Source organism: Cladophialophora yegresii (assembly GCF_000585515.1).
Source record: "Cladophialophora yegresii CBS 114405 chromosome Unknown aczIN-supercont1.2, whole genome shotgun sequence".
NCBI classification, from domain to species: Eukaryota; Fungi; Ascomycota; class Eurotiomycetes; order Chaetothyriales; family Herpotrichiellaceae; genus Cladophialophora; species Cladophialophora yegresii.
Genome location: NW_006913046.1, coordinates 3,243,888 through 3,452,572, shown reverse-complemented (window position 1 = coordinate 3,452,572; position 208,685 = coordinate 3,243,888). Strand labels below are relative to the sequence as shown.

General features: G+C 52.9%; 64 protein-coding genes across 64 annotated transcripts; 26 read left to right on the top strand and 38 right to left on the bottom strand.

Moving 5' to 3' along the window:
- Positions 1-16,965: 16,965 nt before the first annotated feature.
- On the bottom strand, positions 16,966-20,661 carry A1O7_03160 (phospholipid-translocating ATPase; the record flags this gene model as incomplete). The annotated part of the gene is made up of 1 exon (XM_007757186.1): positions 16,966-20,661. The coding sequence occupies one exon, from the start codon at positions 20,659-20,661 to the stop codon at positions 16,966-16,968; it is 3,696 nt and encodes a 1,231-aa protein (XP_007755376.1).
- Positions 20,662-21,316: 655 nt separating this feature from the next.
- Positions 21,317-27,004, top strand: A1O7_03159 (uncharacterized protein; the record flags this gene model as incomplete). Its single annotated transcript, XM_007757185.1, has 1 exon — positions 21,317-27,004. One exon carries the CDS (start codon positions 21,317-21,319, stop codon positions 27,002-27,004), a length of 5,688 nt encoding a protein of 1,895 aa, XP_007755375.1.
- Positions 27,005-27,826: 822 nt separating this feature from the next.
- A1O7_03158 (uncharacterized protein) lies at positions 27,827-28,976 on the top strand (the record flags this gene model as incomplete). The annotated part of the gene is made up of 2 exons (XM_007757184.1): positions 27,827-28,525; positions 28,740-28,976. The coding sequence occupies 2 exons, from the start codon at positions 27,827-27,829 to the stop codon at positions 28,974-28,976; spliced, it is 936 nt and encodes a 311-aa protein (XP_007755374.1).
- A 717-nt stretch (positions 28,977-29,693) lies between these two features.
- Positions 29,694-30,937, bottom strand: A1O7_03157 (malate dehydrogenase, NAD-dependent; the record flags this gene model as incomplete). Its single annotated transcript, XM_007757183.1, has 5 exons — positions 29,694-29,831; positions 29,884-30,491; positions 30,545-30,637; positions 30,716-30,830; positions 30,893-30,937. 5 exons carry the CDS (start codon positions 30,935-30,937, stop codon positions 29,694-29,696), a joined length of 999 nt encoding a protein of 332 aa, XP_007755373.1.
- Positions 30,938-31,683: 746 nt separating this feature from the next.
- On the bottom strand, positions 31,684-32,255 carry A1O7_03156 (ribosomal protein L28e; the record flags this gene model as incomplete). Its single annotated transcript, XM_007757182.1, has 3 exons — positions 31,684-31,852; positions 31,912-32,155; positions 32,207-32,255. The coding sequence occupies 3 exons, from the start codon at positions 32,253-32,255 to the stop codon at positions 31,684-31,686; spliced, it is 462 nt and encodes a 153-aa protein (XP_007755372.1).
- Positions 32,256-32,700: 445 nt separating this feature from the next.
- Positions 32,701-33,165, top strand: A1O7_03155 (uncharacterized protein; the record flags this gene model as incomplete). Its single annotated transcript, XM_007757181.1, has 2 exons — positions 32,701-32,752; positions 32,813-33,165. The coding sequence occupies 2 exons, from the start codon at positions 32,701-32,703 to the stop codon at positions 33,163-33,165; spliced, it is 405 nt and encodes a 134-aa protein (XP_007755371.1).
- A 1,204-nt stretch (positions 33,166-34,369) lies between these two features.
- On the bottom strand, positions 34,370-35,533 carry A1O7_03154 (uncharacterized protein; the record flags this gene model as incomplete). The annotated part of the gene is made up of 3 exons (XM_007757180.1): positions 34,370-34,565; positions 34,617-35,195; positions 35,250-35,533. The coding sequence occupies 3 exons, from the start codon at positions 35,531-35,533 to the stop codon at positions 34,370-34,372; spliced, it is 1,059 nt and encodes a 352-aa protein (XP_007755370.1).
- Positions 35,534-36,251: 718 nt separating this feature from the next.
- A1O7_03153 (uncharacterized protein) lies at positions 36,252-37,284 on the top strand (the record flags this gene model as incomplete). The annotated part of the gene is made up of 2 exons (XM_007757179.1): positions 36,252-36,375; positions 36,428-37,284. The coding sequence occupies 2 exons, from the start codon at positions 36,252-36,254 to the stop codon at positions 37,282-37,284; spliced, it is 981 nt and encodes a 326-aa protein (XP_007755369.1).
- Positions 37,285-41,537: 4,253 nt separating this feature from the next.
- A1O7_03152 (uncharacterized protein) lies at positions 41,538-42,605 on the bottom strand (the record flags this gene model as incomplete). Its single annotated transcript, XM_007757178.1, has 1 exon — positions 41,538-42,605. One exon carries the CDS (start codon positions 42,603-42,605, stop codon positions 41,538-41,540), a length of 1,068 nt encoding a protein of 355 aa, XP_007755368.1.
- Positions 42,606-45,733: 3,128 nt separating this feature from the next.
- A1O7_03151 (glucose repression regulatory protein TUP1) lies at positions 45,734-47,678 on the bottom strand (the record flags this gene model as incomplete). The annotated part of the gene is made up of 2 exons (XM_007757177.1): positions 45,734-45,979; positions 46,044-47,678. 2 exons carry the CDS (start codon positions 47,676-47,678, stop codon positions 45,734-45,736), a joined length of 1,881 nt encoding a protein of 626 aa, XP_007755367.1.
- Positions 47,679-49,337: 1,659 nt separating this feature from the next.
- Positions 49,338-49,595, bottom strand: A1O7_03150 (uncharacterized protein; the record flags this gene model as incomplete). Its single annotated transcript, XM_007757176.1, has 3 exons — positions 49,338-49,396; positions 49,445-49,520; positions 49,569-49,595. 3 exons carry the CDS (start codon positions 49,593-49,595, stop codon positions 49,338-49,340), a joined length of 162 nt encoding a protein of 53 aa, XP_007755366.1.
- Positions 49,596-49,947: 352 nt separating this feature from the next.
- Positions 49,948-51,005, top strand: A1O7_03149 (uncharacterized protein; the record flags this gene model as incomplete). Its single annotated transcript, XM_007757175.1, has 2 exons — positions 49,948-50,343; positions 50,394-51,005. The coding sequence occupies 2 exons, from the start codon at positions 49,948-49,950 to the stop codon at positions 51,003-51,005; spliced, it is 1,008 nt and encodes a 335-aa protein (XP_007755365.1).
- Positions 51,006-52,320: 1,315 nt separating this feature from the next.
- Positions 52,321-55,120, bottom strand: A1O7_03148 (uncharacterized protein; the record flags this gene model as incomplete). Its single annotated transcript, XM_007757174.1, has 6 exons — positions 52,321-53,407; positions 53,457-54,349; positions 54,399-54,666; positions 54,718-54,824; positions 54,879-54,973; positions 55,024-55,120. 6 exons carry the CDS (start codon positions 55,118-55,120, stop codon positions 52,321-52,323), a joined length of 2,547 nt encoding a protein of 848 aa, XP_007755364.1.
- Positions 55,121-55,971: 851 nt separating this feature from the next.
- On the bottom strand, positions 55,972-57,488 carry A1O7_03147 (CMGC/GSK protein kinase; the record flags this gene model as incomplete). The annotated part of the gene is made up of 6 exons (XM_007757173.1): positions 55,972-56,108; positions 56,162-56,560; positions 56,618-56,966; positions 57,047-57,130; positions 57,188-57,360; positions 57,440-57,488. The coding sequence occupies 6 exons, from the start codon at positions 57,486-57,488 to the stop codon at positions 55,972-55,974; spliced, it is 1,191 nt and encodes a 396-aa protein (XP_007755363.1).
- Positions 57,489-62,332: 4,844 nt separating this feature from the next.
- Positions 62,333-63,578, bottom strand: A1O7_03146 (mitochondrial import receptor subunit TOM40; the record flags this gene model as incomplete). The annotated part of the gene is made up of 3 exons (XM_007757172.1): positions 62,333-62,440; positions 62,500-63,147; positions 63,219-63,578. 3 exons carry the CDS (start codon positions 63,576-63,578, stop codon positions 62,333-62,335), a joined length of 1,116 nt encoding a protein of 371 aa, XP_007755362.1.
- Positions 63,579-64,123: 545 nt separating this feature from the next.
- On the top strand, positions 64,124-65,840 carry A1O7_03145 (elongator complex protein 2; the record flags this gene model as incomplete). The annotated part of the gene is made up of 3 exons (XM_007757171.1): positions 64,124-65,314; positions 65,361-65,537; positions 65,589-65,840. 3 exons carry the CDS (start codon positions 64,124-64,126, stop codon positions 65,838-65,840), a joined length of 1,620 nt encoding a protein of 539 aa, XP_007755361.1.
- A 222-nt stretch (positions 65,841-66,062) lies between these two features.
- On the bottom strand, positions 66,063-66,487 carry A1O7_03144 (ubiquitin-like modifier 1; the record flags this gene model as incomplete). Its single annotated transcript, XM_007757170.1, has 3 exons — positions 66,063-66,180; positions 66,236-66,400; positions 66,453-66,487. The coding sequence occupies 3 exons, from the start codon at positions 66,485-66,487 to the stop codon at positions 66,063-66,065; spliced, it is 318 nt and encodes a 105-aa protein (XP_007755360.1).
- Positions 66,488-69,246: 2,759 nt separating this feature from the next.
- Positions 69,247-70,394, top strand: A1O7_03143 (uncharacterized protein; the record flags this gene model as incomplete). Its single annotated transcript, XM_007757169.1, has 3 exons — positions 69,247-69,328; positions 69,412-69,793; positions 69,845-70,394. 3 exons carry the CDS (start codon positions 69,247-69,249, stop codon positions 70,392-70,394), a joined length of 1,014 nt encoding a protein of 337 aa, XP_007755359.1.
- Positions 70,395-70,489: 95 nt separating this feature from the next.
- Positions 70,490-71,167, bottom strand: A1O7_03142 (uncharacterized protein; the record flags this gene model as incomplete). The annotated part of the gene is made up of 1 exon (XM_007757168.1): positions 70,490-71,167. One exon carries the CDS (start codon positions 71,165-71,167, stop codon positions 70,490-70,492), a length of 678 nt encoding a protein of 225 aa, XP_007755358.1.
- A 557-nt stretch (positions 71,168-71,724) lies between these two features.
- Positions 71,725-74,379, top strand: A1O7_03141 (uncharacterized protein; the record flags this gene model as incomplete). Its single annotated transcript, XM_007757167.1, has 1 exon — positions 71,725-74,379. One exon carries the CDS (start codon positions 71,725-71,727, stop codon positions 74,377-74,379), a length of 2,655 nt encoding a protein of 884 aa, XP_007755357.1.
- Positions 74,380-74,930: 551 nt separating this feature from the next.
- Positions 74,931-76,661, bottom strand: A1O7_03140 (uncharacterized protein; the record flags this gene model as incomplete). Its single annotated transcript, XM_007757166.1, has 4 exons — positions 74,931-75,082; positions 75,160-75,381; positions 75,441-76,083; positions 76,152-76,661. 4 exons carry the CDS (start codon positions 76,659-76,661, stop codon positions 74,931-74,933), a joined length of 1,527 nt encoding a protein of 508 aa, XP_007755356.1.
- A 1,375-nt stretch (positions 76,662-78,036) lies between these two features.
- Positions 78,037-80,328, bottom strand: A1O7_03139 (uncharacterized protein; the record flags this gene model as incomplete). Its single annotated transcript, XM_007757165.1, has 1 exon — positions 78,037-80,328. One exon carries the CDS (start codon positions 80,326-80,328, stop codon positions 78,037-78,039), a length of 2,292 nt encoding a protein of 763 aa, XP_007755355.1.
- A 576-nt stretch (positions 80,329-80,904) lies between these two features.
- Positions 80,905-82,263, bottom strand: A1O7_03138 (uncharacterized protein; the record flags this gene model as incomplete). The annotated part of the gene is made up of 1 exon (XM_007757164.1): positions 80,905-82,263. One exon carries the CDS (start codon positions 82,261-82,263, stop codon positions 80,905-80,907), a length of 1,359 nt encoding a protein of 452 aa, XP_007755354.1.
- A 585-nt stretch (positions 82,264-82,848) lies between these two features.
- Positions 82,849-83,604, bottom strand: A1O7_03137 (uncharacterized protein; the record flags this gene model as incomplete). The annotated part of the gene is made up of 1 exon (XM_007757163.1): positions 82,849-83,604. One exon carries the CDS (start codon positions 83,602-83,604, stop codon positions 82,849-82,851), a length of 756 nt encoding a protein of 251 aa, XP_007755353.1.
- A 3,664-nt stretch (positions 83,605-87,268) lies between these two features.
- A1O7_03136 (uncharacterized protein) lies at positions 87,269-88,576 on the bottom strand (the record flags this gene model as incomplete). The annotated part of the gene is made up of 1 exon (XM_007757162.1): positions 87,269-88,576. The coding sequence occupies one exon, from the start codon at positions 88,574-88,576 to the stop codon at positions 87,269-87,271; it is 1,308 nt and encodes a 435-aa protein (XP_007755352.1).
- Positions 88,577-90,356: 1,780 nt separating this feature from the next.
- A1O7_03135 (L-ascorbate oxidase) lies at positions 90,357-92,809 on the top strand (the record flags this gene model as incomplete). The annotated part of the gene is made up of 7 exons (XM_007757161.1): positions 90,357-90,530; positions 90,623-90,694; positions 90,763-91,697; positions 91,750-92,013; positions 92,239-92,425; positions 92,499-92,582; positions 92,708-92,809. 7 exons carry the CDS (start codon positions 90,357-90,359, stop codon positions 92,807-92,809), a joined length of 1,818 nt encoding a protein of 605 aa, XP_007755351.1.
- A 468-nt stretch (positions 92,810-93,277) lies between these two features.
- On the bottom strand, positions 93,278-95,276 carry A1O7_03134 (uncharacterized protein; the record flags this gene model as incomplete). Its single annotated transcript, XM_007757160.1, has 6 exons — positions 93,278-93,375; positions 93,450-93,874; positions 93,936-94,653; positions 94,695-94,948; positions 95,001-95,081; positions 95,131-95,276. 6 exons carry the CDS (start codon positions 95,274-95,276, stop codon positions 93,278-93,280), a joined length of 1,722 nt encoding a protein of 573 aa, XP_007755350.1.
- A 1,442-nt stretch (positions 95,277-96,718) lies between these two features.
- Positions 96,719-97,861, bottom strand: A1O7_03133 (uncharacterized protein; the record flags this gene model as incomplete). Its single annotated transcript, XM_007757159.1, has 4 exons — positions 96,719-97,021; positions 97,073-97,282; positions 97,336-97,624; positions 97,680-97,861. The coding sequence occupies 4 exons, from the start codon at positions 97,859-97,861 to the stop codon at positions 96,719-96,721; spliced, it is 984 nt and encodes a 327-aa protein (XP_007755349.1).
- Positions 97,862-99,227: 1,366 nt separating this feature from the next.
- A1O7_03132 (uncharacterized protein) lies at positions 99,228-100,138 on the top strand (the record flags this gene model as incomplete). Its single annotated transcript, XM_007757158.1, has 2 exons — positions 99,228-99,377; positions 99,437-100,138. The coding sequence occupies 2 exons, from the start codon at positions 99,228-99,230 to the stop codon at positions 100,136-100,138; spliced, it is 852 nt and encodes a 283-aa protein (XP_007755348.1).
- Positions 100,139-101,326: 1,188 nt separating this feature from the next.
- A1O7_03131 (SHO1 osmosensor) lies at positions 101,327-102,400 on the bottom strand (the record flags this gene model as incomplete). The annotated part of the gene is made up of 4 exons (XM_007757157.1): positions 101,327-101,833; positions 101,883-102,005; positions 102,054-102,209; positions 102,266-102,400. 4 exons carry the CDS (start codon positions 102,398-102,400, stop codon positions 101,327-101,329), a joined length of 921 nt encoding a protein of 306 aa, XP_007755347.1.
- Positions 102,401-104,277: 1,877 nt separating this feature from the next.
- On the bottom strand, positions 104,278-104,997 carry A1O7_03130 (uncharacterized protein; the record flags this gene model as incomplete). Its single annotated transcript, XM_007757156.1, has 2 exons — positions 104,278-104,687; positions 104,745-104,997. The coding sequence occupies 2 exons, from the start codon at positions 104,995-104,997 to the stop codon at positions 104,278-104,280; spliced, it is 663 nt and encodes a 220-aa protein (XP_007755346.1).
- A 1,018-nt stretch (positions 104,998-106,015) lies between these two features.
- On the top strand, positions 106,016-107,629 carry A1O7_03129 (uncharacterized protein; the record flags this gene model as incomplete). Its single annotated transcript, XM_007757155.1, has 1 exon — positions 106,016-107,629. The coding sequence occupies one exon, from the start codon at positions 106,016-106,018 to the stop codon at positions 107,627-107,629; it is 1,614 nt and encodes a 537-aa protein (XP_007755345.1).
- A 1,390-nt stretch (positions 107,630-109,019) lies between these two features.
- A1O7_03128 (uncharacterized protein) lies at positions 109,020-110,462 on the bottom strand (the record flags this gene model as incomplete). The annotated part of the gene is made up of 2 exons (XM_007757154.1): positions 109,020-109,694; positions 109,881-110,462. 2 exons carry the CDS (start codon positions 110,460-110,462, stop codon positions 109,020-109,022), a joined length of 1,257 nt encoding a protein of 418 aa, XP_007755344.1.
- A 1,760-nt stretch (positions 110,463-112,222) lies between these two features.
- A1O7_03127 (homoaconitase, mitochondrial) lies at positions 112,223-114,619 on the top strand (the record flags this gene model as incomplete). The annotated part of the gene is made up of 1 exon (XM_007757153.1): positions 112,223-114,619. One exon carries the CDS (start codon positions 112,223-112,225, stop codon positions 114,617-114,619), a length of 2,397 nt encoding a protein of 798 aa, XP_007755343.1.
- Positions 114,620-116,112: 1,493 nt separating this feature from the next.
- A1O7_03126 (uncharacterized protein) lies at positions 116,113-117,324 on the top strand (the record flags this gene model as incomplete). Its single annotated transcript, XM_007757152.1, has 2 exons — positions 116,113-116,511; positions 116,569-117,324. The coding sequence occupies 2 exons, from the start codon at positions 116,113-116,115 to the stop codon at positions 117,322-117,324; spliced, it is 1,155 nt and encodes a 384-aa protein (XP_007755342.1).
- Positions 117,325-117,938: 614 nt separating this feature from the next.
- On the bottom strand, positions 117,939-119,704 carry A1O7_03125 (uncharacterized protein; the record flags this gene model as incomplete). Its single annotated transcript, XM_007757151.1, has 6 exons — positions 117,939-118,192; positions 118,257-118,627; positions 118,681-119,012; positions 119,060-119,115; positions 119,174-119,381; positions 119,432-119,704. 6 exons carry the CDS (start codon positions 119,702-119,704, stop codon positions 117,939-117,941), a joined length of 1,494 nt encoding a protein of 497 aa, XP_007755341.1.
- Positions 119,705-123,237: 3,533 nt separating this feature from the next.
- Positions 123,238-124,736, top strand: A1O7_03124 (uncharacterized protein; the record flags this gene model as incomplete). Its single annotated transcript, XM_007757150.1, has 5 exons — positions 123,238-123,544; positions 123,651-123,757; positions 123,845-123,950; positions 124,056-124,339; positions 124,395-124,736. The coding sequence occupies 5 exons, from the start codon at positions 123,238-123,240 to the stop codon at positions 124,734-124,736; spliced, it is 1,146 nt and encodes a 381-aa protein (XP_007755340.1).
- An 882-nt stretch (positions 124,737-125,618) lies between these two features.
- A1O7_03123 (uncharacterized protein) lies at positions 125,619-126,917 on the bottom strand (the record flags this gene model as incomplete). Its single annotated transcript, XM_007757149.1, has 4 exons — positions 125,619-126,523; positions 126,577-126,672; positions 126,722-126,778; positions 126,833-126,917. 4 exons carry the CDS (start codon positions 126,915-126,917, stop codon positions 125,619-125,621), a joined length of 1,143 nt encoding a protein of 380 aa, XP_007755339.1.
- A 4,572-nt stretch (positions 126,918-131,489) lies between these two features.
- A1O7_03122 (uncharacterized protein) lies at positions 131,490-134,665 on the top strand (the record flags this gene model as incomplete). The annotated part of the gene is made up of 2 exons (XM_007757148.1): positions 131,490-132,297; positions 132,348-134,665. The coding sequence occupies 2 exons, from the start codon at positions 131,490-131,492 to the stop codon at positions 134,663-134,665; spliced, it is 3,126 nt and encodes a 1,041-aa protein (XP_007755338.1).
- A 1,168-nt stretch (positions 134,666-135,833) lies between these two features.
- Positions 135,834-137,321, top strand: A1O7_03121 (squalene monooxygenase; the record flags this gene model as incomplete). The annotated part of the gene is made up of 1 exon (XM_007757147.1): positions 135,834-137,321. One exon carries the CDS (start codon positions 135,834-135,836, stop codon positions 137,319-137,321), a length of 1,488 nt encoding a protein of 495 aa, XP_007755337.1.
- Positions 137,322-137,707: 386 nt separating this feature from the next.
- A1O7_03120 (uncharacterized protein) lies at positions 137,708-138,952 on the bottom strand (the record flags this gene model as incomplete). The annotated part of the gene is made up of 1 exon (XM_007757146.1): positions 137,708-138,952. The coding sequence occupies one exon, from the start codon at positions 138,950-138,952 to the stop codon at positions 137,708-137,710; it is 1,245 nt and encodes a 414-aa protein (XP_007755336.1).
- Positions 138,953-139,203: 251 nt separating this feature from the next.
- A1O7_03119 (uncharacterized protein) lies at positions 139,204-141,483 on the bottom strand (the record flags this gene model as incomplete). Its single annotated transcript, XM_007757145.1, has 1 exon — positions 139,204-141,483. The coding sequence occupies one exon, from the start codon at positions 141,481-141,483 to the stop codon at positions 139,204-139,206; it is 2,280 nt and encodes a 759-aa protein (XP_007755335.1).
- A 689-nt stretch (positions 141,484-142,172) lies between these two features.
- Positions 142,173-143,612, top strand: A1O7_03118 (uncharacterized protein; the record flags this gene model as incomplete). Its single annotated transcript, XM_007757144.1, has 2 exons — positions 142,173-142,283; positions 142,338-143,612. The coding sequence occupies 2 exons, from the start codon at positions 142,173-142,175 to the stop codon at positions 143,610-143,612; spliced, it is 1,386 nt and encodes a 461-aa protein (XP_007755334.1).
- A 393-nt stretch (positions 143,613-144,005) lies between these two features.
- A1O7_03117 (ATPase) lies at positions 144,006-144,857 on the bottom strand (the record flags this gene model as incomplete). The annotated part of the gene is made up of 1 exon (XM_007757143.1): positions 144,006-144,857. One exon carries the CDS (start codon positions 144,855-144,857, stop codon positions 144,006-144,008), a length of 852 nt encoding a protein of 283 aa, XP_007755333.1.
- A 1,795-nt stretch (positions 144,858-146,652) lies between these two features.
- Positions 146,653-148,012, top strand: A1O7_03116 (uncharacterized protein; the record flags this gene model as incomplete). The annotated part of the gene is made up of 5 exons (XM_007757142.1): positions 146,653-146,940; positions 147,002-147,152; positions 147,201-147,266; positions 147,313-147,446; positions 147,638-148,012. 5 exons carry the CDS (start codon positions 146,653-146,655, stop codon positions 148,010-148,012), a joined length of 1,014 nt encoding a protein of 337 aa, XP_007755332.1.
- Positions 148,013-149,172: 1,160 nt separating this feature from the next.
- On the top strand, positions 149,173-149,856 carry A1O7_03115 (uncharacterized protein; the record flags this gene model as incomplete). Its single annotated transcript, XM_007757141.1, has 1 exon — positions 149,173-149,856. The coding sequence occupies one exon, from the start codon at positions 149,173-149,175 to the stop codon at positions 149,854-149,856; it is 684 nt and encodes a 227-aa protein (XP_007755331.1).
- A 1,408-nt stretch (positions 149,857-151,264) lies between these two features.
- On the bottom strand, positions 151,265-153,408 carry A1O7_03114 (phospholipase C; the record flags this gene model as incomplete). The annotated part of the gene is made up of 5 exons (XM_007757140.1): positions 151,265-152,597; positions 152,679-152,824; positions 152,922-153,093; positions 153,145-153,227; positions 153,280-153,408. The coding sequence occupies 5 exons, from the start codon at positions 153,406-153,408 to the stop codon at positions 151,265-151,267; spliced, it is 1,863 nt and encodes a 620-aa protein (XP_007755330.1).
- A 742-nt stretch (positions 153,409-154,150) lies between these two features.
- Positions 154,151-156,067, bottom strand: A1O7_03113 (uncharacterized protein; the record flags this gene model as incomplete). Its single annotated transcript, XM_007757139.1, has 1 exon — positions 154,151-156,067. One exon carries the CDS (start codon positions 156,065-156,067, stop codon positions 154,151-154,153), a length of 1,917 nt encoding a protein of 638 aa, XP_007755329.1.
- Positions 156,068-157,154: 1,087 nt separating this feature from the next.
- A1O7_03112 (uncharacterized protein) lies at positions 157,155-158,198 on the bottom strand (the record flags this gene model as incomplete). Its single annotated transcript, XM_007757138.1, has 3 exons — positions 157,155-157,403; positions 157,477-157,947; positions 158,001-158,198. 3 exons carry the CDS (start codon positions 158,196-158,198, stop codon positions 157,155-157,157), a joined length of 918 nt encoding a protein of 305 aa, XP_007755328.1.
- A 598-nt stretch (positions 158,199-158,796) lies between these two features.
- Positions 158,797-159,381, bottom strand: A1O7_03111 (uncharacterized protein; the record flags this gene model as incomplete). Its single annotated transcript, XM_007757137.1, has 1 exon — positions 158,797-159,381. One exon carries the CDS (start codon positions 159,379-159,381, stop codon positions 158,797-158,799), a length of 585 nt encoding a protein of 194 aa, XP_007755327.1.
- Positions 159,382-160,699: 1,318 nt separating this feature from the next.
- A1O7_03110 (uncharacterized protein) lies at positions 160,700-163,827 on the top strand (the record flags this gene model as incomplete). The annotated part of the gene is made up of 5 exons (XM_007757136.1): positions 160,700-160,926; positions 160,979-161,271; positions 161,329-162,387; positions 162,435-162,830; positions 162,884-163,827. 5 exons carry the CDS (start codon positions 160,700-160,702, stop codon positions 163,825-163,827), a joined length of 2,919 nt encoding a protein of 972 aa, XP_007755326.1.
- Positions 163,828-164,229: 402 nt separating this feature from the next.
- A1O7_03109 (uncharacterized protein) lies at positions 164,230-167,949 on the top strand (the record flags this gene model as incomplete). The annotated part of the gene is made up of 1 exon (XM_007757135.1): positions 164,230-167,949. The coding sequence occupies one exon, from the start codon at positions 164,230-164,232 to the stop codon at positions 167,947-167,949; it is 3,720 nt and encodes a 1,239-aa protein (XP_007755325.1).
- Positions 167,950-168,312: 363 nt separating this feature from the next.
- A1O7_03108 (uncharacterized protein) lies at positions 168,313-169,878 on the bottom strand (the record flags this gene model as incomplete). Its single annotated transcript, XM_007757134.1, has 1 exon — positions 168,313-169,878. One exon carries the CDS (start codon positions 169,876-169,878, stop codon positions 168,313-168,315), a length of 1,566 nt encoding a protein of 521 aa, XP_007755324.1.
- A 1,577-nt stretch (positions 169,879-171,455) lies between these two features.
- A1O7_03107 (uncharacterized protein) lies at positions 171,456-173,315 on the bottom strand (the record flags this gene model as incomplete). The annotated part of the gene is made up of 1 exon (XM_007757133.1): positions 171,456-173,315. The coding sequence occupies one exon, from the start codon at positions 173,313-173,315 to the stop codon at positions 171,456-171,458; it is 1,860 nt and encodes a 619-aa protein (XP_007755323.1).
- A 946-nt stretch (positions 173,316-174,261) lies between these two features.
- A1O7_03106 (uncharacterized protein) lies at positions 174,262-175,194 on the top strand (the record flags this gene model as incomplete). The annotated part of the gene is made up of 1 exon (XM_007757132.1): positions 174,262-175,194. One exon carries the CDS (start codon positions 174,262-174,264, stop codon positions 175,192-175,194), a length of 933 nt encoding a protein of 310 aa, XP_007755322.1.
- A 6,961-nt stretch (positions 175,195-182,155) lies between these two features.
- Positions 182,156-184,063, top strand: A1O7_03105 (uncharacterized protein; the record flags this gene model as incomplete). The annotated part of the gene is made up of 3 exons (XM_007757131.1): positions 182,156-182,427; positions 182,521-183,862; positions 183,911-184,063. 3 exons carry the CDS (start codon positions 182,156-182,158, stop codon positions 184,061-184,063), a joined length of 1,767 nt encoding a protein of 588 aa, XP_007755321.1.
- Positions 184,064-185,349: 1,286 nt separating this feature from the next.
- Positions 185,350-185,926, bottom strand: A1O7_03104 (uncharacterized protein; the record flags this gene model as incomplete). The annotated part of the gene is made up of 2 exons (XM_007757130.1): positions 185,350-185,695; positions 185,841-185,926. 2 exons carry the CDS (start codon positions 185,924-185,926, stop codon positions 185,350-185,352), a joined length of 432 nt encoding a protein of 143 aa, XP_007755320.1.
- Positions 185,927-191,679: 5,753 nt separating this feature from the next.
- A1O7_03103 (uncharacterized protein) lies at positions 191,680-193,293 on the bottom strand (the record flags this gene model as incomplete). Its single annotated transcript, XM_007757129.1, has 1 exon — positions 191,680-193,293. One exon carries the CDS (start codon positions 193,291-193,293, stop codon positions 191,680-191,682), a length of 1,614 nt encoding a protein of 537 aa, XP_007755319.1.
- Positions 193,294-193,640: 347 nt separating this feature from the next.
- Positions 193,641-195,590, top strand: A1O7_03102 (uncharacterized protein; the record flags this gene model as incomplete). Its single annotated transcript, XM_007757128.1, has 1 exon — positions 193,641-195,590. The coding sequence occupies one exon, from the start codon at positions 193,641-193,643 to the stop codon at positions 195,588-195,590; it is 1,950 nt and encodes a 649-aa protein (XP_007755318.1).
- A 385-nt stretch (positions 195,591-195,975) lies between these two features.
- On the bottom strand, positions 195,976-196,743 carry A1O7_03101 (uncharacterized protein; the record flags this gene model as incomplete). The annotated part of the gene is made up of 1 exon (XM_007757127.1): positions 195,976-196,743. The coding sequence occupies one exon, from the start codon at positions 196,741-196,743 to the stop codon at positions 195,976-195,978; it is 768 nt and encodes a 255-aa protein (XP_007755317.1).
- A 541-nt stretch (positions 196,744-197,284) lies between these two features.
- On the bottom strand, positions 197,285-198,067 carry A1O7_03100 (uncharacterized protein; the record flags this gene model as incomplete). The annotated part of the gene is made up of 1 exon (XM_007757126.1): positions 197,285-198,067. The coding sequence occupies one exon, from the start codon at positions 198,065-198,067 to the stop codon at positions 197,285-197,287; it is 783 nt and encodes a 260-aa protein (XP_007755316.1).
- Positions 198,068-199,393: 1,326 nt separating this feature from the next.
- A1O7_03099 (uncharacterized protein) lies at positions 199,394-200,455 on the top strand (the record flags this gene model as incomplete). Its single annotated transcript, XM_007757125.1, has 1 exon — positions 199,394-200,455. The coding sequence occupies one exon, from the start codon at positions 199,394-199,396 to the stop codon at positions 200,453-200,455; it is 1,062 nt and encodes a 353-aa protein (XP_007755315.1).
- Positions 200,456-201,166: 711 nt separating this feature from the next.
- A1O7_03098 (uncharacterized protein) lies at positions 201,167-202,570 on the bottom strand (the record flags this gene model as incomplete). The annotated part of the gene is made up of 1 exon (XM_007757124.1): positions 201,167-202,570. One exon carries the CDS (start codon positions 202,568-202,570, stop codon positions 201,167-201,169), a length of 1,404 nt encoding a protein of 467 aa, XP_007755314.1.
- Positions 202,571-204,643: 2,073 nt separating this feature from the next.
- Positions 204,644-207,421, top strand: A1O7_03097 (STE/STE20/PAKA protein kinase; the record flags this gene model as incomplete). Its single annotated transcript, XM_007757123.1, has 3 exons — positions 204,644-204,666; positions 204,741-206,956; positions 207,009-207,421. The coding sequence occupies 3 exons, from the start codon at positions 204,644-204,646 to the stop codon at positions 207,419-207,421; spliced, it is 2,652 nt and encodes an 883-aa protein (XP_007755313.1).
- Positions 207,422-208,685: the final 1,264 nt, after the last annotated feature.

Sequence of the window (208,685 nt, the reverse complement as noted above, 5' to 3'; positions counted from 1 at the left end):
AGGTTATTAAGAATTGCCTCCGCGCAGCGTGTATAAGGACACGTGAGCACACAGGTAACCCTCGGGGTTCTTGAGTATCGGGGGTAGAGCAGAGGTCAATGTCGAATAGATCGTCAGACGGGACACAGCACTTATACTGTATCTCCTTGAGCGTAATGTTAACTGAAGTTAACTACACCTCCTATAGAAGTGTATCTAGCTATAACTATATACACAGGTAGTTTTCCTATCTAGGAAAGTCTAGGCGTTGTATAGTTACCTCTATTACGGCCCTATACCCTGTAACAATACAATACATACAACGGCTTATTTCCTTTTTAGGGTATTACGTGACCCGAGTCAGCCTTACTAATAAGGCTGACTTCCTCGCTTAACCTTCCCTTCTACGCCAGGCCCGGCAGGCCGTATAAAGGTCGGTTCGTAACACTTTCCCCTCCTTAGCCTGTTCGTTATCCGTAATGTACTTAAGGTAGGCTATAGCCCTCCTTTATCATTATCTATTGTCTCCTCCTTTTTTATAGCTAACTATATAGGCCTTTAGGGTGTATAAGTCGAACCCTAAACCTCTTAAGTCTTCTAAACCTATTGTTCCTTAGTAGTAGCGTTAAAACGAGATTACTAATTATATTAAATTTATTAAAAAGACCGAAGCTATAGTATTCTATACCGAGTATATAAACTATAGTAAAGTGTGTTTCTACTCGAGGGAGTAGAGTATAAAGTGCGCGGTGTATCTTCAGCATCGGAGAGAGTATAACGGAACATTTTCCGTAAAGGAGCTCCGGAAGATAGGAGAGTAAAAGAAATAACTATCGGCTAAGTCGAGAGCTAAGAGGCGCGAGATCGCGCGTCTTCGAAAAATATTAGTGAATGCCCGCCGATCCCTAGCGGCGTTAGAGTATAAGATAGCCGAGGTAGAGGAGGAAGACTCCTCCTTATAGGACTCTATCGCGAAGCTAGACGAGGTGTTTAGTAATATATTAAAACGAGAGATAATAGCGCTAAGTACCTTTAATAAGGCACTAGCCCGGGCTAAGGTAGCTCTAGCCGAGCCTAACTTTATTTAGCAGGATACGCCCCTAACCGAGTTAGTTAACTAGAATAAGATCTTAAACTTCGAAGGTAGCAGCTAGCTAGCGGCTAGCTAGCCTCTTATACCCTTATTTTAGTGGTATTGTTTAATAAGATCCGCGGGTAGGTTTTCCTTAGGTTCCCACGTGTTTTCACTATCCTTATACCCTAACCATTTAATTAGGTATTATTGTCGGCGTTTAGTTCCTCGGTGGTTCACAATTCGTTCCACGTCGTACAGTGGCTCTTGTGTTTCCTCGTGGATTAGGACTGGTCCTGGCGTAGCGTTCTAAGGTACTTTTTTAAGTAGTGATTTATGGAATACTAGGTAAATGTTTATGCCCGCTAGTAATTCCATCTTAAATATTACTAGTCCTAGTTTCTTTTTAATTTTATATAGTCCGATCTTAGTATAATCCAGCTTATTACTTAGTCTTTATATTTTAATGTTTTTTCGTAGGATATAGACTTTCTCCCCCTCCTAAAAATCTAGTCCCTTAGATCTCTTCTTATTTACGTATTTTATTATTTTTTATAATATTTTATATAGTTCTAATTTCATTATTTTATATAGTAATTATAACTTCTTAACCGAGATTCTCGCTTTTTCCGCTATTAGTCGTAGTCCTCTTACGTCTTTTTTAATGTTTAGGTGTTTTCCGTAGTTTGCGTAGAATGGTGATATTCCTATTATAGTCTTTAAGTTATTATATACGAACTATAGGATTAGTAGTAGTTCCACCTAGTTGTTTTATTAATAGTTAACGTAGTACCGTAGGTACTATTTAAGTGTTTAGTTAATCCGTTCTATTTATTCGTCTGTCTATAGATAATATGCTGTAGACAGTTTTTAGTGTGTTCCCGTTAGATCTATTAGTGATTACGAAAACTGCGACGTGAATAGCTTATCCCTATTAGATATAATCTCTTTTAGTATTCCGTGCTGCGCAATAATTATCCTCGTGAAAGCGTATACTAGTTCCTCTACTATACTTAACTCCTTTTAGGGTATGAAGTGAGCGTATTTCGTGAGTGTATCCGTAATTACGATAATACTGTTATAGTCTATCCCTATAAGCGGCTCTTTAGACTGCGGTAATTTAACGATAAAGTCTAGTGCGATTCGGGCCTATAACTCGTCCTTAAGTTCCGCTGTTTATAGTAGCCCGTATAGCCTATATTATATATATTTCGCTTTTACGTATATATCGTATTCTTTAATATACTCCTTAACATCTTTCCTTAGTCCTTTCCAGGTAAAGTCTCTCGTAACTAGTTTAATAGTCTTATTTACCCCTAGGTGTCCTGCTAACTTATCTTCGTATCGTCCTTTAATACTTTCTTTCTTTTATTCATTAGTTAGCTTAATGTCTATAATAGCCAGCGTATTCGTAAATAATGTTCGGTATATAAGTTAGTTGTCTTCTCACTTAAGGATAGCGGCCGGTTTTAGGTGTGAGTTTTCTTTATAGTCTAGTCTTCTGCTTAGGGCGTCCGCCCTTCCGTTCTCTATTCCGCGCACATAGTTTATCTTGAACTAGTATACCGAGAGCGTCTCGGTCTATCGTACCTATCGTCTAGTTAACTGCTTTATAGTTGTCTAGTATAGTAAGTTTTTATAGTCCGAGTAGATCTATATAGGGTACTTAGGTCCTTCGAGGTAAACTCTCTATTCGCGTAGTGCTTCGACTATCGCTAGTAGTTCTTTATCGTGTATGTCGTAATTTATTTCTAGTCTAGTTATCTTTCTAGAGTAGTATATAATCGGTCTCGCTCGTCCGTCGTTATCCTTTTACGTAAGGCAGGCTTTAATAGTATAGTCCGATACATCCGTTTTAAGTGTAATCTCTTTATTTAGATCGAAGATTGCTAAGATAGGTGCCGATATAAGTCGGTCCTTAATATCCTTAAAGGCTCTCTTGTAATCTTAGTTAAAGTTATATATAGTGTCCTTCTTTATTAGTGCTGATAAAGGTACTACTATCTTCAAGAAGTCTTTAATAAACTTTCGGTAGTAGTTTATAAATCTAAGTACTGCTTATACTTCTTTAACGTTAGTCGGTTTAAGCTAGTCTCGTACTACCTCGACCTTTTTTAGGTCTAGTTATAGTCCTTTAGTTAACACTATATAGCCTAAAAAAGCTATACTATCTTTATAGAACTCGTACTTACTGAGTTTAATCGGGAGCTATTTCTCCTATAATCGTCGTAGTACCTTTCGTATATATTTCATATATTCTTCGTACGTTTTCGAGAAGATTAGGATATTATCGAGGTATACTACTACGAAGTCGTTTAAGAAGTCCTTTAATGTATCGTTAATTAAGCTTTAAAATAAGGCGAGGGCATTAGTTAGTTTAAAAGGCATTACCTAATACTCCTAGAGTCCCTATCTAGTTCTGAAAGCCGTTTTCTATTCCTCTCCTTTCTTTATTCGTACTCGGTAGTAGGCGTCCCTAATATCGAGCGCCGAGAAGTATTTAGCTCTAAGGAGTCGATCTTATGTATTATCGATTCGTGGAAGTGGATATCTATTCTTAATCGTGATCTCGTTAAGTGGTCGGAAGTCGATATAAGGGCGTAGTCCTTTATCCTTTTTAGGTGCGAAAAGCACTCTATAGGAAATAGGTGATATTGATTTACGTATAAAGCTCTTTACTTCGAGCTTCTCTACGTAATCTTTAAGGAATTCTTCTTCTTTCTAGAATAGCCTTTTTAGCTATCTTATATATCGGGGCTCCTTACCCTCCTAGATTAGTATTTCGTAATCCTATAGCTTATATTCTAGTAGCGCCGCTAATCCTTCGCGCTCTTTAAAGATATCTTTAAAGTCTTTATATTCCGGGGGAATCTTTATAACACTAGAGCTAGCTAGTACATTTCTTCTCTACAGTCGCACTATTATCGCTCTTTCCTCGATAGGGGCCTTTAAAGGTAATCGATCTCCCTTTTTCTTATTTATACTGTATAACGAAAATGTGACTTTTCTTTTTTACTAATCGATATAGGGGTTGTAGTTATAAAGCTATATTATACCTAACACGACATCGTACATTAGGATCTTAGTGATGTCGAGAGTAATCATCTCTTTATATTGTCCGATTATAAAGGCTACTTCTCGAAGCTCTTCCTATACTATCCTAGCCGTCCTACCGTTAGCTATTAATAGGGTATAGGGTAGTGGTTTCTTCCGTTAATACCTAGCTAGCCGTTCAGTAATTTCTTTACTAGTATAGTTACTATTAGCGCTATAATCGATTATTGCCCTAACCTTAATTCCGGCGAGCTGCGCCTTAAAGACGAGATGCTCCTTTCGGATATCTAAGAGGATTAGGTATAATCCGGTGGCTATTTAAGGTAACCTTAGCAACTAATCTAGCCTCTTTAGGTTAGCGCCTATAAGTTTTTTAGTAGGTGTCGGTAAGGCTATAGATCCCACTAATAATCCCCGTCTTTATAGTCTAGTAATAAACTATATTAATCTAGTGTTAGCGCGATATCACTATAATCCGAGTTAATATTGTGGATATAAAGGTACGCCTCTTCTTTATATCTACAGCTATAATCGCAATATATAAAGTATTCGGCGATATAGTCTACGGTAGATCGTTTATCTATAACGGCTTTAACTATATCCGGGTTATATAACCGTCCCGTGACTATATTAAGTTCTTATTTAGGAAAATGGAGGTGTAGGTGTCGTCTCTACGTGCATTCCTATCGTTTACATATCAGGTTTTGTTATATTATCTTATTATATATGTGTAATGGTATAGCTGTATATAGGTATTCTAGGTTAATATTAAATAAGTGTGCATATACCGTATAGTAGTGCTTGCAGGTAGTGTCGCAGTATACAAAATATTCCGTAATATATTCGTCGTTGCTTCGCTTATCGACTATAGTCTCCACGGTGCCTAGTATTTCTACTATTATATTAATGCTATTTCCTTACCGGCGCCTTTCTAGGATTTATTCTAATTGCTCCGGGGGTTGCTTAATCTATACCGTAGTTAGCTATATACTTTAGTGTATATGAAAGTTCTCCTTGTCTTTACAGTCCGAGTTTATATAGTAACTAAACTAGATCTTCTTTATATACTTCCGTAGTTCTATCTCGGGATCGAATATAAGGTAGTAGTATTAAGTTTCTTCCTTATAATCGTCCTATTAGCATAACTCCTTATACCACCGGTTAGTAATAATTATAAGATAGTACAGCGACCATCTTAGTACGACCGCTATTCGATTTATTTAGTCGTCCTAGTCTATTATCGGTATGCCGTCATCGTCGTCTTCGGACTCGATCCTTTAGTCCGGTTTCTGTTCTTCTAGGGCTTCTTTTATGCCCATCATTCTAAGGCTGGTATCGGGTATCTCGATAAGTTCGATTCGTTTATCACTTCCCTAATAGAAATGCATCCTGGTTTCTTCGCATTCCGTACTATAACAGATTAGGAACATTAGGATATATAGCGTCTTTTCTTTTTCTTAGTTTACGTTAAACACTATATAGGTGCACTAAGTTCCTTCTTAGTAGCTAGGGTTATAATCCTTACTCTTCTAGTATAGCGTAATAAGTTAAATCCTTTTTATTATATATTTAGTAACTATAAACCGTAGTTTATCGTTATTTTAGGCATTCATTATCTAGAATCCTAGTTCGTTGTATAAGTCCCCATCCTAGGCGAGAATCTCCTAAAATTCCCGACTCTTCTTGCTCTTTCAATTCTTTAACTTCTTCCTCTAAGGGAACCATCCAGCTCCTTTCTTTTCGGAAAGGTGGATAGTGTAAGAGTCGTTATAGTAAGCAGTTTAAGATAGTCTTATATATTTATACGTAGCGTCTAGATACTTAAATCTAGCTGTGTAATTAATCGGTTTTTCCTATTATTAATATACTTCTTTATTTAAGGCTTAACCTGCCTTATTAGGATCGGTTCCCCGTTATTAGAACTCCTTCTTCCCTAGCTTACCCACGCTCTATATATCCGAATTTTAGTAGCCCTTTTATACTGTCTAGTCCTAGTCCTCGGTGACTACTATAACCTTAATAAGAGTGTCGGCCTTTATTTCTCCTATACCGGCTATATCGTCGCTCATTATTATATATAGTCTATAAGCCGTTTACTTGCAATCTTATACACGATATCCGGCTTTTCCGTAAGTATAGTATAGGTTCTCGCGTCTGCGTCTTTCTTTCTCATTATTCCTTTTATATCCTCCTAAACGTTTAAATCCTCCTTTATAACGTGAGGTCCGAGTCGTTATTATATCTAGGTCTATAGGATCCCCTTACGGTTAATAAGTAGACTGTCTTCTATACCCACTTCTACCTAAGTAGTATATAGTCCCGGCTTTTCCTCGGTAGCCTTACTTATCCAGCCGTCGTTTAAGAAACTAGTTATTAATCTCGATAGCTTTATCGACTAACTTATAGTAGTCGGTCGGTCGTTTAACTCCTAGTTCGTATTTAATATTATCCTTTAACCTATTATAGAACGCTACCGTAAACGTATTATCCTTCTAGTCTAGCTTTACTTAAAGCCGCTTAAAGAGGGCGAAGTATTACGCTACGGATCCTATTTATTTAATTTAATAGATCCTTTAAGACGCTGCTTATTCCTCTCCAGGAGTACTAAAGATCTATTTAAGCTTAGCGATGAATATTAGAAAACTCCCGAAGATCTCCTTAGTTTTATCCTTCTTCTGTCCGTCTAGCGAGGTTAGGTAGTCCATTATAATAGGCTTAAACTAGTAAAACGCTGGTCCCTTTATATTAAGAGCGGCGTATAAGACCTTATCCTTATAAGTTAGATACTTAGTGCGTTAAAGCTTAAAGAAGGCCGTAAGTTAGATAATAAATATACCTAGCTTAGCACGGTCTCTATAGTACACATTAACCTTATAATAGTCCTTATTACTTTATTCTCTTATTACCTAGGTGGTGCCGTATAACGAGGGTCCTAGAGTTGAGTTAGGTGCCGAGGATCGGACGGATCCTGTCGGCGAGGGGGATTGAACGAGTTTCGACATTATCTAATGATACCGTTAAGAGGTAGTCAAAGTGTTAAGAATTGCCTCCGCGCAGCGTGTATAAGGACACGTGAGCACACAGGTAACCCTCGGGGTTCTTGAGTATCGGGGGTAGAGCAGAGGTCAATGTCGAATAGATCGTCAGACGGGACACAGCACTTATACTGTATCTCCTTGAGCGCAATGTTAACTGAAGTTAACTACACCTCCTATAGAAGTGTATCTAGCTGTAACTATATACACAGGTAGTTTTCCTATCTAGGAAAGTCTAGGCGTTATATAGTTGCCTCCGTTGCGGCCCTATGCCCTGCAACGATACAACACATACAACGGCTTATTTCCTTTTTAGGGTATCACGTGACCCGAGTCAGCCTTGCTAACGAGGCTGACTTCCTCGCTTAACCTTCCCTTCTACGCCAGGCCCGGCAGGCCGTATAAAGGTCGGTTCGTAATAAAGGTTTCCTTCTTTACGATAAGACTAATATAGCGACTAGTCGCTATACTCTTTTATATACTTTAACTAATTAATAGTATATATATAGTAAGTTATCTTTTATAGATCTTTTATAGATTTAGTAGTCCCTAGATTTACGAAAGAATATAATAATATACTAGGAAGTATCCGATACTTAGGGAGGGGGTTTTAGAGATTTAATCTTTATAGATTTATAAAACCCTTATTATTCTTACGGTATATACTAATATCTATATAGTGTTTATAAGTCTAGAGATCGCTATTTCTAGCCTTTTTAAATAAATAGTTCTTAAGAACGCGGATATTATAGCGCGTCTCCGACTTATAAATATTAATAAGCTTTACTATATTATAGAATAAGGTATTAGCTTTTAACTAGCTTACTAGAGTCTATATATTCTACGGAATCGTATATCTCTTAATATTCCTTAGTTTAAAGCGTCTATAATACTACGGCCTCCTATACTTCGGAACTACCTTAAGTAGGGCGGGTTTTACGGTAATAATACCCGAATAGTATACTAGGACCTTAGTTAACTTAATATTTATTATAATTTATAAGCTATATAAATACCGGTAACCTTAGTAAAAAACCTCTTATTTCTCTTCTCTCCTTAGTTTAATAGTAATAAGCTTTAATAATATATCCTATAGATTTTAAAAATAATCGTCTTTATACGCTTAACCGACTATATTACGAATACTTATATTCGCCTTATATCTTTATTAATAATACGATATTAAATAGACTTTAATATAATAAAGGCGCTAATTAAGAACTTTTATCGCCTTTAGTTTAAAGATTTAAAATAACGCGTATATTATTAGTTTCTTAACCCCTTATTTACTATTTAAGCTTTACTTATAACTAATATAGTTAAGATTAAAATAGACTTTCTAAATATTAGGATCGTTATTTAATAAGGCCTTTTAAATAGTTTAAATACCCTTATATAACGGCTTAAATAAGTAAGTCGGAACACGATAATACTAGCTTACTTTATCTAGTTTATACTAAAGTATTTAGTATTTAATATATATTACGATATATTATAGAATATATAATTATCCGAGTTAACGAATATTCTAAAGTCTATATAAACTTATAAGGGTATACCCTAATAAGGAAAACCTAGAATAAATATATAACCTTCCTTTAAGGCATCTCTTATTTAACTTCGACTACTTTTAAATACTAAATAATACTTTCGCTAAGCGCTATAAGAACCTTATAATGTAAATAACTACCGGTATTTACTATAGCCTTATTATTATTATATATTTTATTACCTTAATAACCGATTATAAGTTTATAATAGTTAAGATAAATACTCTTTATTAAGCGATTAATAATCGCTTAAAAAATAAGTTTAGAATCTTAATATTAAGGTATTATTATATATTTATATAGATTTAACGGCTATAGTTTATAAGGCTATCGCTAAGTAAGCTAAACTAATAGTTAAGGGCCTTCTATTCTTAAGCTATATTTCCGAAGGTATTACTCTCTTTAAGATTATTATTAAGAAGTCGCTTATTTAGAAACTCGGTAAAGCCGGTAACTAAGTATTTAGTATAGAAATTATTAAGACTATTATCTTAGGCTAGATATAGGCTAATTAGTATAGATTTATAGTTATTAAGATTATTTAGGAAGTTTACTAAGAGTATAATTTACTAGAACGAATACTTAATATTTAAGATATAAAGATATAGTTATAGAAGTATAGTCTCGGTATAAAACCTCGATTATTAAACTAGGACTCTTAACTAAGTAATATATCTATATTAGCTCCTCTATTTTCGGCTACTACTTAAATAAAAGGACGCTAACTCGGATATTCTAGAAAAGTAACGGAATTATTCTCTTTATAAGGTACTATATATTTATAGCCCTTAAGTAGTTAGGTTATTATTAAGACTGACGAGTAGAAAGAAACTCCTTTTACTTAAAATATATATATTAAGAATAAATTTACGAGAGAGACTATCTTATAACTTAGTAAATTAAATAGGTTTAATATAACTAGTACTATTTAAGGAGAAGCCTTTAGTAGTAATAATATTAATTATAAATAAAGGATAAAGTAAAAGAAACGACGGGTACTAAATAAATTAAATATAAATATAATTTCGATACTAGGCGAGATTACTAAGGGAAGAGGTAAGCGGGTAATTTAACCTATAGTAAAATTAATATTACGGTATAATATATTTTCGTAGTAGATTAATGTTATAATAAGGCTAAGAGAGAGGTTAGGAGTTAGTAAAGCTATTACTTCTTTAAATAATATCTAGTATAGTAACCGAGTATTCTAATTAACTAGTACTTTAGTATAAGGCTACGCTTCTTTTCCTTTTTTTACTTACTTTTATAAATAGTATATAGATAATTAATAAGTTAGATAATAATATATATAATATAAATACTTTACTTATAACCTTTACGCTATTCCTTTAAGATATAGTATATAGTATAGTTTAAAAGGTATTACTAGTCGCTATATAAGAGGTATATTTATTTAGCTATAAAGCCTTATCTTAATTTAATATTTAATAAATTTAAAAAACCTAAATTTATAAAATAAAATTTACCTTAACTTTATAGTAAGAGCCTTTATTTAGTATATATATACTTTATTATATATAGTAAAGTATTTAGAAATATAATATTTATTAAGACTATATAGTCGTATTATATAAGTCGCGCTATCTTCCCGAGTCTTTACGCGCTATTCTATTTTTCTTATTAACTTTTAATAATATAAGTGTTATAAATATATTAGATAATAACTAGTATATACTTAGTACCCTTATTTATAGAAGATACTTATAGGACCGTTAATTAAGGCGGACGGTTAGCGAAAAATATAAGGATACTCTACGGTCTCTTAGCGAAAGTCGAATTTTACTTTAAACCCTCTTTAAATATATCTTAAAGCATTATATATAACTAGTTATTCGTTAAATATTTAGATAACTTAAGACCTTTTATACCGAGATAATATATATAGACCTTATTATCTTTATATTATCCGAGTAATAAGAATCCTTTAATACTAGGCTTTAGGATATATTTACTAACTTATTATATTCCGAGGTTTTATCGGTTAGGCGTTTAAAGGCTATTACTAGTAATATTAATAAGTAGTTAGCGACTAATTTCTTTTAAGCGGATAATATAATTATCCCGGTTAATACGATTTAATAATAAGCCCCGTGTATAGTCGAGTTATTTTATATATTAAGTTAACTATAAGAACGCCTTTAAGCTAGAGAAGAAGTATTACTTCTCCGAATTATATTCTTAATTACTCTACTTTATTATTTATAATTATAAAGAGTATATAAAACGGTGCTAGTATCCCTCGGCTGCTTTTTAAGAGCTAACGGCCTTAGTTATAAAGGTATTAAGATCTTAAATAGACTTAAGGTAGTATCTTTATATAATTATATTTATAAAGCGTAATAAAGTTAAATAGTAAGAACGCGTACCGAGATTTATAGTCTCCGAGACTATAAATCTCTTAATATTACTATTAATAACTTTAACCTAGCTAATAAGGTGAATAAAGAGAGAATAGGAGAATATAGCTTATATATATTAGTTATAATAGGACTAGTTAATAAAGATAATAGCTTACCTCTTAATAGCTTATAGTAAAGTATATTTAATTATTAATATCGAGTACGGACTTTAAATATTTTATAAGAGGGGATCTTTTATAAATATACTGCTAAGGTATTATAACTATTATTAAGTTTAGTAAATCTAGTTAAGGGTAGATTTATAAAAGACTATATATACCTTCCTCCGTACATATTCTTTATCGATTTATCTTAACTAGACCTACTAAAGGATATTAATAAATATACTAATATTAAAGTAATCTTTATAGTTTTAGACCTTTTATCTAGCCGATTCTATCCGTATTACTTTTAATAAATTTCTCTATAGTACTTATTATCGAATAGCGGATTAGTCTTATCTTAGCGCGGTGCTTTAACGGCTATAAATCTAATAAATTAACCTTAAGACTATTACTAATAATATTAAATTTTATTAAACTATCCTAATTTAGCCCGTTATAGTTAATAAATTTACTAATAAAGGAATTCTTTAAATTCTTTACGATATCTTTATTAGATAACTAGAATTCTCCGAGGAAGATAAGGTTTTTAGCTATTAACTATATCTTATTTATAATAATTAAAAGACTATTAACCGATTAAGAAATATCCGATAAATTTATAAAGATAATTATAAGCTATATAACTAAATATAATAATATCTCTCGTGCCTTAAACTTTAGTATACTAGATTTAACTATCTAGCTCTTATTTATAAAATATATTAATTAATAATACTATCTAAAGACGACTTAATATTCTAAGTATACACCGCTTTTTAAGGTCGCCGGAATCTTACGGATCCTAAAGTATTCCGCGCTCTTAAAGAGCTTAAGATTTATAATTTCTAGTTAAGGGTCGCTATACTATTTATATAATATATTTTATAAAGGGATATACTCGATAAGATAAATAATAACCTCGTTAAGATAGCTACTTATTAATTAAAATAAATATCTAAGTTAGTATTTCTAGACTATATTCGGGGTATTGATAACGATATTAATAATAACTAATATAACTATCTAAATAAACTAATCCCGGATAGAGAACTTTAGAATTATATTATCTATATCCGTAATATTTTCCCTTACTTACTACTTCGAGATAAAGTAAAGTATAAAGATACTAGTGCCTTATAGATTATTATTATATATCTTTATATTATATATTAAGGAACGGAGTATTTTAGATATATAAAGGAATTTCTCTATTTATTTAAGTTAGTATTAATATAAGGAGCTAGTATAGAGTACTTATAAATAGCGATTTTAACTAATAGTCTTATAAATAAGCGAAATTTATAAAACTCTTACTTTAAGAAGGACCTTAATATAGAGTATTATAACTAATACCTAAAAGAGTTCTATATATATAATTATATCTCTATATTACCTATATCCTTTTTACTTAAGAAGGCGTCCCTAATAGCTCCTTAAAGTCGGATACTTATAGACTAGTTTTCTTTATAACTAAATCGCTACGATAATATATTTTATATATAAAAATCGCTCTTAAAGGATATTTTAAACCTAGTAAAGAGATTACTTCGCTATTTAATATAATTAAGATAAGGTTATAGTTAGGACTATATAGTATAAGATCTTTTAGCGACGAGTATTTATATACTAAAGTCGTAAGTTTAGTGTTTTAATAAGTCTTTAGACCGCTCTTTAATAGCTAACTAGGGTCTTTATATACTTAGCTATAGTTATTTTAATAATATATATTATAATATTTAAGTAGGGAATAAAGACGGTAAAGTTAAGGTATATAGTAAAGTAGTTTACCGGCCGCTGATTAATAGTAAGGATAAGAGCGGTTTCTCGTTTATTAATTTACTCTAGATAATAAAGTAAAGGCTACGATTTAAGGGTATTTAATAGTAAGCCGTTTAATAAAAAGAAAATAAAAATTTATTACTAACCTTACTTTAGGGTAGTTATATTTATCTTTTATAGATTTACTAAATTCTAGATTTACGAAATATTAACCCCTTTCTTTACCTCTCTTATTCTTTTAAGTATTATTACCTTAGTTTTAACTTTACCTTTATTACTACTAATACCTTATCTATCCTCTTATATATAAAATACTTCTCTTAATCTCATTACTTTACTACTCTTACCTTACTTATATTAGTTATATATTATTTACTATTCCGTGTTATTTAGATTTTACTTCTCTAGAGAGTAAGTAATATTATTACTTAAATTTTACTTTACTAAAGAGTAAGTAATATTATTACTTAAATGTTACTTCTTTAGAGAGTAAGTAATATTAATATATAAGTTACTTATAAGTATAAATATTTATCTTTATTTTAACGCTCTCTCCTAATCTTAACTCTTTATCTTTTTATTAGTTAAATAATTCCTTTTTATATATTAGGAATAGCGGTACTCGAGATGTAAAAAGGGGTATATAAGCTAATATCTATCTAGCTATCGACGAAGACTTAAAGTATGCGGAACGAGGAGGGTTCGTATACGAGGAGTAAGCTATATAGGCCTAGAGCGCTAAGCCCATCTAGGCGTTCTTAATAATTATCCCCCCCTTAAGTGTATCGTCCTCGACACGCACTCAACTCTTAATTAACTCGTAACCGACTCTTATATAGTAACTATACCGCTCTCTAGTCACTTTATATAGGTAGCCCCCGAGTTCACGGAGTAATACGCTACTTATCCTTTTAGTGCCTGTAAAGCCCGCCTCTTAGTTACTTATATAGGCAACCCCCGAGTCTATAGAGTAATACGCTACCTATCCTTTTATGCCGTAGAAGCCTGTTATAGAGTCCACTACAACCTGTATACGAGTCTATATATACCCGCTAAACAGAATCTACTAAGTACCGCCTCTATAGAGTCCATTATAAGTTATATACAAATATACTCCGAGTATAGCGCGAATCCCCCTCTATCCTTAGTGAGTTAGGCACGCCGTAAGATACTACCGTAGGCCCTTAGGCTATTTATGGGTTACTATACGGATATATACTAAGTCCACCTAGCTAGAGACGGTCCTACTTTTACTCCGTATAGTGCTTCGTAATATAGCCCTCTTTACCGCAGCGGTAGCATGCTCTATTACCTGTACTCTTCTCTCCCGCGCGTCCCGCGCGCGACTCGCTACCCTATTGTATAGGAGTAGCAACCTTCTCTTACTAGCTAACCTTAGCTAGTTACTATATAAGGCCTTATATTTATACTCTCGTACGGATCTCACGCGCCTCGCGTAGGACCGCGGTGCGCAGCTTAGGCCGTAAGTAGTTTATAAGGATTTAGGCTTTTTATTCCTTAACCGTAAGGTTAGGGATCTTATCCTCGAGGTCCTTAATCACTGATATAAGCTCTCGTACCGATAATTTATCTTGCTAAAGCCTCTTAAGCTTTAAGGATGCGTCTGCTATGCGATTCGTAAGGTCCTAGACTATATCTCGCAGTACTTGCTTGAACTCAGGCTAGGTTATAGGGTAAACCGATAAGCGGGACTACTGCCGAAGGGCCTCGTCACGAAGGTAAGTGTTAGGAACAGCCTATAGCGATAGGTAGAGAGTAATAGTGGTGGGATTTAATGATATTAAGTGTCCCTAGACCTCTAGGTTAAATAGGACTTAAAGTATAAAAGGAGGGTAAGACTCTTATGCGAGCTGTATAAGAGATAAAGACGTCCTCTTAATAGGCTTAGTAAGCTCTAGTCGCTATTCTTAATAGTAAGACGCGGCGATTACAACTCGCCTACGTTCGTCGTGCTTCTCGACCGCGCCGAAATAAACGTTATAGCCTAGAAGAAAGTCGCGGAGATCTTTAATCGAGGCGCCTCGGTATAATAGCGGGGGGGAGGCGCGCCTATATCGTATAGTTAGGTCCTGGGACGCGGGTCTCTTACTTAGCGAGCTTTCTACGCCCTGTATACTACTCGCGGGCGACCCGCCTGCGAGTTCCCTTTCCATCTCTTCGATCTCTTCTAGCTGTCGCCTCTCCTGTATAGCTACGCGGAGTCGCTAGTGTTTCTCCGCGATTGTCTCGGTACTGGCGTCGCTGTCGTCGCTAGGGCCGGGGCCGAAGGTCGCGGCCGAGTTTAAGGGGGTGGGGTGTCGACGAGGTGCTATAGCGACTCGCAAGCGACTCTATACGGAGACAAGGGGCATACTTTAAGAATATTAGGAATGGCGGTACTCGAGATGTAAAAAGGGGTATATAAGCTAATATCTATCTAGCTATCGACGAAGACTTAAAGCATGCGGAATAAGGAGGGTTCGTATACGAGGAACAAGCTATATAGGCCTAGAGCGCTAAGCCTATCTAGGCGTTCTTAATATATAGATAAGGCGATCGCTAATATAATCGAGCGAAGTAAGTTTATTAAATTCTTCTATACGAGCGATATAGCTATAGTTAAACTAATTAAAGATATTAAGAAGTAGGAAGAAAAGGCTATCTCTTTAAAGCTTAAACTTAAGGATATTAAGCTTATAGATTTAGGTACCTTATCGCCTTTAAGTAAACTCTTAGATACTATATTCGCTAATATAGTAAATTTCCTAAGGGAATAAGAAGAAAAAGCTATTATTACCGCTATAAGAGGAGGCTAAGGGAGAGGCTCTTATAATAAAAGAGGTAAAGGTTTAAGTAAAGGTTCGAGTAAAGGTGCTTAGGGTAAAGGCTCTCGGAGTAGTCGCGAGATAAAGAGAGGCCGTAGAAATTAATCTTTTATAGATTTATAGAATATAGATTTATAAAAGATCTAGTTATTAATATAACTAATTTTCTTATTATTAGACTTTATTATTAAAGATATTATATTATTATTACCTCGCTGCCGGCTTAAAGTAAAGGATAATATACTATACTAGTAAGTTTATAAATGTTAAGAATTGCCTCCGCGCAGCGTGTACGAGGACACGTAAGCACACAGGTAACCCTCAGGGTTCTTGAGTATCGGGGGTAGAGCAGAGGTCAATGTCGAACGGATCGTCAGACGGGACACAGCACTTGTACTGTATCTCCTTGAGCGTAATGTTAACTGAAGTTGACTACGAAGCTATGGGAATAGGTATCAACCCGAGTATATATGTTAGTTGGCCGCTCAGTCTGCTCAGTCCTGCTCAGTTGTGCTCAGTACTGAGCACACTGAGCACCACTGAGCACCACTGAGCGCTACCGAGTCGTCACGTGACCGTCGGCCTGGGCCGTCCACTGTCCCCGCCCAGGACTGGCCCCTTGTTTGCCCAGGCTCGGCCCAGCTTCCCTCTGGTTCCTGGGCCCTGACCTGGTTAAAGACTGGGTCGTAACAATAAAGTCTAGGTCTAGTTTTTTAATAAGTATAGATATATTAAATAGTATTAATATAATTTTCTTTAAAAATAGATAGCTAGCTACTATATAGTAATAAAAACACTTAGAAAATATTCTTACTCCTCTTATACCGCGTAATTATATAAAATATACTAAGTGTAATTTTAAATTTACACTACTAACGTAAAGTATAGGGGTAAATATATATCGGAGCTCAGACTCGTTTTGCAAAATCTCGCTCGAATTTTTTGATTGGCTCGCTAATCAGCGCCTTGGCGCGCGGCAAAACGCGTCTGAGCTGACTGAGACAAGGGCGCCTAACCAACTACTGTAGAAGACGCTGTAGCGCCTAACGATGCCCCACCAGTTCATCCGATACTCCATCCATCTTTGCTGTCTTTAAATGATCCCAGATTGAACAATACTATACTCCGTACTAGTTGGTGAACCTGTCTATATGCCCTGCACCTTGCGGTAATTAGGTGGCTTCCACATCCGACTCGCTACCTTGCCGCCCCAGACGGGCACAAGACTAATACTCCCTACGGCAACGACCCGCCACGCCCAGCTCCAACTCGCCACGTAACTGAGATCAAAATACTCGCCCAGAAACGGCACGCTGGCCGCGTAGATGCACGCCGTGCCCACAATACACACAATCATGATGGGATGCCAGGTCGTGACCGCGACGGCCACCATGATAAGCTCGTTGACGACCAGCACCGTAAAGCTGACGGAGAGCATGCGCGGGCCGTCGACCTCCCCGACGAGTAACTGCGACAGCCCCTGGATGACGACGCCCTGGTAGACCGACACCCCCACCCACGTGAAGAACGTGTTGTAACTGAGGCTCTTGCCCCATTTCAACTCCTTGTACAATTCCGGGTAGAGATTGGCGAGATGCTCGTCGACGTCCGTGTCCAACACCAGGCTGAACACAGGGAGCATGGTGTACACGGTCGCGTAGCCTACCATCAGCCAGTCTTTGAATAGGCCTTTCGGGTCAAAGTGCCCGGCGATGTTATACATGGTTTGACAGACGCTGATTATCAAACCTCTGTGGATGATGAACTGCGCGAGTTTTGCGCTGCGTTTGTACGAGTTGCGCCCGTGCCAGACCAGAAGTTTGGTGAGGTAACAGAACTGCTCGATGCTGAAATCGGCGGCGAGGGAAGCTTGGCGGCCCTCCTTGCCGACAATCCCGATGCCCACGTCGGCGGCCTGGATCATGGAGACGTCGTTGCCGCCATCGCCAATGCAGCAGACCCGCTTTCTCGTATGCTGCCGGATTAGTTGAGCGACGTCGGCCTTTTGGGTCGGAGAGCACCGGCAGGCGATGACCGCGGGAAGTTGAACCGCGATGGTAATAAATTCGGTACGAAACTGACTGAGCATGAGATGTAGGGAGTCGCCGTCAATAAGCAGCGCTGATTCTGTCTGGTTGCGCATGACGTCTAGGGCGTCCTTTGCCGCTTGTTTGGCCTTCAGTTTCGCCACGGTGAAGATGTTTTGGCCTCGAGCCACTAATCTCGCCGAGACGGCCACACACCGCGCTGTTTCGATCTTATCACCTGTTAGCATCCAGATCTTCACCCCGGCGTTGCGAAGCAGTTCCAGCGACGGTTTGACGTCTTTTTGAAGGCGATCTTCCACACCAGTCACGCCAAGGAGTTCTAGATCGTGTTCGAGATGGGTTTTCACTACCGATGCCATGCCTGAGTCACGGTCGTGCAGGGCTAGCGACGCGTCCGAGTACTCGGAAGAGAAGTCTGCGTATTGTTGCTGAGAGAGTCGTTTTCTACCGACGACGAGGGTCCTCAGTCCTTCGCGAGCCATATTTGCGGTTTCCTCATCAAGCCAGTCATTTGCGGCAACGATGGAGGTCATAACCGTGTCGGCGCCTTTCTGGAAGAACCAGAGTTCGCCTGTGCTGGAGAGTCCGGGGATTTCCGAGGTTATAGAAACAACAATGCCCATTCGCTTGCTGTCGGAGGTGAAAGGGAAGATGTCCTTGATTTCGGCACGGACAACGATTTGGGCGGTTGAGACGGACTGCAGGACAATGTTCTCTCGGTCGCGCTGGAGCACACGTAGGCCGACACTCTCGGTGAATTCCACGATGGCGATTTCGTCGGGGGAGGAGGCCTGGTAGGAGACAACCTTCTCTCCATCGATCTCTTCTGTGGTGGGTGTGACATTGTGGCACAAGGCCAGTGCTAGTACAAGATCTCGTACCCGAACGCCGATTTCTCGACGGGTTTTGGTAGTTGAGCCAAGCTCGGACGCCTTCGACCCGTGACCGGCACCCGTGGCAAAGGCTTGCTCGACGTAGGCTGCAACTTCATCCATTGCCTCCCCCGCATATGCAACGGTACCAACGTGGATCTTTCGAAGTTGCATTTCGTTCTGCGTAAGCGTGCCAGTCTTGTCGGAGAGCAAGTACTCGATTCGGCCAAGATCTTCGGGAATGGTGCTGGTACGCACAACGGTGCCTGGAATGCCTTTGTCTTGATGGATGAAATGAGCGTAGACAGTCTTTCCCATGTCGAGGTTCACACGGAGACTGATCGGGATAATGGTTGAAAAGAGGATGAGATAGATCGTGATGGCCACATACCAGGGTTTCTTGTTAGATGGCTCAAATCCCTCGAGTGCGACAAGGATGATGGAGAGACTCAAGGTCATGATGCAGAGAATCTTGGTTAAGTTGTTGATCTCGTATTCCAGAAGACCGGTCTTGGACCTTGATGGTGAGGTCGACAAGGCGGATCGTGTTTGTCGGCCGGTATAGATGACTGCGCCATAAGTTGTAGTACTGGAAGCCAAGACGGTGTTCGCCCAAGCTGTATTATCGATAGTCAATGGTGCCGATGTCACTCTATCCGCTGCAGACCGGTCAAGTTCACTTGATCCGCCGTGGTCGTCAGCAAGATCTTCTTTCAGACCATGCGGGTCGTAGGCGGAGGCTTGCCTGGGCTGGAACTCTAATGTCCCGACGAATTCATTGACTTTCTTGTCGGGCGCACCGGCCGTGATCTTCAAACGCTGAAGGTCTCTCAGGGTCAGACTCTGGCTCAGTGGACTCGGAAGTCGCAGTTTCCAGTCGGTTTCTCCGTCGAGTTGATCGGTCCGAATAAATGTCTCGCCGCTTGCCTGAGATGAGGGGGCGTCCGTCCCATAACCTCTGGAATCGTCCCTGAGCTCGGTCAAGCGACTTTGCAGAATGACAACGTCCGCCGGAACTCTCTGGTTTTTCTCGAGTCTCAAGACATGGCCAACTTTGATATCGCGCGACTTTTTCTGGACTTCAACCACTCCATCTCGGCCTGTGTCAGAGAAGGAGAGGACAGTGAACAGTTCGGCATTGGCTTCTGCATCGCGTCGTCGCCGGACAATATCGTCCACAGCTTCTTTGCCAATCGCAATCGTAAGAACCACGCCTAAAGGAACAATATATGTCGACATGTAGCCGATTCGTAGGAAGGGTAATATCTGGGACAAGGCAACGAGCAGAAAGTAGACATTGAGAAAAAAGGAGAATTCGTTGTACAGGGTCCGCGGCAAGAAGGACCAGGGCGTGTATTTTGCGTTGGAGATGACGTTCGTGGGAAATCGTTTCTTCTGCGACTGACCAACGTCGACCTCACGCGATTCGTGACCGTTCAACTCCTGGTCATGCTCGCGCATGTCTGCCAACTCTTGCCGAACGAAGTCGGAGATTTGCATGCTCTGGCGACCACTGAGGCGGCGGGTATGGGCATCGCGCCCCTGAGATATACTGTTCTCTCGATTGAGATTCTGGTATTTCCTCCGACTGACGTTCCAACCTGGTTGATCTTCAGACTCGGACCACTGTGGCAGTTGGCCGTTGCCACGAGCCTTGCCCGGCCAGCTGTCTAACAGTCCTTCTGTGTCTTCGTCGGCATCGCCCGTCCTGCCCGGTCTCCCTTTCGAACGCCATAAACGACTGCGCTCGTATTTCTGTAATCTTCGTAGGGGGATGTTGGCGGAGCCATTGGCGGTACGGCGGTTTGCGGAGTCGAAGGATGAATTTATCCTTGGATCGTCTGAAGACTGGACGATGGGGTCGAGTTCGTCAAGGTCAAGGTCATCTTCGGAGCCAGAATCTGCATCTCTCAGAGGAGGCATTCCCTTCGCTGGGCATCCTCAGGTTCAGTTCAGCGGCAGGGTTGCTGTTGTACAGGCGTTCGCGTATTCTTTTGTGCAGATGAAGTCCAAGATTGTCGTTGGCCTGTGATGTGCAGGTCGATCTCTGTACCCAAGTGCCGTAGGAGTAGAGGTTATGGTGAGGAAAGTACAGAGTAATTTGGCAGCCTTCCTGATCAGCCTGGGGCAGCAAGACGAGACATGACATTCTGGCGCGACGCAGTCGGCTCGGGTTACTACGGCGGACTATGCACAGCCCTGCACTAACGCCGTTGGAGCAAGAGAGCAGAAAACGCAGCTGGCCATTGGCTCGCGTTGTCTCCTGTTGGCTCCTCTTGGTGAGGTGGTAAGTTGCGGGTACTCGTCCGCTCCCGTAGCCTGCGCCCTCATCCGTGTCTTGTCTGGAGACGATCTGGTATTCACTTCACGTACTCTTTCCATCATCTGTCGACCTCGAGCAGCATCTCTCACGGCTCTGGTTATTCCCCCGGTCGCGATCAACTTCTTCCCGGTGGAAATGTATGACAGAATTTGCTGATCCTAGTTGTACATGTAGGACTAAAAGACGCCCTGAGACGCCCCCTACCCTTTAGCTGACTTCGACAAGTAACGCCCAGTCTAACCCGTGGCGGTCGCGATGGAGACATCGGATCATATTGAACATGGCTCTTCAGATGCAGGCAACGACACACAGACAGGCCACTGGTTCCCAGCCCTGCGCCCCGACACGATTGAAGAGATTACACACGATGCGCCTCACGCCGAGGTCGAATCGAGTTCTGCTCCCCATGCACGAATAGATATAATACCCCCGACACCAATTTCGCGACAAAGTCAGAAGGTCGATTTTCGAAGCCAAAGAATACCAGTCGTGCCGGAGGAGCCTGACGAGCCTGAGCCCGAGCATACACCAGCGACAACTGCCACCTCCCGGCCTTCCACTTGGAACTATGGTGGCGATGAGTTGCCTTCAGACGACGATGATGAGAGGCTGGATCCTGCCTGGGGTGTAAAGCGGCATGACAGCACGAATATCCTTGCTAATGTCCACCGTTCCTCGACCTTCCCTGACTTCAACTCGCCTGAACAGTCAAACCTCGAGGTTGAGATCGCCGCACCAGCGGACAAGCTGGATGTTGAGATGGTCAATGGCACTGCGGAAGAGGAAAGAATTGTAGAACAGAGAGAGGATGCCATCGAGCCGCGAACTGTGGACGGGATGAATGGTGCCGATAGTACTCGAGAACCCCAGTCATGGACAGTTCCGGCACAAGAGGAGCCCATTGACGAGGCGGACCAACGCTATGAAGAGGGTGTGCCTCTCATTCCCCCGGAAGAGGAGGCTCCGGCACACGTCCAACGCAGTGACAAGCAAAGTGCACAAAATCCATTCGAGACTGTGCAAGACGATGAGGATACCAGCTTCTTCTCAAATGTACCCATCTCCGAATCTGAGGCTCCCCAACAACCCTCCCTTGACAGAAAATCCACCACACAGGTGCTGAATTCCTTGGACGTATTGAACACGGACCTACCAAATTCTCCCGCGACGGATGCACCCGTTGAAGCGTCATTTTTCGATGAACTGGCTACTCATGGTGCGCCTGCTGCAGACAACAATGCCTCCACTGGCGTGGAAGGCCAGGATCCAGACGCGATGTGGGCAGCTGCACTTGGTGACGATGAGTTCCTCGTCGAAGATGCTGACGACCTTCTTCCTGATTCCGACGACGAACCATCAGGGGTACCACCAACTCAGCCAGTATCCCACACCATGCCACAGCAACAGCCTCAAAGACAGAGCTCTGTGAACCCTTTCACGCCCCATCAGCCTACCACCTCAGATATGTTCCAGTTGCCGCCGATGGCACGCACTACGCATAACAATGTCGGTCTGTCGCGACCGGAGCTACCACCTGTGGGCTCCTTCCAAGCTCAATTACCTCCGAGGCCAGCTGCCCCGAGTGTCAAAAGCTTTGTGGATCAAGCCAAGGATGGCTATAAATCTCCTTATGATCTGCCCTTGGATTTAATGCCTAAAAGGAGATCTCATGTCCCACAGCCGGTCCAAACGACCAAATCTGTCGCTCCTCCGCCAAGGAGCAGCAGCCTTTCGGAACACCCCGTGCAATCACCCTTTGCCTCGACTGGACCACCGACCTCTTCATCTCCAAATATGCAAGCGCCGGCACCGTCGCCTGCAATGCCGCAACGAAGCGTCTCGGCTTTAGGGTCAAACAAGACTCGGACGTCCAAGTCTGGATCTTCATCAGGCTTCTTCGAGGAGTTGCCCATCACCTCAAAACCACGTCCTGCTGGACCTTATACTCCACAGCAATCATTTCCAGCCGCTCCTCCTCCCCTTCTACCTCGGAGTCCACCTACTGCTCCCATGCCGCCTCCAGCACCACTTCCGCAGGGGCCTCCTAGTCAGCATCCGCGACAGCCCCGATTACCCACCCCGCCTTCTGATCTGCATGTTCAATACCAGCTGCAGCCGCCGGAGCGCCTAGATCCCTATGCGAACGTACCTCTGCAGCAACCTCCTCCCCTGCCAGCGGCACCAATTACTAGATACTCACCAGCACCAGCTGCGCCTGGCACTTCGACACTAGGTGCTCGCCCTGGGCCTTCGCCTCGATACTCGCCCGCGCCTCCACCCCAGACAACCTCTGCCAGTGCTGCCAGATACGCAGCGCAACCGACGCCATCTCCTGGCCCCATACAAAACCCTATTCAAGCTAACCAAGCCATGCCAAATAGACCACCATCTCTACCCCCTCCCACCGCTGCCGCCATCTTGCCTTTCCAACCACGTACCTCGAGTCCGCTAGCGTATCACAAGGGCTCAGTCGATGAAAATGCGAATAGCATGCCCGCTGCAACAGCACAGCCGTCAGGGCCACCCGTGTCTGGAAATCAGTATATTCCTTCTGCCGCATCTGCGCCTTACTCCGCCATTTCCCCCGAAAGTCGGAGTTATGGAGACTTGAATAATCAGCTGTCGCCTCCGAAGCGCACCGGTCTCGGCCAATTACCACCTCCACGCCGCTCCCAAACTCAATCTCCGTCCAAACAGCGCCCTCAAGCGGCACATTCTTCGTACACCGGCGACTTCATCAACCGTCCAGCCACAGCTTACGGCCAATCATCGCCTAGTATGGCTACTGCTCAGCTGGCTTCTGGGGACCATACACGTCCTAGTATTCAAGGCAGGAGTCCAGTACCAGAATTGGTTTTCATACGGCCTCAAGATGACACCCAATTTGACCCACTAGAGCGGTGGAAGGGTGCTCCAGTGTTCACATTCGGCTTTGGTGGCACCATCACCAGCTCTTTCCCGAGACACGTGCCCAGGTATGCTACTGGAGCCGTGCGACCGCAGATCAGGCCGGCCCCTGGCGAGGTCTCTGTTCGGGATGGCAAGGATATTCTTCCCCAGGTTGAGCTAGTCAACACCTTCCCTGGCCCACTTCGATCCAAGTCGAAGAAGAAGGACGTCTTGTCGTGGATGTCAAACTACATTACCGGGATGGAGGCTGGCATGCCTAATATTTTCGCCGCTCAGTCTCATGACGATCCGGCTAGACGCCTTCATGAGAAGGTACTGCTCTGGAAGATCGTACGAGTCATGGTGGAACACGATGGCTCACTCGAGGGTCCGGCTCTGAAAGCAATCAACCTCATTCTCTCCCCGGAGATTCACAACGTCGACGAGTCAAGTGCGATTCAATACCGTGCTGGTGAACAGACGTCGGGATTATACAGACCATCGGGTGCCAACGTGCGACCCGATTCCGTCGACCCGATGGCGGTTGAGACTTTACGGAAACGACTACTGAGTGGCGACAGGCAGGGTGCGGTACTCCATGCGATGGACAACCGTTTGTGGTCTCACGCTCTCATCATCGCCTCAACCATGGAGCGCTCGATGTGGGGTCAAGTTGTGAGGGAGTTCGTGCGTCAAGAAGTGAAGACGGCTGGAGAAAATACCGAGTCGCTGTCTGCACTGTACGAGATCTTTGGAGGCAATCTCGATGAAAGTATTGATGAACTTGTCCCGCCATCCGCCCGAGCTGGTCTTCAGATGATAAGCAGAGTCAACACCGGAGGTTTTACTAGGAATTCTCTCGACGGCTTGAATCGGTGGAAAGAGACACTTAGTCTCGTGCTGAACAACCGGTGTCAGGGCGACCATCAGGCTCTTGCAGTCCTTGGAAAGCTCCTTCAGGACTACAATCGCATCGAGGCGGCCCACATTTGCTACCTGTTCTCGAGGAACCCCCAAAGGCAATTTCTGTTTGGCGGCCCGGATGAAGAGCACGCCTCCGTTATATTGCTTGGTGCCAACCACAAAGCCCAACCATCTGACTTCGCCCGAGACCAAGATGCTGTCATGCTCACCGAGATATATGAATTTGCGACGAGCGTTCTTGGGACGGGGGCGCCATTGCCATTCATGCCGCATCTTTCTGTGTTCAAGTTGCAGCGCGCGACGCTCATGTCAGAGGCTGGATTGAAGGCAGAGGCGCAATCTTATTGCGATGCCATCGCGGCCACCTTCGGTAAGAGCAGCAAGATGTCGCCTTATTACCACCCATTATTCCTGTCCGAGCTTGACAACCTGTCGAATAAACTCAAACAAACGCCCATCCAAGGCTCGTCCTCGTGGATTGGAAAGCCAAGCTTGGAGAAGGTTGGCGGTTCTATGTGGACCAAGTTCAGTAGCTTCGTCGCAGGCGATGGCAGCGACGCAGAATCAAAAGGTTCGGGGAAAGACGCAGGCGAGAGTGGTCCATTTGCCCGTGTTACTGGAACGCCCTCGGTCAGCAGGACTGGCTCTCAGTCCGATCTGTACGGGTTTCACCCCCAAGCCGTCCCTTCAACAATAGCGGGAAACAAATATGCTCCCAACGGTATACAATCAGCACGGTCCTCGGCAGAGCTCACTCGTGGTCGACCATCTTTAGACTCCCAAAGATCACCACCATCCAGTTCATACTCGCAACATAATCGCCAGAATGAACCGATGAACATGTTCCAACAAGGGCAAGCCGCTCAACCTCCAAACCCTTATCAAGCCTTTGCCACCTCGCCGCCCCCTCCTTACTACCCTCAAAGTCCGCCAAGATCGTCGTACGTGCCGAACAACGCAGCCCCCGCAGTGGTGGCCCAAAACATGTCTCCCATGCGTCCAGGATATGCACCAACACCGCCATCTGAAGATGTTATCCAGCAGGCGTACGGCCACACACCAGAGCCCATTGCACAGATACCTGAAGAGCAGCCCATCCCATTTGGTGGTTACCAGCCTTCGCAACCCGAAAATTCCTACGGCAGTTTCCAGCCGTCGCAACCTGACCAGGTTCAGGCATCCGCTCAGCATAACGGAATCGCCAGTGCAGGTCATGAAGCTGCAAATGAATCTTATGGTTTCGAACCGCCTGCCGGCGGGTATGTCCCATATGAGCCTGAGCCAGAATCACCAGAGGGGCCGAGCAAAGTCGTGAAATCCAAGAAGAAGTCGTTCATGGATGATGATGATGAGGACGACTTCCCCCGGGTATCCAATCAAACCCCGTCATTCCAGCCTCAGTCTTCAGTCCATGGGGACGAGGCGTCTCGCAAGAGAGCAAACGATGCTGCCGCCGAGGCTGCTTTCCGTGCGGCCGCGGAAGCCGATGCCGCGCGAGAAAAGGAACAGAAACAGTCCAAGAGATCCTCGTCCTGGCTGGGGGGCTGGTTCGGAGGCAAGAAGGACGATAGCTTGGATTCGAGTTCGAGCAAAGGCGGGGACCAAAAAGTAATCAGAGCCAAACTCGGCGAATCGAAGATGAAATTATACTATGACAAGGAGCTCGGGAAATGGGTGAACCCTGACAATCCAGATGCCGCAAAGAAAACGGGAACACCTCCTCCACCAAGAATGGGTGGTACGCCAGCGCCGCCGATGAGTGCAGGTGGTCCTCCGAGACCGCCCATGGGCTCTACTCCTCCGACATCACATCCCCACACAACTGGTCTTGGCATGGGTCTGTCCTCTGGACCACCCAGCAGAGTCGGGACCCCGGCTGACGGACCTGGGCCTTCCATGCCAAATGGCCAGTCGCCACAGATAGGAGTCACTGGTCCGCCCAGCGCTGCTAGCACCCCACCGATTGGGGCACCTTTGACTCCCAACCTCGCTCCTCCGCCGCGCCCAGGTACTGCCATGAGCAATGCTAGTAGCATTGACGATTTGATCGGACCATCAACTGGCCGTAAAAGTGCTAAAGGAGCTAAGAAAGGGGGTAAAGGGCGGTATGTGGATGTCATGGCCAAGTGAGAGCCTCATGACGGAGATTGAGGCGGAATTGACGATCAGTTGACAGAGTCGAACTGGTCGGTATCTTGTACAAATAATATCTGGATTGCTTGACGTGTACATGTGGCATCTGAAAACGGCCACCAAAACGCAGCTGCCCCCTGGCTGTACTGTATCGCTGGCGACATGTGACAAAGATTCGGTTATGGGAAAATAAGGCATACTTCGAGAGGACTAATATCACCGTCGTCATAAGGTCGACGTCGTGTTTCTCATGTCGCTTCATCATGCTTCTTCTGCCTTGCATAATAGTTGATGCCGTGGAATAGGGGCGTCAGGTCCAGAGACGAGCTCCCCGATCCGCAGCCTTGCAGCTCGGAAGCCTGACACGTGACCAGAAGGAGATCCGCACCTTGACACGGTTCAGTAATCCCCCAGGACGCATCGACTTCGCTCACTAGCGAATTGTAACTCGACATAGACAGCGGCGCGCGCGTATATCCATAGACTCTGGTCAGAGTGCTCAGAACTCGTCTTGATGTGTCTGACGCCTCCATCGGACGAGCCATGAGGCATCATCACCGCAGCACAAAACCGATCAATCTCCTCGTCCAGCCGCGGCGCCCGAGGCTCGAGGCGCCGCCGCCAGCAACCACGACTCTTCCTAGACGTTCGCAGCCGAAGCGGTGACACACATATACATACACACACCGGAGGCCGCACGCACGCCCGACGATTTGGGAAGGAAGCAAGAAAAGCAAAGCAGAACAAGCAAGCCTCACCCGGTGCCCGCACACACACCGTTCGGGCGCACACCTCACACACTCTCACACACTCTCCACGATGGCCGCCCCTTCTCCGCCCGACATGCTCTTCGAGGCGGACGCCCGCCTCGTCAACGTCTCGTGCTTCGATCTCCTGCTCATCGAGCTCGTCCCTCTCGCGGAACGCATGGCACGCGCGTACGAGGCCTCGCTCGATCGACCTGGCCCGCCCCTTTCGTCGGCAGGAGGGAGGACATCGAAGCGTGCGTCGCGAGGCTCGGGCCTGACTCCCACAACGGGTTCCAGCACAAATGCGAACACAACATCGGGAACAGGAGCAGGAGCAGGAGCAGGTACATCCACAGGCACAGGCGCCCCAGCCATCACAGTCACGAACCCCAACGCCGCGGCGTCGACGTCCACGACCACCACCACAGCGGCGGCGGGTCCCTCGCTCCTCGCGTCGGACGGCCTGCCCTCTACGCCCATCTTCGCGGATAGCGTGTACGTGCGTCTGGAGCGGCTGGGGTTCCGTGTCGGGGAGGGCCTCTCGGAGCGGTTCTCGCGCGACAGGCCGCGCTTCCAGAATTACGCGGGCAGTGTTGGGTCCGGCCTGGCTGGACCGGGCATAGGCGGCGCAGGCGGCGCAGGGACGGCGGCGGGGATGGGGATAGGCAACATCAACGACCATCACTTGGACGTCATCAAGTTCTTGTGCAAGGATATCTGGACCGTGGTGTGGAAGAAGCAGGTCGACAATTTGAAGACGAATCACAGGGTACGTACATCTCAAACGCCCGAAGTATCCATTCACGCAGGACAGGACTCAGACGCAGACTCGTATCACCTACATACAGGGCCAGGACATTGTCCGTGTCCAGGCTTGTACAGGTCCAAGAAGAGGCGGACTCTCTCAGCTACGTCATGTTCGAGTCCAAGCTAAAGTCGTCCGTGTCTGTGTTCATGCTAATCTCTGTTGTGTTTTATTATAGGGCGTTTTCGTTCTCACAGATGCCAAGTTCCGACCTCTGATGCGAATGGCCATGGTCACCAGTGCCGAAGCCGTCCAACGCGCCCAGCCGCATTTGTTCTTCCCGTGCGGGATCATCAGGGGAGTCTTGGCGAGTTTGGGCATCAAGGCGACTGTGCAGGCTGAGACGAGCGAGTTACCGGGCGCGGTGTTCCAGATTAAGACGATTCAAGAGCCGACTAAGAGGGTCGGCGTATGAAAAAGGAACCCCGGAAGGCGAGAGCATGGACTGTTGGATTACTACGGCGGCATTCGAGGCGGGCACCGTTTGCTGGGCTGTTAAAGGTCGTCGCGTTGCGCACGGCGTAAGCGGAAACACCAGAGAAGGAGAACAACAGTGGCAGCGGCGAGACGACCCTCATTCCACACCACGAGGATCATCGGGACGGTGAGGAGAAAAGGCCAACGGATGCTATCGAGGGACGAAAAGGGTACAGGACCAAGTCAACGACTGTGGGAGTTCGATGTCAATTGATTCTGACCAAAGGCACCTGCTGAGATTCATCCACATGATCTAGAGAGCAGTTAAACAGGCGACAGAGCAAGACCCGAAATGCCCAAGCCCGGAAGAAAAGCCAGCTAGTCCGGCGGCACTCAACATTTGTCTCCACGTCCTGCAACCGAAGGAAAGCAAGGTTGTACATGACATGGGCATCATGGTGGATCATATTGACATGACAAGGTGGAATTTTGTGCTTTTCGCTACGATCCGGTGCTCATAACCTGCGCCAATGAAACTCTGTCAGTTTCCATGGCTGCACCTCATGTTTCGCGTCAATGCACCAATATTGTTCCAACAGCGGGTACGACCGTACTTTGGCAGGCAGGGACGTTCTTTTGGGATTTAGAAGTCGCTCACGTCCTACCTGCAGGAGCACAGGTCAGAAAAGGCCGGAGAAGAGAAAGAAGATCAGGCTTACTTCGGCGGGTTCTTCACAAAGCTGATGCCGGCCTCAATGTTCGTCTTGAGACCCTTGATGGCTTCATCTAGGAGCTTCTTCTCATAGTCATTGGCCTTCTCCAGGACATTGATGGCCTTCTCGGCACCAGCGGGCTGGACAAGGGTTAGCGAGAAGCCTCCTTTTGACGGGACAGAAATTACCTACTCCAAGCTCCACAGGGACAGAGAAGTAGTCGCAGCCGGTTGCCTCAGCGATAGCAGCACCCCCTTCCACGCCGGGCAGATACACGAAAGTCGGCTCCACGATGCCCTTCTCACCCTTGGCGGCCTTGATGAGGGACTCGGCAAACCGGAAACCAGCGTAAGCCATGGACAAAGTGGCCGAGCCGGCACCATCCTTGGCCTTTACCACCTCGTCACCACCGAATTGGACACGGTTTACCAGAGCATCCAATTTGTCTGACGGAATGTCCACGGACGGTTTGGATTGGCTGAAGAGTGGGACAATGGTACTGCCAGAGTGGCCACCAACGACTGGGATGGCCAGTTTACGAGGGTCTTTTTCGCCGATGATGTCTCCCACGAAAGTCTGGGCTCGGACGACATCAAGGGTGGTGACACCGAACAGTTTCTTCGGGTTGAATACGTTGGCTGCCTTTAGGACTTCAGCAGCGATGGGCACAGTGGAGTTGACTGGGTTGGAGATGACACAGATGTATGCGTCGGGGCAGTATTTGGCAGCCGCCTCAACAAGCCCCTTGACAATACCGGCATTGGTCTTGAACAAGTCGTCGCGGGTCATTCCGGGCTTCCCTAACAGCAAGCATCAGTCACAGGAAGTGTCAATGTGAACCGAGTAGACATACGAGGAACACCGGCGGGAATGATGACAATGTCTGCACCCGTCAAAGCCTTTTTCTTTGCTTCTTCTGTCTCTGGCTTCTCGCCCTTGAAGTCACCTGAGGCTGCGACATAGCCGCCAATGGTCTGCAGCAATTAGAATTATGTCATGCCCAGATTCGGTCGAGAGGGAGGACGTACAGCGACTGAGGAGATGTGTGACAGATCGGCAGCAACACCAGGGGTGTTGACCACATCGAAGAGTGCGAGGTCATCAACGAGGGGTGAGATCTTGCAGAGGAGAGACAACGGCTTGTCGACCAGTCAGTTCATGCTCATTGCGCCGCGACAACGACGGCAGCAAGAATCCATACCTGGCCAATGCCACCTGCAGCACCGAGAACAACAGCTTTGACCATGTTGATAGTTTAGTGAGGGGTAATTGAACGGTCACAGTGGTTAGGGTGGTTGTTCGAAATAGGACAAACTTGCTAGTCACCTGTAGCAAAGCTTGAGAAATTTTCAACAAGAGGGTGTAGAAGAAATCACCTAGCCTGGAGGGAGAAGAAAAGTATTGTCGCAACAAATGTTTGTGAAGAGAAGAGTTCAAGAAAGGTGAGAGCGGTCTGACTTTCTTGTGAGTGACGGAGCGCGGGACACTGAAAACGAGGGGAAGCCGTTCTTGCCCGCCAAGGCTTGTCCAATCGCGTGTTGCAAGAGCGGCAGGACCCTGCTATCTCTCCGCAGTCGAGTCCGCTGCTCCGTTGATCAAGTGGTACTGGCGCATGTGCCATTTGCTCTTGCCCGAGGACCAACGAAGCAGCGCGATGACGCTGCTTTCATACGCACGAAAATTGCTCGGATCAGGCTGAAGCTCATTCTGGTTGCGGGTATTATTGACTACACCAGTGTGTACTTCGTGATTGTTCTGCCTCATCATGACCTTATCTTCCTCGGATGCCAACCCAGCAACTCCAGCTCATTTCCGTGCGAGAGGGCCCATTCCGCGACCCGATGCGTCAACCCTCTCCCCAGGCTCATTGCCGGAATACGGACCAAGTGTCTCGGTTGCTTGCTTCTGTCGCACATCGGAGAGTGGCCTCCCCAACCATCGATCTTTGATTCAAGGCTTCCTGCACGCATATCACCATTCGCCCCTTTTACTCTATGCGGCTACCGTCTTCCTGCCCTGTAGTCCGCGAGGCTTCTTCTCTGGAGTGTCCTTCTTCGAGCGTTGAGAGTCCTTGATGGCGCTGGCTCGGGCCACGGCGTAACTGTTCAAGTCACCACGGTACGAGTTCTTGCCAACCGCATCTGCCACGTTCTTGTAGACCCTATAATTGCCAATCAGCGCCTCATTTCTACCTCCCATGTCTGTAATGAATGCACTCACTTTCGGTTTGACGTGCCCTTGCCATAGGTATGAGTGTTGTGGTGCGAAGCAGGCTGGTGCGTCTTGCCCGGCTTCTTCGTTTTCAATGTGACGGCTCCGCTCTCGCCGGGCTGGATTGAAACGGCTTTGTCATTGACGAAGCCGGCGTGTGTTCTCGAGTGCTTGTTGGTAAGATTGAAGGGGTCTCGGGAGAATTGGAAGCCGCCGTGTTGTTTGCTCTTGACGAGGTATGCATTGTTGTTTCCTGCAGCCGATCAGTCTCGCTCGAAATCGCGCTTCGAGTTGTACAACGTACGAACGACCTCCCAAATGAGGTCGGCGGAGATGTTTGGGCGTTCAGACATGGTGGCGGCGGTCGAACTGGTCTGAAGTAGTCAAAGATCACAATGTTCTTCAGACTCTCGAACTTTGGGCGATTTTTGTCTGGACTCTGTGCGCCTGGAGATGATTGGTCCAAGGTCAATGCGGCTTGGCAATCTACTACGGTACGGTAATTGAGCCTCGAGATGCCGTCCGTCGTCGCCGACCACGTGCCGACATATTCCGCGGCAGGCTGACGACAACTCCAAGCCTCAAGCAAGGCCCTCGGATCACCACTGAGCAACTCTACCCAGCAGCCTTCAGAGGTGCCTGACTGCATGTCACTCTTGACATCGCGCAAAGCGCACCATGTGCACGCATTTACGATAATCTGGACTAGGCTGCACAACTACGGATTGCCATCTATCTGCACGCAATAGCCGACTATCACGTATCGAATCCGACGTTGAGCGAACACAAGCCGGAGTCATGGCATACATCCTATACACTGTCCTTCTATTCTCTCTCTTGGCTGCAACAGGTGAGTCGACTGAATGACTGACGCCAATCGCTGGGTGACAAGTCTGATCTCGGCACTTAGTCCTCTACTTCACCCGTTCTCGATGGACACCCTACCTCCCCGACCGCGTACAGGATGTTCTGTATCGCCTGCATCCGAGTAATTTCACGTACAGCCAGCTACCCTCCTCGTTCATGGGCGACGTCGAAGGCGGCTTCACGTCTGCAGACTTCGATCTGTCCTCGAACGTCATGGAAGGCGATTCCCGAGGGGGTTTGGACCAGACAGCCAAGCGGGAGATCCAGCGACTCATGAAGATGCGAGGCATCAATTTCGACGAGGCGCGTCGTGTGTACATGGAACAGCGCTTTAAGAAGAATGGGATTGGAGCCGACGGGATACCTAAAGACCCTAAGTTTGTATCGTTCTCTTGAGGCCGTACAGGGAGGCGGTTTTGGATCTTGGAAGTGAGCGCCGTTTATGCTCGAATGGTACACGGAAGGAACCTGCTGGGACGGTATATTTTGAATGCCTACACTTTTTGCGACGTTGGGAGTCATGAGTGCTTTCCAGCTTTGCTTTGCGCAATGCTGTGTACGGGTTCCAAAACAACATGCTCTGCGGCAGCAGGGTAAGCTGCGGTTTTCGTGTCATCACAAACCTCACCTGGCAATTGACAAGCCGTCTCGACGACCTTCACATTCATTCGCTCACATTTCCAGATACCTAAAAGCCACTCGTGCAACAGATCCCTACCCGCGTCTTTACGGAAAGCACTAAAAAGTAATCAACCTCTTACTTGCTTAGACTACCTTGGGTGTTTGCCATCATGCCCATTCAGCAGAGCAATTACAGTATACAATCTCTCACAGCGCCACCTGGGATTGTGTCCTGTAATGGCAGTCGATCTGTTGGTAGTCGCCACTCTTAATGCAGTGTCTCCCTGTCATCTTGCAGCATAATATCAAGCGGGTCGAGCAGACGTTGTGTTCTCGGGGGAACCGTGACCAAGCCTGCCCTCAGTAGAAGTGAGGCTGTTCGATTCCGAGGGGCTCCTTGGTCGGCGTGTTTTGTATCTGGTGAATTGTTGAAGGAGGCTGGGACTTGCTCGGCGGCATTGGGTTGCCTGGTGGGGCAATGAGAGCTGATGTGGTCAACGACAGTTAGCCCGATTTAGCGGATTGCAGAGCTATTGTGGAGTACATCAGAGAAGACTGCGAGTTGGGTCATTCCATCAAAAGAGTGTTTGCGACCAGTTATCGACTTAGAACGCCCTGACAGTAACGGTAGAGTTTCGATAAGTGGTTCTTGACAACGTCCTCTTATCGTGGCCAAAGATGTTGCTGACTGCTTAGTTCGAGGCTCGTGGGAGCATCACTCGTCTATGATTAAGTCTGTCTATGTACACTGCTTCCCAGGAACGACTGGGATCAGTTTGCTGATCTGCCGCATTCCAAAGGAGAGCGACTTTTGATACCCGAAAGTGCGACGCTGGAATAACCGACTTGCTCGACCTGCCGTCTCGTTCGCCGATCGAGGATATCGGAGGCATTTGTCCAGCTTGAAGAGGATAAACGACGGCTGACGAGAACAGGGATGCCATGATCCGATATGTTCTATCTTGGCCGCAAACCCCCTTTATTGGTCTTTCTTCAAGTAACCCCTGTCATCGTCACCTTCGACTTCTTTGACGATTGACTCCATCTCCTTAGCTTGTCGGTCGAATTCGGCCTTACTTATTTTCGTCTCCCTCCGGAACAGTTCGTCGTTCGGTTTGCGATAGCTGCCTCCAAGACGATCCCATAAAGTCGTGAACTGGCCGTAGTTATAATTGCTGAAGTGCTATTAGCAAGTATTCGTCGCACAAGTGGTGGGGAAAACTTACAAGTACAAATGGTGCATCGTGTGACATGCGGCGCCATTGATGATCGGACTGTTGGCATAGTACTCACCATCGTGGATGAATATGGTCCAGACATTGATGAAGGCGAAGAGTGCAATGTACGCAAACTTCTGGAGAGGGAAGAGGAAAGGGAAGATGTGGTATGGCGTCGACTGTGCGAAGCCATCAAGTGGGTGAAAGGCATGCGATGCGAATGGCGTCGGCACAATCCATTTGTGGTGCGGCTTGTGAAGAGTCTTGTAAATCAACGGGTGATGGAGCCCACGATGGATCCAGTAGATACAGAGATCGGTAAAGAGGACGAAGAAGGGGAACTGAAGGACGTTGTACCATGCGAATGGGGCTTCGGAGGAGAGATCATAAAGTTTCGAGTAACCGCGCACTTCAAGGAGCATACACAGCGCAGTCAGAAGAGACATGAGTGGCATCGACCGATTCGCTTGGGCGATCTCCATGCGGACTTGGTTTTTCAGGTATTTCGGATGCTGGGCGGCTGTCTTGTCGAAAATGAAGACATAGGACAAAGTTGCGCAGAGGAAGTAAAGGACCAGCCCGAAGAACCTTTCCACACGTTAGTCATTTGGGCATTCGCAGATGCAAACAGCTGCAGCTCACCAAACTATGGCAAACAAGCTGACGCCCTGTCTGTATATGTTGTCGCGGGGCAGTGAGCTCTTGTAGGCCCATTCTGTCGGATCTAGGCTAAACAGTCGTGAAGCAGGCTCGTAAATGTATTTGTACTGCGGTGCTGGCGTGGCACCCTCTCGGATACTTGAGAATGTCGAGGTCGCGACATCATGGATTTTCTGCAAAGCATACTGTGACGTGCTAGCTGGGAACAACGTGGCGTAGACACGGTCGAGGAATAATGTGTCGACAACTTCGAGTATGATATCCATTGTGAATATACGCGGTCGATCGGCGCCGCGTCGCCCCTGTCGGGTGGCTTTGAGTTTGCTGAGTCAGTTGGGCGAGTGCGCCTAGGTCGTGAGGGGCTCTGGAAGTCTCGCTCAAACTCGGTTGGTGAAATGGATGGTCCGATGAGGGCTGGTGAGAATAATGGAATGAGGTTTCTGAAAGAAAGAAAAGCACCGTTAATGAGCACTGAGAGTGGCGTGAATTGGTTCGTGGTGATCCGAGAAGCCGATAGCGGGCAACGAAATTGTTTGTTGAAAGGTGGAGAGCGTGGGCTCCAACAAGCTTCACAATTGGCCCTGCATGGGCGGTGAGTTGAGCTTCAGGGGTCTCCCACACAAACGCCTTTAAACTCCGACGCAGGCGTCGAGTCACCAAGGGGTTCGACCGGTAGAGATAAGATAAGATTAATTCGTGGTTCCCATGTGACTGACACCCACAGCTTCACTTTCCTGTCGTTGCCGTCATTGGATTTCATCATTTCGGCGGCACCTTCGTGAGCGCATTTCCAGCCCCGATTTCTGTCCAAAAACACTCTCCCAGCACTATCGCGCAAGTGCCGGCATGCCATTCTAGTCTCAATCGTCTCTCACCGATCCGGCCTGCGCCTCGAAATGATCTTTGACCTCGGCGCAACCACTTACAGTCGTTTCTCCGTCCCTTGACCGTGACCTCAATTGAGTACCGACTCATCACTAGCTCATGACATCCACCCACAAGAATGGTCTCTCGCCTGCTTCGGTTGAGACCATTGCTGGCTTATCAGCTGGTTTGATCTCGACCATCATCGTTCATCCGCTGGACATCATAAAGACAAGGTTGCAGGGTAGGTGCAATGTATGAATCAGGACGAGCCTGCCTACTCACTTCCTCTGTAGTTGACACGTCTTCTCACCCTCTGCTCAACTCCTCCCGAGCTGTCCTTCGCGATATCCTCCGTAATGAAGGCCCTACTCGGTTTGCCGCGCTGTACCGTGGCTTGACCCCGAATCTCCTAGGCAATTCCGCCGGCTGGGCTCTTTATTTCCTTTGGTATCGAGAAGCTCAAGATGTCATTCGCAACCTACGAGGCTACAACCTCGGGACGCAACTTACGTCAGTCGACTATCTGGCAGCCTCGTCCGCCTCCGGGATACTCTCTGCCGTTCTCACAAACCCCATCTGGGTAGTCAAGACACGAATGCTTTCCACCTCGGCCACTCAGACCGGTGCATACCCAGGCATGATATTTGGACTGCGAGCAATATACAAGACAGAAGGTATTCGTGGTTTCTTCCATGGTCTCACTCCGACGCTGTTCGGTGTTAGCCACGGTGCTTTGTATTTTGTCGCTTATGAGAGGCTCAAAGAATGGCGCAAGGTCTCTAAGAAAGACCAGACACTTACAAACCTCGACACCATCGTGGCATCCTCACTCTCAAAGACCTTTGCAGGCACATTAACCTATCCACACCAGTTGGTGAGAGCTCGTCTGCAGACATATGATCCGGGTGCCACCAAGCGCGTAAAGGGACCCGGGCTCGTCCCTCTCATCCAGCAGATTTGGCGCAACGAGGGAGTCATTGGTTTCTACAAAGGGCTTTTCCCCAATCTCCTGCGCGTCGTTCCGAGCACCTGTGTGACCTTTCTGGTATACGAAAACACGCGGTGGGCGTTGCCGAGAATGTTTGGGAATGCCGACGACGATCCTTCTAATCGCACGACGGTGGCGCGGAAAGGGGAGAGGGCTCTTTAGCGTGGGAAGCGAGCGATAAGATTACTGGGATGTGTCCGAAACTGTTCGACGCCAGGCCTTCGTGCATGAAATAGGCTCTCCCATATCCCACGCTCTCATGCAGTCAGTCACGGGACGTGTGGTTTGTCCAGGATTGGAAAGGACGTTGCTGCAAGGACAGTCAGAAGCCTGGCTTGGCAAGCCTTGTCACTACTATGTACGTGCCCTGAAACCCCATTGCCCAGTCCAGGCAACGGCTTGGTCGATCAAAGAGCATCAAGTGGGCCCAACGGTGGCCGGGAGAGCTGTTAAATCAATGACGGCGGCCTCCGAAGCATGGTGACGACGACAATATGTCAACGCACTGCTATCAACGTCTCAGGCTCTCAACTCCTGGATCGTCGAGGAAGGAGCAAAGGCAACGGGACTGACGCGAGGCGCATAGCTAATGTCGTTCTTGCAGGGATCGCCGGCAGCGAGTCCACTCGCGCAAACGTAGACGAATCTCCACTCGATACGAAAGATTGTGTCCTCAACCGCAGCAACTCTTTTTGCGTTGCTGTGAAGCATGCATGCCACGCACCCCGTTCGGGCAGGCCGCATCCCAGTAAGACTGATCACGCCCAGAGGTGGATAAGATTGCCGGCTGTAACCACGGCCGGGACGGGGACGGCTGAAGGCAAGTTCGGGTTGTATCAGTCATGGGGGGGGTCCCCGGGTCTCTATCATCCCGGGATAGCGCAGTACAGGATATGGTTCTAACCCTACATCATTTCTCACCCACGCAATCCATCAACAACCCTGTCATTGAGCAAACAAACGCGGCAAGTCAGCCAACTGCTCCGTCCGACTTGAACGGCGTCGTAATATATGGAGACGTTACTCCGATCCGTACGGAGTACTGGGGGCCTTCTACTAAACCAGGCTGTGAAACGGTAGCAAAGATCAATCCAACCCCAAGAATCAAAGGCGCCTCAGTACGAGTAAGGCGATTTCATCGGTCGAACCCTTCCATTCCCATCTCCAATCATCCTCGAACATCCTCAACTACCCACTCGCAGTATCGCTGAACGCCTGCTCCTGTTCGAGATTGTCATTGGTGGGCTTGCCCTTGCATGTGGCGGTCAGACTGAGTTTCTTAGTGTCCTTCTAGCGCTGTTCTAGCGGCCGTAGAGAAAATTCTTCTAGCGTCCTTCTAGCGCCGCTTCTAGCGACCTCGCTCCCGATGAGAGCCAATGGCCTGTGGCTAGTGACTACACACTACCTGGCTCCTTGATATCGAGAGCAGCTCTGCCAACTCTGACACCAGTCGACGCTGCGATCGATCGATCCTTGGAATCCCGTGGTGTCAGTTGGTACGGAGTATCAATACCTCAATGCTGCTAGTCGACTCAGACGTGGACGTTCCCCGCTTCCGAATCCATACGGCTACTCTTTCAGACCATTTCCCCCACCACAGCCCTGCGGATGCTTCTTCCCACACCATCCTCTATCGAGACGACTGAGTGCATGATCTCTGCACGAGGTACTCCATCTTGCCTTGCTCGAAGCTGCGAATTGGCAACGACATCATGCTAGTCGGGTTGTTGCCTCTTACTTGCGACAGCGGTGGGCGTACGTAATGACACCGGAACATGCCAGCTCGATATGCTGCAATTTCTCAGACCAACATCTCCTGCATAGTGTGTCTCGGTTCGCCGCCACCCCAAGCCCACATAATGTCTTCGGTCGCTACGGCGCCTCAAGTATCCCTGCTGGTTCCCTATCGTTCGCGTTGCTAAACCAACAGCGAGCAGACTGGCAATCCATGACTAATTGCTGAGTGGGCTTGTGACTAAACTGCAGCCTTGTCATGCTAACACGCACCCCACGACGAGGCATCAGTTACTCAGGTTCTGAACCAAAGACCGATTGGTACGCGATATTCTGATTCCAGCTACCAGATAGCGGGTAACACGACGCCTACTTCAGACTGCAATTTTTAGGCCCTTTTGGACCTCCACGCCATCAGTTCCACTGACCGGTCAAACAGCCTGACCCTGTTCACGCACTCGAAGGTGCAGGATCGGCTTCAGGATCAGGCAGCCCGACTGTCAGTGTCACTATATCACTCTTGCAGCATGGTGCAGTACAGCACAGCACAGCACAGCACGGGTAACCTCGCCTAGCCAGTCGTTCCCCCTCAACAGCTCAGGCCGGGCGAGCGAGCGACAAAAGTCCAAGCTTGTGCAACGTCCCTTCATGGAGTTGGAACGTGGGACAGACTTGGCCTGCGTGCCTGCTTGTGACAGGGACACCCACATTAAGCATGTCTTGCCGGGAGTGGCTCATTCTCGTTGACCGACGTGATGATTGGGGGAATAGCGCGGTCTTTTCCCATCGTCATACAGCACATACAGTAATTCGACGGACGACAACCATACATTGTGTCCGTCGCCATGTACGCCACACTTGGGCAAACCAAACAATGGCAATAATAGCAACAGAGATGAGGGCAATTGATCGCATCAGCCTTGCCTGCCGTCGGCAGGAATACGGATCGAACTTGGACTATCAAGGCAGAGTATATGACTCCGCCAATCGAGCTCTACAGTATACAACTCGCACATGGTTAGATAGTAGAGTGGTACCTCAGGTCATCACTCATCAGTGCCCGTGACGTACGCTACTGCGGCATTGATCACTCGTAGATGCGATACAGTGATACACCCACCTACAGTGATCATTGATCAAATTCACACGCATTCATCTAGCACAGTAAGTATACTGTACATCGACACTCGTACGTACACTGCAAAGTACTCGGATCAATCCGCTTGCGTCGTCGGCTTCGTGTGCCTTGCCTTGCTTTGCCTCGCCCCCACGAGCCACAACTCAATGACGCATCGAAAAAGAGGGAATATACATAAGCCATCATTGTCCCGGCGCACACTCGCCACCTGCCACCCGCCACCTGCCACCGCCCGTCCGCCATCTTTCTTACAATGGATGCCCCCAGTCCGAGGGGCCGGTGGACGGTCACGGCCCACATGCTGAATGTACGCCAGGTCCTGTGTATGCGTACTCGTACTGCATGCAACGGTAATTTCGGGCGTACTTCAAGTCAAAACAGGCCAGGTCAAGACCGGTCAAGTCCAATCCAAGTTGTCTCGTCGGGTAGGGCCCGGTCGTCACTGTAGGTCCGTTGCCCCCATAAGGTCTTTCGAGCGTTGGGCTTCTGCTTCCGCATCTAGATCTCTGCTTCCTTGAGCGTCTCTTTGAGGCTGGGGCGAGGAGGGAACCCGAAGCATAGGGCGCGTGGAGAGTGGAAGATGCAGGAGACACAGAGGAGAATACCTGAGACATGGGGCGTGTGCAGCATGGAAAAGGTTGACGAGGACGTGGATTGACTGCGCTGGACTGATTATCCCCTGTCGTGCTGTGAACTCACTCTGCTTGTACACGAGAGACTCCTCAATGGTTCTGCCGACTGGCGATCAAAGTAAACGTGAGGAACAATGATACAAAGAAGAGCGAGAACGAGGGTGACAGAAACGGGGAAATGAGCATACTATATTTTCTTTTCTCGCAACAATTTGTGATCTCCTGAGTCGTGCCTCCTTTGATCCTTCCCTCGTTGTTTCATTTCTTCATAAGCTCGTAAACTGTTGTGGGATATCTTGGTAATGACAGGCCGCTCCATAGCAAGACAAGACAAGACCAGACAAGACTCTTGGAAACGCTTGTGGTAAGCACGCTATAAAACGGACGAAAACTCAAAGAGCGCAATGCACGCAAATCGACAAAACAAAGTGGTATATATCAATACACTTCCTACCGTGGCTTGTTGTGTTGCCGTGGACGTCAATTTGTGCCATTGCTCCTGCGCCTGGTTTCCTCCCCGGTCGTTTCCTGACGGTAGTCATACATCCTCCTCAGCTCGGCGAGGCCTCTAGAACTCCCGCTGAAATCGAAAAGTGGAAAGATTGGAACGTATTGGGGAGAACGGCCAGTCTGTTGGCAGGTAGGATAAGCGTCGATGCTTTGCAAGGGTGGACTTGTCGTGCCGACGGGCAGACGCCACCCTCGATTGACGGTAAATTGTGCTTTGAGATCGGTAGGGACTGTGGAAGACTCGTGCGAATGAGGCTCGCTGAGATCGCGTCCCCTGCTCGTTGCCCTGCATTGAAACCAGAAAATCCTGAAGCATGGCCGGCTCGACGGATCTTCGGGAGATAATTCAGGCTTCGCTCCAGCAATTACAAGTACTTTTGCCGAAGTCTTGGGCGAGTAGTTCAAGGTTGATCTGGGGTGACGATCACCTCAACTTTTCGACCTTTGCCCCGCCCTTTAATGCCCTTGTTGCTATGCTTGTAGAGATCCTGGAAGTAGGCCCGGAGCTCAGCTTCTTCAGGCAGCCCCTCATCCTGTGCAAACTGCACCGAGAGCCTCGCCAAGGTCTCCTTATGGAACTTGTTCATATGTGCTTTGAGATTGCCTAGCTGAGTGAAAATCTTGCCACCCTGACCGTTGTCCAGAGCCCGGCAGCCATCGAGCTTGCATTCGTATTTGCGCTCTCGAGTGCCTGGGTCGGATAAAGATCTCTTGCGATTAGGGCGTTGGCCGATATGTCGTCGTTCGTGAGTCCGAAGGTTGCCTAGCTGTGAAAATGCTTGCCTGCAGGAGGGCACTGAACATGTGTATGGCTTCTCTCCCGTGTGGGAACGGAGATGGATCTTGAGGTGGGTGGGCTGGGAAAAGGACTTGAAACACTCGGGATACGGGCAAAGGTGCTTCTTGGATCTGCTAACGGATAGGTTTGCTGCCGGTGGTAGATGCATCTGGGGCGGCTGTAGGTTCCTCATGAGCGAGTCGACTTCGGACGCGGCTTCAGGGGCGGGCGATTGCTGGGGAAGGACGGGAGGCGTGGGGTGGCTCGAGGACATGATGGAGTCAAGCCGAGTCTGCTCTGAGAAATCAGACGACAGATAGCTCGATGGGGCTTCGGAATAGATCGAAAGGACATCGTCAAAGTTGCCTCTGTCCTCTCCTGCCCAGCTGACGGGAGTGGCAGGGGCTGGACCGGGGTTGTAGTAGTCCATAGGAGAATAATCATACTCGGACAGACTCGTGAGGGTGTGGGCACGGTGGAGGATGGTCGGGGTAGGGACGGACGTGCTGAAGGCATCATACCCGTATATGTCGTTGGGAGGCACGTTCTGGAGGTAGAAGTCTTGGGGGAAAGTTTGACCTTGAGAGGTCGCTGGAGACTTGGAAGGAGCTGGCATGGAGGTAGGTACCATCCACTGCCTCAGTTGATGCATATGCCACTCGATCTGATGTGCCGTTGGGTTGGAGGCCATGTTGATTACTGGGTCCGACCTCAGCTGAGCGCACAGCAGGATCGCCTTAGCTCTTTCAATATCCCAAACAGTCAAAGGTGCGATGGATAGCTCTTCCAAAGGCGTAGAAATGTGGCTCAGGTGCGACGTTTGAGACGGATCGAAGGTATGAAGCAACACTTTAAACAGAAGCCTAACGAGACAACTACATGACCAACGACGACTGAGGATCCAACAAGACAGGGCAGATACGGTAGCCCGCTGTGTGGGGGTTTCGACTCGCGAGTGGCTGAGATGGTTGGAGAACTCGCCGAGGATTGCTAGGACAGATTAATGATGGGACGCGAAGCAGCGCTTGAGAAAGTGATAGGCCTAGGCCTTGGAGAGGTGTTTAGTCCAGAGTAGTCTACAACTGGAACGACAGTGTGCAGTCGGGATGATGGGATGAATCTCAGTATTATACCTTCTCGCTTGAGGATGCTCCATGGTCTCGATACAGCTAGTGAGCGGGCATGGGTATAGCCAGACGGGGTCAAGCTACTAGCAGGCTGTTCAGGGATCATGACGCAGGCTGAAGAGATTGCAGCCTCCATCGCAACGGATATGGCGTACCTTCAAGGCTAGGGTATCGAAAGATGCAGCCTTGCCTCATAGACGTGTCTTGGACGGCGCAAAGCCTCGAAGCGCCTGGGGTTTCCGTATGGGGAATTCCAGATGACAAGGTGAAAATTTTTCGAGATCCGAACCCTCTCACTGGATGGTGGGGGCAGAAGCGTCCGGCTTCAGGGCCAGTCAGACACCCTCCGGTGAACGGAGTTTCGGTCACAGCAGATGCAAGGTAGCCGTGAGAGATGCATGAGGAGGGATGAGTAAAGAAACTTAGCCTCAGAAGGGTGTTCAGGACAGAGCGTGGAGTGGTGTGTGTCGTGACCATCACAGTGGGTCGGGATGAGCATGACAGCCAGGGTGGACGGGTAGCCCGCAGCGACCGCACGAATTAGATCGCAGCTAAAGGCGTCAAGAAACAGGAGAGGAATCTTTGATAAAGAGAAGATTTGGGGGCACCGGTTGCTACCTCGAGCAGTTCTTCCGTGGTGATGCACTCGGATGATAACGTAAGTGGAGCTTGGAACGGTTTGCGCATTGGCCGGTCGAAAGCCGGGGGCTGTCCGAGCCATGCCTGGTTAGGAGAGTCCTTGCCTTAAGGCTCGTGGCGTCGACAGGGGGAGGGGTGGGCTAAGCGAGTTTTCCTGCTGATGTGTGGTCGGTCCACCGTCGTCTAATGGCTCGATCCTGGGATCATGCATCTGCGCGCATTTGTTCCCTCCGCGTCTTCTAGAAGATCAGCTAGGCGCTGACCTAGCTGACCGTGTGGTTGTGCCTCACATGCTTGGGAGCCGTGGGAGACTTGGGAGAAATAGGAAGTGAGAACACGAGACTAGGCGGGGCCGGTCAGGAACAAGATTCGTGCCGTCGCTGTCCAGCAAGGGGAGCGCTGCCCATCCAGGTACCAAGCTGCTATCTTGCAGGAACTGCAGATGTATGGTTGAATCGTTTGGCGCCGTCTGCAGCCTTGACACAATCCTGGACCAAGGAGAAAATTTTCACCCACAGCAGGTAGGGCACTGCTCTGAGCTGGAATTGACCATGGGGAATAGCACGGACGGCTCTTCAGGATCCACCCGGTCAGGGTACACTCATCCATGGCTGGCACATGACGAGAAGAGCAAGAAATACGGTGCAGAAGCGTAGCCCACGCGAGGCCTTCGCAGTCGGCAAGCCATCCCACGCTGTCTCCTCGGATCGCCAGGGCCAGGCTACCGCGAGACCAATAACGTAGAAGACCTCACCAGACCAAACAACGGCGTTACGCAAATGGTTCAGTGAAGGATACAACTCATACTGGGCCTGATAAAGACGGTGGTGACATGCTACTCACAAGCCTTAAGCTGGTGTCAGGCTGCTCTGGCTCTGAGCGGGCTGCTAGTTGGTCCTTCAGGCCTCCGATGGTTGGGGTCCAACTCGAACAATTACCAAGGTGAGGGACAGATGAGAAATACACCATTCGGAGTTTGTCTTCCTTCAGGATGCCACCGAGGTCACTTCTGTAGGGTCGGCGGCCCGGTGCTCAACAAGCCGTGGGATGTACTGTGTGGCTGTGTCTTCTGCTTCTGATCGCGTTATCGCTTTGCTGTGCAAGGGAAGACGAAGTGAGGGGAAACAGGCCATTCGCATCGCCACGATCGATGGCGGCCCACGGCTGCGCCCGTGTTCGGGCACCTCCGACACTTCTGGAAGAGGCACAAGTGAGGGCAGGACAAGGACAACATGAGGGCGAGTTGAGGATAAGGTGAGGAGTGTCTCTGATGAGGCCACTGTGTACAGCTCGTTACTTCGACTGTACTTGGACATGAAGTAGGTATTGAATAACTGTCGCATTCCGTCTTTGTAGATCAATCCCTTTCAGGCTCTTTGCCCATTCGTGCCCCCGCCATATCCATGTGACACGCTACCGAAGATCATCTGGAGGGTTCAATGATCGCGAACCTGGTGGCTGTGACGATTAAGTCGCAGTCCGTCCTGATCATCGTGCTTGATGATATTTGACTGGCTCATCGACTCACCTGTCAAGTCAATTGACGGTGGCACTATGGCAAAGCGGATAGCAATGCTTCGCTTTTGGGACCGACGGTAACGAGCGTATGCCTCCGACCCAATTTCTGTATATAGCCGCATCATATCCCTATGCAACGTCGAAGCGAAGCAAGCAGAAGGGCTGGAACATGCCCCAGAACCAAAACTGTTGTTGACAACCATTCCAATCACAGCCCAAATCGCCTGTTCCTCCTGGATGACCTCGAACCATGCAGGGCACCACAACGACCGATCCAGATATGCACCGACGCAAAGATGCCGCACTCCTGGCAGCCCTCCAATCCTAAACTTGATACTTGTGTGATTCCAATATGTCGTCCAGCCGCTGCAGCCTCATATTCCACTGTCACTGCCTCTCCGGCATGCAGAGCAGGAGGAATTATTGCCAACTAACCTGCATATTCGATCTATTTTTCTTAAGGCACGCCGTTTGGCCCGATGCTGGAGGAGGGCCTTTGCCGCGGCACGGCGACATTCACCCGACGATGCGGTTCCTAAAGGCCTTGGTGCACGGCCCTATAGGTGGTATACTGCCAGATCCGAGCCTTCATGTCTCCCGAGCCCGTGGCGAACAGGTGTCCTGTGGGGCACGGAGCGACCGAGATGACCGAGTTCTTGTGTCCTTGAAGCATCATCTGAGCGTTACCGGTCTGGGGGTCCCAGAACTGGACTCCACGATCCTTGGAGCCAGACATGACCCATTCGCCGCCAGGAGTGAGGCAGACGGAGAGAACGTAGTCCTAGAAGCATTTTGGTTAGATCATTGCGAGAACGAATATGTAGAGTCGTGATGAACGGGCTTACCTTGTGTCCCTCAAATGTGCGAATGCATTTGCCGTCTTTCGTGGCAGATGCTGGGATGAGACCTCTCTGCGGCGTCAGCTCCCACATCTTGATCGTCTTATCCAAACTGCCGCTGACTAGCTCCCGCCCGCTAGGAGAGAATGCCACAGAGTAGACGCTGTCTTTGTGGCCCTGTGGCCCTTCGAGCCGCTCAATCAAGTATCCGCTGGAGCAGTCCCAAACTCGGACACTCTTATCCAAGGAACCGGCGGCGACGAAGCGGCCGTCAGGGGACATGGCCACAGTAGTCACGCCGTCTTCTATCGAGAGTACCATGACCTGCTGGTTCGACTCGATGTCCCAAAGGCGCACTGTCTTGTCGCCAGAGCCTGACGCAATCAAGCGTCCGGTTCGCGAGAAATCCAACGAGTATATGTCTTGTTCATGACCGTCGAACGTGGTGCGAATGCGCTTGCTCGCGATATCCCACACACGAATTCGCTTGTCTTCCGCGCCAGTGGCCAACAGCTTGCCATCCGGGGAAAAGCAGACGGATCGAATATACAAATCTCCATCCTTGTCTTGCACGGTTTCATCGAGCAGTTCACAGACCTTTGCGCCATCACGAGCATCAAAGATTTGAGCGCTACGATTGCAACCAGTAGCAATGTACTTGCCATCGTTGGAGAAGCGGACACAGCACACGACTGAGGAATGTTGTAGGTTGTGCAACAGTTGGATATCCAGAGAACGAGGCACATTGGGGTTGAAGACGGCATGCCATTCGCCATCAGCCGACATGCGCTTCAGGTGATCTGGCAGGTCGTCTGGGTTGAGGTCGGCGAGAACATTGCCCACGTTGGGATACTGACTCTGATTTGGCATTTGATGGCGCGGCGCGTGTTGCATTTCACTCCCTGGCGGAGTAGGGCGTGGAATCTGGGGCGACGCACGTGGATCATTCTGATATGGCATTGGTTGCGGTTGGTTGGGATGTTGTTGGGGTGTAGCAGGTCCTGGCCCAGGCCCAGGACCGCCTCGCGTGCCCATTGATCGGTTCTTTCCCAGACCTGGTGAATTGGTGGGAGGCTGTGACTGCGGCCCATAACCGTTCAATGGAGGTCCCTGTTGATAGCCGGGAAAGGAATTTGGTGGCTGTGGTGGGCCTTGCGGCTGTCCGGCTGGGGGAGGCTGCTGCAAAGGATGCTGTTGTGGAGGAGGCTGGTCTGGCTGAGGAGGTAGCCCTGGACCACCTTGGCCTTGGTTCGCCATGATGCCGCTGAACAAACCTCCCTGACCGTGTCCAAGAGCTGGAGGAGGCTGGGCAGGACCACTATGCTGAGGCGGGCCACCGAGATGGGATTGCACTTGAGGGCCTCCGCGCATCTCCAGTTCGTGTCGCAGCATGCGGATCTCAGCCTCGTACTCCTGCTTCATCTTGAGCTGGTTCTGCTCCAACTGGTAGACCTTGTTGCGGATGAGCTCCATCTCTTGGATCTGCTGTGCGACCTGGCTTTCGACCTGTTCTGAAGCGCGGCTCTGGTTGTCGAATTCGGCTCGAAGGGACTCCATAATCTCGTTTAGGCGGTGGTTTGGCTGACCAGGAGGTGCGGGCCCCAAGTTGGGGTTGCCGCGATGTTGGGTAGCATTGAACATGATGAGAGTGATGCTCAATAAGACAAGGACGACGTGACAAGGCTGTGCAGTGGTTGACGGACGCGCGCTGCACAGCTGGTGGGTGAGAAAGTGGATGAGAGAGCAAAGAGAGTTGGATGCTGAGGCAGGCGCAGGTACCTGTTCTTCGCGTGAATGAGTCCGCAAAGTCGCGCTAGTGGTAGGGGTGAAAAATTGCGGATAAGCTGCTCAGCTCACGCACATGGGCACCCAGGCACAGACAGCAGCGAGGTCGAACAATGATGAGCGCCAGCTGATGTGGGTGATGGAACGGCCTCAGCAGAAGAATACCTCTGTATCAGGCACAGTCCTAGGGAAAGGGAGAGTACCAAGATAAGGAAGAAAAGTCCTCCGTAATGTGTTGACAGGCGATGAGGTTACGGGTGTAAAGCTGAGCGGAAGGAGCAGAATCATGCGGGCGTGAAAGGGGGGGCATCACCCGGCGACCAGGTGGGATAGGCGTGGATAGGGCGGCCCTGACGGTTGGAGCTTTCCAGGCTTCGTATCGCTCCGCCAGCCGCGGAGCCATGATGCGCAAGCCCCGGATGGCAGATGCAGATAGATCACGGCACGCACTCCAGCCGAGCAGCCAAAACTACATAAGCGGGAGCATGGGGCACCAAGAAAGCTTGCGCTAAGCGGCAAGGGGAATTCATTCACGCACGCCCACAAGCTCCACTTCTGCACGATTGGCGGGTGACTTTCCCCATGCCTGGCTGCTCTGTACCTGTAATCACTGCCATGGCGGTTGACAGCTGGCCTCTGCGCATGGTCGACGCCAACCCACCAATACATGACTGCCTCGACGAAGCGATCCGCCTTTAGCGGCGCAATACATGCGCCTGGCAACAGATTGTGGCATTTTAGAATTCAAAGCAAATTGCTTAGTGTGGAAAACGCAGACTGCGAGGTGACTGTTGTGGACAGCCTTGGGAGTATCATTTTCTCGTTCCGATGAACCCTCAGCCTGCCGGTTAGGATGACGTGATCTTTGTGTCGGACCTTCAATGGCATCTTCGGAGAGAGACGGTGATGTAGCGAAATCACTGCTTTCAGATGAGAAGCCACGCAGAAACGGGAAGCAGGAGAAACTCTGACCGGTCATGCAGGAGCGGATTGTCTCATTCACGAGCGCCGTGCCAGGTACGAATAGTTCCATCCATCGAGGCGGCATTTGCTTGCAGGGAACGGACACCCGGTGGTGAGTGGTTCACATGACCGTTGGTGGTTGACTTGAATCCTTGTTACACCGAACCTGTCACATTATTTTCTGGGTTGTAGAGGAGAGTATGCGATATATGCGCCAAAACTCTGCAGCAATGTTGTACAAATTGTTGGCGGGTGTACTGCTGGCGCTGGAGGAAGACTGAACTCATTTCGTACATGCTTCCGCAAGTCATCCTCTCAGAGCCCAATGCCATCGGCGGGAAGCCATCCCTGCTTTCTCTCCAGCAACGTCGCTCCTTCGCTCCACTGAGCTAGGCGTGTCACCGTCTTTTTTTCCCCTGTTCCACATGCATTTTGTGTTTTGTCCCCGGCCTGGTACGTGAAGTAAAAACTCTATTGTACAAGAGGTGCTCGCGGATCTAATTTGCAAAGGGCGATATTAAGCTGGCATCAACGTCAGTTGTTGGATTAAGTTCAGCTGGATATAGAACAGTACCTGATGAGTGCGGGCTTTGGTTCGCTTCTCGTGTATCCTGTGCATGTAAGCTTATGCAACCCAACAATGGCGGCACGGCGCATACCCAGGTATAGTATCAACGGGAGATAGCCATAGTGAACCACTTCGCGGGTGATGTCGAGAATCTTCCCGATGCGCTCCTAAAGAAATGTCAACAGATGCTCATGGATGGAACTCCTCAAGCGTACCTTGGTCTCCTCTGAAAACTGAATCATCATCTTGTAAGGAAGACTGTAGCTTGCTGTAAGTGGATGTCTTCGAAGCTGTGGTCGTGGATCGCCCTGCTTAGTTGTACAGGATCAGATGCGGTTATGCGGACGAAATGAAGCTGCGGAACAAATTCGTGATGATCACGGGGACACGTGACCCAGCACGGCCATGTTAGTCCGTAAAGAGGAAAGCGCCAGCCTCATCCGCCACAGCCTCGAAAGGCTTCGTTCCTTCTCGCCTTTCTTCTCTTGCTTCTATGCTCGATCTTGACATTTACCACTCACTCTCTGTGCCCCCATACCTGCGCCCACGCTACTACACTAGTGTTCGACTCCACCGTGAGGAGCTGTCGACATCATGTCCGGTGCAAGGCATTGGGAACAGGACAAGGACTCGACCATCTACATTGGCAACCTCGACGAACGTGTTACAGATGCTCTAGTCTGGGAACTCTTTTTGCAAGCTGGGCGCATTGCTAATGTCCACTTGCCCAAGGACAGAGTCACCCAATCGCATCAAGGCTATGGCTTTGTGGAATTTAACTCAGAAGAAGATGCAGAGTACGCCGCACGAATCATGAATCAAGTGAGACTGTACGGCAAACCTATCCGAGTCAACAAAGCAAGTGCCGACAAACAAAAGTCGGTCGAAGTCGGTGCAGAGTTGTTTGTTGGCAACTTGGATTCTATGGTCGACGAGAGAATGCTGTACGACACCTTTGGCCGATTTGGCACTCTGGTAGCTGCCCCGAAGGTATGTTGTTTCCCCTTCTGTCTTCTCTGAACTGTGCTAACATGATTCAGATCGCTCGTGATGAGAACAACCTATCCAAAGGCTATGGTTTTGTCTCATTTGCCAACTTCGAGTCTTCAGACGATGCTATTGCCAACATGAACGGCCAATACCTCATGAACAAGGAGGTTTCTGTGCAGTACGCCTACAAGAAGGATGGCAAGGGCGAACGACACGGGGACCAGGCCGAGAGGATGCTTGCTGCTCAGGCAAAGGCTCATGGCGTTCAACCGACTCCTGCTACAATTCCTATGGGTGGACCAGTCTTTGGTGGCATGCCTCAAACTCCTGTACCTCCTGCTGGTTTCGGTCCCCCGAATGGAAACTATCAAGCCGTGCCTCCTCCCGCGCAAGCACGGCCACCCCCTCCACCTAGCGCACCACTAGCAGCTCCACCAAGTGGCCTTCCGGCCAGACCACCTCCAAGCCAGGCTGGTTATGGCGGACCGCAAGGCTTCATGCCACCAGGATTCAATCAAGTACCTGCCGGTTTTCCACAACCAAATGTTTTGCCAGCTGGGTTTGCTCCTCCTCCAGGATTCGGTGGTCCACAGGCTGGTACCATCCCGTCGGCGCCGGTCGTGCCCCCTGGCGGGTTCTCTGGGTACGGTATTCGTAAATAGTCATCAACCTAGATGGAACTGTCTACGGAGAATCATCTTGGAAGCCGACTGCGAGCCAAGCGGCCATGGAAGGGGGTTTTCAGCAGACAGCTGTAATAAAACTCACAGTTCTACCTCTACGGTCTCCCGATCAACCGTGCCTTGGTCACCAAAGACCAGCGGAACGAGTCTAGGCTTCTCAGTCGCCATCCTTGTCTTCTCCCTCAAAATATCAGTATCCAATGCCGGCATCTGCTCAAAGAGCCGACCAAGAAGATGGACGAGTGTTCAGGAAGATGTGAGCCTCACAGTCCAGTGGATACCCTACCCTGCAATATCGGCGGCCACTCAGAGGACGCCATCAGGTGCACTTCTACGCGAAGGAAGCACTTCAGGAGCTGGCCCGGGGACGTGAGCACAAGGACAAGGGCAAGGGGGAGGACGCGGTGCGCCGAGAGGATGGCGATAACAAAGGTATACAGCACAGCTCGCGCAGAAGCCAGGATGGCAGAGAAGAAGGAACTGAAGAACGTTGGCAGCCGTTCTAAGAATCCTGAGGGAGAAACAGTACCACCATGCGGTGTCCCGACCAGCCACATTTGCCGGGTACGACTCAGCTCTACGAATCCCAGACGCAAAGCGAACCGCTCTCAGACCGTCCCAGCCATTCCTAAAGATGCCTCCAAACCTCTGCGCAGAAGAAAAGTCGCTGATCGTCCAGTAAGGGTGCTACTGTATCGCTCAAGCTGCAGACCTCGCCAACGGCGTGCTAGTAGCGTATGGGCGATGCCACAGCAAGAGATGAGTTGGGCGGCCAGTACTGTCTTTCGGTCTCGGTCGAGGGATGAGGAACCCTTTATATGTACTGTATCATCAGAGCGTTCCCTGCCACGATACCACGCCCATCCACTGCAGTTTGGAGGTCAAACTGGCTATCATTCCCGCCGGTTGTGCACGATCGCTGCAGGATATCGCCACCGAAGGATCATTTTGCACGCATGGCCATCATAAAGGTTGTCGTTGGGAAGTTGTGTCTGTTGGTTGGTAATGGTGGTCAACCGAGGGGCCCATTACATTCTACTCCCTTCCCGGTCATGATAGTCTGTGCTGGGTTCCGTTTCTCAATGAACTTACATGTCGGGACACACGATAGACCATGGCAGCAAAAGCTAGTCGGACGTGTTATCTTGTACTTGCAGGACTTGCTTGTCAGAGCGAATTGGCAAGTTAGAATTGGCGGAAATAAACATAAACTGGCCACGAATATCGGTCAAAGAAGCAATTCTCGATGATGTACAATATGGTTTCAGCATCTTCCTCCCACCCCACCCCGAGTCTATTCAATCCCGTCCAGGCCATCTCTCTCCCCTCCATTCACATTCTCCGCTGCGTCGCCGTTGGTCTGTCCTCTCGCTTCGTCGTCCTTGAGAGGTTCATCCTTCATCGTCTCCTCTTTGACCTCTGGCTCAGGGATCGGCCGCGCCAGCTCCTCCCTCACCCAGCTCTCCTCCACCGCGCCTTTGCGCTGGAATACCCTCGCCCACCGTCCACCCCAATTTCTCAGAAGAGCTTCATCTTCTGCGCGCAGGGCGTCAGAGCTTTCAATCATCTCGTCCTGGTTGCCGTCGCGGATACTGCCAACTGCGTCTTCAATGGTCGCGAAGAGAGATTTCATGCCCTCCAGCTCGGAAGTAAGTGTCGATTGCAGTTCTTTCCTTTGTTCCTCTGTGAGCCCTGGAGTACGGATTGCAGCGACGAGACTTCGCACCCGGCCCGCAACCTTGTGAGTCGTATTGTTGACGAGTTCATAGCACCATGTCGTTGCAAGGAGCCGACCGCGATCGACATGGTCAATCAGTGCCCACTCAATCACGCTCGCAGGTGTTAGGATCTGGTAGTTGAGGAGTTTGTCGATCAGGATGACGCCAACGCCACGCTGATCGCGCCAGTAGTCCATGACCGAGGTGACGATTTGTTTTCTGCACGTTGAGCTCGACGCGCTGAATTCCAGAAGCCGGCCCTTACAGCGTTCGGTACAAGCAAGAGCATGTGAGAGGGATTTCGATCCGACCCAGCAGATCGAAGTCACGAACGCATCGACAGCGGCAATAGTGGGTTCTGGTAGCCCTTGACTTGTAGCATCTTGCTCAATTTTCTCCAGGACCGGGGTGAATTCGTCGTGTTGTGCTTTCCGCCGGATCAGCTGTGCGATTTCCTTCGCTTCGACGGCAAAGGGCGTAGACTCTTCGTTGTATTTGAAGTCAGGCGCGTCTTTCTCTTTGGCTTCTGAGATGAGTGCTTGGTACGGTTCCGGCAGAGTGCCCTTGATTCTCTTGGAGAAGCTCAATCTGATTTCCTTCTCTAGGGCATCGATCATGAAGGCCTTTTTGGGGTGGACGTCCGGTAGAGCCACGTCATCAACCCTGCAATGTCAGCAGTGCGTCAAGCAAAGAGTCGGGTTAGCCAACTTACCATTCGGTCCACTTCCAGGTAAAGCCGAAGTTGCTCAGATGGTGGGCAAACCAGTCCAAAAAGCGTTGGGAAAGCTCCATGTCCATCCTGTCCAAGTTACGGTACAGGTAGCGAATTGCTCGACCCAAGCTAGGCGCCACTGCAGCGGGAGCAAGCTTGCAAGCTTCTGTTAGCACGGCGTGATAGTAGACCAGCTTATGCTCGGGAGCAGGTAGCTGCAGCAGTTGAGCAAAGGCAGCATCGACGATTACGTCCTCTGGTTTCCAGGTAGCTTTGTCCCCAGCAACCTCCCGAAGCTTGTCGAAGGGAGTTGCTCGCTTCACGAAGGTATCTGGGGCGAAATAACAGTCCACATCGATCAGGAACTTGGCAGCGACTGCGCGGTTGAAGTGGAGGACATTGATGGTGTCAGCCAGGGCATCTCGAATGAGCAATGCAGCTGGATCCGAAGATGCAGGGACCGTCTCAATGTCTTGTTCGGCGTACACGGAAGAGTATGTTTCGGGAAACAGCGATCGAGGGCCAATCTGTACCGTCTCCGGAACCGCGATCTCAGGGAATGGCTGCTGTTGCGCTGCAGCGAGTGGATCTTCCTCCTCGGCAGACCGGTCCTTCTTCCATGGGCGCGGTAGGCAGGCCAACTCCCATGAATTCTGGGCCTCCTCTTGCATGTGTCTCTGTAGTAACGCGAGGGCGCTCTCCGAGCCGGCGGGCGCTCCAGGTTCGGGACTCGGGAAGGGATCGACCAGTGCCTCGAGTGGGTGAGCGGTCGAGGCGATAATGTCAGTCTTCTCGAGAAGAGCCGAGGCCTGGCTTTCGAATCCTGTTGCTGATGATGCCATCGTGTATGGGATGGTCAACAAGATAATTTTGACCAGCTCGAGACCAAGAGACTTTGCAAGGGTTAGACAAAGATGCCGGGGTGGATCGAGCACAACGTACGTCTTCAGATGACTTCATCTGTAGGTCGGCTGCGCGCGAAAAGAGCTCCTCAAGAACGGGAAAGACACCATCCCCCCGGAACATGCCCTGCAGGCAGCCCAAAAGGCGCAGGTAGAGCTTGACTTCGCGCCATTGCCCCAAGTTCAGGTATTTTTGCAGCGCTCCTCCGATCCTGGCGAGGACCTCCGGGGTGAATTCTGGTTTCAGGGCATTTGCAAGCAAGATGATGGCGGCAACGAAGGGAATCTTGAGTGGTTGTTCGATAGTACTATCATCGGTCAGATCCAGGGACATGTGAGGCCAACTGAGCGACTCTTACAGCTGCACCGCTAGATCCAGGAAGCCTGAGGTGAGATCAGTGTCAAAGTAGTTATCCGCCAATGTCTTTGCGATGGTTGCGACGTCTTCTTCAGGCCTTCGAATTGGCTGCCAGTGTATTAGCCGCGATTCCAGGTCAATGGGGTATCTCCACCATCTTACACTCTCTGCAATCGACAGAACTTGCTTTCGAAGGGTCGTAGCGAGGGGTTCCTCGTAGCGGCGACGCTGCGGGCGGCGATCTTCATAGTCATCGTCTGCAATATGATTAACAGCTTGCCAGCGGCCTCCCCGGAAGCAGACTTACTTCGAAACCTTCTCTTTCGGTTGTTAAAGTGACCACCACCACCGCCGCCACCACCAACTCCTCCTCCGCCTCGTCGACGTCGATCGTAGTCAGCCATGGTCGAAGGCACAAGCAGGGAAGATCAGTGGGCGGGTCAAGAGTCTATGAGGATGAAGGCGCAGTCTAGGACAATTGGCGCATGAACGGCTGTCTACAGCAACGCGTTTGGGGAAGCGATTTGAAACCTGTCAGTCGCGAATCGTCAGGCTTGGCACGTTTTTCTCCGCATGATTTCACTAATGCCTCAAGGGCGTCACCAGCGGCTCCAGCTGATCTGGCATCATCGCAAGTGGTAAGGAGAATACAAGTCTATCCTGTCGTTCCTGTGAAAGCAAATTGAGCGCAAGATGAGGACCACACCACGCCCACGGGTCCCTGTGGTCCGACCGTCTAACGGTGTTGCCCCGTGTCTCTGGAGCTGTAGGCAGTAGCAATGTACGCACAGCTTGCACGCTGTCTGTTGCATATTCTGAGCACAAATCCCAGTTTCCCAAGTCACTGAGCCTCCAAGCTCATTCGATCCTCCCGTTGCAGCTCGTAGCGCAGTAGCTTGGACATGAAATGACGGGCCTGACGGCGAAGCACGATTTTCCTTTCCAGACCATTCAAGGTCGATTTTTTGTGAACCGCTCAGCTCAATCATCAGTCCTCGTTTTGGTGGTTATCAAGCACCGAATCTCCAGCCAAGCCCGTTTCGCTGACCTGCATGCAAAACCTGTCGCTTTTCGTGACAGATACCTCTGTGCCCATGCTAATCCATCTAGACATATGATGATTGGGATGTAGCTGTAGGGATGTCTCCCCGCATGTTGCGTTGACCCCCAAGCCACATGCATGCAGTGATGGACATATCAACCCCACAAAATCCCTCGCGGCGTCACTTCGTTACAGTTCCGGCTTCGCCTTGAATCAATCAAGTCTTGCCATCATCTCGTCCTTCGTAAGGGGTGTGAAATTGTCCAAGTCAAGTCCTCGCGCAGCGAGAAGCGGTCGTGCGTGTGGCGGAACAAGCTTGTTGTTGAGGTGAGTCGCAATCGAAAGCTCTACTCATTTCATTAGCCCTTACGTAATCACCAGACAGGATTGGGACCGTACGAACCATGTCTAGAGAAGTCGAAGAGGGCTGGGAGCTCACGAGAAGCACCACCAGCATGGCGCGAGTCAGGAAAGCGAGTGTTGGGATCTCTCAACTCATCGAAGAACGGCTGGCACATTGCGTCAATTGCAGACAGTCGCTGAGTTGGAGTGTATTCCAGTAGGGCTGAAATCAGCTCAATCGCGTCGGGGGATGCTTTTCTGAACACCTTGTTGAACGGATGGGGTTTGATCTGCGGGAATTTGTGCTCCATGTAGTTCGGATTCATCGTTCGGATTTGGTCTCTGGTCGGTGTACCGAGCACTTTGATGATCTCCACAAGCTGATCAATGCCCGACTCACCAGGGAAGAGAGGCTGACCCAACATCAACTCGGCCATGACACAGCCAGTTGACCAGACATCTGTTCTACGTTAGCGCTTGGATCTAGCATTCCCAGGGCGTTAGAATGTGTCCCTACCAATCTTGGTGGTGTAATTTGTAGCACCAAAGATCAATTCCGGGGCACGGTAGTATCGTGAGCAGATGTACGAGACATTTGGCTCATTCTCAACCAGAATCTTTGCACTTCCAAAGTCGCACAGCTTAAGAACTCCGGTCGCTGGATCGAGCAACAGGTTCTGTGGCTTGATATCTCGATGACAGATCCCCTGCGAGTGAATGTAGGCCAGCGACCGGAACAGTTGGTAGATGTAGAGCTTGACTTCGAGGATAGGCATGGTAGTCTTCATCTTGTTGAAGTATCGAGAGGCCCTATAAACGGTCTCCGGGACGTACTCGAGCACGAGGTTGAGGTAGACTTCATCCTTCTAAAGGGTAAACACGGTTAGCACTGCACATTTGTGGATGGGGTGCGACAGTGCTTGTCCACCGCATTGATCGTTCTTACCCGCTCGCCATTGGAGTAATAGAAAGCTTTCAACTCTACGATATTGGGGTGCCGGACTATGCGCATGATCTGCAACTCACGATTCTGAAGACGGTCAGTGTCCTGTGAGAGGCTACAGTGGAACATGTACAGGGTGCATACCTTGAACCGCTTGTCCTGAAGAACACGCTTGATTGCAGCATCCTCTCCGCTAGGCGACAGCTTTGTTTGGAAAACTACGCCGAAGGAGCCATTGCCGACAATCTTGCACTGAGTGTATTGCATCTCTCTTGTCTCTCCGGTGAGGCCATCCTGCACCTTCTCGCGCACCACCTCTGGAAGCATATGTCAGCGCACGTGCCCGAAGAAGACTGGTTGTCTCATGATTTTGTCAGAGGGCCGGTGAAAACATACCACCCATGCGCAAGCCAGAGAAAACTCCACCGGGCCTATTTTGCGACATCGTCGAGTGTTAAGGATGTTTGGGATCCACTTTGGCGACGGTGTGGTGAGCAGAAGACAGCAACACTGTCCCGTGAGAGGTGTGAAAGAGGGAGCGGCAGAGAAGGAGGGTGTGCAAGCAAGGAACGACGGCGACCACGCTCAGTTGGAGTGTGGCAAGATGGCAACGTCCACGGAGGTGGACGATGGCAAGACTCGAGAGGCTGAGATGGTCGAGGACGACGAGGACGAAGGACGGGTATGCAGTTGCAGGTGAGGAGCAGGAAGGTTGGGTTGGGTTTGGCGGATGAAGCGCTAATTTCCCCACTTTGCGCAGGTGAGGCTTTCGAAATGAGGTGTGGGCTCTCGCGCCGCTATGATGAAACCGGGGTTCTGGAGTGCCAGTAGATCAGGGAGCCCAGACGGGTAAGAAGCCGTAGGATACTCAGCGGGTGGAAGAAGTGACAGTATGAGGTAAGGATGAGAAGAAGTGTTTCTTGAGGACGATAGGATTTCGACGGAGTGTTTCGAGGAGTAGGTGAGGCAGAAAAGAGGAAACAAAAGATGAAGAGTGGTTGAGATTGAGGTTTTGAAGGCTTGGTAATTTTCCCGCCCTGACCTGACGATTCACTTTGGGCTCACTCTGAGATGGAGGTTTTTGGGAGAGAGGAAAGTGCAGCGCAGCAGCGCCAGTAATAATGCGGATAATAATGGTTAGGCTCAAGTCACCTGTGGTTTGCGACTGAGGTCGCCGTAGCCGTATGGATGATTGCTATGGGAAGCTTAGCGCATCTAACTTAAAGGTGCCTCTGCAGGCGCTGCGCCATAGACAGCCAGAGGGGCAGAAATCAACCGAGGGGCCTTGCTTCATGGGACAGGGCAGGCACAATTGGCAGTTCCTTGCACCTAAAGATCAAGATGTGCCCCTATCATTATTTACAATTCTGCTTCTGATCACACAAGCTGTGGCAGAAGAGGTCTATTGCTGCAGCAGGTCATTTGCGCACAGCCCTCGCTGACTGTGAGCTCCCTCTTCTGTGCACCTCAACGAACACGCCGGGCGTCAAGGTGCCGCATGTCGCGACACGACGAAGATTCAGTAGCCAGTGAGAGAGAGCAGGATCTGGGGTGAGCTTGGGAGGAAGCAGGCGAGAACCAGGGCAAGCATGGAGACTGATGGAGAGCCGTGAGTCCGTGACAATCAGTAAAGGCATAAGAAAGAGGTTGCAGGTCAGATGATGCCCATCAATAATTAGCCCTTGCCGCTGATGTAGTGCATCATGGGCTCCATCATACTGGCTCCATCTCGTCTCTTCGCTCTGACTGGAAGGCCACTCACCTTGCGCAAATCGGCTGTTAGGCTCGCCTGGAAAGTAGCAAGACCCACCAGCTCCCCTCCTGCAGCCTCTAACTTAACAAACTTGGTACCCATGCCCCTCATGAAGCTTCACGCTCGCATCTGCAAACAAGAGGTAGTAGGCCTTTACGAACAACGAGATCCACGGTTTGCGAGAGGAGACATGCCAGAGACAGTGGTACCCTGTAGCTCGTCTTCCCTTGGCCCTCTCGTAATTTCCTGGTTTCGAGTCGCCGTGAGCATGAGAGCGTCTTGCGGGAACAGCCCCTTCCCACGTGCGCAAAAGCGTCTGATCAGCCCCAAACATCCAATGACGATCAGAAACCGAAGGCGTCGGCAGTGACCTGCAGAGCCTGCCAGTCTTACCTGCTGCTGCCCTCTCCCGTTCTTTGCCTGTCCTTGCGACCAATCTTCAGGGTGTCACGACATGTATTCATATCAAGTTGAAAGGGATCTGAATTCTAGCTCTGCATCGTTCAACGCCCGCTCTTCCTGCCACGCTGCCAGATCCGCAGTCTAGCCCGGGAATGACAAGGCCGATGCATGGAAATGACCGCAAGCTCCGGAGTGGGCATAGGGCACCAGTTCTTCCCGCAAACAATGGGCGCACAGGTCACGGTTGACGGACTTATGCAATACGGCTTGGCTCGCGCCAGCCTAAGTCGAGTTAACCACTTGGGTAGTTGTGTGATCAAACGTCATTCAGCATGTGTTTAGAGCGGCTCGGAACTTTAAAGCCTCGAGCCTGCAGCGAAGCGATGCCTGGAACACATGTTACTGCGAGGAGAAATCGTCGTCCCCATAGGAGAGTCCCATATGAACCTGAACGGATGTCGGTACCCAGAACTCAAACGACAGCAACAAGCGGGGACGAATGGGTGCCGTCCGTGAGTGGATTACTCAGACAGCGTCGCTGCGTACCTCCAGGCACAGGCAGGCAGCTGGAGCTGGCACGAGCGACGGCGACGGGCACAACCTACTGCGTTAAGAGTACTCGTGACCCTCTGAGGTGACCGCCGCGCATTCAGCTGCAGAAACACATCAAACATCAGCACGCTCAGGTCCGAGCCTTGCCACCGTCATGCTCTTCCGAGCGAAGCAAAGCTCAAACTCACCACCTGGCATGACAGGTACAGCTGCGGCCACAGATTTCTTCGAAGCACGAGACTGTTGAAGAGCGGCGCGCGTTCCGGATTCGGCTGTCCGGGCTGACCCAGGGAGCCAGGCCAGCCATCACCAACCCATCCACTTACATGCACAGCCCGCCCTTGCTTCATGTGCTAACGGCAAGACGGAAAGGCTCCTGTGTTGCACATGATCCATCTTGTCGATCTCGCATCCGGCGAGACTAATCATGGCTCGTCAGACCGAGCGGCCTGAGCTTGGAGCCTGTAGTTAATCACCAAAAGATGATGTGCATAAACTGGTATCTTGTTGCAACATCGATCCGATTTCCATCCCAATATTCAGCTTCTCACAACTTGAGCGGCTGCTCGCGGTGCCAGTACGAGGTACCCTGCGTTTGACACGCCGTCCGTACGCCAGCTGCACTCGGGCTCGCCTCACCTTTACGAAATGTCGGTGCGCCTAGACTCCTTCTGGCCCCGCACAGGTCGCATCGAACCTCGTGTACGGAGGAGTGGTGGGCCTGTTCGGAAGGTGGAAAGTATCCAGTAGTTCCCTTCAAAAGCGAAGTCCCTGACGGCCTGCCAGCCTGAGTGGGCCGCCACACGAAGGGTCTACATTCCATCTACCGCCTACGAGGCTGCCGTCTGTGACGAACCTCTTGAATGATGGATCTTCCAGGAACAGAATCCGCATCTCGGAACGCGCCACCCAGAATACCTGCACTGGACATTGTGAACCATCTGCAGTGGTCAAGTCGCCCAGTGAGCGGCACATCTTGCTGAACCCCCCACACCAACACCAGCACACCCCCTTGCGCCCGAACCAAGGTGCAGAAAATCTATTGAAAGAAGTCCCACAATCATGCTAGGCGTTGATCGGACCGCAGTCGAGACAGGCAGCCTTTCTGCACCGTATGTATATTGCCCTGGCTAGCGTGCAGTGCCTGCCTATGCAAGAGCACCTTTCCGGACAAGTCAGAGGTGTGCCCAGGCCAGCCATCCCTCCTCTTCCTCATGCAACTACGGAGTACTCTGAAGCATTGTGGCCAACGAACCAATAAGAGCGGGACACAGCCTCGTCTGTTGCAAGCATGCGTGGCTGGCGGGCAGGGCACCTATGGCGACGGCCCGCCTTCCCAACCTGCCCAGACACAGACACAGACACAGACGCCTCACCTGTCATGTCAGTCAATGCAGGCTGTTGAATTTGGTAGATAATTTTCGGATTATCTGTGTGTCTTCCTGTCACTGTTTCTGCACCGCCGTGCTGGGCGAGTCCCGCTGTCGGGTCGACTAGTGCCCTGCGACGGCCCCATCGAGTTTGGCCATTCTTTCCCTGCATCCCAAGGCTGTACGATGAAGCTTATGGCTTACTGACGATCGAGGCAAGTAGCGCGCGCGGACAACAAAGACGGGCCCGAAGAAAGAATCAGGCTGTCGCTGACATGTGATCAAAGCTAAGTCATCCTGTATACGCATTGTCGACTGCTCTCTGGTCGCGCCGATGACAAAATCCTACACAGTGGAAAGGTACCACATCACTTACTTAAACATCCGTTTCATTGATCCTATCAAGCGTTGGGGCAGTCATTCATCGTTTGTGCTGGCCACGCACATCATTTTCAACACAGGCCCACGGGCACCGACACAGGTAACATAGGCGGCCCCGACGTGTCAGGCATACCAGGCCTTGGAATCTAAGCTCGGCTCTCAATACAATACTGGTGGTGCCCTTCCTGCAAGAACGCCCAGCTGTATTACAGTACACGCGAGGGTTGGTTCGGAGCAGGGCAGGAGAAATTACGAGGCTCATACATAGCTGGAGAGGGCGATGGCACGAAGCGTGAAGAACACCTGTCAATACTGCATGTAAACTGGAACAGGAGACTTTCGCTACGCAAAAACTATGTTTGAGTATTGGTACAAGCCTTCTTTTCTTCTATTATGCAGTGATGTCAGATTTCGTGTCAGGATCCCGCTGTGCAAGGCTGGGGCAACGTTGCTGCCACAGATAGTGCCTCACGAGCAGAAACTCTTCATGACTTCCCCGTTCCGCATCCATGTACAAAGAAGGTCCAGCAGGGGGAGATCTCTCTCTTCTTTTCCACAAATAGTAGGTGAACAAGCAATCCTCATATTCGCCGGCATGCGTGAAGTCCGTCCAGCAACGATCACGAGTAGAAGTGCTGCTTCTCAGCAAAGCTCGCGATAGCGAATAGATGCCCTGCATTCGATCGGCCCTGTGGAGAAAACTTGCTCGAGACTGAAGAGGAGAGGTAGTAAAACATTGGTGAAAGAGGTCGTGGCAGGTGATATGAGGTGGCGCTCGCTAATCGTGGCAGCGAATGCCCAGGGTGGCCAAAGGATCCTCCCAGCCAACATTTAGATTGGCGGTGGCAGCGCTCTCTGATTCTCTGGGCGCTCGGCAATTTCTTGGAGCTCTTCCGGCGCACCTTCCAACGAGACAGCGAGACCAAGCTTGTGGGTATTCTGCAGTTCGGTTAGCAAGATTTGAGAAGCTACCACATTGGGAGAGACGTTGCGCATACCTTCCACTGATCAATCTCGGCCGCGAATGTCAACGTGACTGGAGGAGCGACTCGTCTCTCAAGGACGACGCCAAACTTGCCAGCGCTGTCGACTTGAGCTCGATAGACGGAGTTGCTGAAGTTATACTTGACGCCAACAGTCGTAGTGCCTTCCTTTCTGGCACCCCCAAACATGCCTGCGCCAAATCCGGGAGCAAACTGCAATTGGCAGTCTACACCCGCTTCCACCTTTTCTGTCAAGCGCCTCCAGTACGAGGCTCCCAAAGATCCCTGGCTCAACCATTGTGCGCTAGCGATCCAATCTGTTCCCTTGTATCTCGCACAGTACGACACTGCGGTCTCGGGCTTGTTGTTCAGACCAGGTCGCTGCCAGACGCCCTCGAGACCCAGCGACAGCCGTGGTGTTATTGACTGCAAGTAGCTTCCGATGACGATACCAGTGAGGCCACCTTCCATGATAGAAGGGCTGAGGGCCTTGACCGAGGCAGAGAAGTCGTCGCCTGTGTATTCGTTCTCGATCTGTACCATTGCTTGAGCTTGTCGGGGGTCGATGGAGGTTTGCGTCTTGGTCACAAATCGAGGAGACCATCGAAGGTTTCCCCATGCTGTGAGAGATCGATCGCTCGAGTAGGCTGCTTGCATGAAAATCTATGGACATATTGATCAGCCCCAGGTATGGTCTTGAAGGAGGCTGGAGCCGGGGGTAAGAGAACACGTACATCTGAAGTACCATACAACGCCATCAACTGCCACGGAGGCAAGGCTTGCGATCCCATAGCAAACCCATGTTGTAGCCGGAACAGAGGATTTATGCTGAAGACTTTCTGCAGATCGCAACGTAGGCCGGAGAACATGAAGTTGGACAGGAGAACATCCTTTTGCACTTCTCGCGCAATGTTGTCAACTGTCCCCGGGTTCTCGAGGCCTAACAGTTTTCTCCTTGCAGAAAGACCTGAGTAGGTGTCCGAGATAGTAGCGGAGATGGCGTTGTCTGTGAGAAAGGACAATGGTGATGAGTATGATGGCTTCTCCTCAACCACGACCGCCGTCTGGGGCACCGTCACCGTTGTTGCGGCCATCCTCACGACGTCTGCAAGTCTCTAAGCTGCACCTAGGGTAGACAAGGGTCCAGGGGGCGACGCGCACAGGAGAAGACGGGGAATAGAACAGTCAGTGAGCTGTAGCTGCTCTCGTGACTGTATGCGGATCACTGGTCTTCCCAGAGCTTCATGACTTTTCAGGCGCAGGGAACTTTCTTAGCGTTAGCCTTGTGCCAAGACCAGAAAGTAGCTGTTGCCGCTTTTGTGAGCCCACAATGAACAGCCAATGAGACGGAGCTCAAACAGTGGTAGTTACAACAGCGACACAACCCGATATTACCCGATACGATACGTCGTCCATCCGCCTTATCGACCTTGGTTGACCAATGTCATTAACATAGATACGCCCCTATCAGTCCTAGAATGTAACTTGAAGAAGACGCGCCCCATATCCATGCTGCAGTGTTCACAACGGTCGGTCTGCTGTACAGCTGCTGGGCTCAAGATCCCGCAGAGCTCCTCCTTCAAATCGTTGATGAGCTACACTGGGGCCTTTGTTCAAGCTGAAGGATTCGATATTCACAATGGATACGCTCCTCACTGCCGAGTCGGCGGTCAACTCGCCCCGCTACCGGCGGAAATCCAGCACCTTCGTGGACGCCATTCATGATCTCCCTGAGAAAGGCGAACTGGCCCCGGCTCAGCTTTACAGCACAGAATCAGGACGGCTCTTCCATGCCGGTCGTATTGCTATTGCTACGGTAGGCTTACCCGCTCGAGGCAAGACGCACATCTCGGTGGCTCTCGCCCGATATCTGCGCTGGCTTGGCGTCAAGACCAGAATCTTCCATCTTGGAGACTACCGCAGAGCCATCGTAGGCCAAGGCAGTGATGTCCCCGACGACTATTTCTTTGTCAACGCATCGGCCTCGTCTGTGCTGCTGAGGCAGAAGATCCTGAAGAAGTGTAGGGAGGACATATACCATTTCCTTAACCATGAGAATGGGCAAATTGCAATCTACGATGCAGTCAACCCGCTCTCTGCAGGTCGAAAATCGCTGGCCAAAGAGTTTGCGAAGCACGACATCAAATGTCTCTTCATCGAGTCCAGCTGTGATGACCAGCGCATCATTGAAGAGAATGTCCGCAGCGTCAAGATATCTTCGCCTGACTATATAGGCTGGTCCGAGGCCGAGGCAGTCAAGCACTATCTGAATCGAGTCTCTGCAAAGATCCCGCATTTCGAGACCATGGAAGAATCAGACCTAGACTGGATCAAGATGATCAATGCGGGAGAAAGACTGGTGGTCAACAATACGAGCTTCGGGTACCTCTCTCATCGAATTGTGTTCTACCTACTTAATCTACACATCAAGTCTCGACATACCTATTTTGCCCGCGCTGGCACGACGTTGGAGGAAGAGTCATTTAAGGCTGATGCCCACTTATCCGCCCAAGGCAAGGACTATGCAAAGAAGATGAGCGAGACGCTGTTGAAGCACCGAGAGGAGGAAAGAAGAGCGTTGATCGAGAAGGGAGGAATCAACGCGCCGCTGAAACCACTTATCATCTGGACGTCGACCCGGCGCAGGACGGTAGAAACTGCTGCATATCTGCAAGAACGTGGATTTAAGGTCAGGCAGAGATCCCAGATGAGCCAGCTGAACCCGGGAGTCTGTGAGAAGAAGTCGGAAAAAAGAATCCGCCGGGAATATCCTGAAGAAGTGCTTAAGCATGATCTCGATCCGTATCACCACCGGTTCCCGCGAGCAGAGGTGAGATTGTTTCGATGTTGGCGCAAAGGTATGCTGACATGGCCAGTCGTATCACGACGTGGCGGTTCGACTCGAACCTGTCATTCTCGAACTTGAAAGAGAACAGAATGATCTACTGATCATTGCCCATGAGAGCGTTTTACGCGTCCTGTACGGATACCTGATGGCGTGCAACGCCGCGGATATTCCCTTCTTGTCCTTCCCGCGGGATGAGATCATCGAAGTAAGTACTTTCCCTACCCCTTCTCAACAAAGCCCCGATCTGAATACCTAGATCATTCCGGCGAGTTACAACAACGAAGCGAAACGGATCAAGATTCCCAACCTCCCCGCGGAAATCATCCCTGCTTCGCCAGAAGGCATCAAAGCGCCTGCCCCGCCAAGTGGCTTCGCAACTCCTGTTCCTGGCTTGGGTAGTGGCCTGGCCAGCCCTAGAACCGGAACTAGCACCCCAGAGCCGGCATCCGGACACAAGACGCCTGAGGATTCGGAGAACTTGTCGTTGAGAATGCATGACGTGGTGTGACGGGACTCGTTGTTGGTGCCCAGAGATACGTGGAGATATGAGTCTCAAGGCCCGGCGAACGGGAATGCGACATTGAGCAATGATGTTGGCTGGTGGGCACAAGCACGGGACGAACTTGAGATACAGTCGAGCCTAAATACCCTTATGCCACACCAAGGTGGTGAAGTCGTCCGAGGCTGCCACTAGCCGGTGACTCGGACAGCGAGCAATCGGCAATGGCGCTCACCCGCCGTGCAGAGTAGACACGAAGAGAATTTTATCCTTGTCGGCCAACTCGTATTTGTCTTCACCCTCGAGTTCCCAGTCCGAATCATTGATTAAGACCAGAATGCCCGGCCGCCTTTTCTCGAGGCATCAGTATCTTGACTGCTCCCTTGCAAATATTTAGCACTCACACATTGCCGTTCAGAACAAATAGCTCCTTCCGTGAGTCCTTCATTAGATGCTCGCACAGATATTTCACCAGGAAGCCAACTGTGGGTGGCTTCCCCTCGTCAGTGTTCTTGGCAAAGGACAAGGAATGCTGTGCCACATTGTCGAAGAGTAACTCAAGTCCACCACTGTCAATTCATTATTGCGATGCCCACAGAGCAGCGGGAGGGGAGGGCGCACGTGAATTCCACCGTGATGTCGACCGTTTCAGGCATGATGGCGAGGACAAGACACCGCCCTCCGGCTCCAACCTAGAGAATTAGAGGGCTGTCTTCCCGGTCCGTCGCAAGGTTATGGTCCGCTCACCAGGCTGAAGGCACAAACCCACGGAATTGAATCTGAACTGAATCTGAATTTGGGTCTGAATCACGTGTCGAGGGGCTCTGGTCGCTTAGTCAGCAGGGTGTGTGCGACCATTTCCTCTGCTTGACAAGCTTTGCCCAGCAAATTCCTAAATGAATGAACCACTTTTCACGGTTTTCATACTACTGATCGCGAGAGTTAAGAGTAAGCAGCACGCGGTAATGGTTTGAGAGGGATGACAGCATTATCTCCAACAGGCCTTGTCACGTCCTTCGATGCCTCGATACCTCGCTTCAAACCCTAGTCCCGACCCCCGAGGGGTGCCCGCTGTTCTCACTCAATGCTGAGACAGGCACCTGGGGCAATGGGAGTCGCCGTATGACCAGTAGTCTACGTGACAGGAGGTAGGGTACTGGTTGCAACAGGGACGGATGTCGTCGAAGACGGCGCCGCCGACTCTGTGATGCTGATAGTCGCAGTAACACTTCTCACATGACCCACACGAATACACAGCCCCGCTGCAGCTTGCTAGATAGAAACGACGCCTGGGTCGGCTGTTGAGGCATAGGAAATACAAGCGCCCTGGAGCTGGTCGAACGGGCCAGGCCGCCAGGGTCAAACGCGGAGCCCGAATAACAGAGACAGCTAGCCTGGCCACCGTCGTTCAGCGTTGTAAAGCCTGGAATTCGTGACGCGCATGAACTGATAAGTCAACAGGCACTGGAACAGCTCGTCCAGTATATGTCCTGTGACACTGGGCCTGCCTTTGCGATTGATGCCTTCTACGTCCCAGAAGCATTGTTGCCGGTGGTCGTGGTAGGGCCCAACAGAGACGGAAAGCATTCAGGTGGCTACAGCACGAAAGGAATGCGCTGCCTTCAAGAGAAGCACAAGATGCTCAGAAGTTCTCGACGCAAGCTGCGCCAGAATCAGCATCAAACTCATGCTATGGGATGATTCGATATGCCTTACAGCTCAAAATTGGGGGGCATGTCGCGACATAGTCCGTACAGGACGCATAAACAAGGGACGAATAGGACGAGTCAGATGTGGTCAGTGTGTCTTGCCTTGCACGAAAAAGATTCGCATCGGCGATGGCAGCGCATGACAGCTCGCTGAGGAAGGGAGCTAACGGGTGGACCGATCATCATCTTTAGCCTTGCTGCAAGATTCTTGCCGGCGACGGCAGCCCCTGGCGCTGGTAAGGGGATTGCACGCACGTTTATACCTGGAGCTCTCCCACCAACCTGAGAACACCGATGGCACAAGACGACCCTTCGAACTGGACACATACCCTCTTGTGGGGGGCCACGCAAGCCTCTCTGCGCTGAGACATGCGATGCAAGGAATGGCGCCGTCTGAATGCGTTGCCTGCAAGCCACTTCAAAATTCGTCACACTCCCAGGTTATGACTCCCACTGCGCAAATCGATCACAAAACGCCTCGCCAAATCAGTCCCTCGCTCCCTAAACAAAGACAACGCAGAACTTTCAATGGGCAAGTCACTCTGTACCGAACGCGGACTTTTGCTAAGCTGGCAAGTTGGCAACCACCGCAGGGGCCTTCAAGAGTTGAAATTTTAGTACACCAAAACTGATACTCAAAGCCTGACCATAACAACCAACCTTTTCGGCACGAGCACTCCTTGGAATGCTGATTCAGTCCTTTCGGCTCCTTCGATCCGACGCTCACATTCACACAATACTTTGAGGGTGCCTCATCAGGATGGTACGAGTCTTTCTCAACTACCTAAGTTCGGCATTCTGACTCTTTTTCTGTGTCCTTTTCAACGTTGCCTCCACCCTCATTACCATTATAGGAAATAAATGCACTGCCATAAGCGCGAAGCTGAGGCTCGTTCAAGGGGATACTGTCCGTTGCAGCAGTTTGATCCCTTGGTTGCAAAGCTATTCAGTTCTGTTGACGAGGCAGAAACTGAAGCACTACCAGAAGGCTCGCTCTATCTGCTCATGCTTTAGCATAGCTGTTTCATTTAAGCTCCGACTTCACTAATGCACCACTTCCTTGCGTTCAACGTCAACACTGGAATTGGAACCGCAATAGCACTTTTGCTCACCATCGACATTTCGGCTGGAGAAAACATCAACACGCCCCTTGATGTTCGTTTAGAGGGGCACAATGTGGTGCCGTCGTATCTTGAAGTGCGTGGGGCAAAGGCTCTCTGGCTGGGAGGCTGGCTGTCAGGCATCCCCGCTCGTCCCCTTTCATTGGGCGTCGCTTCTCTCAACTCCTTCCTCTCTGCTCTCCCACCTCCTATCCATGAGCTGTCACCCATGCAATCCAACGGGAGGCAAGCCAATTCCGACCCAGTATAACCATGTTGCACGAAAATCAGAACCTGCAACCATCTCCTGGTGGATACAAGACCGAGAATAGATCTGGAAGAGGCGTCAGCTGCTTGCGGCTGGAGCTGAAAGTAATACGAGCCATGGCGCAGCTGAATACACGGCCAGCACCATCTTCCCATCACAGCTCCGTGTCCACATGCTAGCCTCGATGCGAAGGGTGAGCAGAAGCATATGAAATATGCCAGCACTGCAGAGGTATAAGCGAAGAGATGGCCATGCCGTGGTGGTGGCCGTCTCTGCTCGTCTCGTCTTGTTCGCAGCCACGACCTCCATCCCGGACCAGCACGCACTGAACCAACACAATGGGCTCAACAGCTGCTCCGCATCCAGCTCCTGCCAATGCGGCGGACAAGGCAGAGGTGCCGCCATTTGTACTTGAATATGGTTAGTTACCAGCAGTATGAGCAGCAGTAGCAGCAGCAGCAACGTGTCCATGGGCAAGTCACTGACTGAGCGACAATACTTAGCCCCAATTGTGTATCTCCAGTCCAAGGACGAATATCATCCTTCAGACATTGAATCTCAGCTGAAACATACCCAGCCAATGTACAAGGGCAGTCGAATCGATAATTGCCCCTCCCCACTAACACTGGACAATCTGGACAAATTGAACGTACACGGCGGAAAAGACGTCTTCTTAAGCTCCAATGACGATGTGTCCAAGAATCCCGAGTGGCTGAAAGGCGTGCGACCAGATGCGAACGGCAAGACAAACAGCGCCACGTCATGCTGCATTGTTGTCAACGACCACGGCACGGGCACGGTCGACGCCTTCTATATGTACTTCTATGCCTACAACCAAGGTCAGACCATCTTTGCCAAAGAGCTCGGTGACCATGTCGGCGACTGGTCAGTATTGACCCTCCCTCTTTCGTCTATGCCACACTAACATGATTGCAGGGAACACAACATGATCCGCTTCAAGGGCGGCAAGCCCACAGCGATATGGTACTCGCAGCACGCGTCGGGGGAGGCGCTGTACTATAAGCTGGTGGAGAAACACAACAACGGCCCGCGACCCATCACGTACAGCGCCAAGGGGACGCATGCCAACTATGCCACCGCAGGGACGCACGATCACGCGATCCCGCACTTCAACTTGCCGCTCGGCGTGTTGATGGACGTGTGCGATCGTGGTACTCTCTGGGATCCGACCCTCAATGCGTTCTTCTACAAGTACGTGCCCAAAGTGCCGGGCAAGGATTCGGAGGGGGGCACATTCACGGCGTACGAGCCGGGCACGCCGGTCGCGTGGTTGCGCTTCCTAGGCCATTGGGGGGACGAACGGTTCCCGGCGGGAGATCCGAGGCAGCGAGAAAAGAACATTGGCAAGCATTTCAAGTATGAGGGTGGGCCGACCGGGCCGTATGATAAGGTGTTGGAGAGGAAGGATATATGGCCCAAGGGATCGACCGGCGAGCATATCTGGAAGATTATGCCCTGGGCGTGAGGCGATGACGGGGCTATGTAGATCGAAGTTGAATTTGGGTAGTTGACGGAACGGGATGGCAGGACAAGCCACTACGTAGGTACGCACCCGAGCGTCTACGAATTCTTAGATATCGTGCGCCCCTTTCTTGCATACACAAACAAATGCTCCTCCTCCCACACATCCTCGTCGTTGCAGATCCCCGCCTCGACCGCCCTAGGCATATACGTGCTCCGCTCGACCTTGATCACCTCAAACCCGACCTCTTTCATCCTCTCGAGCACCTCGTCCTCACACAACCCACTCGCCACAATAGGCCGGCCCATCCACGCAATCTCCAGCCCTTCCCCCGAAATCGGCACTGTGGCAAACACGAACAGCCCGCCCTCCGCCAGCCAGTCGAATATCCGCCTGATATACGACCTGATATTCTCGCGGCTAACGCTGGCAATCAAACTGAAGTAGACAGTGATGGCGTCGTATGTCGCGGCGCATGGTGGTTCGAAGTCCCGGACATCGATCTTGACAAACGACGCCGCGGGCACGTTGCGCGTCGCGGCTTCAACCATCACGCCCGAGACATCAATTCCCGTGACGGTATGGCCTGCTGAGGCGAGGGTCGAGCACACGGGACGCCCGGTTCCGCAGCCGATGTCGAGGACGGAGCATTCACGGGCCGGGAGGTGTGCGAGTAGCCACTCGAGAGACGCTCGTTGGGGCGTGCATTCTGCAAAGGCATGTTCGTAGGCCGGGCCGACCGAGTCGAAGAGGGATTCGGCGTTGAGGCGCTGCATGGGTGGGGTGGCCGTTGCGAGCGATGCGATACGCGGGGGATGCACTGTGGATGGTATGGGGTGTGCCGTGTACGGTGTGTGGATCCGGCGGTGCGTGGCTTGGGAGAAGTCAGCGCTCGGATCTATGGTATCTTAGTCGTGAGACGTCCGTCAACGACAGCACGAGGTAAACAGTGATAGAAAGACCACTACAGTGACTAATAGTGTCTACCATATTCGTATGGGTCGAGTGGCCAACAAGTGCCGAGACGGAACGGGCGGGTTGATAAGCACCAAGCGCCCTGCATGGGACTAGCTAGATATGTATGTGAATGGATCATGAACGCCAGTCAGTACCTCGTACGGAGTACTGCGTACCAGTCTGACAAGCGCGGGGGAGGCACAAGGCTGGCACTCAGGGAGGTGAGAGCGAGGCTGAAGATCTGCTAGCGGGAATCTGACCAATCAAACCGCGGCGCCGGATATTCGTAAAAGCTTGGCGTTTCAAGACTCGATTTACATTTTACTGAGCGCCATTTCTCGTCCATCTGGTCTCTCTTCTTTAGCTATTCCATTCAATGACGGCCTCTGTCGCGAGCGAGTACTATAGCGCTGGTGGGAACAGGCAGTCCGGCGCCGCTGACTGGTCCACAGTCTCTGGCCTCGTCGCCTTTGGAGCGGATCAAAATGTGGGCCTCTGGTCACCACTGAATGACTCGGGACGCGGCATCTCCGCCCTCCTCAGCGGGCACATGGCGAAAGTCACGGCTGTCACGTTCTTGAATCGTCCATCAGACCCGATATCAGATGAGCTTCTGGTAACCGGTAGCGCGGAAGGCGAAATTGCTGCTTGGAAACAACAAGATGGCTCGAGCCGACAGGGACGCTGGCAGTGTCTGACGAGGCTCAAAGCGCACGATGGATCAGTCAACGCCGTCGTTTGCCTCGGTGGGCACAACATTGTTGTCACCGGAGGAGCCGATGCAACCGTCAAAGTATGGAGAGTCTACGCGAATGAGAGACGGATTGAGGCGTTGGCAACGCTCCCTCTCAAGCCCAGGTTCATCCCCCTCGCCCTGGCTGTTGGTCTCTTCGGCTCGGACCAGGCCCACGAGACCGCCTTCCTGGTCGCCGGGGGAACTCGCAACGACATGCAGGTCTTCTCGATCGAGCATCTGCCCTCGAAGCCTCAGATCAAGCTGTGCGCCACGCTGACGGGACACGAGGCGTGGATTCGATCGTTGGCACTGACTGACGCGGGTGACGGAGGATATCTACTCGCGTCGGCTAGTCAGGACAAATACGTGCGCATCTGGCGCTTCCACTCTGGTAACCAGCACGGTCCTGTTCTCACATCGACAGGAACAAACGCATCCACCACACTGGCGGCGAAGGCGCAATCAGTCAGGGCCGGATCGCACGCGTACTCCATCACGTTCGAGGCTCTCCTCCTCGGCCATGACGACTGGATCTATTCTGCGACATGGAGTCCTGGCACTGGTGTCAACGATGCTCGACTCCTGACCGCCTCGGCCGATGGCTCGTTATCCATCTGGGAACCCGACCCCATCTCCGGAGTCTGGCTCAGCGTCTCCCGCCTCGGCGAGATAAGCAGTCAAAAAGGCGCCACCACGGCGACGGGCTCGGCAGGCGGGTTCTGGACCGCGCTATGGAGCCCCGACGGCAAGGCCGTCACCTCGCTAGGCCGCACGGGAAGCTGGCGTCTCTGGCAGTACGATGCGGAATCCCAATTCTGGACCCAACGATGCGGCATCAGTGGGCATGTCGGCGCCGTCACGGGCCTGTGCTGGTCCCCCGATGGGAGCTACCTCCTGACCACGAGCGCCGATCAAACCACGCGACTGCACGCGCAATGGAAGCGAGGCCCCAAGCGGAGTTGGCATGAATTCTCCAGACCGCAGATCCACGGCTACGATCTGAACTGCGTCACGAGCACCTCGCCGTGGCAGTTCTGCAGCGGCGCCGACGAGAAACTCCTCCGCGTGTTCAATCAGCCGAGAGACGTGGCCGGCATGTTGAATCGGCTTTGTGGGACTCCATTGCCCGCAAAGGCAGGGACGGGTGTGAATATGCCTGAAAGGGCGGCAATCCCCGTGCTCGGACTGTCGAACAAGGCCATGGACGAGACCGAGGTCACGCAAGCGAACGATCCGGACTCCACTACAGGCATAGGCACAGCCAACGATATTGCTTCGGGTCTCGTCACCATCAGCGAACCACCCACCGAGGACCTCCTGTCGCGCCACACGCTCTGGCCCGAGCATGAAAAGCTGTATGGCCACGGCTCCGAGATCTCCGAGGCCGCCACGTCGTCTTCGTCACCAGCCGTTCTCGCCACAACATGTAAAGCCAGTTCGACCGACCAGGCGGTGATCCGTCTATACGACACGACGAGCTGGACCGAGATCAAACCGGCTTTATCCGCCCATTCGCTGACGGTCACGAGGCTTGCGTTTTGTAAGGAGCGGGGTGGGGAAGAGTACCTGCTTAGCGTGGGCCGAGACAGACAGTGGGCCGTGTTTACGCGGGAGGGGGGACAAGAGCACAAGCATGACCTCGCTGTCGAGCCAAAGAGTAAACCTGCCAAAAGCTGGATCCGCATCGCCAACAACCCCAAAGCCCACAGTCGGATGATCCTCGATGCGGCCTGGCTACCTGCCACTCCGGACCCGAGTTTCGTCACAGCAGGACGAGACAAGACGGTGAAGATATGGTCGGCGAAGCGGAGGCAGGACCAGAAGAATCGTGATGGTGACCATGGCCCCGACTACGAATTCACTCTGAGGGCCTCGATCGCGCGATCCAGCCCCGTGACAGCCATCGCCGTTGCCGTTGCCGTTGCAGTACCACCCTCGACTCAAGACGCCGAATCCAGCACCAATGCATGGATCCTCGCCGCGGGACAGGACGACGGCACCCTCTCCCTTCACGTGATCGTGAATGCGCTCGCGAGCGATGTGTCCTCCGACGGGCCAACTGTACTCAAAAGCGTGGACCTACCGAGGGATCTATGTCCCTCGCGAACGGTGAATCGGTTGGCGTGGCGGCCCATGAGTCGGTCTGGGGTCGGGTCGAGCGAGGCGGGCGAGGGGACGGGCGCAGGCAGTGCAAGAGCAAGAGCAAGAGCGTGTGGCGAGCTGGCAGTCGCATCGGCGGACGGGTCGGTGCGGATCTTGAGCATTGACATGGACGAGCTGGCGCGAGGGAGTTGACCTGACTTGGTTAGTCACTTGCTGGTCTTGGTGCATGGTTTGAGTGTGCGAGTGCAACGCAAGTGGGATTTGAAATTGGAGGAGAACTACTGCTGCATTTGTAACATCCATGCTGTTTGTAGCGAGCGAGCGGGTAGGACAGTCAGGCAATGCTCTGGGAGGTGGACGGTCAGTGCGTACGGGATAAGCGAGCGAGTAAGTGAGTGAGTGAGTGTGTGATTAGAGAAGTGCATAAACGTGAGTAACTCTGACTATCTCGCTGTACCCATGTAATAGCCACGCAGTGTTCAGCTTGCAATCCACACTTAGCAACTGCAGACGAACTTGCGGCCGAGGCGTTGATCCTCAATTACAGTAGGCCTTTCCACCGGCTGGCAGCAGCTGTGCAGGGGGATCACATCGTGGCAATCATGTACACTTTTCGACTTCGAACACGCTTGATTCATGCTATGCCTTGACCGTCCCGAGCCTGTCGCCGATGGCCTCCATGCAAGGGGTCCAGGACCGACCCAGCAAGTGTCCAATATTGTCGCCATCACTTCCTTGGGTGATCAGTGCTTCACCGCAACCTGTGCCTTGTCGTCGGCCTGGCTCTCCACGTCGACGCTCTTGCGCCTGTACTCCTCCTGCACGCCTGCAGGTTTGGCCAGCTCGAACTTGGCGCCTCTTCTTTCGGGTCCGAACGCCGTGGTCACAGCAATGCCTGCGGTTTCGGTACGTCAGCTTTGTCATTGATGGTCCAAAAGATGAAATGAGGAAGCCAATCGGTCGCATGCTTACCTGTTGCGATGATGGCGGTTGCCACGCCCATGGTTGGCCCGTAGGCTGGAGCTAGCTCCCCGTCCACGGCTCTGACAAGGTGACTCTCAGCAATCGCGTTGACGATCTGTGCCGAGGGTGAAGAGATCATATTGCCGAGTTGATACGTGATTCCGGGGAAGGAGGAGCGGAACGCTGGCGGCGAGAGTTCGTTCAGGTGGATGGGGATGACACCCCAGGCGCCTGTGGGAAACGGCACGTTTAGAGTCTTTAGCGGCTACGAATGAATGTGCGCCACATACCTTGCACGAAGAATTGCATGAAGAAGCCTGTTGCAGAAAGGCTTCTCTCAGTGGTGGGCAGGATCCACGCCGGGATGAGGATAGCGGATATGATGGCTGAGCAGACGATTGTCCGACGTCTCCCGAACCATTGTGAGATATATCCAAGGATCGTGCCGCCGACGCAGGCGCCTGTCTTCATGATGATGGACGCACGGCTGGCCGCGCTGTTGTTGAGCTCCTTCTGCGTGAGCATGAATGTGGTGTAGCTGTCCTGGGACGTGTGGGAGTAGTAGTTGAACCAGGTCATGAGGATGATGCAGTAGATGCACATGCGCCACTCCTGAGCCAGCATGTTGCGCGTCTCCACCCAGAATGCACTGGCGGACGAAGTATGGCCTTTGCCCGCTCTCTTGGCTTCTGTGAATTGTCTCGATTCAGGGAACAACAAGCGGATAAGGCCCACGCCAATAGAGAGGCCGGTGCCAATCCAGAAGACCGTCTTCCAGGAATCGGTGCTGCCGCCAACGCCGAGATTACAACATGCGGCAATGACATATCCGAGCGAGTAGCCCTGTTGCAGGATGCCAGACATCAGGCCACGAGCGTCGACTGGGCAATTTTCGAGAGCCATTGCGATGGCATTGCCGTAGACACCACCCATCTGCAGCGTACAAGGTTAGTATCGTCCATTGAATAAAAAGCGCGAAGGGCGCGAGATGGACCACTCACGAAGAGACCAAAGAGCGAGCGGACAGCTAGGAATTGAGTAAAGGTGGCGCTGTAGATGGTTGCCACTTGCAACAATCCAAGAATGATCATGTTGACGACCATGGGATACTTCCGACCGAATTTGTCTCCGGCAAGCCCAAAGAATGCAGCACCAACTGAGCGAAGGAGCAAAGTCAATGTTATAGCGGTAGTCACGTTGGTCTTGGTGGTGTCGTAATACGCTGCGAGCTTGACCGTCTGGATCGACAAGGCGTGAAAATCGAAGGCATCCGCCGTCCATGCTGCAAGACCGACCAAGAAAAATAACCAGTCTTTTGCGCTGAGCTGGGCGAAGAGGCTGACGGGGTTCCTCAGCGGGCGTGGCGATTGCCATTCACAGTATGTCTCGCCATAGTCGTTGGTGATAGCGACTCGCTGCTTCCAGGTGAAGAGATCCGACCAGGACTGTTTCGCTGTCGCCCATGTGCCTCGAACGATGGGGTCAGCAGGGGCGTTGGTTGTCTCGGCCATGATTGGGAGCAGATAAAAAAGGTCGAGAGTGATGGCGAGGTTCGAGGTCTGTGGCACCGCCGATGACAGAGGAGAAACGTTACGTTGCACGAACTGGAGGGACAAGCAGCCTCTTATGATTACACCTGGTCGACCAGGGATTGGAGGTGCCTTGGAGACGGGCAGGTTCCCGGACTGACGGCGGTGAAGCGAGGCGGACGTGATGGGCGACACGTTCGAAATCCCCGGTCACTGCTCCTTGTGGATAGAGCACACGGTTGGATAAGGGCCACGAGGATGCAGTGCGGAGAGGGTAATGGTGGGTTGACGGGGGTCGCACATGCACGACGTGAGTCGAGTGAAGAGAGGATCAGCATCTTGGCCAAAAACCTCCCTGGTTGGTGATTTCATCGAGTCGTTAACACTATCGCGCAGTAAGGGATCCAAATAGAGCTCGTGTCGGACCAGCCACAAGCACATCTTGACCTCCTAGACAAGCATGGCCGAGTAATCTTGTACGGCACGCCACCAGACAAGCTGTCATTCAGGAATTGTCGACATGCATTCGCCGATATCGTCCTGCTGGGCCGATGTCACGTCGGGGGGTGGGTGCCCCGCCATTGGAAGGACGATGACAGGGCGGGAGGTGTCGCGGGCCTATCGTTTCGAGGCAACGATCCGGAGAGCCGGGGTCAGAATGGTGGAGGATCGGCAGTAGCAGCAAGCCAAGAGGACCAAGACACCGGGCGTCCTGGGCGGAGCTGGGCAGCATCATGCACCTCGCTGCGAGCGCGGGGTCATAGCAGTTGGTTGAGTATGCTGCCCCTTCAAACTACGAGTAGTGATGAGGCACACAGAATGAAGGTCGTTGGTGTTGAGGCTCGAGGACAAGAGCAGTCGTGGCGAATCTGGCGTAATTACAGCACAAACGAAATGTACACAGTAAAGCGGAAATGCGTCACTCGCGCTTTTGTGTGCGTCCGGGAAAAAGGCGGGAGGCTTGGCACGGCAGATCATTTCCCCGGGAATTTTCCGTGCATGATCCGTGCATAAGGCGAGCTCTTCTTCCGCTCTGTCGAGCTCAGGGACATGGTCTTGTCGTGTAGAACCGCGCCCAATGCTTCTAGAAGGTGGGAAATTTGGGACAGCATGCATGCAATTTGATTGGGGAGCTTGACTTAACCAACTTGCACGGCAGAACACCCCGTACGGCAGTCGCTCAATCCGCCGACCGTGCACGCCAAAACTGTACACCCAACACCTGCATTCTTGTTCATCGCCGCCTGCTCCTTCGTAAGTCGGACCGTGTATGCTGTATATCCGGGACACTCGAGTCACTTCCCCAGGGACACTCGAGTCACTTCCCCAGAAACCTAACGTCAGGAACGATCTTCCCCTATGCAGTTGCTCCCCTACCAGAATCGGAAAGAGGTAAGACGCCAGCAGCTCCGGCTTCCCTTTTGGCCTTCTTCTTCGACCACTGCTCCCTCAGCACAGCCTTGATCGTCTCCTCGCCCGCCTTGAAATTCGCAGCACACACCCGTACCAACATCTCCACCTGCTCGGGCGTCCACACGAGATTATACGAGCCCGAGAACTTCGCGGTCGATGGGTCAAAATCCGCCACGGCAGCCTGGTTCGGCAGTAACGGGAGGTATATCATGGTCGACTCATGCAGACAGGACGGGGCAGGTGGATTTGTCACCGTGTGGCCGTACGAGTCGACGACTTCCTGCGGTCTGTCAACCAGGATGGAGCCGTCGTAGATTTGTGCATACAGCCCCTGGAATTGCTCGGGGTTCTTAGGGTCTGTGCCAGCCTTGAGCTCGGGATGCCGCTGGGTGAACTTGAGGCATCTTCGACCCGCGATCTGGTCGACCCGTTCCTGAAAAGTGCCTTTTAACACGTCACTGGAGGCGTCCATGTTCAGGATCACATCGACGTGCCGGCGCGGATGGAGCATGACATATGTCGGGCAGTTGTTGTCCATTCCCGAGTCGATGAGGTGGATCCGTGGCGAGTTCTCAATCGGCGGCGACGGCGATGCAGTGTCCTTGACCTCGCCTTTGGTCAGGTGGAACATGAAATTATGTTCGTTGACCGCGTGCAGCGGATGGTGCGCCTGGAACTCCTCGGTGCCCTTCTCACCCCACATCCGCGCAACGCCTTTGGCCATATCGTTGATCGAGTTGCCAATAAACCCCGGTGGGAGGCTACGTTTGATGGTCGCAAGGTATGAAGTCAACGGCCCCGCCGGCGCGCTCGTGCATAGGCCCAACAGCAAGGCCAACGACTGCTCGGGTATCTGCATAGTGTCTCGACCGTTCTCGAACGGCCGGCCGAACGCCCACGTCGGACACCATGCTTCCAATTCGTCGCAGCCGACCTCGATAGGTGAAATCTCGAACCAGTTGAACCACGCGTCTTGTGCTTCTTCATGCTCCTTGGCTCCGGGGTCTGCGTCCTTGAACGGGTGTTCTTTATCCACCCAGTCCTTCCACGGCCTCTCATGCCGAATCGCCGTGAGAATTGGCAAAGGCTCGTTGCCATCAACGAGATGGGAGTTCGCTGACGACCACTTGAACCACTGCTCGTGCTGACCTGCCACCTCCTTTTGGATCCCGTGCGACCCGGGAGGCTCCAAAGCCGGATCATGCACCAGGAACAGATGGCCTGTCGTAAACACCGAGTACAGATCCATCGCCACGGTCGAGAGTCCCGTCCGATGCTTCTGCACCAACGGACCGAGCGTCTTCGACGGCCCGCCCGGCGCGTGCAGCACCTCGCGGATGGCCTCGGGCGACAACGGATGATGGGGATGCAACCTCTGCTTGCAATGCCGAATCACGGCCTCCATACTGGTGCCCGCCCAGGTATAGTAAGCGGCCAGACTCCAACAGCTCCCGCTCACGCCCGACACGTATGTCAACACGTCCCACAGGCCCGAGCGTTTCATTTCGTCCCCGTACCCCAGCATGCCTATCATGGCGCGGTACCCTCCGCCGGACCCGCCAAACGCCACGATGGGCACATCATCGACGTGCACTTCCGCAGGGTCGAGGTCCAGGTATCGGCAGAACGCGTCCCGGACTTTGACCTTTCTTGCGGCGCGGAACTGGTGTTCTTCCGGTGCCAGTTCGAAACCTCGTCTCACCGTGGCAGACCTGGCAACCTCGGGATGCCGACTCGTGTCCCTCAAGTCTTTGGTGATTGTGGCCTCGACCTTGAGTGCCGCTTTAATGATCGAGATGTCCGCGATGGCCTCGGGAAAGGCCGGCACGACCGTCTTGTTCCAGAACGCCTTGAGTTTGCCTTTGACCTTGGCGCGGGTGCCGGCAGACGATGAAGGGGACGGCCTTTTCTCATTACCATTACCATCCTCGTCCTTGGCGGCTCTGCCGTCGGCCCCTTCCCGGGCTGGCATTCCTGGCCCGTCTCCTGCAAGATGGTTCACCCGGCTTTCATCGTCTGTGTAGTGCTGAGGCTCCCCTCCTACAAGATCGTCAGGATCAACCCGTCGTTGACCGTCGGTGGAGTCCTGAGTCTCCTCTCCTCCAAGATGCCTCAGATCGACCCGTCGTCTGTCCTCGGGATAATGCCGACGAAGGATGTCCCGTTCGTACTCCCGCTGCTCTATCGTCTCAGACGTGCGTTGGTTCGGTTTCCTGGTCGGGCTCGTTAGGAACATACGATCACCACAGACACAAAATACACCCTCGGGACGCACGTTGATGTGGTAGTAGTAGTAGTACTCGTGGTAGCCATAGTGCCTCACGCTTCGATCAGGGTCCGCTTTCCTTTCTCCCTACTCTCTCTTTCTGAAATTCATCCATCTTGTGCCTTGACGATATTGGAAACCCCCGGTGACCAGTGGACAGAACCACAGTTCTGAACCATCTTGGCCGCAGAGACTTCAAGTTGTTCGTGCTGGTGCTGGACCTTGCACGGCAAGGCTGAACCGGAACCCCAAACCTGGCGAATAAGGTGCGCGCATTGCTGAGCGTGCTCTCTTCTAACAGTATATGGAGGCGAAGAAGTCTCACCTACCTTATCCAATGATGGTACACACGTGCCAGGGACGCGAGAGTCTCGTTTCGCACTGTTGAGGCACACAGTACGTGAGTACCCTATGACTCTTCAAGGTAGCACTGCTTGGCCATCGTAGCCAAGGGCTGTAAGTAAGCTTGTTTCTATTACGGACTTCTAAATCTATGATTGCTCGTCCCAGACGCGGCCGATCTGACATGGGCTCCGTCCTGCACCGCTAATAATACTGGGACTGCTGGAGCGGAGGTTGCGCTTGCTGTCTCTCCGCCCAGCCGATCCATCGTCTCACAACCTCGTCCACGCCCTTCAATGCCTCCTTGGTGGCGTCGATCTCGAACCACTCGCGATGCTCCCGTCCACAGTGTTCGCATTGGTTTTTGATGACCCTCTTGCCTGCGAGCTCGAGGTGGATTAGCCGTTCGACTTTGTGCACATGTGGCGCTTTCCTCGTCGCACACGGACTGGCTGATCCTGAGGTCGACTTGTTGCTGTCATGAGGATAGTATCGAATCAGAGTTATATTTTGCCCGCATTGCTTAGTCCACTGAGTCATACGCCTATGGACATTCGCCGCGCGACCTATCTTCAGTGTGATTGTGCGTTTCTGATGAGCTAGGTTTGATGGACGATGGACAGAGGCGTACCGAGCGAGCGCTTGGGTCTTCCGTCTGGTGTGAAACTCGTCATCGTCATCCAGCAGAGATGAAGCCGTCTCGTCATCAGGTCGCGATGCCTCCGACTCCGGTGTCAACCAGAAGATATAGATATAGCCGGCTTCGTCCATCGGCGAAACCGGACGTGACAGCTCGGCGAGTAATGCCGAGGTCGTTTGAGGTGACAGACTGGAAGGTATAAGTGATAGCAGCGTCTCTGTGTGAGATGGTGCTGGACTCGGCTTCAGGGGCCGTGTCGCTGTGACAGCGGACGGCTGACGCATCTCGGGCCGTACTGGGAGCGGTGACTGGGTTGTAGATGTATGAGGTCGAGGAGGCCTGTTCCTGTCGGCTCTCCTGACGCGCGCAGGAGGCAAATTGTCATCGTCAGCCTGAATGCAACACGCCCAGGAGAGTTTCACATTTGATCGCGGCGGCGGAGGCCGGGCTTTTGGTCTTCTGCGATGAACAATCTCTTCTGGCACTGTCATAAGTGGACTCTGCATCTGGTTCCAGCCCGGCGGCAGGGTGTCCCTCCGCTTCGTGCCGGTCGTTTGGCGTTGTCGCTTCCTCTTCTCCGGAACGTTTTCGTCCAGGTCGAGTAATCCCACCTGCTCAACAAGGCTATCGATGCTCGACCTCTCTTTTAACGGATGCAACCGGGTTCGCCCACCCTGCGCGGCCAATTGCTCGGCCTGGTCTTTGTGCTGCCAGCAGTAATACGCAGCTGCATTCTGTTCATCGAGTACCGCAAGTACTCCGTTGTCCCGGCTTGGGGACGGTGCGGGCGAATGCTTCGGTGAAGCGCCAAGCGACCTCCGACATGGTCTGCCAGTTGAGGTGATACCTTTGCACGTAGTGGCCGGATTCTTTGAGTCTGAACGAGGGAGGAGTGATTCCGGGGTCCGCCCGCTAAAAGACATTTTGGATCTACTCGGTCAGCAAATAAAGGAAAAGTATCATCAAATGGTAGCAGGTGTCTTATAGGAAGGGCCTCAGGCGATCGCAAGGACCGAAGCCTCGTTTACCAGTGATTAAGCTCGCGATGGTTCACCTCGGAGTCACCAGCATTTGTGACATTGGCAACAGGAAGGAGCAAACCGCAGCATGTTGACGGCTCAAGGGAGGCCGAATGTCGACACACATAAACGTGCGCAGGTGATTCTTCCAGGCTCCCAGTGGCTGGTGATTTGGTCAGTGAGTGCGAGGTGAGTGGGAAGCGAGGTGGCTGGGAAGGCTGGCCTGGGCTGTGCTGGGTGACCCGATACAGGGTCTCGAGGGTACGCCGTACGGAGGAGCATTCCACGGTCAAACTGCAATACTCGCCCTTCGCGCGAAAGGATGCTTGTGACCTGCTCATACAGCACAGTCTGAGTCTGTGTACTCCATATTGAGATGAATCATAAAATGCTCATATTCACAACATGATGGTTCTAAAGCTATGCAGCGTAATCCGTCCACAACCAGGGTATCTTGAGATGAAGCAAATGACAACACGTGTTCGTCGGTCATAACGATAACTTCAGCCCGTTGATGAGATCCATAGCGTCGTCCTGTGCGCTTTCCAGTACAGCGATCCGTTGCTTCAAGGCCGCTGACTCTATCTTCATCACTCCGACCACATCCCAGGCGTCCGACGGTCTCATGCCGTGACATGTCGGGCAATCCACTCTCGCAGCGGTATCAGAAGATTCCAGTGACGTTGCATGCGATGGTGCTATCGACAACTGCTCTGAGAAGACGCTGACCACTGAACTCACTTCTGAGCCAGCCTCAGATTCTCCTGACATGGAGGCGTCGGACGAGCGATAGCGGCGGTACTTGGGACGAGGGTGAGCGGCTTGATCCTGAGCAACCATCCTGATGCTTTGCTGGTGGGACTCGTGAGATGACCGTTGTACCTGCAACTGCGCCCTCATCTCTGCAACCAGTTTCTCCTGGTCTGCCGCTCGCTTAGCCATTTCTTGCAGTTGGAGTTTCAGGTGCTCGTTTCTCGTCTCCGCGGCCTCCAACTCGTCTGCCTGGACATTTTTCGTCGAGTTGACGGCACGTAGCGACTGACGCTGTTCCCGGTAGGCCAGTTGTAAGCGGCGTATCGTTCCCTCGGCGTTTTGCTGAAGATTCTTGAATGCTGCAGGGGAAAACTCGTCCGCTCGGCCGTGGGGAAAGAGTGCCTCGTCAATATCGAGCCGAGCGAGTTCATCCAGATCCTCAGGAGAGGTCAGGGTGGTCGTACTCCTTCTGAAGATGTTGAATTTCGACATGGTGGATAATGTCTGCCCAGATGAAGTGGGTTTCACTTGGGGTCGTCTGGTCAAGGCGTCCAGCGAGTCTCGACTCGAGGAGGAGAGCTCTTCAGTTGTGCCGACCTCCTCGACGGGATCCAGTCTCTCTTTTTGTGGCGGAGGGACCAGCCCTATATTCACCGGAGCAGATGACCCTCCTTCTAACCAAGCCGCCAGACCGCCAGTCTTCCTCTTAGCAGGTGACTGTGACCGCCCCTGAATAACGGGTTCGTCTGCTTCTGCAGATGTGACTCCTTCTAAAGACACCGAGCTAGTGCTTCCAGGGCGAAAAAATGAAAGCACGGACGATCGGGTGGGAGAGGGAGACTGCGCTCGAGTGAAGAGAGGTGGCAGGTCGACGGCGGTTCTAGATCGTTGATGGCCTCTGGTAGCCGGCGGAGGCGCAAGTGACAAAGAGCAATTGTCTTGGTCAAAGTCGAAGGGCAATCTGCGTGTGGTTGGATGTGCCAGGGCTCCAAAGCCTTGATTAAACATGTCTTGCGACATGGTGCCGGGTGATGCAATAAAATCGTGGTGCCAGAACCGGATCCTGGAGCGAATGGTCTAAACGAGACAGGCAACCCTATTAGCAGATCGGCCTTTCCTGCAACGAGTATTCGTCAAGGCTGATCCTGGCGCAGCACCCAACGATCACGACTGCAATCGGTTCGACCTGAAAAAGGATGTCGCCTCCGTCGCGGTTCAAGGTTTGTCGAGATTGCTGGGTCGCTCGATTCCAGGAGGTACAAAAGTGGACGCAGTATGGCCCCGCCGTTAAGCCGGGCGACAAGACGGCTGCAGTGGCACGTGTGTCAGGGCCTGTGCGGACACGGTGCAAGAGTGCAAAGATAGCAGGAGTTGCAGAAGGATTGCAAGATGAACCTGGCGAGACTGTGCAGGGAAGCCCGCCTTTCTATTTCCTTGTACCAACCCAGAGTCAAGTATGAAATCAGCGTGGTTGGATCTTGGAACAGGCGCAGGCGGGGTTCAATTAGTTCGGCTATCTCAAGCTGCGCGAGGCTGGAACGCCACCTGAACGCTGCCCGCTTCGCATCGCCTATTTAATTGATCGCGTGTTTCATGCTCCACCGTATCGCCCCTCTCCCAGTTCACCTGCCAGCCAGACCAGCCCCTTGGTTCTACTCCGTGGTTGTGACTACATCACCACCATCAAAATCCCGGGCAGCAACAAGGCCATGAGCAGGACAACCGCCGAGAAGCTCAAGTTGGGGTCCGCTCCAGACTCTGATGAACTGCCTGTCGTTGCACTCGCCGTTGCTGTTGTCTCTGCCGAGTCCGTGGGCGTCGCAGAAGCCGTCCCTGGAGATGGGCTTCCAGTGACATCTGCAACATGTCCACATTGCGATGCCTGAGACTCTCAGCTGATGCACACCCTCTTCGTCCGAACTGGGCCACTTACCGTCGCATAGTCTGTCCAAAGATTTGCCCCCGAAGTGCACACATTCGCAGGTTGTGGTTCTGGCAATCCGCCTGGGGCATAGCCCTGTTCACAACAGAAGGGCAACGTCGGTGGGACATTGGTTCCGCCGATATCAAAGTACGCCCAGTTAGAGTCGGCACAGATGGGACAGTCCAAAACCTGTTGAGAACATTCTGGCTCTCCTGTGCGTTTATCAGCAGCTGATCCGGCATGACGGAGAAGTGGCCGAAAGCCTCACCAATCGGACAGCATATGTACGACGTGAACTGGCCGCTGTTGGTGTCGTACTCATACCCTTCTGGACAGCACCACTTGTCGAGGAAGATGTTCGATCCTTCAGGACATCTGTAGGTGCTTCCATCCCAAGCCGCATTGCCCGCGAGGCCAGGCTGAATACTTCGCTTGAGCAGAGGCCTGCCAACGCCAGTGGCGGTGGCTAGGCCTGCTAGAAAGGTGAAAGCGAGTGAAGCACCAAGAGCCTGCATCTTGAGTTAGCAGGGTCAGCGACTGGCAGATGAGTTGTGTAAGAAGATGGACAACACGTCCACATGGATTGCGGTACGTCTCCTTGTTTATACAATGGTTTCCTATGCAGATTCTTGCCGAGTCCTTGTCGAGACTCAGCGTACCTCACCTGAGCCCATGCATTCGCCTCGTATTCAAGCCGTCTTTCGACTTTTGAGGCCGTCCCGGAGACGAAAAACGCCTGCCCTGGAAGAGTTCCACTGAATGACCGTGTAGCCTTCACTGAGCAGCCTATCCCGAATTGGCATTTGCATGGCTCTGAGCTTTTCAAAAGGACCGACCCCAAAGTTTCACTACAACTCAGTCCGCACCGAATTGCTTGGGACCCGGCCTTAGAGGCACCACTCGCCCTCAAGCAGCAACGCACACGAGCATTTGGCTTTTGGATAAAGCCTCAACACAATTGCACCTGTGCTGAATGTTCGTGTTTCTCGCTAGGAAGCGGACGTTCCGCCCCTGTCGAAGATTGCCAAGCCGAGACTTCGGTTCAGCTCTCTCCATCCTGACCAATAGGGACAATCTCTGAGCAGTGCAATTCGTCTTAGTGCTGCGTCGGAAGCGAGCCTGCAGAACAACACCATTTCCTGGGACGTGAAGCTTACGACCAAGAAACCTTGGGAATGCTTGATGTGTTTCCCAGCGGGTCACATGTCACCAGGCCTTTATCTGAGATACTTTTCTCCCGACTAACAACATCCCACCTGCACGTCGTGCAGAGTCAATTGTTGGCGGCAACAGTACGAAGGGCCGCCATAGCGCCTTCTATTCTCAAGCAACCATGCTGAGCAGCACAGAAGAGGGAGACCAGGCACAGAGCAGCCTGTGTGCCTCGTGATGCCATTCTACCAGCTCGTGTTCTCTCCACCACTGGCGGCAAACATCCAGGCTGCTGCGAGATAGCAGACCAACCAGCAGACCACATGCACGTTCATGTTGTTGAATGGCTCGCGGTCTGCCTACCTACCTACTCACCTGCTCACTCACCTTGTTCGTGAACCTTGATAGCAACCCTCCTAGGACAGACCCATCGCGAACCTTCCGACCCCTTCTCTTCGTCTTGCCTGGTCTCATTCGAATGCGGATGCGGAGGAGCCCGTACTCGTACGGCTCAGGGTCCACGAGAATCACTCTACTGAAATCGACACATCTGCAAATTTGGAGTCGCAGAGAAAACACACCTGTAGCGGTAGACTTGTATCCCTGGCGCTCATGCCCCATCGCCAGTCCCTCTTTCCTCGTCGAAATCAACGTACTGAGGTCGCACAATGCAGCTATGTGCTTTGGCTGCGATAAAACTGGACTGTCCTTATCGATGACAGCCATTGATCTAATGTCTAGGGTGTACATACCCACAAGAAAAATTATGTACCTCAGTCAACCGATCTAATCTATCTCGACGCATCCTGTAAGCTGAGTCGATTTGCCTTTAAGATCTCAGCGGGTTCGCAGTGTCTCTTGCTGAGCCTGGATTGACCCCGTCATCCATAGTGAATCGAAGAATGAGCTTGCGCTCGACCTAGCCCATGAATATGTCTCCGCAACGCTTTTCGGGTATACCCTTTCGGAGAGCTTCTATGTCCAAGCGCCATCATGCTTTTCAACCTCCTCGCTAGAACAAAGTCAAATCTCACTCCTGCGCAATGGTCGCCAAAGAAACGAAACAGATGCCTTTGTGAACTATAGCATGCGGCCAGGGTCATGACCACCCCACGCACTGCCAAAGTTCATGCTGTTCTTCATTCTCAACCTGGGCATCTCGTCGTCATTAGCAGACGATTCTGCCGGTTGATCGTTTGCTTTGGGCTCGTCGTGGGCGCCAGCCAGCTTCGACTCTGCTCTCTCCTGCTGCCTTTTCTCTTCGATGAGCCTAGCGTCAAGCGAGTTAAGGAAATTGGCCGATTCAACGGTCTTGGCATTGGGGTCGAGCATCAGGGGTCCCTGCAAGGCAGGGTCATCATGCGCTTCGTAGACCGGTTCTGGCTCCTCTTGATGGTTCTCCTTCCTGCTGTCATCCCTAGCAGAGGAGAAGGAAAAATATGAGTCGGAGTTCTCGGATGGCCGGAGGGGTGGACGCGTCGTCGGAGCAGGAGCAAAAGGCTTCTCCTGCTTCGGTGTCAACACCGCACTCACAGAGTCGGAGGACAGGGTGCCATCGAAAGCCATGGGTGTATGGCCAGCATATCGCTTCAGTTTGTCATCTAGGGGGGACAACAGAGCGCCGACGTCGAACCTCATAGTATCTTCTTGTCTAGGCATTGGTGATGGAGACCGTGTGGGACTAGCGAACTGTGGACTGGTGATTTCCTTATCAAAGGAAGAGGTCAATGCGGTCGACTTGAGCGTGATGCCGTCGAGTGTCTTATCAACCTGTTCAATTGGGACTGGGACACTCTCTAGGGCAGCTGACGATGGGGACGTCTCCTTGGATAGAGCTGGCAGTGCATCGTCTTCCGAAATGCTTGGCAGATGGTTGACTTCGTCGTCGTGGCTGAAGACTCTTGTCACTGGGGGGGTTATTTCCGGTCCTTTCCAAACAGGTGGCTCTGTGATGGTCGGTTCGGGGGAGATGCGCTGGCGGGGCTTGCCATTAACTGCAACAGGCAGGGAATTCGATCTGAAGGAGTGAAGACTGGCTGTGGAAGAATCATTGCTCGACCGTCTCTTGGGCTCTCGACTCCTGCTGAGTTTTTGTTCCAATTCTGCTATGCGAGCCTTGAGTGCGGATCTTTCGATTTCCCATGTTTTCCGCTCGCTGTCGTGGGATTGCCTCAGCTGCGTATTGAGCAGCCTACACTGTTCCATGTATGCAGTGATGTCCACAGCAGGAGTCGAGGTTGCTTTTTGGAAGGTGTGCTTGGGCAGCTGGCTCGCAGACGGTATAGGAGGAAGCAGTGGGACATCGGTGGCTATCGAGTGGCGGCCTTGTATGGACAAGGAGGGAGGATCTGAGAAACGGACGCCCTTAAAGTCGAACGAAGGAGCCATGGGTCGAGGATGAGTGAGAGGAGAATAATGGTCTGGGTCGTGCTCGAGAGCCGGCGTGGGATCAAAGGCATGGGTTGGAGACGCAGACCGGGCAGCCATTGAGACAATGGGAAGGTGAAGACCTGGCGACGGGAAAAGCGAAGCAAAGCCGTGAAGACGCACTTGAGTGTCTCGTGAAGATAGAAGTGGAAGCAATGTTGGAGAAGCATGCTATGACGTTTACGTGTGTATCTGCCGAGGTGACTGTAGCAAGCTGACCGATAGACTGAAGAATATGCACGATATATTAGATGTAGATGGTATGGAGCTCAAGGCAAGTACATCGGTCAGAGTGAAGGTGAATTGAAATCCGAGGCCAAGCGAAGAGACGGTGAATCGAGGGACCTCGGTGGGCAGCAGCGATGTGCGAGGACGTGGTTGCAGGCAGGTGCCAGTGTGTGTGCGTTGTTGGTTGTGCAGGTGGAGCGCCCACAGAGTCGCTGTCGTCGCCGTCAGGCACTGCTGACCTCGATTATTCTTCCTGTTCCTTCGGATCTGCTTGAGTCCTGGCTGACGTTGATTTGTTCTTGCACCTGAGCGTGTGGGTTTCGGCTGCATTGGATCTGGCATCGATGGTGAATAGAAATTTTGGAACCCAGGCTGATCTGCAGGCCCCATCGTCCCGTTAAGGGCCAACCGGGGCCCTCGTTTCAGGGTCCAGTTTACTGTAGTGCGACCCCGGCCACGCCCGATCCTCTTTTTCAGGGGCGCTCAAGCCACCCGTGGCACCCGTCTGGGCAGCCCAACCCCCGAAAGGACGTTTACACAGCACCGAGCGGTCGCCGGCCCGTGAGAGTTGACGTGATCCCCGCTCCCTGCGAATTTCTGGGAACAGTCGCGTGCGATACGGGGTACTTTCCGCACCATGAGAGCGTGCTCTTGACCGCTCAGAAGCTTGAAAGATGCTCTGGATGGCTTCCAGCGTTGCAGAAGCCGATGTTGGATCACGTGTTTATCTCATCTGAATCTAGTGACCAAGTCACGTGTCAAGCCCGTCTGGTGAAGCCTTTGACGCTCAAACGCAGTTTGGAGATCCGAGCTTCAATCATGGTTCATTTCGAGACGCCCTAAGGGACGGTCTCTCAGTGTCGCCTGCTACGAGGACCTCTGCACACGAAGTACGGGGACATATTTCTTCGACATCACCTTCTTCAATACAACAAGGCGGGCGCATGCCCTTGACCTTAAGATACTTGAATGACAAGAGACACTCGCTGTGAAGAGCAAAGAGTCATGGTCACGTGCGCCCTCATCTTCAGCTCGCTTCAAGCATGCATTCATTCATCCATTCATCTACCCAAATCTACGTCTCGTTCATTGCCGAGATCCCAATAAGCTGCCAACATGGGCCGCTTCTCCATGCACCGACAGTCAGCAGTCGTCCATACGAATAGCTTCCTGCCGGCCCGCTGTCGAATACCATGCCGTCAGTATCGAACAGGTCATGCCTCGGTGGGGGCCTGACCGTCAGACTGCTGATCCACGAACCATGGTACGAGGTACATATACCTGTTAAACTGACAAGTGGCCACACGCACAGGCGACTGTCCCGTCATATACGAGGTACCTGTCAGTGTCAGGATGATCCGGCCCCTGCGCCATACCTATACTTTATAACTCCTACGCAGCATGGCCTGAGGAGGAGACCACAAATATCAGTCCAGCACCTGCCAATCCAGCCCGAGATCTTCTCTGTATCTCACGCTGAGAACTGCTGTGCAACCACTCACTCGTGTTCAGAATGTTTCTCACACTACTCCAACTCCTTCTCTTCTCGCTGCCGCTGACGACCGGCAACGCACCGAGTCCGCAGGCATTTCCAGACTACGTGCTTGTTGCTACGGCACGAAACATTACCATCAACTGTCAAACCAGATATTCCGTGGTGTTCAATGGCACGAGCCCCGGTCCACCAGTGAGTAATCTTCTCAAGCTGCAGTGACTTGCCCAAACCTGCCCCCTCTCGCTTTGTCCCTCACTTGTGCGTTGGAGGCTAACACCCGACAGTTGTTCCTCAGGGAGAATTACACAACATGGGTGAGAGTCTACAACAGGATCGATCATGAGAATCTTACTGTGGTACGTCATGCATCTCTGGAACGATTACCTGAGACCCATCAGAGGTTAGCTAAGCAGGTATCCATAAGCATTGGCATGGCTTGTCACAGAGGTCCTCGCCGTTTTCAGACGGGACGCCTGCGGTCTCGCAATGGCCGATCGCCCCGACCGAGTTCTTCGACTACTCTATCACACCGCAGCTCGGGGATGCCGGCTCTTACTTCTACCATTCTCACGTAGGATTTCAGTCCAATACGGCCCAAGGTGTTGTTATCGTCGAGGAGGCGCAAAACAGGACCCCACCGTATAGGTACGACGAGGATCTGCCACTGTTCATTCAGGACTATTTTCCCAAGAACGACTCAGCGATAGAGCAGGGCCTTGTTGCCAATCCCTTTCGATGGTCTGGTGAAGCGGAGGCGATCTCCATCAATAGCTTCAGCGGTAATTCTTCATTCAGCAACGCTTCGGAGGCGTCGTGCACTCCCCATGTCATCAATTTCGTCCCTGGGCGGGTGTATCGACTTCGTTTCATCAGCGCCACGGCGCTCTCACTGGTGACCATTGGTATTGAAAACCATCCGAACTTGACCATTATTGAGGCGGACGGTGCATACACCAAGCCGTGGAGCACAGATCATGTTCAGCTCGGCAGCGGGCAGCGCTTTAGTATCCTCCTTCAGGCAAAGACGAGATCGGAGCTCGCAGCAGCGGGCAACAAAACAGACTTTTGGATCCGATACGAAAATCGAGAGAGACCGAACAATGTTTCTGGATACGCTTTGTTACGTTATGACATGACCAACCGCTCCACGAACCTTCCGCCTCATCTGCCTACAACGCCACCGATAACCCTACCTCGCAACGTGACTGACTGGGCCGAGTACGCTCTCGAGGCGCTGAAGCCAGCTGAGAAATTCCCCAGGCTATCAGAAGTGACACGAACCGTCTATATTACAATGCAGCAGGTCATTCGCGTTGGTTCCTTCGTGAACGGGACAACGAACGGGACACTACAGTGGGCGTACGCTTCGGCTCCAACCCGACCGCATCAAAATGCGCTGACGCTTCTACAGTCAGAACAACCTAATCTGGCAGACCGTCCAACGCGAATCGAACAACAGCGCCCCCTACCTTGTTCAGCTCTACACCACCGGACAAACTCCAAATTATACCGCTGCGCTGCAAAATGGCGGGTGGGACCCATATAGCAACGCCTTCCCTGCTCTACCAGGCGAGGTGCTCGATATCGTGTGGCTAAGTAACTCCGGGCCGACCGGCGGCTGGGATTTCCACCCCATGCATGCTCACGGGAAGCATTATTTCGATCTGGGTTCTGGGTGAGTTTTTCTGTTAGAGAATTAGAATGATTCCCGCCTCCGAGCTGTTTTCGAGCTGTGGGAGGCGGATCCCGCACAACGACGGGGATCGCTTCCACGCTGTGGAGAGGATGCGCGCAGCTACGCCTCCTTGACATGACCCCTGCAAGGACTCGCCCTTTAGCACCCGATGCGCTTACTTCACATTTGCGGAGGTCGGCATTGCTGATATCTGACATCTTACAGAAACGGCACCTACAATGCAACGGCCAACGAAGTACGCTTCGGAAACTACACACCAGCCCCCCGCGACACGACCATTCTGTACAGATACGCCACGTCGGGCCAGAAGAACTACACGGCAGGCTGGCGGGCGTGGCGGATCCGCGTCACAGAGGATGATGTCGGCGCGTGGATGATGCACTGTCACATCGTAAGCTCATCTACCGTGGGGCATTGTCCCACGCCAATTCAAACGTACTCATGCTGATTCATGACACACGCAGCTCCAACATATGATCATGGGCATGCAGACGGTCTGGGTCTTCGGGAACAGCAGCTCGATTTTGAGCAAGTTCCCCACGCAACCGGTGAGTCGAATCGAGTCGCTGTCCTCCATGACGATCTATGCCGGGTTTACTGTAACCATCCCATGACCGAGTGGCCGCGACCCGCGCGAACATGGATCTCTGAATGCTGACTGATTGCCACCCAGTATGTGAATGGGTACCTGAACTACGGGGGAGACGCGTACGGAAACGATTCGTACGATCCTCTGGTGGACGCATTCCCGACCAGCACCGCCGGATCCAGGTGATGGGAAGGAATGGGGGCCCTGTCGAGCATGCAGTACGGCACGCCACGGCACGGGGGAAGAGAACATGCGCTTAGGTTTTAACGTTCGCGTGTCGCTCGAGAAAGGGTGGTAGGTGCTGTAGACGATTTTGGACGCAAGTGAGCGAGTGAGTAACCAGAAATCAGGTATCAGAAATCAGAAACCATATATGATACCTAAATATTGAACACCGTGATATATTGTCCAGATCAGTGGAAGTGTATCTCAAAACCCCGCTCAGTCATGGAAGGGAGGAGTGTACAGTCTTACTTCGACGGCAGCATCAACCTCAGCTTGTGCAATACAAATTCCGAGTAAAGAATTTGCGTAGTCTCAAGGATGAGGATGGTCGTGGAATCGATTTATAAAGTGGTGTCACACTCACTCCCTCACTCCCTCCCTTAGCGAACCCTGCGATATAATCCACACCCGTCCGCTCGCATTGTAAGTCTAGACCTCATACTCACCCTTGCCGACCTGCTTGAACAACTCTGGGTATTCTGCCTTGATGTAGTCGGCGCCCTTCTCAGCGACCATGTACACGTCATCTGTTGTCACATGTCAGCACCGTGTGTATGAATGAGCACGAGGCTCTGTCGCGGGAGAGGGAACAAAAACTCACTCTGAATCCGACAATCCTGAATGACAGGGAAGATGGACGCGTTGATGACTCTCAGTCCCGCGGTGCCGCAGACGCGCAACTTCGGATCCACGACGCCCTGCTCGATGCTTCGGCCCAGCCTCAACGTGCCGCAGGGATGGAAGCCCGTCTGGGCCCGTTCGAGGATCTGCGGGATCATGGCCTCGTCGCTGTTGCGCGGTATCGGCCAGGGATAGTGGCCCTCGCCGTGCATGGCGATGTCGTCAATCATGCGGACGCCCTTGCGCAGCGCGACCAGGTCCAGGTCGTGCGAGAAGAACTTCAGGTTGATGTACGGCTGATCGGCCGGGTCGGTGGACTGGAGGCGCACCTCGCCGTTGCGGGACAGAGGGCGCATGAGGCCAACGATCACGGTGCGATAGTCGCCTTGCGGTAGCATAGAGAAGCTAGAGTGAGCACAATCTTGTTAGCCCGGGTCCCACAGGTAGCAACCGCATGAATACTCACTGCCATTGGAAGGCATCGGAGAACATGGGCACAAAGTCGACCTCGAAGTGCGGCTGGCCACTGAGACCGTAGGGGTCAACGCCGTCATTCTGGGCCTTGTACTCGCGGTATTCCTTGCTGGTGTCGAACCACTCGTCTGCGCGTGGGAAGGCAACCAGCTCGAGCAAGCCACTGCTGTAGGGACCGGAGTGGTCCTTGCGGTACACGGTGATGCAACCGTCCTTCTGCGGTCCCGCGCGGAGGAGGTGGCTACCGAGGCCGTAACCGTCCTTCGTTTGGAAGACGTGCGACAGGATCGGGTGGTCCAGCAGGTTTTGGCCCACGTGCTGAGAATCGACGACGGTCTTGATGCCCAGGGCTTCGAGGTCGGATTTGCGCCCGATGCCCGAGAGCACGAGCAATTTGAGTGATTCGAACACACCTTGCGAGACCACGACCTCGTACTTGGCATTGAAGGTATATTCCTCGCTGTCGGGCCCGATGACGGTGACGCCCACGGCCTTGCCATTTTCGAGGACAAGGTTCTTGGAGATGGTCGACGATACGAGCGTCACGTTCTCTTTGCCCTCGATGAAGACCGCGCTGGTGGACCGCATGCCCTTGTAGATGCTGCTGACGCACTTGAACAGACCCTTCTGCACGCCGCTGTACACGTCGGTGGTCAACTCTTGGCCTTTACTGACCAGGCTTTTTGCAGAGCGTCGCGGAACGGCTTGATCTTAGGGATGAGGTTAGAGTGCGAGATGTGCAGGCGACTACCTTGGTTGCTGTTCTTCGCTAGGTCGGCGGAATATATAGCCTCATCGTCATGGTAGGTGGCCGACTTGTTGAAGGAGTCCTTGGTGTTCTCCCAGTTCCATTCGTCGGTGCCGTACTCGGCCCAGTCGTCGAATGTGGAGGCGGAACCTCGTACCCAGGTGAAGTAGTTTCCTCCACTTGGTCCTCCCAGCATCTTCCCGCGCGTGTTAGGCTTCTCGACGCGGGTATACTCTGTGCGGTCGATCATGGTGGTCCTGCATTGGTGTCAGTGGTGGCAACGTCCAAGATCAGCTGGGGTAAGCTCACTTGTAGCCCCAATCATACTCGCTGCCTCTCAACTCGAATGCACGAGCCGGAGTAGAGATCTCGGGGATGTCGGCGGTGTTGCTGAGCCAGCCGGTCAGTCATCACTTCTCACCCGAAGAGAGGGACGTACTTGGGACCCGCCTCAACGACCAGCACAGAGACTCTGGGATTCTTCGCCAAGCGACCAGCAACGACGCAGCCAGCAGTGCCACCCCCGACGACTACAAATTCGAATGTCTTGGGGGCGTCTTTCGGCGCTGTGGTGGGATGTACCATTTCCGTGATGTCGTGAGCGAGATGGATACTGGGTGCTTGTGTGCTTGGTGATAGGAGCCGGGATGTATAAACAGGAGGTAACTCTTTGTGGAGGCTTCGAAACACATGTCAATTGTGCTTGGATCTGGATCTGTGATTATCTCCACCTTGGGCTTCTCAGTAACGAAGCTGGCGCTTTATGCCGTCGAGCCTGGTTGACCCGATCCAAGATGTAACCAGACTTGCATCATCCCCATGGCGAGAGCGAGCAGCGTCAACGCACACGCATGTCAGGTTCCGCGCGGGTCGGAGTGTGCATATCGCTCTTTCTCGTCTCGTTGTAGCATGTCATGCAATTGCACGATGCTGGTACTGGATTTGGCATGCCGGACTGCCGCATGTTGTTGTTAGACAATAGGCAGATCCATAAGCCACAACACCGAGGGAAGCCTGGTGTCTGGAATGGTCTTCACAATGACATATTGAATGTATAGAATGGACGCCTCGTAAGTAGCTTGTCCACCTCGTAAAGACAGTTCCTCGAGCCGGTAATCAATTACTGGCAAATGAAGTCGAAGTCGGTCACTTGCAGAGCGCGTCGAAGACAGATGCGAGGCCGTGATTTCTCTGGCGACAGCTACAGCGTGAATGTCAAGTTACTTTGCGCCGTTTCTTTCACATGGCGTATCGGTCTTCCGCACCCTACCGTGGAGCGCATACTGTACCTGAAGATGCAGATTCACTTGCCCTTTGGCCATAGCATTAGATCAGCCTTAGTCGCCCACTTTGTCCCAGCCACGTAACTTCGAGCGACATTCTTGGAAATATTTGAATAGGGAAGCAGCAAAGCGAACAATGAGCGTCGGCACAAGCATTGCCCGTTTCGATTTGGAAGCCCCAGTCCTCCGCATCTTACTCATCACAGTTGCTGCATAAGGTAGGGCTTTGTCAGTGGCCAGGTTCCGAGAACCCAGGTCATGTCTGGCCGAGCTGGGAAAGACACAATCACAGTCGCAGGATCAAGTGACTGCGAGAGTGCCGTTGAAGGACACATTCGCCAAAGCGCCTGATACAAGCCGCATCAGGCGCGACCGACGAGGCCTCTCAACCTCAGTTCTCCTGGTGCATACTTCTGGATCGCAGCAGTTTTTGTGTCATGCCCGACTCAACAGGACAACCTTGATCCCGTCGAGATTCACAACTTTGCGGCCAAGAATTGTTTGCAAGCATACTATTAGTCTATTGGGAGATACAGCCATCTCGGCAAGAAAGATATGGTGTCGTGTTGGCTGTCCATCAACCCCATTGACTATTGTTCCGATACTTCAGTCTTTGGCGACCCTGCAAGGAATGGAAACAGCAGTCAAGCCTTCCCATTCTTGTAAGAGTATGCCTCACTAAAAGGATACCGTTGTCTCCGTCTTGAACTCTGATGGGTTCCTGGTTGTGCTTGTCTTTGTGACTTAAGCGGCAGCGACCTCCTCGGTGGTACCATTGGTACCATTCTCCGTGGTCTCAGCACCATCTTCCTTTCCTGGACTGTCGATGGCGACCTTGACCGCGATTTCACGGCCCTCGATTTGTTTGCCGTTCATCTCTTCCACAGCCTTCTGCTGCATCTCCTCCGAAGCAAGGGTGACGAAACCAAAGCCACGACCCTTGCGAGGTTCGTTGCGAGCGGCCAGTTTCTTGACCATGAAGCGTGGGATGGGGCGAAGAGCGATCTTGGCAGAGCTGGGCTCGTAGGCAGCGAAAAGTTCCTTGAGCTACAGGGGTTTGTTAGCAAGACTCCGTCAAAGTTCGTTTGGGAAGCGCACCTTCTCCTCACTAAGATCGTAAGGAAGATTGGCAACCATGACCTTGGTGGTTGATGGAATGCCGTCCTCGGGAGGTCCACGTTGCTTAGGGGGACGGGGAGTGCGAGACTTTGCATCGCCAGCAGGAGCGGCCTTGTTCGCGTCGGCAGTGACATCGGTCAAGGGCAGTGGGTTCTCTGCAAGGTCAGTTGTCTCCCCAGTGGCGCTCTCCTGGAATCTAGTCAGTCATCTGAACTCCGCCCTCGATCGGTGGTGTAACATACGGTGGTGTTCCGTGCGCCTCCACGACCACGACCACCTCGGCCACGCCCACGGCCACGACCGCGTCCGGAGGATCTCTTCTCAGCATTCTCGGCACCTTCTGCAGCGCCCTCAGCACCAGACCCGTGCTCCGGCTTGCGCGCGAGTTGGACCGAGACTTTGCGCTCGAGAATCTCCTGACCGGACAGGTTGGAGATGGCCTTTTCCGCCTCTTCTGCCGTCTTCAGATCGACGAAAGCATAGCCCACGGGACGGTTGGTACGAGGGTTCACAGGAATTGAGGTTGACTCACTATCCGACCACGTCAGCACCACAGATCGAGACAAAATGATGAGATGGCGCATACACGTCGTAACCGGAGAAGAACTGCTTGAGTTCCGCCTCAGTGGTCGCATAAGCGAGATTCCCAATGTAGAGACGACGACCCTCGGCGGCAGAAGCAAGAACGCCCTCGTTGTTGGCAGCAGAGGTGTCCTCGACACTGGCGTTCTTGAGGGTCTCGGCGAGGTTGTCCACGGCAGAAGACATTGTGGCTGAGGCACAAGTTGTTGTTGAGTCAAAAGTGACGGGATGGGACTTGTGAAGGGGAAACTTGACTCAGGTAGCTAGCGGCTGCCTTGGGAATCAATTGACGGAGGGGTGGAAAGGGTAGCTTGGTGCCCTAGATTCAGAGATGGTTCAAAGAAGAGCTCGGGTTGTGATCAGTTGACGGATGAACTTGGTTGATGGGAGGAAGAAACAAAGCAGAAACGAGGCGAAGGGGCCTTTTTGAAAAATAATTCCTAAGCGCAGTTGCGGTGGGCTCGTTTTAGTGACGGGGAAGTGACGAATCGGCAAGCACAAATGTGCAGCCGCGAGCCCGATTGGGGCAAGCGCAAGTGACGCTAACGGACCTTAACAGCGTGGCACTTGCTAGAATTCACAGTTGGGGCAAATAATCTAGAGGCAAACACGAAGGGTTGATCAGGCCAAAGCGTGCAGGCGTCCGTCCTTTCGCATGTCCAAATGGATGCCTTCCCCGGTGCAGCTAGCTCGGCATCCTGCATTGTTCCTTCTCCACTGAACCGAATATTGCTTGCATGGCCATTCTGTACCTGCAGTTGCATGCCCCTTTCTTTTTGCACACAGCAAAAGGCTATTGGGTCCGTCTGCCTCACATAGATTCACCAATCAGTAGGTGAAGGTGAGTAGCACAGTTGCCTTCCTAGGTATTAATATGTGCTTCCCAATCGTGCTCATTTTGTGACTGTTTCCACTGAATGGGACGAATAGGCCGCCCTTCACAGTTACTCAACCAGCTCTCACAAGGCGATGACACATTGGTCACTATGCCGCATACATCTTTCCTGCGTCATCAACATTCTCTCTCTTGTTAGCGACGAGCACTGGATTTGGAGTCGCGAACAGGCGCTTTATATGGAAGTTATACTTGGAACAGGGAATAATGACATACAGATCATCACAAAAACGCTGTATGTTCAGCCTTACGGAGTCTGCAACGTGACTGAATGGCTATGACTGCGCCACTTTCAGCCCCAGGGACTTTCGCGTCTCAGTTTCCCGCTGCCGTGTCTTGGATTCGTATTCCTGCCCTCAGCTCATGCCTCATGATTAATCCGTCAAACCCCGTTCTTTCCTTTATCGACTGTATAGTATTATTCCTTCTCTGCACTCTCCTTTTAGCGAGTCGTTCCTTCCACGAAGAGTGCCATTATTAGCCCTGCGAAAACAAACTGTCTGGCTCCCGTTTCCCAGGTGAACACTCCAAGGTGACACGGGCAAGGCCACGCAACCGCAACAGTCGGCCAGTCTTCCTGCGCCGTGTAGGATATTCCTGCTGAAATCCGTCCTTCCTTCTCCTCAGCCGACCACATAGTCGCACGCTGTAGTCAACATGAGGCTCCAGTTGGATCAATTCGGAAAGATCAAACACTTCATACACTTCGGCCAGGCGGGCATACTTTTCCTCTGCTGGGTGCTCACGATTGCCTTGTTAACGAGATCTGGGTCGACCGATGGACGGGTGGGCTGGTACTTCGCCCTCGTACGTGTTTTGTGTCCCTTCACTCAATGCAGTCCACTAATCCCAGACCCCCAATTCAGTGTTGGCTCACGATACCCATCCTGATCTACCAAGTGATGGTCCCAATGTGGTCCCGCGCCCGTCGGTTTGCCAATGTCTACGCCTTCGCCTCGCTCGACTCCTTCTCTGTGCTCCTGTGGCTGTCAGCCTGGGCAGCCGTGGCGAGCTACGTCTCCTCGGGCAAAGGCAAAGGAGACAACGAGGGTAAATCAGGCTGCGACAACTTCAAATACGGCAGTCCGGGCCGCTGCAAATTGTCCGAGGCAGTGATTGTGTTTGGGGTCTTTGAGATGGTCCTCTTCATCACGACCGCATTCATCTCTTTTCGAGCAGTCATGACATTCAAGAGAACGGGAATGATGCCTGAGAATCTGCCCGCCGGCAGCTCTGGCATGGGCGGAAAGAATGACTTCTCTGCGCAGACCCGAGACGACTTTTCGAGTAATATGCGAAATGACGACGACGACTTGGAAGATCATCCGGGCGGCGGACGGCAGGAGTATGCATACCAGAAGCCGAGCTTGGACGACGCCTATGCACCAATACATCAGAACGACCACGACATTGACATCGCCCATCTACCTGCCCAGACGCCTACAAGCCCCTTGAACCACAGTGGGCTGGGCATCCATGATTACGACACGAGTTACAATCCAGGCGTATATGCCGGCCGTGGCGCGCAGTTTCAACAACCCTTGGCGATGCCAGAGCCGCCGCGATAACGAGTCTCAGTGTTTCATACTGAGGTAGCGAAAAGATACCTCGGGTTGTTTGAATAGAAAAGGGTCCATTTGTTCATATGCATTTTCCTGAACCTCGAGCGTGATTATTCCGGACATTTCGAGCTTGTGGTATTGTTTTGATCATCTATGCTCATTATACTCCGTACTCAAATAAAGAACGCCCGTCCCCATCTTTTACGCCATGCACCAAGTTGGGCCTCCCAGCAAGATACAGTATTGCCCGGGGCACTTTGATAGCCGCGCGCGACCACCATGTTACTCATACAGTCCTACTTGGTGCACATTACATCGTTAGGTTTGACAAGGCCAAGAACGAGAAACATCGGGAGTTAGGCCATGGTTTGGCTTAACAAGGCAGGGGAAGAGTACATCGGAAGTCAGGCCAGACGAAGGCGAGCAGGTTGAAGAAACGTAGCTAGACCAGTGCCCAGTGCCTTTGATGTCCTTGAGGTTCAAGATTCCCAGATGCTTGCATTTTGTGCTATTGCTTCTCTATCCTCTCTCATCTTCGACTCTGATTTCCAGTCCAGCTTTTCCGCGAAAACAGGAACCACAAAATCCAATCGATGGTCATTCTCGTTTCCAGCTCGTGAGTGCGAGACCCGGAAGCGACAATAAGCATCCATATTCGGTCACATGCCAGCCAGCCAACCCATGTATGTGCACACACACCCAAAAGAACCATGTTTCCAATGTTGAGCCTAGCCAGCGGTTTACTCCCGACCAGTATTTCCTGTTGTCGTCCTGGTCCGTTCTTAGAGCGGGTGGAGTTTTCCAGTCCCTACGTTCCAAAGCTTCCAACGGCATAGACCATGGTCGTTCAGACCGCCCAACCTCGTCCTGGCTCGCGCCATAACGCCTGTACAGGTCCTTCCGGACATCCCCAATCCGTACCATTCGTAGCCAAGTTTAATAGCAAGTGACACAAAAATTGCCTGAGCCGTCTTTGAATCACAGTCCTGCACTGGAGCAGCTGGATCCGTCAGAGGCAGCTTCGCATCGCACAAACTCGGCGGCGTCCGGGTGTCGCGTCGCCGCCCCAGCCCAGCCACAAAATCATGTGCACAGAAGAGAAAATAACAAATGTCGTGAAAGCCGGTCATTAGGGTGGTCGAGTTATCACCCACAATCTCTTCAAAATCTGCTCAAATCGTCCTCGTGGATCGTTCATAACAGGATCAGATAATTGCTGGGCGCAATCCCTGTTTCACCGTTTTCTTTCTTGGCCTGCCACCAGCGGCCGCTTACATCAGACACTTCGAGAACTTCATGTTTGCTGAAGCTGATCTCATTCGCGTCATCCGGATTGGCCTCGTAGCTGTAAATGGCTTTGGCGCGGTAGGGATATTCGGTAGGTGGGGCGACTTCCGGTGGTGGTACGGTTGTGCTGCTCGTGTTTGGAATGGGTTGTGAGGAGGTCCGACCCGCCGCTCCTGCAGGCCCGCCAGGGTAGCCTGAAACAGGAGAGGATGTCTCAAAGCCGCTCAACTGGGCAGAGGTGTACATCTGAGGCGGTTGAGTAGACGGAGTGGTTTGCGGGCGATCGTAGACATTGGTCATATTCTGCGGCGCACCGCGGAATGACTGGCGCGCTTCTTTGTGCAGAGCGAATTGGTCGATGAATTCGCGGTGGGCCGCTGCCGGAGTCGAGCCAAAATAGAAGATCCAAACAATCTAAAAGTGTCAGCGCGAGCGAAATCGATTTAGGGCGGACTTCACTTACCGCAACTATGGAGAGCAAGATGTGGCCTGCCGCTGCAGCCTCCATGGCGCCCTCTGGTTGATAAACAAGGGAGTTGACCGCAGACGTTGTCATAACCAACCCAGCAGCGAGGTATCCAACAATCTACTCACGTTAGTGGGGAAATTGCTCGGTGTTTCTGAGTAGACATACCGCAATGCTGTAGGTCTGGGTCGAGTTTGTCGCGAACACAATGGTGATGCCGATAATGCAGCAGAGCATGTAGGCAACAGTCCACCAGGCATATTTGGGAAAGGGATCCTGGATATCGGCAATGATTGAGGAAACGAATGCAATCAACCAAGCTAGCTGCATTCCCTTGTCAGTCGGCCGGTCAGACGTTGTCAAGGCTCGAGCGCCCTTACCAGTGCAATTGAGATTGTGGCCAACGCGAAAGGGTCTCCAACAATGTAGCCGAAGTCGACTCGACCTCCTCTTCGTGCTTCCAGCATATTGTTCTTCTTCAGCGAGGGTGAATGCAGTGATCCGTATGGGGGCATGAAGGGTCAAATAAAGGCCTCGAGGTTCTTTGTTGCAACGATTCTTCGACACGACTAGCTCAACATCGACCGAGTAGTTGAGTCAAGTGATTATTAGTGCCGTTGAGCGTCGAGGTTGGGGATTTGTGGGCGACGTCAAAGTCCAGTCGTGGGCTGGAAGGACTTGATCCGGGCGCAGATGGCTCCGACTTGAGCGTTCGTGCGCGTGACTTGAATGTGGCCGTGTCGGATCGTTCCTCTGTTATGGCGTGTGCCGGATGGAGGGTCGGTTGAAGGCCAGACGAGGCAAACAACACTTGCCGATCAGTCAAGAGGCTGTGGGAGGCGAAGATCTTGTCACTGGCGGCTAAGAAAAGGAACAAAAGGTGGCTAACGATTGGAGAATGACGAGTCCGTGAAAAAGCAGCTCTAATGATCGACAAAGAATGGAAGAATGTGAGGTAAAGGGTGCCTAGGGAAGAAAGTGTGGGATGATTGTAAATTGTTGCCTGAACGAGTGTCGGTTTGAAAGTTGGACTGGTGGTGGTGGTCGAAGGGAAGGTCGTTGGTGTTTGAGGAGCGAGGAATCAATCGACTTCAGGAGGAGAGGGAAAGACTGGAGTGGTGCGCTGGGCTGGTGGGTGAAAGGGCCCCAACGCAAGGGGATTGCCTGCGGGAAGCCGCCTAACTAAGGAGGGGGGAGCCTGTTCCTTTCCGGTAAGACACAAGCCTTCAGGGAGCTTCAGGGAGCCTTGCACCTGCAACACGTTTCACTTGGGGCTTGTGGGCTGGTCCCCGCCCTTGCTGATCGAACCAAGTTGGGTCTTAACCTGCGTCTCGAGATTTTCAATTTTCCCAAGAGCAGCTGTGTCCGGGGCATTTCGCACTGGCGAAGCTGATTGACTGCGCGTTTCACGGTGCTGGCCGCCGCACGTTTATCCCGTGCTCGTCGCGTCCCTGTTGCGCGTCTGGATTTGCTCGACTACTGATCTACTAACCGGCGCCTCTTTTTTTAGCTCGAATACTTCATCTTGCCTCCGCGCACCACGGTTGGCTATGTGATTTCTGTGTAAGTGGCACCGGCCACGCGCTCAGCGGGCACAAGCGCTTTGTGGCACACACTTTCTGGTAAATAAAGAATCTGACATGCAGAGAATTGTCCGAACCAGATGGACTTGTATGCAGGTTGCTGCTCATCATGAATTCCATTTTGCGCGCCATGAAGAGCCTCAGAACGATGGCTAGTCTGGCTATGATACCCGGATGACCTTTTCTCCGTTCGCATTTCGTTTGAGATGAAACTGGGGCTTACGAGTCTGTCCCTGACCCACTCACCCGGCTTCATTGGTCGTTACCCCTGACAGCCTCTGATCCCAATGTTCTCGACCAGTCCTAACACCTCCACAGCTGCGTTGATCGCACAGCCACACCACTCCTCCCTCGATTGGTCTTAGGCCGGTAAGCGATTCTTCAGCCACACGCGGAAGTCGCTGCATACCGTGCAGTTGCGCTTTCATCGCGATGTCGTCGACGAACACGCCACCTTGCCCACAATAGAACGGAACAGTGTACTCTCTGCTCGTAGCGATGTCCAAGCAGCCGTAGAGTTCCGATGAAGATTTGCGGCGACCAACCAGGTCTATAAGCCAGAGGCGCATAGGTCAGGCGGCTGCAATCGAACGAACAGGTGCCTGGTGGCTCCCACAGAGCTAACAGCCTTCGACGTTTTCGCGCATGTAGAGGCGCGAGCACGGCGTCACACAGTCAGATGACCCATAGGCGTACGTGCTCTTTCCGGGTTTTCACTCGGATCCATGTGTTGCCGTGTCAAGATCGCAAAGAATCGGAGCTGCTGGGATGGACGCTCTGGCGGCTGCCTGTTGCAATTGCGGTCGTCTTCAAAGATATCCTTGCTCTTCCTTTGCTCGTCGTTCCCAACGTATGAGGTGTCTCTCGACGTCTGTCATGCGTTTCTCCCAGTCTTGCCATACATCCCCCATTCCTACTACTCCCACCTTGACCCACCATTCTAGGCATCTGGCACTGCGCTCTCGCAGCTCCCGAGCCTCATCCTGTAAACGTTGCTCCTCTCGATCTAAATGTCGAAGCTTGGGCACCAACGATACCAGTTCGGAACTGTGCTCAGCCGGTGGGATATGCAAGGTCTGCAAAGAGGACAATCTGGAGGCAGTCTCTGGATATAGCGAAGCATGAGCGAGGACAATCGAAGCGAGGGTGCTCAGCTGTTCCAACTTTACATTGTTGGATGTCCGGACTGGCGGAGCAAAGAGATCTGGATATGTGGATGCTAGAAACCTAATCAGAACAGGCATATGACATGACGACATCCCTCTTCTTCACGCACCTAAGCGTTCAATGTCTCGTACCACCGTCCCTGGGCTTCCAGCCAGTCTCTTTAGTTTTGCTAGTCCAGCCTCGAGGGTATCCAATTTTGCCCTTAATGTCTCGCTGCCTGCGCTTGGAGTTGCGGTTGCAGGCGGCACTCCATCGTTGTTACTCGCACCACTGAGCAGAAATTCCAACCGATGGAGCCTGGTCTCGAGGAGGGCCAGAGTGGCACGAGCGGCAGCCTCGGGATCATCAGTGGAAGTCGTCATTGAAGTACAAAGTACATCGGACTAGTAAATGCGGTGCCTTCAGCATCGAGTCTAAACGCGACAAACAGGTTGGAGAGTAAAGGCTTGGCAGACCCCACTCGGGCCATTGCTTGTTTGGGCTGCCCACGAACTCAGTAATTACATACTGCGGTAGTATTCACAGACAGCGGCTCTCTCCCTCTCTCGAGCCTCTCAGCTCCAGATTCGCATGATACGGGGCCCTGTGCATCTCGATCTTGACTAACTTGCATAAACCAGGACGATATCTTCCTCTCTCGCCCACACTCTGTGTGGAACAATGTGTCGGTGGCTGGGAATCAGACTCTCCAACAAGCTTCTCTCGCATCAATGACCCACCTCTCTATGTCTGCCACCCATGAGTCGAGCTCTAGCCAAGCGAGGTTCGCATCGGTTCTTCGTCATGCAGGACAAGCGTCTGGACTTCGCTGCCAATGATCAAGCCACGCTCCGGTAACTGGTAGGCGGCCTGCGTGCCTGCGCATTGGGTAAGCCTTACGAAGTACCGAGCCGAGCTATCGCAGACTGTGTTATCGAGCACCTGCTCCCGCACAGAGCATAGCTGAGGTGACCGTAGTGCAAAGTATTGTCCTCCGAACTACAAGATCAAGCATGCGATGCACTTGCATCCTACCACGACGTGCTGGAGACCTCCGGAATTTACCAACAACTCTCTGGCTCTTTCAAACCTAAAAGGACAACCCCCTGTTCAGACTGACCAATGAGCTTTCATTCCCGGAAGGCTGACGATGCTCCCAGCCGTCTGTATTTATTGCAGAGCCAACATGGTGCTGCGGTCTATCAAACAACCTGTTCCAAGCTTGTGTCTAGTCCCTTCAGCCAGATCTTCTGGTTGCCACCCATGTCAGCTCCCTGATCTTTTGTCTTCCAGCAAACTCTCTGCTCACAGCTTTTGAGCCCTTGTTCAAATACATATCCCGGGCGTCCCCTGCATGTCATGCTTTCTAACAACCAGGTCTCCGGCTGCAGCACCTGTACTATGGCGCCACCAGATCCGACACACTGGACTTACACAGATTATGTATGCTTCCTACGGAGTCATGGGTTTCACAACTTCGCTGGGTTGGACGAATTTCTACAGTGGGGTCTTGATGCTAGCCGGCAGGCATCACCACAACTGCCTCAACGAGCGGCAGCCATACTTCTTGAATTCGGCATATCCAGCTTCAGAACGTCAGACCTTACAGACACTTCGAAGCTGAGAGTGTTACTCAAAGAGTGGACGCGAAGATCGCCAGAGACGCCGCCCACATCTGCAGGTACCGGGTCAGGACGAGGTGTCCAAGGGAGGATTGTCATGGTCAACAATGTCAATCCGGAGATGGTCGATACGCTCGGCAGTCTTCTCAACATCGAGCCGGCATTTTTTGCCTCACACATTAGTGACAGGGCCACCGGCGGCGCTGGGGACGGCCACACGGGATCACCACTCGCGTCACAGAATTTACGGCAACAGAAAAGCTTCTTCAGTATCGAATATCCCTGCGTATTCATGACAGCAAACTGCGGCAAGGACGTCGACATTGAAAAGCTCTACTGCAAAGGAAACTACCGAAGGCGGGTGGAAGTATGTTCGAAGCACGGTAAACAGAAAGTCGCAGTCGCCCGCCGGAAGATCTCATTCTACATGAAGAAGACACTCGACCCCTGGCTATGTGTCGTCCTCGTCGATCCGCCCATCTCCTTCTTCACCTTGGGAGCTGAGTCGTACGGGACCTACGCTCCCAGCCAACGTCTCGACGTAACGGGCTTTCAAGGCGGCTATCTCGACTTCTTGGAACAAAGACCACCCACGAACAGATCCGACCATGACTACCGCGCATGTGGAACCAAGCGCATGTGTCCCAACCCCTTCGACGACCTTTGCCGCCACTGGCAGATCCTAGCCCGAGACGGCCAGCTCAACCCAGCGGACGGGAACGTGCTCAAAATCATGCGGCCGGCCTTTCAAATTGCTGCCAGCGAATGTACAAATTTCTTCGAGTACATCCGCTCCACACTCGAACCTCAGATCATATCCACATCCCTGACGGGAGATCCGAACAAGACGAAAAGAACACTCGACAAAATCATCCACCTAGACTCCATGCTCTCCCGCTACAAACCCATCCTTACGCGCATCAAGACCTACTTATCCTCCGATTCCGAACTAAACGAAGATTACCGCTCATTATTGATCGACCTCCACCACTACCGAGCCGAGTGCGACTCGCGGATGCAGCACATCCTTGCCGTCAGCCAAATCCAAGACACCGCCTCCCTCACGTCCATCAATACAGAATGCGCCCGTCAAGCAGATTACTCCCGCATTCTGACCATCACGGCGTTGATATACGCTCCATTTGCACTGGCCTGCGCCATTTTCTCCTTACCACACGATTTCGCCCCCGCGGCACATTACTTCTACAGCTTCCTGCCCGCGACCGCCGGAGTGGCAATTCTGTTCCTGTTTCTCGTCTTGCCCGAGGCGAGAGACCCGCTGCCGAGCGTCAAGGCCGCGTTATGTGGCAAGTTAAGCCGAAAAAAGTTGCTTGCGAAGCCCAAGGGATCGAGAGCCAGCGGCGAGAATGAGAAATATTTTGAAGAGGTGTGAACATGATGGAATACGGAGTGCCTTATCTGGCAATACGATCAGGATCCGGCCCCATCACGTAATTCCTACTTGGTACGGCAAGGGAAGTGCTGCGGAATGGTTCGCGGTCGCCACACCCCAGCAAAGGAACACTGTCGCCGCTGCGAACCCCCTAACCGAAGGAGCCTAGCGGGCTTTTTGTGGCAGAATCAACAGACGCAATCCTCACATCCGCCCATGCTCAGGCTCATGCTCAGGTGCAGGCGCACGCTTGGGCGCCTTCTACCTCAACCCGAAGCGACAGAACCGGGCAGGAAAGAGTCCCTCTGAATACCCGGATACACGACTTGATACAGCCGGAACCCGTGAGCCCTGAGGATAAAGACTTGGAAAGCGCCTTCCCCTTTCCCCACACCCACCCCAAACTCAATGGCAAGGGCTCGGATCAGCATCATCGTCATGTGCCCGCAGAAGCGCCGGAATGAGCTCACGAGAGCCAAGGGTCGACTCACCGTATGAAGCAGACGGCCTTGTCTCGAGTTGACTTCCGTGTCTTGTCAGGGAATCAAGATCGCGCACCGTCGCGGAAGGATCCAGGGAACGTCCCGCTGCCATGCGAGGCCCCGCTTCAATGGAATGTGAACGTGAATGCTATACTGCATACCGGATTTGAAGAGGTAATGGATTACTGTGAAATTCAGGTCATCCGATCAGGTCCGGCACCGTCGCGTCCGAAGACCGTGGTCGACGCCTCCGCGCCATCGAAGTACGTACGGGCGGCCTTGAGATACGTGGCGTTCGCAGCTGTATGTACCAATGTACCTTATGTACATACCGTGCAAATATTTCGCCAAAGTGGTCGCAGATGACAAATCTTGGGCAAAGATCATGGCATCCAGCGAGCCAGCATGGTACATACATGTGCCTCTGAGCTTCGAGAGCCGATCTGGACGGTACGAGTGTGACGGCCGTAGTGATGCAGCACTTCCTCATATTGTACTGTAGTCACCTCGATACTGCCAGACACTTCATGTGACCATGATTCTCTGCTATGTACTCGTCACTCAAGACTCGAGGTGCCCGGAACTCCGCCGCGTGCGCCTCAGAAATTCCAGTGAAGGAGCAAAGCATATTTCAAGACACCAGTGTTGTACATTTCTATGCCCGGTTAGAATGGGCAGACACGCACGCCATTGATCCTCCGTCCAAGGTGCGGTGTGCTTCCTTTCGAGGGCGACAGCTACACAAGCGCCGAAAGTGACGAGCTTTGAACACGGACGTATTCATACTGTACCCAGGAAAACCTCCGCCCCGCCGGCTCAGAATCTCAGCACAGGGTTCGGGACAGCAGAGTATAGACCGAGTTGATCCACATATCGACGCAACTCATTCGTCCACCGGCCGACTAACCCTAGACCTCTACCTTCGTAGGTATCTTGACCCTCCCTTTCTTCCTCTCTTGACTAGGAACGCCATACCTGTGCCCGACGGCCCCCTTGCCACTTCCCCGTCCATCAATACCCACGCCTTGCCTCGTGCTCTGCACCTCGGTGACCACGAGTTGCCATCTTCCCACGTCAACCCGCGTTTTCTTGGCTTCTTCTTCCTCCCGCTGGCGCGTCTTCAAGGCTTGTCTCTTCTCTTCGTCTCGTTGTAGCCTCTCCCTATGGCGGGCCCGGCGTTCGAGAGGCGTGAGACTGCGGTCTAACTTATCTTTCTCAAACGCGATGAGGTGAGGATGGGGGATTCTCGAATCAGCCGGTTTCAAGACCGGCCTGGTACTGCCTAATCGCCCGATGATCTCAGCCCTGTTGTCCCGCCACGCCTCGTGTGTGCCCTTGGCGATCGCCGTTTCCTGGTCTTCGTGGAGGCGTGGTGCGCCGGAGAAGACGCGCCCGGCGTCTGTCCGATTGAAGGCGCGGGATTCTGATGTTGGGTAGAAGAGCTGCGGGAAAGTGAGGGGATGTTGCTCGAGGTCGTTTATCGATTCGTGCGGTTCAGAAGGGAGGCGGGTGTGTGGGTTGAGGGTCGTCAGGGGAACCATGCCATGGACGGCGCGGGCATAGGGAATGGCGAGTGGCTTTCCCTAGATCGCGCAACTGTGTTAGCTGTTGTTACGATGGGACAAAGCTGAAAGAGCGCAATTTCAGAAATCTCTCAGAGAGTTGTAATTTGAATTTGTAAATCACCATGCTTGGAAGTCTGGAAGACTAATCGATTTTTGGTTGTTCATCACAGGAATGGTAGAGAAGAGCAAGATGGGCAGACTTACCTCCGCCTTCATCCTCCTCTCGACCTCGGTCAACCTCACCACAGCTGCGACCCTCCTCATGTCGACTCCCATCTCCATGCTCACTTGCCTGACAGACTTCCCCTGTTGCTGTACCCTCTCCCATATTTCGTGCCGTAGCTCCTCCGACAGGATACTCTCACTCACAAAATTCTTGTTGAGAGGAAATGGTCGGAGGTCATCTAACGACTCCTTGGGCAGAGTGTACGCCTGCTCTGTCTCCGTCGCGGCGGCTTCGAGAGCTTCTTCGTCTGCGGTCATGGGATCGTCCGGCGATGTCTCTTTTGAAGACTCCCCTTGGACATTTTGTTCTTGACCTTTACCGCGAAGGAGATTACCTCTCCTGTCGTACGCGGAGAGGTAGTTCGTCGAAGTTGGCAAGGGATATCGAAAGTTTTCACCGGGCCCGTTCAGCCAGGCCCAGAACTGCTCTCGGAGTTTGGTTTGCGAAAGGGCTGGAGTGGAGGAGAAGGATCGCTGAAAGCAAGATTTGCAGTGTGTCTGGATTGTAGGTGTCGAGGGCAAGGTGAGGGATGCTGCCGAGGAGGGTATCCGTGGTGGCATTATGTCGGTTTCTCGAGTGGCATGCAGTGCATCGAGGCCGCGCAGGAACGTTCGGGTTAGGCGGTCGTGTTGATGCTGTTGATGGTGCCTCGGTGTCGCGTTGCTTCAAAATTCCCAAGAGCTTCGGGCCGAAATCGGCAAACTTGCCCTTTACACAGGCCCCCTACGAGCCTGACCAGGGCCACCACTTGAAGTTTCGTCGATTGTGACATCTCCTACTGTATCGGAAAGAGGAAGGTGACGACGTGGAGGCAGTCGTACGGGGCATGCTGGGAGCTCGGTGTGGTTTGTAATCATCTTGAAATCCCGCATCTGCCGGAGATACAAATCTGCTACGTCGCTACTGAAAGGATCAAGCTGAACCCGCAATGGCTCTAAAAAGGCTGATGATCAGGCCAAACTGGTCTTGGACCCAAATTTGACAGGGTGAAGATTGAAGAGGTTGCTCACGAAGCAAAACAATGAAGCACTGGAGCAGTGCTAGATAACCGGCTGGCTGATACAACACCATTCTCCTATACACAACTGGCCCCTGTCCTTGACTTTTCGCTGTTGGCAAATGAACAAGCATGAAAAAGAAGACGCTGCTGTCATCAGATGCACAGGTATTGAGAGAGGAGATGTTGCTGACAGCTGCTGAGCTGTGGTGACGACGAGACGTGATCACTGCGGCACCCCACCCTACATATCCACACCCTCCCGCAAGTTGTCTCCAGTGTCAAAAAAGTCGAGCGCCTCAGAAACAAAAACTCTGCCCTCGAACCATCCACAATAAATTTGCGGTGGGTTGAAGGTGAGGCGAAACCTTTCTCATTGCGAGTGGTTTTTCCCGTCGGACTACTAGCACAATCCATCCTTCGAAGGACCCATTAACTGTGAAACCGGGTTGTGGCCGGCCAAGAAGCGGATGTCCTCGTCAAGATTGTTGGGAGAAATTTGGGAGGTGCAAACTATTGAGAGTGAATCCGGGGGTGGCAGAAAATCGTTGGATCCGGTGCACATGCTGGTTGACATGGCAGGCACTGTGAACAACGCCGGCGAGCCTCGTCTTGGCGCCGCGGTAGCACTTTGAGATGACGCTGGACCTGTCAAAGCCCATTATCAGGACCAGCCTCGATGCGGCAACTTGCTTGTGGTCAGGGAACACTATAATGGAGACTCGGACGTGAATTCTACGTGGTAGCTGTCTGGGGTTCTTGCTGGGGGATTGTCTGTTAGGCGACCGAAGTCCAAACACCTTGGTAAAAGAGGCTTCCAAGAATACATACTGGATAGATGTTGCCGTCTCCTTTGGGCGAGGTGAAGTCTTTGTGAGGCTCTTCACTTCAAGCGTTGCGTGGAGGGCGCTTAGTCGGTCGACGTCAATGTGAATGTAAACTTAACCTGTATGCATATTTGCATGTATGCGTGTATGTGCCTCCGACCTCGGAACCTCAGCCTGGCCAGTTGGCCAATCACATCCTGTCTGTAGTAATTCGATATTTCAAAAAGTTCTTTACCAGTCGCCGCGATCGTCCTTTTCTTCTCTCAGTGGCACTGTATTTACTTCGTACTCTGCGCATCTTTACTCTCATTTTGTTTGGTTGTAGGCGCATTCCCGTCATGTGTTGGAGTCCATCAGCATGTTCCTGAGCTAGGCCGCCTGTGCTGTAATTTTGCCTGCTGCCATTTACGGACTATCGACCCCCTCAAACTCGCGGGATGGTAAGGATAAACATCTTGGGTCAAAGAGACTTTGCTGATCCGCTATTTAGTTCTCCATGCGCTTCGCCAGGAGTGGCCCGCTGCGAGCGAGCCCAAGAGTACAATGGGCGCAAACTCGAAGCTTCCATCAATCATCACGGCGCCTGCAGGATGTATTCCACACGCAGCTCGAAGACCCCAGCGCGGCCGCCGTCCTCTCCTCCTTGAAGACGTCCCCGAGAGTGCCACAGACCCTGACGGAAAAGATCGTGCAGCAATATGCTGTAGGCCTGGCCAAGGACAAGTTTGTGAAGTCCGGCGACTATGTGACGATATCGCCGCACCATTGCATGACACACGACAATTCGTGGCCGGTCGCATTGAAATTCATGTCGATAGGAGCGTCCAGACTGCAGAATCCCAAGCAGATCGTCATGACGCTGGACCACGACGTGCAGAATAAGTCGGAGAAGAACCTGACCAAATATAGACAAATCGAAGAGTTTGCGAAGAAGCAGGGAGTCGACTTCTACCCTGCAGGACGAGGCATCGGACATCAGATCATGGTCGAGGAGGGATATGCTTGGCCTGGCACATTGGTGGTCGCCAGTGACAGTCACACGAACATGTACGGTGGCATTGGCTGCTTGGGGACACCAGTGGTGCGGACAGACGCGGCCAGCATATGGGCTACGGGCCGGACATGGTGGCAGATCCCCCCTGTGGCCAAGGTCACATTTAGGGGTATCCTACCGAAAGGCGTCACGGGTAAAGATGTGATTGTCGCACTATGCGGGCTGTTCGACAAGGATGATGTTCTCAATCATGCGATTGAGTTCACGGGATCCGAGGAGACGCTCCAAAGCCTTCCCATCGATGCACGGTTGACCATTGCGAACATGACCACGGAATGGGGCGCTCTGTCGGGGCTATTTCCCATGGACACCTTGCTGCAAGGCTGGCTACGAGCGAAAGCAACCATGTCCGCTTTGGACGCATCAGAGGGCAGACTCGCAAACGAACGCTTCTCGCACGCGAGACTGGACGAACTCTTCAAGCATCAGCTTACGGCAGACAGTGGCGCTCAATATGCCAAGTACTTGCACCTAGACCTGAATACTCTTTCCCCGTACGTTTCGGGGCCGAACTCGGTCAAGGTTGCCACACCCTTGAATGTACTTGAGGATCAGAACGTCAAGATCAACAAAGCATACCTCGTGTCCTGCACAAATTCTCGCGCCTCAGACTTGGCGGCAGCTGCCAAGGTCTTCAAAGACGCGGCTGCGAAAAACGGAGGGAAGATTCCCAAGCTTGCTGACGGTGTCAAATTCTACATTGCTGCGGCCTCACAGCCCGAGCAGCAGATTGCCGAAGATGCTGGAGACTGGCAGGCTATGTTGGATGCTGGTGCAGTTCCTCTCCCTGCCGGATGTGGTCCCTGCATCGGGCTTGGAACAGGTCTGCTTGAGCCTGGCGAGGTTGGCATTAGCGCCACAAACAGGAACTTCAAAGGCCGGATGGGCAGCACCGATGCGAAAGCATACCTTGCTAGTCCTGAAGTCGTGGCAGCCAGTGCTCTGCACGGCAAAATCAGTGGGCCTGGTTGGTACGAGAGACCCGAGGGCTGGTCTGGGGTCATCCGCGGCAAAGGTGACGGTATCCGAGAGGAGGATCGAATGATTACTGCCGACGAAGCATTCGACAAGATCATCAAGCAGTTAGACAGCATGATCGAGTCAGCCGAGGAGACATTCGGCGAAACGCAACAGGCAAACGAAGCAACGACAGGCTCAACAGAGGTTTATCCTGGCTTTCCTGAGCGGGTGGAAGGTGAGATCATCTTCTGTGACGCAGACAACATCAACACGGACGGCATCTACCCCGGGAAGTATACATATCAGGACAACGTGCCTGTCGAAAAGATGGCGGAAGTCTGTATGGAGAACTACGATTCTAATTTCAACGCGATCGCAAGACCGGGCGATATTCTGGTCTCCGGTTTCAACTTCGGATGTGGAAGCTCTCGCGAACAAGCAGCGACCTCAATTTTGGCAAAGAAAATACCTTTGGTGGTCGCCGGCAGCTTTGGGAACATCTTTTCGAGAAACAGCATTAACAACGGCTTAATGGGCCTTGAGGTCCCCAAACTGATTCGACGACTACGCGAAACGTTCTCAGAGGCAGATAGTCCCAAGGTGTCGACGGATCCGTTAGAGCCAGTGGGCAATAAAGAAGAACAACAGAGTCTCGATTCGCCTCCACCAGCCGTGACACGACCACGGGAGAAGCAGCTGTCACGACGCACCGGATGGAGCTTGGTGTGGGATGTGAAGAAGTCCCAAATTGAGGTTACCGAAGGTCCCACCGGGAAAACATGGATTGAAAAGGTCGGTGAGCTACCGCCCAACGTCCAGGAGATTATCGCGAAAGGTGGCCTCGAGAAATGGGTACAGAAAGAAATTGCTGCCGTCTGAAGACCAGACACTGTCGGCCACTCAAGCAATCCATGGGGTTCACCACAAAGGCAGTATGGGCAACGGCAGCAGCAGCGCCGTCACTAATCCCGAACCCAGTGCACGGCCTGAGAACACGCGACATGTATATGTGCCATGACGTTCAGTCCCAGGGTCAATGACACGGACCTACGACGGACGCACAGAGAGTGCAGCTCGCGACGGGTCAATACAGCCTTGACGTCGCCGCAGCTGTCGCATCGTCTCGATGGACTCTTGAACTGAGACCGGCTTCAGCCCTTCTCAGTTCCGCACGTAAAGTCATGAGGAGCTGGACTGCTTGCGTCAGAGTGGATTTCGATCAGTGAAAGCTGTGACGTCTGTCGGTAAGAGACGAGAGCCCGAGCACTGGGGTGCAAGGCTAGCATTGGAAAACCATGCACGCAACTTGGTCGAGGCACTTTGGCGTGCTGTGAGCGGTGTACGATAGCATGGGCTCGGGTCGACGCCTCCAGTATGGACAAAGTTTGTTCCGATCCGATGACACAGTCCCATATCTGGGAAACCCGATAGCCCCTCACAAGCTGACATTCCGGCTGACGGTGACCATTTTGAGTCGCGGCTGTGCGACATCGCAGCAGATGGATAAAGCAGGGAAAACGATCAGGCCCCAATTGGGATGTGCAAGCGTTAGTGTGTGGGGCATAAAGCTTAGATGCTACTTGGTACAATCTCCCACGAACATGAAACGCGTGCACGTGAAATCTCGACAGAGGCTGTGCACGCACAACCGCCAGTAGCCAACGAATGAGAAAGCCGCGCGAGATTCTAAAACCTTAACTCAGACTCAACCCAACCACTGACGGCTTTGGGATCGGTCCAAAATAGCGCCACTATTCCTGAAATGGGCTAGGCGACTAATCGCTAATGCGTCTTTTGCCGCTGCTTTCAGGTCGTTTCGCTTCTGCTTGATCGCATCGCATGCCCCTCTGCCAGATTCACCCCCAACCAAGAGGACGTATCATTAGAACGGTGACAGATACGGAGTACTGCGCGAGATCTGTGGGATCCCAGGTACCGAGTGCCACTCATCCAATCCTGTCTATCCATTTTCGTACCGGCACCCCCATCCACCGAAAAAGACATTACCACTCCGACATCAAACCCTCCCCTGACCCCCTGCGCCTCGTAGCGACAGAGCCTCGCGACTAGCGCGACACGGACAACGTCAGATACACCTCCTCCCTTTGCGACTATATCATTCCCGCCGCGCACCCTCCAACACCATGGCGGCTCATTTCCACTACTCAGAAAAAGAGCCGTTGCTCGCTGCCACTCATTCGAGGCGCCCCTATCCAGGACGTGTCTCATCTACTTCCCACATTCTTTCGGACAAACGTTCACTTGCTTCACCTTTTCCGGAGACTACTTCTTCAAGCTCATCTTCTCGGAGCATAGTCGGTCATTCCTCGTTCTCCCCGCGTTCATTGCACATACAGATTTTAATCGGCATCATGGTTGCCATTCCTACGTACATGTTGGCTTCGACGGCCGCGACTTCGCTGGGCCCGCTATGGCCTCGAAACGCGGTGATAAGGTCACCTCGACCCGACCCGGTCCCTCAGACGACATCAACCACAGTCAGCTCCAGTCCGGACTCCAACCCTTTCGCCTCGATAATCGGACCACATATTTCATCCAACTTTCCCGACCCGGCCATCATCTACGTGGACGGCACATCCTATGCTTTTGCGACCAACAATCGGCAACCCGCGCCGAACCACATCAACATCCAGGTCGCCACTTCCACGGACAACCAAACGTGGACATTGGTCGACCAACATGATGCTCTTCCCAATCTTGGCGCCTGGGAGACCGGCGCCGGCGTCTGGGCTCCGGACGTCGTTCAATTAGTAAGCCAGAGAAACAAGATTTTATGTGCGAGACATGACTAACGCCGCGCCATCCAGGACGACGGCACATTCGTTCTTTACTACGCCGACAACGTCGTCTCGGCACCAGCGCACCACTGCGTCGGAGCAGCGACATCGCGGACAATCCTAGGCCCTTACACGCCGCAAGCCACGCCGTTCGCGTGTCCGGACGTCAACGCGCTGGGTGGCGCCATCGACCCGGACGGCTTCCTCGACGAATCCACCGGCAAGCGCTACGTCGTGTACAAGGTCGACGGCAACTCGATCGGCCACGGCGGCTCGTGCGGCAACACGGTCGCGCCCATCGTCCCCACGCCGCTCATGCTGCAGGAAGTGGACCACGACGGGGTCACGCCTATTGGAGATGCGGTGCAAATCCTCGACCGCGACGACCTTGACGGGCCCTTGATTGAAGCCCCGGCCCTGCACCGCTCCGCCGAGGGCGTCTACTTCCTCTTCTTCAGCAGCAACTGTTTCACCACACCCCAGTACGACGTCTCGTACGCCACGGCGACGAACATCTACGGCCCGTACACCAAGTCGGCCCGCCCGCTGCTCGTCACCAGCGACGCCGACCTCACGGGCCCGGGCGGCATGGACATCATCAAGGGAGGCGACTTCATCGTCTTCCACGGCCACATGACGATCAACAACGATCCCATCCTCATGAAGGAGGCCGAGACGATGGCGGCGGCGGACAACACCACCATCGCGAATGTCAACGTGCCGCTCGTGCGGGGGATGTGGTCTGGCCGGACGACTTTCCAGGGCACAAACATCTTGTTGTCGTGAGGGAGCAGATGAGATGTGGCGCTTTTGGCCAACGCTTTTGTTTTGTGTCCAGCGTACAGCGTTCAAGCGAGTAGGGTGTTTGGAGTTTGGAGTTTGCAGTTTGGGTACTGGTCGCCATCTTCAGCATAGTGGATATACACTGGTGGGATGGGATGTGGGATGTGGCAATCTAAGATACATATTACATAGAATACGAAGCAATCTAGATCTGACTTTTACTTGGATTTGCCTCCAGACATGGGTTTTGGGACCTTTCGGACCCCTTGTCCCGCAAGTTATACGAGTTATACACAGTTGGTCACGCAGGAATGAGCCCGGCAACTGATACGGAGTACTCCGTACAGTACCTAACAACCCTACCTACCCAAACGATTGGTTAACGCAACGGCCTCAGCACACTTTGCCGATGAGGCTGAGATTGGCGGGTTTGGCGGGGCGACACGATTATCAGGGGAAACTTTACGAGGTACCTGTACTCCGTACTCCGTATCATTTCCCTATTCGCAATACCCAATAACCAGTATTGCGCTAAACGCAGAAGGACATCATCCACAGCGTTTGCGAGCTCGACTTCTACATAGCCTAACAATCCGCATGTCCAGTCTAGCTCGCTCTTACACAGTGTACCGGAAGAAGGTGGCGTTGTCTCCCTTCTCTCGCTCCGCAACCTTGTCTTCGGCAGAGTATTGGTCCGGCTTCTTGTACTCGGCGTCGCGGCGAGCGTTCTCGCGCCGTAGGTAGATGGTCATGAAGATCTGCAGGCACGTGCTCATGGTGAGCATCCCGATGAGAATGGCATGGCCCTTGGTGAACTTGGGAGAGTCTTCGCTCAAGTAGATGAAGCCGGCGATGATGCCACCGAGGTTGCCTAGAAAGGATCTCACGTCAGCATGGTATACGGCTGTGAGAGGAGTCAAAGTGCCATAACTTACCGAACCCGACATGCATGGCAATACCGACCGCTCGCTTCACCGAGCCGCCGATGTTGTTCCCGTTCCAGGCCACACCTTGAGGCACGTTGGGGTAGATGCCGGCTCCGAAGAAGAAGCATCCCGCGTATTTGACGTGAGGGTTCTGCGAGGAGATGAGCATGATGAGCCCGATGATGGCCGTGATGTTGAAGCCGATCATGAAAACGCCGCGAGTCTTGAGCTTGTCCGCCGCGAAGCCACCGGTGATGCATAAGAAGCAGGCGACAATGTAGGGAGGCACCGTCATGAGCTGCGCCGTCTCGTTGGTATAGTTGAGGGTCTTGACAATCGTGGGCAGGAAGAGGGAGAATGAGTACAACGGGGTGTAGACGCTGCAGTCTTGTTAGCGGTTAACCTGGGAGTTACTCAAGGGATAGCATCTTACCCAATGGTGATGAACATGTGGACCCAGATCTTCCAGTCCCTGACGGCATCCCAGAAGTACTTCATGTCGTACTCGTCTGCGAGCGAGCTGCGGTCCTGTTCAAGACGACGGGAGACTTCGTGTCGCTCTTCGGGAGTAAGGAATTTGGCAGTGGACGGGTAGTCGTTCATCACCCAGAAGGCGAGGATGGCAACGGCAAAGGTGACGAGACCCTCAAGGATAAAGATCCAGGCCCAGCCGCCTTTGCCGCCAACTCCGTCCATTTCAGTAATACCACGTGCCAAGAGGCCACCGAAAGCACCAGCTGCCGTGGCAGCGGAGAAGAAAATGGCCTGGGTCGTCAGCCTCGTCATGTTTGAGCAAAGATGGATCTGCTTACCATTCTCAGACCACATTCGTGGCGGCGGTACCACATGGTGATGTAAAAAGTGACGCCTTGGAAGGTTTAGGGTTAGATAGGGGACCACATGGTGATATAGAATGTCACACACACCTGGGAATAACCCTCCCTCTGCGATACCTAGTGCGGCACGAGCGGCAAGCAGGCCACCGAAGTTGGTGACGAGTCCCATGAGGGTTGTGCAAACTCCCCATGCGACCATGATGGACGGAATCCACAGCGAAGGCCGAGTTCTCTTCATCATCAAGTTCGAAATGGGTTCGACGGCGACATAGAATGGAAAGAATATCGCCAGGGCGCCCTTTGTGAATGTCAGCCAAGGTGAAATACAGGACGAAAGGGTATACCCACGTTGTAGTCCAAGCCGCTCATTCCAAGGTCCGCCTCGAGTCCTGCCAATCTGGCATTCCCGATGTTTGTTCGATCGAGGAAGCTAAGAAGGTAGAGGAGAGCCAGGAATGGCAGCAGGGTCCAGTCGATCTTCCTGATCAACCTGCTGGTAGCCTTCTTGTCGAAGGAGAGATCTTGCGAGCTTGCTGAGGCGGATTCTAGGTTCTCAATCTTTGCTCCTGTATCCTTGCCGTCTAGGTTCGCGATGGGCACCTCAACCTCTGGAGCACCCATGTTGACGGGTCGTTGTGTCTGTGGAGTTGTTTGGGCTGTAGAGAGAAGGTAAAAAGAGCGAGCCAACTGTATGGTTCTGTGTAACAAGAGCAGGGGATATTGGCCCGACGCAGGGGAGTGCACGAGGAGTGAGGCAGCCACGAGTGAATGTCACAATCTGCTGGGTCGAGGCTCACCATATATAGCTGGGCAGCATGCAAACACTCACCGATGGTGGGGTGTACAAGGTGTAACAACAATCCCACTTCCCCGTACAACTCTGGAGGTGCTCCGCCCAGCCCCAGCCATCTGCCCCGGATCTACTTCGAGGCCATCTCAGGAATCCGGTCCGAGTTCGCCACGACGGTGGTCTTCTCGAACCTCAACAGTTTCGACAGCGGTGCAGCGCGTTACCAATCTCGCTTGGCCGGGCAAAAGGATCAGCCCAGGCAGAGTATAGTGCGCATCAGCTTGCAGGCGTCAGGATTTGTGGACGCCGCAAGGAACAGTGCTGATGGCGGTATCGACTCAACCAGGATGTATCAGTACCAGCAAAAATGCTACTGGGTCGTCATGATTATTGGATATCCTGCCGAGCCATGTGGCTGCACTTGGCATAGATAGGCTTTGCATCGAAGTCCAAGTTGGGTTCGGAGCAAGGGGACGAGAAGGAACGCCAACTCAGGAACCATGGGCATTTACGGAACCACAGCAAGGCTTGGACTCATGTCGGCGCACTCTGTCGCTGGACAAGACATATTCAAGAAATCGTGACGATAGCCCAGTTCCACGTCGCGCCTCGTACGTACGCCTTCGCTGATCGGCCAGGAGGAAGGCTCAGAGCCCAGTCGGGATACAAGATCTTGAGAGATACGGCAGATGTACTTCCAAGCAGCCGCGCCCGGAGGATGGACTCGATTGGGTTGCCCAGGGCGAGATGCTGCTGGAAACAGAGTCCGCCACGCTGACGAAGTTGAGGATGTAACAACGGAAGGACATGGCCAAGGAGCTAGACGCGTGCCAGGACTGCGAGCCAAGAGCGGGATGCGAGGCGCGTATGTCGATTCGTCGTTCCCGGTTTCTCACCGACCACCTTGGCCAACCCCGTCCCTTGGGAGATAAATCGACAAGCAGAATGACGCTAACGATGGTCGTAGATCCTCGGACACGAGATGGTCCGGCCGCCAGAAGCACCAAACACTTTCTGGAAGAAGTCAAAATGTAGGATGATGTGCTTGCTTGCAATTGCCGTGCAAGCCACGCCAGCCACGCAAGCAGCAAAGAAACCCGTTTCTTTCCATGAAGCTTCCACCCGAAGACGTTTCTGCGCCTCTACTCCGTACTTGTAGAGAACTGGTTGCCGTCTTACGGGAAATTTCCATGTCAGTGCCTATGCCCTGGGAAGGGCGACTCTGCGGCCCCCATTCTGTCGAGCGGGCTACTGGGGAAGAGTTTAGCGCCCAGGTGGTGGAGACCCAGCACCGGAGTTGACATGCTCTATCTTTGCTCTGTCTCACGTCGTCTTTCTGCGAGTTGGCCACATTGATCCGACAGGCGAGCCGCTCGCGCGGGTGAGCAAACCACCACATGTCAGGATGCCAAGTCGACCTTCCATATCTGGGGATTCAGCAAAGCTGATGACATGGTGTCCATTGGCCGAGACTTGACGTTGACTCTGTCAAAATCGTAGCGTCCAAGACTCCTTCTCAAACGCCGCAACGGTGCACCACGGCAGTCAACAATCATGATTATTGATACCCATGCCCAGATCAGGACGTGCTTCCATACGTCCGAGCCTCCATGCAAGGTGAGCCTCAAACGAATCTGCACGGAAATGTGGTACTACTTGTGCAGTATCTCTAGCAGATGGGCTCCACCATCACGAGAGAGGTCTATGGCTCGATTTCTGGGCATCACGTGTTTGTATCGCCACCAAAGATCCCAGAAGAATACGAGAATCGTGGTGACCGAGTGCGCATCCCTCAGCGATCGCTCTCCGACTGGTGGCCACATTTGGTCTGCGCAGGCTCGTATGAAGAGCAGATGGACGGCCCTATCCAGGATCTCTGCAACCGCTCCTGTCAGGTCCTTGCGACCGTTCGTGTTCTTGGTGAAAAGACCTCTCCTGGAGTTGATATCCGTGGGCAGATTCTAGCTCGTTGGCGTTTGGCCACGAAGGCGCAGACCACCGGTCAGGTGTTTCTGGAATAATGGTAGCACAATTCTAGACTGATCTCTACTCCGTCGTGTTTGGTCAAACCCGAAACTCGATACGTCCTCGCTGCTCATCTGGGGCAACGGTTGTCTTTTTGTTGAGAATTGTTTCTTGGTGATTCGGCTGAACCAGGAGGCGCATCTGCTTGATATGCTTGGCCGAAGCCAGAATGGGATGAGGCGCCTTCGTCTCGCAACGACAGTCGATGTCCTCCCCAGCCTGCCTCGACAGCCCAAGCCCCATTGTGATAGCACGATAGTTGTGCAACGGCCGCCGTCGGCATTCCACCGTACTCTGCGTACTCCAAGCCAGTTCGTGCTTAGACTCGCTTCGCTATACTTCATGAATGAAGGCATCAAGCTAGGATTGAACCTCGAGAGCACCGCCCATGTGACCGACCAGCTGCACCGCCCAAAGGCCACATGTTAGTCAGTGCCCGTATTTCATTAGCATCGATGGGGAAGTGCATGCAGCAACAGCAACAGCAGATTATTCGTATCAGGACTGTGCCTATGGTCGACTTGAATTAGCGGCACGTCTGCCGCGTTTTGTTACCAGCAACGTAATTGGGTCCCGCTCTGGACTTGTCTCCACTCGGAACTTGCGGATACCACGCTCGACAAAGCGTTGCTTCACACCTGAAGTTGGAGCATTATGATTGAGAAGAGACGGAATGCCGGCTGCTTGCACAAGAGGATGAGCTGATCTAGCTTTACAGCGACAGAAAGGCCGTCAACGAAATGACACACAAGAGCCGTCGAATGCGCCGCCCTATACCTCACCGTAGTGCGCGACACGCTGAAAGCTCGACCCAAAACTTGACCTGCACCTCAACTGCTTTTCACGTCCCAATCGCCTCATCCCGCACGCAAAGCCCATGAGCAACTCCTGGACCCTACCCCGTCGCGGCCTATGGCTACTTGCAGGTTTTTCGCGGACTCAGTGCCTTGGGTCCTCACTGGTATGTCACACAGTACAAGGTATGAATCGGGAACCCGGGGTTGTATCGGCATACCCGCCGGGCCATACCGAGGGAGGCCCTTTTGTTCAATAGCCGGAATCGCCATCCAGCGAGCCAGCATGAACACATATCTGTAAAGATAGACAAATGCTATCTCCAAATCTCCCCACGGGTCCTTCTCCGCGCGGCTGAATGCCTCGTACAGCACGAATTTAGCCGGACTGGACTGTAGAGGACATAGGCTCATGCAGCGGCCCATCCGAGAAGGGTATATCACCGTGATGGCGAGTGACCGAAAAGGCACGGATGTGAGAACACAGTATATTTCCAAGGTACAGTAATCCAGAAAAAAAGAGGAACATAAGCAACGAAGCGACAATGACTTCCCCCATCCGTCTGGGCATAATAGGCTACGGCTTCTCGACCAAATGCTTCCACCTCCCCTTCATCAACGCCCTACCCGCCGACTTCAAGGTAGTCGCGTTCTTCCAGAGATCAGAAGCTCCAAAGGACCCCAAGGCCGCGGACCCGGGGTCGCATTGCACGGTCGACTATCCCGACGTCAAGCATTACAGCCAGAAAGAGGACTTTTTCGCCGACGAGGCCATTGACGCAGTGATTGTCTGCAGCAGGCAGGACACACATGCCGAGTATGCTGCTAGGGCCCTGAATGCCGGGAAACACGGTACGTACACACGTCCAAATCGGCGGACTTCTATGAGAGGCCCAAGCAGCATGCCATGCCATGACCGCAAGTGGAGAAAGTTGCTAAAACAGTGCACGTATGCTAGTCGTCGTGGAAAAGGCATTCACCAGGACAACGGAAGAGGCCGACGATCTGATTGCCCTGGCGAAGCAAAAGGGCAAGATCCTGACAGTGTTTCAGAATCGAAGATGGGTAAGCCATACTCCCCTTCATGCCTCGTCCCTTGCTTTGGTTCGTCACTTCCTGTTAGTGTCCACGTCTCTAACCACCGTCAATCAGGACAACGACTTCCTAACCCTCCGCCACTTGATCGCCGAAGACGCTCTCGGCACGATCAAGGAACTAGAAATTCACTACGACGTGGACTTCCCCTTCTGGATGCGCAGTAAGTTTCCCCCAATGTCAAAACTCCTTGCGTGCTGGCCGGACCGGCTGCTGAGAGGGACCACCCATGGTAATGATGATGCTAAATCTTGTGGCCCACCTCAAGATATGAACAAGAAGGAATACTCGCCCGGAGAAGGCATGACATTCGGCCTAGGAAGCCACACGCTCGACCAGGCGCTCCTCCTGTTCGGCCGCCCCTCGTCGGTCACAGGCTTCCTGCGCGTGCTACGAGGCATCGACTCGGAGGTGGAAGACTCGTTCACGGCCATCCTGCAATACGAGGGCAGCCAGAAGGATCTGCTCGTGACGGTCAAGACCAACGTCGTGTCTCCACTGAAGGATCAGTTGAAGTATGTGGCTAGAGGCACCAAGGGGAGTTACGTCAAGGTTCGTGGACCCTTTGCTTCTTCTCCCTTTTGACATGCTCACTTCTTGTATGTAGCACGGGACGTGTATCCAGGAGGCACAGATCCTCGGCAAACCGTCCCTGCCCGCGACAGACCCGTCGTTTGGTCACGAACCATCTCATCTGTACGGCATGCTCGCAACCAAGAACGAGCCGTTTGACCGTGCCCATCAGGTCCATGAGCCTGATGTGAACTTGTGGGTCGGTCGATATCCCACCATCCCGGGCCGCTGGCTGGGCTTTTATGAGAACTTGAGGGATGCGATACGCGGCAGGGCTGAGATTGCTGTGAAGGCCGAACAAAGCCGGGATGGGATCCGGTTGATTGAGTTGGTGAGGGAAAGTAGTCAGACGGGTACGATTGTGAAATGGCACTGAACGAGCCCACTAGGAAGAGCACATGTGTGGGAGACCAGCGGAGCAGAAAAAGGGGGTATATGTAGTACTCAACCGGCTCAGCTTCATGCAGCTGGAGCGACGTCGGAACCGGCCACCTGTATATTCCCGTCGATCCTCCTCTTGCCGTGCCGTTTCTCTCTGAGAGACTCCATTGCAACCCTACACCCTGATGCCGTAATCCAGACGCAATCCGTTCAAAAGCATAACCAGACCCGGTAACAAGCGCAAAACAGATGGTGATTACGCGATGACAAAACGTCGACGCCCCGATCGTCGCCCTTGTTCAAACACTCGCGACACCCGCTGAGCCCGACTCTGTTGAAAAGGCGACCTCTGCAGCTTTCAGCACCCAGCACCCGCGCCGACAGACAAACACAAATGAGGTTGCTCCCCTCCCCACAACGCCATTGCTTCCACAAGGCCACGACAAGCTACCCAGTAGCCACAAAGGAAGGCCAACGATGGCCACCAGGCTTCTTGCAGATCCCTGTTGACCGCCCAGGTCGAAGATACCCTCCTACCGCGGGAATGCCACCTATTTTTCGATACCGTTGACCTGGCCTCCAAGACTAGGTACTCCATCCCCCCTCCTCTTTTCAATTGTGTACCCAAGTATGTTGTACTCTCCTCGTCACCCTGCACACTTTGCTGAAACGCCGACAAAAACCAGATGACCAAAAGAAATCGCTGCAGAACAAACCCGTTCCCTGAACACGCTATGTGAAAGCATCATCAGACACCAACATGCATAACGAACAGGCCCCCTATGCAGTGCCCTGTACACCGAAGATATGCTGGAAAGCAACACAACTCCACGGCATACCAAACGTGTCATGTTCAGGTCATGTCCTCGTAACTCATTCAACCCCAGACCGAGGTTGTGCCAATTTTGGTGGAACCCCAAACAGCATTCCCAGTGCGCCAAGTGCCCATGCCATTGTTCGCGGATTCCTTCTGATTGTTGACGTTCGAGTTCGCTGACCCCGCTCGATCAGCGCTCTGATCGTTTGGGCCAAAGCCGTACCCGAGCGAAGAAGGGAGAGGCGACGTTGTCCGCTTGTTGATCGATTGATTTGGAGCCTGCTGGGCATTGGGACGGCTGCCGATGGGGCCCATGCCGCCACTGATAGGCGCCGTCGTTGATTTAGAGATCTGTCGGGAATGGGCCGATTCTTCTCCTGTTGGGGGCGTCGACGCCTTTCCAGCCGCTGCACCGTCGAAGGTACCGAATCCTGGTGCTTGAGCGGATGGCGAGGTCACTTTGTCGCCCAGGGAAGCTTCTTGGCCAGAAGCTCCGTTAGCTTCACCTTGGGAGATGAATGGATCAGCGCCTCGAGGAGAAGGGCCGCGAGGAGCCCCTGCCACGCCGCTGGGCACCGGCCCACCCTGGTCTCGATTGATATCCTCCTGAGAAAATGGCACTTGTCCCACGAAGGCTGCTGGGTCGCCGCCGTACAAGGCGCGGTGTTGACGAGCAATCAGGTCACGGCGACCTTCCTCGCTGAGAGTGCTGGGACTCATGGAACGATCAGACTTGTTGGATGACATATCCGCCAGTACACTTCGGTTATACTGCTGTTCTTGATGGTAATTGCGAAGTTCTCGTTCGCGCTGGGCTGCCATCCTCCTTTTGGCCTGCATCATCTGATCGGCATCCCCTTGCCGCCCATGCCTCTGGGAGGCATAGAAGTTCTGCAGATTGGCGGCTGGATGGGATCGTGAAGGGTCAAAGTCGCCTCCATGACGGCCACCATGCCCTCTGGGCCCTGGATGCAATGAGCTTGTGCTTTTAACAATGCCAGATTCGATCCACGCTTACCATATTCTGCGCCGGGGCGCATGGCCCCCGTCGGACGTGGTCCGCCAGCATAAAATTTACCACTCTTGACGAGGTTGTCCATGGCTCGATCCACCTCTGTCATTCGGTCATTATATGTGATTCCACTGGTTGCCGCTTAACGCACCTTCAAATTGGGTGGCGAAGGCGATGCCATCCTCGCGCTGAGATGTAGAACTCGCGCCTGTATGTACCATAAGCATCACTCGATTAATTTTTCGCACGGGTTATAGCCCACCTGATCTTGATGGGGGAGGCGGCTGCTCCCACGACGGCTGCCGGCCGGGTTGTTGCCATCCTTGAGCTTCGTATTGAAAGGACATGTTTCCCGGTGTATCTCAGGCCACTGCTAGCTGAGAGCTCTTAGGTAGGTGCGCGCCGAGAATATAGGGTTGGCAAGGTCGGGAGGCAATACTCGGAGGATAAAGACTAGCTGTCAAACAAACGAGTTAACCACGCCTTCAACACAGAATGATATGAGAAGATGAATGCGACTGGCTAAGACGACGAAGAGGAAACGTGATGCCGGATGGAGGAGGGGTTTAGACAATGGTGTGTGTCTGGTTTGGTCCTTTGCCATCTGGTGCGGGCGTCGAGTGGGGAGGCTCATTTTTCTCGACCATCGGCCAGCTGGAACCAATGGCATTGGGGCGATTCGTTGCATCGCTCGACTTGCCCAGGGCTCTACGCGAATGGACTGCAATTGTCGACTTACAGATCAAGGAGATTGAGTCCCAGGGTCTTGGCCGAAGAGCAGGGAGAAGGTGGTACTGCGGGTAGGGGCGTGAAGGGAGCCTGCACACTGCGACGGCAGGCGACACCAAAAAAATACAAGAAGAAACAATGAGAAAGCGCAGGCGTGGAGAAAGATGGGGAGGGTCAGGAAAAATGTTCGGCGTTGAGAGCGAGGTTGACGTTAGCACCACTTCTGGCACCCGACATCCATCCACGAGGGCGCGAGGGAAATTCGAAGGGCCCTTGCAACCTCATGCAAGCGAGTTAGAGGCACCCGAAGTGGGAGCGAGAGACATCCACAAACTGTAGCACCTGCCCTTGGTCCCTCGGCTTGAATCAACGGAACGACACAAGTCCGGGAGCTTCGCTTTTCTCTTTGCGCCCACGGAGCATGCCTCACCGAGAATTTCGTCGCTACTACAGGGTACTCTGGTAGAACACCGACTGCAGTGACAGACTGTAAAGGTGCCAAGTGGGATCGATTTCACAACCAGTTCATGCTGCATCCATTGCCTCGTGCTGGTGAGAAAAACTGATGAGCGCCTGCCAGGCATTGGGCGAGGCACAGCACAGGCGGGTCATCCCTCCCCATCACTATGCACGAGCTAACGATGACTGGCTTGAGTAGCTGGGTAAGCGGCAACACTAAGTGCAAACTCTTCCAGAGTCGAGGTGTGAGGATCGAAAGAAACCTGAGTTGGGGACTGGTGAGTGTGGTCTTGACGCTTGCAGTGAGCATCGAGATCGCCTCTCTTCCGGAAGAAATCTGATCAGGAAAAGAAGTCGAAGGCCGGCAAGATCCCTCCTTGGCCCAACCGGCGACGCCCGTATTGTGGTTATTTCGGTGCCAGCCGGCCCAGGAGACTATGAAGCAAATTGTCTCTCCGTGGTGGAGCTAAGAGGATGCTGGTAAGTTGTTTCACATGGTCAGGTGGGGGATTGAACGAGCATCTGCTTCTTCACTTCCCTTTCAAGCCGAACAATCGAAGCCTGCCGTTCCGCTTCATAAACTCTTGCGCAGAGCCAGAAGCGTCAATTGCTTGCAGCTTCGAGAAGTGAGAGGCCTTTGACGCAGCTCTGGAACTACAAGGAGCAGCAAGTGAATGCTTTTGTTCCACGAACCACCAGGATGTGGGCTTGATACCCCTCAATCGCGTCCGCATGAACGACCCAACACCTGCACGTTGTGCATCTACCAATCCGAACAATGCGACTCTTCTGGAGGCAACTGTTCATGAGGAAGCCTAGGCAGCTTCCTGTTCTGGCCTTTACGCTGGTTCTTTGGCATTAATACAGACTCACTGCAAGCAAAGAAATAAAGTAGTACGTACCTCGTACCCCGTGCTCCATCCGGTACGGAGTACCGAGTACAACACCTCCATATGACTCCTGTGTCGTGCACAATACACACATATCGTGCTGCCCACGACGTCGATCCAAGTGGGGTTCAAATGAAGCCTTCGCTGTTGGTTAGAACTGATTTCCCCGGGATTGGCATGTCTCTCTGTACACAGTGGGCACCTAGATTCATGCTCGTCATTCCAGCAACGAAATGTGAGCTGTTGGTGTCGCAGATATTCCCAGAAAATAATCGCTGCTACTGCCCGTGACTCGGTCCAGTTTGTGATTTCTGCAAGTCCTTCAGTCTCGGATCGTTCCACAAAGCTATCACTGGATTCCAAACCGCTAGCAACATCCAGGCTCATCAGTACATTAGAGAACAGTCCAGCTTCCTGCTAAGATGATGAAGTAACACTATATAAGCTGCCTTTTCACCACCTGATGCTCAGCACAAAGGCCATCCGTGGCAAGGGTAAGACATGCTCGGCGGGCTCGTAAGCGCCACTGCAAGTCGCATCTGAGGGTGTGCTATCCTGTCAAACGACAATTGGTTGTCCTCAGTAGAGGAAATCCGCAAATTTCGCTCACACCAGGTCATTTGGACGCTCAGATTGTGACAACGCCAGAAGCAATCAGCCGTTGCAATCCTTCACACCAGTTAACGATAGCAATGCATTTGCCATCAGTCGAGCCTTCATACCGTTCAAGGTTAGCTCATTGCAGCACACGCCATAGACATTTACCTGATCAAGTAGTCAAAGTTGCAACGTCACTGAAAATGCTGCAAGAATAAGGGTGAAGTGAATCGCACCGCAGATGACGATGTCATTCTACAGTGATTTTTGTGGCATGATACAAGGGAAATCCAGCTTCTGGGAGTATCGGCCAGTAAAGTCAGCTCAGATCGCGAGGACAGCGGACGGTCTATATATGGAACGTGCAACAGAGGATGTGGTCAGAATTTTAAGAGGGCATCTCATCTCGCACATTGGCCCTCATAAAGGATCCCGTCTCTCAGCTTGCAAAGCTGAGCGCGCTGACTCAATCACACAGTAAAATAGTCCAGACACCGAGACGAGACCCAGCTGGGTACATATCAAGCAGAGCGACGACGACGTCTAATGCCTCAGGCGACAGGTCGTTCAAACCTTACGGTCTATTGGTGGCTCCGAAGCCTGGTCGAGTCATGCTCAGGTGGTTTTGGCGTGTGGCTTGATTCCTCTGTTGCCAGAGCGTAGCGCATCGTTGTTTTTGGGGAGAACTGTGGTGCAACAAACCTCAAAGTAGTCGAGCTGGAGGGTAAACACGAGTTCTCTTGAGACGCGACGCGCTAGTTCCAAAGCGAGAAGTGAAAGGTAATGACCACTGCACATGGGGCGCACGGTGAAATATCAAGGAACCACACCGCCTGCACGGCCGCCAGTGCAAATGACCACGAACCTCGCCCTCAGACGGAACAGTCAATGTTTAGAATAGGTCGAGTTCATTACGATGTCATCCGCATATGCACGGCAGGAAAGCCAGGCTCTGCCTTGCCATGCTGTGTAACGTAACCAACCAGCTTACACTCGTAGGTTCTCACAGACTGGAAGGCAAGACACCCGAGCGCGCCCCTAGGGTACGAAGCTGAAATTGAGGCCAACTACGGAGTACTGGGAGGGCAGTTGTTAGAGGAATCTTGGTCCGTTTCCGTTGTGGCAACGAAATGGCTTGCTTGCTGGGAGAGCAACCGCACAAACATGAACCGGTTCAGCTACAGTAAAAGGGGAACTCACCGAGCGCTCCCTTCGTGGACCATCTCCTTTGTTAAAGAGCCAGCCAGTGCGGAGTACCCTGCCTAAACTTAACATCTTGGCACTAAAATAACCGTTCCAGGGTGTTTGCGAGGGCGTTAGGGGCGTTTTTCTTCAGAGGTGATCCACAGGCGGCCATCCCACTAGGCTACCGTTAGCTAACGGGCGTTGACTCCCGGAGGGCCTCCAGTACTCCGTACAACGCAGTGCAACGCACTGCAGCAGCAGCCAGGAACGAAGCAACAAGCGAGCATCATCTCGTTACAGAACTGCACTGCATCCTCGACCACTCTCACCTAGGCCAATCTCTCACTACCACCTACTCACCACCTTCCCCTCGACCCATCCTCGTGCAGACCTGAGCATTTCTTCCTCTCGACACGCGCCTAGCAGTCCTATCCTACTCTGCTCGCATATTCAACCCTGTATATCACCTGTATTCCCTCCCTGAAGAAAGACAACCCCAACAGCCGCAAGGCGACGCTGCCGCCATCCAACCGCAAAGCTCCTGCGAGTGCACCTGCAAAGCAAGTCTACATCTTGGCTGAAGACGAGACTCTCACATCCTGCAAGATTTCGGCACATTGATCTCCAACTCCTGTCGCTGCCCTCGCCGGGCTTACTAAGATAAGTACAATTCGAAATCTCGAGGTATCCTGCTCTCGCCAGCCGGAATCCTCCTGAATAAATCTGGCGACGCCGTCTGTTGTATTTCAATTCCTTCGGGTATGATATTGGTCGTCACTTTCAAGACTTGCACCTAGCGCTTTGCCTACCGACCTCGATCCCTCCTTGATACCCCACGAACCGCGTCAGGCCTCTTGCCCTCTGCAAACTATACTCGAAGGAGAAGGAAATTCACGCGCAGTATCCTGGTGGATTGGGTCTCGCTCTTTCTATTCAGCAGAGTCCTCTCAGATCCTTTCACCCCTGGAGGTTCATATGAGTTACGGCGCGCTGGAAGATGATGGGAACTCTGCACCTCTCCAGATGATTGCGCCGTCTACAAAGGCCTCCCAGTCCAACATGCAAGTGGACGCCAGTCGCAGTCCTCCCTCTTCTGGTGGGCAGAGGACTCACGTCTCCTCGCAATCCAAATCCATGCCGTCCACCCCCTTCCAACGTCCCGAATCCAGAGCCTCCCCGTCTCCAGAGCCCGCGGCCAAAAATGGCTCCCCCCTCTCACTACCGTCTGACAAGAGCCACACGCCTCCCGCAAGCCGGCAACGATACGGGGGTTGCAAATATGAAACCGGCATGCAGAGAGCACGGCGACGCGTTCCTTATTCGCTGGGGTCGGACCCCTTGGAGAAAGTGAAATCGGAGTTGAAAGTCCGATTGACACGTGAGGAGGACGAAAGGTTGACGCAAGACGTACAAAAGCTTTATGAGCAGTTACAGCCCACCGCGGAGAGCGAAGAACGACGATCCAGGTTTATCGGAAAACTCGACAAGATCCTACGGGAAAGGTGGCCAACGTCATCAACCAAGGTCAATGTGTTCGGCTCCACTGGAAATAGTTTGGGGACTGTTGATTCTGATGTCGACATTTGCATCACGACAGATTGCAAAGAGATGGAACGAGTATGCAATATCGCCGAACTACTGGCCAGCCACGGCATGGAAAGAGTCGTATGCGTTTCATCCGCCAAAGTGCCCATTGTCAAGATCTGGGATCCCGAGTTGCAAGTCGCTTGTGACATCAATGTCAATAATCCGCTGGCTTTGGAGAATACCCAAATGGTGCGGGCCTACGTGAGTATCGACAGTCGAGTGAGACCTTTAGCCATGATCATCAAGTATTGGGCAAAACGAAGGATATTAAATGACGCTGGTATGTCATCCTTGAATTTCCATCCCGCATCTGGTACTAACATTTCCAAGCGCTGGGTGGCACGCTTAGCTCCTACACATGGATATGTCTTGCCTTGAACTTTCTGCAGACGAGAGATCCTCCCATCTTGCCGACTTTACAGCAACAGCCCAACTTGCAGCCGAAAGAAGTGGCTGGAGTGAACGTGTCTTTTGACCGCGACATTGATGCTTACAAGGACTACGGTAACCGGAACAAAACTTCGCTTGGCGAACTCCTATTTCATTTCTTCCGCTATTACGGACACGAGCTCGACTTCGAGCAGAATGTGGTTTCGGTCAGGCTGGGCCGCTGTCTGTCAAAAACGGAGAAGGCGTGGCATCTGCTGCAGGACAACCGCCTCTGCGTCGAGGAGCCTTTCAATCTGTCAAGGAACTTGGCCAACACTGCAGACGACACATCAACGCGAGGCATTCATCTGGAGCTCCGGCGGGCTTTTGACTTGATAGGTGATGGGAAACTCCTGAAATGCTGCGAGCAATTTGTCTATCCGCCAGACGAGATCAAGCCTTCGGAGATGTTCGTCCCACCCTCAGCACGCCCGGTGATTGCGCAATTTCCACCGCAGACGTCGCGTGGAGGTCGTAATGCGGCGCGGGGTGCTCGGAGTGCGACTTCGTTGGGCAGGGGTTCCACCGGACGGCGGTCTTCAAACCCCTCTGTACGCAACACAAACTATGTGCGTGGCCTTCCGTATTCAATGATGACTCAGGAACAGCAACTTCAGCAGCAACACCAGCAGCATCTGCTGCACGATCAGCTGTTCCAGCAGTACCGGTACCTACAGATGCAGGAACAGGAACTCAGAATGCAATTATATCAGCAGAGTCTACAGCAGCGGGGCTTGATGGCGACGTACGGTCAACAACCGTACGCCCAATATACCTCGCAAGACGACGGCGACGTGAATGGCATTGGTCGAGCTCCGCTATCGGCACCATTATATCAGAACGGCTTCGCTCGTTCACCCTATCTTAGTGCAAGTCAACTCAGCCAAGGGGTGTCCACCAACCCTCCCTCGCCGAGGCTGAATCCAGGCCTTCCAGAAATGCGCAGATATTCACGGCGCACTTCGGTAACACAGTCATCCCTTGGAGGATCGTTGCGGGCGCAGTCACAACCTGCGAGAGCAGTGCCTCTTACTACTTTGGGACAGGTACACCGGCCCGACATTGCCGGTCTGCAGGATGCCTCCATGGGTCGTAGGTCGTCGGCATCTTCAACGTCTCAGGCGGAAGCGTACGGAGGTTCCATCGAGAACGGCTACGGTATAGTTGGATCGATATATGATCCGGTGCGCAGGCCGGCTGAGTATGTGGGATATTACGTCGGTCAGTCGCCGTCACCATCCGCTTATACTCACAGCACTGCCATCTCTCCGGTGCCGTCGCACGTCGGCCTTGCCATACAGAATGGCGGCCTTTCTCCACGACTCGCCCCAGCCTCCACTCGGCCTTCGGAAGTGATGCATACCCCACCGCTTCAAACCACTATTCCCGCCGTTACAGCCGAACCTCGACCAGAGCCTGAACCAGCGTCACGGCGGACCGAGAGAGTTGATAGCCAGACCGAAGCACCCAGAAGTAGGAATGGGCCACTGATCGTAGATGGCTCGATCAATTCTCCGCGGCGAACGCGTCCCACCTTGTCGCTCAACGATCCCGAGGATAATGCCAATATCAGTGGATCGACTTCAGAAGACTTGGCATTTGACACGCCCTCAAGCTCGGATGAACAATCACAAGACGCTTTTGAAAGTGTCCCTCCCGTCCGAGGCTCGCCCATCAGTTCTCATCACGTACAGAAGCACGCCTTGCCCAATGGTAGTTCAGAATACGTAAATGGGCACTTGCCACTTAGAGTCTCGTCAGCGCGGATACACCACGAAGCCGCCAGGCCACCGGAAGCAGCGGGGTTGACGGGTCTAGGTGCAATGAAGAAAGCCGGTGGCGTGGCATGGCCTCTTGACAGACAACTTTCCTCGGTGGAGGAGGTCCGTACACCTACGCCTAGGGTGGAGACGCTCAACGGTGGAGCTTCACCAGAACAGGATGACCCGATGCCTAGTGGTGCGACGGTGTTGAAGAGCCAAGGGTACGTTCATGAGAACCCTCTTGCGTCACGAACCAATGGAATTAGTGGAATTGCCAGCGGTTTCCCCCATGATACCGGTTCCGCGTTGGGCGCTGGTGGCAGCAGTGGCTGGCAAATGCCAAAGAAGAAGAAGAGCAAGAGGAAGACGGTCAAATCGGAAAACGATGCGCAGGCGGTGAATCTCTCTGGTGGAGAAACACTGCCTGCCGACGAATTCCTTCGAAAAGGCGGTTAGGCACTCCATTGGAGATTTGCAAGACCAGCCGTGTACTAGGCCTGGCAGAACTGCGACACTGCTGCCCATCATCTCAATGTTGGATCGTTTGGCTGTCGCGGCATGTAGCCGGACCCGTTCTGGTTCAGAGCGCCGGTTTGATATCAGCAAGACACATCTAGTCGCTACATGTATTTTTGGGTTATGCATGGACCACAATTGTTGGCGTTTGTCGATCTACCAGGAGCAGCATGCCCGATTGGGATGCAACGAACGAGATGGCAGTGGCGTTCTTCAGTACTGGTGGGAACTTTTCGCATTCCCGTATACGGCTCGCTAAAAGCGGATATCCGACTGCTCGAGGAGTCTAGAGGGCTCGACGCCGCTTCGACTAGAGATATTATGGCCTCGGGAAGAAAGTCCGGTTTATGGGTCGGCAGAGAACGCCTCCGGACTATGATGAGACGGCATGGGAGCGGATGCAATGAGACCAGCCAGCCATTGATACTTTTTCTTTTTCTTCTGCTGAGTGGAAACTGTACGAAAACAAAAGGAGCGTCGTGGGAACCAAAAAGCTGGCGCAGGCTTGACTGCCACGTGCCAGATTGAAATCACCAAAAAAGAGCCGGGGAGGAATCGCCACCCCTGGCAGAGTAAGCTGTCAGGGGACGGACTGTAGATGAATAGAATAGCGAGATTGAATGGAAGAGACTGACCATTTTTAAAGAGAGCGACGCTGCATAGATGTCTCAAGAATAAGGACTGGCGAGGCTGCGGCTCGGCTGACGAGGCTGAGAAGCGGAATGACGCTGGCCACTCGTACGACTCGGAAATAGTGGAAGCGGAGCTCGTAACTAAGTTCTCATTGGACGGTGCCTTGCATGAATCGTGTTCCCGATCTGCACCACCAATCATGATTCATCATGGAATTTTATTTGTCCCTCATGTCAATCGAGCATCTGGCACATGGCGCAGCCGACCAGATTTCAGGCACGACGAAACTCGCCACATCGACGTTTATGTCATACCACGTCTCACGCCACTTCATCGACACTACTCAAGAAATACTCTTACATTCAAGGAGATTCTGGAGACACTCCTGACTCCAAGGAGATTTCGCCTTGATTCAACCCACCGCCACTCCATGCGAAGATAACGCGACACCGTCCTCAAACCTTCTACGCCCGCAATGCCACTCATCCTCGATACACCTTCCGAATCCTCGATTGACTCAGAGCCCGACCTGCAAGAGGAGCGGAGGCGGCTCCATCATGATGCCGACGTTGTGATTGTGGGAGCAGGGATACTGGGCTCCGCCCTGGCTGTGGCGTTGGCAAACCAAGGACGAAGCGTGATTCTGCTGGAAAAGTCGCTGAAGGAGCCCGATCGCATCGTCGGCGAGCTGCTGCAGCCCGGTGGTGTGCAGGCGTTGGAGAAACTCGGCTTGCGACATACCCTCGACGATATCGATGCCATCCCAGTCAATGGATACACCGTGATATATTATGACGAGCAGGTGCCGATCCCCTACCCAGTCCTACCACAAGAGAGACAAGCACAAGTGTCGGAAAAGGCGGGACTCAGACAAAGAGCAGAAGGGCGCTCATTCCACCATGGGCGATTCGTCTCGCGGCTGCGAGCGGCAGCGATGTCCCATCCCAACGTCTCGGTCTTCGAGACCGAAGCCACCTCGCTCATCAAATCCAGCGCCAGCACGGAAATCCTGGGCGTCGAATCCCTCACGAACAAATCGAAAAAGGACTTCTTCTTCGGCTCGTTGACCGTCATCTGCGACGGATATGCCTCCAAGTTCCGCAAGTCATACATCCAGCACACACCGCGCGTGAGGTCCAAGTTTTGGGGTCTGGAACTGATCGACTGTCCGCTACCGATCCCGCAGCACGGCACCGTGGTACTGGGCGACATTGCCCCCGTTCTACTCTATCAAATCGGCACACACGAAACGCGCGCCCTGGTCGATGTCCCCGAGGGCTTATCCACGACATCTACCCACAACGGCGGCGTGAAGGGGCACTTGAAATCCGTCGTCCTGCCCTCCCTTCCAGCCATGGTGCAGCCGTCCTTCCTCGCGGCCCTGGAGAGAGGCGCCCTCCGAAGCATGCCCAATTCTTTCCTCCCGCCCTCCACCAACATCACTCCCGGGCTCGCGATCCTCGGTGATGCAATGAACATGCGCCACCCCTTGACAGGCGGGGGCATGACCGTCGCGCTGTCCGACGTCGTCCTCCTCTCGTCTCTTCTCTCCCCAACAACGGTTCCCGACCTGGGCGACACCCCGCTCGTGCTCGCCCAACTGCGCACATTCCACTGGCGCCGGAAAAACCTCACCTCGGTGATCAACATCCTCGCCCAGGCCTTGTACAGCCTCTTCGCCGCCGACGCGTGGCAGCTCAAGTACCTCCAACGGGGGTGCTTTCGGTATTTCCAGCGCGGGGGCCGGTGCATTGACGATCCGGTCTCGCTTCTCGGCGGCATTCTGCCGTCCCCGCTGTTGCTGTTTTATCACTTCTTTAGCGTCGCCGTGTTGGCCATCTGGGTGCTCATTGTCGGGAATGGTGTCCTGTTGCTGCCTTTGTCCGCTGTGCAGGGGGTGTTGGTCTTTGCCAAGGCCTGCGAGGTTATTTTTCCATATATTTTCGCCGAGTTGAGGAGTTGAGACGAGGCATCGATTCTACAGCGGCGGTTGCGATCATTGATTAATTGAATAGCTTGAGTGAGCGTTCTGTTTGTGCTAGAGCGACGATGTGGTAGCTGATTAATTTACCAATATCGTGCTGCCTCCCTGGTATCGTACCTTGTACACTCCCAGTGGAGTATGTATGTAGGACTTGCAAGAACTAAAACAGGTGGTGGCACCAAGTCACGCAGCTGAATGAGCCCTCCACATCTTCGCAGGCCCTTTCTATCCGGTTAAATGCTTCTAACACTAGCAAGCGGGATGCCACCTACTGTATCTCCCACATCATCCATTTCACCCACCAGCATCACATCACATCACATTGTCGTTGCCCTCAGTTTCTAACATCCATCATTTCAGCGGCATCACATCGTCGTCGCCCTCAATCTCTCCAGGACATACTCCCCCGCCTTGATCGGTTGGTAATTGCTCCTCCCCACCACTTCCTCCGGCAACGCCTCGACGTCGGCATCATAGTTGATGCTGAAGAAGAACGGCACGGAGTATCTCTGCCCACTGCCCGGCCGGCTGACCACTCTGTGGATGGTGGATTTGTACAGCCCGTTCGTCCACCGCATGAGGAAGTCGGCGACATTGACGGTCAACGTGCCCGGGCGGACGGGGCAGGGAAGCCAGACCGGTTTGTCGTCTGTGAGAGGCGAGGGCGGGAACAGGATCTCCAGGCCGGGATTGCTGGAACTGAGCAGCAGGGTGAAGCATTCGTAGTCTGTGTGCGCGCCCAGACCTAGTTTGGCGTCGCCCTCGTCTCTGGCCGCACCGCCGTCTGCGGCCGTCGTGCTGCCGTTGACGGCGACGGCGGGTTGGCTCTTGTAGTACAGCAGTCTGGCGATGCCGCCTGGGTGGGTCGTCACTTTGTCAAAGTACGCTTCCTCCAGAGCCAGAGAGAGCGCGAACAGCCGGAACAGATGTCTGGCGAGCTGCAATACCTGGCCGTAGTACAGCTTGATGGCGTCGTAGAAGCCCGGTAACCACTCCTCGGAGGGCCAGAGGTTGCCTGGCCCGGTAGCGGCGGGAGACTGGCCATCTAGCTCGACGTACTCCCCATCGCCGCCCGTGGGGTCCAACCCTGCCTCGTACCCCCAGTTGAAGCCTTCCTTGGTCTCGTGCTGGTGCTGATGCTCGTGGCCGTTGAGCTTGTCGTCCGGGTTCACGTAACTGAAGTCATGGGGCTCGTAGCCGCGGAACAGGGGTGAATGCTTGACGTGCAACTCCTCCTTCTGGTCCGGCGACAGGTCGTGAAAGAACCGTTCCGCCTGTTTCAACACGCCCGCCATGGCTTCGGTGGAGATGCCGTGGTTGCTGATCTGGAAGAACCCCGTGGTCAAGCACGCTTGGCGGATCTGTTGCGCGATGGCATTTTTGGCTTGAGAGTCAGCTTTGGGATCAAACGACGCACCAATGTCGATCAAGGGGACCGAAGGTAACGAGTCTGCAGGAATATTGGATGGTGGCTTTGTCAGGGCGCCGGCCAAGCGACTGCGAAGGTGCTCTTGCGAGGCGGCGACCTCTGCGAGAATACTTGGTGTTGTTGTTGATCTCTTTGCCAACGTGGCCGGATCAGACTGAGGGGGCATTACCAGCGTAGCCATGTTTACTCTCCTTCGATCGAGGATAGAAAGCTGAGAGAAGGACACCAGTGAAAGACGGGGATCAAACGTCCCGGTTGCACGATAGCGTGGATATAGAGAGAGCGGACTTTTCCGTGACGTGCTGCGTCGGACGAGGCTACTGTACTGTAATGTAGACGAGGAGCAAGGTATCTCCATTCTAGGTAGGTCCTCAGAACGGTGATACTATATTCAAGGCATCAGGTCATCACTCATGAATGCTCATAACGCATTTACGTCGTCTCGTCACGCAGGAACTGGCGCGCCGTGGTTATGCCACCCCAGTTGCTGTGAGCGGGCTCCCAAGGAGCACGCGATACAGGTTCTACCGGCGCATCCATCCAATATACTGGCTTTTCCATCTCAGCAGGCCACCAGTCAAACAAGAGAAACGCTTCGTCGACAGTCCAGGGTCCTGTGAGTCCCTGTGGGCCCTCTGCTGCTGGCAGCGTAACTGATCGGTCTGCAGTGTCGAATGCCAACGTGTCGGAGGCACATCGTTGCATCTTGGTTGGGCTCCTGGACTTCGCAGAACTTCTCTTCGTTGTCAGATTCTCCAGTAGTCCCAACCGACGTCTCGGGTTGGACACTTCGAGCCGAGGGACCGGAGCAAGATCCTCCTCGTCCAAAGCATCATTCTCTGAGAAGACTCGTCGGAACGATCGTCCCTGAACGCCAGCAGTGGGGCCCATTGCAGGCGTAGGCTGATTCGGTACAGACGACTGACCCCCCACGCGAGATGTGAAAGGCTGGTGCACATTGTTGATGGGTAGTTGAGGAGGCCGTCGAGTTGCAGCCTGCTCATGATGGCCTACTCCTTTCCCTGCTTCGGTTTGTCTCTGCCCAGTGACAAGCATGTTCGGTGCAGACCGTGTTTCAGGTTCGGCCGGCGTTTCCTGTCCGCCGGACTTAACCATGTCGTCTACTGCCGGGAGAGTTTTGGGTACGGTCTCATTCACACCTTCCACCGTCGTTTCCTCTGAATCCTGCAAACTTTGGGATTGCTCATGATCTTCTGCTCCTACCGCTGGTGGGCTGTCTGCTTCATCCTGGGGCTCAGGCTCAACCCGGGTACTTAACCCATTCCCCCCTTCCGTCTCCGCCCGTTTTCGTGGAGAGGTTTGTGTCCCTCCTGCCGGAGCCGAACGGAGGGAGATACACACTTCATCCAGGTCCTCAAAAGTCTGGCTGTGTCCAACGTCCGAGAAGGCCAACTGGTCTTGCGTGAGGACCTTGCAAGGTGAGGGAGGTGTCGGGTCGGCATTGTCCTCGGGCATGAACAATGGGCTGGAGTTGCCGTGGTGAGGTGACAGTTGTTGCTCGCGCGTACTAGACTGGCATTTTGACCATTGAGTTGGCAGTGTAGGATCAATTGCAACCGCATGGTCGTCGTTGTCTAAGTGTAGAGCTTTGCCAGTAGGCGAAAGCGATCTGCCAACAGTCTCTTGACATGGCGAACGCCGGAACGGAGGATCTATAGGCTTCGCTGTTGATGGATCAGGTGAAAAAGGAAGTGTGCAGGTTAGCTTTTGCCTTGTTTTGGGTCGGCTGAGAAGGAGTCTGGCTGTCTTAGTGGACGGGGACCGCGAAGCTATGGGATGTGGGCTTATTGTAGACTTGTTCGAGTTCGAGTAGTACTGCAGTTTCTTCCCGCTGCCTTTCTCCTTGCCCGCTTGTACCCCCTGATCAACAGGCCGGACCAGACTAGTCGACCTCGGATATGAAATTCCAGAGGTAAGTGTAGGGTTCTTGGAAGCTTCTTTGTGTATTTTCTGAAATTTCTCAGTCGACCTCAAACGCTTCGGTGGGTGTCGTCTGGGCTCTTCGTCCGCTGAAAGGTCAAGGACCTCCTCGAACTCGATTGGAGGCTCATTCCCACGACTTGAATGCGTGATAGGCTTACTTGGCTGCGTGGGCTGGGGTAAGCTGGGTCTTGCAGGTCTGATAGGCGGGTGTCCTTCGTGCGAATAGTTTTCCTTGTCACTGGAAAGTCTTGGTCTCTTGGGGGAAGGTCCAGCTTGCTCTCCGCGGGCAGGAGTGTATCTCTGATCGTAGGGCGATTGATATAAACCTCTCGCACGTCCCGATCGACCCTGCGACGGCCCCAGTACTTCTATGAGTGACTTCGGACGCTGGGAGGATCCAATTGCCTGTGATCGGTTCGCGAGCGAGATGTGCTGTTTTCGAGGTGACAGGGCTTTGTCTGCGCGCCCTCTATCGAGAATCGGGCCCAAGTCGGTTTGCGTCTGTCCAAGGCGCTCTCCAACCTCCACCAGAACACCACGGTCAAGCCGTATCTCCATGCCTTCGGCGAACTCCTCCTCTTGCCTATAGTGCACATCGTCGATGAAGGTCCGGGTGTCATCGTAGGCCATGACGCGTCGATTGAAGGTGTGGAAGCGTACCGAGCCATCGTGCCATTTCTTGGACTTTTTGTGCAGATCGCGCGTGTAGAGACAGCGGAATTCGTGGACGGGTGCCGTTGTTTGGCTGCTGGGAGTCGAGATTGCCATGACCACAATCACCACTGCACCTGAGAGACATCCGAGGAGCTGAAGAGGGTGTCGCCAGTGTTAGCAGCATTCTGACTGCGGGTGGAAGTCAGGATGTTGACATGGCCAAATGGCTCAGAAGTGCTGAGAGGGAGGGGCGTCTCAAGGGTCTGAGGGTCCAGTGCGTGTCTTGGTGGTGGTGAAACGCGCGTCAATTGAGGCTGGAACTCGGATAACAAGATGCCTTCGTTACCTAAATTAACAAATGTGTTTAAACAGCGTCGTTGCTGTCGCTTGACTTTTATTTACCGTCCAACTAATTTCAACGCTTTCTCCCCGTGTATCTCCCGCAACCGGTGAAAGGCTAAACTCTTCATACTGCTGGCCAGTTCACTGTTCTAATCGCGTTTCTCCCTTCCCATCGCCCGCCGTTCGTTTCTCCAGAGCCTCACAAGCCTGACGAGTCTGACAACCCTCCAACCCTCCGACCCTGGTCGACCCTGTCTACTGCACGAGCGACATTGGCGGCCACGGCGACAGCAGCAACAGGCTTGTGTACCCATCTGTGCCACCAAATGACCCGCGAGGCGTCTGACAGCCTGGAAATCACCTCCGCTCTTTTTGCTGGCTAGACACTCTCGATCTGGCCGACTCACAAGTCAATTTAGGGGCTCTTGTCCCTGTGGCTGTCCTGCCCTTGGCTAGTCACCATGCACAGCGTCCATCGCCAGTTCGGCAAGCTGGGTAAGAGAAGTGCAGACGAGCAGACAGTCTCGCATCTCCTCAAGGACTTTGAGGAGGCCGATAAGCTCCTGACGAAGGTATGCACTCCCTGTGGCACCAAGGATTTGTCCTCCCCCACTGACCTCTCAAAGATTATTGAGGCCTCAAAAGCATGGCGTGAATCTTGGGTTTCGATCTTGACCCACCAACATCGCATCGTCGATGAATACAGTCTCCTCTATGCTCCCATTGTGGGTGCCGGCGACGACTACCATGGCCACGATCCTGTTCAGACCCCCGACCACTTAATGCATCGAACGTCCAGAATGAAACAGGAGTACGAGGACTTGAAAAGAGATCTGAGCGTGGATCTGGTCCAAGTCGAAGAGAGACTCGTCAAGCCGGCACAGAATGCTAAGGATAGCCTCCATTACATGCGGAAGACAATCAAGAAGCGAGAGGACCGAAAGCTCGACTTTGAGAGATACCAGAACAGAGTCGACTCGCTACTGAAGAAGACAAAGCGGTCGGAAAGAGACGATGCCGCTCTGACAAAGTCTCAATCGGAGCTGGATGCCGCTACCGAGGCATACCATGCCGCCGACGACAACCTGAGGAACTGTCTACCCCGTGTGCTGACTTCGGTCTTCTCGCTCTTGCCTCACTTCTTGGCCGCTCAGGTCCAGATCCAGAACGACTTGCTGGGCCACTACTACACCATGCTGCACACTTATTGCACCGAAGAAGGCTTTCCTTCTCCAGCTCCACCCATGGACGAAGTAATCCGAATGTGGACAGATGCCTTCAAACCCGTCCAACGCGAGGCTGAGTCACTAGCTATTCTCGCTAATGGGAAAGCAACGAGGGCTTCCATGGAGAACGGCTCCAACGGCCGCCATCCAGCCAATGGCAATCGCCGTCCAAGCGCATCGGCGTTCAACACGCATCGCCAACAGTCTGTCTCACCAGCCAGGAACCTCCCTCCATCGCCATCCCAGGACGCCAAGTCAAAGATGTCGGTGTCGCCCGCCGCCTCGACCGTCCTCAGCCCAATGACCCCGTCGGAAACAACTGCGAGTCCGTCCCCATCACTGTCCCTCTACCACACCCCCGTGTCTTTTTCGCCGGCCGGGCCGAACACAGACTATTTCTCTCGTGATCGACAGCCATCTGCCGCGTCGAATGTGTCCATGGCATCAATTGCTCAGAAGAAGCGACCCCCGCCACCGCCCCCACCGCGATTACCCTCACAGCAAACGATTTATGTTACAGCATTATACGACTTCAATGGCCAAAGTGAAGGAGATCTTGCATTTCGAGAGGGCGATCGGATCCGTGTTCTAAAAAAGACCGAGAGCACCGACGATTGGTGGCAAGGAGAGCTCAGGGGCTTGCAAGGGCCGTTTCCCGCCAACTATGTTCAGTGAGGGTCAACAGTGTTATAATCGTACCAGCAAGCGGAACCTGCATAGAGATGACCGGCGAACTATGACTTTGAATGCTAGCACGATGAGCCGAATTGGAGCATAATAGGGCGTGTATCTGAGATGTTTAATCCTCGTCTTGGGAGCAGAAAAGGTCAGATATACCCAACAACGGAGCATCGGTTATCAGAGTTACATGGTCTTCGCTGCGAATTCCCATGCAAAATGGTGTTAAGACCACGTGATGCTAAAAACCCTTTGCAAGCGCCGAGAGTATGCATGCTGCTCATGGCCTTGTTGAAGACCAGACGGGGTATCTGAACCAAAACAAAGTGCCTCCTGTCGGATTGGTCTTTGCCGACCACAGAGCGATGAAAGTCTATTGAGCCGAGTCTCTTACTCGTCCCGTGTCTCGGCACCATAACCCCCTTTGCCGTCCAAGTTCTCGTAGGTCTTGCCTTGGCTACTTGGATCTCTCGGCCCCCGTTCTTCGAGGTCCTCCTTGAGCCACTTCAACACCAATTCTCCCAGTTTACTATTGCCGCTTTGGCTGGAGGAGTCGGTCTGGGCATCATACTTGCCCATGTCACCCCATTCCTTGACCCGGCCCATGTGCATGTGCACCAGATGAGTTGGCCATCCGACGAGATTGTCCAGGATATGCGTCGCATACACGATCGTGGCGCCACGTCGTTCCGTCTCGCCCCGTAACCAGTTCAGAAAATTGCTTCGACTCAACAGGTCTAGATCCACGGTGATTTCGTCCAGCAAAAGGACGTCCCACGGTCGGATCAACCCCATGGCGAGTTGGACTCTTCGTCTCTCGCCGTCACTGACGGCATGCATGCGCCATCTCAGATCAATGTCTAGAATCCGGACCAACTCGTCCCGTCGCTCCGGGTAATGCTTTCCCCCCACCGAGTCTAGCAGGATTGGTACGGCCATGTCAGTCCGGACGATGGGGTTGAGAACCCATTCCAAGCCCAGATAGGTGACGCCTTCGAGACCGGCAGCGAAAGGGTCCACCCCTGCAATGAGAATGGTTGATGAGGGTGCTAGTCTCTTGCCCGACAGAAGTCTAAGTAACGTCGTCTTGCCAGCTCCGTTGGCTCCTATCAGCAGCGTCCGTGACCCCGCGGGCAAGTCGAGGGTGATGTCTTGTAGGCCGAGGGAGCCGTCGGGGAACTTGTAGCTGAGGCCTCGGACGACAATGTCTGGTTCGGGGGATGTGCCGTTGGCGACCGTCATCTCGACGACGGTGGATGAGCCGGTATGTCTCGAAATGGTCCTCGAAGTGTCCTCTTATGACGGGGCCGATTTCGCAACATGGGAGTTTTCCATCACGTCAAGACGTCAACTGTGTGGTTGATAGGTCATTGAGTCATGACCGTAACGCTTATGTAAGCCCCATGATTCTGTACTCCGCCTGCTTCGACGTTGAGCGGAGAATCAAAGATGAGGAATCAGTCGCCTTCTACAACATGGTCTGCTCTTTTCCATCACCGAGTGCTTGACACAGCTGTCAGTTTAAATTCTGGGTTGAAGCGCTCAGAGCTAGGCCTTATGGCGCACCGTATGATGTTTGCTGCCGGAGCTCGCCGTCGTGAACCCTTTGATCCGTGTCACCGTGTCCGATTCCCTCACTCTTTCCCTACTTTTCCTTCTGCCACTCTTGCAGCTCGATCCGCGCGCACTTGCACCACGAATACGAACGACCTCGCCTTGACGCGTCATTAGCAACTCATTGGTGACTCTTCGCCGATGAAGCATCATGCCTGACACGGAGTCACGCCATCAGGCCGCGAGAAGCATCGTGTTCCAGCAGACAGCCTACCACCACAACCTATCGTTCTGTTCAGGCCAATAACAGAAGCCCGAACGCCGTTCCCGAAATCGGCTATCATTGAAGCGCTTTCCGCCGTAATATCGTTCGACGCAAATTCCTTACGGCTGACTAGATTTGCATTCCGGACATACAGATCGTAACACCCTGGCCTCGAACCCCGTGTTACAGATCAATTCCAGTACTTATTCCAAAACACTCGGGGGGGACCTTCGTCTCCCCAATAAGCTAGCGACTCAACTCGTCACGGCTCTGACCATCAGACGACTTTACCAGGAGTTCCGAGGTCTCTACCCTCCTCGGCGAGCATTCCAGCCTGGTCGGTCTCCCGGGTCATTGTGGATCGATCTGAATGCACTTCCTACAACAAACTCGGACCTGGCGACGCCTTCTGATGGCACTGATGGATGGCGTTGTGCAGTAGCGTGGTGAGTTGACTGTCATACGACGTGATCCTCATCTTCTTTAAATGCCAATGAATGAAGCAAGACTGCGAGTCCAACATGAGCTCTCTAGCTTCACCTCCCTTTTGAACACTGTCTGCCTTCTCGTTCATGGTGAAGACAATCGTGTGCACTAAACGCTAAGTCTGCGAATACGCATCCACAAAAGCACAAACCCTACCCGGGGCCGGAGCCGGATGCAGTTGCTACTATTATATACAAGGTCGGCAATGGACTGGCTTGCCGAGAGACCCGGGCAAACGGTGAGCCTAGCGATCAACGCCTTCAATGCTTGGAAGACGAACCCCTTCGAAATGCTATGGGCCCCCTTCTCATGTCGTTCGCACCTTTTATACGTGTGGCGGACCCACTGACAGAGTTTTAGAGCTATCCGGGGCCTTGGACAACGCTTTATCAAGTCCCTCCATCGCCAGGTAGTTGATGAAAGCAACCGTCCGTCTCATCTGTTCCCGTTCTCTATCACAGAGAAGCTGGGCTCTGGCGAGCGTCGCGCGCCAATACTCCTCCGGCATTCACATGGGAATGCGCCCCCGAGTTCGTTGTTCTCTTGACTATTGTTTGTCTCCACTGTTAACGGCTATCATAGAGATATATACAACGATGAGCTATCGTGGCAATAATGGATACGCCAGAGGTTACTGTCTACCAGGCGTGGGGGAGAGGAACTGCTCTCGGGTTAAGGTATCTTGGACCTGCGCTTGTTCCACTTATTGATGATCTTGCAGAAAAAGCGAAAATGACTACCACGGTTGCTATTTGGGTCGGCCATAATGTGCAGCTACGCAATACTCCGGGCAAGAAGAGTGTCGTCACCTTATTCTTCGACGACCCACCGGCCATCAGGGACTTGAACGACCGCCTGTTAGGCTGCTATGCATTCGTCCATCCTCCCAATGAAACCCTTGATCTCCATCACTTCAATCGGCTCCAGTATTGCCCGGCCAATATTTTCTACGATTTGGACGTGCTCTTCAACGACTTGAATAACGTCGTGGAACAGTATCGATGGCTATGTGTCTGCCAGGTAGGTAGCGGCCTTTTTCGAAGCTAGTCTCGGTTTCTCGCAGTCCTGACGTTATATCTAGGAGAATTCAGATCAGTCGATGCTCTCGCCACTACAACAGGTCGGAGCCCTCTATCAAGGCACCAAGGAGATACCGATCGTGAAAGAGGAAGTGGAGTTCCACCGCATAGTCAGGAAGAAGCTCATGATGTTCGTTGATTCCCGCTTACAGGGTGAGTTTGTCCATGAACTACATTTCGATACGCCGCTGACCTTCAAAGAGCTTAGCGAGGACTTGAAGCCACGTCGAGGATCGGGGGTGACCCCATCGAGAACCTCAGACCAGAGTACGCTGTGAGCCCATCCTGTGCGTCGCATACTGATTTTGGCCAGCTTGGCAATGGACTCAAGAGATGAGGACGAACGTGAGATTCCGCGACCGGCTAGAGGACCTGGGTGATGATCTCGATCGCTACACCTCTCGGCTAGACATGTTGTCCGGCCGCCTGCAGAGCTTCGTCTACTTGGTACGTTGGCTAAGTCTACTGCATCTTGTCTTTGAGCTGACGGATTTCACGGCAATTTACCGTCCTGAGCGCAAAGACCGACATTAATATGGCCCAACTGACCATCATCATGTACTTGGTGACACCTATCGCTTCGTTGCTGTAAGTACCTGTCCCGACATAGACGCGGCAAGTTCCTGATACAGCCACAGGCTATCTGGGGCATGACTGACTTCCACACGGACCCAATTTACTTTCTCCCGATCGTGATCATCGTCTTCATCGTCAGTGCGCTGTACCTCTTTGTCTACCAGTGCATCATCAACAACGTCCATCGCAATTTCCAATCATCCATCGACCTGAACAGGCTCGGCGACAATCCTTATTACGACGAAGCCGCCGAAGGGAGAGAGGCCCGGAAGGACACACGCGCACGCTCGCATCGACCTGGTCGGAACGGCAGAGAATCCGACGCATTCACCGTCCGTCGCAACCCGCAAGAGCGAACGGCGCAGGAACGGCCAGGCCATCAAGGAGAAGGGCGCTGCATTGTGGTCGAGCGGGTTACCTCACAACCACGTTCGTAGCTGCGGCTATTGCAAGGCTCTAGCATTACATCGCCCCATCAACCGGTCTTCCTAGGAACTAGGAAGTGGAGGAACGAGGATGTGTACACAGTACGCCGATGGGAGAGCTAGTCGCAACGGTGACGACTACAGGGTGGTGTGTGGGCCGGCCGTACACTCACGCCTGCGGCTTCGTCTGCGAGACGCTGTGGTCGTCCCGCAATCTATTTATCTCTTTACTCGCTTGGCGTCCTGTTCTCATCTTGCGTGCCAAATTACTCTTTATCTAACCGTCACCGGACGGCTACGTTGTTCCGTGACCCGCCGAGATCAGCGCGGCCATGAAAATCTTCTGGAAGTTACCAGGCTGGAGCTCCGCATGGCCAGTCTGATGAGGTTTTGTGCATGTTGAACAACCTGACCAGGCTGGACATGGCTTCGCTTGTAACTCGACGTGGAATACAGACCTCGTCTGTGCTGGCAGGTGGCACCAGTGTTGCTTTCCACAGTAGACAGACTCCTGGGAGTTACGTCGGTATTCAACCAGTCCGTCATTCAACACTGGAAGAAGCACCGTGATGGTGCACGTCTCGCATCGTCTGCGCTCCTCGGCAAGTCAAGGCTGTGCATGCGCACATCAGGTACTGTACCGGAACTTCTGGAACCACAAATTTCCTTCCTACTGACCTGGAGTACTACTGAGTATGTGGCGGGGAAATGGCTTTCAGTCCGACTTGATTCGACTCCCTTCGTTTCTTCGCCAACAAGATCTGCTTCGAGGGTAGACAGTAATCAATGTCCTTTGATTCACGGCCTGCCAATGGCCACCGGATCTCGACAGCATGAGATACATCTCCCTTTGCGCACAGGGCACTTATGTACCCTACTTTGTCCTCACACTCATCCGGTTAACGTACCGCCCTATAATCTGGTGGGTTACATATGACAAATGATTCTGGATTTCTGTTACGGAACAAGTACCTGCGGACTCCTCTGTACACAGCTCTCCCCACGGCACAGTACCGCACAGTCAGCGCTCAAACATCCCGCCGTGTGCCCGTCAGCTAGAGTAATGGCAGCATGTACCTACAGTTCGTTACGCTCACCTCGCTCCATGCGTCTGCCACCTCATCGACCGAACTCGACTTACTTGGCTCGAATCCACGACAACAACAATAACAATGTCCACTCCGAGGTCTCACGCAAATCCCAATCCCAATCCTCGTCTATCAGACATCTTTGGCCAAGGCCACAGCGCCTACTTCTCAAACGGACCCGTCACCCGCCTGTCTTCCATCCGGCTGAACAAGCAGCTCTTGGACAAGGCCTCAACGCACCCCTCGGCCCGGTATCTCACCTTTGAGGAGCTCAACCCCCTGCGCGACCCGCAAGGGAAGCTCGCGTTCGTGAGCTATGACGACGTGGCCAACGGGATGGGCCGGCCCTACGCGCACGACGAAAAGGCTCAGATCGCGGCGTTCGATCCGGACGAACACCACCCGAACGTCATCTTCTTGGGGATGTGTCTAGAAGCCGGGGGTAATTGTCGGCGAGAAGGTCCAACTGGGCGAGTACACCGGCGTGCCGTACTTTGCGCTGGACGTGACGTCGTCGGAGCATTACGCCGGGTTCAAGCAGCGGTTGCTGCAGCGATCCACGACACACACGCCCCGACCCGCATCGACCTGACGCTCGACCACGCCCGAGCCGCAATCTACAGCCACGCCCGCGCTCTGCTCGACTGGAACACCCGCAACCGGTACTGTAGTAGCTGCGGCGGCCGCACGCTGTCCACGCTCGGCGGCGCCAAAGTCGTCTGTCCCCCAGCCGACTGCGGCGTTGGCCGTACCCTTCCACCATGCTGATCGGGACGATTGCCCACTGTGAAGATGAGGCGGGGAAGACCATCACGTACCCGGAGACGGAGCTCGAGGAAGCCCGCTGGTTCGGATTGGCCGAGGTCCAGCACGCGCTTGATCATGGCGCGAATCCCACGTGGGAAAAGCCTCTCAGGGGGTATACTTGGGCGCCGAGGGTGCCGCCGAGCCAATTGATGGCGCATCAGCTATTGAGGGGGGTGTTGAGGTTGTTCCGCAGGTGATGATTTGGACGAGTAGGGGAGTCAGATCCAAGCTGCTGCGGTGGCGGCGCGAGAAGCAGGCCCATGCCTCCCCACCGAGTGTGGAGCATCCAACCCAACTTGTGCCCTGATGCCGAGTACGAGTGGAGGACATGCCTGGCGAAATTCCCCGTCCAGCCCTACCGTCGTGGCGTCGCATTTGGCGCCTAGGGATTGCCATGGCAATCATAAGAAGAATCCACGTAGCAATGCCGTTCGGCCTGGCATGCGTTTCCTACAGGGCGTATACTTAGACAATGCTGAACCGATCACGGACGCCGGACGTCGGACGCATGGGAAGGCAGGAAAGGATCAAAGGCCCAAGCAAGTAATTAAGCCGTGTACATACGCTCAAACATGCCTATGTATCTACATTCTATAACTACTGTATCTCGTGCAATGGGGGATGATTTGGCAAGCAGTTACGGACGTCGTTCTCGGGGCAAAGGGAGGGAGGGAGGGAGGGAGAGAGGGACATGATTCTGCGGTCCACTACAGCATCAAGGGCTTGTAGGTCGGAAGCTCTGCTCCAGAATGGCTGACTGTCCCTGTCTTGTAAGTCTGCGTACTGTACGTACTGCAAGTACTGGAGCATTGAGCATTGAGCACTGAGCATTGAGCATTGAGCATTGAGCATTGAGCATTGAGCATTGAGCATTGAGCATTGAGCACTGAGCGTTGAGCCGTGGGTGCAGAACCTCGACTGGCTGGTGCTACTGTACGTTATTGTAGCCAGGAAATAGGACGAAATGACTTGTCCAACATGCAAGATCGACCAGCAGCGTGCTTTATCATTGTAGCTGGGAAATAGGATAAGATGGATCATGACACGCAAGATCGGCCAGGAAGGTCCCTTCACCACCCAGAAAATAGAATGATATGAACAACTACAGTATAACTCCAGGGTAAACAACGGGGTCAGTGTTGAGAACGTGTACAGCACGCACCCGCCCGAACCACGTGTACAACAGTCTAGAGTATGGACTCTAGGCCCGGAACCTCGTTGACAAGGTGATAGACGCAGGAGATGACGGGAGAGCCAGCTATTTTCGCTCATGAAGTGGCTAGGACTTCTCGCATCTCTTCTACTCGACGACGCAGTGACGCAGGGAAATGGAAAGCCTGCCCACGTCTATCCCAACCTCGCCCTGGTCCTAAGTGACGCTATAGATCGAGAAGGATTGAGCCGACGAGGCCAGAACCACGCCTCCGTTGTTGTCGATCGTGATATACTTCCCATTGCTGTCCAGCAGGTTGTATCCCCGCCCACCACCGAGATACGTGATATTGTGCACTGTTGCCGCGGTCTTGTTCACCAGCGTCATGTCCGCGCCAATGTACCGCCCGTCTCCGGGGCTACTGATGGTGAACAGCCCGCTGTTTGTGGATGTCTCGTGAATCACCCACCGTTGAGAGACAGCAGAGTGCGAGGCAGTCGCCTTCGTTGCATTCAGACGCGCGGCCTTTCCGCCAGGGTTTGAGAGTGCAAACCCAGCGGCTTCAAAAGTGAGGAAGCGCCCCTCGGTCAGATATCCACGCACGGACTTGAACCCTTTCTCGGACACCAGTGACGTTTTTTCACTTTGGTTCCCGTAGGGCACCGGCGGACGCTGGACCGCGTATTGAGCCTCGCAGTACGAGGAACCGTCCCAGACACCGCTTTTGTCCCTGTGTGGCATCTTCGCATTCGGTATCTTTGGAATGGACACATCCGGGCTTGTGAAGTCGAAGGCCGCGGTCAGGTCCGACATTTGCTGACGACGCCAGGTAGGCATCTCGGGCGTCACGACGTTTTCGTAGCCCTTGACCTGCAGCCATTTCTCGACGAACATGATCTGCGAATTGTGGTCGGACTTCTCCGTGAAGACATTGCCGCCTCGCGTCCAAGGTGAAATGATATAGAATGGGAGCCGGAAGCCGGGTCCTGCAAAGGTGTAGCCAAACATGCCGTAAGGGTCGTCAAGCCACTCGGCCGTCGTGTTCATGGGCGCGTGATAGGGGCTGACGTGGTCTCCCCAACCGCCTGTCTCGTCGTAGCTGATGATCAAAGCTGTGCTGTTCCAGTTCTTGCCCCGGGTGACAGCGTTGACGACTTGTTGCTGGAGCCACGCGCCGTCATGCGGCGAGTAAGGCGGATGCTCGGAAAGTTCGGTCGGACCTATAATGTACGATATCATGGGAAGTGTGCCATTCGCGGCCTGCTCATAGAACGCGTTCAGACCGACATAGGACATCCCTCGCTGATGGAGGGCAGTGTTGTTTTTGGCGTTCTGATACTGCGCAAACCAGGCGAGAGGGTTGTCGTCGAAATTGTCGACATCTTGGTAGACCTGCCATGTGACGCCCGCTTGTTGGTATATCTCAGGCGTTGTGGTCCATGACAGTGGGTAGCAATTTACCCCTGGCAACTCGCACCCAGGGACTTCGTTATTATCGATGTACACGCCGCCCTCGCTTGCTGTCTGTGGGGAGCCAGGGACGTTGATACTACGAGAACCCCAGATGTTAGCCGGAGCAAAGCTTGACGGATGTATTCACGAAACTCATTGGGAGATGCCTGCCACTTACGTTCCGCTCACCCAAGTCACACGGTTTGGATTGGTGGACGCGATGACGCTTTCTTGGTACATGTCACCTACAGTCCAGCCTTCTGCCAGGGCGAACTGGACAGGGAGATCACTTCTCTTGTAGTAGCCCCAGCTCCATGGCGTGTTCTGTTGTCAGGTATCAATGTCAGAAGACAGTGTTTGAAAATGGATGCGCCGTAGCGTGTTCAAGCAGTCACTTGTGACCAAGGGCCGAAGCACTCACATTGAGGGCCCAGTGGTCATTGAGGCCGCCGTTATAGGCCAGGTGGTTTTCTTCGTAACCATTCGATCCTGCGTCCATACACTGGGTGGCATTTAGCCAGTGGCCGCCCGATTCGTTGAGATAGAAAGGGAGCAGATAATTGGCATCCTTCGTCATGGTCTTGTTCAGCTTCCTACTTCAGCGTTAGAGGAGACCGTCCGCTCGTGAGTTGTAATTCACCTACTGGTACCAGACTGATTTGCCATTAGGATTCACTTGCACGTTGGGATCAGAGAAGCCTCGAACGCCAGCCATAGTCCCGAAGTACTGTGAAGGCGTTAGCTTAGCTTCAGCTCTTCTAGTCCATCCGGGCCCATACATGGTCAAACGCTCGATTCTCTTGCATGAATAGAACGACATGGTTGATGCTCGTCAGCGAGTCTCCGTGCACACCACTCCCAAGGAAACCGGCGCCTAGAAGGGCCAACAAAGCGGGAAAAGCCCGCATGTTTTGGGCGGTTCTTTCGTGTTGCTCTCAAGCAAAACTTCGATAAGGTGATCCGATACGCCATAAAGCTGCTTTATAGCATTCAGGTTCCCTCTTTCTCTCTTCGGTGAACCCGCAGGTTGCATTGCGGTCTCCTTTGGCGCCTTGGATGCGTATAGCAGCCTATCAGGCGTCTGTAATTGGAAAACACGCCAGGGTCGTTCGCACGTGCTCGAAGAAAGCCTCGTCCTCTGCTCTGGACCGTAACGGACGTACGTTTCCAGCCAAGGAGGAGCGACTGCGGCTTTCGTACCGAGGTGGACAGCTCCCGGGAGGTAGCTGAGTTGAGTGAAGAGTGCCAGACGCGATGCACAAGAGAGACGACGAAAGCCGCTATCTGTTCTTGGACATGATTGGCAAATGCTTGGTGTTTAAGCTTGGAGGTTGCGGGCACGTTGACTGTGGGCCGAGAACGATTCGTTTGTACAACCTCGCGGAGATGTACGCGAGGGCATCCTTTCCCTCTTCCGCGCGGTCCTGCGATGCGACCTGCATCATTTGAGTCTGTGTGCAACTGCAGAACCCTTCGCGAGACGCATCTTGGCCACTCCGACAAATGCTTGAAAACATGTGTTTCCCTAGAATCCCTTTCCGGATTGTGTTGGCGCACCGGACAGAGCGGCGGTCAGGCTCGATGCGCTCGGCAGGAGCTAGGGGACATAGTAGAGTAGACCGAGACAACAGGATCATTGCGAGACTACCATCAACTGACGTCCCAACTCATGGCCATCCCGCTACCCAGATGCCAGCCAACATGGCAATGCATCATCCAGATGCCTTTATTATTGGCTCGAAATCTGATAACGGCATAGCCTCTTTGTGGCACGAAGACTGTATCCTTCATTACAGGATTTGCCAAATTGTATGACCCTGCCGGCGAAACAGCTGACGTTGTCGTAAACGGGTTGTAATTGTACATCCCAGATCCACCTGGTGTGAAAGGAGGCTTCTCACTGCTCCATGTAATGGGAGGTGGAAATACGGAGACAACATAGAATGAGTGACCATGCAGATGAAAAGGATGTCCACCGTCGTCAAGGTTGTTGATGACTACCTCCACCCATTCGTTGCAAGCAGCCGTCTCGTTCTCTTTCTGGCACAGTGCAATGTGAGGCGCCAATTGGTTTCGGTCATATTGTGTCCGAGGCAGTGAAATCAGTGGCTCCGCTTGAGGTGACCAGCTGGTGTGATTGATGAATCCCATAGGGATATTGTGATGCTTGGCCAATTTCATTGTTGTGGTGTAGATCACAAACTTCAGCGGCTCTTCCATGACCTCATCCAAGGACCCGGAACTGAATACGGCTGCCTGTAGATTGTAATAATCGAGCGTTGGGGGTAGAGACTTGGTACCACCACCGTCGTTGAATGAAGGAGTGATTGGGAAAGTCTGCATCGGAGTGAGTGCCGGGTTGGGGTACTTGAAATTCTCATCATCCATGTCGATAGTTAGCTCCCGTCGACTGTTACTTGAATGGAGCAGCAGGATGGCATCGACTCTTTCGCCAGGATAGACAATGCCAATGCTCTGCGCCCCGGCCATATCTATACTGTTGCCACCATCTACCTGGAAAGGGTACAGACTCGCAGCATCGATCTTAAGAGAAAAGCCAGTGAGGGACCCGGTATTGACCAAGCGCAGACGATAACTATGACTGTGGTCGAAGCGTAGCGATGGCAGGTCATCTCTTGCCGCTGGAGGAATACATTGAACAGGTCGGGCAGGAACTGCCATGTCGCAGTCAAAATTGCCGTGGCCGTTGATGAGGAGAGAGTCAGGCACGGGCTCATTCCCAAAGGATCTGGAATTCATGTACCAGCTGAGGACTTCGGTGCTTGGCCGATGGTACCAATCGCCTACCAGAAGCAAGACTTCCTGAGCATAGTCATACACCTCTTTCTCATCAGACTGCTCAACAGGGCGATGGACGATGAAGCCACCATAAAGTCCGTCGTCTCGCTGAGTCTTTTCATGACCGTGGTACCAGAAGGTGCCGAACTCGTCGTGACCAATTGTGAAATTGTACAAAAAGCTCTCGCCTGTCTGGATTGGCGCCTGCGTCAAGCCGACTGCGCCATCCATGTCATTGGCGTCGTTCATCCGCAGACCGTGCCAGTGTATAGCAAGGCCTTCGTCGTGGAGGAGATTTGTGACATTGACGATAATTTGATCTCCAGAGCGGGCTTCGACAGTTGGACCGGGAAACTGGTCGTTAATGACATACACTTCCTTCCGAACGCCATCTGGGGACCGGAACGCCTTCGTGACTCGCCAGTCAAAGCAAAGGGTAGCGGGTGGACGGCTGACATGAGATTCGGGATGAAGAACCATACCGATGCCTCCATGGTGTTGTTCTTTCCCGTGTGTTTCTGTCGTCGTGGTATTCTGTCCTTTGATCCAGGGACGACCCTCGATGGAAGCGAAAAGAAAGGCTGCCAGTAAGACGAATATTAGCAACACCACAACATAACAGGCGGTATTCGGAAGCCATGACGGTGGCTTGCCAGCTGTGGTAGATTGATCCCTGGGTGGCGTCAACTCGACCATAAGCGAAATATCAGCCGGCGAGCTGGCTTCTATCCCCTTGGCTTTGCGTCTCCGGGAGTTTGTCCTCTCCATCCTGATGAGAGCCGAACTGATGAAAGTGAAGTGAGCACATCTCGAAGTGCAGTCTCGGAGGATGTCTGCACGACGTGCAAGGACGTAGTGCCATGATTGGGAGGACGTGACCAGTGGGTGACCGGGACGAAAAGCGAGTCGAAAGAGAAAAGAAATCAGTTCTCGTGTCAATCAGCCATCAGCTCTTGCGAGATCCTGTGGGCGCCGAACTGACGTGGCAGGGACTTGCGGAGCACCCAGAAACACCCTACTACGAGAGCCCCGAAAACGCAGGTGTTAGGCCTAGGGAGCCCTAGGGAGCCCGTAGGAGCGCTACGTTTACGCGGACAAGCTGCCTATTGCCGCCCACTGTGTACCTGTAGTCGGACGGAGCATCAGCTAGGGACCGAGGGGCCATCTCCGTCACTCTCCAGCGTGGAAACTGGAGCCGGTGGAGGCTCCAACCTGGCGAAGCTTCACCTCCAGATCTCGCAGCTTTCTTCACACACAGTTTTAGGCGTTTATGTACCACACCGGCCCAATGAGCTGACTCGCCAGGATACAAAATGTCGCCTCACCTTGTTTCGCCGGGTTCGCGCTTCACACCATGTTCCCAAGTCGAGCATAGCAATCCCTTCGAAACATTTCTTCCAAACATAATATCTCGGTCTTATCCTAGCAGGCGCAGGACGTACCGTAATGGAACCCATTGCCATCCGTAGACTATTGGATGGCTATATCGTGGTCCGAACTGAACAATGCGCTCAATCCAACGGGCTGGACCACTCTCGACGCTGTGGGCAAGGCGAGGTCAATGCTCATCGACGGTGGTAGTACAGCCAACTCGAGTCCTGCGATTCAGTTTGCACGTCTGGAAGTCCAGACATGCAGGCCCTATCCGCATCACGTCGAGCGTGATGGCCTCTTGCGCGTGTCTGACGGGCTGCAGCAGGTGGGAAAGCAGAACGTCAGTGGTGAGAAGCTGGTTTACCTGGTTGAGGAGACTGAATGGCGTTGATGGCAGATAGAAAAGGACGACAAGCCCCCTAACCCCGCTGGCATCGCTTACTATACCACCCATGAAGCTGCCCGAGCTCGACTCTGTTTTTCACTTCCTCATGAGCACGAAATCGTGTTCCAAGATCCAGAACCCGACCGTTTTCTTCCCAGATGAGCCCACCCTTTCGAGCATGTCAATACCGAATTTCTTTGCCAGTGCCGTATCCTCCGACCATGCAAACTGCTTGATAAGACTCTTCTTGACGCCAAAGACCGGGTCCAGCGCCACATTCTTGCTGTCGTGAGAGTATAGTGCCGTGGTCAGCCGGCCGCACTCAGGATGTTGAAGCACGAAATGCTTTTTGCCATTTACAAGACATGTCAGCATACTGTATGAGCGGCGATCTCTCTCGGGGACGATTCCCACCTACCACGTGAGCTGGCCGGATGTTCGACCTATTGAGCAGGCGCAGCAGGACGCCGACGGGACCATCATACGGAATAGGGTAGTCCACAGCACGGACTCCCACAAGCGCGAATCTGCCCTGTTCATCTGTATGGAAGATGCCGCGACAGTCCGGCTCGTCCTTCTCGGGATCTTGCATGTCGTAGAAGCCGTTGCCGTTGGTTTCCCACACGTCGACCGAGGTGCCGGCGATCGGCGTCCCATTGGTATCGGAGACGGTCCCGCGGATGAGCATGGGCTCTCCGATCGCACCTTTTGATGCGATTGACTGGCCGATTTCGAACTCGTGGGCGTCGTTGTGAAATGGTCCCAGCACGGATGATTCCGTGGCCCGAGGAGCGGTGGGGTTGTTGATCGCGTCGACGAGCGCAGATATGCCGAGAACGTCAGAGAGGAGAATCATCTCCTGTCGATCGGGCGTGCAGAACTGGCCGACCTGGGAAGAGGGTGAGCTTTAGAGTGAAAGAGAGCATCTCGCTTACACAGTACCTCGGTGAGATATTGCCATGCTGCCTCCCATTCCGCCGTGGTCAGTTTCGTGTCACGCACAAAGTCATGTGAGTACTGTATCAGTTTGGCGAAGACGAACTTGAGCCGTTCGTTTTCGATGTTTGAGCTGAGTTTGATGACGTGCGGTGTGAGGTTGTCGATTGTGAGATCGTCTGGTGAGAGATTGCCGGCCGCCATGGTCGCAACGGGGACAGGTCATTACCGTGCGCGAGGTAGCGATAATGGGCGCGTGGTTATATAATAAGTGGTAGACGACATTCAAGATTACTACGCGTTTACGGCGCTGGCTCGATGGAGGGCCGAATTCCGCACAGATTATCCATGATCGATGATTTGAATGGTCATAGTCCTGCTACGAGTCAGCTTCCTCACAATGCCAAGTTGATTGGCTAGTTGTCAAAGGCTCACCATGGCCTGGACTAAACGGCTGCATGGGGAAATACGATATTACCAGATCTGACCGAAACCTGGGGAGAATGTGGAATGTTCCGAACTGGTCTGATTGAGGAACCGCCATTACTAATGCTACTGGCTCGCTTTCTGGGGTCATCCCGATTCTGCCATGCACAGATTCGCGACATCCGCGCGGACAGCCTTGCGTGAGCCAGCTGCGATGCCATGTATGGTCTATCCCCGTGTGAATGTGGCATGCCATTGTCCCCTTCACAAACTGCCGTGATGTGCGTTTCATCCTTGCGTGAAGCCGCCCCGCCAGTCGAGGTCCCAGACTGTCAGCGTTATCTGCTCAATTCCCAAGATGTCCTGTACGAACTGGTCAGGGATCCACGGCCGTGAAATCCGGATCGTTGTCCACCTCAGCTTCGCAGCATGCGCTTTTCATGAATTCCTGGCGGAGTGACGTCCCATTGTTGCATTCGCCACAAATAAACCGGCGAACCTCCTTTGCTAGATCTCCAAGACCATCGAAGGCAAACTCAGGCACATCCAAACATGTTTGCTTCCATGCATTGTACAGCCCCTCCGTCAGGGTCAAGCTCAGCATGCGAGATCTAGCGCATTCGGTAGCCGTCCTTCGCATGTCGAGAACTGATTCCGCGGTAGACTCGAAAATGTAAGGAAATGACAGAAGGAAGTCGGACGCATCCCATTCAAAGCTCGCGGCGCGTTCGTACTTCGTCGTTGCTGCCCAACCTGCATAATCGACGCCATATTTGTGGGCAGCCGCGTAAACCTTGGCGTGACCGAGGAATGCGTTGGCGGAAAACTTGGTGTAGTCAGCACGGTAGCAGTATTCTATGAGTCTCTCGATGATTTCAGGTTCGTCTTCGGGAAGTTCAATGGTGGCGGTCGCAGATTCCTGTGGACAGGTCAGATGAACAGGCTTGCGAACGACTTGCATGGACCTACCCGACACTCGTTGACGCAGGCAGCTTTGAAAAAGCTCGATTGTGAACAGACGACGACGCGATGCACTCGAAACTCGCTGGCACCACATCTGATTGTCAAGCCTGTGAAGTCGATACTGTTGTGGGCTCTACTTGCAAGATTAGCTAAACTAAAGCCTTCTCGCGGAATTAGCTGAGCGCACTTTGAGAGCCAGGGTTAAGGGCTGAGAGACATCATGTTTCGGTTCTAGGATGTAAGTTTGTCTCGGGCGAGACGAGGAAATGAGCAAGAGCGAATGTGCAAAGACGAATGTCAGTACCGCTGGACTTCAAGGCAGGCTGAGCATGAAGTGAAGCGCAATTCCTTGGTGTTTCATATTGAGAAGGTATTGAATACCGTCGCACTTCACCTCTCGACTTCACTGTTAGTCGACGGAGCTCATATCACTGTGACTGGTTCCATGATCTGTTTGGGAAGAGAGGTATTAGTCTACTGTCGAAGAAGAACGCCGGCGAGTACTTCTGGTCCTGGTCTGAGGCGTGCTTTTCCCGCCTCGACCTTGTTCCTCAACACTCGCAGACCTATCCCGCCGACAGACGGCTTCTTCCCGTATCGTCATGGTCATTCGAACCCATCAAATCTTGAAGATCGGGAAGAAGCCAAGCATTGAGACACAATAGCAGCAACTGAAAATCACACCATCGAGAGCAACCCAAGGCTGAAACGGATGGGCTTTCCCGTGATCAGCAGCTTTCCATCCTTTGCTGAGAGATCTGATTGCTTAGTGCTGCAGATTTGGATGAATACCAGGTAACGAGTACACTGCCAGAACACCACAGAGACTCTGGGCATTTAAACAGATCATTCCGCCAACGCAGCCTCCGAGGCACTAGTAGCTGATGTAAAGCAGATCCCCCCTTTTCTAACGAGGCAGCGTGGCAGCTTGTGCCGAACCGCGGATCGACATGGGCCGGAAGGATATTTCCTTCGGTTTCATGGCAGCAGCTATCGATAGGCTATTGCGGGTTGGTTCACTCGGGCTGCAGCCACCCAGCGATCTTTACGTCAAGCCCACGGCGATTGGTTCCAAGCCCGCGAATTTTCCACCACCCCTGTCGGGGGCCTGTACAGGTCGCTTTAGCCCGAAGTCTCGACCTTGATTTGACGATTTGAACGCCGACTTCCACTTTCCTTTACGGCTTGCGCTCGCCTAGATTCTAGCTCTAAAACCGACGTTCTGGACGTAAAAATGTCGCGACGGCCTCTCCGGGGCGACGCCTGAGCGAAGACGCTTCAAGATACACTGACGGGCTAGATATGACCTTCTCTCGATGGACGCGACTGACCCTCGAGTCGGCTCCGCCCGCGACAATTCAACAAGCCCCGGGTTATCGCGCATGATAGCCGGCTCCAATTCTTCCTCCGGCAGAAATCTTCTCGCGACTTTGGTCCCGGTCTTGATCTGGGCCGCAATTTGTACCACTGTATTCATAATATTGCGGCGCAAATGCCCTCGTGTGTACGCTCCGAGGGCGTTGCTGAGAAGTCTGGAGCCTCAGTACGGCACTCCCCGCCCGAGCGTGTGATCTACAGCTGATAACGTGTTGTAGTGAAAGAAGTCCCCCTCTACCTAATGGATGGTTCAACTGGTTCAGGGACTTTTACAAAATCCCTCCAGCTTTCGTACTCAACCACTCATCGCTCGATGCGTATTTGTTTCTGCGATTTCTTCGGGTGCTTGGTGTGATATGTCTGGTTGGGATCGGCTTGCTTTGGCCAATCCTGCTTCCATTGCATGCGACGGGCGGTGCAGGTAACCGCGAGCTGGATGCCTTGACATTGGGCAATGTCGTTAGTTCGAACCGGTTCTATGCTCACGCCATCCTTGCCTGGGTCTATTTCAGTGAGTAGCTCTCACGTTTTCCCGCGAGAGGGCGTGAAGCCTAACCGCATTGCACAGTATTCGTCTTGTACATGGTCTCCCGGGAGTGCATATACTACATTAATTTACGCCAAGCATATCTTCTTTCGCCGTTCTACGCGAATCGGCTCTCATCTCGAACGGTGTTGTACGTGAATGTACCACGGCAATACCTGGATGAAGACAGGCTTCGATGGATGCTCGGTGACTCTGTCAAGAGAATTTGGATCCCGCAAACGACCGACGAGCTGGAGCGCATGGTCAAGGAAAGGGAGCAGACAGCCATGCGGCTGGAGAAGGCTGAATTCGCGCTTATCAGGATGGCGAACGCTGCAAGGACCAAAGCGCTGAAAAAGGCACGGGGCGAGGGCGGCAAGCGGCACAGCTCTGCGTCGGTTTCCCACCACGATATGAAGGGCGAAAGGACCAGTTCAGCCTCGAAATCTACCGCTGGTGAAGCCGTGCAGGCATCAGACAGCTCTGACAACACCTCAAGATCTGCGGAGGACGGTCAGGAGCGTACCCTACCCGATGTCAACGGCTCCGTGGCGTCTCAGTGGATTTCTCATAGCTCGAGGCCCCATCATCGGCCGATTGCAAATTATGGCCGTCGAGTCGACACCATCAAATGGACGAGGAACCAAATCAAGAAATTGAACACGCAGATTGCCAGAGTCCGCCGGGACCTGCTGTTCAAGACTGACGGCATGCTGCCTTCGGTCTTTGTCGAGTTCGAAACACATACTGACGCACAGAATGCTTATCAAACGCTAACCCACCACCGTCCGCTACACATGGCTCAACGTTATCTCGGTGTACGCCCGTTTGAGATCCTGTGGGACTCATTATCCATGTCTTGGTGGGAAACAATTGCCCGGAAGTTCCTCATCAAGGCCTTGATCACCGCATTGATCATATTTTGGGCTATTCCTTCCGCAGCTGTCGGCACGATTTCTAACATCGAATATCTGTCAGAAAAGGTCTTCTTCTTGGGATGGATAGCAGATCTGCCGGGTGCCGTGACGGGAATCATTAGCGGCGTCCTTCCAGCTCTGGCATTGTCTCTTCTAATGGGTATTGTTCCGGGCATGTTGAGGTGTAGGTACCGTGTTCAGGCTTCATGGACCATCTGCTCACTATTACAGATTGCGCGAGAATAGGTGGAGTCCCGACCCTGACCGGGATCGAGCTTTACACCCAGCAAGCCTACTTTGCCTTCCAAGTCGTCCAGGTCTTCCTGATCACCACGCTCACATCCGCTGCCTCGGCCGCCATCACAAAGTTGCTTGCGGACCCAACAACCGCAAAGGACTTGCTTTCTCAGAACCTCCCGAAGGCGTCAAACTTCTACCTATCCTACTTTCTCCTGCAGAGTCTTGCGCTCGGAGCCGGAGCACTGGTCCAGTTCGGCAATCTATTCCATTTTCACGTATTTGAGAAGTTCTCGACTAACCCTCGGAAGACATATCTGAGGTGGCATCGACTGCAGCGGGTCCATTGGGGAGGCGTATTCCCGGTCTATACAAATCTCGGTGTCATTAGTATGTCCTGTCCCACATCAATTCCTCTCCTGCAGTGTTTGACATGACCACAGCCCTCACCTACGCGCTCATCGCGCCCATCATCCTCGGCTTTGCTATTGTCGGAGTCGGATTTCTGCATATTGTGTTCCGGTACAATGTCATCTATGTCTATGATTCCGAGATCGATACCAGAGGGCTCGTGTATCCTCGCGCTCTGATGCAGTTGCTCTTGGGCTTATATTTCTCGGAGATTTGTATGATCGGCCTCTTCTCGCTGAGGGGCGCGTATGTTCCAGTGGTGTTGACGGCGATCCTGCTGGTTCTGACTGGCCTGGTCCACACTTCGCTTGTCGATGCGTTGGGGCCTCTTCTGTGGAGTCTTCCTAAGAGTTTGACCAAGGAAGAGGACGAACACTTGCTCGGAAGCCGTGCGGCAAATGGACGTCGTCAGCATTTGGAGGATGCAGAGCAGTATCAGCAACCGCACGACTTTATGAATGACGAAGATGGGCATGTTCTTGGTGAAAATCGGACTCTGGAAGGCGCAGATGGGACGTTCAGTGCGCTAGGGGGAGGTGTCAAGTCTATGCTGACCAAGAAATTCAAGCAGGAGTTGCCAGAGGTCAACATAGGCATGGCCGCAGTGGGAGGATTTTGGATGAGATGGATCTCGCCCGATCCGAGCCAGAAGTCGAATTTCCTCCTTCGGTGGCTTCATCCAGAAGTTTACTCCGATTACACTACTCTCCGCAGGATGGTACCGCAAGACCTACCAGATCCAGTCTACCCGGAGGACATCGAGCGAGACATCTACTACCCGCCCTCGATGATGATGAAGCCGCCTACTCTGTGGATACCGCGAGACCCAGGTGGCGTAAGTCGGCAAGAAGTGCAACATAGTGAGAAGGCTCTACCAACTACGGATGAGCATGTCAGTATCGACGAGAAGGGGCAGCTGACGATCGATCTCGACGAGCCACGGCTTGTGTTTGATATCGGGCGGTTACGATATTGATGATGGAATGGGACAAGTACATACCATGCGTTTCCCACATAGCGGATCTATACATGCACATATGACTCAGTGAATTGTCACTGCATCGTGAGGTGAAAGTGAGCTGGAAGTGAATGCGAAAGCGCAAGGCTGCGGCGAGGCTGATAAGGCTGGGGCGGGAAACTGCAGCCGCGCCGCGAACTTTGTGATGCACGCCAACTCGACTCGCAGTTTTTGTGAAAGCAGTTCCTCGTGCTATTATTGACTTGCACTCGACTTCAGCCGCGCCACAGTCTCCCTTGAGATATCAACTGTCTTGTCTGCGCTCGGATTCAACGGGACCACCGATCATCTTCATGTGCTTCCTGTCCAAGATGATTTAATCCACCTGAGTCGACTGCTTGCCATCTCCGCATCGTGACCATGGTGACAGCCGTCGCTAGAAATGGCGGCACTGCCAGCGTCACCAACGGGGCGGCTCCAGGCATTACTCCTGCGACGCGATTCTCTGACATCCCTTCTGCCATCGACATTCCCGTATCCGGCGGCCTTGAACCGGACGAAGCGGTGGAAGTCAATCTCGAAGACCACTTGGATGATCCCGATGGAATCTGCCAGGTCCTGGAAAATGAGAAGGCTGCAAAGAACTTGTGGATTACTATCGCGCTTGCCTACGCAAAGCAAGGCCAGACAGATCACGCTATTGAGATATTGAGCAAAGGCCTTCAGTCGCTGGCGAGAAGCGGTCCCAAAGATCGGCTGCCGCTGCTGGCTTGCGAAGCCTGGCTGAACCTGCAGAAGAGCAGACAAGCGCCTCGTGTTCCACCAGAGAACCAGCAAGCCGCCGACGTGAAGACCAAAGACCACTACCTCCGAGAAACCCTGGCAAATATCAACGATGCCCTGCGAATCAATCCCTCCTTTCCCCCCTTCCACCTCACTCGCGGTGTCCTCTCCCTTCTCAGAGCCTCCTTGCAAGCGTCAACAAAAACTGGTGCAGAAGCCGAAAGGACGGAACACCTGAAACAAGCGTTGAAGTCTTTCGATGACGCGCTCAAGAGCTCCGAGGGCCGTAACATGATGGCCGTCATGGGAAGAGCGAGGTCACTCTACCTGTTGAAGCAATACGGCCCCGCGCTACATGCATACCAAGATGTACTGGCCAAGATGCCGGGTCTCACCGACCCAGACCCACGGATAGGCATTGGCTGTTGTCTGTGGCAGTTGGGTTATCAAGACAGAGCAAAGATGGCCTGGGAGAGATCCTTAGCCCTGAATCCAAACTCCAAGGTCGCGCATGCCTTGCTGGGAGTCTATTATCTGCATGAAAGCGCCAAATACTCGGCATCTGATCCTCAATTCAACGCTCTTTACAAGAAGGCTATGATCGATCACACAAAGAAGGCGTACACCATCGACAAGAACTTCCCACTCAGCTGCGCGACATTCGCTAGCTACTTTCTACTGACTGGCCGCTACGAGACCGTGGAACCGTTGGCACGGAAAGCCATTGAGCAAACCGACATCAACGCAGTTGCTAGCGATGGGTGGTATTTGTTGGCTCGGAAGGATCACAACATGGGCGATCTGTCGAGAGCCAACGATGAGTACAACAAGGCAGACCAAGCACGCGGCGGCCTCGACAAAGGATACTTCCCAGCAAAGTTCGGTCTGATACAGATTTTGGTCCAGACGCAGGACATCGCCGGTGCCAAATTCCGACTCGAAAATCTGGCTCAGATCAACCGGCACGTCGAGGCTATGATTTTGCTGGGCTGCATCTACGCTGAAGAAGCGTTCTCAGCTCAGAGCACTGCCTCGAAAGAGGACAAAACGACTGCCGCGCGAAAGGCAATCCACTTACTGGAGAGCGTCCGTAAAACCTGGAAGGACGAGAAGTCCCGGAACAGGCCCGATGAATCGGTCTTACTTTACCTGGCGCGACTGTACGAGCAGGAAAACCCGATTGAGAGCTTGAAGTGTTTACAAATGGTTGAAGCGATGCAACTCGAAAAGATTCCAGATGAGGACAAGCCAGATCCCAACGAGGAAGAGGGGACTTACATCGCACAACTGCGTGAGAATTTGCCTCCTCAGCTTCTGAACAACATGGCCTGTTTCCTGTATGGGCAAGAATCGTACTCGATCGCTCGCGAGACATTCCAGATCGCGCTCAATGCATGTGTCAAGCTTACTGAGAAGCAGGAAGCCGAGAAGAAGGCTTTGGAAGAGGACAAGATCGCGGCTGAAGATGTTGACAACAGTGACACTGATGCTTTGGTCACCACCATATCCTACAATCTCGCCCGGACTTTGGAGGCATTGGGCTTGATAGAGGAGGCTCAAAAGGTGTATGAAGGTCTGCTTGCTAGGCACTCGGATTATACCGACGCTTCCGCACGCCTAGCATTCATAGCCTTGGAATCATCACCTCGAGACGAAGGTCCCCGCAAGATCCATGCCATCTATCAGAGTGACTACGGCAACACTGAAGTAAGGGCTTTGATGGGCTGGTACCATCACAGCGCCAAGAGAAAGACCAACAATCTCGCAGAAGATGCTGAAAACCGACACTACAAGCATACTTTGCAGGGCTATGACAAGCACGACCTTTACTCTCTTGTTGGGATGGGCAACGTCCATCTCACAATCGCAAGAGACATGCCTCGAAACACAGAGCAGGAAAAGGAGAAGCGGAGCAAAATGTACGTCAAAGCTTACGAGTTCTTCGACAAGGCTCTTCAACTGGACCCCCGGAACGCCTACGCCGCGCAAGGCATTGCTATCGCTCTGTGTGACGACAAGAAGGCATATTCCGACGCTCTCCAGATCTTCACCAAGGTCAAGGACACCCTTCGTGACTCCTCGGTAAACACCAACCTGGGTCATGTGATGACCGAACTCCGGCAGTTTCAGCGGGGCATTGACAACTACGAAATTGCTCTGAGAAAAGAAGCCAAGGGAGAAAATGCACAGCTACTGGCGTGTCTGTCAAGGGCATGGCTGTTGAAAGGCAAGGCTGATAGATCCATCCCTGCTCTGAACACTGCTCTCGACTACATGAAGCGCGCACTAGCCACCCAAGCCGACTCTCCTCACTTGCAGTTCAACGTGGCGTTCATTCAATTCCAGATCGCTCAGCATGTCAACCAGGCCAAGGAAACGGACCGGACGCTGGAAGATGTGGACGCTGCTACTGCTGGGCTGGAGGAGGCCATCGAGACCTTTGAGCGGGTCGCGAAGCACAAACAGCCTCCTTATCCTCGGACAGCCTTGGAGCAGCGAGCTGCTATGGGTAAGAACACAATGAGGAACCAGCTTGAGCGACAACGCGTGAAGCAAGCTGCTTACGAATCCGAGAATGCCACCAAACTGAAAGAGGCGAAGGAGAGACGTGAGGAAGAGCTCCGCAGACGCGAAGAGGCAGCCCGGAGGCGGAGAGAGGAAGAAGAGGAGCGTGCCGCCAAGATTGCAATGGAGCGGAGAAAGCTCGTCGAGGAGACAGAACGCATTGCCGAGCAGATCCGTGCAGAGGCTGCCGCAAGAGAAGCTGCCGAGTACACTGACGACGAGGAGACGGGCGAGCGTGTGAAGCGAAAGGCGAAGAAGAAGGGCGGCTCGAAACGAAAGAAGAGAGACGACGAGGACGGTTTCATCGAGGACGACGAAGACGGAAAGAGTGAACGCAGCGTCTCGAGAACCCCCATGAGTGGAACGGAGGGCGAAGCTCCCGCTGAAAAGCCCAAGAAAAAGCGGAGAAAGCTTGAACGGAAGAGTGCGGGGAGAGAATCGACGCGCCGGAAGAACGAGAGCAAGTACAAGTCCTCGGCGGTCATTGTGGATTCGGACTCGGAGTTGGAAGAGGCTAGTGCTGTGGCGACGCCAGAGGAGCCTGCTGCTCATACACCCGCGTCGGAGGCGGCGGAGAGAGATGACGATCAAGTCATGGCTGACGCGCGTGTGGCCGAGGAAGAAGACGAGGTGAAGCCCAGACCGCCCGCACGGCAGAGGAAGCAGCTTAGGACGATTGCCGACGACGACGATGATGAGGATGAGGGCGAGTTTGACGAAGCCTTCAATGCGGGTGCTGGTGGGGCAGGCACTGCTGATGCTGTCGACAGGGAGGACGATGCAGACGAATGAATGTCCTTGGTCCCTTGATAGGATTCTGCATAGCGTGGCGATAGGGTGATAGGATGATAGGGTGACAGGGTGACAGGAGAGAAAAGTTGCTGCAAGATGTGTCTCTCCTGGGCATTTATCCGCGTGCAGCGTGTATTGTATCATCGTCGAATCTAACATTATTTGACCTCGGCTGTTTCTTCTACAGTGTCTATAGTAGGGAACTTCAAATGTACGAAGGGTGCACGGAGAAGTAGAATGTACGTGATATACATGTAATGTAGATTCAAGCTCCGGCCGGACAAGACCTGGTGGTCCCAGTCAGGAATTGACTGATAGAAGCGGACACTTCTCTGCCTCCGTTTCGGTTCGGCCATCATTTATTTATTTAGGCAGCGTCTTCCGCCGGGGTGTCCGTCCCGGCGTCCAATCCAGGGTACCCAAGGTACTACTTCTAGTACTCGCCACGCCATCGCCAGCACCAGCACCTCTCGAGGGCGTCCTGTTCGTGTTCGCGCCCAACTTCTCCATCAGCCTCCGAGCCGCCGGCGTTACATTCCCGGCGTGAGGAGTCCTTGCGCCGGGCGTCCTGATAGTGGCGGTTGTTTCTTTATCCTTGTCTTTCTCCCTCTTCTTCCGCGCCTGCCGTTCCACCATCCTCAGATGCAGGTCCTCGCGCTTGCGGATCTCGCTGATCTTGAACGGGTTGGGCGTCCCGTCGCCGGCGACCTGTCCGGCGAGGAGATCTCTGTAGCTTGGCGGGGCCGGAGCGTTGGTGGACGCATGTACATTCTCAGGCTCAGGTTCGTCCTCATCCACAAAGGCATACCCGTTGACTCGGGGCGTTTCGCTGCCGGAGACCTCGCTTGCTGGACCGCGGCCGCGGTGGCGATTCGCGATGATGTCCGTGTTGAGACTTGGACTCGGTGGAACTGCCGCGAAATCATCCGCATACTGCACATGTAAGGGTGGGAACCGCGTGTTGGAATGCACGACCTCCTTGGCGCCGGCCTTCGAGGTTTGTTCCCTGACTTGTTGAACGGTGGGGATGCCGTGGTCCTCGTCGACCGAGCTGGCGGGGAACATGAGTGTGTTGTCGGGCGTCTGGATCTTCCAGGCGTCGGGTCTAGCGGGGCGGGTGTCCACTGCGCCGCTTGAGATGGACATCGAGATGGGGATCAGTGCTTTCCCACCTTCTGCGGTCCCGTCGTCGTCGTCGTCTGGTTGTGTTTCTGCTTCTGCTTTTTGTTTCAGCAAGCGGACTTCCTCCGCGCGGCGGTACGCGATCTGCCGCGCCGAAGGTATTCGCTGGTCTTGGGTCCAGAGGTGCGCGTGCTTGAGCCGGCGCTTTTGATTCTGCTTGTCCAGCACCGTGTTGAACGACTCGTTGTCTTCGGACGTGTATTTCGCTTGGAACGCCCCGAGGGATAGTCTTGCCTTGTCCTTTTCCAACTGTGACTGTTCGTTTCGCTGTTCCAGTAGCCCAGATCCACCCTCCCCACGTGAGATTTGAGATCCAGCAACGCTGACGGGCGTCTCGTTGCCCGTATATCCCAGCGGTGTATCTTGGGCTCTTCTTGTGGTTGTGGGCGTTACCGACGCCGACGGGGTACTGGTACTACTGTCGAAGCGCGTATTTCGCGCACCTGCCCTCCTCTTAGTACCCGTCGCCATCTGAGCGCCCGCGTGTCTCAGTTTCTGCGCCGCCTCTGCGATCCATGCGTCGTTGCCGGAGTCCAATGCCGCGAGGTATTCGTGCTGGGCTTGGCTCTCCAGCAGGCCGGGGAAGTAGTCGCGCGCGATGATGTCGGACAGCGCCTGTGTGTATTCGTCCTCGTCTAGCACTTCCGGTGGTCTCTTAATCCGCTTGAACGGCGGTGGGGGCATCAGGGCCACATCGGCGACCGAGGCCTGCCTCACGAGGGCTTGACTTGGCTGCGTGGTGGTCATGGTGGTGATACCCAGGTATGTAAGAAGGGAATCGAGACAGTAGCGCACCGGTGAGCGATCCTCCAAGTGGCGCACATCTGGGTCTGCGGCTGGCCGCCCGGTATTGTATCAACGAGGAGTCGTTAGCTTGTTTAGTAGAACAGGCAGAAGTGGGTGGGCAGCGAAGTGGTTGTTCGAATATTTGGCTGAGAGAAGCAGACTCTATGACTCGCCGCCGTGACGATTGGGATCTGTCACGAGTCATGCGCAGCCTCGTCACCGCTCAGCCTTGTGTGCATGTCCTGGGCACGAGGCTGAAATTCAAGGGAGCACGAAGTACTCCGTAAACTGATCATTTTAGTGGCTGCGCACAGCATTTGCTATTACCAATGGTATATTTACGGCAACAATCTCGACCTGCCCGGGCAGACCTTCAAGCAGCAGGTGGGTTGTGACTCAGAGTTGCAGCATCTCTGACCATGCATCATCCGGTATGTTACAGATCGTACGCCATAATGGACTTGAAATGCTCCCAGGAAGAGCTTCGCCACTGTTCTCACAATACCCTTGTTCTTATCACTCACACGACCCGGTGGGACGGATAAGCACGTGCACTAGTCCCTCCCTACTCTCCCTATCACAGCCAGTCATCTTGATATTGGCCAAATCTCTCCCGCCAAAATCATGCATTGTTGGAGCAACCATAAGCTCAGCTACGGCCAAAAAAATGATGAGCGCGGGTGCAGCTCTTCCGTTCCCATTCCGAACGTGCTTTAGAGTCAGACTTGTCCGCGCAACACCTTGCTTTTGAAGCGCTCGTAGTCGATGGTGCTTGACAGCAGCTTGTGGTGTAACAGGGACGATCTCATCTGATGACACTCTGCGTTTCTCTATCCCTTGTGTTCGATCCATTTGCACAGAATCGCCCGATGGAGTGCTTGAGCTTGGCCTACCGTTGCTGATTGGCAGGTGTCCACCAGGCAGATAGTCGGCCTCTTCTTGACCTGACAAGGACCTTGATGAGAATCAAGCTCTGAAGTCTAGTAACACCACGCCAGAAATGGACAATAATTTCCTGCCAAAAGAGAATAGAATGTGCGAAGTTCTGGCTTGTCGCTTCGTATGGCTCAGCTTAAACCGACAGCCTCTTCAGAGTGTGTGGCGTTGGCCCATTCCTCTTGAGACTGAAGTCAAACGTTGTCCGAGGTCCGACCCAGTAGCCTGCAAACATCTTTGCGGAATTCCAGCACTGAAGACGTTAGAGGCCACCTCTGAACAACCGTGGGCATCATCCACCTTGCTTGGGTGGCAGGTGTCGCATCAATCTGCAAGAAAGTCTGCGGCCGAAGCCAAAATCGCCTCCTTCAAGGATGGAGCACGTAGGTAAGGTCCAACCGCCTACGGGGCGAGAAGGGCATCGGGAGCGTGTCGATCTTGTTGGAATGCCGCTTTAGTCCCTGACTTCTTCTCGGGGCATCCTTGATGCACGGGTTGCTGAGTTTCTTGCTGAATACTGAGAAGGATCGAAGGCATCCTGGGAGCCATGTGCAATCAACTCGTGTACCGTCATAACATATCGTAGCCATTTCGAGAGCCGTTCATAGGCCAATTCCAAACATCAATACCAGTAGCGCCACGCCAAAGATACTCAGCTCCGGCCTCAGCATCGAGCTGGCGCTCAGATAATACGCTGCACCCAAGTAACTACAGCTGATGATGCCTTCACTCTCATTGACCCGCTTTCCATAGCTCTCCTCGAGCCCCTTTCCGGCAATGGGACACGCGAAGCCCAGGCTCGCAGGACAGCTCTGGACAAGATCATAGCATAGATCTTCACACGGTAGAACTTCCTTATAAGGACCTGGTCCTATTGAGGTATCAATTAACGGATTCCTTGATGAGTTTGTCGCCACGGCAGCGAGAAGCACCTGATCCTGCCCAGCAACTAATGACGGGTCAGAGGAGATACTGCTGCCATTGATGAAAGGTTGACCGACATTTCTCGGTTTTAGATAGCCGGAGGGGTTTGAGTAATCCGCACAGCGTGGGATCGTGACAGCGCAGAGCCACTGTTTATACGCCCGGGCGCAGTCATCACAATTTCTGGCGAGAGAGTATTGTGCACTAGAGGTGGTATTGCAGGGGATTTGCTGTAGCGAGTAGTTGAAGTATTGGTACATTTGCGCGGCATTGGAATCGTAGAGTGCCGCCAGGTCTGGCAGACCCGTTTCAGGCGAGAATTTGTTCGGGTTTGTGGGAACTGCGTAGGCAACTTCTGAGCAGAATGACAGGTTGTACATCAATGCACAATTGCCTTCGCTCTTTGTGTTGAAGTCAATCGCCGCCCAAACTGTGCCTCCACCACCCACTACGCCTGCTCCGGATGCTGTGGAATTGCCTTCCATCACCAGCATGCCCCAGTATTTCGACGTGGCATTCAGACCCGTGATGTAGAACTGCTCCTTGGGTTTGCCGCCTATTCCTCTGTTGGTCATCGTCGCGACGTTCTGATCGTTGACGTTGTCGATTTTTGCTGCTAGCTTAGCATTATTCCGCAGGCCACAGAACGACCTTTGAACGCCAAGGATGGAGCGCTGGTCTTGGTTTGACGCGAACACGCCATAGGGCGCGTCCATTTTCATCCACTCCTGGTAGACAGTCTCATTCGGTAGGGCTTGGGTTGTGTCGTTGGTGATTAGGAGAGCAGCGTGGTTGTCGCTATCCACGAAGTATAAGTTTGGTGTCTTCGAGCCATTGAAGAAGTGATAAGGTGCGTCGTTCGAGGCTGCAAGCTCGTAATTCCAGATCCCCGAGAAATCTGTAGTGTTGGGAGCTGATATACCGACGTACACATCGCTGGTCGCGTCCACTTCGTACACGCCGTATCCGCCAATGACTGAAACAGGAGTGCCAGAGCCAGGTGCCGGTTTCTGGTTTGATGAGTCTAACGAAATGTACATTTCCAGCTGCGGGGGGATGGTGTCCGTCACATTTGACGAGGGCTGCAAGCAAGTGTTGATGGTTATATAGACTGTCGTGCCTGACTGCCTTCTTCTGAGTTCGTGGACTTCCGGTTCCAACTGTGTCAAGCCCGCCTTCTCCCCCGGCAAACCCGTTCCAGGATCCCCGTGCGGACCGTCTATCACGTCTTTGGGAAACACCCAATTTTGTGTAAGGCCGATCCCGATGTTACTGTTTTGAGGGCTGTTGTTTGCGAGCGCAGATACTCCGTCCTCGGCGCGGGTTATGATCGTGTTCTTTTCCTCGGGAGCATCAATGATTTCGCCCTCCAGGCTGAACCGGTAGTTATGGTCTTCGGAATTCAGCTCATGTGCGTAGGCGAAATGTTGCTTCGTTAATGCCAGGTATAGAAGTAAAAGCATGAGCGAAGCCGATAGGCATGCACCAAATCTCATTTGCAAGGGGCTAAGCTGGCCCAGCTTGGGTATCAGTGGCATGGTGTCGCAGACGTAGTGCGCCTGGGAAGAGGAGGATCAACGAGTCGTAGTGTGTTACAACGCCATATTATGCATGTGGCTCTTGGACCAAGGACCGAAGCAATGAAAGCACCCGGTGGGAAGGAGGGCGTGGGATCGGAACAGCGCAAAAGGAGCGAAGGTTGATGTTGGACAACGAGTCAATGTCGACGATGTTTGAGGCGCAGGCGCAGGCATTCAGACTGGAAGCGAGGCTGAGTTTCAGCCTTGTTTGGGTCTTATCGATAAGGCCCCGCCTTTCGGCGTCGGGCGCCATGGCACGTGGGGGTTCCGTACCGGCGTCGACGTCCTCCAAGTTTGTCGCGACCTTCCGCGGTACTTCACCCTCTGACTCAATTGGGGTTGAGCCCTGCGTCTCCGGACCATAGACCATGAGTGTTATTATGTGAAAATAATCTATTCACTCTGCAGGAGAATACGTCGAAGTTCCCTTTCGTAGTGAACGGCTTGACGAGGCTATATCGTCCTTGATACAATGGCGGCGACAGTAGCGTCAGTGGCGACATGTGAACATAAACCAGTCATCGGATGTGCCCTGACCGCCGTGCCAGGATGTTGTGCATGCTCCGACAAGAGGCCACATGTAAGTGCCCAGGAGAGAACGTCACAGAGTGGCGACTGCCTGGTTGAGGCGTCTGATATTAACAAGTGTCTAGGAAACTGCGTATCCAACGTATATTGATGGAAGAGGCATGCGACTTGTTGGCAAGCGCTGGCAGCGCTACTGCTGGAAATGCCGTGGTTAGTTCGTCACTTTTTTCTGCCTTCTCAACACCGGTCTTCAATCTACTGTCACTCGCTCATTGACATATTGTTAATCTGCATCCTAGATTACTGGAATCTACGATCTCAGACATCTTCTTCCACTCGTTTACCCTCTCGCCCGGGACCCCAGCCAACAGACAACATGGACGGTCGCCAGCCTAACCCCTTCCAGATCCGCGATATCCCCCACCAGCCGTGGTCCTTTGATGGGATGAATGAAGCGGTACAAGCTACTCTGCTCCAGCCTATTGCCCCACAGGACGCGCAAAACCTTGGATCTGTACCGGCTCGAGGCAGTGCAATGACTGGACAACCATCGCCCCACAGACCTTCCACCAGACCCGGCTCGGACAGATACAGTTGGCACAATCCGCTCGGGCGAAACCAGGAAAACGTACCGCCACGCAGCTCTCGGAGAAACACCACACAACAGCCGAGTCAGTCCCGCAGATCACGGCAAAATGCAGATCAAGGTGCAAACAATCACCACGTCGTCCCCTATGCCCTCGGCACACGAGAAGAAGTCCAGTCTGAAGACTATGTCAGTCCCCTAGCTACCATGTACGGCAGAGCCTGGAACCGCTATAGAGAAGCCGAAGAGCGCCGAGCTGCCAACAGGCAACTAAATACCGACGCGGTCGATATGTTTGGGACCGGGCCACCTCAACTTCAAGATCCGGGTCAGCAATTCATCGAGAGTATGAACAATATGAGAAGGGTATCTGAGCAGGAGTTCCGTGCAAGGATGGATGCAATTGCAGAGGCCCAAGCAGCTCTTATGAACCCGCTCACAGAGCCCGACGTCAATCCCATCGACTCACAGTTGTCACGCCCACCACCGATCTCGTCGGAGGAAATGACTGCAAACATCGAGTGCAGAATATGCCACGAGCAAAAGATGGATACCATTCTGGAACCCTGTATGCACCTTAGCATTTGCCACTGGTGCTTGGAGGTGATGCGAGCCCGGGTCCGCCGGTATCGAATCGATCCTGAGAATGGTGAGAGACGGTTGAGGTGTCCAATCTGCCGCCGTAATGTGACGCAGGCAAGGAGAATTTACATGGCTTTATGAACTGCTTTTACAGGTCTCCGATGGTGCAAGTCATGCAGGGCATTCGAGATGTAGGTTGAGGCCAAGGAAGATACTCATTCTTAAGACAATCTACTCTGTGGTAGCACGAGACAAGAGAGAGCCTTGTTCTAAGGACAACATTCGTGGCGAACAGAAAGACCAGTACCTATCATTGAAATCGACGCATGATACTGTATGTCTAGGCAGATATAACTATCAACAAGAGTGCCTAGTACCCGGCTCAAGCATACTTGATGGCACTTCAAACCCTCACAATCCCTTATAATCCCTTACAATCCCTCACAATCCCTCACAATCCCTCACAATCCCTCACAATCCCTCATATTCCTTCACAATCCCGCGTGTAACCTGCCTGGCTGAAGATGCCACCAGACAGTCCCGACTGCCATCCTTCAGGATAGAGTAAGAGTGCACATTTATACAAGACGATTGTAACGATCCAGCGAGATTCGAGCCTGGAATAAAGGAATGCAGCAGCAGCATATGTAGTCAGGCCCGACACACCATATTCCCAGTCCATTATACACTCCACAGCGAGGAACGTCGAATCTACCTACAGTGTACATAACCATCCACCCAGACCGGGACAGGGCAGATAGTCCGGAACAGTCCCCATCGCGCTCTAAGGGCGTACTTACTAGGCAACGACTTCCGTACCTACTTACGCAGTATTGTGCACGCGGTCCCGAGTAAAGTGGGACTCTGAACAGCCCTCTTCATGGGACGTACTCGTATACTTACACTCACTCGTATTCTCTTTGATCGCGGCTCAAGACTCACCACTGCACTCACCACTACCCGGCTTGCCTGCCTCTCTGCCTGCCTGTGCGCTTCACTGGATGTTATCCTCACGCTTAGCCCGCGGCTCGGCTCCTTGGTAACTTGACTACCCCAGCAATTTGAAGGCATCCGCATTCTTTCTGGTTCGGTTCACCCTGTCTATGTCTTTGCCTTGCCGCTTGCTTTGGACCTGGACATTTGGTCGCTGGCCGTGCGCACCAGCGTGGTGGTTGGGCCCCACAAGGCTGAGTCAGACTTGACTGTGTACCTAGGTAGGTAGGCTCCAGCTCAGGCACCGAGGCCGAGGATGACATTTTGGGTTCGCCTAGTTGCTAGTAGCTGTAAGTCTGGATCGATTTTCTCGTGGCGTCCGATAGTTTGGAATGAACGGAAGGGTAGCCTTGTGCGAGGCAACTGTGTCTCTTGTGAGTAGAGCCGCTGGAGCCGTGCATGTGTTCTGTGTGGTTGCTCTTCGAGTCACGTCAATCTCAGCCTTACTTGCTTCAGCCTTGGAGGCTAGAGGTTGGGAACGAGCACATGGTGTGGACTGGACTGGACTGCTCGGAGACAATCAGGCTGATTGGAGCTGGAACCGGAGCCTGATACATACATTTATACACAGTAGTGAGACATTGCTGGGCGCCTCTTACCCCTTTTTGCTGGGCGTCGTTTCCTGTTTGCCTGAGGCCGTGACCATGGTATGACATGCGCAGAGTTCGTGGTCGGTCCAGGTATGCATGGACACATGTCCTGTGCGCGTGCAGACGCGTTGCGAGTATCGATATGTTGGCGCCCAGCCGACATTCCCGTCTGGACGGCCATTGCGCCGGGTTAGTCCTCTTTCGATGACGCGCACATGTGTAAAAGGCGCTGGGATGCACGGAAGCGCACGCACGTACACTCTCCACATAGAAGGTTGCCTTGCAGGCTCTTTGTCTGTGTGGAAAGGGGGGTGCCACAGACATTGCAAAGTCAAAGCATTTGGTGTCGGACTCGCGACTGGGAAATGTGTCAGGACAAAGCAACTGCCGCATACGAAGTGACACGATAAGAGGTCGTTGTTCCGCTCCGGCGTCAGATGATACAGTGGCCAGCCGGGCAGCTGGCTGCAGAAGCCGTTGGGGGTCCGAGGAGCTGAAGTCAAGGAGACACAGCTGGCACCGCGCTTTGCATTGCTCTGCACCTTAGTCCCTCGATAGGTGATGGTTCAGTTATATACTGGTCGGGCAACGTACACGGGAGTCATTGGCTGGCTGGCTGGCTGGCTGGCTCACCGACCATCTACTGTAGAATGTGTAAGTGGGGTTGTGTGTCCGCATGCGTGTTTGATCGAGAAGGCACTTTGGAACGTAATGTGGATGGGAACGCTGGGTGAATGCAGGACGGTAAAGGGGGATGTCATCATGCGGCACACGCCGGCCGCACTGATGCTGATTCGATACACTCTACGCATATGCACCTGGGCGTTGTGTGATATTGGTAATAAGAGTACGCCGAGGGGGTGCCGAGAGGAAATTGATTTGCCGGTCCACACAACCCTTTAGTCACGGCCGGTGTGAAAGGGACCCAGGGCAATGGAACATGTGCCCTTGAAAGTGCTCCCTGAGTGACAGAAGTTTGAGAGGTTTAAGGCTCAAGGCAGAAGTCGGGCGCAGCTCTCCGTATTTAAACTCGCAGCTATCACATCGCTTCTGGTGTAGACAAGATAAGATGTCCGGCCTGATTGGAGAATATATCCGCTTTGCTTGACTGGTCCCTTGGGAAAAGGCAACCGTTGCCTGCTTGCACTATTCTGGGAAAGGATCGCAACTTCATGCATGGTAGGAAAGGGACTTCCTAACACTAGCTTACCCTCGTTCACAAGGCAGAAGCAGTACTCCCACAAAGTCCACCGGTGTATGGCCTGCGCGGGTGAGTGTCCGCCGATCCTGCCGCAGCTTTACTCAAGTCTACACTTCATGGCGTATCAATTGTCAGCCCCGAAGGCCTTGATCAACAACTCTCGCGAACAGGCGGCATCAAACGAGATGAACTGAGTGCAGGCAGCCAAACTCAACCGTGCTAAGCGAATACGACAGAATGTTTCGTAGCCGCAGGACGCTTCCACGGAAGGACGGGCCAACACCAATTAGTCAAAGTTGATATGAGACTTGTGAGGAACCTCCCACCCGAGCCGCGTGCTACGGCTGTATCAGTACCTGCGATCCAACGCATGAAGCCTTCGCTTCCTTGGTCCTGCACCACGAGAGGCCCTATCCATCAGAACACGGCAGACGGCCCCGCGCCGGGTTTGGCGCAAATGCCGTATGACTGTAATTGTCTGGTGGGACTCATGTGCTCGGCTCTGCATGCAAGTGCGTTTGAGGTTACACAAACCTCAGGTGGAAAAGATCATGTACGGAGTATGGGGTGACGCCATACCTAGTTAACTGAATCCGACTCCATGGTACGACGTCGAACTGCCAACGAATACCTTGTCTGGCGGGGTACTCGTTGTTGTAGCGTGCTAAGACGCTCGACCATCTTCGGAAGCCGATCGCGTAGAGCTAGCAGTAACAGTCTATCGACCAGGCTTAGCTTGGCCGGGCAACATCTGCAACACCCCGCAGGTCAAATGCGTGATAAAAAGCCCTCTCATGGGTGCCAAAAGCAGTATTCGGCTTCCGCATGTATGACGTGCTTACCTCGAAAAGGCCAGAAGTGAGAACTGCCGTCGAGGAGGGCGTCGCAAGAGCGATTGCATTAGATCACAGGCCGGAAGTCCGCCCTCGTACTGATCTCTTGACTTGTTCTTGAAGTTGCGTGAGCAGCTCGCACCACCCGCCTCGCATAGCCGGGCCACAACCTGATGCAGGAGTACATATCGCCTGATGGCCAATATCGACCCGGTCAGCGTCGTAGTGAACCAAGCCAATCTGCACTGGTCGTCAGCAGGAGCTGATGACCGACCGAGTACAAACACCTGGTATTCCTAAAGCCGCAGAAGCAATTCGGTGGTGGCAGTCGCCGGCATCTTGCCTCCCGTTATTGCTCCTTGTTGGCTTCAGCCCCATCCTCCTTCGGAGATGAAGTTACCGTGGATTGAACGAAGTTCTGCATTACTTGTTCCAACCGAGTGGTGGGCCTTTCGAGGGAACCGCGCCGGAAGCGGCGGAGGCCGAACTGAACCACCCGCTTTTGACCCATTGGTTTCGGACTTTGCTGAGATGCGCATATATCATTGCGGGCAATTAGGCTTCTGCCGTATCCTCTTTTGGAAGCGGTTCAGAGGATGAGTGGGCTGTCAGCAATTGACTCTTGATACACGAGAAAATTTTCGGAAAGTGTAGTCATATTGACGTGCTGTGCATCGAAGAGGCGAAAAGTGACAGAGCCAAATGGTTGCCTGCCGTGTCTGCTTGCGAGCTGCAAGCGAGGCCCATTATGAAATGCGAGCCAATTGGAAGCCTGGCTTGCTCCATGGGCTGAACACGGTTGCGACGCCGCCAGATACGGCGAAACGCTTCATTAGATGTGCACAATCCCCCCTTCGCAAACACAATGTCCTGTTGACTAAGGATCGTGACTTCACAAGCCAGATTCCGAGCTCTACTCGGGTCCAAGTACCGGGCTGCTGGCTGCAGGTCACCTTTTGCGTATGCCTGGCAGCAATCAGATCATCATCGTTTCAACTTACTATACCTGAGCACACCATATTCGATGGGTTCAACATTTGATCTCGATACTTTCTGAAGAGGCGGCAGGCACAGCCTCTTCAGCTCTTGTCCTCTGGACGGCGTCAGGATGACACCGATTATGTCTGGCGCGACGTGCTACGGGAGACCTGCTTGGAACGCCGGCACAGATTTAGCAACAGCATCGCACACGTAATACGTACTGAGTGTGGCTATGCAGGTATCTGATTCGCTGGTTCGCTTGCTCTTTCAGGGCTGAAGTTGATGCCACGGCCTTTCCCCCTGAGCAGACCTGGGAAACCCAATACTGTGTATGATTCTGGCCCTCTTGACAGGCGGCAAGAGATGAGCATCGGAGGCCGCATGTGACTCAGCTGCTATTCAAGCGCTTAGTAAAGGCACTGTCCGATCTCCGTCGTACTCCGTAGGATCGACTGTCCGCATTCCGTGACGCCAGATTCATTGCCAGTTTGGGGCCAAAGTCAGGAGCGCCACGGCACAGTGGTTCGCGGTGTAGTTGGTCCCGCCTTGGATGGTCTGGATCGGTCAGCCGGATGGACTTGGAAATTGTGCTTGGATGTGAAAGTTGGCATCTGCGAATAGATTGAGCACTGTACGCTGTTCGAGCCTAAGAAGTCGCAGTCTTGAGAACTGGGGTCATTACCCAATGTGTGACACGACGTCGTCACAAGACACCGGTCATCCAATGTTTGGACGAGATGGTGTGAGCTCTTTGAGATATGTGCATGCCCCGACGTCGAAACAGGGTCCCCCAAGGTGATCAGTATGTGAAAGCACATCTTCATGTTGCCCAAGTGCGCCCAAGGCCTGCTGCCTCATCGTGTTACTGAACCGACCGGTTGGGAGACCGCGGCCGGTGACGGGGAAGAAGGCTTCCAAGGGGGCTGCCTCGACTCGAACGACATGCGAATGTTGCTAGGCTTGACCGAGCAGGCACTGTGTGGCTAGGAGGAGAAACAACCTTAGAGGATGAACAGAAAAGAGATCGGGCGTCGGATTTCTCAGCCTGAGGAGGCCTGAGGTAAAGAAGTTGTGAAGGACCTGGCGAGATTAGGAGACTGCGGATGCAAGGCTTGTTGTATCGGAAAGTATTCACACACATCTGGCGCTATTCGTTGTTTGTAGATCACAGAGACTATGACCGGATCACCTTGCTTTAATGAAGCACACATAAAGTTAGGGAAGGTCCCTCTGCTGGCAAAAACGAAGATCTGTCTTTAACTCACTTGAACTTCACGAGACGTCCTTTCAGAGGCGCAATGGCGTGAATGGGCGATGCTGCTCTACTGTGGGTCGCGAACCAGCAGAGCCGCAAGTGGGTCGCGAAGGGGCCGTAATTGGCTGCCTCGTGAAACCGGTCAAGCGGCATTACGAAGGCCCACAAAATGCGAACCACGATGCGAACTGCGCTAAAATCCGCAAAGGCAACCCGAAAGTAGGTCTCTTCTGGCCAATCAAGAGTTAGATCATCCCGCCTCAGAGCCGCATCAAAACGTTGCTGTTCGCCAGCGACCACAGCTGTTGATGGAGTTCTTCGACGATTACATGCTGAAGCAGGACAGCAATCGTACTATCAACGCTCAGATAGGTGGTATACAGCAAGACAACATCTTTGACGCCAGATTCGACCGCGGAAGCCATCGCAATCTCGAGCCCTTGTTCCCATCGCCCTGTCCTGAGCAGATCCTGACAGACTCAGTGAGTTGCACCACCAGCACCAATACATGTCTGAGCAGACAGCGAAAATCGCTCAAGTCCTGAAAGTCCGTCAGCGCCCAGAGCTGACGGAATCCGGTCTAGCACTTCTGCCATGGCTTCCCGATATCTAAGCGATTCGAAGAGACAGCGCAGCCCCATCATTCGTCCGCAATCGGGCTCCCCCGGCACTGCTGCACGTGCTGGTCCTGGTGCAGCTGCAGGCGCCGGGTCGGCCCGAGCGAAGCAGGCTACGGACTACGTGCATCACCAACAAAGAGTACAACGCTTTTCCCAAAGGTATCCACTGCCTGCGCGTCATCCGCTCTCCCTGGCATCCTGTTCTAACAGTCTCATGCCTATGTAGAAGTGCGAGCTACAGCCAACGGCAGCCTGGGGACAGTGACTCACCCCCACGCAATCCGTCACCGCAGATCAAGCAGGAGCCTGGTTCTCCATATAACATAGCTGGAACAAGACCTTCGAAGCGGCCTGCCCTTGAGGACGAGTTCCGCCCATCCAAGATTGGACCTGGCTCTGCGTCACCAGAGTATTCTTCCGGCCCCCACGAGAATACTCTGTTGCAACCTCTGGATGTCAAACGGCCCGGGTCACCTGCTTCTCCTCGGCTATCCTTGCAGCAACTTTTCTCCTCGTCGCGTCATCGTACGCAGTCCCCCTACGGACAGGAGGTGGACCGGAAATTCTTTGATCCAGTGCCGGGGTCTCCCCTCCAGCCCGAGCATGATGTGCAGTACGAGGATACGGGGATGCTCCTGCAACCCGACACTCGACCAATCTCCCAGGAGCAGCTAGTGAATGAAGTCAAAGGCATCTACGCTGGGCTTGTTATGGTGGAGAAGAAATGCGTGGAGATATGTCAGCAACAATCGCAGAGCACGGTTAAGTTGTCCAACGAGCAGTGGCAGGCACTTATAGCTCTACATCGCACCTTGCTTCACGAGCATCACGATTTTTTCCTCGCAAGCCAACACCCTACAGCGTCACCGGCCTTGCGTAGATTACCAGCCAAGTATGCTATGTAAGACTTCCTGCCATCCGCATTGCGGTTTCCTCACCCAGGGCTCTACCGTAAAATCGTACAGCCCTAGGGCGATACTAACTCTAGTCGCAGGCCTGCACGCATGTGGAGACATGGCATTCATTCGTTTTTGGAGTTGCTGCGTCATCGCCTCCCGTATTCTCTGGAGCACATGTTGAGCTTTGTTTACCTGGCTTACCAGATGATGGCTTTACTGATGGAATCTGTCCCAGCCTTTCACGAGACATGGATTGAATGCCTAGGAGACCTCGCCCGCTATCGAATGGCCATCGAAGAAGCCGACTTGAGGGATCGCGAGACGTGGGCAAACGTCGCTAGAATGTGGTACAACAGAGCTAGCGATCGCTCTCCCGAGACTGGAAGGATCATGCATCACCTCGCAGTCCTGGCTCGACCCAACATCGTCTGCCAGCTGTTCTACTACTCCAAGGCCCTGGTCAGTGTCAACCCGTTCCCCAATGCTCGGGATAGCATCATGCTTCTTTTCAATCCTCTGCTCGAGGCATATGGTTTGCCCAGCCAGAATCCAAAAAAGGAAGCTATTGTGTCCAAGTACGCTAAGTTCGATTACTCCCTGGTCACCGCAGCAGGGGTGCTCTTCACGAAGGGGTTCATCCACGACTACTGTGTCCACGTCTACCTGTTTGCCTCGGAGTTGGACAATCACATAGCCCGATCAGGATCCAACTGGAAAGTCCAAGGCACTGAGGTCGCTTCGGGATTGATTTCATGGATACTGGACTTTGGCTCCGAAGAGAGTTTCTTGTGGGGCGCTTTCCGGGCACACCACGACAAGCTGAAAGGGACACAGACAGAACTGCTACCGGCGAATGTTGCTTCGAGGATGGACCACATCGCCAAGGAAGACTCGCATCGGAAATTCTGGATGGACAACGAACTCAGTGCGGCAGATTTCCGTCAGGTCAGTCCGTCAGCCGGCGACCAACCGGGCATGAAGTTTACCTCCTCGGAGCAAGTCACCTCTTACGCGGTCCCAGTCTGGGCACACACCGTCGCTATCGTCGCCAGCAAAGTCGGCGATCGCAACATCCTACCATTCTTACATGTTACGTTAGCATTCCTTTGGTCTCTTTCATACGTTCCCGGTGGCCTCATTTACCTCGAAAATGACATTCCTTGGGCGAAACTCGTCCTTTCCCTTAATACGTTGAGCAGGTCTGGAGTGGTGGACGCCCGTGTCGAATCCAGCGAGTTCCCTCAGCAGCAATCCGGCACTGGTCGGCAGTTGCCCGAGGATTTCCTCATCCGTGGTCTTGTGTGGGCACCGTTCTATTTCCCTCCGGATTTCTTCGAGGGACAAGTGGTCGACGAGGACGAACGCACTCTAGAGCTACCCAGTCATGCAGCACCACGGGCTGAACGATGTATCTGGTTGGGAGCTAGGCTAGCATCCGTATGTTTTGCTGTGTGTGCCCACCTGTCGCGGCTGACTTTGTCCCAGTTGAATCGTTACATCACCTATAATCTCACGACGAAGCAGTTCGGATGCACCAAGTTTGCATTGTCGCTGCCGGGGCACTCCTCGATGAATACGTTGCACGTTCTAGCACCCGCACCTGCATCCGAACGTGATGTTTCCATGACCGACGTCTGACCCTAAGAGACGGGCTGTGGTACAGGGGCTTTTCTCCATCAGCACCCGCCAGAAAGAAGTCGGGTGCGGATTGGGGGGCACTTCCATGGGGTGCTGATGGAAAAAAGCCCCTGTACCACAGCACGTCTCGTTCCCATGACGGACTCTGCGCAACACCACCACGGACGACAAGAAGACGGCCAGGAGCTATTGCAAGTTGGGCATGGACACGGACTCGGAAAAATGACATATGGTCCTTTGACTGCGTTCTACTCGATGTACTGCGGCAACAACAGGGACGGAGTGATCATAGTGAGACAGATCTATTGGGGGAAGGGAGTTGGTAAGTCACCCACGGTGCTTGCCACCGCCACCATCCTGGAATCTGTCAAGCACGACAACGACAACACCACTGCCTTGAGACAGCGGCACTTCCCGTTGGGTTGTATCAGCCTACTATACCAGATCTTCGTCATCTCGGGTTCAACAGTACCAAACACCGGCAACGACCGGGCCGATGCAATGACGACTGGGACGTGGCTTGATGCATCTCCTGGAGTCCTGCGTTCACAGGCGAGAGGTGTTGTTGTGTTCTGTCCCAATCCCTGCCTCGGAGGTCGAGTGGGTATCCTTTCAAGGCATACATAGTTCCTGTGTCCGTGTACGTGTACGAGCATAGCTTGCTGCGTCGTCGGGGTAACGCCAGGAAACGCATCTGTCGTAACGAGCAATATCATTTGATTGTTGAAGATTTTAGATTTGCTTGATGATTTGCTTAATGGCACCCGAGTAATGGAGTAGATTGTGAATCAGCAAGCGAGTGGGTGAGTGGTGAGATCACCAGACATCCCGGATCCGTCAGGCCAGCATTTCGCGCAGTTGACTACATGTGGACTATGAGGTATATACGACGAGCAACGTGCAGGCAAATGTGGTAGGTTATGGCTAGTTCTGAGATCTCCCTGGAGCGGGTCAGATATGGTAGGTTCGGTTCAGGCCAATGCTCGTCACGGTCGGCGGACAACTGAAGAACGACTGCACCGCCCTGCCACTAACATATTACATGGCTATGGATAGCTGAAACCGAACGACAAATCGAAACAAGCACATCATGACATTGGCGTATATTCTGTATGTGTACGATGTATGGTAGTAAAATGATGGCCAACGGCCGCTTTTGCACGAACATGCCATGACATGAAACTACATTGGGATGGTTGTGGGACTAGCACTCGTCCAACTACCCAGCCACACACACTTCTGAACGACCGAGCATCCTCCTAATCGCCTCGACCTCCATCGGGCACCTACGTCGACAGACGCATTGACACTGTACTGTGTGCAGCTTTGGTTGAGGCGATAGTTTGGATGACCACGTCCGGGGACTCCCGCGCCGTCAGGGACGCCATGAACTTGTCTAGGTCGAGTTCTAACTCCGACGGGTTGTCTCTTTTTGGATAGTGGTCGTTTTCGGCGGTGGCAGGGAGCTGGTCCGTGGTCGAATGCGAGCGAACAGCTCTGCCGGTTGTGACTGAGCTTGGGTCCGAGCCTGACTCTGGTGCTGAAGTGGACCGAAGGCCAAGACGTGCAGGTCCGTCGAGTTGAGGACGGGACATTCTCTTCTCCAGGCTCACGTCCACGGACTCCATGCTCCTGAGATAAGCACATAGCATTGGATCTTCAGGGACGGTGAGCAAAGTGAAATGAGTGAGCGGAATGCGGCGACGGCTGGACCACCATCGCTGGTTAGCACGACATGTACGGCCAGTTCAATCTGTATCAGGACATGGAGACACACTCTTCTTTTCTCTCTGAAGGGAGCATTGGATTCCTGATACTGGAGGGCCTCTCAAACCTCCCGGACTTCGCAATCTTGCTGGCCATGGTGCCTGATGTCAGCCAGGAAAGTGATATGTGAGTTGATATAGGTCGTGCGTCTCAGATTTGAATGAACCTAGTTGGACCAGTCCAAAGCTTGATGAAACTTCGACAACAGAGACGAGACCGATGAGATTGAAAGTGCTCAATGTGATATCATGGCAAGGAGAGAGGAGGGAGGGAAATCAAGGTCGAGGGGTCCGGGGGAAGGAGGAATGCTCGGGATATCGGCCAGGCAGGCACTAAGTCTGGTCTCGGCCAATAAGGGATGGACATGCAAGCGCTAAGCTGAGGGAGTCCAATGAGAGTCCGCCAACCTTGCGCTAATTGTTCGATTCCCAAGGTGATTCGCCGGAGAAGGACTCGGAGGACGACTCGGAGCTGGTTCGCGTGCTGAGGAATTTCGTGCCTTCGGATCTTTCAGCACGCACATCAGTCACTGCTCGCTGTTATTTGCGAGTCGATCCGTGGGTTTGAGCAGCTTTGACTAGACTGCATGGTGGAGGAGCTGGACACTGTGCTTTGTGGCGGGGATTTCGTTTGGAGGGACTCACGTTGGCGTGTGCCCATTGCCGATCGTGGTGAGGACCTGGAATAGTGCATTTTTGATGGTATTATCCAGATTCTGAGTACAGCTGTGACAGGTCTCGATCAGAAAGGACGGTTTCCGACAGGTGGAATAGTAGCCACTGATAGATTTGGGCTCGGGGGGGTTCGCAAGCCGGCCCACCTCAATGCCTAGATGATTCCTAGTACGGAAAGCCATGGACTCTGGTCTTGGCCATGACCAGTTGCATGGAGAAGTAGGAAATTCATCCAAACTGAATGGTGGCCATCCATAGAATGTAGCTGAGCCAGGTTTCAAAGCCGAAGTATCTTCAGGCGAGCACTCGACCTTCTTCCCAGGGGACCGAGGTTGAAGCCGCTAACCCTCCAGTCTGGTACTGTTGACGGAGCGCGGCGAAAACCCTGTTGTGCTGATCAAGCATTCCAGTCAATGTGTAGGGACGAAAGTCTCCACAGATCCAGGAGATAGTCGAGTGGCCAGATCATGAACCGCAGACGAACTTCTGGACCTAAACTCGCGCTTCAGCGGTTGCAAAATTCAGAAATCCCAGGGGTGCAGGTGTTTGTCCCGACCGCATGCCACAAGCCGCTGCACACTCCGCCCAGGCCAACAGCAATGGCATAGGCGTGTCTCGAAGGGCGTACATCGATCACGGCGTAAACCTAATCGAGATGGCATCTTGAAGTCCCCGAGAGAGCTAACACGCGGAACAGCCACAGGAACGTTCAAGAAAATGAACTCTCCAAGGTGCATATCGCGGTGGTCAAACTGTGCCTGAACTGCATCATCAGCCCCAAAAGACGGGTGGACTGTAACCATATAGATGGCGGAGATCGCAGACAGCTACCTCGCGGCTGTGTTCGTTAGGACGTGCGATTTCTGCAAACCCTCAGCATCCAAGTCAACTCTTGGACCACATACCAGGCTCAAGGATAAAATCTCTTGAGCAGGAGATGGGAAAGGCAGACTGCGGGATCGAAGGACCCAGTTGGGATATATAGCAGCCATTATCATTGATTGAGAATTGTAGAACAATCACATTTCGCTCTTCAAGATCAGTGGGTCGGAGATTTCACACAAGTGTTGATGATGCTCGCGAGAACCCGGAAAACCTCGCTATTGGGGTTGGTCTCAGTGTACCGCCTCACAAATGGTACCGCAAGAGATTTGGACAGAGAAAGAGGTGGCATCAAGGCGGAGGGCATTGTCGTCGTGCCGGGATACATTGAAGAAGAGTCGAATTGACACTGAAAGAAGGTTTAGAAGGGACTGGCACGTGATTGGAGAGGGCCAGTGAGGCGGTGCAAAGTTGTGGCTGAAGAGTGCGAAATGTTGATTGGTTGGAGCATCACAGGTTAGCCACAAGGACTTTTGCTCGTTCAGGGCAGCGGAAAAGAAGCGTAGAAGCGCATTTAGGCGAGAACCTAGCGCTGCCGATGGCGAAGCGGGCGTGCGCCACAAAGCAATGCCAGAGATATATGCATCACGAGTTCAGCTGTGAAAAGTTCTCGCCGCTCGTCCTTCGCCTCTCTCCTCCTTGTCGACAGTTGTCTTCTACGGCGCACCATCCTGGAGCTGAATTGTGTCCGGCGCAAACTGAGTGCAGCCACTGAGCTTACCACAGCGGAACAATGCACTTTTACCGGGACCAGCTCGCCCGCGTTTTCAGCTCCTTCCTGAAGCGGCGAGCTGCTGTCGACAGCGATGGCAGGACCAATCCTGCCGTTGCTTGCCAGTTACTGTGTACCCTGCCATCGCACTGAGACAACTTTTCTGAACACCCCGACAGAACAGGGAACAGAAAAACACCATGACCAGCGTCGATTGGTCGGCGAATGGTTGATCGGCCGTGGCGAGGCTCAGCCTCACAGCGATCGCCACATTTCATAATGCTTTACGAGGGTTGGGTTCGATGTTTCACAGTGTTCTCGACATTTCTTCTGGCGACTCAAAGCCCATAGCTGCGAAGAGAAGAGTCATGAGGTTGCACATGATGTTTTCAGCGCTCGTGTGGCTCTTCCGGAACGTATTCGCTCGCCTCCGATGCTTTGGGGTCGCAGCTCTTCCGGCCAACCACTGGGGACTTGTCGGCATGCTCGCTATCAGATGCTGACACGGACTTAGGGCAAACGCGATCCCTTCCCGCATACCTTGCAATTATTGTGGTCTCCGTACGTGCTGCTTGCCTTCCGTTGCTTACGGCACAGCCACACAACCAAATCCATGAACTTACCATGGAGTGAAGACAAGACTACATTGAGCAAGATGCAGGGCTTTGAACTTTGGAAACCTTTGACGTGAGACGTCTGTGAAGGCACATGGTTCTGCTCGGGCCCCTGTGGCGAATGACGTTTGGGGACTCGTCTTGAGCCCACTCGCCGCTATCGTGTTGGTCAAGTGGTGCGACTGGGGGCCTATGATCATGCCAGGTATGGATGGATATCACGCGCTGTCAACCGGCGTCTTCCTTGCCACAAGTTGCTTCTGGCCAGCGATTCCTACAGAACAGACCTGCCACTGTTTCCACGAATCCCACCACGGAATCCACTGCTTCTTGACCAGTTCTGCCCAGAAAGAACACCGTCACCCTCCACTTACGTGCACACCAGGACGGAAAACTGGCTTCATTGGGCATCGTCACCGTCGTCAAAAAGGCAACCACTAGGCAGAATGTGTACGACAGCTAGAGTCGACGTTATCCACTCCACTGGTGCTGGCTCATTCAGAACATTTGCACTTTCGTATACTGGATACTCATGGATGGCCTCGACTAGGGTCGTCTTTGCCTTTTCTACAGCCTACCCAGTAGTCTCATGCCATCTCATTCGGTGCAACCTTCTTCATGAGGTTGCCGAAGCATTCGAAGGTCCGAGGACTGCGCCAGTATCCAAGAATTTATAATACGAACCCGAGCTCCGTCAGCTGACCTTCATTCAAATGGAGCCTGAACCTTGCCTGCGCCCTCCTGCGCTTCATTTCGGTTGCCTTCCGAGTTCATCATTACCGGTGTTGGGCGGTTTCCCAGATTGCAGACCGTTTGGCTGGTAGCGTGTGGATACCAATTTCGAGCGGACGGCAGGCTAGCCACGATATGCCGGGCGGCAAGGCTTCCCCGGAACGCGCACAGACTCGTTCAATCAAACCATCCAATCCCTGGGTAGGCATCAAAATCCATCAACGCTTGGAGCCATCACTATCGTGGCCCTCGAGGCGATCTGACACTTCTCTTTCGGGTCCTGCAAGGCGGCCACTTGGACGCACGCGCTTTCAATGCTATGCTCGGATGTCACAATCCTCACTTCTTAGTCTCATGCAAGTGGTGGCTGCGAGGACGCCTTTTCTCCTGCAGCAGAAACAGTGATCCAGCCAGGACGGTGCGAGAATGAGGCTTTCAACCGACGTGCTGTCGGGCGCAAGTGAGGTCGAGTCATTGCGATGCTTGACGACTTCCCACATTGGCGATAGTGTCTCTCAACATGCTCTGTCTTTCCAACGGACGCCACCGCCTCGACTAGTCCCTGACACCAAGAGTCCTGATGCCTCTCCCTCCTCAGCCATCGGCGGTGATGTTCGGACAAGGCGGGACACGGGAGGATCGACCACACGGAACTGCTCCTTGAATGGTCTACCGTCGACCGGTGAGCGCCCAAGGCGCTGAGAACTCGGCCTCTCAGCAAGCCCATGCATACTGAGCTGAATGAGCTGTTTCCACAGCGTCCTGTCCGCCTGTCCGTGCGTCCTTCTCTTCGCAGCCTCGAGGTTCAATCAAGGCGTCTCAAATCCACATCGACTTGACGAAGTGCTCTAATCGTGCATGTGCATCTCATGGGTCCGAGGTTGCCTACTTACACTAGGTAACACGTTTCGAGGCGACAAGCAGAGTATGACATGGCAGGTTGCACTCGTTCTGCAAGGCAACTGCTTCAGATCAATCTCCACGTCGGATCCATCGTCACGCTCCTGCAAGATGGCATGACCGAGCCTGATGGTAGCCTGTCTTCCTTCGGCGGAGCTGAACTTTGGGCGAGAGCCACACAACAGCATTCTCATCGTTCACTCTACGCAAGCCCTAAGATGCGGAGACTGTACTGTTCCGTCCGCCGCGGCCTCGTGTTAACGGGTCGTATCCGGACATCTGGCTGTGGCCATTGCTCACAGCCCAGCCAACTCCGTGTGAAAGTAAATGCCGTCGAAGGGTCCCCAGTCGCCGTAGACCTGCAAAGGCAAGTCAAGACTCTCTCTGGTTATGCGTGACAGTACAACACAGGAAGCGGACTCTGATCTCAACTTCGACTTATGCGGCGACGACGTGAGAATCTTCCAACCCTCTCACTTTCCAGTTTAGTCACCAGCACGTCTAGTCAGTCACTATACGTCTTTCTCCGTCCCTTTTTTTGCTATTCGATTCGAAGCAATTGCTCGTGATCCCGCGCTTTGTCCGTCCATATCACCTGTTTACGTTCACGATCGCACCACTGACTCTTGAGCGTCAACTGAAGCATAAGGTCTGTGGTCGTCCCGTTCAGACTACCAGACACTTTCATGTCTGAAACCCCCCATTCACGCCACTCAGCGAGGTACCCCTGTCTTTCGATGCCCTGAATGGTGACTACAGTGGCGACTTGTCTAGGTGGATTGGGCACACATCAGTTTTAGGCTAGCTATCAAGCAGCAATAGCCTACACAGGGCATGTCGACTAAAGGCTTCCTCGTCCGGAGCATATAACAAGGATCTCACAGCAATTGGATATACAAAGAGAGGGAGGGCACGGCATATTATGCTCGGAGAAAGTGATCCAATCCACGTTGGCAGGTCTGGGGGAAAATGCTTTGAGTCTCGACTATGGTAGTGTGTGTGTATTATAGTACGTCGCTCAGAGCCCCAAGGGGAGCGTAGCGTGGAACGGCAGCGTGGAGGGGGTTGGGATGACTCAAACGTCTACCGCCCTTCCAGACGAGGTTCGATAACCTTTCACGGTCACGAAATAGACACGGCGCAGAGAGCTAAGATAGGTTGATATCAATGCACATTAGATACTGAGGTACCAACGAAACGATAGGGTATGGAGTAGTGGATCCCTCCTTCCTCGGAAACGGCCCCTGATCATTCATACATGCAATGAATGGATCGCAGCCATGTCACAGCTTCTCTCCGCACAGTGCAGTTGGCCTATCCCTTATTGTCCCGCCCTCATTGCTTTTTCTTCGACCCCGAAGCGTCCTTATCAGTAGCAGGCCGAGGCCACAATGCCGGCATCAACTTCACCAGCACCCACAGGAAGCCTAGCGCGATGGCGACGACCGTTAGCATCTCTATCGACCACGAGCTGGTGGCTTCAAGGTTCAAGACCGGAATGGAGATCCGCTCTACCAGCCTGCCGGCAGAGGCTGCATTGGGCGCAGGATCCAAGTGATAAAACATTGTTCTGGGCCCGAACAGGCCGTCGAAGCCAAGCTGAGTCCTGTCGAAGGGGTTGACGGGGAACTTGGTCCCGTCATCTGCAGTGCAGGCCCAAAACACGATAGGCCAAGGCACATCGACTTCCGAAGTGCCGTTATTGTTCGGGTTCAGGTACCGCAGATGTAGTGGGATAGTGATGTCCCAGCTTTCGCGGCTGCTCGACTTTGTCCCGGTTCCGCCGAGAGTATGGTTGTTGGGTGTCTGGATGCTTAACAGCATGGTTGAGCCCCATTTCTGGACCACGTAATCTGGGGCCTCGAGATCCGTTTCGCCCGCAATGGAATGGAGCTGGCCGAGGTGGTGGGAGTTCTGGAAGAGCGGATCGTTGCTGAGGAAGGCGTACTTGTCGGCAAAGATGTAGGACGGGAGCGTCAGATACGTCTGTAATGCGCAGACACTGTCGGCAGGCTTATCAGCGGGCTCGACCAGTGATGAGGCCGAGGGGAATGAGATCCGTAGAGTCGGATGTAGTCCTGTAGGTCGGTCGAATGAGACGGCGTACTTCTGTTCCCGCGACTGTTCCTGGTTCAGAGAGTGATGGCGTGAAGGGAAGCTGAACAGCGTGGCCTTTGGACGATCGTCCTCTCCAACCACGGTGAGAAAGCCCGAGAGTTGCAAGTCTGACGGTTCAGTAGCTTTCCCTGCGCTCAAAATGCCAACCTCTACCCTGTCGTCCCCTTTCGCCTGCACGTCGAGGTTCCAGGCATCAAGAGTCGTGAAGTCGCCGATGGGATCGTAAAACACAGGGGGCTGTTTGGACCACAAGACAGTGAAGGTCAGGGCGTGCGAAATGCTGTCGTAGTCCGCGTCCACCGAATCGGCAATGTTGAGGAGCGATACTGTGTGCAAACATTGAAGGTCGTCTGGGGCGCAGCTGGTTCGGTAGATGTACGCCACCAAATACTTCAGAGAAGGCAGACCAGAATAGTACTGGAGAGACGACATCTGGGCAAATCGTTCTGATATTAAAGGCGGGCTGATGAACGTGGCGTTGGGCGAGTCGCATTTCAGATGCTTTCCGAATAGTCTGTGAAGGAGGTCGCAGAGTCGATCAGGTTGAGTCTCGTTCAACGGGGTGTACTGGACGTGTAACCCTGGAGAACTCCGCGACAGGAACGGTGCTGTGGTATTGTAAGGCCGCTCTGGAGCCCATCGCATGTGAAGCTCGTGACATTGTCGTAGGTGATGCGCCAACTCTGCTGGTAATTCCTCCAACCCATAGGTCAGGCGTTCTTCTCGAGCAGCCTTCAAGCCTCCAAGCAGGAGCTGCTTGGGGCGGACTTGGATATCCGCTGGATCGACTGCTCGACTGGGATGAGTGACATAGGTTGCCCTTCTGCGCATCGTGATGCAGCAATCTGGCAACTCAGGGAGGATCTGTTGTTACGGGAGGGACCAACGCGACAGATCGATGAATAGCACGTGAATTAGAGTTTAAGGTTTATCGATAGCCGAATGAAGCTTAACCCTACTCGGCTTAGCTCGATTCTACTTAAGCCCGAAGCCCAAGTTCACATTCACACTTTGGACGGACAGCTGCACGGATGGTATATTCTTACTAGATACACTTCATGGAGGATCTAGGCTTTGTGACATTCGGGGTATCGTTATAACCACCCTATTCAACGCACCTACAGCCCTCGGAATAGTCTCTCTGCCACAGATCTGCCTCGCCTGACTCGCAGACCGACATGGCGCCCAGCGTGTCCTCTGCCCGCGTCCAGCTATCATACCCCCTCTATGCCGCAGATTTTGACCCTTTCAACCCAGACTTCCTACTCGTAGGCGGAGGAGGCGGCTCATCCGCGACAGGTGTGCCGAACAAGATTTCACTGATCGACGCCTCGCGACGGGATCAGCTGAAAGAGGTGGTCGACATCGAATTGGCAAAGGATGAGGATTCGGTCACCAGCCTGGCCGTGGCGGAGTCATCGCCAGAGTACTTGACTGCGTTTGCTGGCATCAACAGCTCGGTTGCAGACCACAAGGCGGGAAAAAACGAACATTTACGGTCGTTCAGGATTCGACTTCCCGCAAGGAAGAGAAAAGCCGATGGGAGTGCCGTGGACGGAGGTGCCGAGAAGCCGCTGATCTCAGCACAAGCGACACAAGTGACACAATCTCTCGGACGGACTGCATTGTTTAAATCAAAGGTGGACACCAAGAACGAGACCTATCAAAGGGTACTACGCTTTTCGCCGACTCAAAAGTCTGGAGAACCTCGGCTGGCAGCTATTGCCTCCGGGCTGGGCCCAACGAACGAGATTGTTGTATTCCATCCGAGACCCCAACCAAGCCAGGATAATGTGGTCTCCCGCGTAGACCTTGACACTAAGGAAGCTGAGGACCTCGACCTGGCCCCCAACGAAGGCGAGAAGGGTGGCTATGTGCTGGCGTACTGCACCAACGACGAGGTCTTCATGCAGCAACTTCCAATAACATCCACCCCTGAAGCGCCAACGTCTCTCTTCCGGGCTGCTGAGATTTCTACAAATCTTCCGCCTTCGCAAAGACCCAAGTTTCGGGCCATTCGCTTCCTTACGCCTCGCCTTCTCCTTCTCCTTCGCAACCGGCCTCAGAGATCCGGGGCTGATCTTCTGGTTCTGCGGGTCAGCAAGGATTGTTCACAAGCACGCATAGTCCTGCGCAAACAAGTCAACAAATCCCTCAAGGCGGCCGTGGGGCTCGATGTCGCACCACTCAACGAAGTCGAGGGAGAGAGGCAATTCGTGATGGCAGTGGGAGGGATCCCCGGGGAGAACAGCGCCATCGAGGTTTTGGCTCTCGACTATTCCCGAGATGCAGGGCTCGGGACATTCCGCTCTTTCACATATCTCAAAGACGTCCACGACGGACCGTTGACTGGCCTGGTCTTCTCCAATTTTATCGGGTCCAAAATACCTGCGACTGGAGAGGTCGGGCCTCAGTCTCTACGGCTTGCTTCCGTGGGTGTTGACAAATCTGTGGTAGTTCACCACATTCCGTTGCGGCCATTCCCATCGTCCGACGTCAAGACCCCTAGATACGTCCTCATCCCGCCTGGTCGCTCGGAGGCCGCACAGACCACGTTCAGCGTCTTCTTCGCTGTTGTGATCATTGGCTTTGTGGCTTTCCTCATGCAGGCGTTTTGCGAGATCCGTGGCGTCGTTCCGCCGACCCTTGGAGCGCCAGATTGGCTCTCGCCTCGTATGCGCGAACTCATTGGCGAGCCCTCTTTACTCGCCAATCGTGCGAGCTCCGCCGCCTCCGACATCCCGGTCGCCGCGCACAGTGCAGTCGACGAGTTCAAGAAGTCAGCAGACGACATCTCTGCCACCCTTTCTTCCGCGGTTGCCGCTGCGACCGCAGGCTTGAAGAACCTGGTTGATCAAAACTCTAACCTAGAGACCCCCAAAGCAATAATCGTGCGGGAGGAGTCTCTCGGGGAGATCTCGACCGAGGTCATCCAGTCGGACGCCGAGGTCGTCAAGCAGGAGACGTTGAAGAAATGGGACGAACTTAGCGAGTCGCAGAAGAAGTCGTGGAAGCGAAAGTTGATCGATGCCGGGCACTGGGCGGAGCAACAAGGCGAAAACGTATTGAAGGGGATTCTGTTCTCCGAGCTCGCAGGCGCGGTGGGAAACATGGTCGGAGGAGGTTAGATTGCACGATACCAGCAAGGACATAAGGCGTAGATACTCAGGTATCTTCGGGTAGTGCTGCGTCTAGCTAGGCAGTCATTTATTCTCTAAAGCGAGTAAGCATGGCATTGTGTGAATCACCCAGCCGTCCATTGTGCGGCGGCCTGTCTTTTCTATCCAAGGGAACGTGATACAATGCCTTGCCAGCCTTGGAGAATACATCCATGTCTTCTACATCTACACCGTACTCATAAACGTGATGAGCTCTATCTTCGTGTTCTCGTCCTCGACGTACTTTGAATGCCCAGCCGAACATCAAATCCCACGCATGCTTGCTCCGCCGAATGTCGTCTGCGCTAATGCTGATCACCCACCACCATGCGGCACACGCCCGTTCGTCGCGTCGTCAATACGACTCGTCGGCACTCACGCCATAGGTGCCCCCGCTAGCATACCACGCCGCCATGATCAAATCACACAGATCCTTGGCCTCGACATCCTTCAACGGCAAATGATGGCCCCCCTCAAAATCCATCTGAAAGCAATGATCGCTCTCGCAGACCTTCATCAACTCGACACACCCGGGCTTGACATGGTCGTCGCGCCCCCACGCATGCACCGTCGGCACTGTCTTCAGCAACGCATAGTCCGCGGGATCGACATCCCCTTCCTCCACGAGGCTGATCGGCGGGAACGGGCCTCCGATCATGACCCCGAACCCGAACTTCCATTTCGAGATACCGTCGGGGCTGTCCCGCTCCTCGATCTTCTGCCGCAGGAGCAATCCGGCCACGAGGCGTGCGCCCTGGCTGAACCCGATGACGCCCTTGAACTGGTCGACGCCGCCGTGCTGCTCCATCAGCGCGATCAGATTGGCGTCCAGCCGCGCCACTTCCTCCAGGGGCGTGCCCTCGACATCGGACTCGCCGGCGCGGAACTTGCGCGATACCCATCGGTAAAAGGGCGCGCACGATTCAAACACAGGCAGCATGCCGAACCCCGGGGCGCCCTCTATGGGAGCCTGCGCGAAGACGAAGCGGAACTGTTTCTCCAGCGTCCAGAGGAGGCGGCGGGCTTGGATCTTGAAGACTGTCGCGTTGGAGCCGCCGCCGTGGAGCATTAGGATCGCGGGGAGGGGCGTGCCCGTGTGGCTGTGCGTCGGGCGCGAGGCCATTGTGGTGGATGACACTAATTAACTGTGTTGGAGGAACTGGAAGAAATTGGGCGTTGTGAGAAGCAAGGTGAGTTTCTGGCGTGTTTGCGTGCTCCGTCCTACGGCTTGCGTCCTCTGTGCTGTTGTACTCTGTACTGGCTTCGGTGTATTGACCTTCCGTGCCACCTCCGCTTATATCGCGTGGTTTTAAATGTCGCGCTCGAACCGTACTTGGCACGTTATCTTTGTCATGTAAATGGTTGTTCCGGGTGTGATTTTATTTCTTGGTCTGACTGACCTTATGCCATCATACTAAGCGGTCTTGGGAATCGAGTTAATCACTGGATTTACTTGTGTTGCGGAGCAGATTGCCAGTGAGAATGGACGCCGAGCTGAAGACGAAGCCAAGACTCACGAGGCTGAGATACGGCGACCGGCGAGGCTGAAGTCGCGCTTGTCTGTTTGTAATTGTGGGAGCGAACTTGGATCTTCCCTCGATAAAACTCTATCATAAGGCATATCCAACCAGCTAATGCTGTGATATTACGGCGTCCGGACATGCTCACGCCAAAAACGTCCCGCTGTTGGAGTGCACAACCATCCCCGTCGCATTGGCATCCCTCAGGCAGTAGAGGTACGCCTCGGCAAGATCTTCGGGTTGTCCGACCTTACCAGTTGGAATCTTGCTCTCGTGGCTGGCGAAGAAAGCCTTCTTCCCCTCCTCGCCCATGCCCTGCCACAGATCGGTCTCGATAATACCGGGGGCAACACAGTTCACCCTGATCGGCGCAAGATCAAAAGCCAGCTGCCTTGCTAGACCGTTCAAGCCAGCACCAATGAGTGCCAGCATGGACCATCCTCCTGCGATCGGTTTCTCCGAGATCGAGCCGCCGGTCAAGACAACTGAGCAGTGTCGGTCTTTCTTCATGTACTTTGTCCCAATCTTGACAACCAGGATGGCGGCAATGGTTCTGACTTGGTTGCACCTCTGCCACCTCTCGAGCGTGACATCCTCCAGCGGCATCATTGGCAGTCGGTCGCCAGCCATGTAGACAATATGGTCGAGCTCGCCGCCGACCTTTGCGAAGAGTTCTTCGATATTGGCTTCGACGCTAGGACTGGCCAGGTCGCAGGCGTATCCCGAGACACGATCTTTAGCTTCTGGATAAGTGCTGATGAGCTGGGCGCAGACTTCTCTGACTTTGGCTTCCCGTGAGGAGGAGAGGATGATGGACGCGCCGAATTCGATGAGTGCTTGGGCCACGCTGATGCCAACACCACCGGTGCCCCCAGCCAGAAGGACACGTTTGCCGGCGAGCTTGTTTGAGAATCTTGGAGAGGACATGTTTGGGAGCGTGTTGTTGGTTGGATGTGGGTTGCCCTATCGCGAGCTGCGGCTATTCTGCCGTTGTGAGAACAGCTAGAGGTGTGCTTTCCTCATGAGGTGTTCGACATTCGACGAGAAGCTCTTGCCTTTATCGTCCTGGACCTCTATCTGGCAACGCCCGCTAACTCCTTCACCTCCACCATGCTCCGGACATGTCGCCGTTAAGTCCATGGCAGCGAGGAATAAGGTGGAGATGCGAAGTTCAGCCCCGGATCCTACAATAACGACCTGATGGACATCTGTAAGGGTACGAACGCCAGGAACGCGACAAGCACCCGCCAAGAACGAGGCACGAGGTAATGGGCAAGCAGGCAACTTCCTCAATGGGTAATTGCGGTGCCCAAACCGACGTCATTCATCACTTGAACTCACCACGTTCATTCCACCCCGGTGACACTCCGTGCTCCTCGGACTTTGTCCTCTTCCGTCCTTCCTCAACACAAACGGGGAGTGGTCAACGGTCTACAAGCTTTCAGACCACACATCCCAGGATCCAACCTTAAACCCGACGACGTGCTATGCATTGATGTGTAAGGCAATCTGATCGAGATTTCATACGTTCACTTCATCGCTTCCTAAACTCGTCAATGCAAGTCATCGTGTATCAGCCGCACTTTGGACCGTCGCTTCCTGACGGAGGGCAACAGAGCAACATCTAGATTGGCCACGTCCTCCTCTGGTGCCTCTCACTGCCAGTCCTATCGGTCACTGCTCAATCGAAGCAAGGATCCAGGTGAGTAAGCGAACGGGCGATATTGACCAAGATCCTTGGCCGTGAAGACTAGCCAGTAACCAAACTTCGAACTACATTCCATCGTCCGTCATGGTTTGGATGCGCCACATCAGTCGTCTTTTAATTAGCAAGAACCATTTGGACACCTCGATTACCCAACCACGTGTGCTAAGCTGGCCTATGACAGCCTTGATGGCCATCCTATCGCCCATTGTGCTCCTTACCTACATGACAGTTCTCGGAATCCTTTCGCCCAGATTCGTATTCGATGCGTCCGAAGGCCTTTCGAAGACGTTCATCCTGGTCGCACGATCTCAGGCAATCATTCGCATGCAGCTGATAAATCTGTCTATTACAGATCTGCTAATCAAGGACTGCATATGACAATGTTGCAGTCTCTGGGGATCAACGTGCGTGTATATATTCTGACTCGACATTGTGACTACGGGAGTGGAAAGCAATATCAATGCCAGACTAATTTATGTCGACGAGCAGCTTTGTTTCCTCCTAGAGAGATCGTTGCCCCTTGAGTCCATTTTAATGTAGTAGCAATGTCGAACGGACCTCTTGTCTTCATCACGGGAGCTACAGGCCATATCGGCTTCGCAATCCTCGTGCTCCTCCTCAAAAAGGGATACCGAGTCCGTGTCTCCAGCCGCAAGCTCGCCACTGCACAAAAGCTCAACGACCTGCCTTCTGTCAAACCGTACGCCGACCAAGTTTCTTTCGTGGAGACCCCAGACGCCTTCGCCGACGCCGCGTATGACGATGCGGTGAAAGACGTCGACTATATCGTGCACGTTGCCTCGCCCCTGCCCGATGATTCCCAGACCGATCCGGACTTTGACGTCGAGCAAACCTATATCGCGCCAGCCATACAAGGCAACCTCGGCCTGCTTAAGGCAGCTCAGAGATCCCCAACCGTCAAGCGCGTCGTCATCACCTCGTCCGTTGCCATCCTCGCCAAGAAGGAAGGCCGCGACACCGTCGGCCCAGACGACCTCGCTCCTGTGCCCGAGGTCAAAGACATCCCGAAACACCCCCTGGCAGCATACGCGGCGTCCAAGATCCTGGCCAACGCGGCGGCCGAGGATTTCGTCAAAACTCACAAGAAGTTGCACTTCGACGTCGTGCACATCCTCCCCGGCTATGTCCAGGGCCGCAATGAACCCGTGACCTCATCCCGTCAACTGGTCGACCGGCCTTCGTCCAACCAAACCATGATCAAATTCCTCCTCGGCCACAAGGACGACACGCCGCGACCCAATGATGTTGTCCTGCTCGACGATGTCGCCGCAGTGCATGTCGCGGCCATGGAGGGCCCCGACATCAAGACAGGGGAACGGTTCATTGCCGCCTACCCTCTGCCCGTGTCCTGGGTGGATGTTGAAAGGGTGGTGAAAAGACTGTTTCCCCGGCAGGTGGAAAGAGGGATCTTGCCGTTGGGTGGCGAATGCCCGGACTGGGCTTTGCACTTTGATCCGAGCAAGACGACGCAGAGGTTGGGCGTGGAGTTCCATGGCATCGAGGATATGGTGAAGAGCCTGGTGGGGCAGTATGTTGAGTTGGTCGAGAAGGAGAGGAGGACGGGCACGCAGAGCACGGCAGCTTGAGGATGTTACCACCACCGCGGCCACTGCTGCGAATCTTGATGCTCGATCTGGAGTCGAGAGTTGGCCGAAGCAAGGCTGAAGGCTCAAGTCCCAAGAGTGAACGGCAGAATGCGCAGGAGAGCATGACATGGATGTGTGTCCAGAGGAGAGAACTGCGGAAACTTGTATTTACGAGAAGGAATGCAGTAGTTGGTCCTCACACTATGTCGCCATACCAGTACACAATGGCGTCCAACTACGATGTAGCGACCTCTGTACAGGTCCACCTGCTCACTTCCAAGGTCTCAAGGGTGTGCGTCGCTCAACTCTCCACTCTGACTGACCATAAGATGGCTTCACAGACGGTCGTCGTGCGGTGCGAGCTGCACATGTTCATGAAGAAGGCAGACAGGCACTCGCGCTACCCGGACATCCCGACCCAACTCGGCTGGACTCGCGTCGATGTTGTCAAGGACACAATCTTTGACGTTCCCAGATATGCCGTTGCTACACGTTTCAAATGGACCGACGGTGCCACACGCAATAGATTAGGGGGTCGGTCATTCGCCTAGAGAGCCTGCGTGACCCATGCGACAAGGTTGCCTGTCCGCAAGACGAAGCCCAGGTATTTTCTTTCCGCGTGCAAGTCGGTCGTCGATGACGAGCGACCGCCAGTGAATGACATGCGGGTCTGGACTGGTCGTCATTGCCATTGCCATTTTCTCACTTCGGTCATGAGATATCCGCCCTGAAGACCAAGCTGACGCCGTCATCGCCGGCTGTGACGATTCTGTGTCCGCCACCCCCCTGCACGAAACCCAATACTCCCCCTCCCTCGCCCTCTCCCCTGTGACCCTTCCACTCGCCGACGAAACCCTGCCCAGCGGCCGTGGTCCCGCCTCGGACATCCCAGCGGCGGACCACGCCGTCCATGCCCGCGGTGGTCAAAAGCCAGCCTCCTTTCTGGGGGCTGCGCACAAAATCGACCTTCACGACCGCGAACTCTTCGTGCGCTTCCTTGATGTGTCTCCGCAGGGCGAATCGGTGGGCCGTGTCGAAAAGGGTGACCGAACCGTCGACACTGCCGGCGGCCAGAATGGTCAGGGGTGGCGAGGAAAAGGACAGGGTTTCGATCCCGTCGCTCTGTGCCTGCATCGACGCTAGGATCTGCCCCGCCGACGAGGCAACCTGCTTGGGAGCGCCCTTGGGTTTTGTCTTCTTATCCTGGTCCGCCGCTTGAGGTAGACCCACGACTTTGATGTTCCCGCCTGCTCCCCCCACGGCGACCAACGACGTAGTGCACGCGACGCTGTATAACCCGCCTTCGACCTCGAAGCGTTGATCCGTGGCAGTCTTGGACACGACAGCCTGGCCTGTCGAGAAGACGTCCCACACGTAGAGGCTTCCGTCCTCGGAGGCCGTCGCGAGGAGGTTGCCGTCCGGGGTCCACGCCCCGGCTGTACACGACGCGGTGTGCAGATAGAAGGCCTGTACGATCGTCAAGGGGGAGGTTTTGTCGTCTCCATCGATCTTGTACACCCAGACAGAGCCGTCGTTGGCGCCCAGAGCGACTACGTTTTCGTGCTCCCTGTTCGGCGACGCAGCCAGCCAGTTGATTTCTTCCACCTCGGCGATCTCGGCGACGAAAATCCACGCTTTGGATCCGGACAGATCGTCGGACCGGTAGGTGCGCAGTTTCCCATCCAACCCCGCGGTGAGCACGTATTCACCGCGCGGATATGTGAAGGTTACGGCGTTGACCGAGTCCGTGTGTCCGTCTAGTTTCTGTAGTGGGGAGATGCCTGCTCTTTCGCCTTGCTGCTTTTCTTGTGGAGCTGCCGGTATCGACGCGTCGAACAGGTATGCGACGTCATCGCCACCGCCAGTCACTACAATGTCCGCGTTCGTGGGGTGTTGTGCTATGCAGAAAATGCTGTCTGTGTGGGCGTCAAAGTGGGCGGCCGAGTCATTCTGTAGCTGGATTTCCTGTTCTTCGGCGTCGAGGTCGTCATCGTCGTCCATCGGGTGGTCGCCGTCTTCGTCGATGATCTCCTCAGCGGCTTCGTCGGCGTCGAGGAGGTCGTCATCTTCAGGTTCTGTGGCGTCGGGAGGACGCGGGACAGGTTCAGGCGCCATGGCGAGTGAGGTGGGATGGGCCGAACAGATGAAAGGGTGATATTTTTCTGGAGGATTCGAGAGCGTCAAGTCTGAAATGGGCGCACAAGGGGGTTCGGTAGGAGAGAAAGGAAGTATCGACAGGGAGGCAGGCAGTGTTATGAGTCGCTCAAAATACTGGCGACGCCGCTGGCTTAGAAATTCATTTTCTGAACTTGCCCGCAGAACGAATGCGTCATTGGCTAGGTGGGGTGCCAGCCTTGCGGGGATCTTCAGCCTTGTACAGGGCGAGACTGGGTTGTTCCGAGTGTGTGCTTATGTAATTGTTCAGTTACCTACGAAGGTACCACCAATATGGTGGCTACAGTATCGTGTAGGCCGCCCGTCACCGTGCAGTCACCACTCTGGGTATCACCATCAACGCTGAACGCAAGGCGGCCACCTCCACCGCCGCTACAGTCAAACCTCTGTTTCTTTGAGACTGCCCATTCTCGGGGTGACTCACCGGATCGCAGCAAGTTCAACGGACCATCAAAAGATGCTCTTAACAAATCAGTGTCCTCGCTGATACGGAATACAGTCAAGCCATATTCGTCGATTAGGTACATGATACGGGTAGAAGCCACGCCGAGCACGTCTCTTTTGACCTTGTCCAAAGTCTGGACCCGTTTAGTACTGGTCTTTCGGCTCGGTTCTCCTCCAGCGGGCTGTGACCGTATGCTTGAAACAGCCCGCCACATGGTTGTGGAGATCTAACTTCTCCGTCCTCGACTCCGAGATGACGGGAAATTCCTCTACCATATCCTGAGCAATCAAGAGGTGGAGAGCATGACCGAGGTGCGTGCTGTGGAGCGCGACAAGAGACGCGACACAAGCTAGAAGTGCATCTGCGTGGCAAGGGCATCGTGGGCATGTGAATTGAGACCGATCAGCCGTTGATCTTTGGATGATTGAGTCTTCGTTGGATTTCCAACGACTCCAGGCGCCTCCTGAGAGTGTTTCATAAGTACTCTGTGGCCACCTTGAGTGGGACGGACTCCGCAGACCGTATCTGCGCAGAAGAAAGTCACCTTCCCGCGGTAGCGGTAGCGGCAGCACGCGCCTTGAGTGGTTCAATCGTAGAATTTAATCCTGGTCGCTTAGAGCTTGGTTGCCCTCCATCCTGCAAGGCGAGGCCTGTGGCTATTCCCTCCCCTCCTGTCATTTGCTTGCCTCCCTCCTACTAGTACTCTTCTCCATTCATTTTAGCCGCTCACTGTAACAACGATAAGACCTTGCTAGAATTCATGAGCAGCCGCGACCAATCCAACGTGGCTGCATGCTCTGACTGGTTTCAGCCTGATTCTGAGATACCCAAAATATTGCCTCCACCATGGAATGTACTTGAGACCTTCATATTCATTTGCACGAGGGAAGGCCTCCACTCAGGGGTTTCTTTAAGGCGCCGGTGCTAGTGGTAAAAGCAGGTACCTCTCGTAGAACTGAGTGTCACCACTGCATGTCGAGACATATCATACATACCTAGGTAGTCTGTCAATCATCAAGCGCACAATCTTCTTAGCCGTCCTTGGCACGTCGAACCTTGTGGTTTCCTCCCTATGGTCCTTAGCAAGCAGATATTCTCCTTCCAGCGGCGGAGTCGTGTTGTTTCCCACTAGACTCGATTTCTCGGTCACGGCTTGACGAAAAAGCACAAAGTGGCCCCAGGCAGTGCTTGTAACGAGGTGGTGATTGAGGAGGAAGAGCAGCGCACTCTATGCTCTTTTGAACCGGACACCGCCGCAAGTGCCAGGGCCGACCCAGTCGAAAAGCGCGGATCCCAGCCCCGAGCCATTCAACCTCGCCGCCCAAAGTCACGACTCCATCCGCAGTGCTTGTACGGGTTGAGCGAACTGTCACGATATCTTCGGGCCTCTGCTCGCTGCCTCACTCAAATTATAGCCGCACGCATGCCGCCAGTGCCAACTGCTCCTGAACCCACCGTTACCCCTCACTGAGCACGACGGCTGCTACAAGTTCGACCTCCTGACTGGCGGCTCCGCTCAGTACCACACGGGTCGTGTAACAGAGCGCACCTCCGAACGCCATCCGACAATGGCGTCTGGTCAGGAGAATGGGTAAGTCGTCTAGTAGCGATTCGAGGCGCCACCACTATTGTTCATTCTACGGTTTCGTTCCTGACCTCGAACAGCTTCTATTCAGGTCAATTCATGAACCCCGGTCCAGCTCCTCGTCCTCCGACCGACCGACCCCGACATATCGAGCTGCAGCGCTCAAACTCGTCCATACCGACTGCCCCCTTCGATTCCATGTCTATCGGCGCACCTGCGTCGCCTGCGGTCAGCACACCAAACGCACCATACTTTTCCAATGGAAGTTCTTTATCCTTGTCGACGTCTGGAAAGCCCTCAGGGCCCGTTACGATCATCAAGGAGGGCCATGTGCGCTGCAAAGAAGACAAGTTCCTTGCCCAATGGAATCAGCGGTACCTCATCCTGCGTGAATTCAGGTTAGATTTTATGAAGAGCGAGAATGGGAAGCTGATGCAGTCGATCCAATTGAACACCGTGACTGGAGTGACTCGGTCGGAAGAGACTCGAATGGCCTTTGAGATCACTCGTCTTGCCAACCCCAAGGATGTAGGGGGTAAGGTCGTCATGCCCCGAGACCTGCCCACCCGAACGATGACCTGTGAGGTCCGCAACGACGACGAAATCTACGATTGGATTGACAAGATATACGAACGATGTCCGGGCATGGGAGGCGTCAGCAACCCGACTAATTTCAACCATCGCATCCATGTTGGCTTCGATCCTCAGACTGGTGGTTTTGTGGGGCTCCCGCAAGAGTGGGAGAAACTGTTGAACAATTCCGCTATTACAAGAGATGACTACAAAAAGAATCCACAGGCTGTCATTGAAGTCTTACAGTTTGTTTCGGATCAGAAGATGCGTGAACAACACCCGGAAATGTATACTCCTGGCATGGTCACCCCCCCAGCGACTCAACCGAATAAGCAGCTCGGGTACTCGGCAGGCGGCAATACTGTGGCGCCTCCGAGGCCAGCACCACCTACAGATGCACAGCGGTATAATGCGAATCAATTCATCAACAAGTACCAGCAGGATGGGCCAACCCGGACCGGAACACCACCCGCCAAGCCCCAGCTGCAGCGGGCGCAAACAGATAAAGGGTCGTATGATATGGAGGCTGATGCTGCGCGGATAAAGGCTATCGCGATGGAAGAGCAGAAAAACCGGCAGATGGAGGCGGATGCGAAGCGCGCCCGTGAGCTTGAAAGACAACAACAGCGAGAGCGAGAAGAGGCAGACCGGGCTCGCAAAGAGCAGGAGGCCTACAACTCTTCGCTGCCAAAGTCACGTCCGCCTATGGCTCAGCAGGAGGTTGGAGGCTATGGAGGCGGACCTAACCGACAGGATCCGAGGTACAATCCAGCTCGTGCGGCTCCAAGCGCTCCTCAACATTCAGCGTCGCTTAGACAGCAGCCTACAGCACAAAGGCAAGCTCCCTCTGCTCCCAGTAGCGGTTCGCAGAAATCCATTTCTCCGTCTGCTCCGGCCGGTCAGGCTTCGCTACGGTCGCCAGAAAGCAGAGAGCGCGACCGTCAGCCTTCACCAAATGCTCGATATCCGCCAAATGAACCATCACGGAAAGAGTCTCCTCCGAAGCCACAGCCAAATGGCGTTAATGGTCCATCCTCAACCCAGTCGCAAGGATCAGTACAGCAACCCAAGCCCCTGAACGTGGCTAAACAGCCGCAGGCTAAGGCTGCAGCTGACCCTCGTAAAGAAGCAGAAATTGCCCTCACTGCGAAGAAGCCTGTCGAGGAGCGGGCCAAGGAGGTGCGAATGTCGAGCATGAGCGAGGGTGAAGTTATGGCCAAGCTTAAGCAGGTGGTATCAAAGGATAATCCCATGGAGTCATACAGCAAGCAAAAGAAGATCGGTCAAGGCGCTTCCGGCTCAGTCTACGTTGCCAGGGTCAAGGAAAGTGCCACATCGGCCGTTGCGCGTGAAATCTACCGTACTCATGGACCTAAGGGCCAAGTGGCCATCAAACAGATGGATCTCCGCAATCAGCCACGGAAAGAATTGATTGTCAACGAGATCATCGTCATGAAAGACTCCAAGCACCCGAACATTGTCAATTTCCTGGACTCTTTCTTACAGGAGCAGAACAACGAACTCTGGGTGGTGATGGAGTTCATGGAGGGCGGTGCACTCACGGATATCATCGACAATAATCCGGTCATCACAGAAGACCAGATCGCCACGATCTGCTTCGAGACCTGCAAAGGACTCGCCCATCTGCACTCTCAAGACATTATCCACCGAGACATCAAGAGCGACAATGTGTTGCTCGACCGCGTGGGAAATGTCAAGATCAGTAAGTCGTCGACACGTGCTATACCACCCTTTTGCTGACCAAGTGTTTCCAGCCGATTTCGGGTTCTGTGCTAAGCTCACCGAGTCGAAGAGCAAACGCGCTACAATGGTGGGCACACCGTACTGGATGGCGCCCGAAGTCGTCAAACAGAAGGAGTACGGACCCAAGGTTGATATCTGGTCGCTCGGGATCATGGCCATCGAAATGATCGAGTCCGAACCACCTTATCTGAACGAAGAGCCACTCAAGGCTCTTTTCCTAATTGCCACTAATGGCACGCCTCGCCTAAAGAACCCCAACAAGCTGTCCCGGGAGCTAAAAGCATTCCTGAGTGTCTGCCTCTGTGTCGACGTTAGGAGCCGCGCGAGCGCCGAAGAACTCTTACGGAATGACTTTATGCGCATGGGATGCAGCTTGGCAAGCCTAAGTGAACTGTTGAAATGGCGAGAGAAGGGGCGACAATAGTCTCCATCAGCATTGGATCTGGACGTGGTTGGTTTCGAGCCTTGTTCATCTGGACAGGGCTCTGGAGCATGGTTGTTGGGTGAGCATCATCTTCAGGCGTCGCAGCGCATTTCGGTGCATACGGCATTTTGGATAGGCGTGGACCGTGTTTGCAGCACCAGCGACGAGGATCTAGACCAGCAGTGCCAGGTTTGCCGTGGAGCAGCCTGACAATTTAGAGAGATACGCTGACCAAATACTTCGTCTCGGTCAAGCAAAAGACCTGTCCAAGTTCACACGGGGGATGAACCCAGGGCGCAAGCATTGTCTGCATGACCCATTCTGGACGGAGCCAGTCAAAGAGGAAGGCAACGGGGAAGATCATGGTGTCTATTTACGTGTGATGAATGAATGGTAATGGATCTTTCGATAATCCTGCTTGCAAATGCATGTTGTGGATCTGCCCAGTTCAGCTTCAATGTTGGGCCCGAATGGCTGGTCGCGGTATGGAGGACGTCTACAGCGCGTGGTGGCGATGGACTGGAGGGATAGATGCTCAGACTGAGCATGGTGTTGTCGCCATATTGTTGGTCCTGCTCATTGCTGAGCTGGGTGGTTCGACGTGCGCATGGGACGACCACCTTGTTCGGAGCAGAGCAAGAGGGCAGAGATTCAGGAAGGAGAAGACTGAGGTGCCATGAGCCCCTGTGCTGGGTAATTAGAGAGGGACAAGGACGTAAGAAGTCCAACACAATTCAAGAGTCTCAGATCGTCAAGCTGCTGTATTCGCAACAAAGTACGGAGTAATTGCAGTGTACTCCATACGTGGCTGTGCATTTGCTTGCATGCCGTCCATTGGGACTTCGGCAGCTGGGGCTCCATTCCGATCATGCTGACACCTCCCCCTTTTCTGAGTTTAGGGCTGCCCAGGGTGAGATTCTTATCTGGCAGCAGCCCCCAAAGGCCTGGGGACCACCAATAGGCGTCTCTCGGGTTACAGTCGGCTACATGACACGATCCGTAGGCAGATCTCCGGCCACTCACAGCGCCTCTGAACACAGGGGAAGATCTGTTCAGGCCCTCGTTCTCATTTGCCGTTATGGCTGAAGCCTGAATTCATGCCCACAGCTACCGCCCGAAGCCCCCAATGGCGCTCCCGTCCCTCTGTAGATGTACCAGTCAAAACCTCACTCCGTCCTCCGTAACACAAGTTCGTCCGGCTGGCGGTGCTCCGACTGCCACCAAATAAATCAGTCCCCTCCATGAAATCGCTCCTTCCGGCCAA